At 40.8% G+C, this 288358-nt stretch overlaps 1 protein-coding gene across 1 annotated transcript; it reads left to right on the top strand.

The window, feature by feature from the left end:
- The first annotated feature begins 64379 nt into the window (after nt 1-64379).
- Nucleotides 64380-276850, top strand: EFNA2 (ephrin A2). The gene is made up of 4 exons (XM_063455539.1): nt 64380-65048; nt 244221-244513; nt 268578-268643; nt 274620-276850. Exons 1-4 carry the CDS (start codon nt 64930-64932, stop codon nt 274736-274738), a joined length of 597 nt encoding a protein of 198 aa, XP_063311609.1. The 5' UTR covers nt 64380-64929; the 3' UTR covers nt 274739-276850.
- The last annotated feature ends 11508 nt before the right edge of the window (nt 276851-288358 follow it).

Genomic DNA, 288358 nt, shown 5'->3' with positions numbered 1-288358 from the left:
ATACACGTAGAACGAAATAATATATATATCTATATACATAAATATATACGTATATATCACTATATATATATACCTATATATAAATAAAAATATTGAAAAGAAATTATATATATATATATATACATATATATACACATGTGTATATATATATATACACATATATTAATTCTACACTTATATTTGTTATATTTTTACATAATTACATAATTAGGTATCTTAATTAATTGCAATTAGCGGGACCTGCCTGACAACCCATGCTGTAAGTAAAGGGAATTTAATTTGCTAGCACTATATTTAACCCTATAACTTTCCAAGACACCATAAAACCTGTACATGGGGGGTACTGTTCTACTCGGGAGACTTCGCTGAACACAAATATTAGTGTTTCAAAACAGTAAAATGTATAACAACGATGATATCGCCAGTAAAAGTGAAGTTTTTTGCATTCACGCACAAACAGCACTTACACAGACGATATTATTGCTGCAATACTTTTTACTGTTTTGAAACACAAATATTTGTGTTCAGCGAAGTCTCCCGAGTACAACAGTGCCCCTCATGTACAGGTTTTATGGTGTTTTAAAAAGTTACAGCGTCAAATATAAGGCTTGTTTCATTTTTTTACACATTAAAATTCGCCTGATTGGTTACGTTGCCTTTGAGACCCTATGGTAGCCCAAGAATGAAAATTACTGTGGCGAAACCAACTTCGCCACTGTGGGCTGGAGAAGCCTGGCTGCTAGCCTCCTGCCCGCTGACTATGGCCCCTGGACATATTGCACTTTAAAGACTATATTTGGGCATGTACTAATTTATATTGCTGCTACTGCCCCTTTAAAATCAGCGATGGACATATTGGGACTTTTGGGACTAATGTCCCTTTAAGACTTTGTAACATATCACAGTAATACTGTCTTAAATATTATGTAGGTATTTATGTGTTCAGTTAAACTGGGGATATGTAGAAATGTGTGTTTTATGTGTTAAATGTATCAGTATGTAATTTTATGTCTTTTACTGTCTTTTTGCAACCATGTGGTTAATGGAGTCTGACTCTAGTCCTAGATAATTGGATTACTTCTCCAATTATCTCCAGGGCAGAAGGGAGGAAGCCGGGATGCATTGTGGGGGATGTTTTACTTCTGTTTGAGCCAGATTGTGCCATGCTGCAAGCCAGGGCCCAAAATATACTTTTAGTAACTTTTAAACCCCTGTTCGGATTCATGCCATTTTTTAATATGTTGTTCCCCTGAATGGATTGATTGTGGATATGTATTTTTATGTGAATGTGATGTATGGTTTTAAAGTTATGAAAGTTGTGTAAAAGTATATTTTACTCTGTATGCATAATGGGATTATGTGTCACACTAAGGGGAGGGGATGTGTGGGAGGTAACATCTATGTCATTGGTTCTTTTATGCCTCCCCCTGGGTGTGGCCTGTATGTGTGAGTTGGAAATAAAAGCCAGACTGGGTGTCCCAGTCTAGAGTTCCTGCTTAACCCTCAAAATGAAGTGTCGTCTCGTTCTTGGGGGGGATTGGATTGTAAGCTGACTGCCAAGAGTGTAAGCCGATTGTATGCTTTTCTTGTTCAGCTGTTCCAGTTCGGAGTGTTATTTCGTATCCAGATCGGGAGTGTGGTTTTCTGCAGTAGCTGTGCCTGTATCCAGAAAAGGGGATTATCGCCTAAACGGATTTTTCCCCTTTCATGCTGAAACGGTCCGTTACAATTGGTGGCAGCGGTGGGATCGTTCCTACAACCAGAGGGACAGCTACAGACAACACCATTCCTGGATTACAAAGTGAGGGCAACGCCAGTACCCGTACAGCGCCCCTATCTACAAGGAACCAACTGCAGCAGAGCAAGCATGGCACCCAGCTACACTCAAGAGGCGTATGACAGAGAGGTCACCGCGGTGCTGGCTATATGCGGACCCAACCTCTCAGAGGATCTAATACAGCGTGTGAAGAAAGCAGTGCGAGAGTACTTGCCGCGGGAATCAGAGTGGGCCAGGGGGTTTGCAGACCTCCCTCCCCAGCGGCAATGTGTGCCCCAGGGAGCTGATGGTGTCGTCCATCCTCCCCAGCAGCCGTGTGTGTCCAAGGGAGCCGAAGGTGCAGTCCTTCCTCCCCAGCGGCAGGCTGAGTTACAGGGGGCAGAGGTTGTTGTTCCTGCCCCCCAGCAGCAAAGTGATATGCCAAGAAGGCAGTGTGAAGTGAAGGGAGAGGAGAGCAGCGTCCTCCCTCCCCAGCGGCAATGTGTGCCCCAGGGAGCTGATGGTGTCGTCCATCCTCCCCAGCAGCCGTGTGTGTCCAAGGGAGCCGAAGGTGCAGTCCTTCCTCCCCAGCGGCAGGCTGAGTTACAGGGGGCAGAGGTTGTTGTTCCTGCCCCCCAGCAGCAAAGTGATATGCCAAGAAGGCAGTGTGAAGTGAAGGGAGAGGAGAGCAGCGTCCTCCCTCCCCAGCGGCAATGTGTGCCCCAGGGAGCTGATGGTGTCGTCCATCCTCCCCAGCAGCCGTGTGTGTCCAAGGGAGCCGAAGGTGCAGTCCTTCCTTCCCAGCGGCAGGCTGAGTTACAGGGGGCAGAGGTTGTTGTTCCTGCCCCCCAGCAGCAAAGTGATATGCCAAGAAGGCAGTGTGAAGTGAAGGGAGAGGAGAGCAGCGTCCTCCCTCCCCAGCGGCAATGTGTGCCCCAGGGAGCTGATGGTGTCGTCCATCCTCCCCAGCAGCCGTGTGTGTCCAAGGGAGCCGAAGGTGCAGTCCTTCCTCCCCAGCGGCACGCTGAGTTACAGGGGGCAGAGGTTGTTGTTCCTGCCCCCCAGCAGCAAAGTGAGATGCCAAGACGGCAGTGTGAAGCGAAGGGAGAGGAGAGCAGCGTCCTCCCTCCCCAGCGGCAGGGTGTACCCCAGGGAGCTGAAGGTACCGTCCTTCTTCCCCAGCGGCAGTGTGTGTCCCAGGGAGCAGAAGGTGCCGTCCTTCCTCCCCAGCGGCAGTGTGTACCCCAGGGAGCTGATGGTGTCATCCATCCTCCCCAGCGGCAGTGTGTCCTGCAGGGAGCAGAGACAGTCAGTCTCGCACCCCAGCAGCCAGACAAGAGAATGAAAGGGGAGACAGCTGGTCCCCCTTTCCACCAGCAGAGAGAGTGGCAGGGAGAGGAGCCTGCTAACCCCCCTCCCCAGCGGCAGTTTACCGTCCAGAGAGAGGAGCTTGTTACACCCTCTCTCCAGCTGCAGCCTAACCCACCAAGGGGAGATGTTAAGCCCCACATCTGTGCAGATGGGACCGTAGTCTCTGCACTTACAGCACAAGGGATAGGGACGGTCGGTTCTGTCCCCCAGCCACAGAGCGATATATCTAAAGGGGAGACAGTCGGTCTCCAGCAGCCAGGCTCCCACCAGACTACTCCCGTGGTAGTGCTGGCAACAGGACAGAGTACCGCTGGTCTCTGCCCCCTCAGCAACCCACCAAGGCAGCCTATCAGTCTCTCACCCAGCCGTGGGGAGGCACCTGAACTTGGACAAAATTCTCCCTCACCCAGGTGTGGTAACTGTTTATTATGGGTGGGCTGCTCTACTAATTCTGTTCTGTGGGTGGGTTGCTGGACTAACCAGGGCACTGACCGGCAGGAGGTCAGATACCCTGTTAGTCTAATTGGTAAAGGGGAGAATTGTGGCGAAACCAACTTCGCCACTGTGGGCTGGAGAAGCCTGGCTGCTAGCCTCCTGCCCGCTGACTATGGCCCCTGGACATATTGCACTTTAAAGACTATATTTGGGCATGTACTAATTTATATTGCTGCTACTGCCCCTTTAAAATCAGCGATGGACATATTGGGACTTTTGGGACTAATGTCCCTTTAAGACTTTGTAACATATCACAGTAATACTGTCTTAAATATTATGTAGGTATTTATGTGTTCAGTTAAACTGGGGATATGTAGAAATGTGTGTTTTATGTGTTAAATGTATCAGTATGTAATTTTATGTCTTTTACTGTCTTTTTGCAACCATGTGGTTAATGGAGTCTGACTCTAGTCCTAGATAATTGGATTACTTCTCCAATTATCTCCAGGGCAGAAGGGAGGAAGCCGGGATGCATTGTGGGGGATGTTTTACTTCTGTTTGAGCCAGATTGTGCCATGCTGCAAGCCAGGGCCCAAAATATACTTTTAGTAACTTTTAAACCCCTGTTCGGATTCATGCCATTTTTTAATATGTTGTTCCCCTGAATGGATTGATTGTGGATATGTATTTTTATGTGAATGTGATGTATGGTTTTAAAGTTATGAAAGTTGTGTAAAAGTATATTTTACTCTGTATGCATAATGGGATTATGTGTCACACTAAGGGGAGGGGATGTGTGGGAGGTAACATCTATGTCATTGGTTTTTTTATGCCTCCCCCTGGGTGTGGCCTGTATGTGTGAGTTGGAAATAAAAGCCAGACTGGGTGTCCCAGTCTAGAGTTCCTGCTTAACCCTCAAAATGAAGTGTCGTCTCGTTCTTGGGGGGGATTGGATTGTAAGCTGACTGCCTAGAGTGTAAGCCGATTGTATGCTTTTCTTGTTCAGCTGTTCCAGTTCGGAGTGTTATTTCGTATCCAGATCAGGAGTGTGGTGTTCTGCAGTAGCTGTGCCTGTATCCAGAAAAGGGGATTATCGCCTAAACGGATTTTTCCCCTTTCATGCTGAAACGGTCCGTTACAATTACCCCTATGATGGCATACCATTTGCATTATTAGACAACCCAAGGTATTGCAAACGGGGTATGTCTAGTCTTTTTTAGTAGCCACTTAGTCACAAACTCTGGCCAAAATTTGCGTTATTTGCATTTTTCACACACAAACAAATACTAATGCTAACTTTGGCCAGTGTTTGTGACCAAATGGCTACTAAAAAGACTGGACATACCCCATTTGCAATACCTTGGGTTGTCTACTATTGCAAATGGTATGCCATTATGGGTGTAAATTTTATTCCTGGGCTACTATACAGTCCCAAAAGCAACGTAACCACTCTGGCGAATTTCAATTTCAAATGTAATGTGCTATATTTGACCCTGTAACTTCCCAAAACACCATAAAACCTGTACATAGGGGGTACTGTTTTACACGTAAGACTTTGCTTTATACAAATATGTGTATTTTATTGCAGTTAAAGCAAACAGTATTATGACACAGTTAAAATGTCAAGTAGAACTAAAAAAATAAAAAAAAATTCTTATTTTCTCCCACTCAGGGGAAACCCTTAACGACCAGTGACGGACCCGTTAAAGTTAACCCCAGATCGCCACAATTGCGGCGATCGCGGGGTTAATGGTGCTCCGGTCTGCCACTGTATTAGAGGCAGACCGGGAGCACCGGATCCGGCTGTCCCAGCTCATGTGCCCGCTCTGACAGCATGTCAGAGCGGGCACATGTGCTCAGTATACTCACCTTCCGCCTCCCTGCACTTCCGGGGTCACTGTGAAGTGCAGGGAGACGGATCAGTGCTGATCCTGCCCCCTGTAAAGAATAAATAAAGTTAAATTAAAATCCCACCCCCCTTTACCCAGTTTAATAAAAAATTAACCCCTTCCCTGCCAATTGATCACTGACTACAGTGATCAATTGGCAGGGATTTAATTTTACTATTATCTGACTTTTTTTTTAACCCCTGAGGGTTAATTCTTTTTTTTTTTTTTTTAACCCTCAGAGATTAAATTTATTTTATTAATTAATTTAAATATTTTACAATTATAAAATTAGCTAGCTGAGGAGGGTAGAAGTTAGTGGGGAATTGGGGGATTTAGTGTTAAGCTAACTAGGGGTTAACGTTAAAAAAGGTTTTAAAATAAGCTTTAAAAAGTTAAAAAATTAAGTTAAAAAAAGTTTTAATAACGTTTAAGTAAAAAATAAAAAAAAACCTTTACCCAGTCCAAATAAAAATTAATCCCTTCCCTGCCAGTCGATCACTGCCTACAGTGATCAAAATACAGATCACCGTATTATACGGTGATCTGATTTTTTTAACCCCTGACGATTAACTTTTATTTATTTTTTAACCCTCAGGGGTTAAATTTATTTAATTAACTAATTTAAATATTGTTTAATTAAATATTTTGCTAGCTAGGGTGGGTGGGTGTTATGGGAAAATGGGGAATTTACTGTTAGTGCTGCTTACTGCTAGTTAGGGGTTAACGGTAAAGAAAAAACTTAGAAAAATGCTAAATCTGTAAAAAAAAAGTAAAACAAAAGTTTAAAAAGTTTAAAAAGTTTTAAAAAGTTAAAAAATACATTTAAAAACGCTCATTACCACTACACCTGGAACAAACTAGAGAAAAATTTATCCCACGCCAAGGTTCAAAATATGCCTTTTGAATTACCCCAGGGTGTATTCTTTAATAAATAGTATGTGTTTGTGCGGAAGTTTCAATAATCAACCATCTAAACTACTCCAAATTGGAACATGGACACAGCGTAAAACTTCAAAGTTAGAAAAAAACTGAATGGCTGCATCACAAATGTGCCCCTTCTACATCCACATATACCTGGCAAAGGTACATACGGGGGTATTGCTGTACTCAGACCACATAGCTGAGCAACATATGAAGTATTATACAGTCGTAGCACACATAAGGTTTGCAAAATATACTGTGCAAACTCACTTTGTGTGTCAAAAAGGCAGAAAAAACGCTTATTACCACTACACCTGGTACAAGCTAGCGGAAAAATGACCCCACGCTAAGGTTCAAAATATGCCTTTTGAAATACCCTGGGGTGTCTACTTTAAGAAATGGTATGGCTTCATGGGGTATTTGGATTATATAGCCTGGTAAAATACTCTAAAATGGGACATGGGCACAGCGGAAAAATTTAAAGTTTGAAAAAAAATGGAATGGCTGTGTCCCAAATGTGCCCCTCCGATGTCCACATATACCTGGCAAAGGTACATACGGGGGTATTTTTGTACTCAGCAGACATAGTTGAGCAACATATGAAGTATTATACAGTGGTAGTACACATAAGGTTTGCAAAATATACTGTAAAAACTCACTTTGTGTGTCAAAAAGGCAGAAAAAACCTTATTACCACTACACAAGCTAGCGGAAAAATGATCCCACGCTAAGGTTCAAAATATTCCTTTTGAAATACCCTGGGGTGTCTACTTTAAGAAATGGTAGGCCTTTGTGGGGTAGTTTGAATTTAAAACCTGCGAAGATGCTTGGAAATTGCACATAGGCCCAGCGTCAAAATTCAGAGTTCGGTAAAAACTGATATGGCTTGGTCTCCTATATGGCACTGTAGCTTCACGAAATAGTGCCAAAGACATTCATTGGGGGTGTCTTTTTACTCAGAAGACTTAGCTGAGCATAATTTGGGGGTTTTGAACTTAGTGGCACATATGAAATCTACAAAATGCCCAGCAAAAATGTAATCCGTATGTAAAAAAAATGCCCAAAATAATTTTTTACCACATACTTTGGCATATATTGGTGGAAGAATGGGGGCATGCTAAGGCACAATATGCACCTTATGAGATACCCTGGAGTGTCTACTTTTACAAATGGTAGGCCTTTGTGTTTTTTTTTTTTGAACAGTCAAACTGTTATAATACCCAAAATGGAAGCATAGGCTCATTAAATCCGTCTCTCAAAACTCTACTGTGAATACTGAAAAGGACAGGTCTCCTGTATGGCACTGTAGCTTCACGAAATAGTGCCAAAGACATACAATGGGAGTGTCCGTTTACTCAGAAGACTTAGCTGAGCATAATTTGGGGTGTTTGAACTTAGTGGCACATATGACATATACAAAATGCCCAGCAAAAATGCAATCCGTATTTAAAAAATGCACAAAATTATTTTTTACCACATACTTTGGCATATATTGGTGAAATAATGGGGGCATGTTAAGGCACAATATGCACCTTATGAGATACCCTGGGGTGTCTACTTTTACAAATGGTAGGCCTTTGTAGGGTTTTTTGAACAGTCAAACTACTATAATACCCCAAATGGAAGCATAGGCTCATTAAATCCATCTCTCAAAATTCGACTGTGAATACTGAAAAGGACAGGTCTCCTATATGGCACTGCAGCTCCACGAAATAGTGCCAAAGACATACAATGGGGGTACCGTTGTACTCAGCAGAAGTAACTGAACACATAATAAAACTTAGTACAGGAATAGCACACACCAACTTTACAAAATACACATGAGAAGTTCTTTGTTAAAAGTTTGTGTGCCGAAACCCCCAAAAAACACAATTTTACTCCAATATTTAGCAGAGGTTGGCGGTAAAATGGCTACGTAGAAAGTGTCAAAACAACCTTAGGTAAATAGCCTGTGGTGTCTACTTTATATAAATATATACTTTTGTGTGGCAATTTTGTTTTCTTTTATGGCTATTAAGCTTACAAGACAAACATACCAAATTCGCTCCACATTAAAAGTTTATTTTACTCCTTGTGCTTTGTGACCTGTAACTACAAAAAAAACTTAAAATCCCAGACACATTATATATTCTGTAAATCAGAACAACTAAATGAATTTATTTGTAATTACTTTCCTTAACCTGCACTAATTGTGCACACATTATTATTGCAAAAACTGTAAAAAAAACTCAAATTTTTTCTTTTTTTTTTGCATTTTCTGTATTTTTTTTTATAATAAATAAGCATTTATGTATATATATGTTACATCAAATTAAAGCCCTTTCTGTCCTTTAAAAAACTGTATATAATATGCGTCGGTGCAATAAATTAGTAAAATGCAAATTGCAGTTGAACGCAAACAGCAAAAAATGCAAAAAATGCAGTTGACATAAAGTGAAAGACAAGCTTCCGAAGCTCTGTCCTTGAGGGGTTAACCCCTTAAGGACCGGACTTTTTTTGCGATGTTGTACATTTGCGACCAGGCATCTTTTTGACACTTTTGTGGTGTTTGTGTTTAGCTGTAATTTTCCACTCTCTCATTTACTGTTCCCATACAAATTATATATTGTTTTTTTCAGGACAAGAGGGGCTTTCTTTACATACCATTATTTATATAATCTCATGTAATTTAATTTAAAAAAAATGAAAAAATATGATGAAAAATTTTAAAAAATACACGTTTTTTGAATTTTATGTGAAAAATCTTTTACTCATCTACAAAAGCGAATGAAAAAAACTGCTAAATAGATTCAAAATGTTGTCCTGAGTTCAAAAATACCCAGTGCTTACATGCTTTTTGCTATTTTTTTGCATGTTATAGGGCTATAAGTACAAGTAGGATATTGCGGTTTCAAAACATACATTTTTAAAATGTATCAATAGTGACATTGTAACACTATTATCTGTCATAAATTGCTAAATAACACCCCACATGTACATATTTTTTTAAAAGTAGACAACCCAGGGTATTCAATATGGGGTATGTCCAGACTTTTTTAGTAGCCACTTAGTCGCAAACACTGGCCAAAGTTAGCGTTCATATTTGTTTGTGTGTGAAAAAAGTAAAAAAACTAAATTGAACGCTAATTTGGCCAGTGTTTGTGACTAAGTGGTTACTAAAAAAGACTGGACATAACCCAAGGTATTGCAAATGGGGTGTCTTCTTTTGTAAATGGTATGCCATCATGGGGGTAATTCTCATTCCTGGGCTACCATACGCTCTCAAAGGCAACGTAACCAACCTGGCCATTTTCAATGTAAAAATATTTGACCCATATATTTGACCCTGTAACTTTCAAAAACGCTATAAAACCTGTACATGGGGGGTCCTGTTCTACTCAGGAGACTTTGCTGAACACATTAGTGTTTCAAAACTGGAAAATGTATCACAACAATTATATCATCAGTAAAAGTGCTGTTTGTGTGGGAAAAATGCAAAAAAAGTCACTTTCACTGACAATATCATCGCTGTGATATGTTTTACTGTTTTGAATCACTAATATTTGTGTTCAGCGAAGTCTCCCGAGTAAAACAGTACCCCCCATGTACAGGTTTTAGGGTGTCGTAGAACGTTACAGGGTAAAATACAGTGATAGCAAATTAAATTCTCTGGACTTTCGGCCTGGGTTGGCAGGCAGGTCCCTTAAATTGCAATCAATAAAATAACTTAATTATGTAAAAATATTACATAAATACGCACGTAGAATTTAAATATATATGCATATTTATATATTTGAAGTCTACGTGTATATTTATATAATTATTTATGTAATTTTGTATATGGACATATGAATAGTTCGCATTCTTTTTATTTATTTATATATACATAGATATATATACAATTTCATTCTAAGTGTATTTTGATATAAATATATATATTAATATCAAAATACAGTTAGAATAAAATTTCGTATAGATATATAATTTTTTTTTAAATTTTGATTATTATTTTTTATTTTTTTAATTTAATTTAAATTATTTATTATTCGTATTTTATAATAATATATATATATATATACAATATATATAGTTATTATATATATTATATATATATACGTGTGTAAATTAATTATAAGTGTATTTTTATATTAATATATGTACATATTAATATAAAAATACACTTAGCATGACATTATATATATGATATATAATATTATATAGGTATAATATATGTCTATATATCATATATATACACATATATAATAATATTTTTTTTAAATTAACTTTCACTTTAATTTTTTTTTGGATTTTACAGTTGCAGGGAGACTGCCTGTCAGCACAGACAGTCCCCCTGCAGGCAGAGACTAGGACACCTATTGTGACCATGTGGTCGCCCTGTTGGGCGATCACATGGCCCCAGGGGTCCTAAACCGCCATGGGGAGACTGTCTGGGCTGCAGGCAGTCTCCCCACACCGGGAGCACCGCCGATCGCCGCCGGGGGAACGACGGCGATCGGGTAAGTACATTTTAAATTTAGGACGGTTCAGGACCGTCGTCGGTCGGCAAGGGAAAAATGCCGATGACGGTCCTGAACCGTCTAGCGTCCTCAAGGGGTTAAACACACACCTCTGCATTCGAACACAAACACTACACACAAATACAAACCTATAAGGATGGGCAAATGGTAGATCCCCAGTTGGCGTAGCATAGTTGGAGTTTTACGACAGATGGAGATCTACCTTTTGGCCTTTTTTTTTCACTAGAGGGGGCCCAAAACACTTTCTTGCCCCAGTGCCCCTCTTCAGATTAGTGCCGCCACTGAGATACAGTTTGTATGTGTAGAGGAGAGGCTGTGTGTAAGTGTGAGTTTGGAAAAGACTGCATATTTTATGGAGAGGTTATGTGTGTTGGAAGGATTTATGTTTGTGTGGGGAATTTTAAGCCTCCCTATTCTTTTTAACAGTGTGGAGATATATCTACCTGAGGGAGTGGGGATAAGTACCCTGGTTGATTGGATGGATTGTGTGATCAGCACCACCTGTTGGTTTACATCACTGTAATTGCTGCTTTTTAGTCATTGCCAGGTATTTATGGAACTATGCTTAGCTATACTGGGATATGAAATGTCTTTTTTGTTATATACTTTGATTTTTTTTCAATGCATTAGTAATAGCAGTGAACTCCAACCTGGAGCATAGCGTTATCACCTTATCACATTTAGTTTAATAATAAAATGCTGTTGAAGACATATTAAAAATACAAAAAACAAAAAAAAAAACATCATTCCAATAGGCAAAATGAGAGCCTTTTATGAATTGCATCTGCAAACAATGCATAGTTCACATATAGTTACAGGGGTGCTTTAAATGGTTTATGATAAGCAGGTTACAGGTACATTGCCCTGTTTTTAGTGGTAGTGACATATTTGAACTAGCCACCCAATACATTCCTAATTATAAAAGAAGCTTAGATTTTCCTTAAACACTGGATTGTTCCCCCCCCCCCCCTTCGTCTAGTTAAAATGCAAATCTAATGGTAACATTTTATAAGAGAGCGCCATCTAGTGTTTTAGAAAAAAAATGGCGCCAATGCAATCTTGCTAGAGAAAAGCTTCACGTGTGGAGGCTTTAGGAGTTGACTGTAAGCGAAGACGTCATAAAAACGCCCAAGAGATATAGGATCCTAATGCAAAGGATAAGTAGGTAATGAAAGTATGTGTACCCGAATCAGAGCTATTTCAAACAAATAACTACAAAACCATTTTAGTTACTATATGACTCTTCACTTGTTTATATGTGCCCTTTGTGTGCCAGAGGGGTTTTAAGAACATTTTCTTCTGACTGTTTAGTATTCAGACATTTAATTGTACAGTTTGTGTTGAGTAGAATAGCATTTTCTAAGTATTGTTAATTTTTTTTGGTGTGAAGTGTTAAGCCTTACACATGTATGTTACACATGTTAAAGGACACTCCAGTCTGGAGGTAATCCTTTTTTATGTTATGTTAATATGTTGCTCAAATATTTAAATATAAGAAAATCCTGAATTTGCTGCAAATCCTCAGACTTCACAATATTTGCAGTGAGCTCAGCTGTATAGGCAATTCACCCAGTCAGTATGCCTCTGTTATTTTCAAACGAGTTGACTATATTGCATAAACCTCTGCCATGCAGAGATATATGGGAAATGCAGTTAAGTACTTAATAGTGACTCCATGCATAAATTATGATATTTTGACTGGCGGAGCAAGGGGTATAGCTATTAAAAAAACAAAAAACATTAGTATAATGGAGGTGCCAAACCTACCTTATGCCACCTTCTGTCATGCCGTAGGTGGGGGCATATCTATGAAACAGTGAACAGTTAGTGTGGGAAAATAATTATTCAAAAAACATGCCGCAACAAAAATAAATCCAAACGAGCCCCTTGAAGGCTCTGCGCCGAAAGAGCGTAAAGTCAGGAAAACTATGAAATCTCAGTAGAACTCTGTGACGAGGCAAGTCTTGCAAGAAGTGCCCATTGGATAGGGCATTTGTAGCGACTGAGCAGCAATGGCTAGTTTTCAGTTACAGTGAGCAGCCACTGACATCTATATCCACTGGATATACCACCTGACCCTGTGGACCTAGCAATACCAGATTGCTCAATACATTGTAAGTAGGATTCTACCTTGTTTTTATACTCCCATTGCCAGTGTACACTGTCTTGTTTGCACATGTATGCTGATTGCATAGAAAGCTGAAAAGAATCCCAAACAGGGAATTGTAACACTCCATGCCAGTACAAGAGAGACGATTTTGGCCTCACTAAATTAGATACTTTTTGTAATTTCTACTTTGGTTAATTTTTTTTTTTTTTTTTTTTTTTAATGCAATGAGAATTACAATCGTGAGTAGAGACATGCTTATGAAAACAGAAAATCAGGTATCTGATAAGGGCACTAAACATTGGACCTTTTTTAAAGTATTAAATTGGTAGACCACATCAATTATCCAACTGTATGAACCCCCTAACCCCCCGCCCCCAATGAGCAATTGAGAATTAACTGAATTGAGGGCAGGAAAGTAGCAGAAGGGAAGCAGTAGAACATAAAAATAAAACGTTAACCTAGGTTCGCAAATCCAGTTCCCCCACAGAAACTTTGATAAATAGAGAAGTAGGCAGGAGCCCAAGAGAGTTCCATCATATAGCCCAGTTTAGCCTATGCCCTGAAGGGGCAAAACACAGTCCAGCATCCTGGAGAAGTGCAGACATTTGCAGGCAGGGAGACTCTGGCTTGGGTTGTTACAGGTCCGGCCTCCGTGCCGACTGGTTGACAGTCAGGGGTTGCCTTCTGCTCCGCCGCCATGTTCGAGCCCTCTTCACTGCGAGAGTTGCAGGCCTGCGATGGAGACATGGAGTCCGCCTTAGGTGAGTGGCTACTCAGCTAAGGTGAGTGGCTACTCACCTTAGGTGAGTGGCTACTCAGCTATTGTTTTTTTTTCAAATTCTTTATTTTTGGAGTGACATTGGTATTTCTGCGTATAGCACAATACAAGTTACATGACAAGTTCCTCTGGGTACATTGGTTTGGGTACAATTGGCACTGGAACATACCGCGTCCGCGGTTTAGGTATATTTTCTCAGGTTTGTTAGTGTTAGCTAATTGGTGTCACAGTTATACATTACGTACATTGTACATAGAAATAGTACAGTGAGAAACGAAAATATTTAAGAAAGAGAACGACAAGAAGAAAACATATTAAAGGTGCACGATATAGAGGTGCATAGTTAAACTTGATTAAACCATGTAGCATCCAGCCCGGAGGGGCGAGCCTCGTAGCCCAGACCTGTGCTCCGAGTGTGGGGTATCCACTCATGTAACATCAAACACTGCTCGTTGGCTGGACACTTAATGAGTAAGTCCTCTCAATGTTGTGGATGAGTAGACTTAGTCTGTTGCCCCTCATCCTCTCCATTATAAATAAACAGAGGGGGGGGGGGAAGGAAAGTCTAGGGGGGGGGGGTAGGAGCGGATTCTCATGGTGAGAGTCGGAGCGCCGTGTAGGAGGTGGTTCCCTTTTTACCAGTCAAGTGTGGTATCGGTTGAAGGCATTGTGTCAGTGGGGTGGTCCTAGTATGGTCTACTTATGATCCCTAGTCACCAGCCATCCACATTTCCCAGATTTTTTCGTAGGATTTTATATTACCTCTCACTCGTGCTGTGAGGTCGTCCATAACCCGTATGTCCTTTATTTTATGAATTACTGCGGCCACCTGGGGGATTTCTGGTTTAAGCCATGCCTGTGCCATGGTAAGTCTGGCCGCTAACGTGATTTTATGAAGCAGTTTTTGTTGCTTCCTAGGCCAATCGTCTAGAGTTCTCGAGAGCAGGAACACCCATGGGTCTATATTTATGTGCCTGTGAAATACTTGTTGCAGTAGGTTCCCTATATCTCTCCAGTAAGCCTGTGCTTTAGGGCATTCCCACCACATATGGATGTAAGTCCCCTTATGCCCGCACCCTCTCCAGCACAGGTCGTCTGGTGTTTTTCCCATGCGGTATAGTTTTGCCGGGGTCGTATACCATCTCAGCATGGTCTTGTAGGCCTGCTCTTGTTGGGTGACGCATATTGAGATAGCCTTGTTCGCTTCCCAGATTTCTCTCCAGTCTGTGCCCTCTAGTGTCTCATTGAGGTCGGTTTCCCACTGTGTGGTGTAGGGGAGGTTGCCCCAATCTGAGCTGTTTGTGCATAGGTGTGCGTAGAGGTTAGATATCAGCCCCTTTGGGGGATTTTCCTTGAGGCACATTCGTTCGAAACCTGTGAGTGCAGTGGTTGCTGCCGTTTTTGCTAATTTATGTTGCGCGAAGTCTCGAATTTGCATGTATCTAAAGAAGTCTGAGGGGCCTAACCTGGTCCTTTCTGTCAGCTTGTCGAACGTCACCAATTGGTTCCCTTCATATAAGTGTATCACCCTCTGTAGCCCCGCCTCCTCTATGTTTTTAAAATCTTGGGCCCTCATACCCGGTAAGAAAGCTCTATTTCGAAACAGGGGCATCATTGGGGAGGGGGCCGTGTTTAGTTTGAATTTTAGGGCCGTGGAGTCCCATACCTGTAGGGAGTTTAGTATGGCTGGGCAGCCTGTGCGCAGGATAGCCCTGTGTTCTCTGGGTACCCATATGTAGAATTGAGGCAAGTCGGCTCCTGTTAAGCCAGCTTCAAGGTCTGTCCATCTGCGGTTTCCCGGCGTTGAATGCCACATGGCCACTTGTGCCAATTGAGCCGCTAGGTAGTAGTTGTAAAGATGGGGTAACCCCAACCCCCCTTCGTCTTTGGGTCTGTATAGTATGTTGCGGGCCACTCTGTGTCGTTTGCGCTGCCATATAAAGTCTCCAATTGCCCTCTGTAAGGGGGCCAGGTCTTTTTTAGTGACGGGGATGGGGAGGGCTTGGAAGAGGAAGAGGAGCCTGGGGAGTATATTCATTTTTATCGTGTGCACTCTCCCTATCCAAGATATGGGCTTATCTGTCCATTTGTCAAGGTCCGCGTCCAGGGTCTTAATAAGGGGGGTGTAGTTAGCTCCGTACAGCTTTCGGGGATCAGCCGTCAGATGTATCCCAAGATACTTGATCGTGGTATGTGTTATGGGTATGTGGTGATGGTTCCTAATGTGCATCGTGTCGTTTGCTGTCATGGCTATTGGGAGGGCAGTGGATTTTGATAGGTTGACTTTATATCCTGAGAGGGCTCCGTATTCTGTTAGGTCTCTGTCAAGTGCCGTCATCGAATTTCCTGGATTCGTAAGGGTGAGAAGGACATCGTCTGCATATCCCGAGACTTTATATGTTTGGTCGCCCACTGTGATTCCCTCTATGGCCTTGTTTGTTCTGATTGCTTGTAGCAAGGGTTCTAACGTGAGTACGAACAGGAGGGGTGATAGTGGGCAGCCTTGGCGTGTGCCGTTATGCAGGGTGATGGGGGATGTCTCGGCGCCAGGGATCCGTATGAGTGCCTTGACGTCGGTGTACATGGCTTGGATTGTTTTTATATATGAGTCTGGGAATTGGAGATGTCGTAAGAGTTCAAACAGGTATAGCCAATTAACTCTATCGAACGCCTTTTCGGCGTCGAGAGATAGAACGAGCGTTGGGGTTTGTGAAGTCGTCTGTGTCCAAATCAGGTTGATGTTACGTCTGGTATTTTCGAATAGTTGGCGGTCGGGGATGAATCCCACTTGGTCGGGATGAACTAATTCATGTATGTGTGGGGACAGTCTGTCTGCTAGTATCTTGGCTAATAGTTTTACGTCATGGTTGATCAATGATATGGGCCTGTAATGTTCCGGGTATGATGTGTCCTTCCCCGGTTTAGGTATCAATACAATGTGGGCTGTTGACATATCTGGGTCGGGGCGTCCGCCCTGCATCAGGTGGTTAAACCATCCTAGCAGGTGGGGTATCAGTTCCTCCCTATACGTCTTGTAATAGCTGCCCTCGTAGCCGTCTGGGCCCGGGGCTTTATGTCCTTTAAGTCGAGTGATGGCTCTATCTATTTCGTCTGCTGTGAATTCTTCCCCTAGGGTTTCTGTGATTGAAGGGGTCAGTTTCGGGAGGTTGAGTTTGTGTAGGTATTGCCTAATCTCGTCTTGCATGTGCGGGGTCTTGTCTGCGTCTGTGGGTGTGTGATTGTATAAAGTTTTAAAGAATTCTGTGAATATTTGAGCTATGTCGGTTGGTGCTGTCTTTGTCTGACCTGCGTGGTCTCTAATTGCCGTGATATGATTTTGTTTTGGCCGCGGGCGGAGAGTTCGCGCCAATAGCGTGTGCATTTTGTTGGCTTGTTCATAGAAATTTCTCTTGGACCAGGTCATTGCCCTAGCTACGTCATCTAGTAGGGTTTCCCTGATGTGGCGTCTGGTAATTTGTAGGGCTGTGAGTCCTTCGGGGGAGGGGTTAGTTTTGTGTCTCTGTTCTTGGGTGTGGAGGTCACGTAAAAGGGATTTTAAGTGTGTCGTTTTTCGTATCTTTTTTCTGGTCGCCTCTCTAATCATGACACCTCTGATGACCGATTTATGAGCGGCCCATATGGTGGCCGGTGTCAGGTCCTGAGTGGTGTTTAATTGGAAATATTCTAATATCTCTTTGCGAATAGTCTCTTTGATATCTGGGTCTTGCAGAAGGGAGGTATTTAGTTTCCAATTCCATTGGGTTCCCGCGCACAGACTGCCCAGTTCTATGGTAATGTCCGCATGGTCAGACCAGGTTATAGATCCTATTGATGTCTTAGTGGTTCTTTGGATGGTTTGGCCATTAACTAGAAAATAGTCTATGCGGGAATATTAGTCGTGGGGCGCTGAGTAGAATGTATAGTCAACCTCCCCTGGGTGTTGGGCTCTCCACGCGTCTATCAGACCCGACGAGTTTATGAAGTCGTGTACCAGTCTATCTTGTCTCCCTCTACCGTGCGAGCGTGGTAGACCCCTTATGGTCCCCCTATCTGTAGCTGGGCACGGAGCAGCGTTAAAGTCGCCACCCATTATGATCATGCCGTGTTGTAGGGCCCGTAACTTGTCAGTCATTTGGTCCCAGAATTCTCTGGTTGGTTTGTTAGGTGCGTATATATTTATCAGGTGTACAGTGTGTGCATATAATGTCCCGGATAGTATTATGTATCTCCCGTCTGTATCCTGGTTGACCCCTGTGACCCGTAGTGGGCAGCGTTTGTGTATCAGTATCGCAACACCGTTGCGCTTGGAGTGCGCTCTAGCCTCAGAACCCGTGTTGTATATATGGTCTTTGAGGGAGAACCCTAGAGATTTTGGGAGGTGAGTTTCCTGTAAGAAGGCTATGTCCGGGCCTAGTCGTTTAAGTTCCCTGTATAGGAGTCTGCGTTTTTTAGGGGCGTTCAACCCTTTAACATTCAGGGAGTTAATTCGTGTGGTCATGGTGGTGAGTGGGTTGCGTGCGTGTGAGTTGACTTACGGGTGTTGCCTTCCTGCTGATTCTAAGGTGTTGTCTTTGGGGTGTCCCAATTCCTTGCTGCCTTGACCTCTTAGACTGAGACGCTCCGGTCACCATGAGGGGGAAGAGGGAGGGGAGGGAAAGAGAGAAGTTATTCATTTTAACGTGCACATATATACAGAAACAAATACAAATAACGTATAAGAAACATAGTAGAAAGATAAACCGTCTGGTCTTATCGTTTGCCAGACTCGTGTGGGGCGTCTGCATCGGAGCTGCTGACCCTAAGAAAAAAAAAATGGGTCCAGTGCACCGATACAAGGTCCCGAACTTGTATCAATTTGTCCATTAGGCCCTGTGGTAATTGCATGAGCGCGGCTGTGGGGTTGTCTCAGCGCTCTGGCAGTCCTGCCCGCCGGCCTGTGCGTTGCTCTTGTGGACTTTCCGCTGTTCGTCTCTAACATGGCTGGGCAATGTTCTTTTGGGCATCCCAACACCCAAGAGTCTCCCTATGTCTGGAAGAGGGGTGGTGAGCCTCCCAGCCCTGTTATGCATGCAGTCCCTGTCCAGCGACACAATTCCCCTTTACCCCATCATACCCCCCTTTCCCCCACCCCAATCAGGCTGGGATCAAGTGTCCAGGTGGCCTTCTGTCTTTACAGTTTAGCTGTGGATCACCTCTGCCATTTGTCTGGGTATTGTATCTCAGTTTGATAGTTTTATTGCTAAGAGTTCGTTCTTGGATGTGGGCATAACCTTTAATAGTCTCATTAACCTTCATGTCCACATTTTTTTTTTTTTTTTTTTTTAAATTTTATAGATAGTTATCTTGCTGCATCCGTTAAAGTCATGTTGGCTATCTTAATATTTTGAACGAGTGCGTAATTTAATATTTTGGTTTATATTCGCAATTTTTTTTGGGGGGTAAAATGGGTCATGTCCTGCCGTCGTGGGGTTGGTTACTCTGGGGAGAAAGGTACCCTTTTCCCTCTTTCCAATCTCTTTTAATTATCTATTTAATTACATTTTAAAGATTAATGTCCCTTTTTTTTTATTTTATTTTATTTTATTTATTTATTTTTTCCTTGGTTTTTTTTTTTTTTTTCCCTTTTTTTCCTCTATAGTACTGATATTATTGGGGTACTTGGGGGGGAAGAGAAAAGAGTGATCTAGGGGGGGGGCATGATCGTCCATGGAGTCCCTGTTTACCTCACCCTTCCTTGGATGCATGTCCATGTGGGGTAGGTCTCGATGACAGGGAGCAAGAGCATAATTAGTCAGCGATGAGGGTCGCCTCCTCTATTCCCCGACTGTATACCACTCTCTGGGTAGCTGCTGCAGGTCCGTCGGGTTTGCGGTCTGCCATTGTAGGTTCGGCGGGGCCTGTATGTCCAGTGCGTGGAGGAAGGCCGTTGCGTCCCCATCAGGCGCCAGCGTCTTCGGCCTTCCATTTTTGAAGGCCATGAGCTTAAATGGGTGTCCCCAGGCATATTTTATGTTGTGATTTCTAAGTAAGTCCGTGATCGGCCGCCATTCCTTGCGTCTCTGAAGGGTCTCTGGGGCCAGGTCTTGGAACAGGAGAACTTTAGCCCCTTTATAAGAGACTGGGCCTTCCCTGCTGCACTTCATTATGGCTTCCTTTGTTTGAAAGTTTTGGAACCGCATTATGATATCTCTCGGTTGTTTAGTGTCAGCTTTCCTGGCGCCTAGGGCTCTGTGCACCCGATCAAGATGCCAGAGGTGGTCAGGGATGTTTGGTGCAAGGGGCTTTAAGATTGCCATTACTATGTCTTGTAGGCTTCCCTCCCCCTCACCTTCAGGTAGGCCTCTCAGCCTAATATTATTTCGGCGTGAGCGGTTGGCAAGGTCTTCAAGTGCGATTTCTGCAGTCCGCAGCCTCGTGGTGAGGTAATTTACCTGGCAGGTGACCTCATTATGTGCTCTGACGGTGGTCTCCTGCCTCTGTTCCAGGATGGCCGTGCGGTGCCCCAGTGCCGCGATCTCGGCCTTTACCTCCGCTGTGGTCCTGTTGATCTCGCCTGCCAGGAATGTTTTCACCTCCAGCAGTTGCGCGATGATCTGGGAGGTGTCCCCTTTCGGTGAGCTGGGGCTCCGTGGGGACTCCGGTCGCACCGGCGTGGAAGAGGTCTTAGGGCTGTGTCGGCCGCCATCTTGCTGCTTCCGGCTGGGCCGCATGGGAAGCCGCGAACATGTCTGCCACGGACGTACCCGCTTCTGTCGGCTTCTTGTTCAGTTTCCGCTGGAGCCTTCTATCCATGCCGCTGCACAGGGTGAGTTTTCGGTGTTTTTTTTGCTCGTTTGGTAGCGATTGTGTGCTTTGGGGCCTAATGTCGGCGGGAGCTCAGCTTACATGCGTCCGCTCGGCTTCACGGTCAGGCCACGCCCCCGCTACTCAGCTATTGTTGAGCAGACGTCGCCCTCTGTGCTCCAACTTCTTCCAGAAGTGGTCAAAGATTTTCTCCAGCATGGACATGATGTTGGGTGTTAGTGGTGTAACATGTGGCATCTACCATTTTGCATTAGCCGCTTTGTCAGCCGCTTTTTTGTCTGGATCTGCCGCAGTTGGGAAGCCTCCCAGGAATGGACCAGGATTAATGTTCTAACATATTGTGTCCGATATCCAGAGGAGTAACATCCACCCTGCTGCTATTTACTATAGGCACCAAAAATAACTTTAGCTTCATGAAGCAGTTTTGGTTCAAAAGCATATACAACCCTGTGCGTTAGTCTTTAAAAGGGTCTTGCATGTGAAGCCCTAGAGGGGCATCAAAATGACATACTCACATTAAGAGAAATCATGTCTTGGTGACGAGACCAGAAAGCCCCTACTTGGCACTTATTTGTAGCAAAGACAGTCAATACAAGTTTTTCAATAGCCAGGAATACTACATGCCTTATTTCATAATTCACCTCCTATATTTCATACAACATGCCACAATTCACACAATTCTATAATGCATCCTACTTGTCATATTTCATAACCCATGTCATACTTAATCCTACTTCTCCCATGTCAGCATTGACATCACTTTGCATTCATTCTATTTACCTTGAACAACTTGAACATAGCTCATATCATCGAAAAATTTTATTTTCTTCTTAGAACAACTGTATGTTACTCGTTTTTGTTATTTTTTTTTTATTACATATTACATTACATTATACATATATATATATATATGGGTGACCAGCATTTCCAGCAAAACACTGTGCACCATACTGGCTGAGAGCATAGAGTATGATGCACTTCACAGCCACTAATCCATGCAAAAATTATTTTGGAAGATTACTGGATGTGAGCTGTAGCGGAGCTCCTATATCCCTACTGGATATCTCCATTGGAATTCCCCTTCAGCTGGAAGAAGAGCTTGGGAGAATAAGAACCTTCATTGAAACAATGCAGTTTTTTTATACACAGACCCCCTAGCATGGGCTCTACATTCAAAGTATAGCTGATCCCTCCCTGGCATATCTGTGTCTGGGAGATGGTTGCAACATCCACTGCTTAATTTAATTATCTCCCAGGTACAGAGAAGCCTAACACACAATATCCCCCAAATCACAGTTTAACATCCCGAACCCCCACATATTATACTTCCGATAGTCCATGTTGGTGCCAAGTCTGGGAAATTAGAGCTCTGTTCCATGGGGAATTACGGAAATGCCATCAAAGTATAGACCAGCCGCTATGAAAGTCCTGGCTTAAAACCGTTCCAAGCCGGTTGCACCCAAGTGCCGGTCATTTAATGGAACTTTTGCGGGCTGAAAAAAGGGGGGGGGGCTTCCTCTCGCTCTCTGGGAGCAATGGCACTTAGGGATATATTGTACCTCTCCTCCAAATAGCTCTCTCCTAGCTATATTTAAAGAGGGTCAAAGCAGGGGTGCAACTTGACCGTGCAAAGGTGATAACTGCGGTTGAGCTGGAGTTCCAGCGAAACAACGGAGTTCCAGGAATAGGCAGAATCCGCCACATGAGTGTACCTGTTGGCAAACAAATAAAAATCTTTTTAAAAATCTATGCTGCCACCCTTTAGAAATGACCCTGTACACAGGGGCGTATTAGCCGCGAGGCAAACAAGGCATTTGCCTTGGGCGGCATTTTCCAGGGGGCGGCAAAAAAAGCCGCCCCCCAAATGCCCAAGGCAAATGTCTTGTTAGCCTTGCGGCTAACAGACATGCTGGGCTGCTGCTTGGCGGTCGGGCGGCGCTGCTGGGCGGGCGCGAGGGAGCACTTCCTTTGAGCTGTCTGCTCAGCTCCCTCGCGCGCCGCACAGTGAGGCTGGGAGCCGGAATATGACGTCATATTCCGGCTCCGCCTCCCAGCCTCACTGTGCGGCGCGCGAGGGAGCTGAGCAGACAGCTCAAAGGAAGTGCTCCCTCGCGCCCGCCCAGCAGCGCCGCCCGACCGCCCAGCAGCCACTGGACCACCAGGGAAAAAAGAAGCCCCCCCCCCCAGCATTCCCAAAGGTAAGGAGGCTGGGGGGGGTTAATGTTAAAAAAAAAAAAAGCCACTGGACCACCAGGGAAAAAAGAAGTCCCCCCCCCCCCCCAGCATTCCCAAAGGTAAGGAGGCTGGGGGGGTTAAAGTTAAAAAAAAAAAGCCACTGGACCACCAGGGAAAAAAAGAAGCCCCCCCCCCCCAGCATTCCCAAAGGTAAGGAGGCTGGGGGGTTAAAGTAAAAAAAAAAAAAAAGTGTTAATGTGAGTGTGTCTGTTAGTGTGTGTGTGTGTGTGTGTGTGTTAGTCTGTGAGCGTCTGCTAGCGAGCGAGCGTCTGCTAGCGAGCGTCTGCTAGCGAGCGTCTGTTACTGAGTGTCTGTTACTGAGTGTCTGTTACTGAGTGTCTGTTAGTGAGTGTCTGTTAGTGAGTGTCTGTTACTGAGTGTGAGTTTGTCTGTTACTGAGTGTGAGTTTGTCTGTTACTGAGTGTGAGTTTGTCTATTAGTGTGTGTGTTTCTGTTAGCGAGTGTGTGTTTCTGTTAGCTAGTGTATGCGTATCTGTCAGTGAATGTGTGTGTGTGTGTATTTAGAATGCGGGGCGGGGTAAAGGTTGGGTGGGGGTGGCGCGCGCGGGGGGGGGGGGGGGGGCACCTGAGTTTTGTTCTGCCTAGGGCAGCACAAAACCAGGATACACCACTGCCTGTACATAGATAGAAGCTCTAAAACTTAGCCGATCTCTTCACCAGTGTGACCCCTTTTGGCATTTGTCACTTGGTATAAAAGTTATTTAAATGCTCCAAAACAACTTTGGCTTAATGAAGTAGCCTCTACAGTCTCATTGTTCAATTATCTGCCATTTAGACAAATTAGGCAAATCACTTTGTTTATACAGTCCAAGTCTATGTGACTTGGACAGTCTTTCTAAATATTCCCTGAAAATTAACCTAGATATTTTAACTTTCTATATTACACAGTCTCTTTAATCTAGGATTTCTAATCTCCTGCTCTGTTAATAGTTTGCTGCACCATGCAGAAGCATCATGTATGTGATTAAAGGTCAATTTACAGAGCAAGAGATACAAAACGTCTAAAGCAAGTTAAAGTCTGACTGAAAGGTAAACCATTTTCATTTTCCACCCAGGAGATGGGAGGTGTGGCTATGGCCGTATAAACAGAAACAGACGCCGAAAAAGCGTTTGACCGGGTGGACTGGATCTTCCTCTCTGAGACGTTATGCCACATGGGTTTCGGCACCCACATGCGAACATGGGTGGCCGCTCTGTATTCGGGTCAACGGAGCATTGACAAAACCATTCAGCATCCACAATGGCACCCACCAGGGCTGCCTCCTGTCACCCCTCCTGTTTGCCCTCACTCTCGAACCCTTTCTGGAGGCGGTCAGACGGGACGGGGGCATCGTGGGGACCCGCCTGGGCGGGGCGGAACATCGAGTTGCGGCATATGCGGATGATATGCTCTTCTTCTTGGAACAGCCCAGAATCTCGACCCCGAACCTGCTAGAGGCGTTCAAACAATACAACAAAGTCTCTAACTTGAAACTTAACTTAGAGAAGTCGGAGGCGATGCCGCTGGCACAGGACACGGTCCTAACACGACACTTCGAAGCACACTTCCCGTTCAAAATCTGCACAACAAAGCTTCGATACTTTGGCGTCTGGTTGCCGAAAGATCTCTCGCAGATCTACCAACTGAACTTCGCTCCTCTCCTCGTAATGCTACAACAGGATTTAAAACGATGGACGTCCAAGTACATATCGTGGTTTGGCCGCATAAGCGCTATAAAAATGAATATTATGCCGCGCATCCTATACTTATTTCAGACGCTGCCTTCCACGATCCCCCAAGTCTTTTTCCAGACGCTAACGACCAACGTTAAACAGTTTGTTTGGAACAAAAGGCTACTCGGGTCCGGAGAACGATCTTGGAGCGACCAAAGAGTGACGGGGGTATGGGACTTTCATCCGCACTCATGTACTGGTCGACTGGCACGCCAACCCAAACGCTAAGCAATGGGTGGGCATGGAGCTTCAACAAGCATAGGGTAAGATCCCTGCCCTGCTGTGGCTGGGAGAGGCTACGCTCAGAGAAATAAGCACAGGCAACCCGATGATAGACGCCACCCTTAGGGTCTGGTGCGGGATAAGGTACGCCAAGCAGCTCACCACAGCTCCCAACCCGCTCACACCCATAACTAACAACCCTAAGTTAGCTGGCGGACTAAATTCTGCTGCCCTTAAAAACTTCCAGGCGACAGATTGGGTCTACCTACACCAATGGTGCAGTGGCCGGAACCTTAAACCCTTGATAGACCTGTTACAGGATCGCAGACCAATCAGACTGGACGAATTCCACTACCACCAACTCAAAACTTACTACAACGCTATCAAGGGGAAGGATCATGTCCACCGCCCCCATTCGGTATCTGGAACAACTATGCACGGCCAGGCAACATCTCCCACACGGCGTATCAACTATGTATACCGCACTAATGAATAGTGGAGATAAGGGCGCTTTGGGCTTCACGGAGCGGTGGGAAAGGGAAACGGGGACTGAGCTCACGGACACAGATTGGAACAAAATCTTCCAACTGACGCACAAGGGAACTATAAGCTCAAAATACCAAGAATGCAATTATAAAATCCTGACGCACTGGTATAGGACCCCGGACATCTTAAGACATATCCATGACACGATTCCCGGCGAATGCTGGAGATGCGGAACCGAAAAGGGTACAGCCTACCACACCTGGTGGACATGCCCCTTCATAGTCCCATACTGGCGAATGATGAACCGTACAATAGAAATAATCACAGGCACTGAACTTCCACTGCAACCCCTGACAATGTTGCTCAACCATACGCACATGCCAGTGAAGGCATACAAAAAAGGGCTCACCATACACCTGCTCATGGCGGCTAAGACGCTTATCCCCACACACTGGAAAAACACAACAGTTCCCTCCTTGGAGCAGTGGATCGCTAGGGTGGAAGACATCTACAACATGGAAATGATGACGGCCTCCTTGCAGGGATGGGCGGACAAGTGTGCGCTGACCTGGTACCCATGGATGGACTATGTGGCCAGGAGAGCCGCGCGGTCCGGGGCAGACGGGGGCCGGGGACTAACACAGACCGGACACACACGCACAAGAGGACAATTCCCTGCAAACATAATAACCCCTGTCCCCTCCCCCCCAGACCGCTGACGGACATAACACCATCACACCTTAACCCAAGACAGCTGAACTCCCTCCCATGACTACAGACTGACAAGGCATTAGGGTGTAAAATCAGAGGAATGCTGGTCTCCCCTGCTCAGGAACAAAGTGTTGCACACAAACCATGGACCATCCCAGCCCCGTACAACACTCAACACCACTGGCACAACAAACTCCAACGCCCAGCACTGAGATAGGGAACCAGTGACTGTACAACCTCCGACATTCACATCGCAAGGAACTACACCACAAAGGGTACTAAGCCAAGGGGTGATGGGAGACAGGGCCAGCGGCCCACGGGCCAACGAAGGGGTACACACAGCCCATGAAAGGCACACCCACTATCCAACGGGGTCCAATAGGATGCCAAACAGACAAGGGATGGATGTTCACAGTGGGGGCTTAGTTGCAGAAATGGTGGGTTCTCAAACCCGCACGACTGGCAACATGGTTAATCACTGAGGCTTTTAACCCAATCTACAAGTATAACGTAGAAACTACAAGGCAACGTAAGACAGAGACGAACGGCTCACCACACATTGTTGCTTAATCGTACAACTCCGCCTGTACAGCCTTGACAATAACGACTGAAGTGGAGGGTGTTGGGTGTGGGGGAGAGGAAAGATAGGAAACACACAGTTACATACACTATCTTTAAAATGTATGCCATGTCATCACAATACACTGGGGTATTCAGGCCTCAACAACCCCAGAGGCTCACAATTTCAATTTTTCTCAGGGGTTCTCACATTCGTCGGGAAAACACGCCTGACACCCGATCTAACCCCGGTGATTTTCTTAGGTATGGAAAACATACACTACCCACAGTACCACCTAGTATAAGAGATAATACGTAGCTAAGAGGATTAACCTGAACAAGGACAAACAAGCAGCGATTTAACATGTACAAAGAAACTGCCTCTATGCACAATACTTTCTTTACAAACTGTACTATATTTCTGCATGTAATAATTCAATATATCTCAATAAAAATTTGATTGACAAAAAAAATATATATGGTCTTCGGGATCTATGCAGAAAGAGGAGAAGTCAAGGAGCACCACACCCATATGGATAGTACTGGATGCTGATTGGTGCCACTGTTACCAAGCTGTTGTTATGTTTTTTTCTATGATTCTCTCATACTTCCTTTTCTTGCTGCTGGGAGTATAATAAAGAAAGAGAATGCATAATAAGAGCCTGCGTGTCATTAATAAAATCATGACTTTACGTCATGCTAATAGTAAAATCTTGGAATTTGATGTCACATATACATAGATACATTCTCATTAATTAGAAAAAAATGCCCCCCCCCCATTACAGTGCTGTAAAAAAGACGTGACAAGTTCAGGTTTTTAAGTGTGAATTTTCATGGAGGATTTTGATGCGTCCATGTCTCATTTTGGAGCACTTGAGCAGACTACATATTACAACTACACCATAAAGGCATACCATTTCTTAAAGAAGACATCCTAGTGTATTTTATAAATTCTTTATTTTTGTTGTGCATGAGGGAACATAACATCCTGCATCGTCACAATAACGAGTGCAGGAACATGCAAAATTCACAACGAAACAGATTACATCCGAAAAGTGCATACTTTGCTTCATTTGGCTGTGTCTGCACAATTTTTAAATATTAGAGTACATAAGGTAACTGCACACATTCGTGAAATAGCCAGGGCACAGGTGATATATGCAAGATCTATGAGTATAGGCGTATGTTTGAAGCGGTACGTGTGGAGCGCTCAGATGTGTGCTGTTATGGTATAATGAACTTAAACGTCTGACATGTCTATAAAACATCTCTCGTGTAAGAAAGCTGGTTCACTTTTACTACTGTAGTTGAGGTGTCTTGCAAGCGTGTGCGGGTTGCGCTACTTTTTTTTTTTTTTTAATTCTTTATTTTTGATCTGCACGAAATAACATGTAGCCTTGGCGCGCCACAACAGCGACACCTGGGTGAATTGGCAGACATTTGCTGTACAACGTGTGGCATTAGTTAGACTGGCACATTTTTGTTATTAACAAGATTAACGATGTAAGTTACATTACAAGAGAGGTAATAAACAGCGGACACAAAACAGCTAGGCTAGACATAAGAAAACTTGTGTCAGTAAATGAAGAAAGAACGGTCTAGGCTAGCTGGTAGCTTGCGACTGATTAGCCAAGGTGGGTTTTTCAAGATGTATATGCATATTATTATTATGGCAATCAGGACAAATGCAAATTTTACGCGTAGATTGACATAGGCTTTGTATGTTCATGTTTGACTTGTGGCTAGACGTCGAGTATGGCAGTAAGCTGGCAACATAGAACTGGCCTAAAGGGTAAGTAGTGTGAGCCGCAGTAAATATTTACATGCTTAGTTTATAGGCTATGGTGGTTAGCGTTTGACTCTTGTTAAACGTCGATTATGACAATAAGCTGGCTACATAAATCATAGACAGCCGACATACAGACTGGCATAGAGGGTAAGTGTTGGGAACCACATTATACATCTACATGCTCCGTCTATAGGCTGTGATGATTAGCGTTTGATTTTGGCTAAACGTCGCTTATGACAGTAAGTTGGCTACATAAATCATAGATAACCGGCATATAACCTGGCATAAAGGGTAAGTGTTGGGAACCACAGTAAACATTTACAAGCTTAGAATATAGGCTATAATAATTAGCATTTGACTCTTGGTTAGACGTTGATTAGGACAGTAAGCCGGCTACATAGAACATAGATGACCGGCATACAGACTGGCATAAAGGGTAAGTATTGGAAACCACAGTACACATTTACATGTTAGGGTGATAGATTGTGCAAAAGGGAACTTCGTATGATGTTTGCCACTTGTGGCGCTAACAAGCCGAGTATGGCTGTGAGTTCCGATGGGGGCATGTGTGCCTCACTCGAGGGCTCTTGGCACGGTCAGCCAATGCCTCGGCTCGGCAGAGTCATACCGTCCTTGCATATGTCCCATAGAAAGAGTCCCATTGCCAGGGTGGGTGTTACAGGCTGCCCCAGCTTGCTAGGAATCGGCAGGTGGTGGTTTTCGCAGGTGGGGGTCATCTTGGTACCTCAGGTGAGACATGCAGGCTGCCGTGGTGCTGCTGTGCTAGCCGGTCACAGTGCCTTGTGCAGGTACGTTGTGGGGTGGTAAGTTCCAGCCCAGCCCGTGTCACATCTCTGGTTTAGGTGTGTGGGAAAATGCGGCTATGTGGGGCAGGGTCTGGCCAATTCCCCCCTATAGCCCCGGCCGAGTTCTTCCCCTGTGGGGGGCTGCTGTGTGTCCTTGTTGTTGGTCGCCGCTTGCGGCATTGGATAATCAGGATAAGCGGTCGGTGCTCTGGGGTTCCAACCCTGGCGGTCTTCAGCCCAGGTGGGCCCATTATGTGTGCCAGCCTCGTTATTTGATGGTGTGTGCCCAGGGAGGGTCTGGCCTTCCCCCACTCTCCCTCTACCACCACATTCCCCTCCATGGTTAGCATGGATGTCACCTGGTATGCTAGGCGGGGGATCCGCGGCAGTTCTCGGGCTCGAGGTATCAGCCAGACCATGCCGGACATCTGCTGGTCAGCCATCTTGGTACGCACGGTTTCACTGCTCTCAGGCCAGAGTGGAGATGTAGCTGTGCGCGGTGGTGGTTGCCCGTTGCGACCGGGATGACCCCCCCGGCCCAGAGGGGGGGGGGGGTGGCAGACCACCGGCCAGAGAACTGGGTGAGCGGCCGTCTCACCCGAGCTCAAGCCCGTAGGCCTCAGGCCTCGATCGGGTGACTTTGGTGCCCTTGGGGGTCCCATCGGGTATCCCTGGCATCGCCATCGCTTGGTTGGGTGTTGTTATACTTGCGGTAGCAGGTTGATGTGTGCCCATGGCCCGCCGTTAGCTCCGATTTCCCGGCACCGAGGCAGGAGCTCAGACCAAGCGTGTCTGATCCGGCCGGCGGCCAGGCCCGCCCCCCCCTGCGCTACTTTTATAAATGCTGAACTGTAGGAAATAAACATTTTTTTTAAAAAAAGAACACGGAGCAAGTAACTATGTTAGGGCTGTCCCATACCCTGAGGCGGCGTCGCTACAGAGTCCACAGGTTAATGCAGTCAGTGGTTTGGAGAAATCTGCTTCGGCAGAAGTTAATGATCGCTATTCAGATAATTGGACTCCGTTGGTGCTGTGAGTAACCTAGTGCAACTGAGTCTTATAGTCAGCTTAGGGTGGCAATCAAGCTGGGGCCAGTCAATCGCTTTCAGAACCTAGTGGCTGGTGTGCGTACCTACGTGTTGCCTAAAATCGGGCACTTACTAGAAAGTCCTGGCACAGCGTTTACGAGAATAATGCCACTGGAGGCTACTTGTAATTAGCCCTGTGTGGCTACGAGTAGTCCTAAGGTTCGGGAGGCCGGGTTGAAGTCACGGTCCGATGAGGGTATGAGCCGGCTCGGCTTATTATAACAGGGTTGTTAGTGGGTGAGTGTCGGGCCAGGCGAGATGCTGCACGGGGGTGCTCATGTGTGTGCCTGTGTACCCGGTGACGAGAGGGGGGGGAGGGGTAATGGACAGTCATGTATGCCAGATCTAATTAGGTAGGACGTCTGAGGAATGGAAAAATGGAGTGATGTATCAGCAGGTGTAATATAGACTACAGGAACAGAGAGAGAACAGAGGTTAATGAAACCATTAGTGCTAATAATAAAACTGTGAAGTTATTAAATTGTCCTGTGGGTCACTTGAGTCTCTGTTCAAGTAGTGACCGCTGCGTAGGAGTCAGGTGTTCGTCCCTGCGGGATAAAGGTGGCGGTTCTTGCCGGATCCCAGGTATGGGGTGGAGAGGTTGCGGCGGTGGCAGTGGTGTATCCTGGTTTTGTGCTGCCCTAGGCAGGACAAAACTCAGGCGCCCCCCCTCCCCCCGCGCCACCCCCACCCAACCTTTCCCCCCGCCCCGCATTCTAAATACACACACACATTCACTGACAGATACGCATACACTAGCTAACAGAAACACACATTCGCTAACAGAAACACACACACACTAACACACACTCACTAACAGACACTCACTCACTAGCAGACACAAACTAGCAGACACACACACTCACTAACATACACACTCACTAACATACACACACAGTCAGACACACACACTAACAGACACAGACACACACACTAACAGACACAGACACAAACACTAACAGACACACACACTAACAGACACACACACACACACACACACTGACACACACACACACTAACAGACACAGACACACCCACCCACATTAACACATTTTTTTAAAATTTATTTTTAACACATTTTTTTAAATTTATTTTTAACACTTTTTTTTGTAATTTATTTTTAACACATTTTTTTATTTATTTTTAGCACATTTTTTTATTTATTTTTAGCACATTTTTTTAAAATTTATTTTTAACACATTTTTTTATTTATTTTTAGCACATTATTTTTGTAATTTATTTTTAACACTTTTTTTTTTAATTTAACACCCCCCCCCCAGCCTCCTTACCTTTGGGAATGCTGGGGAGGGGGGGGGGGTCTCTTCTTCCCTGGTGGTCCAGTGGCTGCTGGGCGATCGGGCGGCACTGCCTGGCGGCCGGCCGGCCGGCCGGCGAGGGAGCACTTCCCCTGAGCTGTCTGCTCAGCTCCCTCGCCAGCCGCAGAGTGAGGCTGGGAGCCGGAATATGATGTCATATTCCGGCTCCGCCTCCCAGCCTCACTCTGCGGCTGGCGAGGGAGCTGAGCAGACAGCTCAGGGGAAGTGCTCCCTCGCCGGCCGCCCGCCCGCCCGCCAGGCAGTGCCGCCCGATCGCCCAGCAGCCCGCCGGCATGTCTGTTAGCCGCAAGGCTAACAAGACATTTGCCTTGGGCATTTGGGGGCGGCTTTTTTTGCCGCCCCCTGGAAAATGCCGCCCAAGGCAAATGCCTTGTTTGCCTCGCGGCTAATACGCCCCTGGGCGGTGGGCCTTTGGTGGATCAATGAGTCCTCTGACAAGCCCATGTCTCGTAATAGAGTCGTCGCGTTCTGGAGGTCCTGGATGAGGTACGTTTCTTGATCCCGTTGAACCTTAAGGATGCGAGATTGGTGCCAGCGGTAGCGAGACCCATGTTGTTGGAGTAAGGAGGTGAGTGGTCGTAGCGTTCGCCTCCAGGCTAGCGTGCCGCTTGACAAATCGGCATAGAATAAGATCGCCATATTTTCAATATGAAGGGGTGATTTGTTTTGTAACGCCGTGAGGACCGTTGCTTTGTCTTTGCAGTTTTGAAAGGTAATGATCAAGTCCCTGGGGGCTGTGGTGGGGGCTGTGTTGGGTTTAGGGATTCGAAAGAATCTTTCCAGAGTAATGGCTTTTCCCTGCCTTTGTGGTAGAATAGCCGTCAGCATGCGTCGCAGAAAATGTGGTAGTTCCATGTCGGGGATGCTTTCTGAGACCCCTCTAAGTTTAAGATTGTTTCTTCGCCGTGAGTCCCCTAGGACCGCATAACGGCGTTCATGCAGCAGATTCTGTTGCTGCAGAGTTTGTACGGCTTGTTGAAGCTGGGTGATGTGTTGGGTATTCGTTTGTGCTGCTCCCTCTAGGGCCCCAATGCGGCCTGTCAGTCCCTGCAGATCACTGCGTACTGCTGTGATGTCTGCCGAGAGATTCCTTTGCAGGTCTGCCAGTAGATCTTTTAGGACCGATATGGTCACCGGGGATGTATCCGACCCCGATTTGGTGCACCTCGGCTTTTGTGAGGGAGCCGGTGCTGGGATGAGTGGGTAGTCCTCTTCAGCGTCGCCGGACAACTCGTCCGAGAAGTCCGAGCAACCGCCGGACAGCGCGGCCATTTTGGGTCTGTTGGCGCCATGCGCCCTTCTCCACATGTCCCCAATGGTAAGTCCCGGTGCGGGTTTGTCCGCTGGAAGTCTTTTAATCTTTCGCCCCATGGTGTTCAGGCTGACCTGGTGGGTATTTGTGGGCGATTTTCTGTCAGATTCGCGCCGGGTTTCAGTCGTTTTTCGTATTGTGAGCACGGAGCTCCAGGCATGTGCGTCCGTTCACCTTCGTGGTCAGGCTCCCCCCAGTGTATTTTAAAAGGCATATTTTGTACCTTAGCGTGGGATAATTTTTCCGCTTGTATCAAGTGAGGTGGTAATAAGCATTTTTTCTGCCTTTTTGACACACAAAGTAAGTTTGCACAGTATATTTTGCAAATAGTATGTGTGCTACGACTGTATAATACTTCATATGTTGCTCAGCTATGTCCGCTGAGTACAGTAATACCCCTGAATGTACCTTTGCCATGTATATGTGGACATTGGAGAGGCACATTAGAGACACAGTTATTCCAGTTTTTTTCAAAGTTTGAATTTTTACGCTGGGCTTTAATTTCACATAAAATATTTATATATTAAACATAATTTAATAAGAAAAAAATATAAAACATTTAAGAAATTAAGATTTTTAAAAAAAACCTTTTAGTTCTGCGTGGCATTTTAACTGTGAATGTCATAATACTGTTAGCTGTTACTGCAAAACAGTACACATATTTTTATTCAGTGATGTCTCCATGCTACAAAAGTACCCCCCCCCCCCCCCATGTACACGTTACATGGTGTTTTGGAAAGTTACCGGGTTATAGCACATAACATTTTTACGTTTATACACATTGAAATTTGCCAGACTGGTCATGTTGCCTTTGAGACAGTATGGTAGCCCAGGAATAAAAAAATTACCACCTGATGGCACACAATTTTGCAAAAGTAGACAACCCAAGGTATTACAAATGGGGTATGCCCAGTCTTTTTAAATAGCCACTTAGTCACAAATAGTGATGTCCTGGATGGTTCGCCGGCAAATAGTTCCCGGCGAACATAGCGTGTTCGCGTTCGCCACAGACGGCGAACATATGCGATGATGAAATACTAATAAGGGGGGACCTAATGTCCTCCCCCTGGCCCCCACCCCTGAGCGGCGGGTGGGGGCCCTAAACACAAATTTGGGGGGACCTAATGTCTTCCCCCTTGGCCCCCACCCCTGAGCGGTGGGTGGGGGCCCTACAGTAAAATAAGGGGGGGGACCTAATGTCCTCCCCTCTGCCCCCCACCACTGGGCGGCGGGTGGGGGCCCTAAAAAAAATGTCCCCCCAGGTGACTAGGGGTCCCCAAACCCCTAGTCACCCCCTCCCCCCCAAAAAAAGTATCCCCCTACCTACCCCCCTTACCCTAAACATAATGAGGGGGGGACCTTTAACTAAGAACCTGTAAAGAAAAAGAAAAAAAACTTACCATTGGATGTTTTCTTTCTTCTAAAATCTTCTTTTTTCAGCCCCCAAAAAGGCCAAATAGAAAACCATAATAACCGACGCAATAAAAAAAATAAATAAATAAAAAAAAATAACCAAGCGCAAAAAAAAAAATCCATCTTCACCCATGGAGGGCTCCGCGCAGACTGAGCTCTGCAGGGCGGGGGAAGGCTTATAAAGCCTTTCCCTGCCCTGCAATTAGGCTCAGATCACTCTGGTTGGTTGTTTAAGCCATCCAATCAGAGTGCTCTGACAGGTAAATGAAGAGACTGACAGGTAAGTCTCTACATTTACCTGTCACCGCACTTTGATTGTTTGGTTTGAAATCCACCAATCAGACGCTCTGTGTCATTTTACACAGCGTGGGAAAGTTCTTTGGAATTTTCCCACGCTGTGTAATTTGACTCATAACACTCTGATTGGTGGATTAAGTAACCATTTAGCGCCTCCACCCTCATAACACTCTGATTGGTGGATTAAGTGTAATTTAGCGCCCCCACCCCCTTTTTTTAGTATTTAGGGCCCCCACCCGCCGCTCAGGGGTGGGGGCCAGGGGGGAGGACATTAGGTCCCCCCCTTATTAGTATTTAGGGCCCCCACCCACCACTCAGGGGTGGGGGCCAGGGGGGAGGACCTTAGGTCCCCCCCTTATTAGTATTTAGGGCCCCCACCCACCGCTCAGGGGTGGGGCCAGGGGGGAGGACATTAGGTCCCCCCCCTTATTTTACTGTAGGGCCCCAACCCACCGCTCAGGGGTGGGGGCCAGGGGGGAGGACATTAGGTCCCCCCCATTAGTATTTAGGGCCCCCACCCACCGCTCAGGGATGGGAGCCAGGGGGGAGGACATAGTGTAATACAGGGATACTGTGTGTAATATAGAGATACTGAGTGTAATACAGGGATACAGTGTGTAATACAGAGATACTGAGTGTAATACAGGGATACTGTGTGTAATATAGAGATACTGAGTGTAATACAGGGATACAGTGTGTAATACAGGGATACAGTGTGTAAGACAGAGATACTGAGTGTAATACAGGGATACTGTGTGTAATACAGAGATACTGAGTGTAATACAGGGATACCATGTGTAATACAGGGATACTGTGTGTAATATAGAGATACTGAGTGTAATACAGGGATACTGTGTGTAATATAGAGATACTGTGTGTAATACAGAGATACTGAGTGTAATACAGGGATACTGTGTGTAATATAGAGATACTGTGTGTAATACAGAGATACTGAGTGTAATACAGGGATACTGTGTGTAATACAGAGATACTGAGTGTAATACAGGGATACAGTGTGTAATACAGGGATACAGTGTGTAATACAGAGATACTGAGTGTAATACAGGGATACAGTGTGTAATACAGAGATACTGAGTGTAATACAGGGATACTGTGTGTAATATAGAGATACTGAGTGTAATACAGAGATACTGAGTGTAATACAGGGATACTGTGTGTAATATAGAGATACTGTGTGTAATACAGAGATACTGAGTGTAATACAGGGATACTGTGTGTAATACAGAGATACTGAGTGTAATACAGGGATACAGTGTGTAATACAGGGATACAGTGTGTAATACAGAGATACTGAGTGTAATACAGGGATACAGTGTGTAATACAGAGATACTGAGTGTAATACAGGGATACTGTGTGTAATATAGAGATACTGAGTGTAATACATGGATACAGTGTGTAATATAGAGATACTGTGTGTAATACAGAGATACTGAGTGTAATACAGGGATACTGTGTGTAATACAGGGATACAGTGTGTAATACAGGGATACAGTGTGTAATACAGAAATACTGAGTGCAATACAGGGATACTGTGTGTAATATAGAGATACTGTGTGTAATATAGAGATACTGAGTGTAATACAGGGATACAGTGTGTAATACAGAGATACTGAGTGTAATACAGGGATACAGTGTCAGTGTGTAATACAGAGATACTGAGTGTAATACATGGATACAGTGTGTAATACAGGGATACAGTGTGTAATACAGAGATACTGTGTGTAATACAGAGACACTGGGTGTAAAATAGGGATACTGTGTGTAATATAGAGATACTGAGTGTAATACAGGGATACAGTGTGTAATACAGGGATACATTGTGTATTACAGATTTACTGAGTGTAATACAGGGATACTGTGTGTAATACAGAGATACTGTGTGTAATACAGAGATACTGAGTGTAATACAGGGATACTGTGTGTGGCGAAACCGAACTCGCCACGTGTCCTTGGAGGGGGCTGCTTGCCCGCCTCTTGCCTTTGGACTATGGACCAGACCTTATGTGAATGTGTTAACCCAGATAGTTATGCCATGGAGCCCATTCGTGTAGTTAAAGACTTCGGCTCCGTGGCGAGTGAACTGTGTGAGTAGGATCTGCGCGCTATTCGGTAGTTTTGTGCGCGCAGATCCCAGCTATCTGGGGATATGTGAAATGTCTGTGTGTTATGGATAAAAAGTAACTTTCTGTATTTTAAAGTATTTTATGTCTTTTACTGTCTTTTTGTCTGCCATGTGGGTAATGGAGTTTTGCCTCAGTCCTTGGAGATAATTAGATTCCTTCCTCAATTATCTCCAGGCCAGAGGGGAGGGATTGTGAGGCATTGTGGGAGGTAACCGGTCTGAGCTGGAAAGTCATGCTAACAGGGGTTTTAAAAGATACTTTACTAACTTTTGAACCCCTGGTCTGATTCATGCCATTTTTTAACATGTTGTTCCCCTGAATGGATTGATTGTGGATATGTATTTTTATGTGAATGTGATGTATGGTTTTAGAGTTATGAAAGTTGGGTACAAAGTATGTTTTAACTGTATGTGTAATTGGGTTAAGTGTTAATCTAAGGGGAGGAGATGTGTGGGAGGTAACATCTATGCTATTGGATATTTTACACCTCCCCTGTGGGCAGGCTTAAATGTGTAAGATGGAAATAAAAGCCAGGCTGGGTGTGCCAGTCCAGAGTTCCTGTTTTACCCTCAAAGTAATGTGTCGTCTCATTATTGGGGGAAGGATTTATTGCATGCTGTTCCAGTTGACTGCTAGGAGTACAAGCCTATTCGTATGGTTCCTATTCAATGGTCTACAGCATTCATATGCTTGGGAGAATTTAAAAGGTTTCCCGGATTCGGTGATTGTGGTGTCTGCCAGAGTGCTTGGAGTCCTCAAGAAGCGCTAGGAGCATCCATTAACGGAGGTACCAAGTCGGGGTGCCAGGCGATCCGTTACACTGTGTGTAATACAGGGATACTGTGTGTAATATAGAGATACAGTGTGTAATACAGGGATACAGTGTGTAATACAGGGATACAGTGTGTAATATAGAGATACTGAGTGTAATACAGGGATACTGTGTGTAATATAGAGATACTGTGTGTAATACAGAGATACATGCCACAGTCCAGGTGTTAGTCCCCTTGAAACAACTTTTCCATCACTATTGTGGCCAGAAAGAGTCCCTGTGGGTTTAAAAATTCGCCTGCCTATTGAAGTCTATGGCGGTTCGCCGGGTTCGCCCGTTCACGAACATTTGCGGAAATTCGCTTTCGCCGTTTGCGAACCGAAAATTTTATGTTCGCGACATCACTAGTCACAAAAAATGGCCAAAGTTAGCGTTCATATTTGTTTGTGTGTGAAAAATGCGAAAAAATAATTTGAACACTAATTTTGGCCAGTGTTTGTAATTACTAAAAAAGACTGGACATACCGCATTTGCAATACCTTGGTATGCTATCATGGGGGTAATTCTCATTCCCGGGATACCATACGCTCTCAAAAGCAACATAACCGATCTGGCAAATTTCAATGTGAACAAAAGGAAATGAAAGCCTTATATTTGACTCTGTAACTTTTGAAAACACCAGTAATTGCACTTTCACTGATGATATCATCGTTGTGATATGTTTTACTGTTTTGAAACGCTAATATTTGTGTTCAGTGAAGTCTCCCGAGTAAAACAGTACCCCCCCATGCACATGTTTTATGGTGTCCTGGGAAGTTACAGGGTTAAATATAGGGCTTGCAAACCTAATTCTCTGAACTTTGTGCCTGGGTTGTCAGGCAGGTCTCTCATATTGTAATTCATAAAATGACTTAATTATGTAAAAATATTGTATAAATATATTTGTAGAATTAAAATATATATCGAAACAAAGAAGAATATGCTTACTATATAATACACTGAAAAAACTCACCCTCAGAAAAGTGTACCTCACACACACTATAAAAGATAAACACAAAAATGTATTTGAAAACCCAAAGGTGATATATACAAATAGAGGGTTGTTAGGAACAATACAACCTGAATATGGCTGAAAATGAACATGGAATCTATAAAATAGCAAAATGCAAAATATAGTGAAGTAAGTTAAGCAAAAATGAATTTTGCACGTGGTAGAGAATTTACAAGAAGGAAGTAGTAATCGCGCCTGTCACCCTGTACTTTCCACATCAAAGATCGGATGTATATGATGAGGGCTGACAATATCACTTTTTCTTCAGCTCAGGAATAAAAGATCCCCTTTTCCTTCGGCTCAGGAACAGAAGAAAAAAATATAGATAGTGCAGATTGTATAACAATAACAAGGTTTATTCCAAATATTGCACTTACAAGAAATCAGATAAACAGCATATCTCCATACTGAAGTCATGGCCAGGTCTCCAGATGAAAGTGAAAAGAGATCCCAAAATGGAGGTACACAAACTTATAAAATGAAATAAAATAAATAAAAATAACAAATGGACTATAATAACAGCTGTATATTAGCATAAAAAGTCCAAAGTAGTATCCAGTAGTATCCAACGCGTTTCGTCACTATGGTGACTTCCTCAGGGATATCGTATATATCACCTTTGGGTTTTCATATAAATTTTTGTGTTTAAAATATATATCTCTTATTTGAAAGAAGAGATGCACTCTGTGGTCTTTATAAAGTGAATGTCACGACTACTAGTGTGGTCCAGCACGCAGAAACTATGTAACCATATACATATATAAGGAAAGCGAAATGAAAGGACAGAGCGTAAACCGGACCTTAGAATGGCCGGACTAATACGCTAGAGACAGAGAATGGTCAAAGGGAAAGCCGAGGTCAAGGAAGCCAGAAAATACACAATACCGTTTAAACAAGCCAAGTCAGGGAAACCAGAATTTAGAATAACCAGGGAAAAGCCAAGATCAGGATACCAGGAAATCAGAAACACAAAAATAGCACTCTCAGGAAACCAGGAAACGGAAACCACGACAGGGCAAAGTACTGGGGTGAGTTAGGGGTTTAAATATTCCTCTTTATGCTGTGATTGGTCAGAGGGCGACCTCTGACCCCAAAACGTGCGTGTGCGTTGACGTCGTGACGTCACGCACACGTTGGTCTAATTCTCGGGGGCGGGGCTAGCCATAGACGCGACCACGCTGTCGGCGCCATTTTGGATTTGGGCGTGATGCCCGGAAGACCTGGGGGAGCGGTTCCCGGCTCGCCGAGGAGCAGGTAAGCTCGTGTTGTCGGCGCGGTCGTGCCGGTCGGGCACGGCCGTGAGACTCGGCGGGCCGGCGACCGCAACAGTGAAGTAGTACTTTAATCCATAAAAATGTTTACATCCACCTGATCAGCGTTTCGACCCGATCTTCCTCAAGACCAATGTATTAACCTACTGTTAATCTATATATAGGAAAATATTAAGTGTACTCACCGGTGGTGATGAACTCCCTCATCCCCTCAGTCCGAACCCAGAAGTGAGTGCCGTGCGTCAAGTGACGTAATGTGCATAGAACATGGTTGCTAGGAAACCGATGTACATACAAATTAGGACGGTCTATTCAATGCTGTGAACTGACAGGAGGGTGCCCAGTGGTTAAGCTATTACATATTGTAGTGGTACATAGTATAGTATTACATGTTACAAGTGGCCTAATCTGATTAATATCTGTAGCAAGTGAATGGTAATGGAGATCAATCAATCCCCTACATCAGTGAATTTGAGTTTGAATCTGTAGCGTTACTTACCTTGTCCGGGTGCCGGCCGAGGTCCTCTGTTCCCGGCGCGCTCAGAGCGCCGATGACAGCGGGCGCTGACCACGGAATGCGGTCACGTGTCCCGCCTAGCTCTGAGAGCGCGCCGCGCGTCACGAGCATGCTCTTAAAGGGGAAGTGGGAGCCGAAAATCAAAACGGTCTCCCATTGGCCCCTGTCACCCCACACTCCCCATACTCTCACATATTGGGGGCGTGGATATGACAGGGGCCAATCAAGAATAAGTTGAAGGTATTTAAACTTACCTCTCCCTTTACTCCCTGCCCTATCGTGTTTTCTGTTTCAGTTCCCTTTAGCGTTCGTTGTGTTCCTTCGTATTGACCTTGGCTTTGTTTCTGACTACGTTATCTCTTTATCCTTATCTGTTCTGTTTGCTGGCTTGCTGTTTACTGTGTACCAGACCCCGGCTAGTCCTAGTTTACGCTGTCTCTCTCTGCCCTTGACCTCGGATCGTTCCTGACTCTGTCTCCTCTCATATACGTCGAGTCCGGCCATTCTAAGGTCCGGTAGACGTATCTCTCCTCTGTGTTGTCTTTTGTCGAGTTGAATCCTGCGAGTTGGGGTATATTTTCGTTACATTACGATAGGGCCCCGCAGATTTGGCTCAGCAAATGGCTTCTCATGAGGCAAGGTTTGTAGAGCAGGATCACCGTATGGATCAGATAGCTCAGGCTCTCCAGACGCTCTTGTCTAGAACTATTCCTGCAACCGCACCTAACCCTCCTACACCTCTTCTTCCCGAAGTATCAAATTTGCCTAATACTTCGCCCCATTTAACACCCCCTCCCAGGTATGGAGGGGAAGCTCAGACATGCAGAGGTTTCATTATTCAAATAGAATTCCACTTTGAGATGTATCCACGTTCCTTTCCCACTGATAGGTCTAAAGTGGGGTTTTTGATGCATCAACTTACTGACAAAGCACTTGAGTGGGCAAATCCTATTTGGGAGGCCAATGGACCTATGGTGCATAATTTCAATAGTTTTCTTACGGCTTTTCGTAGAACTTTTGACACAACGAAAAGGTCAAAGAATGCCGCAAGAGCATTAATGAGAATTAAACAGGGTTTTAGATCTGTGGCTGATTATGCTATTCAGTTTCGTACCCTTGCTTCACAGGTAGATTGGACCAATAATGGGTTAACTACTGCGTTCATGGAAGGTTTATCTGACACTATATTGGATGAGGTAGCAGCAAGGGAGCTTCCTATTGCATTAGAGGACCTTATTGATTACCTCATTGATATAGATAATAGGATTTGTGACAGGCTCTATACTAAGAACAGGAATAGACGTTTTGTTACACCTATTAACCCCAGAATTGATAAACCTGAGAGTGTTAAAGTATCTGAGGAGGAACCCATGCAATTAGGGGTTGCCAAACTCTCTGATACTGAAAACTTACTTAGGAGAAGGGACGGACTCTGCCTATAGTGTGGTAGGAGAGACCATATGGTAAAGGAATGTCCTTTGCTTCCGGAAAACTCTCGCACCTAAGACCTTATAGGGGACTGGCCTTGGGTGTGATCTCCTAAATTGCCTCCTAACCGTTTGCTTCTCCCTGTTTTTCTTCATATGGGAGAGAGTTGTATAGCTGAAAGCATACTAGCCTTGGTTGATTCCGGGGCTGCTGAGAACTTCATAGACTCTGGTTTTGTTACGAAAAACAACATTACCATCAGAGAGAGGGAGATACCCTTGGCCATTGAGGCCATAGATGGTAGACCTTTAAGTACTCCAGTTGTTACCTATGAAACTGTACCATTATTCATGTATTCATGTATACAGGGGTTTTACACTTTGAGACTGTTCAGTTCCAGGTTATCACCTCTCCCTCTTCTCATATCGTGTTAGGGTACCCATGGCTACGTTTTTACAATCCCATTTTCGACTGGGGGTCGGGGCAATTAAAATCATGGAGCAAAGCCTGCCACGAATCTTGTATGATTAAAGTCACCCCTCTACTTTCTATTAATGTTTCTACAACTCCTCCTTTGTCTACTGTTATACCTCCTCAGTACTTGTTTCTCAAGACTGTATTCGATAAAAGGGAGGCTAATAAATTGCTGCCTCACAGACCCTATGATTGTGCTATCGATATATTGCCTGGCACTATACCTCCAAAGGGCAGGGTGTACCCTTTATCTATTCAAGAAAACCGTATCATGGAGGAGTATATTAAGGAATCACTAGAAAAGGGGTTCATTAGGAGATCCTCTTCTCCAGCTGGAGCGGGGTTCTTCTTCGTATCTAAGAAAGAAGGTGATTTAAGACCGTGTATCGATTATAGAGGTCTAAACAAAATCACTATAAAAATGCATACCCTATACCTTTAATCACAGAATTGTTTGACTGAAATATGCTACTGTATTCACTAAATTGGACCTTAGAGGTGCATACAATTTAATACGTATTAAGAAAGGCCACGAATGGAAGACTGCATTCAACACTAGATCCGGTCATTACGAGTATACTGTTATGCCATTTGGTCTTTGCAATGCCCCAGCAATATTTCAAGAATTCATTAATGACGTCTTAAGAGACTTTATTCACACATTCGTAATTGTATACTTGGACGACATACTAATATATTCTGCAGATTTACACACTCATCACAGACATGTTACAACGGTCCTGAAGACCCTTCTTGCTAATGGTCTTTATTGTAAACTAGAAAAATGTTTATTTGACCAATCCGAAGTCCAGTTTTTGGGGTATTTGATTTCCGCCAAAGGTTTTCATATGGATCCCCAGAAGCTTTCTGCTGTCATAGAGTGGCCTCTACCACAGGGTTTGAAAGCCATTCAACGTTTTCTTGGTTTCTCTAACTATTATAGACGCTTTATTAAGGGTTTTTCTTCTATTGTAGCGCCTATCACCCGTATGACAAAAAAGGGTTGTAATACTCGTGTCTGGTCTCCCGAGGCACTTCAGGCTTTCGACTTTCTTAAAACCACATTCGCCTATGCACCTGTTTTACAGCATCCTATCCCCTCACTGCCTTATATTCTTGAAGTTGATGCTTCTGATATTGGGGTAGGTGCTGTTTTGTCCCAAAGAGAATCGCCTGAAAAGCCATTGCATCCTTGTGGCTTCTTTTCTAGACAAATGTCCAAAGCTGAAAAGAATTATGATGTGGGTAATCGTGAACTCCTTGCTATTATCTTAGCTCTTAAAGAATGGAGCCACTTGTTAGAAGGAACTAAGGATCCTATCCTCATTTTTACGGATCACAAGAACCTATCCTACCTTGGTGAAGCTAAAAGATTATCTTCTAGGCAGGCTAGGTGGTCATTGTTTTTGTCCCGTTTCAATTATATTATCACCTATAGACCAGGTGATCGTAACATTAAAGCAGACGCTCTGTCCAGACAGTTCGAAACTGCTGACAAACAGGAGATTGATGTTACTCCTGTCATTCCCCCAGACAGAATAATAGCTACTACTATTTTGTCTATTTCTTCATCCCTCTTGCAGGCCATACAGGCGAAACAAAGCATGGCACCTAGCGAGAGGCCTATTGATAAATTGTTCGTTGATGTTCCCGAGAGACGGGATATTCTGTTGTTATATCATGATACTAAGACTGCTGGATATCCTGGTATTTCCAAAACAATGTCAGCTGTTTCTCTGTATTTTTGGTGGGATTCCTTACGCAAGGATGTCACTGACTATATAGGTGCTTGTACTACTTGTGCCTGTATGAAATCTTCTTGTAGAGTTCCTTGTGGGCTTTTGCATCCGTTCCCCGTTCCTAAGAGACCTTGGTCTAACCTATCCATGGATTTTATTGTTGAATTACCCCCTTCGAATGGTTACACGGTTATCCTGATGATAGTAGATCGGTTTTCCAAAATCGCACTTTGTGCCTCTTCACAAGTTGCCCACATCCAGGGAACTAGCTAGTATCTTCGCTAGAGAAGTATTCCCGTTGCATGGTATTCCCGTATCTATTGTGTCCGATAGGGGTAGCCAATTTATTTCCAGGTTCTGGAAAGCCTTTTGTTCAGAAATGGGTATTTCTCTCTCATTTTCTTCCGCTTACCATCCCCAGTCTAATGGAGCTGCAGAATGTGCCAACCAGTCTCTGGAGCAGTACCTTCGTTGTTTTGTGTCCCACCATCAGAACAATTGGTCTGACCTTCTTCCTTGGGCTGAGTTTGCTTGGAATAACGCCACTCATGATTCTTCCGGCAAAAGCCCTTTTTACGTTGTCTATGGCCAGCATCCCGTTGTTCTTCCGGCTGCATTCTCCTCACAGGGCATGCCAGTTCTGGATGAGCATTTGGCTGGTTTGCGTAATATTTGGGAGCAGGTTCAGCGTTCTTTGGTGGATTCCGCTGCTCGCCAGAAGGCTCAGGCTGACAAGCATCGCAGAGCGGCTCCTTCTTATGTTGTGGGGGACAGGCTTTTGCTTTCCACGCGGAATATTCGCCTACGGGTGCCTTCTATGAAATTGGCCCCCCGCTTCATTGGTCCTTATCGTATTCTACATAAGGTTAATCCTGTTTCGTATGCCTTGGGTCTGCCTAAGAATCTGCGTATTCCTAATGTATTTCACACCTCATTGTTGAAGCCTTACGTACGCAACCGCTATACCCGGCATACTCCTCCTCCCCCTCCTGTCTCTGGGGAGGGTCATGAGGAATTCAAAGTTTCTGCTGTTCTTGACTCTCGTTTCCTTAGGGGTCGACTTAGTTCAATGTACTTGGTACATTGGAAGGGTTATGGGCCTAAGGAGCACAGTTGGATTTCAGCTGATGTTCATGCTCCCCGCCTTGTGCGTTCTTTCCATTCTCGTTTTCCTGCCAGACCTGGCCCTACCCGCCCGGAGGGCGTGTCCTCGGGGGGGGGGGGTACTGTAGCGTTACTTACCTTGTCCGGGGGCCGGCCGAGGTCCTCTGTTCCCGGCGCGCTCAGAGCGCCGATGACGGCGGGCGCTGACCGCTGAATGCGGTCACGTGTCCCGCCTAGCTCTGAGAGCTTGCCGCGCGTCACGAGGACGCTCTTAAAGGGGAAGTAGGAGCCGAAAATCAAAATGGTCTCCCATTGGCCCCTGTCATCCCACACTCCCCATACTCTCACATATTGGGGGCGTGGATATGACAGGGGCCAATCAAGAATAAGTTGAAGGTATTTAAACTTACCTCTCCCTTTACTCCCTGCCCTATTGTGGTTTCTGTTTCAGTTCCCTTTAGCGCTTGTTGTGTTCAGTTGTGTTCCTTCGTATTGACCTTGGCTTTGTTTCTGACTACGTTATCTCTTTATCCTTATCTGTTCTGTTTGCCGGCTTGCTGTTTACTGTGTACCAGACCCCGGCTAGTCCTAGTTTACGCTGTCTCTCTGTGCCCTTGACCTCTGATCGTTCCTGACTCTGTCTCCTCTCATATACGTCGAGTCTGGCCATTCTAAGGTCCGGTAGACGTATCTCTCCTCTGTGTTGTCTTGTGTCGAGTTGAATCCTGCGAGTTGGGGTATATTTTCGTTACAGAATCATGATCTACAATCAATACAATTTCTGGATCTTACCATTTATAAAAAGCAAGGGAAATTGGAATTCACCTTGTATCGAAAAAATACAGATCGAAACACCTTACTTATGGCCTCAAGCTTCCATCCAATTTTTTTTTGAAAACCTCTACCTGTATCCCACACGGTGTAATTTGACTCATAACTCTCTGATTGGTTACTTTCAATTAACCAGAGTGTTATGAGTCAAATTACACAGAGTGGGAAAATTCCAAAGAACTTTCCCACGCTGTGTAAAATGACACAGAGCACTCTAATTGGCTGGATTTCAAGCTAACCAATCAGAGTGCTGTGACAGGTGAATGTAGAGACTTACCTGTCAGTCCCTTCATTTACCTGTCAGAGCTCTCTGATTGGATGGCTTAAACCAACCAAACAACCAACCAGAGTGATCTGAGCCTAATTGCAGGGCGGGGCAAGGCTTTATAAGCCTTGCCCCGCCCTGCAGAGCTCAGTCTGCGCGGAGCCCTCCATGGTGAAGATGGAATTTATTTTTTTTGCGCTCTGTTTTTCTTTTTTTTAAGTGCCACAGTGATTATGGATTTTTCTTTGGCCTTTTTAGGGGCTGAAAAAAGAAGACCTCAATTGGTAAGTTTTATTAATTTTTTTTACAGGTACCTAGTTATTGGTCCCCCTCACTATTTTTAGGGTGAGGGGGGTAAGTAGGGGTTAATTAATTTTTTTTTTGGGGGGGGTGACTAGGGGTTTGGGGACCTCTTGTCACCGGGGGGGGGTTTACATTTTTATTTAGGGCCCCCACCCGCTGCCCAGGGGTGGGCCTGGGGGAGGACAATAGTTCCCCCCCCCCCTTATTGGTATTTAGGACCCCCACTCGCCTCTCAGGGGTAGGGGTTGGGGGGGGAGGACCATAGGTCCCCCCCCTTATTTTACTTTAGGGCCCCCACCCGCCGTTCAGGGGTGGGGGCCCGGGGGAGGCAATAGGTTCCACCTTCAGGTTAGAAGCCCCCACTCACGCGGCACAGGTGGGGGATCGGGAGGGGGACACGTGTGTTTTTTTTTTTTTTTTTTACAGTGAGCAGACATAGGCTGCTCACTGTTTACTAGACATGCCCCTACCCACGGTATAGCTAGTAGGGGCATAATTTACTAATACTAAGTAATTTTTACTTAGTATTAGTAAATTTGGTTGAAAGACCAATTTAGGTCTTTCAGCCTTTTAGTAGAAAGCTCCCTAATACTGTGGGAATTAGGGAGTTATCTACTTGTTCATTCCTGTCATTCCATTGACTTTTATATGAATGTATGTTACTTGATTGTTGTGTTGCAAATGCTTACAGCTGAATCCTGGCTATGTTTGTATACTTTTTATTTAAACTTGTATACAGTGTAACATTCTTCATTCTTCCACTGGGTAGATGTATTAGTACTTCAGCAATACTGTGCTTCGGAACTTCGGCAATTCTGCTATTTGGACATTCGGAAGTATCCGAATGTCCGAATTGCCTGAAATACGTCCTAATTAACATTCGGATCGAAACGAATTGCACATGTCTACTCTTTTTTTTTTCCAATAGTTTGGCAGCAATTATATAGCACAGTGATATTATCATGTTCCTGTGCATATATAGACTAGTTATTACTGGTTGAATATTTGTGTATATCTATGATTTACGTCCCACTGGATGCATATTTCTTGGGGGAGCTTAATTTGTGATTTAGAATAGCTTAATGCCATCAATAATATTTGTTGAATCTGTCCATGACATATGCAATGATTTTAATAATTAGCTTATACTTTTTTTTAAATTTGGTTATGGTCACTTATGGATATCATTTTCACTTTGTTTGACACTTTTTTGACACATAAAGTTTTGGCACGTACTCTTATGTATATATTCACTTGTTCACTTGCTACAGATATTAATCAGATTTAGCCACTTGTAATATGTAATACTATACAATATGTAATAGCTTAAACACTGGGCACTCTCTCATGTCAGGTCACGGCATTGAATAGACCGTCCTTCTAATTTGTATTTACATCTGTTTCCTAGCAACCACGTTCATGGTACCACGTTCTATGCACATTACGTCACTTGATGCACGGCACTCACTTTCAGGTTCAGACTGAGGGGATGAGGGAGCTCATCACCACCAGTGAGTACACTTAATATTTTCCTATATATAGATTAACAGTAGGTTAATACATTGATCTTGAGGAAGACCCGAACGAGTCGAAACGTCGTTAAGATGGATGTAAACTTTTTTATGGATTAAAGTACTACTTCACTTTATAAAGAATATACTAATATTAAAATACACTTAGACAGTGTATGTGTGTGTGTGTATATATATATATATATATATATATATATAATATATATAATCTAAGTATATATCTCGTTTTTAAAACTTTTATTTTACTTTTTTCAGGCAACAGGGGGAGTACCTGTAATTAGGCAATCCCCCTGCTGGCACTGCTATGGACAGCTATGCCGTCCATGTGCTTGTGAGGTCCTCGCAAGGACCTCGCGATCACATGGCCCAGGAGGGCCGGAACGGCAGCAGGTGGACTCCTTGACATGGCAGGTAAGTCCCCCTACCACGATCGCAGGCGTAGGATCACCGGGGGAGCGGGTAAGTACGAAGGACGGTGGGGACGTGCTATGCCGCCTACCGGCGTTTAGAGCTGGGTCCCCAAGGACGGCATAGCACGTCCGCCGTCCTTAAGAAGTTAATTGAAATAAAAATTTGCATGTAGGCCCATGTGTAAATGCAGGTGTATGTTTTTGCAGTCACATGCACAGTCCCACAGACAGCTGCACATAATTATACATATACACTGTCAAATACAGCCCCAGGCACATAGTCAACACACAGTTACAGGCAGACAATCAAAAGGGGGACAGAGTTACACACACGGTTACAGGCAGACAATGACAAACACACACACGCACATGCGGACAGTCACAAACATACAGTTACAGGCAGACGGACAGAGACACACAAAGTTACAGGCAGGCAGTCGCATATGAACTCAGTTACAGGCAGACAGTGACAAACACACACGTACAGGTGGACAGTCACACATGCAGACAGTCACAGACAGCAGCGATGTTTCTATCACGAGGCAAACAAGGCATTTTTGAGCCCCCCCTCCCCAGAGGCAGGCGGTGGGCAGCGAGGGAGCATGCTCACCTGAGCTCTTCCAGTTCAGCTCCCGCGCGCGCCGCTTAATGAAGCCGGGAGCCGGCAAATCAGAGCCCCCTTGCCACCTACTCAGCCTGTCCGCCCCCTGCCTGCCTGCCCAGCAGCCACCCTGGACCGCAGGTAAGTAATCCACTCCAGCTCTCCCAGGGAGGCTGGGTGGATTTAAACTAAAATTAAAAAAAATAATAATAATTTGTGTGTGTCTGTGAGTGAATGTGTGTGTCTGTAAGTGTGTATGTCTAAGTGAATGTATGTGTGTGTCTAAGTGTGTGAGTCTGTCTGTAAGTGTGTCGGTCAGTGAGTGCGTGCGTCGGTCAGTGAGTGCGTGTGTCGGTCAGTGTGTGTCTGAATATCAGTGTGTCAAATCAGTGAGTGTGTGTGTGTGTATGTCATTGTTTGTCAGTGTATATGAGAGTGTGTGTCGGTCAATGAGTGTATGCATCTATCAGTGAGTGTGTGCGTCTGTCAGTGAGTGAGCGTCTGTCAGTCAAAGTGCGGCCTTGACAGGAAGGGGTGGGAAAAATTTAAATTAGGGGGGGTGCCCGAGCACCATCCTGCCTAGGTCAGCACACATCCAAAATACACTACTGAGTTACAGGCAGACAGTCACACACAGTTACAGGCACTGGCAGACAGTCACATTCATATAACCACACATATAGTCACACACACACACACACAGTTACATGCAGACATGTAAGTAGTCTACTTACTACTCACACTAGTCTACCTGTTGGGTAGACTAGTGTGAGTAGTCTACCCAACAACATGCTCCAACTGTTGCTCAATATTTTAGATTAATGTGGACATTAAAATCTACTCCTGAATTTTAGCAAATTCAACATATCTCGTGCTTCCATGAATTGTTCATCTAGACCAAATTATTATTATTATTTTTTTAACAAGGAGGGTCCAGATGCCATCTGGAGGATCATTGACCTCATTCATACATAAAAAATGTTGGGTACACAAATAAAGCTCGTAGTCTTGAATGCCAAAAAAGCATTTGTAGAGGTTATTCAATGTTTTGGTATTCCAGTAAAATTTATATCAAATTAAAAACATATCCCAACATAGCCCAACAGCTAAAGCATCTGTCATGGAAGTTCTGTTATCTTCTATAAAGATAACATACACCCCTCCCCCCACCTACTGTTTGCTATCTACATGGAGACTCTAGTGTGAGCAATTCATGAAAATGTTGATGTGATGGTATGTTATTATTCCTATAGAATAACCATATCCAAGGATATCCCTGCCTTGTCTGTCCCGTACAATATATAATTTTTGATGTATCTCAGGATATAACTTATATAAATCCAAATGTTATGGCTTAAATGTGTCAGTCAATGAGACATGGGTTTTTGCCTTATCTTGTTTAGTTTTTGGATCAATCCTTATGAAATTAAATATCTTGGTGTACAACAGTTCATATGACATGAGACCACCTCACCAGTAAGTGTCATTGGGCAAGACATCTAACAATATAAATCTGCCTACCTCATATCTTCATAAATTATAAGCTGATTTGAGCAGGACCTTCCTCGCCTCTAAATATCCTCTTTCTGTAACTATAAAGCTCAGAGGAATATATGTGACTTATATCTCTTCTACAATGTTATCGCTATGTGACAAATTTTTTCACTGAAAACGGTAATTCCAATAATTATTTATTACCTTCCATCACTGTCAATACCATTAGACCTATGAGAACATAAGAATTTTGTTGTATCTATGTTACACTTTCTTTGTACTAGGAAGAGGGCAAGATTCTATGCAGATTAATTTCTTTTACCCCATCAAAATGGAGGCCTAGGGGCAGTGGTGTATCCTGGTTTTGTGCTGCCCTAGGCAGGACAAAACTCAGGCGCCCCCCTCCCACCCCCATCCAACCCTTCCCCCCGCCCGCACCACGCCCACCCTTCCCCCGCCTTCTAAATACACACACACACACATTCACTTACAGATACGCATACACTAGCTAACAGAAACACACACTCGCTAACAGAAACACACACACACTTACAGACACACACTAACAGACACACACTCACTAGCAGATACACACACACTCACACACTAACAGACACACACTAACAGACATACATACACACACACACACTAACAGACATACACACTAACAGACATACATACACACACACACACACACACTAACACACACACACACTAACAGACATACATACACACACACACACACACTAACACACACACACACACTAACAGACATACACACACTAACAGACACACTAACAGACATTCACACACACACTAACAGACATACACACACTAACAGACACACTAACAGACATTCACACACACACTAACAGACATACACACACACACACACTAACAGACACACACACTGACATACACAGACATTCAAACACACTAACAGACACACACACACACTAACAGACATACACACACACTAACAGACATACACACACACACTAACAGACACACACACTGACATACACAGACATTCACACACACACACTAACAGACATACACAGACACACTAACAGACACACACAGAGACATTCACACACACACACAGACATTCACACACACACATACTCACTCACTCACATATTTAACCCTTTTTTGCTTGTTTTTTTAAATTTAACCCCCCCAGCCTCCTTACCTTTGGGAATGCTGGGGGGGGGGTCCAATTTCTCCCTGGTGGTCCAGTGGCTACTGGGCGGCGCTGGCGAGGGAGCACTTCCTCTGAGCTGTCTGTTCAGCTCCCTCGCGCGCCGCAGAGTGAGGCTGGGAGCCGGAATATGACGTCATATTCCGGCTCCCAGCCTCACTCTGCGGCGCGCGAGGGAGCTGAGCAGACAGCTCAGAGGAAGTGCTCCCTCGCTAGCTGCCTGCCCGCCAGCGCCGCCCAGTAGACCGACCGACCGCCTGCCCAGACGGCATGTCAGTTAGCCGCAAGGCTAACAAGACATTTGCCTTGGGCATTTGGGGGCGGCGTTTTTTGCCGCCCCCTGGAAAATGCCGCCCAAGGCAAATGCCTTGTTTGCCTCGCGGCTAATACGCCCCTGCCTAGGGGTTCCTGACCTCTTGCTCTGCTATAGAGGCTCTCACATACCTCAGATGATGAGATGGAGCTTATATAGAGGTAAGTGGACATAGTAATATTAATAACACATTCAATGTATATTAAGCATTGCAGCCCTATATAATTCATAATGTGTGTGCTTTTTTAATTCTTTATTTTGAGAGCACAGGAAACACGTTGTCGAAGGCATATATGAGTTTATGACAAAACTTGCCAAGAAAAAATATTTTGTGTACATAGTATTATTTCACAATACAGCAGGCTAGACAATGCTTTCATTTATAGACCGTCAGTGGCCCCAACTGAGCCTTTTTTTCCCGAAATGTTAGTCCGTCTCCTGACTTTTCTGGCTCTGAATTTTAGTCAGTAAGGATTGTCTCGATATGAGAGAGTGGAGAACTTAATAGAAAGAGAGAGGGAAGAAAAAAATAAATAAAGGGAAAAGTCTCCTTTCTTCTCACCAGCAGTATTCCAACAACTCCCTCAATTATGCGCTACCCTCCAACTCCTCCCACAACTGCCATACTTTAGTAAATTTAGTCATGTAATTGTGCATCTGGACCATTAGTTTGTCCATTAAGTAATTATCTTTGAGTTTTAAAACTGTTTTTATTTCAGTTCATAGCCATTGATGCACCAAGGGTCTATGCACTGCTAGCATGATCTTATTCAATCATTTTTGTTTGTTACTGGGGAGGCCTTCCACAGGTTGGCCAATAGCAACTATCCAATATCTGTGCCGGTGCATTATTTTTGATGAGTCTACCACATATGGATATATGTTCCTTTTCGTCCACAGCCCCTCCTGCATTCGTCTCATGGGGATTGGCCCCATACTGTGTGTAGTGATCATAACGTACAAATAAAAAGATGACCTATTGTGAGCTTAGAAAAACTATATCTGTTTATAATCATTGTGAATAGACAACTTGCTGTTGAAATATAAAACTACTGCTTATATCTTAATCTAACTGTACTTTAATATGTTTTCATAATTTTTTTTAAGCATGTGCAATATCATGCATATAATATTTTAATATTTTGTCATATATGGAATTAATGGTTTGAATAAACTTATAAACAAAATAGATCATGTGAATCTGCTTTCAATCATAGATGAGTATCTTTTTTTATTATAATGTTTTTTTGGGGGGGAAAATAAGTTTTAAGCATCAACTTTTACGGAGGAACTTTCACTTCAAATGTATTATCAAATTCTCTAGCTAACATGTAGTGTGCTTTTTTTTTTTTTTTTTTTACTAATTTTTTAAAGGCTCATTGTTACCTTAGAATACATGCACACACTTGGAAGCATGAGGATAATAAGTTCTTTAGGTGCACCATTGGAAAATGATGGCACTGATCACCTTTGTTTACAGTGGAGGTATGTGTATTTGCACACAGGTTGAGTTACAACTGAACTACAACTACAACTGAACCTCGGATCGTTCCTGACTCTGTCTCCTCTCATATACGTCGAGTCTGGCCATTCTAAGGTCCGGTAGACGTATCTCTCCTCTGTGTTGTCTTTTGTCGAGTTGAATCCTGCGAGTTGGGGTATATTTTCGTTACAGAATCATGATCTACAATCAATACAATTTCTGGATCTTACCATTTATAAAAAGCAAGGGAAATTGGAATTCACCTTGTATCGAAAAAATACAGATCGAAACACCTTACTTATGGCCTCAAGCTTCCATCCAATTTTTTTTTGAAAACCTCTACCTGTATCCCACACGGTGTAATTTGACTCATAACTCTCTGATTGGTTACTTTCAATTAACCAGAGTGTTATGAGTCAAATTACACAGAGTGGGAAAATTCCAAAGAACTTTCCCACGCTGTGTAAAATGACACAGAGCACTCTAATTGGCTGGATTTCAAGCTAACCAATCAGAGTGCTGTGACAGGTGAATGTAGAGACTTACCTGTCAGTCCCTTCATTTACCTGTCAGAGCTCTCTGATTGGATGGCTTAAACCAACCAAACAACCAACCAGAGTGATCTGAGCCTAATTGCAGGGCGGGGCAAGGCTTTATAAGCCTTGCCCCGCCCTGCAGAGCTCAGTCTGCGCGGAGCCCTCCATGGTGAAGATGGAATTTATTTTTTTTGCGCTCTGTTTTTCTTTTTTTTAAGTGCCACAGTGATTATGGATTTTTCTTTGGCCTTTTTAGGGGCTGAAAAAAGAAGACCTCAATTGGTAAGTTTTATTAATTTTTTTTACAGGTACCTAGTTATTGGTCCCCCTCACTATTTTTAGGGTGAGGGGGGTAAGTAGGGGTTAATTAATTTTTTTTTTGGGGGGGGTGACTAGGGGTTTGGGGACCTCTTGTCACCGGGGGGGGGTTTACATTTTTATTTAGGGCCCCCACCCGCTGCCCAGGGGTGGGCCTGGGGGAGGACAATAGTTCCCCCCCCCCCTTATTGGTATTTAGGACCCCCACTCGCCTCTCAGGGGTAGGGGTTGGGGGGGGAGGACCATAGGTCCCCCCCCTTATTTTACTTTAGGGCCCCCACCCGCCGTTCAGGGGTGGGGGCCCGGGGGAGGCAATAGGTTCCACCTTCAGGTTAGAAGCCCCCACTCACGCGGCACAGGTGGGGGATCGGGAGGGGGACACGTGTGTTTTTTTTTTTTTTTTTTACAGTGAGCAGACATAGGCTGCTCACTGTTTACTAGACATGCCCCTACCCACGGTATAGCTAGTAGGGGCATAATTTACTAATACTAAGTAATTTTTACTTAGTATTAGTAAATTTGGTTGAAAGACCAATTTAGGTCTTTCAGCCTTTTAGTAGAAAGCTCCCTAATACTGTGGGAATTAGGGAGTTATCTACTTGTTCATTCCTGTCATTCCATTGACTTTTATATGAATGTATGTTACTTGATTGTTGTGTTGCAAATGCTTACAGCTGAATCCTGGCTATGTTTGTATACTTTTTATTTAAACTTGTATACAGTGTAACATTCTTCATTCTTCCACTGGGTAGATGTATTAGTACTTCAGCAATACTGTGCTTCGGAACTTCGGCAATTCTGCTATTTGGACATTCGGAAGTATCCGAATGTCCGAATTGCCTGAAATACGTCCTAATTAACATTCGGATCGAAACGAATTGCACATGTCTACTCTTTTTTTTTTCCAATAGTTTGGCAGCAATTATATAGCACAGTGATATTATCATGTTCCTGTGCATATATAGACTAGTTATTACTGGTTGAATATTTGTGTATATCTATGATTTACGTCCCACTGGATGCATATTTCTTGGGGGAGCTTAATTTGTGATTTAGAATAGCTTAATGCCATCAATAATATTTGTTGAATCTGTCCATGACATATGCAATGATTTTAATAATTAGCTTATACTTTTTTTTAAATTTGGTTATGGTCACTTATGGATATCATTTTCACTTTGTTTGACACTTTTTTGACACATAAAGTTTTGGCACGTACTCTTATGTATATATTCACTTGTTCACTTGCTACAGATATTAATCAGATTTAGCCACTTGTAATATGTAATACTATACAATATGTAATAGCTTAAACACTGGGCACTCTCTCATGTCAGGTCACGGCATTGAATAGACCGTCCTTCTAATTTGTATTTACATCTGTTTCCTAGCAACCACGTTCATGGTACCACGTTCTATGCACATTACGTCACTTGATGCACGGCACTCACTTTCAGGTTCAGACTGAGGGGATGAGGGAGCTCATCACCACCAGTGAGTACACTTAATATTTTCCTATATATAGATTAACAGTAGGTTAATACATTGATCTTGAGGAAGACCCGAACGAGTCGAAACGTCGTTAAGATGGATGTAAACTTTTTTATGGATTAAAGTACTACTTCACTTTATAAAGAATATACTAATATTAAAATACACTTAGACAGTGTATGTGTGTGTGTGTATATATATATATATATATATATATAATATATATAATCTAAGTATATATCTCGTTTTTAAAACTTTTATTTTACTTTTTTCAGGCAACAGGGGGAGTACCTGTAATTAGGCAATCCCCCTGCTGGCACTGCTATGGACAGCTATGCCGTCCATGTGCTTGTGAGGTCCTCGCAAGGACCTCGCGATCACATGGCCCAGGAGGGCCGGAACGGCAGCAGGTGGACTCCTTGACATGGCAGGTAAGTCCCCCTACCACGATCGCAGGCGTAGGATCACCGGGGGAGCGGGTAAGTACGAAGGACGGTGGGGACGTGCTATGCCGCCTACCGGCGTTTAGAGCCGGGTCCCCAAGGACGGCATAGCACGTCCGCCGTCCTTAAGAAGTTAATTGAAATAAAAATTTGCATGTAGGCCCATGTGTAAATGCAGGTGTATGTTTTTGCAGTCACATGCACAGTCCCACAGACAGCTGCACATAATTATACATATACACTGTCAAATACAGCCCCAGGCACATAGTCAACACACAGTTACAGGCAGACAATCAAAAGGGGGACAGAGTTACACACACGGTTACAGGCAGACAATGACAAACACACACACGCACATGCGGACAGTCACAAACATACAGTTACAGGCAGACGGACAGAGACACACAAAGTTACAGGCAGGCAGTCGCATATGAACTCAGTTACAGGCAGACAGTGACAAACACACACGTACAGGTGGACAGTCACACATGCAGACAGTCACAGACAGCAGCGATGTTTCTATCACGAGGCAAACAAGGCATTTTTGAGCCCCCCCTCCCCAGAGGCAGGCGGTGGGCAGCGAGGGAGCATGCTCACCTGAGCTCTTCCAGTTCAGCTCCCGCGCGCGCCGCTTAATGAAGCCGGGAGCCGGCAAATCAGAGCCCCCTTGCCACCTACTCAGCCTGTCCGCCCCCTGCCTGCCTGCCCAGCAGCCACCCTGGACCGCAGGTAAGTAATCCACTCCAGCTCTCCCAGGGAGGCTGGGTGGATTTAAACTAAAATTAAAAAAAATAATAATAATTTGTGTGTGTCTGTGAGTGAATGTGTGTGTCTGTAAGTGTGTATGTCTAAGTGAATGTATGTGTGTGTCTAAGTGTGTGAGTCTGTCTGTAAGTGTGTCGGTCAGTGAGTGCGTGCGTCGGTCAGTGAGTGCGTGTGTCGGTCAGTGTGTGTCTGAATATCAGTGTGTCAAATCAGTGAGTGTGTGTGTGTGTATGTCATTGTTTGTCAGTGTATATGAGAGTGTGTGTCGGTCAATGAGTGTATGCATCTATCAGTGAGTGTGTGCGTCTGTCAGTGAGTGAGCGTCTGTCAGTCAAAGTGCGGCCTTGACAGGAAGGGGTGGGAAAAATTTAAATTAGGGGGGGTGCCCGAGCACCATCCTGCCTAGGTCAGCACACATCCAAAATACACTACTGAGTTACAGGCAGACAGTCACACACAGTTACAGGCACTGGCAGACAGTCACATTCATATAACCACACATATAGTCACACACACACACACACACACAGTTACATGCAGACATGTAAGTAGTCTACTTACTACTCACACTAGTCTACCTGTTGGGTAGACTAGTGTGAGTAGTCTACCCAACAACATGCTCCAACTGTTGCTCAATATTTTAGATTAATGTGGACATTAAAATCTACTCCTGAATTTTAGCAAATTCAACATATCTCGTGCTTCCATGAATTGTTCATCTAGACCAAATTATTATTATTATTTTTTTAACAAGGAGGGTCCAGATGCCATCTGGAGGATCATTGACCTCATTCATACATAAAAAATGTTGGGTACACAAATAAAGCTCGTAGTCTTGAATGCCAAAAAAGCATTTGTAGAGGTTATTCAATGTTTTGGTATTCCAGTAAAATTTATATCAAATTAAAAACATATCCCAACATAGCCCAACAGCTAAAGCATCTGTCATGGAAGTTCTGTTATCTTCTATAAAGATAACATACACCCCTCCCCCCACCTACTGTTTGCTATCTACATGGAGACTCTAGTGTGAGCAATTCATGAAAATGTTGATGTGATGGTATGTTATTATTCCTATAGAATAACCATATCCAAGGATATCCCTGCCTTGTCTGTCCCGTACAATATATAATTTTTGATGTATCTCAGGATATAACTTATATAAATCCAAATGTTATGGCTTAAATGTGTCAGTCAATGAGACATGGGTTTTTGCCTTATCTTGTTTAGTTTTTGGATCAATCCTTATGAAATTAAATATCTTGGTGTACAACAGTTCATATGACATGAGACCACCTCACCAGTAAGTGTCATTGGGCAAGACATCTAACAATATAAATCTGCCTACCTCATATCTTCATAAATTATAAGCTGATTTGAGCAGGACCTTCCTCGCCTCTAAATATCCTCTTTCTGTAACTATAAAGCTCAGAGGAATATATGTGACTTATATCTCTTCTACAATGTTATCGCTATGTGACAAATTTTTTCACTGAAAACGGTAATTCCAATAATTATTTATTACCTTCCATCACTGTCAATACCATTAGACCTATGAGAACATAAGAATTTTGTTGTATCTATGTTACACTTTCTTTGTACTAGGAAGAGGGCAAGATTCTATGCAGATTAATTTCTTTTACCCCATCAAAATGGAGGCCTAGGGGCAGTGGTGTATCCTGGTTTTGTGCTGCCCTAGGCAGGACAAAACTCAGGCGCCCCCCTCCCACCCCCATCCAACCCTTCCCCCCGCCCACCCTTCCCCCGCCTTCTAAATACACACACACACACATTCACTTACAGATACGCATACACTAGCTAACAGAAACACACACTCGCTAACAGAAACACACACACACTTACAGACACACACTAACAGACACACACTCACTAGCAGATACACACACACTCACACACTAACAGACACACACTAACAGACATACATACACACACACACACTAACAGACATACACACTAACAGACATACATACACACACACACACACACACTAACACACACACTAACAGACATACATACACACACACACACACACTAACACACACACACACACTAACAGACATACACACACTAACAGACACACTAACAGACATTCACACACACACTAACAGACATACACACACTAACAGACACACTAACAGACATTCACACACACACTAACAGACATACACACACACACACTAACAGACACACACACTGACATACACAGACATTCAAACACACTAACAGACACACACACACACTAACAGACATACACACACACTAACAGACATACACACACACACTAACAGACACACACACTGACATACACAGACATTCACACACACACACTAACAGACATACACAGACACACTAACAGACACACACAGAGACATTCACACACACACACAGACATTCACACACACACATACTCACTCACTCACATATTTAACCCTTTTTTGCTTGTTTTTTTAAATTTAACCCCCCCAGCCTCCTTACCTTTGGGAATGCTGGGGGGGGGGTCCAATTTCTCCCTGGTGGTCCAGTGGCTACTGGGCGGCGCTGGCGAGGGAGCACTTCCTCTGAGCTGTCTGTTCAGCTCCCTCGCGCGCCGCAGAGTGAGGCTGGGAGCCGGAATATGACGTCATATTCCGGCTCCCAGCCTCACTCTGCGGCGCGCGAGGGAGCTGAGCAGACAGCTCAGAGGAAGTGCTCCCTCGCTAGCTGCCTGCCCGCCAGCGCCGCCCAGTAGACCGACCGACCGCCTGCCCAGACGGCATGTCAGTTAGCCGCAAGGCTAACAAGACATTTGCCTTGGGCATTTGGGGGCGGCGTTTTTTGCCGCCCCCTGGAAAATGCCGCCCAAGGCAAATGCCTTGTTTGCCTCGCGGCTAATACGCCCCTGCCTAGGGGTTCCTGACCTCTTGCTCTGCTATAGAGGCTCTCACATACCTCAGATGATGAGATGGAGCTTATATAGAGGTAAGTGGACATAGTAATATTAATAACACATTCAATGTATATTAAGCATTGCAGCCCTATATAATTCATAATGTGTGTGCTTTTTTAATTCTTTATTTTGAGAGCACAGGAAACACGTTGTCGAAGGCATATATGAGTTTATGACAAAACTTGCCAAGAAAAAATATTTTGTGTACATAGTATTATTTCACAATACAGCAGGCTAGACAATGCTTTCATTTATAGACCGTCAGTGGCCCCAACTGAGCCTTTTTTTCCCGAAATGTTAGTCCGTCTCCTGACTTTTCTGGCTCTGAATTTTAGTCAGTAAGGATTGTCTCGATATGAGAGAGTGGAGAACTTAATAGAAAGAGAGAGGGAAGAAAAAAATAAATAAAGGGAAAAGTCTCCTTTCTTCTCACCAGCAGTATTCCAACAACTCCCTCAATTATGCGCTACCCTCCAACTCCTCCCACAACTGCCATACTTTAGTAAATTTAGTCATGTAATTGTGCATCTGGACCATTAGTTTGTCCATTAAGTAATTATCTTTGAGTTTTAAAACTGTTTTTATTTCAGTTCATAGCCATTGATGCACCAAGGGTCTATGCACTGCTAGCATGATCTTATTCAATCATTTTTGTTTGTTACTGGGGAGGCCTTCCACAGGTTGGCCAATAGCAACTATCCAATATCTGTGCCGGTGCATTATTTTTGATGAGTCTACCACATATGGATATATGTTCCTTTTCGTCCACAGCCCCTCCTGCATTCGTCTCATGGGGATTGGCCCCATACTGTGTGTAGTGATCATAACGTACAAATAAAAAGATGACCTATTGTGAGCTTAGAAAAACTATATCTGTTTATAATCATTGTGAATAGACAACTTGCTGTTGAAATATAAAACTACTGCTTATATCTTAATCTAACTGTACTTTAATATGTTTTCATAATTTTTTTTAAGCATGTGCAATATCATGCATATAATATTTTAATATTTTGTCATATATGGAATTAATGGTTTGAATAAACTTATAAACAAAATAGATCATGTGAATCTGCTTTCAATCATAGATGAGTATCTTTTTTTATTATAATGTTTTTTTGGGGGGGAAAATAAGTTTTAAGCATCAACTTTTACGGAGGAACTTTCACTTCAAATGTATTATCAAATTCTCTAGCTAACTAAAATGTAGTGTGCTTTTTTTTTTTTTTTTTTACTAATTTTTTAAAGGCTCATTGTTACCTTAGAATACATGCACACACTTGGAAGCATGAGGATAATAAGTTCTTTAGGTGCACCATTGGAAAATGATGGCACTGATCACCTTTGTTTACAGTGGAGGTATGTGTATTTGCACACAGGTTGAGTTACAACTGAACTATCATATAACCAGCTCAACGCTAAGATTTTTTTCCAATTATTAAAAAAAAAAAAAAGAAGCCTACTTAATTTAGTAGAAATTATGTTTACTAATGACACATATGCAGCTGAATGAATGCTGAATTACTTGAATTGCAGTTTGGGCTGAACAGAAGAAAAGTCCAGAAAAGAGACTGTAATTAAAATAAAAAATATGAGGACTATTGTGATCATGTCTTCTATGAACATGAATTTGTTATATGACAAAATTTCCAAACTCAGTGCGGACACAAATTTCTGATAGAAGGCAAAGATCAAAATGTATTTTACAGAATGGTTGAATGTCTTAAAGAACACTATAGCGTAAGGAATACAAATGTGTATTCATAATGTTATAGTGTCCCAGTCACTGATAGTTTACTTACATGTTCTCCGACACCACACTGCACTCTCTGTCATCTCCTTGATGATCTTGATGATCTCAGCCAATTTAGATATTTCTCATAGTAAAGCACTGGGAGGGGCTAATGCACATGCGCAGCAAAATGCCACACTGCGCCAACCAGCTTGTCTCTATGAGACCATTTGATTGAAACCGTAGAATTTCACTCAGCTGTTTTAGTGGAAGCACCTCTAGTGACTATCACTAGATGCATTTAAACTCTGCAAAGTAAACAACGGCAATGTTTTATATTGCAGGTTTAAACAGACAGAGCATGGCATCCAGACCACTTAATTGAGCTGAAAAAGAAATTAAGCAAAACAATTTTGTTACAAAAATAACAAAAGATCAACAATAATGAAAATGGCAAAGCCCTGTAAGATAGTCGATAGTAATTCAACTAAAAGCAAGACAAAATGGTCATAACAATCACCTGGTGATCATGGTTTCAAGGTACTGTAAGAGGCAGAAAGACCTTTAACCCCTTAAAGACCAAACTTCTGGAATAAAAGGGAATCATGACATGTCACACATGTCATGTGTCCTTAAGGGGTTAAAGTCTAAAAAACCCCCCAAAAAAACACAAATATGGATGCAGAGAGGATTTCATAGATTAGCAGTGAGGTAAACATTGTATAAACATAGATCATGTGATAAGTGATCCATTATCTAAACAGCAAGTTGTAAGTTGACAACTAGTTTTTAAAATTAAGTCTAAAATAAGACTTTAAACATATACCTAATTCAGCTTAATTAAACACTGTATCCAACTCTAAAATTTGTTCTAAATGTGGCAAGCTGTTTTTTTTTTTATTCTACTACAACTTATTTTGTGAATGCATGTTTATCTTACTGCTGCTAGGACGATATGTTGCATGCATATGTATGTGTGAATTTCATCAGAAATATTTTAATTAGAAAATGTTATATTAGAGGGACACTATAGTTACCAGAACAACTACAGCTTATTGCATTTGTTCTGGTGAGTAGAATCATTACCTTCAGGCTTTTTGCTGTAAACACTGTCTTTTCAGAGAAAATGCAGTGTTTACATTACAGCCTAGTGATAACTTCACTTGCCACTCATCAGATGGCTGTCAGAGATCCTGCCTGGGTCATGGCTGCCTAAAATGCATCCAAACATTCAGTATCTCCTCCCTCTGCATGCAGACCCTGAACTTTCCTCATAGAGATTCATTGATTCAATTAATCTCTAAGAGGAGATGCTGATTGGCCAGGGCTGTGTTTGAATCATGCTGGCTCTGCCCCTGATCTGCCTCTTTGTCAGTCTCAGCCAATCCTATGGGGAGGCACTGTGATTGGATTGGGCTACCACTTCTCATGATGTCAGCAGACTGCTTGTTTTTTTTAGGCAAACAGCATGCAGATCTACAGCTTCTGGCTTGACTACAGTAAGATTTTGCTATATTTATGGAGGCATGAGGGGCCCATGGGGGCTAGATGGTGGTTTTAACACTATAGGGTCAGGAATACATGTTTGTGTTCCTGACCCTATAGTGATACTTTAAGGTATATGAAGGTATTATTACAGGACCCATATAAGGCTAAAATATGTTTTAACAGATAAATAAAGTTATTTTGTCTTTACATCATATAGCAGTATTTTTATTGTATTTTCTTTGGCTTATCTATTTGCTTATTTTTTTACAATTTGATAAATTAATTGTATGTTGATTAATTTTCCAATGTCCCTAAAATTATTTGAAACAATATATATTAAAAATGGAGTATGTAGGAGTGATCTTTTCACCTATTACTAAATGAAAATAAATGTACAAAAACAATGTGTTATTATAGAGTAACATTGAAGCTACAGTTTGCACCAGAATATGTAGCCAAGTCAGAAATGATCTAAACTGTATTTGCCAGGATTAATCTGTTACTTGTCTTTATTATTAAATCCCACTGGTTTTGTATACAGGTTAGTCAGCCAGCAAGGATCACCTAAAAATTCTCTCCTTTTACCACTCTCACCAGGTCGTTTGACGCATATTACTGTGTATGTCTTATTCATGCTTTATCCCAGTATTACCAGGGAGCAGGAAAGAAATGATACACACAGTCAGGTACAATGAGGTCTTACAGTTACATTAATCTAATGCTATTAGCAGCCTAGCAGGTTACAAATGTTTTGCAGTAAATGTTTGTTTCTAGTGAATAGAGCGTAGAAAGATAAAACTTTTACTTTTTTTTTTTTTGCTAGAAAAAGCCATATATGAAAAAACAATAAAAATAGTATAATAAAATGTATTTCCAAGTAATACATATGCTTCAGTTCCTTGGTTAATAAAAACATTGTATTAACTCCATAATAAAGTTAAAAAAAGGAAGGAAGGAAGGAGTTGTGCATTATGAGGTTTGGAGTTAGAGTATTTATGCATTTATCCAGTAGATGGTGCACTGCAGCTGAATAGAATGTCAAGCACTATTTAGATTCAGCCTGTGAATAGGAAGGGAGTGATGTAGTGTGAGGGAGGAGAGAGAAGGGCTGACCGGCAGGGTGGAGGGGGGATGGGGGGGAGCAATGAAAGGGAGGGGAGCCGTTTGGTGTGTGGATGGAGTGAGGACAGAGGGATTTGGCAGTAGCAGTAGTGGGGCTTGGTACCCATGCAGAATTAGCCCTATCACTGTGCGCAGTTGTTTGGGTCCAGCATTATTTTTCATACCTGTTGTTTGGTCCTGATTCTGTCTGTCTCAGGATCGGTGTGTTCCCTGGCCTTCAGGATGTCCTGACTGGTCCCTTACCCCGGACTCAGGAGTTAACCCCTCCTGGGCTCCGGACCATGAAAGCGGAGAAAGAGACTGATCTGAGCCTGCTTTTTGCACCTGGGCTGAGAGAATCCCAACATTGTCCTCCAAGGCAGTGAACCAACATCACTTTTTTGGAAACAAAATAGCTACCCCATGGCATGGAGCTAAGAGCTACCCCGGGACTGTGGAAAGAGAGAAAGTGACAGTCACTCAGCAGCAGCAGATAACAGTGGTACCTAGCACTATATTCCTTACTACACACTTATCCAGGATAGTGTCTGGACATGGGACCAGGGAGTCCGGTGTGAGTGGAGCACGATACTTGGTCCCTGAGTATGAGGCCCCTGGTCCCACTGCTTCTGGGGGCCCTAATTTGGGTCTGTGTCTGGACGGATGACCCCAGCAAAGTGATATCAGATCGATATGCAGTATACTGGAACAAGAGTAACCCCAGGTAAGGGCCCTAAGTACATGTGATAGAAAAGGGGGCGTGGAGGGTGATAAGTATGTGAGGATCTTTGCCAGGTTTTAAAAAAGTAAGCATAAGTATATTTACTGTAGCATTTTTAACATTTTCAGAGGTTATCCCCACAACTGCTCAGTTTAAAATGGTATAACTATATATATTCTGTAATAATGTGTAGCAGCTGCAGATGAATATTTGGTAAGTATGTGTGTGCGTGGATTTCATTTATGTTGCTCAAAACATTATTCTATGTAATCCTTCTGTTCACAACCAAAGTAAAAAAAAAACTTTTGGTAGATGAAAGGAAAGGATTTGCAGCAGTTGCAAAGTGGATCTGGGTAGTCGTACTTCTCCAGTCTTTCTGCATGCTGCAAGAACGCAGGCTGTAAATCAGAAGTGATTTAGTTAACTTCTGGCATTCTCTACCTTTGTTTCATTTGAGTATTTCACTTACATAGTATATAGTCTTCTAACTTTTATTTAATGTAGCCTATGAATCTTTAAAAAGATTTGTCATGTTTTATAACATAAAATGCAATTTGGTCCTTGAATACGTTATCCTAAACACCAGTTTTGTATGCCATTATTTTGCACATTCTATGCAGTGCTGCATCTGGGTATCTCAAGTTTTTCACTTGCAGCACCATGACTGTCCATACACATAAAACTTTACCAACTGCTCTAACTCATTCTGTTGTAGTGCATGTGATGAAGCGCTTTAACTAGAAAATGGACTGACTTTAAACCTGCACAGCAGCACTTTCTTAGTTGGTGTGTTCTTTAATACGATTCGCACACAAGAACACAATCCCATCTTTGCAGGAGTTTTCATTCACTCTGTTTACATGATTCTTTAATCTTCTTTGCTGGGTTTGTTAATCTTCTGTTAATCAAATCTGTCAATGATGTTGATTGTGTTTCGAAGTGCAGGCTGGCATGCTGGATGTGCATCATGTAATAAAGGTGGGCATGATCAGTGTGTATATTGTGTAATGCAGACGGGCATTCTCAGTGTTTGAATATAGCTGCAGATTAGCAAAGTACGTAGTACACAGTACATATTAGCAGAAATTACCTGCGAGCATGTTGTTTGTGGGGCACAGTCAGTATTGGTGTGGATTGTATTGCGTAGGTTGCATGGACACTGTTTTTGTTCTTTAAAGTTTAACCCCTTAAGGACCAAACTTCTGGAATAAAAGGGAACCATGACATGTCACACATGTTGTGTCCTTAAGGGGTTAAAAGGCAGTCTGTTCGTGGATTTTACTATTCTGGTTTACTTCAACAGGATGTCTGAAAATTGTGCAGTACCCGGTAGCATGATCACTATGTGTTCATTGTGTATTGAATGCTGGTATGATCAATGTATGTTTAATGTTTTGCATTCATTCTTATGTGCATGGCATGCATAGCACGGAATAACCAATATCTTGATATGTGTAGTAACAGAACTTAAGTTACTTTATTGATTTCTATTTATGTTTTACACTTTTTCTTCGAATAATGCTTTGACAGGTAAGTTAACTTTGAGGGGTGCTATATGGTTTTGTAATGGTAGTTTCTTCTGTTAGACAAGTTCAAGTATTTTTAGTACCATATTTGATTACATATGTTTAGAAAACAATCAGTAGTAAAATGTATATATGCAAACCAGGAGTAAAACCAACTTGTGCCTACTTCCTATCAATGCCAGATATGTATCATTCTAATTACTCTCGGGGTAGCTTCACGTCACTAACGATTATAGACATGCATAGAAATCTATGCCCAAATGCCATTCATTAAACTTGCAATCCTTGGATACAAAATTTACATCAGTATTTTGCTTCATATTTCATGTTTATAAAATGCCAACATAAAAAAATAGAGCAGAACATTTAGCAAGATTTCACCAATTCTGTAACCACTCGATAGCACATTAGGGGTTTGCTGTATCAGGCAATTCACTGAGCACTGGATTGTAGTGATTTGAAAGCCAATATGCAAAATTTAGTTCAAAATAGCCAAGCTGTGACCTGAGCTTAGTTGGAGAATTTCTCAGAAATCAGCACTTTTTGCAATATTTGTTTTGTACAGTTTTCCTTTCCCTAAAATTTGATGTTCACAGGAGGCAGTTGTAAAATAAATAGTTTGATCTATCTATCTATCTATCTATCTATCTATCTATCTATCTTTTATCTGTCCATCTATTTATGTATCTACAACTATTTTGCATTCATTTACGCTTATTATATATCATGCAACAATAATGCTATTTAAAATGCATCAACATTGAATTGCATAAAAGGTGTAGATCTCTAAGTCAGCAACTGCACTTGGCATTTTCTTCAGAGTAATTTGGTAAAGTTGTGATAACATTCAATTTGATGGAATTCCAGATTGCACCATTGCAAGAACGGGCAAGGAGGGGTTTTCCCATATCAAAATGAAGCACAAAACATTTTTTTTTAATTGTGTGCATTGTATGTAGTGATTGGGGGATGAGGTTATAAAATCTTATACTCCAGGTAACACTATGTATCAACTTTATCAACTATATAATTAACAGATATCTTCAGAGAAATTCCCCCCAAAATATAAAAATTCTGTCTTTTTTTTTTTTTTTAGTTCAAACATTTTAGAATCCTATAAATTCAAATGAAACCCATTTATAAATATCCAATTATTCCATGCGCTGTTAATCCGTGCACTGTAAAATCAAATTGGTGAGGTGCATTAAAGAGCAGCAAGGCACAACTTAAAATTCACCAGTAAAGTATACAATGTATTCATTTAGCAAATATGCAGAATGAATGTATAAATGATAGAGGCTACGGATCTTTTTTTTTTCTTCTGGATTTATGAATAGTTCAGATTAAGGTATCTGGTTCTTTGTCCGCAAGCAGTTCGTTTTCTGTGCTGATTACTCTACATATGGATTATATTAGATACATTGCTTCACATTTTTTTTATTCCTGTCCCAGTTTTGGGTTTCTGCCTGCGTCTGCGTTGTTGGCCTTGGATATTTCTTTTGTTCAGTTAAATACTCAACATATGTTAGAATTCTTAAAGGATCCCAGGTCCAGCTCTGGCACAGATTGAAGTTTTTTTCCTCAGCACTTTCAGACCCAGCCGGCTGCTTTCCAAGTGCTTGAGTTATTAAATGAAAAGAGAACAGTCTGAGAGGATTAAGCACCTCACATAATTTAACACACTGATAGCGATCTGGAAAAGCAGCACTGTTTACTTACTAGAAGTGTTCAGGACAAGTTTTCAGAAAAAAAATCCAATAATTCAAAGAAATCATTCTAAACAACATTTGACATCTTTATATATATATATTCCCTTTCATCATAGCAGTTTTACTGGTAAATTTGGTAAATTTGGAAACCTGGCAATGTGTTTAGTAGATGCCCAATTTTTTTTGAAACTTTTTCATTTTTTATGTACCCTTTCAATTAAACTATGACAGTATTTTTCCCATTCTTGCTTACATCTAGTTGAATATAAACACTTAGTGTGTACGATTTGCGTGATTAGAAACAGTCATAGTTCTTCAAATTTAGCTTTAGAATTAAAATGCAGCACTGCAACATGAGACAATGGTTTGCTAAAATGTAGTGATGATTACATTTAAAGTGTAACACTATACTTATTAATAAAAAGGGATCTCTTAAAAAATATTAACTTTTGGCTTTGTGCCGTTTTTGTTTTTTTACTGGAAAGGATTTTGGCCTCTAGTACTTAGGATTGTATTTATTCATGCCAAAGCTATACAAGTTCAAAAAGTTGAAGAAAAAGTTTGAACCAAAAAAGTAAACCAAAGTTTCCCCGAGTAAAATATTCTTCAGTTTCTTAATATTGTTATTACGCTTGATGAATGTGATGCTGCTTTGCCAGTGAAATTATTCCGTCTATTTTGGTTTTCTTATATCGTAGCACTACACAGGCTAATTCTGCAGGAAGATACATTCTATTTAGCAAACAGAACAGTTCCACGAACATAAATTTGATGATTTCTTTAAATAAAATAATAAAATGCAATAGAGTTTTCTAGTCCTCTAAATTGCCTGAAATTTCTTTGGATACAGTACTGGGAAAGATACCCATGTTAAACTCTATTATACATTCCTGTTATTGTCGCTGCATTTAGCTCTCTGTTTCTCTAGAGACTATAAAACTATAATACGTGAAGAGCACAGGAAGAGAGAAACTTTCCCAGAGTAATAGAATCCAGACCTTTTGCTTAAAGCTGACTAGTTGTATGCAGCATGTCATGGTAGAGGAGACACAAATATACAAGATACAGTAGAAGCCCCATGTGCAGGTAGGCACTATCAGTACCCGCAATGGGGAGGGTGTGTTGCTACAACAAAGCGTGGCTCCCCTGCAGTTTATCATCAAGGATGATTCCCCTACTTTATCACTCTAAATCTCTGACTTGAGTATATCTCTATATCTATTTGTCTGTCTGCCTGTCTGTGTATCTATCTATGTGTCTGTCTGTCTGTTGGCTCCTTTAAGCATCTCTTCTTCTAAAGTCAACTTAAAACCTTTACCTGCATTTTGGCTGTGGCTTAAAATGTATCTGTATGGAATAAGTTACATATGTAATGCTGTCTCCCAATAACCATGTTAAATAATATTTTTTATATTGACATGTATGCGTTACTTTGAAACCGTATTTAACCCATCTTTCAAATGTATTTATATGTTAAGATTTTTTTTTAAATTCACTTAAGATATTATTATTAGGACATGTCCCAATCTGAATAGAGGACAGGTTATTATTCTTGCCAAATATTTCAGGGATATCATGATCTAGATTAATCATGCACTACAAAAAAAAAAATAACATTTAAAAAAAATAAAAAAATCTTTCTCTTAAAAAAACAAATCCCTCCCCCCCCCTGCCAAAACATAGTGGTATATACATTTTCATATATTTACAATAAAATAAATATTTTCGCTGGCAAGACCTTACTGCTAAATTAAAGCCCAAGCAAGGGGTGTTTTTTTGGCTCTTTAAATTGAATACTACTTTCAGATCCTCTGACACTAATTACTGGTGAATCTATGCAAACATTTAACATAGTGCCATTAAATGAACACGTGCTTATGTGGCACTGGTCAATTTCTTAAAATATTTGTAAATATAGAAGAAATTTTATATATAAAATCTAGAACCTGCTTTTCGTTGTTCCCAGATTTTAACCATGTGGACACCTGCTCAGTTTTTTTTTTATTAACAATTAGATGGATTCTGCTTAATGCTATTGATCTTCAAAGATTAGTATTTGTATCTTTATGGTATAGCTTACATATTGCTTAATATGTGAGTGTATCAACAGTTAGATTGGGGTTCTACAGAATTTATCAGGGATTGAGAAATTACCATTTTTTCTTTATCCTTATAACCGATTTTATGTTTAAATACTAGATAATAAGATCATGTGATTCTCCCCTCATACAGTATCCATCAGTCTACATGCTATATTTTCTGCGTGGTGTCACTTTCCCAATATTATATCTGCAACTTAATACAGATCCATTATTATCTAATAAGATATGGTGGATATTTCATTTTATAAATGTAGTCTTGCACTTCACAATGTGTTTTTATTGTGTGTATATATAGTGTTGAACAGGCTAAGGTAGTATTATTACATAGAGTGAGTGCAAAGTTGTGTAAATTGTCTTATTACATACAATAAGTATCAATCTAAGTAAGATAGTCTCATTATATACAATGAGTGCTAGTTTGAGTGCGATGGCCTTATTTTATACAGTGTGCCTCAGTGTCACAACAAATTATTTTGTGAGCCAATTGTATAGTAGTTAATGTGGCATTCTCTGCATTGGTTTCAGTTTATGTAGTACGAGTTTATATAGAAAGCATTTCACTGAGCATAGTAGTCTACTAATATTTTAGATTGTAAGGTTCACTGTATAAGATTGTGTATTATTCTACACAGTGAGTGCCACTCAAAAATTATTATTATTATTATTTTTAATATATATAAATAATGAATACAGCAATCAGTAATGGGGCTTGTGGAATCTTTTTATATGTTTTGGGCCCAACATTCACTAGAAATGTCTTCTTTGTGTACACTGAGTATTGTATCTATTGTTTGGTTTATTTATCTACAGTCATGCTCACTCAGTTATTTGAGCTAGTGAGCCTCAAAGTCTGTAAGATAAAATATTGTAAAAGATAGTCTTGTTTTACACATCACTTAACATCCATCCATCTATCATCATTGAGAGTAGCTTTATAAATGCTTAAATTGCACCATATTGTATACATTTTACAGTGCGCATCATGCCAAGTATGATGTTCTGATTTTATTTAGCTGATATGTCATGTTTATTGAGATACAATATTAAGTTGGTAATAATGAGCAAGGCTGCTCCTACTCTGGAAGGCTTTTGAAAGTCCAGGTGAATAAATGAAACCTGAATTAAAACAACTTTTCCATTATATAAAGTCAGTCTGAAACTTTAGTGTATGCTGTTATAAAGTGTTATTATAGATGATGTAATAACTCCATCAACCACACTTTGGTGATTTAAAGGCTGTCTGTGAGCCATCAGTTTTAGATAAACAAAAATTGGAGATGTGCATAATTAATGATCTTATCTTGTATATGTTTTTTTTGCTGTTAATGTACGATGAACATCCATGAGTTGCTCAATAAGAACCTTACTCTTGTATAACATATACTTTGCATTCTAAAGTCTCATTATTTTTAATTTCTTATTTGAATTTTTATTATTTGTTTAGAACAAGCATAAACGCTGAACAGGGAACAGTCATCATTTTTATGAATACAACAGTTATCCTTATTTGCTAAAGTGGGCCTATCCCTAAAAAACACCCAACTATACTTTTACATCTTTCCATCAAGCAAAAATGTCAAAGACAAATGTAGTTCACAGGGTTCTGTTGAACTACATTGTATCATGGTAATCGTATGACAGTTGCTGCTCATTCTTTGTCCTTATAAGTGCATACTATAATTTATATTTATAGAGCCAATATTGGTAAGATGAGAGCCGGATGTGTGCCCTAACTACCTGTAATGGCATGAGTTTCAGTCACACATATTTAATTGTTTTACTTAAGTGATTACCAATGCTGCTAAGTTGTATTTTTTACTTTTAAAGAAAATTAATTGGATATATACATGTGTCCAATTGAGTTCACTGTACCTGTGAGACATATATATCATAGACATACGTTTTACTAGCTGAAGGATTGGGTATAAAAAGTAAAACTGAATAAGATGAAGCACAAGATGTACATGCTAGATTCTGTAAGTATTTAAGTGCACCCTTAATTAAGAAATTAATGATGTAACTTTAACATTCTATTTTTATATCGTGTATTGATAACAGGGTATTGTTTATAGAAATGTTATTCTTTTATTCCTGTCATTGATTTAATGGTAAATAATACCTCCAAAGTTTAGCAGGCTGAATGCGAAATATGTTGAGATTTTAGTTTGAAAGGAGGCATTACTGCTTAGTTTATACATTTTACATCATACATTTTACAGCATAGGGACAATCAAAGTAACATAATGTCCACAGTTTATTTCAGCTACACATTGCACAATAGGTGCAGTCACTTGATTTTTGACAAGCAGTTTTCAGGTCATTTGGCAAAAAATAATGATTGCCCCCATGCTCAAAGATCACCCTTTAAATTAAAATGTTATAACGATGTTCAAGTTTTTTTTTTTTTGCACCGACTGACAGTCTTTGGTCCTTGAAACATATGCTGTGCCAAATTACTGTCGCCAATTTGATGATGCCCATTTGACACGGGCTGAAGTGAGATTTCGTCTTAATAATTTCACAAATTGAGTTGGTGGACATTAAGTGCAGAAAGACCCTCTGATTTTACTCAATTGCTTAAAATCAGTTTTACTAAAAATAAATAGGCTACACCTTTAGCTCCCTACAACTATAACTGCTACAGTAAGCTGTAGTGGTCTAGGTGTTTGGCGTGTCCCTTTAATTAGTTGCATGAAGTGCTGAAGAAGCTATTGCATATACTTGTATCATGTGCCTATTGCATGTTATCAGTGAACGTGTCGAGTATCCTTGAGAATAAAGACATCTAAGAAATAAGTAAAGACTGTGATTGCCCCCCAAACCTGGACAGAACCCCCAGAGCCAGGAATGTGGTATGATTGAAACTTCATTGGTGGGTGCACATTGTATTCTACGCCTTGTGGAAGCACACTGAAAATATTATTTAATTTATATATATTAGCCAAAGGACAGTTGAAATAAAAAAAATAACCTGCAGACATTTCTAGAATGTTTTTTTTTTTCTTTTGTATTTTTTTTATATTAATATTTTTTTTTGTCTTGACATTAACATTATAATTGACAGCACTAAGAGGATGTCCAAAAAATGTACGTTTTGGCCCTATAGGGTCATTATATATAAAGCCAATTATTATATTAATATTTGTTTGGGTTAGCACCTAGGCATAAACAAAATGTAGTAATTGAAGGAATGCAAGGAAAATGTAACAAAAAGAAAATATACAATATGAAACAAGAAGTGTAGTGTAAAGAAACAAAAGGTAAAGGTGCCAAATAGAACTACTTTTATTTCCACTCCAATAATACAATTATTTCTAACGCACTCCTGGGTACCTCAAGCCCTTTGGCCTGACCTGGAATAGATAGATTTATGCAATGCTATTACAGACTCTTATGCTATATAGAATTTTTCACACTGGCCTTACATTTGTTGCATGCGTTCTTTTATTTTTTTGTTCGGCAATAATATAAATGATGCAATGTACTATATACTGGATACCAATTGCGTGATTGCTTTGTGGATAATTTTTTTTCAAAGACCTTTTTATTGAAGTTTTATACCGTGTGCGAAGTATACGATAAATGAAGGGTCTTAGAAAAACCCTCATAATGCATCTCTTATAATATATAGTAACATTTGAAGGATCACTTTATCGTGGTCTTCCCAAAAAAAAACAAAAAAAAAAAACAACAAAAAAAAAAAAATATATATATATATATATATATATATATATATTGGGGGTTTAATAAAGAAAAATAAATCCTAGAGAAAATACATTTGTTGACATTTTATGCTCTGCTAAAAAAATAAAAATAATTTAACCTTCATATAAATGACTTTTATACAAAATAAGATGCTGAAATTAAAAAAAATATAGATATATATGCAAAACTGTGGGAATTTTTGGTCTTGCCTTTTGCTGCGCAGGAAGCCATGTAGGAAGTAGTGAGAGATATTGGCAGATACTGAAAAATAGACCTCACATGTATTTTGATTGGCCTCTTTTTAGCCAATCACAACAAAGCTGAAATTAAAATCATGGTCACTGACCAGATGCACGAACATTAACATAAGAAGCAATGGGATTCTTTGAACTGGAAAAAAAAATAGAAAAAATACAAAACAGGCTTACTGGAGAAAGAGACTTAAAAATACACACGTGTCTTAATTTGTATCTTTCTAAAGTACCGTATATACTCGAGTATAAGCCGACCCGAATATAAGCCGAGGCCCCTAATTTTACCCCCAAAAACTGGGAAAACGTATTGACTCGAGTATAAGACTAGGGTGGGAAATGCAGCAGCTACTGGTAAATTTCTAAATAAAATTAGATCCTAAAAAAATTATATTGAATATTTATTTACAGTGTGTGTATATACTGAATGCAGTATGTGTATATGAGTGCAGTGTGCGTATGAGTGCAGTGTGTGTGTATGAGTGCAGTGTATGAGTGCAGTGCAGTGTGTGTGTATGAGTGCAGTGTGTGTATGAGTGCAGTGTGTGTGTATGAATGCAGTGTGTGTGTGTTGCAGAGCCTTGGTGGCGGGTGGTCATTTTTATCATATATTTTTTATTATTTTAATTTTTTTTGTTTTATTAATATTTTTTTATTATTATTTTTTATTTTATAATTTTTAATATTATTTTATTAATTATATTTTATTATTATTTAGATTTATTTTTGTCCCCCCTCCCTGCTTGCTAGCTGGCCAGGGAGGGGGGCTCTCCTTCCCTGGTGGTCCAGTGGCATTGGCAGTTCAGTGGGGGCTGTGGGGGCTGCAGAGCTGTAACTTACCTCTCCTGCAGCTCCTGTCAGCTCCCTCCTCCTCCGCGCCGTCCGTTCAGCTCTTCTGTCAGCTCACACTGTAAGTCTCGCGAGAGCCGCGGCTCTCGCGAGATTTACACTGGGAGCTGACCGAGGTGCTGAACGGACGGCGCGGAGGAGGAGAGAGCTGACAGGAGCTGCAGGAGAGGTAAGTAAACGCTCTGCAGCCCCCACAGCCCCCTGTCTGTATTATGGCAATGCAAATTGCCATAATACAGACTATTGACTCGAGTATAAGCCGAGTTGGGGTTTTTCAGCACAAAAAATGTGCTGAAAAACTCGGCTTATACTCGAGTATATACGGTAAGTTTGTTTTTGTGCTGCAGACTTACTTAACAATTACACATATATAACTGTCTTTAAATCCATAGTTGATTTTTAATTGAGCCTATTTGATTGTTGTAAGACACAGATGAGTGAACGGCATTATCAATCCTGCTAGTGGGGGCAAATAAGGCTCGATGCCTGTATGCATTTAATTGCTTTGCCACTGTAAGTATTAACTAATATTTTACATTAAAAAGGCAGCAATGAAAAAACATCTCAAACACTAATGCCATTTTTATAATAAAAAATAAAATTAAACATACCTCAAATGCCCGGCCATTTTGCTTCTATTCATTAACTACAACCGTGTGCAGGTGATGTCTATGTAGTTGTAGCAAACACATTTGCCCATGTAGAGGACAGACATCTGTAGTAATCAACAACCCAAATATATAAACTAAACAAAAACAAAAACTCCCAAATCTTTGTCTATTTAAATATCTTCCCAGTGCAGCCATTAAAGTGTAAGCTTGCTCACCTGCCAACATCAGTGCAAACCTATTAGACAAGTCTTGGGCTTAATTTACCTTTTTCCTTATATCCCTATAGAGGAATATACAGTTGCTACTTTGATATTTCCCACATTTAGTCACTTTATTAAGTATACATACTTATTAAGCAACTCAAAAGATAAAACACACAGACATGGCCAAGCAGTTTAGTTGTCCTTACAATCGGAAGGCACTTTGACCGAGGAATGATTGTTGGTGCCAGACATGGTGTTTCCAGCATCTGAGAAACAGCTGACCGCCTGGGATTTACAGTCACCTCATTCTGTGAGTGGCAGTTCTGTGGATAAAAGCAAAAGAGTGAAATGATCAGACTTGTTCAAGCTGACAAAAAGGTTACAAAAACTCACCACCCTTTAATACAGTGTTGTGCAGAAGGTCATCTCAGAATGCACTGTGCATCAAACCTCGAAGCAGATGGGCCAAAGCAAAAGAACGCCATACTGTGTTCCACTCAAAGATACAATAAGCAGTAACTATTCACAATCATACAATGGAATTTGTGACTTTTGCACACAGATAAAGTAGGCAACTCTGAAACAATTGTGCCACCACTGTGATCACCTAAATAAAATTCACTGTAGTACAAGTGTACTCCACTATTTACATTCCATCGATACAGGGGCAGACAGGGACAGGGGTGGGAAGGGGGGTGACCTTGAGGGAACACTTAGGGCAGAGAGTGTGTATGCAATATCCTATCACTTCCTGCATTCAAAGGAAACCAAGTGGGAGTGAAGAGGCTGTTGCAGTACCTGCTGTCTGCTTGTTGAGGTACTACACCCAACATGTAAGCTAGATCCAATAAATCAAAAGATAAAGTACATATTACCGGACCATAGAGTGGCCAGCCTTAACGTAAGGAGCAAAGAATATAGTCCAGAGGTAAAAATTGTCAAAATAACAGAGCCAAGTCAGACCAGAAAGACACACTGAATACTATAACACATTCTCTGGCTACTGAGACCACAACCGGCAAGTGGGTGTTTGAATGATGAGTCGGTTGTCCCTGATATTGAAGAATAATCCTATCATATTATGTAGTTGAGCGTGACTGTTAGCATTTTAAACATTTTAGACACATACCAAAATGTAGCTAAGTGTAAATATAGCTATGAGACCATATTTGGAAAATAGACTAGAATGTGGAATAAAGAGGTCAAGTAAAAAAATCTTGAGGCACCAAGATTTTGTGGTAAGGTTGAAACTAGAGCTTAAACCTAAAAGATTAATTACACAGTAGGGCCTGTGTGGGACTGAGGAAAGACAAACATGTCTGTTCTGGAGAGATTGAATTTCAGGATGTGTGCCTCCATCCAGTTTGAGATAGAATGGAGGCTATTGGTGACATGATTGAAAAAATAGTGAGACAGATCAGTGGAATAAGAGTAAATCTTCATTAAGAGTTACTAATGCAATATCTATTATTTTCCCGAGAGAGTGTGAAATAATAACAGGAGAGTGCCAATACATAACCTTGGGTAACTCAGACGTTACATGGCACTGGAGATCTAAAGCTTTATCAAACGTTTCTGCACGTGTTTGACAGGTGGGTCTTTTTATTTTTAAATCTGTTATTTTACACATTATTTGTATTTATGGAGTTTTTGACCTTGCAAATAGCTTTCATTTTATAGAGTCTCATTTTACACGTTTTTTTTTTCATTCTGTAAAATGGTTTCTTCCTTATTCAATGCATCTTTCACTATAGAAAAATTGGCCTATTAATAGAAGAATTCTTTGACTCTGGAAGGCAGTCTCATTATATACATGCAGTTTTTTTATTCTTTGAAAAACTCTTTAACAGGCATTTGTACTATAGAAATAGCCTGTTAAAGAAGACAGTACTGTTATTGAAATGGACCCTTTAACACTGGAAGGCCATCTCATTTTGTTTATAGTGAATCCTTTATTCTGTAAATTTGGTTCCTTATATATCGAGCTTTCATAAACCTATTGCATCATACTTTTTCTGTATGAATAGGAATTTTATAATTGTCACGACAAATGCATAGATTTTTTTTTTACCTTGGCAATGACTTGAAAAAGCATGTACTGCAGAGGACTTATTGATTATTCCTGCCTTGGTGGAGGTATAATCTAAATTCTAATAAAGGCAGGAGTCAACTGCGTGGAATGTGGGGTATTCGTCTCATGTCTTTGTTTATTTTTCGATTATACTGTCACCAAAGCTTGGATAATCCATAGTTTTAAAACAAGGAAGTTTCATATTTCCTATTTTAAAGCCAAAAAGGAGAGAAAGAGATGCATGAGGGTGAGGACAGAAGTAAAAACCTTGAAAGTTAGATTATATGCTTTGCTCAGTCAACGGCAGTAAGAATGTCCATATAGAGTGCAACCTGCTCCTAAAGCTGAGGAAGCAGACGCACTGTGCCTGGCGTGTTCCCCACAGGAGCCTGTGAAAGTAGAAGATGAAGCCTCAGAATAAAAAAGCTGTGGTAATGTTGGCCTCACAAAGATGAGGTCCATCTGAGAAGTAGGGATAAAACACAGAAAAAGAATGTCTTAGTTCGTCTAGAGATGGAACTCCCGCAGGAGAAAAAGATATGGCATGGCCTACTAAAGCACTAATTCCCAAAACCCCTCAGAAAGAAACATTGTATAACAAAAGTAAAAATTTAGCTGAAAGTAGCCAAAAGGTCAGAGAATCATTATCATTCCACTCAACAGGAAAATATAGACGTACAGAAACATCATAAATTTGAGCATGTTTAGAAGAGGGAGGCCTTGCCAGCATAAAACCACTAAGGAGACTGCAAACGTATTGATCCTGTCTCACAGTGGAACTTTAAGAGGAACATGGGCTGACAAAATAATGGAACAAAATATATTAATTGTACAATAAGATTTTCATTGAGAGAAAAGGGAAGAAAGAAAATTCAGGGTAGAAACGATAGTGGCTGTAAAGGTATCAGGGTTCCATTTACGTCACCAGTGATGCTTGGTTAGCCAAGCATTGAGATAGGACTTCCTAGTGCTTGGGACCCCTGAATCCCAGAGGAGGTCCCTAGCTGTTGACTATAGGACAGAGACATTTCAGGATCCCCAGAAATCATCCAAGCCACCAGCTGAAGACTGTCTTGAAGAACAAGTGGATGAAAATGGTCCTTTTGGTCACAAAGGAAAGAGTGGGATAGCAAAGAGAACCAGGTCCTCATTGGGCAGTTCAAGGAGAGTTAAGCACCAAGGTTGTGCATGCCACAGCAAATTGATCAGCAGGATCATAATGTTGACATTTGAGGAAGTGCAGATCCCGACGGTTTGTAAAAAATAAGGGAAAGGCTTATGCTTCTGATGCCAGCATCTCCTTCTAGAATAAGTGGGTCCAAAAGCCTGCTGAAGACACATTGTGTCTTACAACTCAAAACAATCCAGCTTTAGAAGGTCTCAAGTGTGGAAGATTTTGGGATCCAGCATCCTATCGCTGGAATATCTCCAGTAGTGGGATGGCCAATCTTCCATCAAGTTGCCCAGGCCTGGAAGATATTCCACCCTGAAGGCTTGTCTCAAGGCAAAACTGAGGTCTGACAATTACTTGAAACGAGAGCCCCAAAACGGTTGATGTATTGAACAGCCAAGACCTTGTCCATTTGGAGAAACACAGCGAAGCCTGAAAAAGACAAAGGAGCATGTGATAAGTTTGAGGTAGTTGATTATTATTATTATTATTATTGCCATTTATATAGCGCCAACAGATTCCATAGCGCTTTACAATATTTTGAGGGGGGGGGGGAGGGGGTGTAACTATAAATAAGACAATTACAAGAAAACTTACAGGAACAATAGGTTGAAGAGGACCCTGCTCAAATGAGCTTACAGTCTGTAGGAGGTGCGGTATAAGACACATATAGGACAGGAAATATCAAATAGGGTGGGAGTGAAGCAGAGCTGGAGGAGAGAGTAAAGCACTGCCCTATAGGAGAGAGCAAGAGGCAGGTATGTAAGGTAGAGGTTACTCTGGGAGGCCTTAAGCTTCCCTGAAGAGATGGGTTTTAAGGCCCTTCTTAAATGATTAAAAACTAGGGGAGAGTCTGATGGTGGTCGGCAGGCTATTCCATAGGAAAGGAGCCGCACGCGAGAGGTCCTGCAAGCGCGAGTTGGCCGTACGGGTGCGAGCAGCGGTCAGGAGGTGGTCACGGGCAGAGCAGAGGGAACAAGGAGGGGCATACCTATGGATCAGAGAAGAGATATAAGAGGGGCTAGAATTGTTCAGTGCTTTAAATGTATGGGTTAGCACTTTGAATTGACTCCTATAGGATACAGGAAGCCAATGTAAGGACTGACAAAGGGGTGAGGTGTGAGAGAACCGACTAGAGAGGAAAATCAGTCTAGCTGCAGCATTCATTACAGACTGTAGTGGGGCAATACGGCTTTTGGGGAGACCAATCAGGAGAGGGTTACAGTAATCTATGCGGGAAATTACTAGTGCATGGACAAGCTCCTTGGTAGCATCTTGTGTAAGAAAGGGGCGGATGCGGGCTATGTTTTTAGGTTGGAACCTACTGGATGTGAGGCTCAAAGGTGAAGTCAGAGTCAAGTGTGATGCCAAGACAGCGTGCTTGCAAGGATGGACTTATGTAATATCACTGACTTGAAGGGAGAGCGAGAGAGGAGGATCAGTATTAGGAGTGAATGTTTTTCTGGTGGCCAAAGATAGTGGATAGTCTGGAACAAGTCTCTCCCCAACCTAGAGAGCTGGCATCTGATTCAAATACGAAGTCCAGCTGGGATCTGAATATAGCTCACCCATGCCAGACTACATATTTTGTTACCACCACTTTCAAACGTATTTCTTTCTTAAGGTAATCGGTTGGCCATAAGAGTCCAAGTGTGTCAGATGTTTTAATTGTAGGCATCCTCTGTATTACAAGCAAATTATGCAAAGTGGCCATAGCATTTTTTTTGATGATGAAGAAAGGAGGTTGCTCATCCAAACCTGATGGCAACCATTCCAGTTTGGCTACTCAAGATTTTGGGATTTTGATCTAAAAGCAGAATGTTATCCAGATATGTAATGAAACAAAACCTTCTCACACGGCACGTGCCATGACATGTTTCAGATTCTTGGTGAAGCACCACGGAACTGAACTCTGCCCAAAGGGTAGGCAAGTGAAGTTTCAGAGACAGTCATTCCACTGAAACTGAGGAAATTCCTTGAAATTTTGATGAATAGGTACTGTAAGGTATGTGTCCTTCAGATCCAGATGAGGAAACCAGTCATCTTTGAAGAGCAAACCACAGAGAAGATAGAGATCCTCTATCTTGAAATGGTGATATGCTACAAAATCATTGACCATGCGTAGATTGATGACAGAGCAAATTTTGCTGTTCTTGTTTACTAGGAAAATTTTGCTAAGAAAACAAGATTTGTCTGCTGGCTCTATTGCACCTTTTTCCTGCAGTTTGTGCAAATCAGAATGAAACCAGTCCTTCCAGCTTGCATGAAGGGGAGTAGGTAGTTGAAACTGGGTATGAGTAGTAGTCAGAATCATAGCCTGGCTGATTGGAAGGAGTCTGTGGAGCTATACTGGGAGCAGGGCCGGATTAACATAGGGGCTGATGGAGCTGCAGCTCCAGGCCCAGGCCCATGGAATAGGCCCATTGGTTTAAAAAAAAAAATAAAAAATTTTTTTTACATTTTTTTTTTTTCACACTACTCTTAGGGTTGCCAGGTATTTCTCATGTATTTCTTAGGGTTGCCAGGTATTTCTCAGAAGTATTTCTCAGGTATTTGAGGCTGCCTAGCCGGTGCCGGTATTGCAGTAATACCGGCAATACAAATGTCTGTCTCAGTATAAACATAGATTATTCTGCAATACCAGCGCCGGCCAGTAGGAGTTTGTGTGGAGAGAGGCAGTGATAAGAAGTTATGGCATCTCCCTCCCTGCCTCTCTCTACTCACTGATCCGCGGGGAGCAGCTCTGCACATAGAGTCCAGACAGCAGATCCAAGACATGGGGACGCTGAGACATTGGGACACTGGGGAACATGGGGACCCTGAGCATGGACGTCCACAGGAATTTTTCCGGGGGGGGGGGGGGGGGGGTAGGGCGGGCATAATTGTAATGACATCCATGCTTGGCCCCTTTTTGACAGTGTCATGAAAGGGAAGGAGCATAGTCATTTTCACATAAAGCAAGGATGAATAGCGTTTTCACAACTATGGTGTCAGGAATATATGTTTGTATTCCTGACACTATAGTGTTCCTTTCATCAAATTACAGGAACATTCTGGTCACCATAACAATTTTATCTAAATGAAAATGCTGTGATGCAAGGAGGCCCCTGGGTGCTCTTTCTTTGAAGGGGTGAAACCGCTCTCAAATGGTTTACCCCCAAAGGCTTCCTTCAGCTCCAGATCTCCAGGTCGCTCAGTGGTATTCGACTTCTGAAACAGAGTGTCAGAAGTGCAGATTGACGTTGGGCATGGGTGCCGCTGATTGGCTAGAGTGGTCAGCTGACATTCTAAGCCAATCGCTAGTTCCCGATTCATAAAAATGTTTTACGTTTTTATGAATGGGGAGCTACTGATTGGCTCAGAGTGCTAGCTGACCCATCTAGCCAATCAGCGGCACCCCTACCCAGCGGCCCTCTGTGTTTCCTGACACTCAGTAAATAAAAGTGAACACATTAACACTGATATTGTTTGTTTTTACCTGGGGAGATGAGAGGGTCCAAAGTTTCCCTGCCAGGCCCAGGTACCAACGCCTTATGATGTGGTGTCCAGAATGAAGTGCTCCAATCTCATTTTCTTCTCCTTCATTTGACAAAGTCTTCTTTGTCTTCTTTGTTTTCTGAGGCTCCTTCTGCTCCTTTACCTTTCTGCTACTTTCTGCTTATTTTGTGCCCTTCTGCTCCTTTCTCTTTCTGATCCCTTTCTGCTCCTTGATGGCTCTTCCTGCTCCTTGATGGCCCTTCCTGCTTCTTGCAGACCCTTCCTGCTTCTTACTGCCCTTCCTGCTTCTTTCTGCCCCTTCCAGCTTCTTGCAGCCCCTTGCTGATCCTTTCTGTTCCTTCTGATTCTTCCTGCCCCTTCCTGCTCCTTGCTGCCCCTTCTTTCTCCTTGCTGCCCCTTCCTACTCCTAGCAGACCCTTACTACTCCTTGCTGACCCCTCCTGCCCCTTGCAGACCCTTTCTACTCCTTGCTGACCCCTCCTGCTCCTTGCTGCCTCTTCCTACTCCATGCTGCCCCTTTCTACTCCATGCTGCCCCTTCCTGCTCCTTGCAGACCCTTCCTGCTCCTTGCAGACCCTTCCTGCTCCATGCAGACCCTTCCTGCTCCCTTTTCCTACTCCTTGCTGCCTCTTCCTACTCCTTGCTGCCCCTTCCTGCTGACACTGAGAGGCATGGAGACAAAGGGAGACATGAGGACACTGGGCGACTTTGAGACATAGGAGACATGGCAGTGTCCCCATGTCTCCCAGCCAGTGTCCCTAGTATCTCAGTATCGCCATGTGTCCCTGGTGTCTCTCAGTGCCTGTAGTGTGCCAGTGTCCCTAGTGTCTCAGTGTTCCCTAGACTCCCAAAGTCCCCTAGTCTCCCAATGTCTCTGTGTCCCCATGTCTCCTAGTGTCTCAGTGTCCCCTAGTATAAAAGAAAAAATCTCAGGCACTCACTGTGATAGATTTAGGCAGGTTTATTGGACACCGCAACGTTTCGACCTGTACCCAGGTCTTTATCAAGTCTCCAATGTCCCCTATGTATCAGTGTCCCCTATGTATCAGTGTCTCAGTGCCCCAAGTCTCTCTGTGCCCATAGTGTCTCTGTGCCCATAGTGTCTCTGTGCCCATAGTGTCTCTGTGCCCGTAGTGTCTCTGTGCCCGTAGTGTCTGTGTCCCCTAGTATAAAAGAAAAAAATATCAGGCACTCACTGTGATAGCTTTAAGCAGGTTTATTGGACACCGCAACATTTTGACCTATACCCAGGTTTTTATCAAGTCTCCAGTGTCCCCTATATATCACAGTATCTCAGTGCCCCATGTCTCCCCGTGTCCCCTCGTGTCTGTCACCCAGTGTCCCCAAGAGTCTCAGATTTCCCAGGTCTCCCAGTGTTCCCTAGTATCTGTGTCCCCATGTCTCCCAGTGTCCAATGTCTCTCAATGTCCCCTAGTGACATGGGGACACTGGGAGACATGAGGACACAAACACTAAGGGACTGGGAGACATAGGGACACAGACATTCCCCCTTTTTGTGTATGTTCGCCCTTTCGGCCGTTCTGGTTTTGTGATTTGTGTCAGTAGCCCACCCTTTTACCGCATCCATAGACTTCCTGCTTTACTGGACACTGCTGTTAGGGGGTATGGGTTTACTTGAAAGATGAAAGCATGAGATTAGCAAAGGGTATGTGTTTTCTCATAGTTGCATCCTATGAGTTTCCCTACAGCATCATCTCCATCAGATACATGACGCTTAGGAGGTAGGACTGTTTTAGTGTTTTTGGTCAATAAGATTTTGTAATTAGGCCCATCATAATTATCAGCACCAGGCCCACTGGGCTCTTAATCTGGCCCTGACTGGGAGTGAGGGAATTAGAAAATGAGGGCAGGCTTGCCAACACGTTTGGCAAAGAGTCTAAAATAACCTAAAACAGACATTTTTTTTTAAAATTGTGTCAGGTACAGAAAGTTCTGCATCTTCAACCATGGTATGTGCATTGTTGAGAAATAGTGAGTATATGGTGCAGTTCATAAGCAACAATGGGGTTCACCCTAGCGAATGTTACTCATTAGGCATATGAGTAGGGGTAACCTTATAGAGTGGTCTGGGGATAACTCAAAGAGCATAGCTCTTTAAAACAGTAACTGCAAACTTAGAAAAGAGGCTGGCTGTAAGTCAGGCAGAACATCAAATGACAATAACACAGCTAACCCAAGCAGGTCTGGAGGTTTGCCAGAATTTACGGAGTTGCAGGCAGTTGTGAAGTATATGAGCTAGGAAAATGTCCTCCTGATGTCTTGAAAGGTTAGTAAAACTGGTCAGAAAAAGTATAAATATCAAAAGAGCAAAACAAAGGTAGAAATAGACTGAAAAATGGAAAACATTAAGATGGACAAGGAGCTAAAAAGGAGGGGGGGGGAGGGTTACTGATGGCTGTGCTAGGGAAAGATGAAATGAAGATGAAAACAACTAAGAAGGATACTCAGCAACCATAAATGAACACAAATACTGAAATAATGCAACAAAAAGAAAACTACAGCCAGAAATAGAGGATCAATATGAAAATTACTCACCTTTGACTGAGCAGCAAAGAAAGAGGAAGTGGGAGAAGCGGTGCCTTTTTATTATAATGGAATTGATCCCCAGTTTTGTGTTTGTTACTTTTATTCATGTTAACCAAATCTTTGCTGCTGGAAAGTACAGTAAAGGAAGTTAAAGGAAATATGAAGCCTCTCATGGCAAACTCCTTATCACATTAGGTACCAGTATGCAGTATCAGGAGATCTCTTGAGATAAAAATATAGGTAGAGAGATGATTTGTACATGTTTTTTAGAGAATGTTTGAGATACGGTATGTTGCAGGAGAAGGTTGGATATTGTATCTTTTTTTAAGACCCATCAATACATATTTATATAAAATAAAGAATACATAGGTAGATGCTTATGGACCATAGTTCCTTGGCATCTATAATAAGCCAAGCTGTCCTACACATGAATTCTTCAAGAGGAAATCACTAATAAATTATAATTATTTTGCCTGCAACTTCATTTTGCAGTAAATATTTCTAGAAAATAGCTTCAAACCTACAAATACTGCACAATATAACATTGTATATAACTATCCTATCCTATCTATCTATCTATCTATCTATCTATCTATCTATCTATCGATCTATCCAAAGCATATATCAGCACTCTACACTCAAGGACTTGAGGGTTAATCAAGCTAAGCTCAGCAGCAATTATAGTAAGGTGGGCACAGAATAGCAATCGAATTACTTTTAAAATTAATTCCTAAATATTTATTGCTGTCACACAGACACAGATGTTCTATATGTGCAGAACACAGGATAGTTAAAAATCAGATTATTGAAGTTCACACAACAAACATTGAGCCACTGTTCTTTACCTCCTGATAGTCCTTCAAAAATGGGAAATCAATCCTTTATAATCTCCATCTGGAAGTTGCTTCTGTAGAAGGTGGCTTTATTATATACACAGGTCATCTTTACTTTGGAGAGCAATCTATTCATTTATGGGATACAAAGACCTTCTCTGAATATTCTGAGTTGCCTTAAAAATACCGACTACATAAGTGTGTATTTCACGGTTTATATCACTGTTTTTCACTGTTTTTCTTTTGCATTATTTCCCTTTGCTAACATTCCACATTTCTAGCACATCACCAATGCAGTGATAAAGGCAAATGGTGGACATGCCTGATAGCACCACAGTGTATCTATGTGTTTATTACCATTTTCATACAAAAACTCCAACACATTCCCCAGCACCACACAGTGAGCCGCTCATCTCCTTCAGTAAGTGAAGCATACGTTAGAACCCCTGCTGTTCTCAACACCATTTACCATATTGCCCTGTAACCCCCAGCCTTGCTCAGCTCTCTAATTTGCAGTTTTTTATTTTTCTCTTTAGATTTGATAGTGTCTTTGTAGCGATATACACACGTCCCTTTGATCCGCTGCCAGTGTTGTTTGCTCTCAGCATCAGTATAGGAAGTTGTCAATCATGTTACTCCAGGAAAAAGATTCATTCACAACACACCTGGGGGACATTTTCACATAAGAAAAATGAGTAAAAAGGAAAGTGCAAGGATCTAGAATGATCTGATGTGTTTTGCTTACTCCCTTATGCTGACAATAGCCAAACAACATAAAGCCTTTATAGCAACTCATAAACGTCAGGATGTCCCCCCTCCTTCTGTTTTATTATTTTAATTTTGATATCTTATATTTAGCATTATTACATAATTGCAGGGTTTTTCAGTAAAGTGAGACATGTCATGAATTGTAAGTGAATGTCAAATTTAAGGCCAAAGTAGCTGAACTAGACACATTCTCACTTTAGTGAATAACACTGTTAGAGGAGTCTCTAAAGAATCCACAGAACGGGAGCACCTTGATTTTATTTAATTATTGTCAAAAAATATTTGACCCACTACAAAGGGAGCAATTAAGGCAACAGCCACAGCTCCAGTCACAAAGCAGGACATTCATGATCTCTTAAAACACTTTTACATAGTTACATAGCTGAAAAGAGACTTGCGTCCATCAAGTTCAGCCTTCTTCACATATGCTTTTGCTGCTGATCCAAAAGAAGGCAAAAAACCCAGTCTGAAGCGCTTCCAATTTTGCAACAAACTAGGAAAAAATTCCTTCTTGACCCCAAAATAGCAGTCAGTTGTCTCCTTGGATCAAGCAGCTATTACCCCACTAATTAGAAATTATATCCCTGTATGTTATGTTTTTGCAAGTATTCATCCAATTGCAGTTTAAACATCTGTACAGACTCTGACAAAACCACCTCTTCAGGCAAAGAATTCCATATTCTTATTGCTCTTATTGTAAAAAAAACTTTTCTTTGCCTTAGATGAAATCTCCTTTCTTTAAGCCTAAATGTGTGACCTCGTGTCCTATGTATAGCCCTGTTTATGAATAGATTTCCAGATAATGGTTTGTACTGGCCCCAAATATATTTGTATAATGTTATCATATCCCCTCTCAGGCGCCGTTTTTCCAAACTAAAGAGATTTACATTTTTTAACCTTTCTTCATAACTAAAATGCTCCATTCCTTTTATCAATTTTGTAGCTTGTCTCTGCACTTTTTCTAGTGCCATGATATCTTTCTTTAGAACAGGTGCCCAAAATCCCACAGCATATTCAAGGTGTGGTCTTTCCAGCGATTTATAAAGAGGCAAAATTATATTTTCATCTCGAGAAGTTATGCCCCTATTTATACATGAAGTACACTTTCAAGATATGTTATCAGCTGAACTAAATATGGTTAAAACGGAGGTGCAAGCTGTGACAGACAGACTACAGGCTACCGAAGAAGACACCATAGATATAAAGCAGGACATGACCACGCAAGGCAAAGCCATGCAACACATGCAAAAATTACATTCTCAGCTTGCGGTAAGAATGGATGCAATGGAGGACAAGGGCCAACAGAGGAATTTCAAAATCCGAGGTGTAGAGGACTCTGTTCCAGCAGATGAACTACCTCACTTCCTAAGGAGGCTACAATCCTCTGTATTACAAGCAAAAATCACCAAACAGTTTGCGTATGACGGCCTATACTGCCTCTCAACACCCTCCACAGTCCCGTCTAATATCCCACAGAACATCATCCTCTGCTGCCAAAACATTGCTGCCAAACAGCAGTTACTACGTGCCCTGCGGGGGAAAACACAGCTTCAACAATCCTTCTTCCAAGATTCAAGTAAAGCCACGATGCTCTGGCGCAAATCCATGCGTCCCACCACCTAGGCACTGCAGAAGGATGAACTGACTTATTGGTGGACATTTCCTAGGGCTCTTATGATCACTACCGAAGCGAAGACCTACAAAGCGACAGGGTCATCGGAGGGCCAGAACATCCTGCAGGCCCTGGACCTCTCGGAGACACAATCACCTCAGTCCACCAGTCACACCTGGGACGTCTCTTGAATCCATTTGTTCCTGGAGGAACCGGGGACTCTGTAAAATGAATGCCTTCAACCCAGGCATAGTGAACTGCCTGTTATAACGATGCACGTCAAAAATAAAGAATTTATAAATATATATTTGGCAGTGCTTTGTTGGTATTTTTTGGCCAGTGGCAGGAAAACATGATTTTAATTCTAATGAATTTAGTTGTCAGGAGATACATATTTTAGCAGAAAACAGCACTAAGTCTTTTTAAATGTATACCCAACCCTTATTACAAAGCTAGCCTATTATTATTATTATTATTATTACCATTTATACAATTCCAGCACTTGGGATAAAGTTAGGATATAACAGAAACCAACTATTACAAAGATTAAAGGGAAACTATAGTGCCAGGAAAAAAAACTTGTGTATGTCAGATATATCCTATATTGTCATTGTAAAACATAGTGCTGTTGATGGTTATACTGGTTATGTTGACATGTCCAGCATTCTGATTCTATGCCAGGGCCGGACTGGGAATTAAAAGCAGCCCTGGAAAAAAATTATTTACCAGCCCCATAATGCGTCGCGTCAGCATAGTGTGCAGATACAGAGTTAGAAAAGATAGCTTAAAATTAAAATTATTACTCCAATGTGAAAAAAAGCACTCATAGGCTTAAAAAAAAAGAGTGCAGATTTATTTTAAGCAGACGTGCCTTTGCATATAACCAATGTTTCAGTCCAACTACCATGACATATTAAGGAAAGCTTGGTAATGGGACTGAAATGGTGAATGTATGTAGGGCACAACTGTAAAAAATTACGTTATCTTGTTTATTTTGAGGTCCTGTGGGTGCACTCTTCACTTTAAATATGTTATTGTGCTGGAGTATGTACCTAGCAACAAGACTGGGCCAATATCTGCTTATTACATATTGTACATATCAATGACATTTCTCAGTGTATTATGCATATATAAATGTACATTAATATGTGAAAATATTATAGGCATAATTATATATATATATATATATATATATATATATATATATAATCAGTGGCGGATCCAGAGCCTGATCTCAGGAGGGGGAACCAATAGATTATTTAAAGAAATAATCCGTGCACAATAACCACTACTGCTCTGTGTAGTGGGTATGGTGCCAGTTGTGCCGGGACCCGCTCCCAGAGTAAATAGTCAAACCGTTTAAGTACAGTTTGACAACTTACCTGGGGTCTGCTGGGATATGGGGCTGTAGTAGGGTATAGGAGCAGTGGTGCAATGTGTGAGGGGTGCAATGTGTGTGAAAGGTTCAGTGTGTAGGGTGCGTGGGGCAATGTGTGTATGGGCGGCTGTGTGTGTAGGGCAATGTGTGTATGGGGGTCTGTGTGTGTGTATGGGGGGGGGGCAGTGTGTGAATGTATATGGTGTGTGTGGGGGCAGTGTTTGTATGGGGCTAGAGTTCACTCTCACCACTTGGACCACCAGGAATCCCTGGTGGTCGCAGTGGTGAGAGTGAACTCTAGCCTGTAGCTCCAGGGCTAGAGTTCCCCCCCCCCCTCTGTCTCTCTCTATTCACCCCTCTTTCTCCCCTTGTGTCTCACTCTCCCCCCTTTCCCTGTGGCACTCTCCCCCCCCCCCTGTCTCTCTCTATTCACCCCTCTTTCTCCCCTTGTGTCTCACTCTCCCCCCTTTCCCTGTGGCACTCTCCCTCCCCCTCTGTCTCTCTCTATTCGCCTCTCTTTCTCCCCCCTCTGTCTTTCTCCCTCCTTTCCCTGTGGCACTCTCCCTCCCCCTCTGTCTCTCTCTATTCACCCCTCTTTCTCCCCTTGTGTCTCACTCTCCCCCCTCTCCCTGTGGCACTCCCCCCCTCTGTCTCTCTCTCTATTCACACCCCATTCCCTCTGTCTCTCTCTATTCACCCCCATTCCCTCTGTCTCTCTCTCTATTCACCCCCCCCATTCCCTCTGTATCTCTCTCTATTCACCCCCCCATTCCCTCTGTCTCTCTATTCACCGCCCCTATCCCCTCTGTCTCTCTTTCTATTCACCCCCCATCCCCTCTGTCTCTCTCTCTCTATTCACCCCCCATCCCCTCTGTCTCTCTCTCTATTCACCCCATCCCCTCTGTCTCTCTCTCTATTCACCCCATCCCCTCTTTCTCTCTCTCTATTCACCCCCCATTCCCTCTGTCTCTCTCTCTATTCACCCCCCCCATTCCCTCTGTCTCTCTCTATTCACCGCCCCTATCCCCTCTGTCTCTCTTTCTATTCACCCGCCATCCTCTCTGTCTCTCTCTCTATTCACCCCCCATCCCCTCTGTCTCTCTCTCTATTCACCCCCCATCCCCTCTGTCTCTCTCTCTATTCACCCCCCCACCCCCTCTGTCACTCTCTCTATTCACCCCCCCCACCCCCTCTGTCACTCTCTCTATTCACCCCCCCACCCCCTCTGTCACTCTCTCTATTCACCCCCCACCCCCTCTGTCTCTCTCTCTATTCACCCCCCCACCCCCTCTGTCTCTCTCTCTATTCACCCCCCCACCCCCTCTGTCTCTCTCTCTATTCACCCCCCCACCCCCTCTGTCTCTCTCTCTATTCACCCCCCCCACCCCCTCTGTCTCTCTCTCTATTCACCCCCCCACCTCCTCTGTCTCTCTCTCTATTCACCCCCCCACCCCCTCTGTCTCTCTCTCTCTATTCACCCCCCCACCCCCTCTGTCTCTCTCTATTCACCCCCCCACCCCCTCTGTCTCTCTCTCTATTCACCCCCCCACCCCCTCTGTCTCTCTCTCTCTATTCACCCCCCACCCCCTCTGTCTCTCTCTCTATTCATCCCCCCCACCCCCTCTGTCTCTCTCTCTATTCATCCCCCCACCCCCTCTGTCTCTCTCTCTCTATTCACCCCCCACCCCCTCTGTCTCTCTCTCTCTATTCACCCCCCCACCCCCTCTGTCTCTCTCTTCAACCCCTCCCACGCCCTCTGTCTCTCTCTCTCTATTCACCCCCCACCCCCTCTATCTCTCTCTCTCTATTCAACCCCTCCCACCCCCTCTGTCTCTCTCTCTCTATTCACCCCCCACCCCATCTGTCTCTCTCTCTATTCACCCCCCCACCCCCTCTGTCTCTCTCTCTATTCACCCCACCACCCCCTCTGTCTCTCTCTCTATTCACCCCCCACCCCATCTGTCTCTCTCTCTCTATTCACCCCCCACCCCCTCTGTCTCTCTCTCTATTCACCCCCCCACCCCCTCTGTCTCTCTCTCTATTCACCCCCCCACCCCCTCTGTCTCTCTCTCTCTCTATTCACCCCCCACCCCCTCTGGCTCTCTCTCTATTCATCCCCTCCACCCCCTCTGTCTCTCTCTCTATTCATCCCCCCCACCCCCTCTGTCTCTCTCTCTCTCTATTCACCCCCCCACCCCCTCTGTCTCTCTCTCTCTCTTCAACCCCTCCCACCCCCTCTGTCTCTCTCTCTCTCTCTATTCACCCCCCCACCCCCTCTGTCTCTCTCTCTCTATTCAACCCCTCCCACCCCCTCTGTCTCTCTCTCTATTCACCCCCCCCATCCCCTCTGTGTCCCTCTGTCTCTCTCTCTATTCACTCCCCCCCCCCATCTCCCCCACCCACCTTAGAGGAGTCAGGGGGCCGGCAGAGGAGTCAGGGGGCCGGCAGCGTTCCACACTGCAGCCTCGCCGGTCCGGCGGCACTCCTACTGCTGAGGGCTGAAGGGGGAGGGAGCATATCTCTACCATGCTCCCTCGCGGTTCCCATAATCCCCAGCAGCATCCGTGCTGTGAATTGTGGGAACCGCGATGGAGCATGGTAGAGATATGCTCCCTCCCCCTTCAGCCCTCAGCAGTAGGAGTGCCGCCGGACCGGCGAGGCTGCGATCCGGCCCGGCGGCTCCAGCCTGGAACGCGGCCGCCGGCCCCCCTCTGAGTGTGCCACCGGACCGGCCACCCGGTGGCACATACTTGCGCAGCCCCCAGATGCCGCGGCCCACCGGGAAATTTCCCGGTATCCCGGTGGCCTAGTCCGGCCCTGTTCTATGCCCACGTTGGCCCTTGTTTATAACAAGATATGTGGCATTAATACCAGCACTGATGTATTTTAGCACATAATCTTGAAATAATGGAAGATATCTTGATTTGTCTACTTGTCTGTTTCAGAATGTGTACCTACTATAAGCACATACAAGCCTGGCTGTATGTGTTTTTTTTTAAGAATATACAGTATGTGGCTTTGATTTACTGACACCAGTTTCATTCAGCACATAAACATTGCCTTATTCAGACAGTGGAAAACTACCTTTGTTCTGGGCACTCCTATTCAATATATTACTGACAGAAGCCTGATGTTAAGTCAACTTTGGCATTTGTTCCAAATAATTGTGTGGTACTGGTTTATTAACACATTAATTACATAAACAGACATCATTAAAATAATGGAATGATGTGACACTGTTATTGGCTCTTGTGGCATTCAGTATGTAAACATGACTCTTTAGATTAGATAGTGTGGTAGGATTTGTGGCAATTATTACTGCTTTGTCTTCAACAGAGAATGGAAGGTAGCCTTTCACAGGGATACAAGTCTGCTTGTCTGTATATGTATCCAGTTTAAACTCTGTGTGTAAACTGACCTAAAGTGACTGCCCAGTCACTACTGACAAAAATGGTAAGTTGTTATGCATTGTGAAGTCACTATTCTTAAATCCTTTATTTATAAGGCTTTACCTGCAAATAAACAAGGCCTATTTTAACAAAATAAAACACTTTTTTGCTTTTGCATTGTTACTTAGCAAATCACAACAAGTTGTCAGGGTGAATCTAGTTGGTCTTATCAGCGTTGGATTTACCAGTTTCCTCAATTCGCCCCAGCCCTTCATGTATATGAAGATTGGAATGTGTGATTGGATAGATGTTTAACCATTTCCAATTACACCACAAAAAGGGAAAAATATCCTTCTTGACTCCATAATGGCAATTAGATTTCTGTCCTATCAACAATCACATACATACTAATTATATGCTTGAATATAGAATCTGATAAGACAAACTCTTTAAGTAGATAAATCCACATCTTTATTGTTCTTTCTGTAAAGAACCCTTTCCTCTGCTAATGAACAGTTTAGCACATAGAGGTTTGTACTGACACTGTGTAAATTTGTATAATGCTATTAAATTGCCTCTGAGGCAGCTTTTTTCCAAAGAAACAAATGCAGTTTTTTCTAGCCTTTCTTCATAACTAATGTTATGAACCCCCTTATTAATTTTGTAAATTTCTTCTGCAGTTTTTCTAATTCAGGCCATGCTTCCAGGGACTCAATCACTTTTATGGACCAAAGGGTGTTGTTGATTGTGAGAGCTGTTCTTCCATGTCACTAGTCAGAATGATGGTCTGGCCCCACCCTCCATAATTTTATTTTCCTTGATATATACATGGCAGCATGGGATTCCTCCCTTTTTTCTTTTTTTAAGAGTTTGGATCTTAGACTGGAGAACCTATTTAGTAGGAGAGGTATTTATGGCTTTAATTCATGTTCTAAAGTGTGCAGAGCTATTGGGATGCTACCATGGGTATATCCAGGAAACTAAAGTGATGGTAAGTATGGCTAAATGTTCCTTAATAATCTGTATGTCCACATCTCATACATAACATCTACATAATACCATGTACAGCTACAAATCATAAGTCAAATAATAAAAGACACACAAACACACAGGCATGCACACACATGCACAAGTATTCCCCCCCATAGTCTTTTCCACAATTTCCAATGCTCAAAATATCAAGTCTTATGCTACTTGATAGAGATAAAGCTTACTCACCACTGCAAGCATGGCACACTCACCAGAGGTGAATATCTACTCAATACAGCTGAATTTTCACTTGTCAATTTTAATATACTTACCAATACTTGGCAGAATACCATTTGAATGCAGTTGTAGCCGTGAGTCCTAATTGACCATACCTGTTAAAACAACATTAATCAAAAGATGGTCTCATTAGACAAAATACAATTGTTCCTTATGTTTGCTGTGGCTCCCAGATGCTTTTTGACAAACTCCAAACAGCATTTAATTTATGTTTCTTTTAGCAATTGCTTTCATACCATCATGAGTCACTAAAGCCTTACAGAGTATCCTTTCTCAATCTGAAAAAGTCTATTAAAGGTGTTTTAGAAGGTATTCTAATATCTGGTAAATGACATTTAAAATTGATCAAGCAAAGGATACAGTTCATGGGTTGGTTGTAAAACTGATGTCATGCATGTAATTTAGGCTCCTGTTTAAAGGGACAATAAAGGCAACCAGATCACTTCAGCTCATTGAAGTATTCTGGGTGCAGTGTCTCGGCCTCCCTTAGTCCTGCAATGTAAAACATTGCATTTTATGACAATGTTTACATTGCAATGCTAAGACTGCCTCTAGTGGCTGTCTACCAGAGAGCCACTATAGACTCCTATGTGGGTTTTATGGAGTGAAATGATGCTGGGCATCCTTACGCTCTGCATGAGTACATCCATGTCAGAGAAATCCCCGTAGGAAAACATTGTTTCAATGCTTTCCTATTTGGAAGGCATAATGCATGTGCAACGCTCGCTGCTGATGCGCATTAGGTCCTATTGGATGACTATTGGATGACATCAGAGAAGGAGGAGCGCCAACCCTACACCAAAGGACATCGGTGATGGAAATAAAGTATTGTATTCCTAACACTAGGAGTTTGAACATTAATTTTAGGTGAACAGTTCTTCCTCTGTCTAAGTAAAAATAAGCATGCTTATATTGTAATAGAATAAACATGAAGTTATAGATTTGAAATAATTGAATAGTTTGATCATATAATACATTAGTGTTTTGTATGCATGCAATAATTGTTAACACAGAAGCAATCTATTATTAAATCAAATTTATACACGTTAGTATCATTTTGTCTGCAATTTGAGTCATCACGTAGCACCCCCTGTTGCGTATCTCTTAAAAAGAATCATTACTAAGTTATTTACCTCTGTGCATTTGTTCGCACCAGAGATATTTATGCAAGTATAGAGCTCTCATTTTGGATTTGTTCAGAAAAATGCAAATTCTGGTGCATTGATGCAAGTTGACAACTAAAATGCAATTTCATTCCAGCATAGCCAATGTTAAAAAATACTTGTTGGATAAAGTTTTTGATTCAGCAGTTTGTTACATTTTGCATCTTATCTAGCTCACACCTAAGTAAATAAACACCTTGATCTGCAGCTCTTTCGAACCACACTAACTGCCTCCACACCTTCCCTCCCATATTAAAGGCCCCCAAATACTTTTGTACATAGCATAAACAATGTAACCCCAAAAAAGTAAATATCTGATCATGTAGCCAGTCTTCCTAAGATGAATAAGGCCTCATTAAATTTAAAAGGGGTTTGTGGTTGCCATACAAAACAGAGATCATTCCAGTTTATGGAGAGACTAACTAAACTTTTGCTTTACATTTTCATTATGAAACAAAACTAACCTTAAATGGCATGTTGGCCCCCAAAATACTGATATTACCTTTTACCAATGTCAATGCTTTTTCTTTTGTTTTTTTAAAAATGTTTTCCGTTACTTCTTAGGGCAGACCTTGTGAAAGAAGTCAGTGGTAAAATGAATAACAGTTCAAGAATTCAGGTCATTATTGCTAATTACGCAGCTTCTCATTTGGATGCATTAAGCCAAACAAGAATCTAGCGTTTATTTCTACACACTATAGAAAGGCTAAACAATTGAACAATAGTCTGGGTTAATTAGTAAAGTCTGAAATGAAACAAAAATGCAATGAAAAAAATATTTGTCCTGCTTTAGTAAAAACTGTTCCTACATTTTAGTTTGTTTTAGAAAAAATAGAATACCTTAATTGCTGCCATGCATTATTGTCTTGCTCTGAATCAGACCTTTCTCAGGCCTCTCGAATTTGTTGCTGAATAAAATGTGCTTGACCCCTGTACAATTAAACATTCTGTCCCTGTGAAGCATTCTATTTGCTAATATTTGAGAGACAGTGAGGTTCCCCACTTACATGATAGTGTCACAGTAGAAATACAGAGGAGGATAATTATGGAGGGTATAAATGCTTCTATTTTTTTTTTACTTGCCCACATTGACCCGCTTCTTCTTGTATAAAAAGCGTATAGCCCCTTTAGTTTTCAATTGATTATTATTTATCATTAAATGTTAAGAATGCCCATTTACGCAGCACTGTTTAAGAGATTTTTTCATGATTGCTAATTATCTGTTAATGATGTTTCCAGCTCAGCTGGATCTCAAGTGGTATACAAGAGGTAAGGGGACTGGAGAATGACTGTGGTTCAATATGATGATCAAGAGAGTCTGCACAGGCAGCTGAACACTTGGGAATGGAGTGAATGGACATATAGTCTCTTTGTGAGAAAGCAGCAATTCCACGGTGTACCGTACAATAGAGAGCAAGAAATGTGTATACAAAACATTACAGATCAACTCTATAGCCTGTCTGGGTTTGGTTGACAGAGCACGGGAAAACTTCATCATTTCTGCTGAGCAAAATGGATTATTTTAAAACTGGCCTTTAAAAACAGCAGACATTCAATTCCTTCATGACTTGTAAAGTCCGTAGTCCAGAGAGGTCTCCTCCTCATTAGTCTTTCTAAATGTGGAGTATTTACGTGGGCTAGTGCTACACAAGAATACATTATATGGCCTAGATTTAATGTTTTTGGATACATTTTTAAATGGTTTGGTATTTTCAAAAAGTGTGAATACTTTGATATTTTTTATATATTGATATATTGAAGCTTATTTAAAAAAAAAAAAAAAAAACTATATTGTGATCTATGTGAGAAATGTATCTTTTTTTTCCATGATATGATCCAAAACAAAAAACAATAAGATTGCGTAAAAAGATAATGCTATGCCATGATTTGTTATATAATAAACGTATTTGTACCTAGGCATATTAATGCCTAGGAACATTTCTACTGGTCTCTCCTCAGACAGCCACTAGAGGTGCTTTTTGGGGCATCGCTGAATGCTCCCCATAAAATTGCATTGAATCAATGCATCTCTATTAGGAGATGCTGACTGGCTAGGGCAGCATTTTGCCCCATCTCTTTGACTGAGATCATCATAATTGACAATCTCAGTCAAACCAATGCTTTTCTATTGGAGATCATCAATTCAATAAAAAAAAAGGTGATAACTATCCATGTAGTAACTACTAAATTACTCCATGCTTTTTAAACTTGTTCTACAACTGTTCTCAATTTTTGGAAAAGAATGGGAAGACCAGGATAATTTAAAAACTTTCAGCCATATCCCGTTCCTTTTAGAAGCTGCAGATTAAAATATAAATGTTATTTTATTTTGTTTGTTTATTTATTGTGTCTGAATAATGCATTATCTCTGTAATACATTAAAAGGGTTAACCAGCCTTGAAGGTCCTTTCATGATATGAATGTATTATGCCTTTGAGTGCTGGGATACTTGTGAATTTTTCCTCACTAAAAAATAGTCAAAATTTGAGTATTTAACAAAGTCTTAATAAAACAATTGTCTGTAGTTTACCTAAAGAGACATGTTTAATATATTTTAGATTTGCGGAATAACTTATATTCATATAATTCACTTTATTTTGCCAGTTATATGTCACATAAAACAAGCCATATGAAAATGTTGGTATTGTGGGATTTGAACTCTATAATGCAGTCATGCCATATTAAATGGACACACACACACTCTCCCTCTCTCTCCCCTTCTCTCCCCCTCTCTCTCTCTCTCTCCCCCTCTCTCACCCCTCTCCACCTCTCCTCCTCCCTCCCTTCCTCTCTCCCTCACGCTCTCCCTCACGCTCTCCCCCTCTCCTAGACAAATGAGGAAAACCTGTTGTATGTCTTTATTGAAAATCAACAAAAAATATATGTAAAAAATATATCTAAACTACATAGTACATATAATACTATAAACCGGTATCAGGATCTTAAACAAATACTATAACTGTGCCCCATAAGTATGGAAACATTAAAGCGCCATATATGACATAGGCTTAAGAGACAGTGTCGCTGGTCACTAAACTATAATTACTTGTGTCTACTATCAAGCCTCAATAAGCTATTAAGGTGAGACACCTCCCTCTTTCTTACCCTCCCTCTCTCTCTCCCTTCCTCCCTCTCTCCCCCTCTCCTCTTCTCCACCTCTCCTCCTCCCTCCCTCCCTCCTTCTCTCTCCCTCTATCTCTCCCTCCCCCTCCTTCTCTCTCTCTCCCTCTCCTAGACAAATGAGGAAAAACTGTTGTATATCTTTATTGAAAATCAACAACCAATATATGTAAACTACATAGTATATATAAAACTATAAACAGGTATCAGGATATTTAACAAATACTATAACTGTGCCCCATAAGTATGGAAACATTAAAGCGCCAGATATGACATTGGCTTAAGAGACAGTGTTGCTGGTCACTAAACTATAATTACTTGTGTCTACTATCAAGCCTCAATAAGCTATTAAGGTGAGACACCTACACTACCTCTATGTCCCAGATAGAAGTATGAGCAAACACAGGTCATGTATGTAAATGTCTCAGAGCCAAGTGCAGGCTCAAGGTGCTGTAAGGTATAAGGCATTTAGCCTATCTATGTTAGTATGCTTATCACTAAGAATTACAGCAAACCTTAGCCCATCTTGAGTATAATAAGCTCCATAACACTGGAGCTCGAGGGCGGAGGAAAGCATGGATAACAATTCAATAGGAATTGTATGGTGCTCTGGTATATAAAGGTTGAATGACCCATGGCGGTCTCATCATTAGCGACAGAGTAAAATCATGAAACAGTAAATCCAACAGTAAAAGACACATTTAGTATGGAACTGGCCAAGAAGAGCAACTCCTGTGATCGCCCAGGGCTGTAGAGCCAGCAGGTGTGAAGACTGCAACATTATCCACGTCCCACTGATGTGTAGGTCTGTTGATCTGAGGTGTGGAAGAGGTAATCAGCCCCAATGATTGTAGGAAACTGTCCGCATTTGACATGGAGGTTAGCTTATCAATTTGCTCAACTAACACTTGTATGAAACATCAGTTGCTCGCACTTGAGTGATCTCCTCCTTCAAGGATGCACGCCATTGTAATGTTGGCCTGCTGAGGTAATTTAAAAAGCTTAATGAGTGTTGCTAGCAACAAATGGTGAATGACCTTCACAATGACCAAGAATGTGTCCTTGTCAGTCCAGGACTTGAAACACAGGATTACATATCTGTGTACAGAGGTATTGTTGCTAGGACCCTCAGGTAGATGGTAAAGTCCTTCAAGTATATTTACGTTAGCTTGTTTGGGTGTCAAATTAGTAGTGAATAATCTTCTACTGAGCTGCGGCCTATGGCATCTGGGATCCCTCTAATTTTTAAGTTGCACTGCTGTGTAATATCCTACAGCTGTCCCACCTTGGCACTCAGCGATGCACACTTTGACACCTCCTGGAGCTGGACAAAAGGGAAGGGTAGGTAGAGCACCTTAACTATCCTTAGAAGTTTTATGAAATGACAAAAAGAGAAAAAGTAAAGGCTAATAGTGTAGTACGTTGTATTGTAGTGATAAATAAGGAATAAGATGTACACTTACACTTTTCAGGAGCTAAAATCCTGCTCATACTCAGCACCTGGGCGTTAGGATTCCTGCCTAAGGATATAGTGTAGTTCTGTTTGTCTTGTATATAAAGGGAGAACAAAATAACATGATATAGTGTAGTATATAATAGATAAAATTCTAGAGGTAAGTATATAGGTTTACACTCCCATGTACTGGAGCCCTGCAGGTGTTCCTGCCAATTGGACTATATCTGTAACTATTCAAGCGCTAAATTCCTCTTTTATCTTAATTTTTAATCCTGATTGATGCCCAAGCTGTGAATATCTTCCTCTGTGGCGGGATTCTACTGGATAGCTCAGATGTTCTTTTAATAACACCATTTTGGAGGCAAAGAAGGCCTTGATGTCTGTCATCATAGTGATGTCAGTTTTTGTGGCCCATTGAGGCTCTGATTGCTGCTGAGGTATGGCCTTACCACTGCTGGGCTATGACTGATGCTCCGCTAGCTCCGGGTCTTCATCTTCCGTGGCTGATGTAGAGCCATGAGCTAATTCAAGTGCAAGATTCACCATTTTTATTTTTAGCCTAGATGACTGGGAAAGTAAGAGGCTGATATCTTGCGTATATCCCCTGTTTGGTCCCCAAGACTTCCAGGAATGCTTTCCCATGGTCCCCCGCATCGGGCAGCACTGCTGTGGGTAATTTGTTGCCCAAGCAGATAAATCTGGGTGAATAGCAGTCACTTTGACACAGCTTAGGAATCGTGTGTCTATTCAGTGTGCTGGATAGCTCAGCCCCTTCATGGCAAGCTTTTATGTACTGTCTTTTAAACATCACCATAAATGTACTCCTGTATAGACCATTGTTTTAATGTTTATTTATTTTTTTTATAAATTTTGATTTACATTTTATCTCTGCTGGAGTCCCTATATTTAAGCTGAGCTTACAAGTATAACAGAGGACTTTGGAGGCATATTGTATTTGACTGTATTCCTGTTACATAGGTTCAGAAGTGCAGAAACTACTGGTGCAATATAAGAATAAATAATAATAACCTAGGTAAAGCCCACTTTACATCAACATAGAATTTACTTAGTTGACACACAAAGGTTTAAATGACAGATCATAAAAGGGGAGAACAGGTAGAAGGGAAACACACTCTATCTGGTGCATATTCTGGAAAGAATATAAATGCCTGTAGCTAAAATTATCAATTTGTTTCCAAAATGAGCTAAAGAAAAATAACCAGTGTAGCGGCACCCTGGGTATGAGAAGGGGTTAACGCCGCCAAAGCTGTTCTTTTTCCCGAATGGGAAGTCAGCTACCAAACACTCCTAAGCGCCGAACAGGAAGCATACAAATTACCCCCCCAAGCACGAGACGAGGCTATGTGTGGAGAGTCAAGCAGGATCTGTTTAATGGTGGCCACATGTCAGCCTTTTATGCAGGTCTTCCAGCAAGAGACACTCCCATAGGGACCTTGTGGAAGATTGAGACATTTTTACAGTTACCAATCATATGCATTTACAGTATACAAACACTCTCCCACACAAATAGTGCAACTCCTCCTCTCTATCCTGGAGATAATTGGGTTAAGAGCCATGAAGTAACTTAGTCTTATGTTACCTAACGGAACCCCCACGTTCGACATATCCCCAGATAGCTTGGATCTGAGCGCTCAATTTAACCGAACAGCGCTCAGATTCTATAACATACAAGCAAATCTCCATGGAGCTGAAAGTGTATTCATTGTGCGTTTGGCAGAAAGCATAAGCTCCATGGGTTTAGCTATCTGGGATAGTTCCATTCGTGGATTGTCAATATACCGAACGGCACGGCGTTCGTATGAACTTAAACAAAGAGAATGATGGTTGGTGATCTCAGAGGTGTTCTTGGGAAACAGTGTCCAAAATTAGCTCCATGTAGTTGTCGACGAACACCGCTGGGCGTTCGACTGTACAAGATGGCCGCCGCCACGTGTTCGTTCATACGAACGGCAACCACCCAGCCAACCATTTGGGAGTTGGAAGTGGCTGCAGTTAACCACAAAGTTAATAAGGTCAAAAATGTTAATGAGCAGCACACTTCCCTGCTGGGTGGCCTGCCATTCAGTAGTTCATTCGTCTTTTAGGGAATATAATCAGGGAACACACAAACAACTGGGACTGGCCAACAAACAGACTAAAATAATCCAGAGGCAGAGAAGTCTGCCACAACCAGTATAGTTAGTAGTAAGTGCAGATGAGAAATTTTGCTGTAGAGCAAACATGTCAAACTCAAAGACTAACAAGGGCATCAAATAACCAAGGTTTAAGGTTATGTGGGCTGCATAAAAACTAAAACGTCAGTTTTCATAGAAACGTAGGTTTATTTTGAAAAGTAAAGTATAAAAAAAGTTGCCTAACTGACACTGGACGTCCTCATGCTTCAAAGAGGGAATTTATTTTAAGGAGACTTGCATTTGCATGTAACCAATGTTTCAGTCCAACTACCTTGACATATTAAGATAAGTTTGGTAATGGGACTGAAATGATAATTGTATGCTGTTGCACAGCTGTAAAAAACAAATGATGTTATCTTGTTCATTTTGAAGTCCCATGAGTGTGTTCTTCACTTTGGCTGAGATCATTAAACTTGATGATCTCAGCCAATCCAAGGCATTCCTGTCTGAAAGCATTAGGAAGCTATTGTCCATGTGTGGCAAACAGCTGCGTGGCCAATCAGCATCTCCATAGGGAGCGTTCAGCACCTCCATGCTAACCCAATCTAATACACTACCCCCTTCACCCAATCTTGTACACTGCCCACTTCACCCAATCTTGTACACTGCCCCTTAATCTAACACACTGCCCCTCCTCCCTCCACTCTAATTGAATGCACTGCCCCACTCCCACAACTCTAGTTTAATACACTGCCCTCCGTCCCCCCAATTTAATACACTGCCCCTCCCTCTACCAATTTAATACACTGCCCCATCCCACCACTCGAATACACTGCCACCCATCACCACTCTAATACACTGCCTCCTCCTTCCCCCAATTTATTCACTGGCCCCCTCCCTTCCCCAAATTAATTCATTGCCCCCTCCTTCCCCAAAATGAATACACTGCCCTCTACCTACCGCAAATTAATAACCTTCCCCATCTCCCAAATTTAACACACTACACAGGAAAATTCTCCAAGCCCCTCTTCTCCTACCTTAAGATGAACCGCCAGTCCTCCTGCTCCAGTTCCAGACCTGCTCTGCTCAAAGGGAAACTCCAGTGCCAGAAAAACGATCCGTTTTTCTGGCACTGGAGGGTCCCTCTCCCTCCCACCCACCAATCCCCGGTTACTGAAGGGGTGAAAACCCCTTCAGTGACTTACCTGAGGCAGCGGCGATGTCCCTCATTGCTGTCTCCTCATGCGCATTACGTCTCCCCATAGGAAAGCATCGAAAAATAATTTCAATGCTTTCCTATGGGGTTTTGAGCAACGCTGGAGGTCCTCACACAGCGTGAGGACGTCCAGCGACGCTCTAGCACAGGTTTCCTGTGCTAGAAACTAGGAAGTGACCTCTAGTGGCTGTCTAGTAGACAGCCACTAGAGGTGGAGTTAACCCCGCAATGTAATTATTGCAGTTTATGAAAAACTGCAATAATTACACTTGCAGGGTTAAGGGTAGTGGGAGTTGGCACCCAGACCACTCCAATGAGCAGAAGTGGTCTGGGTGCCTGGAGTGTCCCTTTAAGTTGGCCAGACGCTCCTCTGGAACTGCGAGCCCTCTTGGGGCCGTGAGAGGGAAGACAAGGATCAGACAGGAAAGATCTTTCTTGTCTTGCGGCTGGTCGCAGCCAGTGGCGTACATACCAGGGTCGCAGGGGTCGCGGCTGCGACAGGGCCCGGCCCACCAGGGGGCCCGGCCGCCCCTGCGACCCGGTATGTACGCTCTCCGCCAGCCTCTTCTCCTGGGGGGCCCAGGAGCCGGCCACCTCCGGGCCCCCCGAGGCTGGCCCTGCTTACACCCGGCGGCCGGCTGGTGCGCGAGGGAGCACTCTCCCCTGAGTGCTTCCTCTTCAGCTCCCTCGCGCACCGCACTGATACCGGAGCCGGAAGATGACATCATCTTCCGGCGCCGGTATCAGTACGCGGCGCGCAAGGGAGCTGAAGAGGAAGCACTCAGGGGAGAGTGCTCCCTCGCGCACCCGCAGGACCAGCCAGCCCGCCGGGTGACCGCCCCCCCCAGGAGCCCAGCAGCACCACTGGACCCCAGGGAATCCCCTCAGCACTCCAAAGGTAAGGAGGCTGGGGGGATTAAATAAAAAAAAAACATGTGTAAGTGTGTGTGAGTGTTAGTGTGTGTGTGTGAGTGTTAGTGTGTGAGTGTGTGTTAGTGTTAGTGCGTGTGAGTGTTAGTGTGTGTGTGTGTTAGTGTGTGTGTGAGTGAGTGTTAGTGTGTGTGTGTGAGTGAGTGAGTGAGTGTTAGTGTGTGTGTGTGTTAGTGTGTGTGAGTGAGTGTTAGTGTGTGTGTGTGAGTGTTAGTGTGTGAGTGTGTGTTAGTGTTAGTGCGTGTGAGTGTTAGTGTGTGTGTGTGTTAGTGTGTGTGTGAGTGTTAGTGTGTGTGTGTGTGTGAGTGAGTGAGTGTTAGTGTGTGTGTGTGTTAGTGTGTGTGAGTGTTAGTGTGTGAGTGTTAGTGTGTGAGTGTGTGTTAGTGTTAGTGCGTGTGAGTGTTAGTGTGTGTGTGTGTGTGTTAGTGTGTGTGTGTGAGTGAGTGTTAGTGTGTGTGTGTGAGTGAGTGAGTAAGTGTTAGTGTGTGTGTGTGTTAGTGTGTGTGTGTGTTAGTGTGTGTGAGCGTTAGTGTGTGTGTGTGTGTTAGTGTGAGTGTCTGTTACTGAGTGTGTTTGTGTGTGTGTGTGTTAGTGAGTCTGTTTGATGTCTGTTAGTGAGTGTGTGTTTGTCAGTGAGAGTGTATGTTTTGTAAGTGAGTGTGTATGTATGTCTGCCGCTGAGTGTGTCTTTGTCAGTAAATGTGTGTGTCTGTTAGCTAGTGTGTATGCATTTGTTCGTGAGAGTGTGTGTGTGTGTCTTCAGCACTTACCTTTCTCCAGCGCCGGACTCCCATGGCGCTGGGGATCCCTCCGCCTCTCAGCTCCGAATGCGCATGCACGGCAAGAGCCGCGCACGCATTCAAACCGCCCATAGGAAAGCATTACTCAATGCTTTCCTATGGACGTTCAGTGTCTTAAAATGGCGGAAGCGCCTCTAGCGGCTGACAGTGAGACAGCCACTAGAGGCTGGATTAGCCCTCAGTGAAACATAACAGTTTCTCTGAAACTGCTATGCTTTCAGCTGCAGGGTTAAAACTAGAGGGACCTGACACCCAGACCACTTAATTGAGCTGATGTGATCTGGGTGTCTGTAGTGGTCCTTTAAGTGTGTGTGCATCTGCATGCAGTGGCGTACATACCGCGGTCGCAACCCCTGCGACCAGGTGCCCGCCGCCATGTGTTGCTGCCCCGGCCCGCGCAGAGTAATCGCGAGGGGGGGGGGGGGCCCACGGATCAATTTTCGCACCGGGGCCCCATGGGTCATGTGTACGCCACTGGTCGCAGCCAAAGCACAAAGCGGCCCCATGGCAGGTGGGCCACATGTTTGACATGCTTGCTATAGAGCATTCTAGTTCTACTCATTTGTGGTGTTTTTGCATAGTCAGGTAATGCCACATTGTGTTAACGTTGCACTTAGATGTAGAATTGGCATAGTAACCCAGCACTGGTATTTTTTATACATACTTTGGCCTTGATTTCACATTTTTGTATAAGCGTTTTCAATTGATTTAATATAAACCATATATATGGATATAGGTGGATAAGCTTTTATCATGTTTTTATATAGAAAAAAATATAGAAAATATAAATATATCAAATTATTGAAATAGTAAAATATTTTTCAAAATATTAAATCATTTAAAAATTGAATCAAGGCCATTATACTTTGTATATTTGAACACTGGTAAACTCTGCCAGCACATACATGCTTTACTTCACAGAGTTCGTTCACGTGAGCCTCTCTGTTAGATCTGACAGAGATCTTTGATCTTATTTTGTAATGTTTCTTGTAAAAATAAACACAGCGTGTATCTGGGGAGCAAGATATGTTAATTAATAACATTAATTACAGATTACAGTATAGTTAATGAAAGAAAAAATACATATTAAATTGCCAAGACCTATAGCATCTTGATGTAACTCTTTCACTACAAAGAAAAAAATGTTGCTATCACAATCTATAAGTCTGTAGATGTAGACATATTTGTCATGTAAACATGCATATATAACATGCAGGCCTCTATTTAATATTATTACAGGGGTGGTCAAACTTCATGTCGGTAACAGCTTCATGTTAAAATTTAGAAATATTCAAGAGCCGCAATTTATTTTAGTGAAGTATTTAACTGAGGCAAATATTTTAATTATCATTTTTTTTAGTATGATTTATTAATTGTAAAAAAAAAAAAAAAAGAAATCAAGAGAACTAAATTAAGTGAGAACAAAATTGTTTTTGTCACTCTTTTATTAAGGCATAGTCACTATACATCAATAAAAGAAAGTTTGACAAAAAAAATATTGATTTTGTTTTGTTAGTTTTGTTCTATTGATTACTGTTTTTTGTATAGTAGTGCAAAACAATACAGAAAAAAGGAGTCATAGCAAAAGCACGTATGTCACTGAGGTATACTTCTGCATTTTTTTTGTAATAATAAACAGGTTAAGCATGTGTTCCCACGTGTCTCATTCTCCCAGTCCCCCCGTCTCCCCCAATGTTTCGAACCTTTTTTTTCAGACCTGAGCCTGAACTAACTGAAGGGCAAGCTAATGAGGTTTCTGAATTTTTGTCCGTTCTCAGAGTCTTCATAACTTATGTTTTTTACATTTACTTAGAGTCGCCTTAATTTATAATGGTAATGCAGGGCATTAGCTACAACTCATTGACAAGGCCCAAAGAAGGCTGGAACAATCGTCCAGGGATATTGAATCACTTATGCATAGGGAACTTGACAGTATTTTGGATCTAGGTGCAAGGAATCCGGTTCTGCCCAAACCAGATCCAGTGGATACTCCACTACCCAAATTTTAAAAAATAGTAATTGTTTAGCAGATATACCCCCAATGAAAACATGCATACATTTAATTTGGCATTTTTAAGGGGGTATATATATTAAGCAAGTTGCAGATCTCTTGTCTGCAGTTTTTGCAAGCCACCCCCTTCTAATCCAGCCCAGACTTTATGTGGCTATTTAATCACATACTTTCCAAAGCAGCTCAATGAGAAGTATTTACAAGGCAGTTGCTCTGGTCACTTGCCTGATTCCCTAGTTTAGTTACGCTGAGCTAAAAAGGCCGACGTAACAAACCAGTTGTCTAATTGACACCCAAGGGTGTAATTTATAAAAAATACTATTTGTATTGACATCTGCACTTTTTGTAAAACAAGAAGCTGAAGTGCGTTAGAGGTCTGGAGTATCTCTTTAATGGTCAGGATCAGTCTGATAGAAAGATAGCATCAGATGAGGTCTGAAATATTTACATGCCTGGTTGCTTTAATACACTTATTTGTCATCTGAACAAGACCCCTCTGTGCCCATACTCTTTTAGAATGATACAATATACTTATACTTATATTATATAATATATTTATATTAAAGCACAGACATGATTGGCTCACACAGGAGAAAGACTTACATTATTTTCTACTAGTGCAGATTTTAGCCTTCTAAATTATATTTATCCCTGTAGAATCGTTGTGAAAATAACAGAACTGCCTGTACATGTTTCTTTCTGTTTTACAATTACCATGTTAATCATCTGATTCTCTGGGGATCTTTTAAATAATCTTTGTCAGTGTAACACTGTGTTTAATATCGTGGTGACATTATAGCGAGTTTGTCATGTGAAATAGTGCCCAAACATAAATATGGGCACATTCAATGCTTCTGCACTCAGTAGCACCCAGCGTTGGTCAAGAAGTATTTTTTTTTGCGTGCTCCAAGTTCTGAGTATATGCTGAGCACACTGGGTCAGTTTATTATAGTAATAGATAGGGGTCCTTCACGATTTTAAGATACAGGGCTGCTGTCGGGGGGGTGGAGAGGAGATATAGCAGGTAGGTTTTGTTTTGTTCTTTTTTTTATAAAAATTGTGATCCTGCGAGATAAAAATAGAAACTTTGCCGATCTATTGTATTACATATGTTTATGCCAAGTGTTCTCTTGGGGTAATTCCTGAGCTGTTTCTGACCAGTTTTGTTATAGCGGCCTTTGTTTCAATTATGCTTGCATGTATACATGTCAAATATGAAACAAAGGTTAAAAAAACAAACACACCAATCCAATGTATTATTGTGCATAGAATGTAATGTAATATAACCTATCGACACAGCATGAACTCTAATTATGTTATGCTGTCAGTGTGATAATCAGGTTGTGCATTACTGGCTATGACATGCCTACCTATACTTGTATAGTTTAATTGCAATGACTGTTATTTTATTATCCTCATCATCATTTACATAGCTTCATCATATTCTTCAGCACATTACAAATATTTAGTTAGGATTCATAGTTGCAAATAATTGACTAATAGACACAGAGATATCAGACACAAAAGTTGATGAGGCCTCAGCTCAAATGATCCTCAAATCTAAGAAGTGTGGTAAATGAATACAAGAGGAAGAACACCATGGCAGAAAGAGGGAGAAACTGAAGTTTATGATACATGTGCATAGTTAAGCTTGTGTAAGTGTGTGGGGGACTATGTAATGGAAGATCATACGTTTATGGGGGCTTAGAGTTTTAAAGGGATACTCTAAGCACCAAAACATTTTTGCTTATTTAAGCAGTTTTGGTGCATATAATATGCCCCTGCAGACTCACTTCCTAATTCTCTGCCATTTGGTAGTTAAACACTTACCGCAGGCTCCTGTAGGCTATTAACAGAGCACAGAGCAGGAGACAATAAATTCTAAACTGTGCATTAAAAGAAGTTTACACATTAGATCTCTTTTTACAGGAAATGTTTAGAGAACCTATGTAGGTCACATGCAGTGAAGGTGTGGCTAAGTCTGCATAAACAAAGTGAATTCAATCATAAGTGGCAGAGAAATGAGCAACTACACCACAGGGGAATGATATTTACACTGAAAACCACTTAATTAAGCTAAAGTTGTTTTGGTGCTCTATAGTTTCGCTTTCAGGGCCAGGAGCAAGAGGACCGTTTCATTTCCAAAGTAATGATGGTGGGATGAGAAATCTAGTAAATAAGAACTGTCAATATAAAAATTAGCAGAGGTCAAGTGAAGATGCAGAGCAAAATTACAGAGCAGGGAATATTTATGATTTAAAGAAGTGTAATAAGAGTGGAACATTGTAATGGCTTTGTTTGTTGGTGTCAGACATAGTGTCAGATATTTGGATTGGATTCTAAAGGGTAAAAAAAGACAATGTAAAAATTGACAAAGTGAGTAGCGGTGAGAGGAAATGTGGGTAAAAAAAACAGTGTTCATTTTAGCGCAAATTTCAATTTAATTTTAGTCATAGTCTTTTGACTAAAAAGCCATTTTAGTTTTAGCCATCTTAATTGTTTTAGTATTAGTCTAGTTTTAGTCAACTAAATCTCCAGTAGATTTTAGTCAAATAAATCTACTGGAGATTTTAGTTGAATAAATCTACTGCAGATTTTAGTCAGCACGACTAAAATCTAATGGGTCTAGTTAACGCCTTAAGGATGGCGGGCGTGCTATGCCGTCCTTGGGGACCCCGGCTCTAAACGCCGTGGGGCGGCATAGCATGTCACCACCGTCCTTTCTACTTACCCGGCTGCCCAGGGAGTCCCCCTCTGTCCGTTCCGGCCCCCCTGGGCCATGTGATCGCGAGGTCCTTGCAAGGATCTCGCGATCACATGGATGGCATAGCCTTCCACAGCAATGCCAGCAGGGTCAGTGCCTGTAATGACACGTACTCCCTCTGCTGCCTGAAAAAAAAATTCAAACCGTAAAACAGCGTAAAATCTAATTATATATACTTAGATCATATATATTTATTATATATATGATCTAAGTATATATACATATACACATATATACACATACACTAAGTGTACTTTAATATTAGTATATATATATATAATTATATATATATATATATATAATATCAAAATACACGTAGAATGATATTGATTAAATATATATATATAATTATCATTATATATATATATATAATATTAAATAAATATGTAAATACGTAAAATAAATAATAAAAAAAATAAATATATTCTAACTGTATTTTAAAATTAATATATATATATTGATATCAAAATACACGTAGAATGAAATTATATAAATCTATATACATAAGTATATACGTATATATCACTATATACATACCCAGGGGCGGACTGACCGGTCGGGCACTTCGGACACGGTCCGAGGGCCCGGCCGGGAGGGAGGCCCGCCATCAGGGGGCCTGGCCGCCCCTTTAAATGCTGCAGCCGCCTGAGCGCTCTCTTAAGAGCCTCAGGCGGCTGCAGCTTCTCACCTCCCCTCCCCTCCCCTGTAGCGTGGCCGAGCGGCTCTCCGGTCCGCGGTGCCGGCCGGAGTGATAGGAAGGTGCACCCTGAGTGTGCACCTTCCTGTCAGTCCGGCCAGGTACAGGAAACAGAAACTCCTGTTCCGAGCGGGGAGGGGAGGGGGGGGGCAAAAAGAGAAAGGGGGGGGGGGGGCAAAAAGAGAAAGGGAGGGGGGGGCAAAAAGAGAAAGGGAGGGAGGGGCCTGCCAGCCGCAGCCAGTAAGCCCACAGCCTTCCAGCAAGCCCACAGACTGCCAGCCAACAACAGTAATTAAGGTAAGAGGAGCCAACTTGGCCTAGGTATCAGCGAGCTATGTTGTGTTGCTATATTGTGAATAGGAACCAGAGTGTTGGAGAGACCCCCCTCCAGGCCCCATTAGACTCCATTGTAGTCTCTAATGGGACCTGGAGGAAATTCTTTCTAACACACTCTCTAAAGGACACTGAGATAGCCTCTGCTAGAATACTCCCCCCCCTCCATGGCCCATTAGCCCTCAATTGTAGTCTCTACTGGGGCCTGGAGGCGACTGTTTCCAGCAGGGACACTGAGATGGCCTCTGTTAGAAAGACCCCCTTCCAAGCCTATTAGACTCCATTGTAGTCTCTAATAGGGCCTGGAGGGGATTCTTTCTAACACACTCTCTAAAGGACAGTCTCTACTGGGGCCTTGAAGGGATTATTGCCTTGTGTCTTCCTTGTGTCTAAATATTGTGTAGGGTGTGGCTGGAGGCGGTGCATGGAGGCGGGACATGGGAGGCGCTTGCTGCGGAGTATGGGTGGGGCCTGTAAGGGGGCCCTTGATTTATTTTGCCCGGGGGCCCTGAGGGTTCTCAGTCCGCCCCTGTACATACCTATATATAAATAAAAATATTTAAAAAAAATTATATACATATATATATATACATGTGTATATATATATATATAATCATTCTACGTATATATTTATGTAATAATTTTACATAATTAGGTCATTTTATTAATTACAATTTGCGGGACCTGCCTGACAACTCAGGCCGAAAGTCCAGGGAATTTTATTTGCTAGCACTATATTTAACCCTGTAACTTTCCAAGACACCATAAACATGGGGGGGGGAGGGGGGGGGGGGGGGTTACTGTTTTACTCTGAAGACTTCGCTGAACACAAATATTAGTGTTTCAAAACAGTAAAATGTATTACAATGATGATATCATCAGTGAAAGGGAAATTGTTTGAATTTTTCACACACAATTGGCACTTACACGGACAATATAATTATTGTGATAGGTTTACTGTTTTGTAACACTAATATTTGTGTTCAGGGAAGTCTCCTGAGTATAATACTACCCCTCATGTACAGGTTTTATGGTGTTTTCAAAAGGTACAGAGTCAAATATAAGGCTAGTGTTACAGTTTTTTCACATTGAAATTCGCCAGATTGGTTATGTTGCCTTTGAGACCGTATGGCAAATGGTCTCAAAGGCAAAAACACTGTCCAAAATTGGCGATCAAATTAGTTTTTTGCTTTTTTCACACACAAACAAATATTAACACTAACTTTGGCCAGTGTTTGTGACTAAGTAGCTACTAAAAAAGTCTGGACATACCCAATTTGCAATACCTTGGGTTGTCTACTATTGCAAATGGTATGCCATCATGGGGGTAATTCTCATTCCTGGGCAATGACCGCACACGCGCATTAGACCTCCCCATAGGAAAGCATTATACAATGCTTTCCTATGGGGATTTCATAGAGTGAGGACGTCCAGCGTCGTTTTAAAACACTTTTCGCGTTCTATGAACATGGAAGTCTCCTCTAGCGGCTGTCTAGAGGAGGACTTAACCCTGAAAACTGCAATAATTACACTTGCAGGCTTAAGGGTAGTGGGAGTTGGCACCCAGACCACTCCAATGGGCAGAAGTGGTCTGGGTGCCTGGAGTATCCCTTTAAGGGGTTAAAGACTATCTGACTCTTTTGCCCCTTATCCAGCCCCTTTGTGTCCTCCCATTCCCTCTAGGTGTCTCTCTCCTAAGCCCGGGTCTGTCACATTTGTCCCTTCCACAGCCCTTCTGTGCAGTGTTAATTTTGGCAGTAAATTTTTAGTTTTAATAAACTTTTGACTAAAAAGCCATTTTAGTGTTAGTCGTATTTTAGTCATCTAAATTGTTTTAGTTTTAGTCTAGTTTTAGTCGAATAAATCTCACAAATATTTAGTCGACTAAAATTGTTAGTAAAAATTAACACTGGTAGGAAAGACAGACCTGGCAACATTATTTATAACAGAAGGTAGGTGGCAATCTACTGGTTTTTGAAGGAGTGAGTTGCAATTGTCATGGCATGAAAGTGTGTGAGCAAGTACCTAAATGGCCTTAGGGGTGAATATGTGCTATGTTTTTAAAGTGTAAGTTACATGATTTCATGCTTCCCAAATGTTCCTGTTTAGAAGATAGAGCCCTTTTTGGGCCCAAGTCCCTCTATCCCCTTTTTTTATCCTAATGTCTCTCTTTTCTAGGAGCTCAATATTGTTGGTATGTCTGAGTGAATAACAGAGCAGTAATAGAGCAGTAATACAGTAATGTGTCTTTAAACTACAATCCATGTGTTTAGAAATCATTCTGTGTAAATACGATGCATTGCTTTTGTTCTAAATTATATTTTCATTTAATAAATTGTTAGTAGTAAGTAACCTAAAGTTTTTCAGAACAACCTCGCCCCTGAACACAACCCCACTCACACCCTTACAATTAGAATGTCCACATTTGTCAAGTGGAAATGTTGGGAGATATGTTGGTTAGAAAAGGTAAAACCAGAGCTAAGGATGGTGGGCTAGTGTGTATTCCATTATCATGCAGGGACATAGTAAATGGAGCGGGGGGAGGATATTTTTAAGGAGTCAAAACGTTCAGTTTTGCAAAGATTGCAGAAAAGAAATTAGGGGAGGAAAGATACATTTCAGAGTTATCAGCTATATTTCATGTGCTACTTGCCTGCTGGCTAATAATAGTATTATGTTGCACTATTGTAGTGTCAGTGTGATAATAATTTTATGTGCTACTACCAATGGGAAACTACACCCATGTTATATTGCATGCTGTCAGTGTAATAGCTAAATATGTTGTTAGCTCCTGTAAGATGTTAATATTATTTACTCTATTGACATTGTGATCATTTTATTATGTTAATCCCTGTGTGATATAAGTAATATAGTAATTATTTCATTAATATTGAACTAGTTAAAACCTTTTTCCAGGTAGCGAACCATGAACTTGAAATTTGCTATCCTCAGCCATGTGTCCTTGAACTCAAGACAGTTACCCTCAAGCAGGGATTCGTGAACCCAACACTTTCTTGCTTCCGACGGGTGAACTTAAATCATAACATGCCTGTAGACTAGAAAATTGGCTAATCTTATTTTAGTGTACAATACTTAAGCAGAAAGCGATGGGTACCGGAATATTTACTCTCAGCTCTAATTATACCTGTATTTTTGTCACCTATTTAGTACAAAATATAATGCCTAAGTAGAAGTTGCTACATAAAAAGCAACTACACTTTTTTTTTAATTGCAAAGACGTTAACTAGTGAATTTTATCATGGTAAGTAGTTACATCATGCAGGGTATCTGTGCAAATTGTAGGTGGGTTGAAAGGTGGTAAGTAGGTAAGGTAGTAATTCTTTGAAATTATTTTGTTTAATATTACATAAAAAAGGATGAAATTACAAGTTCATGGTAGTTAAATGGACACTATAGTCACCAGTGCAATAACATGTATTCCTGACCCTATAGTGTTAACATGACCATCTAGCCCACCTGGTCCCCTCATGCCTCCATAAATATAGTCAAAATCTTACTGTATTCAAGCCAGAAGCTGTAAATCTGCATGCTGTTAGACTCAGCAAAAACTAGCAGTCTGCTGACATGTGATGGCCTGATCCAATCACAGTGCTTCCCTGTAGGATTGGCTGAGACTGACAAGGAGGCAGATCAGGGGCAGAGCCAGCATGATTCAAACACAGCCCTGGCCAATCAGCATCTCCTCATAGAGATAAATTGAATTAATGAATCTCTATGAGGAAAGTTCAGTGTCTGCATGCAGTGGGAGGAGATACTGAATCACAGGATGCTCGTGCACAGCAGTTCTGAGTGGATGGAGGCATATTATGTCTCCATCAACTCAGAAGTCCCTCTGGTTCACTCTGAGTGACTGCAACTGGAGGTGTTTCTAGCTTTCAATGTAAACACTGTATTTTCTTACAAAATACAGTGTTTACATGAGAAAGGCTGCAGGGAGCTATAGTTCTCACCTGAACAACCTCATTAAACTGAAGTTGTTCAGGTGACTATAGTGTCCCTTTAATTAGATAATATACAATATACAGTAATCGTCTCCAATTGCATATTCATGGTGCTCCTAAGCTCTTTCACTATTTAGTGTCATAGAAATGCTAATGTTATTGTATCTTTTTAATGTTAACTACACATTGTACACTAAAGTACACATTTTTGTAGGACTTATTTCAATGTGTGGGCTCAAAGAAACATCCTAAACACCAAAACCAATTAATTGTGATAAAGTTGTTATGGTGCCCAGAGTTTTCCTTTAACATAGTTGTTTACTAAGGCCTGTCATCTGGTTGACAGTTTTTTATAAATGTTTTTACGTTAACTTGTTTTATATATTAAAGGACTACTTGAATTGAAAAAAATAGCATTTCAATAAAACACTGTTTTTGGTTTGAGTATCTTTTTCTGGCATGGACGGCGCTGCAGAATGCTGGTGCTCTATAAATTATTGGAAGTATAATGGTAATTAGCCCAGCTCCCACAAAAACAAAAAAGCAACATAAAGTTAAAACAAAAAACTTCCTTAGGTCCCACACATAGGCCAAGTACTCCCTGCAATCTGACCCAACTTCAGCGACGTCACTCCCCATTACTGCAGGGCAGGCATGTTAGGGACAATGGCCTAAGGTGAGAAATTTAATGGTATGGAGACTAGCAAGTTCTGCGTGTTGATAACAGATGCCAAATATGCACAGAATTGGCATTAGCCAGCCCGGAACTTATGGCTAAAAATATTAGTGGCTGGCTAACAACACTCTGGAGATGGAGTTACACTGCAGCCAATGAAGTGTTTGAAACTGAAATGCTGCACATTTGGACTTCCAAGCACCATCACCATTTCAAATCACTGAAGTGGTCATGTTGCTTAATGTGACCATTTAAAGATTAAAAAATTTTTCCGACAATTCTGTGGAAAAAACTATACACATTGTCAGTGTTTATGCTACATATTTAATTTATAAATCCTTCAATAAGGAAACTGTGCATAATGTCCTATATAACATATACTGAAAGTTTTATATATACAGACTAGCTACTCTCTATTGAGTCTACTCTGCTTAATCTGCAACCTTTTTATATTCTTTGGTTGTAGTTTCCCATGTCTTTTCTTTTTCATTGGATCCACAACAATATTGAAAAAGCAGAGGTACCTTTTAATTTAATTTTAAATATTATCTCTGTGATTCTGTAAATTACTGATTTATTACTGTAAAGATATGTGATGCACTCAAACGTCAAACTCCGTAAGTCCTAGTAAATAAGAATAGCAAGATAGGAAAGAGAGATTAGTCACAGATCACAAAAATAAAATCTAAACAATACAGTAATACAATACAATACAATAATAAAATCTTTATGAAATACTCATATTGACTGATTGACTGTTGAAATTCCAACCCAGTCAAAAGATATACTGAGACAACTAGAGACTACTTTGGAAACAGTATTTTTCCTACGTTTGACACTTAATGACACTGGGCAGAGCTACCGTCATCTAGAAGTGTCAATCCCCCAATGATGGCTGCAGGGAAATCGACTCTATCTATGTAGGATCCTGTGGTTTTGCAAGATCCTCCATAGACCTCTCTGCTGTATGCATGAGAATACAGCTTCAGGCTCCAAGCAATGGAAGCGCCAAGAGCAGCATAGGATCGTCCAGAAAATGATGGTGGCACCCGCACCAAGTGTTGGCAAACTTTAGTAGCAATTAAAGTAATGTTCTGGCTCTAAAAACTAGTCTTTTTCAAGCATAAAAAAGCAAGAATGTTGGTAGCCCTGGGGTTATATAAATAAAAATGGGGTCATCATAGGCACTTTGACCAGTCTGAGGCTACGCAGCAAACTGTGATGCACTGTGTGTTCTAACACTGTGTGTTATGGCCAGCATTAAGTTATAAGCTACAGTTGCTCTTCTGTGTGATCGGACTAGATGGACTAGCCTATGCTCCCCACGTGCATCAATGAGCTTTTGGTGATAGGACCATATGGGCTAGCCTTTGCTCCCCACGTGCATCAGCGAGCTTTGGCTGACCATGCTGACACCAGTTCACCGGTTGTCCTCCTTTGCACTACTTCTGTCAGGTATTAACCACTGCATCCTGGGAACACTCCAAAAGATTTCCCGTTTTGGAGATGTTCTGACCCAGTCACCTAGCCATCACTATTTGGCACTTGTCAAAGTCACCCTTGCCCATTTTCGCTGCTTTCGACACACGTAAGAATTGACTGTTCACTTGCTGCTTAATATTGCCCACCTCTTGACAGGTGCCATTGTAACAATATAATAAATGTTTTAACTTGATAAGGTCCAATAGTCCTTCAAGTATTTAGCTCCCAAACGTTTGAAAAGGCAGACAATGTTTTACAATTTATGCAGAGATTCAGCAGAGACCCTTTTGCCAGTAGAGGAAGGTTGGAAAGTGAAATCCTTTCTTTCTGCAAAGAGGGAGTTGTTTGAGACCTTCAAGTCCATAGATGACATACATGTTTAGACTATAGTCAGGTTATTTACTACTTTTATTGTCACTAACAAGTGGATGGAAAACTTCCTTTTTTTTTTAAAGTTTTCTAAAATGTCATTAGATATGTGGATATCAGCTAATTGAAGTGATCTAGGTGCTGTGTCCCTTTTGCACTTTGTGCTGCAATGCAAAACATTGTGGTTCCATAGAAACTCAATGTTTATATTGCAGCTCTAAGTCTGCCCTCCGTGGCTGTCTACTAGAAAATAGACACTTTTTAGTGGCTCTAAATGAACTAGAACCAGCATGAGAAATGAGCCACTGAAAAGACCACTCTAGCCTTAAGAACTTACAGATGAATATGCACAATTTCTAAAAGTTGGTCAAGGTGCAATCTTCTACTGAGAACATTTGCTATATTTATTAAAGAACCAGGAGGGATAATTTAGAGAATAAGTCTAATCAGTGGGAGATGTCACTCCCATTAGCAAGTTATATGTGTAATTGTTTATTTTCCAAATTGTCTAGATTGTTGCTGTGAGAGTCTGTGCAAGAGATAAAGCACAATATTATCTTCCTACTTTCAATTGAAGCTTGCCTTAATTTTTATTGCAAAACACCCCTTAAAACATTCCTCTCCAAAATATTGACAGTATTTTGAATAGCCTAAACCTGAGATAATTTAGTGAGAGTAATGCCAAGTAAAGGAAATGTTTAGCAGCTCACTTGAGATCTGATCTAATAACATGTCAGGTAGACAAAAGTGCTGCCTTAACAATGTATATACACATTGACACAGTATCATTCTTCTAGTGAATGTGTGGGATGATAATGGTTTCTGTCTTGTTTAAGCTGTAATATACAAAGGTGAAGATTGAAGGGTGTACATTATTTGCCATTACTTGATTCTGGCTTCTGCACTTTATAACTTCTTGCTTGTATAAAATCATATCAAGACTGATAACAGCAGTTAGCAATCATATATATGTGATAATATACTATTACGATTGAGTTATACAATGCTTGACCTTTCCTGCTATATATGCAACAGTGTTTGACAGCTCATGTATGGTGTAGGTTGACACAACTTATAGCATTTGTGGCAGTATGTGTAAGCTGTATTTAAATATCCCTATGGTCACTAGTGAAGCACTTCATCAAAAGCCTCTGAATGTACATGTCCATTTCCATAGGGCAGTATTGTAAGCATTTCAGCCTTCGTGACAACATCAACTAAAACACTGCACAAGAGAATACTGAAAATTAACACAAACTCAAATAGCTTTTTTTCCCATTGGTCCCTGCTCATTTCTCATGCTGGTTCTAGTTCATTTAGTGCCTTTGCAGAGAGAACCAGAACCATTCGTACAGATCCAGATCCAAATCAAAGGCTGACTACCTCTGCATAAGAGATACAGCAATCTCAGATGATTGTTTCAGACCTGTTAGACCTCGTATAGGTATAGTAGCTATTACTCCTTTAGACACAGTGTGCAAAGAGGCCACATCTGGATTACCTAAGGGAGAGCCAAGAAACAAAAACAGGGTGCAAAAGAATATTGAGAATGGACAACAACTCAAATAGTTTGCCACATTTTAGTTTGTTTGCTCCTGCTTAGGTTAAAATAGTAATCCATACATGGGGAGCCAGACTGCATTTTTTTTAACTGGGCAGACGGTTAGGGTGGTTTCAGTCTTATCTGCAAATGGCTAAAGGTTCTTTCTGTGATGGCACAAGATAAGCTAAAACCAACTTGAGAAATCCAAATTCAGTCCAAATTGTGCTGGGACCCAATCGAAGGGCAAGTTATTTGAGTTGTTGCCCATTCCCGGCATTCTTTTGCATTCTGTTTTAGTTTGTTTGCTCTCTATGAATGCATAGATCCTGTGCTGGCCATTTTCTGGATACCTCATGCTGCTCTGTTGCCTTTTCTGGATACTTCAGTGCTCTGTTGCCTCAAACAATGCTTCAGGGCTGGAGGCATTCTCTGCAGCCAGCACACACCAGAATCAATTTAGAAGCTTGTAATTTTTGGCAGTAAATCTTTATTGGCTCTGTGGTACTATGATCTCCATTAGAATCAAGTGCTAAGGCATATGATCACTGTGACTGTCAGTCAGAACACTTATTCTATCTGACATTTCCAGTAATGTGTTTGTGTGGTGAAGTTAGGTTTTGGGGTAGGTTTGTAAAATAAGGGTTAGAATTTTGGGAAAAAAATTAAGTATTAGGGAAAAGTTAGGGTTACAACAGGATTAGAGTTATGATGAAATTACAACATGAAAAAGCCCAATAAATTAATCTCTAAAAATTGCAAATCAAAACGTTTTATCGATAAAACCAAAAACATCCAAAAATACTAGCAAACTCCAGTTAGAGAGTATTCCTGCACTTACAGCAAGTAACCCTGAGTTTTTTTTTTACCAGCAATGCACATTTTTTATAAATGCTTTTCCTCATTTTAAAATATTTTCCTCATACTTATATATCATCAGAGTACGCCTGCCGTCCTTAAGGGATTAATAGTATTGATCTATGGCCATGTAATTCTGGTTGCTGATATTTTTATAGAACTCTACACTTTCTAAGTTCTGGCTTGTTTAAAGTCAGGATTGCCCTGAGGAAGTTTGGTTTGAGTCGAAGCGCATAGGCATACTTTGGGGTACCTGTGGGACACTGTAGCTCCAATGGCCGTGAGATTGGATTCACTTGCAAAAACTAAAAACAGCTAGTTTGGAGTGAGAACGCATTGCAAGTAGAATCGGGATGAGAATGTGAGAAAGGCGAAGTGGACATTTAGTTGACACTGAGCTGAAGAGGGAGGACGATTAATCCCTATCTGGATATTATATCTATAAAGCGTTATACCAAGACTCCAGGTTTTATTACAGGAGTCTATACACGTGAGTGCACATGTTGCTTATTTAGCAGGGCTGCTTTGTTTTTTAATTTAATTTTTTTCATTACATTTTTTATTTATTATTCAAGTGTCACTTTTTATTATATATTTTTTAAATTTGGCTTGTCGTGTTTGTGTTTGTTTAACGTCATGCCAGGTTTGCAGCAGCAATTACAATATAAAAAAAAATAAAAATTGAGTATATGATCATTAATGAGATTAGAATGTTTATCTATTTAGGGCCAAAAGGGTTCTTCATTATACACAATTCTGGTATGAGGAACTCAGTATTATTAGTATTGGGTCTTTATTTCCCAGATTGTGATTGTGGAACAGAAATACTTTGGTCGTTGAGCAGTTAAAATATGCTTTTATCACTTTTGTTTTAAATCCATTTATTGAGGACATCAACAGGTGCGCAATGTTTGCAGTGAGGTAATAAGTATGGGTGCCCTCAGCAATTACGTGACAAAATGGCCAGCTAGATATATTCCTAAAACATTTCCAGTATTTGAGATTAATATAGTATCAAGAATTGAACTGTGTTATGGTATCAAGAATAGAACTGTGTAAGTCATAAAGTAAAACATGAGATAACAGAGACATATGTAGGTTATATGTAGGCTACAGCCAATTAAAGATAAAAAAACCCCAGCAGTTTCTGTCAGGATTATGCCATGTAGGTGTAATGGAGTAGGCATCCGTATAATAGATACATAAATTCACTCAGAGTACCAGAATGATCACAGCAAGCAGTTGCTGCTGTGATTTTGTAGTGATGTGGTGTGAAGTCATTGTGTAAGGAAATGTGTGCTATATTAGCCATTGCACGTGGTAGCCTAAATGGGAAGAGTAGAGTGGTATGTAGGTGTTATTCTCTCCAGTGATATATGGTGTGTTCGAGCACTGCAGAGAAAGGTGCATATTAATTTGAATGCATGTTCCCAAGCATGATAAAGGCTTACCATAAATAGTTCTGCACAAGTCATAAATCTTGCTTGTTTTAAAAATCATAGATGAGGTGGTAAATACAGAACACAAGAAACAGTTAAAGGGGCCAGGGCAGTCTTTCCGCATGGGCACGCTGGACACTTGCCCAGGGGCCCCACAAGCATAGGGGCCCCACAGCGTTGCTCATGTACCGGCCGACAGGGGAGATCCTTAGATCTCCCCTGCCAGCCCATGGAGAGCCGGCCCTGCTTGTTTTTTGTTGTGGGCCCTTTCGGGCCGGTGGGGAGATCAAAAGGCCCTTCATTGGCAGGAGGGAGAGAGGACCTGGGAGGCAGTTCCTCCCGCGAGCATGCTGGTCTGAGTGTTGCCGCGCATTGCTGTGGCAATGCTCCGACACAGCATTCTGCTCGAGGGAGGAGTGAAGATAGCCTGGAGCCAGAGGTGCCGCAGACTGTAGCTTGTTAATCACCACTGGACCACCAGGGTTGGAAGTGTCCCCCCTCCCACCAAAGGTAAGAAGAAAAAAAATCACGTTTCCCTATGTACCCCCTACACCCCACACAAACACCATCCTTCACACACCCCTCACACACACACAAATAATACCTCTCTCACACACACACAGCTCATCTCTCTCACATACAGCACCTCTCTCTAACACACAGCAACCGTCACACACCCACAGCACCCCTCACACACCACCCCTCATACACACACTGCACCCCTCATACACACACACACTGCACCCCTCACATACACACATCACCCCTCACACACACGGCACCTCTTACTGGTATGTAAAAAAAAAAAAAAAATCTATTGCCAGTGGTAAAAGAGTAAATTGCTGACTTTGTTTGCCTTCAGTAAAGGGTTAACTTGCAAATTCCCATTGTAAATAGGAGGAATACACCATGAACCACTTCAATACCCTCACAACACTCTCCCACAAACCCAAATTATTATTTCACACTTTTGTTTTTTCATTTAGAACATTTTTATTTGGTATAAAAAAAAGGCATTACATGCTATGTAGGTAGTACACGTGACATAATACAAGTAGTACAAGTAGTAATACAGTAGTACAAGGCATGGATAAGAAGTAAATCACTTTGCGTCTACGGTCTTGAACAAATAAGTAAAAATTTCTAATATATTGTTGGCAGGGTGGGAAAATTGCAGGTGAAAATAACCTTGAATGTATATCGTTAGGCGCCGGTGAGCAAATAACAAGTTGCAGAGATAGGCTGGTGTAATAACATTGGTTCTCCACCCTGGTTAACAATTTGGAGCTCTCAGTCACCATCCAAGTCAGGTTTTACCTTTGTGCTGGGTTCACACTAATGTAGTTTAGTGTCATTGGGGGCAAGGTTTGGAGAGGGGGGGGGGGGGGGGGGGAGAGATCATCATGTGTTATTTTTTAGGTACATGCTCCAGGGGTGTAGTGGTTGTATTGTTTGGGTATGGAGTAACACACCACTTCTAAGTTTCTGGTTGTTTATACCTTCTGGATTGAGTCTCTTATGGATGGGGGGGTTTGGCTTTTTCCAAAAGATTGGAATCTGTTGGTTTGCTGCTGTTATAAGGTGTAGGAGTAGGTTACTCGGGAGAAGAAGAAATATGAATGTTTCTGGTGTGAGGGTTTTTTTCACCTCTAGGATGGTTTGAGCCAACCCAGCTATGCCGGACCAGTACTTTTGTATCTCTGGGCACGTCCACCATATGTGTGCTGTGTTGCCGTTCGGCTTAAATATTTTACACCAGGTGTCAGGCGTTGGATAAATCTTAAGTTCTTCCTCCCAGCTTAAAGTGTAGACCGGGAGGTGTTTGGGTTGGGTTGATAAGAGCAGGGTGTACATGGAGGAAATCGGTTTCCTTTTAATGGAGTGAGTGACAAAATTGTGCTCAAAGGTCGTGTGTGCTCTGGGTATCGCCAGTACGATAGATCCTGTCCTGATGAAGTGCAGTTGGTTGAATTGGAATTTCTGCAATGCAGAGTGTGTGCCAGTTGGGAGGAGAGTGTGCAGTGAATTTACCCCAGAGTCATCTATCAGGGTTCCCAGAGTCAGGTAGGGGGTCGTGTGGCAGTCTCTGTCCGTCTTCCCCTGGTTTGAATAGAGGGTTGTGCGATATCGGGTAACAGGGATATGGATATGGTGAGATTTGTTGGTGGTTCCTTAAGTGAGCCCACAATCTCAAGGTAGGGGTTATGGTCGTGTGTGCTTTATGGCACATGAGAGTTTGTGCAGATTTGTGCCAAGGAATGGTATATATGGGGACCCTGAAATAGGAGTCTTCCAATTGTACCCACTTTTTGTTTGAGCTGGACTCCGACCAGTCATATACCCTGGTCAGTAGAAATAGGTTTCCACGTCGGAGAGGCCCAATCTGCCTTCCTCCTTTGGTTGTGTAAGTAAAGAATAGGGTATTCTGGGGTGTTTGTGTGTCCATATAAAGGTAGTGAATGTTTTGCCTATGGTAGGTAATAGGAGTTTGGTGAGTAATGAGTAATACTGCAGCAGGTAGAGGAGTCGAGGCCTGACATTCATCTTGAGGATGTTCAGTCTACAGAACCATCCGAAGTGTGTCATATTCCAGGATGATAGATCTTTTGAAATGGATTTAATTAATTAGAGAAAGTTGCTGTCGTACTCACTACATTGGGGATCTGGACTGCATGTGTCCGTCCATGTAAAGGGGTAAGAGCTTTGAAGGGACAATTTGGTGTTGTGGGGTATAGTTAGTGTAAGAATTTCGCACTTGCCAGTATGTTGTCATCTCTTCCATGAGATAAGGTAGTGTGTGGATGGGATCAGACACCGTGAACAACATATCGTCTGCAAAGGCGGAAATTTCGTGTTCCGTACTCCTGCTCTGATACCTTGGATTTGGGGATCATCTCTACTGCCTTGCAAATAGGGCTCTAGGACCAGAGCAAAGACGAGGGGGGAGAGGGGGCATCCCTGCCTCCTGCCATTGGAGATAGCCACTGGTTTTGACAGCTGACCATTAATATGTAGTCTCGCCGTAGGTGTGGAGTATAATGCTCCAAGCCAACAGAACCAATTTGGGCCAAAGCCATGTGTTTCAGTGTTGCCATCATCAAGGTCCAGTCTACCCTGTCAAATGTATTTTCGGCATCTATCGACAGGAGTAGGCACGAACCCCCCAAGAGTTTTGATAAGTGGTTTAAATTTAGTATTTTTGTCGTCTAGTGTTTAGCTTCTCTGTCTGGTATAAAGGCCAATTGGTCAGGGTGTATCAGGTCAGGGAGGAGGGGACATAGTCAGTTTGCCAGTATTTTAGTGAATAATTTGAAGTCTATGTTAATAAGGGAAATGGGCCTATAGCTACCACAGAGGGTCGGGTCTTTCCCTGGGAAGTAGGGTTATTGTGGCATTTAGCACTTGTAGCGGGAGAGCCGGTGTTTTGAGAAGGGAATTGGAGTTGAGAAAATGGGTGGACAGCGAAGGTGCAAATGATTTATAGTATTTGGCCGTGTGGCTGTCTGGGCCTGGGCTTTTCTCTAGGGGTAGTTTTTTTGTTACAGCGTGGAATTCCTCACTTGTTATGGGAAGTTCTAAGGAGACTTTAACATTCTCAGGTATAGTGGATTTTATTGTTGGTGTGAGGAAGTCTTGTATCTCAACGGGGGAGGGGGGTACTTCCCAATTATAAAGTGAGGAGTAGAAGACGTGGAAGGCTGTGGTGATATATGACATTAAATAGGATTTAACACCTACCCTATTCTTGATAGTGGATTTAAAGGTGGTTTCCCTTTGTTTTCTCAGGGCGTGCGCCAGTAAGCGGCCGCTTTTACCTCCTTCGATATAGTATAGGCTTTTGGTAAGCGCAAGTTTGCGTTTAGTTTGCATATTCAGGAGGATGTTGAGTTCAGTCCTCTTTTCTATCAATGCTTTGTAGGTTGCTAAGTTCAAGTCCGATTTGTGGGATAGTTCCAGGGTTCTGATATCGTGCTTGAGTTGGGTGGTCTGGTTGTCCCTTTGTCTCTTATGTGTGGAGGCTATTTTAATGAATATGCCTCGGAACGTGCTCTTGTGGGGTTCGCATATAATCGGGTAGGGCGAGTCTAGGTATGTGTTAAGGGAGAAGTATTGGTCCAGCTCTGACCTAATTTGGGCCTGTATCTGTATCAGTAAGGTATCGTTTACAAATGGACTCTGCAAGGGTGTAGAGACTGGATGGCCATGGACAGAGGTGCATGGTCTGACCATGACATCGGCTCTTATGTGCATAATCTAATTAGATTTAGGAACTTGTGGGGGAGGAAGAACATGTCAATCGTCGAGTATGAGCCCAATGGGTGTGAGTAGAAGGAGTAGTCTCTCCATGATGGGTGGAAAGTCCGCCAACAGTCGTGTAGTTGGTGTGTGCCTAGAAGTTTTGGGTATATGTTTCCTCACTGAGGAGTGGTATAATTGTGCTTGTGAGGTTTCATCTAGGGTGCTATCTAATGAAATGCTGAAGTCTCCTCCTAGGATTAGGAGGCCCTCAGTGAATTTTTCCAGTTTGTTAAGGATCTTTCGGAGCGTGGGAAGCTGTTTCCTATTGGGTAAGTAGATGTTAGTCATGGTTTGCCCTATAAGTCCCTTTACAAATAGGAATCTACCACTCTCGTCAGCACTTTGGTCCTTATAAACAAAGGGGAGGTTTGATTTAAACAAGATCGCCAGACCTCGTGATTTGGATAAGGAATAGTTGCTAATTTAACCCTTGGGGAAGTTTTTCTTTCTGAGGGAAGGTGCGGAGTCTTTGCGAAATTGAGTTTCTGGTGTCAAGACAACATCTGCCTTGTGTTTGTGGTAATCTGCTAGGGCCTTGTGTCTTTTTTCAGGGGTGTTTAATCCCCTCGCATTGTGCGAAAGCAGGGACAGAGAGACCATCGTGTGTATCTTTGGGGATGGTCAACTTGTGTCTTTCTACTATGGTCAGGTGCTGCAGGTGTCACACTGTGTGTGCAAACAGTGCAAGAAAATATACAATGCAATAATAAGTATACAATGCAATAATAAATAGAAGCCAAAAACAATAGAAATGTCTTAACAACAGTAAGTTAACTTTATACAGTGTTGCGGTTCTCGGGCCTGCTTTGTTATAGTACTTATGGTGGAACCTGGATAAACATTGTGTGCTGGTGTCAGTCCTTGAGGTATTCCAGAGTCTACAGGGAGCTAGAAGTATTACTTTAGACACCGCTAAGTAATCGATGGGGTGCGTTGTGTGTAAGGTATTTTCTGTAAGTCCGCGTGGCTGGTCAGTGGTATGTATTGTTTGAGTATCACATTGGCTTACTCTTGGTTATGAGTGGTAGGTTTGTATTGTCTTCTGAATGTGATTGGTAGCACAGGCATTCGGGTCTAAATCTTAGGTGTGTGATGGAAACGTATTGGAGGTGTGTAAGCGTGGACGTCAATTGCCAAAGTGCCGTACCGAACCAAAATTTTGCCCATGCACATCCCTAGGGTAAACCCCAGAGATACTTTTTTTTTTGTTGTTGTTGTCAATCTTTCTTTTATTAAGGCATTTGATTAGGGTGGTACAGAATAAAGAAAGGGAGATGAACAAGATGTACACATTACAGGGATATTACAGCATGGTTTAACATCTCCTAGATATGACTGCCTCATTTTTTACTAATAAGTAGAATATACACACGCTAAACCAGGGGTTCCCAATTAATTTTTCCCATGGAAAAAAAAATGCGCTAACAAAGTGGAACCCCAAAAATGTTTTGGCACCGTAACACAGATAGTAAACAGATAGTAGTACTTAGGAGCAGGTGTGTTTTTGTTTGTACAGTTGGTGTTTGTATATAGTTACATAGCGTCCATCAAGTTCAGCCTTTCTCACATATGTTTTTTGCTGTTGATCCAAAAGAAGGCAAAAACCTAGTCTGAAGGTTAGTGTTTTGATATAGGGGTGTGTTTGTATGTAATGTTTCCATTTGCGTGCAGGGATGTGCATGAATGTAGTGTTAGCTTTTAAATGCGGATGTATATTTGTCTGTAGTATTAGTGTTTGAGTGACGGGTGTGTTTGAGTTTGTATATAAATTTGAATCCAAGGATTTTCGTATGTAATGTTTGCATGTTGTGTTGGTGTTTGATTGCTGGGATGTTTGCACATATACATGTTTGATTGCTGGGATAGTGTGTGATTGTTGGGATGTATGCACATATGATTGCTGTATGTATGCCACGTACATACATACGCAAACAAGTTGACAAACAGACACACATTCATATACACACAGTCAAAAAGATACACACCTTGACACAGAGATGCACACACACACACACACACTGACAAACACACACACACACACACAGATACACACAGTGAAACATACACAAACCTTGACACACAGATACACACACTCAGACACACATACTCTTTGACAGACACACATACAAACACATATACACTTCCACTGACCAGCACACATGAACTCACTGACAAGCACACATACACACACACTCACTGACAAAAACATATTTACAAAATCTCACTGACAAACACACATACACTTTCAGTGACACACATATACACACACACTGACAAGCACACATGCACTCTCACTGACAAGCACACATACACACACACACTCACTGACAAACACACATATGCTCTCAGTGACAAATACCCATGCACTCTCACTGACAAACACCCATGCACTCTCACTGACAAACACATATACACACACTCTGTGACAAACACACATACACACACACTCGCTGACAAACACATATAAAATCTCCTTTTAAAAAAATAAATAAATATTTAACTCCACCCAGCCTCCCTACTTTTGGGAGTGATGGCATGGAGTCTCTATTTCCCTGGGGTCCAGTGGGGCTGCTGGGCTGAGCGGCTGGCGTGCAGTCCCTGGGGTCCAGTGGGGGTGCTGGGCTGAGCGGCTGGTGTGTGGGCGTACAGTGCGGGCTGCAAGGGAGCAGTGATCCTCCTGCTCATCTCCCTTGCGCGTCTCTTAGTAATGTCAGAGTCAGAGTGACGTCATATTCCGGCTCCGACATCACTCGCTGCCCATCTCAATTATCAGTGGCGGCCATTTGGTTTTCCGAAATTACGGCGGAACCCCATTTGTGTTCTCGTGGAACCCCAGGGTTCCGTGGAACACTAATTGGGAAACGCTGCATTAAACTGTTGCATCAAGACTAAGAACAATTGTTAATCTTAAACAAGAAGGATGGTGTACAGGTATATTGTTGCATGTAAGAATTACTCAATTGGTAAGCATTTCACACACATTGAAACAAGTTGCTACGATAAGGAGTTACTTGTGAGTTGGAAGATATCTGAGGTCTGGCGTTAGTACACAACCTGTCGACGGTTAACAGACAATCTTGCGTTTAATGGAGCCTGCGTACGAGGAGACTGACATGCCTATCTAGCTCTGCTCACTAAGATTAAAAAATTACACCGGAACTAAGCCGCCCTAGTTCCCAACGTCCTTTTTTACCTGTTCTGTATGTCAGATTAGTGCAATGCTTGGGGCTTTTCCGGTGCTGTACGTCACCAGCAAATTATCAGAAGGGTTGTGTTCTCATTAAGTGTGTTTTATAAGTGGGGAAACACTGAGTGGTAATTAGCGTATCTAACTGACAATATTGGGTGCGAGAAGTAATTGTACCATAAGCTAGGATCATGATAAAGTCAGTGAGATCCAGCTAACTCTCTCCCTCTCATCACAATTTAGAACTCTGCATGTTAACTCAAACTATATAGTAAAAATTATGCAGGAAAAATAAAAAACTGGAGTGTCTGCATGTGTGGGCAAAACAGGGTGTGATAGTTGCAATAATGTATGCAAAGGAGGGAGCAGCTGGAATCACCCGCTTAGTGTCCAATGTCAACCAGTGCCTAAACTAGGCAGTGATACAGCAGGGGCATGGAGGATCCGTAGGGCATCTGTGAAGCATGGGCAGCAGGGGTCCCTTCTCCAGCCCCAGGCCTGGTGGAAGGTCCGCATCTGTGTTCCACAGACTTGGGTGCACTGTGCGGCCGGGTCTTTCTCTTTACGGGTGCTGCGGAAGTCCTTGATGTTCTGCCGCCACCAGCGGCGGGCGGTCTTCCCTCGACGTGGGCGATGCTGTGGAGGTATACTCTGCTTGACCTTCAGCCTAGGTTGGCAGGCAGAGTGTATGGCATGTGCTTGGTGCTGGATTCTGCCCGAGTGAGGCCTTCTTGGCCCTTTAGAACCAACCCTCCTCACCTACTTCATGGATGTTGATGACTGTGGGGCTAGACATTGTGCCAGCTGTTCTCAGAATCGCTGGAGTATCTTGTCCAGACGTTGGAGGGAGCGCTCAACCAATTCACAGGACAGGGATAACCCCTGCCAGTCCATTAAGGGGAGAACTTGTGCCCTTTCTGGAAATCTCCGCTGTTTGCCGCGGTGGGAGAGCAGCCGTCTCATAGGCCGCAGAGGTCGCATGGACAGAACCAGCAGGTAATGCCACATGTTCGATATTGGCAGGTAGGGTTTGCTAACCCCTATCAACCAGCAGCAGTTATTAGGTCAGTGATAGCTTGAGTTAGCTGGTAATTGGTGTAAAACCACTACCAGGAGTAGGAGCCATAATAGCGTGCAACTGCTCTGCGGTCAGGACCCGCCCACCCCACCCCAGCAATACTTAATATTTTGTGCCCTTAGCTGATCCGTTATGGGCTTGAGGGTGGCTTGCACTGTGAGCCACGAGAGATCTGGGTAGATTTTAATTTCATGTCCATGGAACAGTAGCTGGGAATGTGCGTCCCTTAGTGCTCTTAGTACCTCCCGTTGTGTTCTTAGGCCTTAATGAGCGGTGAGCCCTGTCAAACAGTATGGGAGTGTCCGCGGTACAGCCTAGAATGAGGTTGAATAATTCCTTTAGGGTTCTTGGCAGGTCCTCATTCGCTGCCTGGGGTATTCCCCTGATTCTGAGGTTATTCCTGCGTCACCGATTGTCTACATCATCTAGGGATCGTTGGAGTTGGGACAAATACGTTGCGTGGGGCTCTACCTTGGAGATAAGTGGGCCTGTATGGTCCCTCTTTTGTCCTCTAGATCCTGGACACGGAGGCCTACCTGGTGGGAGCCGACGCTGTCCAATTTGTGTTGGAAGAAGGTCTCTAGTTTCCCCAGCATCGCAGCTAAGTCGGATCTCAAGCGAAGATTCCGTAATACTTCTCACTATATATTTTGAGGTCTGTTGAGCCCATGGAGCCTTCTGATATGGCTGGGCTAGGTGGGTCTGAGTCAGGGGGCATTACCGCAGGTGCCATGTTGGAGTCGGCGAGGTCCGCGTAATCTTTGAAAAGCTTTATGAGAGAGCTTGTTTTCCCTGACGGGGTCTTACCTGAGCCCGTGTGGGAGCTTTGAGATCTTTTGGGGTTCCCCATAGCAGCGTTGTACCACCGATAATTGTGATTTTTTTTTTTGCCTGTATTGCCCAGAGCTGTTTCAGCAAGCGGCCATTTAGCTCAGCGATTAGCCACGCCCCCCCATTTCACACTTTTAACTCTCTTATGCACTCTGTTACCCCTCCTCCTACAACCTTAACCACCACAAACTTTGCAACTCACTTCACTGAGAAGATTTTTACAATCAGAATTTTTACAATCTCACTCCTTCCCCTAGCAATAATTCCACTCCCTCCGCTATTCTATGCTCATTCACACCTGCTACAGCAGAAGAGGTTTCTGCTCTGCTCCGGACCTCCCAGCGCGCAACCTGTTCCCTTGATCCTATTCCCTCTGTCTTCTTCTCTTGCTCTGCCTCTCTCCTCTGGCATAGTTCCTTCACCCTTCAAACAAGCAACCGTAACTCTGATTCTGAAAAAAAACAACATTAACCCTAACTCCCCATCCAACTACCGCTCATTTCCCCTTCTCGTGAAAACTCACAATGATGGAGATACTAAAATGTTGCGTAACAATCTGAATTGCCATATGACTTTGTAATACAGGTTACTCTCTTGCTGCTACAAGGGCTCACCCCATATATAATATAGGCCACTCCACTATACCGTCTCTAATGGATACCACAGCCCCAACTGCACAAGGTTTCCAAAAGGCTGCACTACACTTTATTCTCTGTATTGCTTGTATACCTGGTAAGTACTTAAGATCTTGTCACCGTAGTGCAAGATATATTTACATGTAAAATGTCTCTTTAAAAAATAATAATAAATGCAGCTGTGGCTTCTGGGTTCTTTGTGCTTGGGGGATGTGGAAGGTCTGGGTCTCTTCAATCTCCGTATGTGGAAAGAGAAAAGACAGAGCGGCCTAATAGTGCAATATGTCTGCGATTGACGGACAACACATAGGAAATATAAATATTGCACTCACATGAAAAAGAGGTATGACCAGCTCTAGTATATATCGCATATAGTGGTATAATCCCCACTTATGGGATATAGGGGTGGTGGTCTTTCACAGCAGATGGTTATCTAGATACTCGGAGAAGAAGAAATAGCCACAAATAGTGCTCTCAGCAATATAGTACAAGTATAATAAAATAGGCAGAATATTACTCACAAGCGTGGAGCAGACTCACTGCTCTATGGCGACAGCGTTAGTGGTATGATCCCCATCTAGGATGTTCTTGAGAGTAGAGATGGTAGCAGTTCTTTGGATAAAAATAGATAAAATGCCAGAAAAAAAATCTGTTTTTAAAATAAGGAGGTAGTTTGTAATTAAACCAACATCCTTTATTCAATATAAATATTTGTTAAAAAGTTTCACCGTGTAGCCATCCTTGCAGAGCTGTATTTGTGAACAGAGTTTGTGTTTGAATGTAGGCATGTTTTGTGTGTTTGAACGTATGTATGTGTGTGTAATGTTGGCATATAAATGCATTTGTATGTATGTCTGTATGTACAGTTGTTATAAGAAATCAGTGATGTACTTGTGTTAAGTTAGATTTGTATGTAGAGTTTGAGTCTGGGATGTATGCACATGCATTGTCCTGCACATACACACTAAAACACAGAGATAAACACTGTCACATACACTGATTCATACACACACAAACATATGCACACACTGACACATACAGATAACACATACACACATCTACACACAGAGACGTATACACACACATATAATAATTTACATATTTTTAGCCACCCCCTACTTCCATACCTTTTTTAGGGCAGGAGGTTGGGTTTTCTGGGGTCCAGTGGTATCTGTCTCAGTCTGATGGGAGTCAGGTTCTCCTTCCTGTCTCGTTCTACCCTCCCTTCTTTTCCTGCGCAGCTCATTGATAAGCTGGGAGGAAGTGACTTGTACTCCATCCCGGCACTGGGGCTTCACACTTAAAAGGTAACAGGTTGTGCTGTTAAAGGGCTGCGGCACCTGACCGGTCCCCTGTTCAAAGTTAGCCATTGGATGGCACCCCCTGGGCCCCCGGTGCAGCTGCATCTACTGTAGTTCCGCCACTTCTTCAGGAAATGTTTCCCCCAGTTCCACCACACTGTGCATATCTGAGCATGCTGCCAGACTATGACTGTTTCCAGGTACAGTTCCACTATTACATTATCCTGTATCCTCAAGTCTTTTATTAATTGGATTTTTCTGTGCTGATAATTGTAATAATTTCACATTTTAGCATAATTTATTGTATCAGAGCAGGAATAGTGTAACTCATTAGCCTAAATAATTTCCAGCATACTAAGTAATACACCTAAGCAATTTCCTGTGCACTTAGCAATACACAATTATATGTTTTAAATCCTTCAGTGCCAGTGTGCCACTCATATTTCTATTCAATGCCCTGGTCATATCTCCTGCAGTCAAAGGGTTAAACTAATGAAATTAACATATTTTTCTCTGTCATTTTGACTGCTATTTTAATATTTTATGAGTCCAATATATCAGTAGGTGGGGTTTCCAGAAAGAAGGGGTGGAGTCAAATGCTGATGGGGGAGTCTGGCACCCCTCCATCTTAAAACTTCACCAGCTGCCACTGATTAAAGATGCTTCTTTAACTCCATATATGAGTGTGTTGAGGGGGAGTTTTAAAGGGGGCTATGTGCCAAGAGATCCTCTATTACACAGGGAGGGACCAAAGTACGGATTCTGCATATTCTTCGTTGTCAATAACAATTCCCTCATTTCCACAGACTTTGTATGGGGTGGAGGCAAATCGTAACAGTAGTGCAAGGTCAGGAATCCACTGGCCCAAACAATGTGCCCCTTGATTCTCACCGCATTAACTGACTTTGTATGATGGTCTTGCTGGTGAAATCCTGCAGGTTTTATAATCCGTTGGTACAAAGATAGTTATTACTTGGAAATTCAATTTTGTTTGCACTGACCTTACTTGCCCCAATTGCACTACTATCAGCTCTATCCATATACAGATATTGGAGGACGAGCTACAGACCTACAGCAATGCAATTAAAGATCAAACAAAGGAGAAATGTATGCAGGCAGCAAAATAAGCCGATACATTTCCACCACTAGCAATAATTGCATATGTGTGCCAGTGTCCTAGGGACTTGCTTAGTGAGTTGCTAAGCTTAACACCAGTGCAGATCTGTGTCCTTCCACAGTTCTGCAATGACATAATTTGTAACGATACTGCATGACCTTGATGGTGTTAGTGCAGGACTATGACATGGTGTGACAAGGCCTTCTAACAGTGTGAATTTCTAGCAAACTGCGGGCAGTGGAAATGTACAGAGAGATGAGAATTGGGTGGGAAAGTGTACTAGTAAGGTAAAGATTAAATGGTGATAATGCATCATGTATCAAGTGAATGGACTAGGACAGTGAAATGGGTTGGCAAAGTCACAAAAATGATATGCATGGTTATATAATAGTACGTGATGTATGAAATATATTTGGCACCATTGGTGAAATATGAATCATTCGAACATATATTTCATATATATATCATAGTGTAAAAAAAAATGAAAAAGTATGACATATTATAGATTGTAGAGTGAAATGCATAAGACCAGCCAAGATCTTGGCTTTACCCATCCAGGTATGTGAGGTAGAGGTTAGTCTGGGAGGCCATAGGCTTTCCTAAAGAAATTAGTTTTAAGGCACTTCTTAACCCCTTAAGGACCAAACTTCTGGAATAAAAGGGAATCATGAAGTGTCACACACGTCATGTGTCCTTAAGGGGTTAAATGATTAGAGACTAGGGGAGAGTCTGATGGCGGTAAGCAGGCTATTCCATAGAGAGGGAGCCGCCCACGAGAAGTCCTGCAAGCGTGAGTTGGCTGTACGAGTACGAGCAGCGGACAAAAGGTGGTCACGGGCAGAGCAGAGAGACCGAGAAGGGGCATACCGATGGATCTGTGAGGAGATATAAGAGGGGCTAAGATTATGTAGTGCTTTATAGGTACGGGTTAGCACTTTGAATTGGCTCCTATAGTATACAGGAAGCCAATGTAAGGACTGACAGAGGGGTGAGGTGTGAGAAGACCGACTAGAGAGGAAATCAGTCTGGCAGCAGCATTCATTACAGACTGTAGCGGGGCAATACGGATAGGGAAATCACTTAAAATAACATAAAAAATAAAAATACAGCTGAGCCATAAAATAGCACTAGATGGAATCTTTGATTTTAGCTTTGGAAGAACATAAATCAATTATCCATTTGAGAGAGGGTTGGAGTGCAGGGTATTCTCTTTCATTGTTCAAACTGAGCTCAACTCCTGATGCATGGAGAAAGGGCCTTCACAAGCCTCTGCTATTGTGTACATAGTTTATACTAAGTGACCCATAGGTTGAGGAGGCGGAGACCGTGGCAGTGTAGGTGGAAGCGGTGGTGGAGGAGGAGGAGGTAGCCAACACTGTTATATATATATATATATATATATATATATTTTTTTTTTAATTGGGGTAGCCCCCAAAATATTGGGACATAGAAAAGAAAAGACAACTCTGTTCCGCAGAGCGACTGACCCGTGCATGCTGCAGCTGAAACTCCACTATCGCCTGCTGCTGCTCGCACAGTCTCATGAGGCACTTTTTCAATGGGCTCCCCAACGACAAGGTGACGACGCATTCATATGTCATCCATATCAACTTTCAATGCCACTTTCTGCGCCTACCATGGTGACCACGGGTAACGGGGAATCAGGGTTCGATTCCTGAGAGGGAGCCAGAGAAACGGCTACCACATGCAAGGAAGGCAGCAGGCGCGCAAATGGCCCACTCCCGACGCGGGAAGGTAGTGACGACAAATAACAATACAGGACTCTCTAGAGGCCCTGTAATTGTAATGAGTCCACTTGAAATCCTTTAACTCTGATCAATTGGAAGGCAAGTCTGGTGCAGAGCGACTGACCCGTGCGTGCTGCAGCTGAAACTCCACTATCACCTGCTGCTGCTCGCACAGTCTCTCCAGCGTGTGCAAGGTGAAGTTCCACCTTGTGGGCACATCGCATATGAGGCGGTGGGCGGGAAGGCCAAAGTTACGCTGCTACGCAGACAGGCGAGCAGCAGCAGAGTGAGAATGCCGAAAGTGCGCACAGCCACTACAGTGAATGTCACATGCAGTTCCAAGTTGCGGATCAGTCTGGTGATGGCTTCAGGTATCAAGTACTCTTTTTACTGAAGCTGCATCAGGGTCCTGGTATTTGACTGCACAGACGCTGGTGCTCAACACCAGGGGGCGTGCGGTTACCCTGCACCAGACCCTGCTAATCCATTTCACACTATGACTCCTAACTTCAACATAAGACATATACTGGGTCTCGGTCGTCCGACCGCCACCCAGACAGTGTCTGGGTCCCGGTCACCGGACTGCCCTCCTGACTCTGAAACTGCGAATGGCTCGTTAAATCTGTTATGGTTCCTTTTATCGCTCCATTTGTTGCTTGGATAACTGTGGGAATTCTAAAGACAATACATGCCGATGAGCGCTGGGGGACAGCCGCTCCGCTTTTGCACCCTGCTCCCTCTTATGCTGTGCTGGTGCCTCTGTGCGGCCAGCGCCTCTTCCTCCAAACTACACACGTCACTCGCATGACCTTGATTCCACGTGGGGTCTAGGACCTCATCATCCTCCACATCATCTTCCACCCACTCCTCAACCCTGCCCTCCTTGCCGCTCTGCACACTGCAGAAAGCCACAGCAGTTGGCACCTGTGTTTTTCCAGCATGTAAAGTCTGCAAAGGACATATGGAAATTGTTTTATAATTGTATCCAGGCAACAGTTTTCCCTATAAACTGACCTCTCAGTTTGACTTGTGAGGGTATTGCCCACCAATTACAATATTGTAATATTGATATTTGACGGTTCTATTTGACTGTCAGATATGAAGTGCACACCCCAAATTTACTTTTTATCACCCAATACAATTTGAATTTTTAAAAGTGCGCTGAAAGCACAGTATTTGACGGCTCTATTTGACTCTCAGATATGAAGTGCACCGCAGGCTGCAAATGTACTTTTTAGCACCCAAAAAAAATTTAAGTTTTAAAACGGCAATGTGACAGAATTTTTTGATGCTTCTTTGATGACTCTCAGATATGAAGTGCACCCCACTAATGTACTATTTAGCAGATTAGCACCCAGAAAATAAGAATGTTTACAATTGCGTTGTAACTGCAGTATTTGACACTTCTATTTGACTCTCAGATATGAAGAGCACACCCAAAATTTACTATTTAGCAGTTTAGCAGCAAAACAATTAGAATGTTTACAACTGCAATGTGACAGCATTATTTGACGCTTCTATTTGACTCTCAGATATGAAGAGCACGCCCAAAATGTACTATTTAGCAGATTAGCAGCAAAACAATTAGCATTTTTACACCTGCGCTGTAACCGCACTATTTGATGCTTCTATTTGACTCTCAGATATGAAGTGCACCCCACTAATGTACTATTTAGCAGATTAGCACCCAGAAAATAAGAATGTTTACAATTACGCTGTAACTGCAGTATTTAACGCTTCTATTTGACTCTCAGATATGAAGTGCACCCCACTAATGTACTATTTAGCAGATTAGCACCCAGAAAATAAGAATGTTTACAATTGCGCTGTAACTGCAGTATTTAACGTTTCTATTTGACTCTCAGATATGAAGAGCACGCCCAAAATTTACTGTTTAGCAGCAAAACAATTAGAATGTTTACAACTGCAATGTGACAGCAATTTTTGATGTTTCTATTTGACTCTCAGATATGAAGTGCACCCCACTATTTAGCAGATCAGCAGCAAAACGATTCGAATTTTTACAACTGCGCTGTAAGCGCACTATTTGACGCTTCTATTTGACTCTCAGATATGAAGTGCACCCCACTAATGTACTATTTAGCAGATTAGCAGCAAAACAATTAGAATTTACAACTGCACTGTAAGCGCACTATTAGACGCTTCTATTTGACTCTCAGATATGAAGTGCACCCCACTAATGTACTATTTAGCAGATTAGCACCCAGAAAATAAGAATGTTTACAATTACGCTGTAACTGCAGTATTTAACGCTTCTATTTGACTCTCAGATATGAAGTGCACCCCACTAATGTACTATTTAGCAGATTAGCACCTAGAAAATAAGAATGTTTACAATTGCTCTGTAACCGCACTATTTGACGCTTCTATTTGACTCTCAGATATGAAGTGCACCCCACTAATGTACTATTTAGCAGATTAGCACCAAAACAATTAGAATGTTTACAACTGCGCTGTAACCGCAGTATTTGACGCTTCTATTTGACTCTCAGATATGAAGTGCACCCCACTTATGTACTATTTAGCACAAAAAAAATTGACTTTTTAAAACTCCGATGTAACCGCAGTATTTGACGCTTCTATTTGACTCTCAGATATGAAGTGTACCCCACTAATGTACTAGTTTGCAGAATTCTTTCCTAATCTGTCCCTGAAAGCGGCAGCATCCTCTCCCTACACTAATAAGAGCTCATGTGACATGTGGTGCTAAGTGACTCCAGCTTATATATGGAGGCTGGGTCATATGATGCACTGGTCAATCACAGCCATGCTATTAGTAGGCATGGCTGTGATGGCTTCTAAGGGCACACAAGTCAAACGCTTGTTGATTGGCTGCCCTGCAGCCTTTCAAAACGCGCCATTAAATCGCTGAACACCGAACTCCAACCCGAACCTGATATGTCCGTGTTCGGGTCCGGGGTCCGGGGTCCAAAAAAACCCGTAATGTTCGGTACGAACTTGAACTTTACAGTCCGAGTTCACTCAACTCTAATGACAACACATTCTGTGAATCTTCCTCTATTCTTGGCAAACTCTTAATATAGCTGCTCTAGTAACAGGACAGGAATTCTGCTACATTAGACATTTCAATACATAGTTTCAAAAAAGCAATGTGCCTCTCATTATAATACTTTTTTTTTTTTCAGAAATGGCCTGGGCGAATTGCCAGGTGGCATCCTCTTGGTTCTCAAAGAATGCAAGGAATGGCCCGCTCTCTTTATAAATATGCATATTTGCATATCGTAGTGAAACAAAGACACAAACTTTGGGCAAATCATTGTATTTAAAAATATATATATTGTTAATTAAATGTGACAGAAAACTTAGCATGAAATGGAAGTGATTTGTATTTGGATGCTTTGCAAATTTGTCCCTATTATAAGTAACTTTATGCAAACAGGCATTAGCACATATTAATATCAATATTCTTTTGTCACATTAATAAAATTACAACAGCATGTTTGTGCACGAAAAGATTTCTCTGCTGTAAAAGCTTCAGACTTTTTAAACCTGGCATAAAACTAGGCAGGGAATTTGCAATAAATGAATTTTAATTAAAAAACCTTTCCTAACAACTGTTAGATACATTTATTATCATTTGGTGTTATATGTCATATTATAAGTGGGTCTGTTCAATGAAGGTTGAGTTGTTGTGTGTTTAGCTTATATTTGACAACATTCAAGCTCAACTCGTATGCATCAAATGTTTTGCAGCTTGAACTAAAGAACCAGTTTTGTTGTAGCCAAGTCCCATTTCCCTTTTCTTGAATAATGCAAAACATTCTGAGAAACCGCAATGTTTATATTATAACATACCATGTCTGTCTGATAACCAATAGAGGCACTTTCTCCGTAAGACCTTCATGTTTGGCATCATCAGCTTAGCATGATGACTCCTAGTGTGACTAATGCTTCTCATGCAAAATAATTGTATTGCTGAACGTGCTTTGGGTCCTCACTGCTTCTCTATTAGAAGTTTTTGAGTGAGTTAGAGATCATTATAATTGATAACCTTACCATGAAATGATTGAACGGCAGAGAACAGACTGGGTGTGAACTACATGTGAGTTTAATTTAGCTTTTTAAGAGTATTTTTTTGTTTTTAAACAAAGTGGGGTCCATTTTTCTATACCTAAAGGGAAACTCCAGGCACCCAGACCACTTCTGCCCATGGGAGTGGTCTGGGTGCCAACTCCCACTACTCTCAACCCTGCAACTGTAATTATTGCAGTTTTTTATAAACTGCAATAATTACCTTGCAGGGTTAACTCCACCTCTAGTGGCTGTCTACTAGACAGCCACTAGAGGGCACTTACGCGTTGATAGCAAAGATTTTCTTTGCTAGAGCGTCGCTGGACGTCCTCACGCTGTGTGAGGACCTCCAGCGTCACTCACTTCCCCATAGGAAAGCATTGAAAAATATTTTTCAATGCTTTCCTATGGGGAGACCTAATGCGCGTGCGCGGCATTGCCGCACATGCGCATTAGGTTTCCTCAGCCGGCGGGCGGGATCAGTCTCGCCCACCGGCTGACGCGATTCCTGGGAGGAGCGACGCCGGCCCGAAACTACCGCCGAGGGACATAGGCGGGGTCTCAGGTAAGTGACCTGAAGGGGTTTTCACCCCTTCAGCTACCTGGGATGGGAGGTGGGAGGGAGAGGGTACCTGCAGTGCCAGGAAAACTGATTGTTTTCCTGGCACTGGAGTTTACCTTTAAAAAAGAACACGATAACATTATATATACTTTCCTACTTTGCAGAGCCCTCCACTGGCTTCTCATATCACAATAAAATGACTGTTAAAGTAGATTTAAATTAAGTCAAAATCATCTCTGGTCCTCAATACACCTTTAGACTTGTAATAATTGTGTGGCACATATTAGGTCAGGTTCCCTATTACCAGTTTAGTGACATTTGAATTCCACACTAACCCTAAACATTGTGATCATATGCATACTTCATTCACACATGCACATTCCATGTCAACTTGGTTTCAAAAACATGACATAAGCTTAATTTTGTTACGTTGTCCTGCCCACTGCCCAGATGTAAGCCTCATGGAGCACCTTCGAAATGCCCAGGCTTTTAAAGAGGCCAAAGTAAAACAAGGGGAAATACTCCCCCTTGAATAAATAGGAAGGAAAAACAGTGGTCTAGAGAAAAAGGGGGATATCCACAAAAAAACTGATAAAACAACCCACACCCTAGGTTGAATAAATAAACAATAAAAAAATAGAAAGCAAATAGAAAAACTAATTGCTCAAACCAGGAGTGGATACCAACACCCAAAGGATACTAGAGATATATCAAACAGAGAAGAGAAAGGTGAACTTGTAGCAATATAAAGTAACACTTTCAATAAGCAGATAAGAGCAAACCTAGGTAACAGTAGAATAAAAGTGTCAGTGTCTCAATAAATGAATAAATGAATGGATAAACACTGTATCAGTGCAAATAGAAATTGTCCACAATCCTAATTCAGATATTTAACAAACATATTAATGATCAGTCCAAAAAACTGTCCTAGCTATATTAGTCTGATACTAGAGCATATCTAGCTCATATTGGCCAGTTTCCCTGCTGTTTGTGTAGAGGGTATTCTAGCCAGGCTTCACATATATGAGCTTACATAAATAAGGACATTTTTTTGGACTGATCATTAATATGTTTGTTAAATATCTGAATTAGGATCTATTTGCACTGATACAGTGTTTATCCATTCATTTATTCATTTATTGAGACACTGACACTTTTATTCTACTGTTACCTAGGTTTGCTCTTATCTGCTTATTGAAAGTGTTACTTTATATTGCTACAAGTTCACCTTTCTCTTCGCTGTTTGATATATATCTAGTACCCTTTGGGTGTTGGTATCCACTCCTGGTTTGAGCAATTCGTTTTTCTATTTGCTTTCTATTTTTTATTTTTTAAAGAGGCCAGACTGTGACCTAAATAGGAATATCTCTGTGTAACGCCCCTTCAGTTGGCTATCCCAAAGCTTTTACAGCTGGCGTTGCAACAAGTTATAACTAGAGTTACTTTGCTATGACGTTGGTTAGTAAATGGTTTTGATCCGAGAGCGAGTGTTCCACAGAAAATCATAAACATTGTGACTCCATTTGCTGTTCACTAAATGGCGTCACCATTTCACAAGCTGTAAAAACAAAAACTTGCAAAAGTTTGTAATATGAAGCATAAGACTTACTAGCTACTAGACTTGTGCACACATTCCATTCTACTGTTGTGTTGAACGCCTCAATAACCTGTTAATCACTGTATGAACAAATTGATTCGTTCATGATTTGCCAAAAGAATCAATTAATTTATCCAGTGATTAACATGCATTCGATTTGTTAAGCACACCTGAACAGGAATCATGCACAAGTGAACTAGCTACACCAGTACAATATACTCTATCAGTGATATGCTGCTGTTTCCTGTGGCACTCAATTATACAGTAAAATTAAGTTATACGTTCTAGGCTCTGTGAGAGTCCAGCATGTAATTAGAGAAACAATCGGCTGATTCACACTGAAAGAGGCAGTAATAAATAATAATAAAAAAGTACTGTCTATTGAATCTCACAAAAATTGGGTACACAAGAAAGCTGGGATCCAACAAGTAGTCACTAAGCTTTACAGGGTTTTAAGAGTGTCCTTACCCCTGTGGCCCCTGCACAGGAGCAGAGATAGAGCCAAACTTGAAAGGACACTGCTTGAATTTGTGGCATATTCTAAACAGTGAACACATACAGTACATCCATACATATAAAGTTGCACAAATTGAATACAGTGATAAAAACTTACATACATTCAGGCATTCAACTTCTACTACGACAATTACATTAATTGATGACTTAATTACTGTGTGACAATACAATTAAATACCTCCTTTCCCTTGTACATGTTGTAGGCTTAACTAGTGGTGGCCCTGGTAATTTCTTAAATAATTTGAATGCAGGTGTTTTGGCATACTAGGGGTGACAAATTCCCTTTCCTTCTCAGGGCAAGCATTTTCTCTGATGCCCCCACCCGCATGTGCCCCTGCCCTAAAAGGGGTTAACATCCATATATATTGGGCAGGGGATGCTTAGTATTCTCATAGTAATTTTTCTTAAAGTGGCACACTAAGCAAAAACAAAGCAAAACACTACAACTTAATGTAGTGGTTATGGTGCCTACATGTCTGTGCAGAGTGACAAATGTTAGAGATCAGTTTTCACATAAACAGCAATATTTGCATTTTCCTGTCAGTATACTTCTAGTAGCTGACAATCACACAGCCTCTAGAAGCGGTCTCTAGTGAATACCGTGATGAATATAAATCATGACGCTGAATGTATTAAATGCTCCCCATAGACAAGCATTGTAATGCTTGGTGCAGTGTGGCAATTGCTGCACAGGTGCAGGAGGGACAAATCGCTATTCTATTTCTGTCTGAATCATCTCAAATGAAGTAGGAGCAACAGCTGCAGCAAGAATAGGATGCTACTGGATTAAAGGTGTGTTATGCAGCTGATCAGGCCTCTACCCAGTTTACCTCCCTTCCACCCCACCACACACAATGTGGAAAAAGAAGAGAGGCGGCTTACTGCAACTTTTGTAGTAGTTTTGGTGTCCTGGGTACACCACTGTTAATATATAAATATATATATATATATATATATATATATATATATATATATAGAGAGAGAGAGAGAGATCTATATATATATATATATATATATATATATAGAGAGAGAGAGAGAGAGAGAGAGAGAGAGAGAGATCTAAATATATATATAGATTTATATATATATATAGAGAGAGAGAGAGAGATCTATATATATATATATCTTTTAATTTATTTTTTAAGAGAGACCTGATCATCTCATTCTCAATGTCTGTGACCCAAGCGGCACTCCTCAAATACATGCTGGGGCCTCACAGACCCCACTGCAAACAGCAGAGAAGTGTCAGTGCTTGTGGCTATAATTACATGGACTTATGTCGGTTATATAAGGTGTTGTGCATAGCTTGCACTTATGCTAGGAAAATAGATCCAGTTACTGAACTCAATTGCACTGAAAAGCCAGCCTGTGATCTGTAATAGTGACAGATCTTTAAATTGACCTCCAAGCATTTCAGAATCACCATGGCTACTTAAGCCAGCTAATGTCTATTTTGAACCATGAACACCTTTCACACACCTGGTTTTCAAGACATTATTAGTAGTGGGTGATTCAAACGTCAGGAACCACCCAAATATCTGTAACACTATTAATTTATTTATAATCTGTTATTTGTGTGATTTTAGAGTTCTGACTCATCTATTTAACCAATATTTTTTAGCCATAAACAGACTAGTTCTCAAACAATAGGGCACCATATGCAACAATAATAAAAAATAATAATTTCGGCTTTAAAGACTATTTTACTCTCCAAAATCCTCTATTTAAAATAGGATATGATATCATCGTTAGCTGTTGGAATGGAATATATTCAGGATTAGAACTCCTAATCACATCTGCAAGGTAAATGACAAGAAAAAAAATTATCCATGTGTAACTAGGTAGTTGTATAATTAAGTAGATAAGTACTACACTGTATGAAATCTACAATTCACAGTCTATTTAGAATGAGTTCACCAAATTGTAAATGAACAGGGAAATAGAAGGAACTTTTTTTATGCTTATATCCGATTAACAGTTAACCATCATATCTCAGTATTCAATTAATGGAAAATTTAATGAGAAGGGATTCAAACTTTAGCATGTACCTTAATAAAAGTCCATCGTTATAACATTCATATTTTATATCACAAACCTAAGAGGAAGTAATGAGAAAAAAAATAATAATAATATTTGGTGGAAATAAATTAAAGTTTACAAGACATTGTGAGTAAAAAAAAAAAAAAGATTAATTTATTTTTATCCCCTTACTGATGAGTTATTTTTATTTTATTTTATTTTTTACACATTGTTTGTGTAACATATTTTAAGCCTGTGAAAAACAGAAAACAAAAAAAAAGCAATTTTGTGTAAAAGGTAACTAATGATGTGATTTTTATACTATTCTATTTTCCTTTATATACCATTTTTCGAAAAACAGTGGGAGGATACAAATGGTAAATATTGAAATATATAAGCCATATTTTGAAATACTAGCATAAAGACAGTTGAAAAAGTACCCACATAAGTCCAGTGTAAAGTGCTGTCCAACAGGGTACAGTATGAATCCTTTTTGTCGTGTTTATTGGAATATTTAATTGCTGGACGCTTTCACCAATGTAACATTCTAAGTCATATTTACTACAAGGACCATACAAACTTTAATGCTTGATGAACAGGAACAGTCTTGTTGTGAGCGGCCTTAGGGCTCTTTTCCAGCTGTTATTACTAACAGCCAGTGAAGACTTGTAGTCTACCTCTTCTAACACCCCCTTATAGAGATTATTGTCTCTTAGTGGTGGCCAATTAGTGGCCTGAACATAAAGCACTACAACATTCTAAATCATCATTACAGCAACCACAGCTAGATGATATGAATAGGGGCACCCTGGACATGTGCACTTTCCCTGTGAGCCTTAGTGGGAAATGCAAAGGAAATAGTTTAAGTGGTTGAAGTTAGTGAAAGAAAAGTGCTTCAGGTAGGTGGAAGTATAAATTTACATTTTATAGGTCAGTATTAAGTGTTAAGTACACATGTACAGTTCTCCCTCTCTAGTTAGGGAACAGTTAGTAAATACAAGCAACACCTCGCACACTTATTTTATACTGTTAGGTCATGCAACACATGCATGCATACAATTTACATAGTTTTGTTTCATATTCTTGTCTTCATTTTCTTTTCCCTTTCCGTTATCCCTTCACTCTTTTCCACTTGATCAATTCCCTCTCCTAGCCTAAACCTGATCCTATCAAATTGCAACAGTCCATTAATCATTGTGATTTTTTTTTTTTGTTTGTTTTGCATTCATATCCCTATTTACTTTCTTAAACCCATTTGGTTAATTACTTTTGTTAGGTGAAAGAGCAAATTGGCATTTTGTGAGGGTAGTTAGGTTAGGAATTAATTGAAGAATAGTGTCAGTTTAGTTGGAGAAGGCCAGTTGGTCATGAATATAATCGGGTATGGAGAGTGCTAGGTGTACAGGAATGTAAAGAAAGAGGAATATCAAGCAGAAGAATCGGGTAAAGAGCTGAATATTCCCATGCTGTATTTACATTGGTACAAAAAATGCTCTGAGGAGTCATTGCCAGTGCCATAATGGATAGTAACAGAGGGACCATCAACAATACAGCTGACCTGTTGAGCTGCAAGAAAGTAAATAACATGTGGAAGATTGTTTAGAAGTATTTTTGAAATACAACCTACTGCAGTGGTTATGGTTAGTGATGTCACAAACATAAAATTTTCCGTTCGCGAACCGCAAACGCAAATTTCCGCAAATGTTCGCGAACCGGGCGAACCGCCATAGACTTCAATAGGCAGGCGAATTTTAAAACCCACAGGGACTCTTTATGACCACAATAGTGATTGAAGGGGGGGGGAGACCTACTCTCCCTTCCCCCCGGCCCTCACCCCTGGGCGGCGGGTGGGGGCCATAAAGATAATGGGGGGGCCTACTGTCCTCCCCCCAGGCCCCAACCCTGTGCGGCAGGTGGGGGCCATAAAGATAATGAGGGGGGGGGACCTACTGTCCTCGCCCCAGGCCCCCACCCCTGTGCGGCGGGTGGGGGCCATAATGATAATGAGGGGGGGACCAACTGTCCTCCCCCCGGCCCCCACCCCTGGGCGGCGGGTGGGGGCCATAAAGATAATGAGGGGGGGACCTACTGTCCTTCCCCTCTCCGGCCCCCACCCCTGGGCGGCGGGTGGGGGCCATAATGATAATGAGGGGGGGGGCCTACTGTCCTCCCCCCCCCGGCCCCCACCCCATGGCGGCGGCTATTAAGATAAAGAGGGGGGGAACCGCCCGGGACATTCGCCGGCGAACCGTCCGGGACATCACTAGTTATGGTTCCAGAATTCCCCTAGCGCCATTCTATGATAAGGAACCAAACTGTTTTTAATTTGCTTGATACTTAACTAGGTGGCCTGGAAGGCTGCAGTACAACTCTGATATCACTAAAGTGAAAACTATAAAGTGTATTTCTTATTGGTATCTTTTATTAAATATTTGCTATTGACAATTGCCTTTGCTTGTCTTTTATGTATTCCTGGTGGGTGTTTATTATCACCAATGCCCTGTGTGTAGAAAATAGCCTTATTTTAGAAATGTTCTTCTTAATTTGTGAATTTCTGCAATATTTCGTTTGTTTTGGATTTATTGGTTCGGTAGTTTAAAACTACTGAACACCGACTACCCTCCTGGCTCATTAACTTCAAAAGAGAACCGTCTATTAAGCGCTCTCTGGGCAGCTGCCGTTCGTATAGGCGAATGCCACGTGGAACTGAAAATGGCGCCCATCTTGTTTTCACGAAAGAAGGCAGCGGGATTTGGTCATCGAGTGTCTGGAACTAAAATCGGACACTCGACTTCCCGAACCACCGCTGAAACATACGAACACCTGCTTCCTTTTGTTGCCGAACAGCTTGGAGAGCGCCATTCGGTACTTTGCTTCATACGAACAAGGGGAGCAATTGCTCCTATGAGCCAGGAGGCTCCATTTGTGTATTTATTCGTTTTTATGACATTTTCTGAATTGACCGACCGCACACACTGAATTCGGGGAACTGTTTTGGGCAGGAGCCTCGTGTGTGGTCGGTAAACTAAGACTTCCACACTTTTTGAACCCCTGAACCAATCTGGGTGAAATTTGAATTTGTTGGTCTCCCAGATCGGGGCTAGCAGAGGATAATTTGTGTGGATACCTTGTGTGTAAAGGGGTGTTCTAAGTTTTTGGGAAATTGTGTGCTCTCTGCCTGGAGATAATTGGGTTATTCCTTAACTTATCTCAGAATCTCCCAGGCAGAGAGAGGGAGTGTTTTACTGTTTATCTGTACGATGATTGGTTGTTCCTTTTGTTTACTGTGGGAGGTCCTCTTGCAGGAGGATTTCCATAAAAGCCAGTGTGGCATCAATAAAACATTATTCCTGTTACACCCTTCATGAAGTCTAGGCTCATGCTTGGGGAATATTTTATTTGCTGGGGAGAATCGTCTTGGAAGCTGCATTCATCTACACTATTCCTCAACACCCTATCTGCAGTTATAATCACTTATACTCAGCTATTGGGGAAGGACTAGAAGACCTCAGCACCATAACCACTGAAGGTCTTAACACCCTGCTTTGATTGCTGGCCACATGCAAGGACATCGGCCCTGCAGAGGCCAGCCATGGAGATCCTGACAAACTTGGTCCCAAACCAGATCCACTGCTGGATTCATAGTGATTGCATAATTAGTTTTTCAGTCAGTTAAAGCAGTGAGAGATATGAAATATCTCATTTTGGTTTTTGTTTGTCACCAAGAAGATAGTGCAGAAACTTTCAATGTATCTCTCCAGTTTGTTATTTTATCTTGGCGCTGGAGTGAAATGGGGTATTTTTTTTCCTCTACTTGTAATCCATTGTTGCTCTAGTGTTATCGTGGGTAAGCTCTCGATCTGTCACTTCAACACCAACTGTTTGGCTTTGTGATAATGCAGCGCAGGGACGAAGGATGCCTGTATGCAGAAGTTTGGCAACTGGTTAACCTCTGAAAATAAGAAAACTCCTGCCCCCATACCAGCTTAAATGTGCACTGTTAAGTGGGTGGAAGTGTTCCTTTAAGCAAAATCCTTCTAATTAAATTCCTAGAAAAGTTCAATGCGGTTTAGTTTTGTTCAATTACACAAATTGCACTACTACATTCAGTTATGGTGACATAAATAGACGAATCAACAAGCAAGCAAATATTCTGCTTATAGTTAGTGCAGAGATGGATTAAGACCTATGTTGCCCTAGGCTGGTGGCCAATGTAGGGCCCCACTTCATTCTTTACATAGGGGTGGCTAATATGGCCAATCAAATTCATGATTCCAGGGCACCTGTCAAAATCCCCAGGCCCTAGGCGGTTGCCTAGGGTTGACTCATAGTTAATCTTGCTCTGGTTATCTGTAAGCAACACAATAGCGTGTTTGAAAATGTTATCAGGATTTTAAAAGAATGTATTTTTGTGGGCATATTGCTAACACCAGGCATCTGCATTATACAGGGCATTGCAGGCTACTACTGTAGATTACAAAAAATTCTGTTGTTTGCCAAGAGCTTTGCACTGGCTCCTAGAATGCAGACATCTATTGAGCCACAAGAGTTTCTGGTCAATGTGAGAAGATACAAGGGCGATATACCAGCATGATTATGTTTTTTTGTATGACTACATTATTCTTTTGCATGTCTAATAAAAAGTTTAAAAAAAATATCCCAGTCTTTGTTGTCCTGTGCTGTGTAGAAGATTGACCGGACTTTTGGCAGATGCATTTGTTTCTCTGTTGTGTAAAAATTGGCACTAGAGCGCCAGTGAGACTCAATGGGTTAAGTTAGTTTTTTTGTTGCTTTGCTGTTTAACCCATATATAACGAAGTGAGAAGGGAAGTTCATTTTTGAAATTAATATAATTGTGTTTTTAAAGAAGCTTAACAAAGATATTTCTACATCAGAAATTGTGTTGTGCGTATATATGCATGGGAGAAACAATACATATTGTTGCCAACTGGAAACAACAATTAATCTCTTGGCATGCTGTAGTTAGACATGTCAACCAGAGATATGCCTGATCTCAAATAGAGAGATTAATAGATGTAGCCAATAACCAATGTATTTTGTATTTGCCAATCTGTCTTATTTGGCAGAGAAACATTAGGGATATTTTTACAATGCTACAATGCCTTATTATTTAGTTAGGTGTATGGATGACATACTCATGTCTTATAAATCTTCGTGTTGTACAAAATATAGTAATGCTATTAATATAAAAAAGAAACATTCAACACTTGATCTTATGAAAATAAAAATTATTGTAATATTGTAACTATGAGATCGTCATTGCAATTAAGTTTATCAAGATATGTTTTTGTACTTTTACACAATGTGTGATTTTATATACACTATATTACATATGCATGAATTGTACATAGGCATTAAACTCTTCAGACCAATTTAGAGGAACATAATAGTGACAGGAATACAAACATGTATTCCTGTCACTCTAGCTGTGAAAACTCAGTTTAGGCCATCGGCCCCACTGTCTGCAAAGTAAAAGGTGATTTTAATAACCTTTATTCAAGGGCCGCCAGGTCTCCGCGCAGGTGGTCCTGCCCAGAGACCACCTTCTTGGTTGAGATCATCAAACTGCATGATTGCAGGCAATCCAATGCTTTACCAGAGGAAACGCCAATCAGCATCTTCTCATAACGATTCGTTGAATCAATGCATCTCTATGGGGAAAGTTCAGCGCCTCCATGCAGAGCGTGGAAACACTGAACGTCAGTGCTGCACATTGTGCAGCACTGACCAAGGAAGCACCTTTACTGGCTGCCTGAGTGACGGCCACCAGAGGTGTGACTAGGCAGAAATGTAAACACTAAGCTGTAAACACTAACACTTCTAAGCTGTAATTTTTTACGTTATTATAGTGCCCCTCCAATGTACTATTCATAAGACCATAGAAACACCTTTCTGCTATCACATTTCTTCTTTGGCCCTAAGAAGAACATTACTTGACTGTAGTGATGTCGCGAACATAACATTTTCGGTTCGCGAATGGCGAACACGAACTTCCGCAAATGTTCGCGAACGGGCGAACCGCCATAGACTTCAATGGGCAGGTGAATTTTAAAACCCACAGGGACTCTTTATGGCCACAATAGTGATGGAAAAGTTGTTTCAAGGGGACTAACACCTGGACTGTGGCATGCCGGAGGGGGATCCATGGCAAAACTCCCAAGGTCTGGTTTTAATCCATAAAGGGCATACATCACCTAACGTTCCTAAATTGTTTGGAATAACGTGCTTTAAAACATCAGGTATGATGTTGTATCGATCAGGTAGTGTAAGGGTTAGGCCCGCAAATAATGCACCGCAAATAACCGCAAACAGTCAATTTGCACAACGGCAAACTCCCCATTTGCACAAGGTTGGATACAAAGCTAGCCATGTCCCGTTCCTTGTCCTCACTGATGTCATTGAAGGTCTCTCTTCCTCCACCCAGGAAGCGGGAGATGGAAAAAGATGCTTGGTCGGTCCTCCTACTTCAAATTTGGGGCACTGCGCGTGTAATCTAATGTGCCACCAGATAGGAGTGGTGTGTTAAGTAGTACTATTCTTATCAGTTTAATCCCTGTTACGTCCCCTATCAGGGGACGTGTATATAAGGTATCGATTTTAGGAAGCGGGAGATGGAAAAAGATGCTTGGTCGGTCCTCCTACTTCAAATTTGGGGCACTGCGCGTGCAATCTAATGTGCCACCAGATAGGAGTGGTGTGTTCAGTAGTCCCCCTCATCAGGCCTTTTTTAGTCGAATGTATCGCCCACTGTCAGTCCCTTCGGGATCCATCCCTCATTCATCTTAATAAAGGTGAGGTAATCTAGACTTTTTTGACCTAGGCGACTTCTCTTCTCAGTGACAATACCTCCTGCTGCACTGAAGGTCCTTTCTGACAGGACACTTGAAGCGGGGCAGGCCAGAAGTTCTATCGCAAATTGGGATAGCTCAGGCCACAGGTCAAGCCTGCACCCCCAGTAGTCAAGGGGTTCATCGCTCCTCAGAGTGTCGATATCTGCAGTTAAGGCGAGGTAGTCTGCTACCTGTCGGTCGAGTCGTTCTCTGAGGGTGGACCCCGAATGGCTGTGGCGATGCGTAGGACTTAAAAAGGTCCGCATGTCCTCCATCAACAACACGTCTGTGAAGCGTCCTGTCCTTGCCGGCGTGGTCGTGGGAGGAGGAGGATTACTTTCACCTTTTCCCCTGTTAAATTCCTGTTGTACTGTGACATCACCCTTATACGCTGTGTAAAGCATACTTTTTAAATTGATTTTGGAACTGCTGCATCCTTTCCAACTTGCCATAATTCGGTAACATTTCAGGCACTTTCTGCTTATACCGGGGGTCTAGTAGCGTGGACACCCAGTACAGGTCGTTCTCCTTCAGCCTTTTTACACGAGGGTCCCCATTTGCACAAGGTTGGATGCCGAGCTACTCATGTCCTGTTCCTCATCCTCAGTGATCTCTCTGAAGGTATGTTCTTCCCCCCAGCCACGTACAACACCACGGGTACCAGATAGGTGACAACGAGCACCCTGGGATGCCTGTTGTGGTTGGTCTTCCTCCTCCTCCTCAAAGCCACATTCCTCCTCTGACTCCTCCTCCTCACAATCCTCTTCCAGCGTTGCCGCAGGTCCAGCAAGCGATGCTGATAAGGCTGTTTCTGGTGGTGATGGTGACCACAACTCTTCCTCTTCACGCTCATCTATGGCCTGATCCAGCACTCTTCGCAGGGCACGCTCCAGGAAGAAAACAAATGGTATGATGTCGCTGATGGTGCCTTTGGTGCGACTGACTAGGTTTGTCACCTCCTCAAAAGGACGCATGAGCCTACAGGCATTGCGCATGAGCGTCCAGTAACGTGGCAAAAAAAATCCCAGCTCCGCAGAGGCTGTCCTAGCACCCCGGTCATACAAATACTCGTTAACGGCTTTTTCTTGTTGGAGCAGGCGGTCGAACATTAGGAGTGTTGAATTCCAATGTGTCGGGCTGTCGCAAATTAAGCGCCTCACTGGCATGTTGTTTCGCCGCTGGATATCGGAAAAGTGTGCCATGGCCGTGTAGGAACACCTGAAATGGCCACACACCTTCCTGGCCTGCTTAAGGACGTCCTGTAAGCCTGGGTACTTATGCACAAAGCGTTGTATGATCATATTACACACATGTGCCATGCACGACACATGTGTCAACTTGCCCAAATGCAATGCCGCCAACAAATTTGTTCCGTTGTCACAAACCACTTTGCCGATATCCAGTTGGTGCGGAGTCAGCCACTGATCCACCTGTGCATTCAGGGTGGACAGGAGTGCTGGTCTGGTGTGACTCTCTGCTTTCAGGCAAGTCAATCCCAAGACGGCGTGACACTGCCGTATCCGGGATGTGGAACAGTACCTGGGTAGCTGGGGGGGTGCCGTTGATGTGGAGCAAGACGCAGCAGCAGAAGAGGACTCAGCCGAGGAGGTTATGGAAGAGGATGGATTAGGAGGAGTAGAGGAGGTGGCAGCAGGCCTGCCTGCAAGTCGTGGCGGTGTCACCAACTCCTCTGCAGAGCCACGCATTCCATGCTTGGCAGTCGTCAGCAGGTTTACCCAATGCGCAGTGTAGGTTATATACCTGCCCTGACCATGCTTTGAAGACCAGGTATCAGTGGTCGGTTGGACCCTTGCCCCAAAACTGTGTGCCAGACATGCCATTACTTCCTTTTGCACAATCGAGTACAGGTTGGGGATTACCTTTTGTGCAAAGAAATTTCGGCCGGGTACCTTCCACTGCGGTGTCCAAATAGCTACAAATTTTTTGAACGCCTCCGACTCCACTAGCTTTCATGGTAAAAGCTGGTGGGCTAAGAGTTCAGTCAAGCCAGCTGTCAGACGCCGGGCAAGGGGGTGACTTTGTGACATTGGCTTCATACTCTCAAACATGTCCTTGACAGACACCTGACTGTGGGCAGATGAGCAGGAACTGCTCAAGGCGAGAGACGGAAGGGCGGATGGTTGAGAGGGGGCAAGGAGGACCGCAGTGGTTAACGTGGCTGAAGATGCTGGACCAGGAGGAGGATGGCGGCTTTGAGTTTGTGTGCTGCTTGTACTCATGTGTTGATCCCATAGGCGTTTGTGATGTGTGATCATGTGCCTTCGCAAAGCAGTTGTACCTAGGTGGGTGTTGGACTTCCCACGACTCAGTTTCTTTTGGCACAGGTTGCAAATGGCATCGCTGTTGTCAGAGGCAGACACACAAAAAAAATGCCACACTGCTGAGCTCTGCAATGACGGCATTCTGGTGGTGGCAACAGCATGCGTTGATTGGCGTGCTGTCTGGCTGACCCCGGGTGCCGATGCATGTCTGACTGTGCCACTAGCTCCGTGCGACGACCTCCCCCTGCTTCCAACTCGTCTCCTCCTCCTCCTCTCTGTCTCCCCATCTGAACTTTCCCCCCGTTCTTCTTCTCTTTTAGCGGGCACCCACGTGACATCCACGGACGCATCGTCATCATCAACCGCTTCACTTGTATCTGACAACTCAGCAAAGGAAGCAGCAGCGGGTACAACATCATCATCATCACACCGTACGTGTGTAATGCTGCCTGACTGAGACATATCCCTGTTATCTACATCCTCTGGCAATAATGGTTGCGCCTCACTCATTTCTTCAAACTGATGTGTAAATAACTCCTCTGACAGATCAAGTGAAGCGGTTGTGGTGCTAGTGTTGGTGGTGGTGGCAGGCGGGCGAGTGGTAACTTGAGAGGTGCCCGAAGCTAAGCTGGAGGAGGATGGTGCGTCAAGGTTCCGAGCGGAAGCTGTAGAAGATTGGGTGTCCTGTGTTAGCCAGTCAACTATGTCCTCAGAACTTTTCGAGTTCAGGATATGTGGCCTCTGAACACTGGGCATTATTCTAGGGCCAAAGGGAATCACAGCACCACGACCATGACAGCCCCTGCGGGGTGGCCTGCCTCTGCCTGTCATTTTTTTTCCGATTAGTGGTACTATGCGTGCAAGCTACTGTAACAACAGATATGAGTGGCACTGGTGTGACACTGTGCACTGGCAGGCCCTGAAACGCACACTCGTGAAGGAAACTGACTGCTATTTTATTACAGTCCAAAAAAAAAATTAGTTGTTTTTAAATGCAAGCTATTGGGACACCAGATATGAGTGAGTGGTGGCAATGGGCAGGCATTGAAACGCACACTCGTGAAGGAAACTGACTTCTATTATATTACAGTCCAAACAGTTTAGTTTTTTTTAAATGCAAGCTATTGGGACACCAGATATGAGTGAGTGGTGGCACTGGGCAGGCCCTGAAACGCACACTAGTGAAGGAAACTGACTGCTATTATATTACAGTCCAAAAAGTTTAGTTTTTTTTAAATGCAAGCTATTGGGACACCAGATATGAGTGAGTGGTGGCACTGGGCAGGCCCTGAAACGCACACTAGTGAAGGAAACTTACTGCTATTATATTACAGTCCAAAAAGTCTTTTTTTTGTTAAATGCAAGCTATTGGGACACCAGTGAGTGAGTGGTGGCACTGGGCAAGTGGGCACAGTATACGCTGTGAGCCTGACACACACGCTGGCAGACAACTAACTGCTATTCAATCTATTACAGTCAAAATTTTATTTATTTTTTAAAAAATGTACACTACTGTTACACCAGATATGAGTTGCACTGGTGTGACACTGTGCCCTGGCAGGCCCTGAAACACACACTCATGAAGGAAACTGACTGCTATTATATTACAGTCCAAAAAGTTTTGTTTTTCTTAAATGCAAGCTATTGGGACACCAGATATGAGTGAGTGGTGGCACTGGGCAGGACCTGAAACGCACACTAGTGAAGGAAACTGACTGCTATTATATTACCGTCCAAAAAAAGTTTTGCTGTTTTAAATGCAAGCTATTGGGACACCAGTGAGTGAGTGGTGGCACTGGGCAAGTGGGCACAGTATACGGTGTGAGCCTGACACACACGCTGGCAGACAACTAACTGCTATTCAATCTATTACAGTCAAAATTGTATTTTTTTTTTTTAAATTACACTACTGTTACACCAGATATGAGTTGCACTAGTGTGACACTGTGCCCTGGCAGGCCCTGAAACGCACACTTGTGAAGGAAACTGACTGCTATTATATTACAGTCCAAAAAGGTTTTTTTATTTTTTTAAATGCAAGCTATTGGGACACCAGATATAAGTGAGTGGTGGCACTGTCACTTTCTCCAACTTGCTGAGCAGCATTGCATCGTGGCACTGTCAAGCAAGCAAGCCTCGCATGCACATTAGTTGGCACCAAGACGTGAACCATCACAGGAGCTGTGGTACCCTACGGTCATTAATATAGTCTTGTCAGTTACCTTGCACCCAAGGCTATGTAAAAGTCAGTTTTCCTTATCTGTTTATTTTATTTGAAAATTAAATAGATGGTTGGAAGCTAAAAGGGTACATCGATCTATAGAATATAGTTTATATTTTCTATAATCCTAAGCCACCCATTTGACTACTGCATATATGTATTAAATATCTGAGTTGATATTGGGTACACAGTTCCCTGTAAGTGTTGCACACCTTGTTTTACCAAAATTACACATGCACACAGTCTGTGGGAAGGATCCTATAGGAGTGAGCCAGAGAATCACAGAGCTATATGGAGCGCATAAAGGAGCACAGTACAGCGTCAGAGCAGCCTCCATAGCCAAGGTATCGCAAGAATAGTGAAATAAATGTGGACCTTGTGGTGTACGTGGTCAGTGAGGCATGGATAATTATGTGGGTATAATAAAATAGAGGCAATGTGGCATGTGTGGGCCATGTGGCATGGATGTGGGCATAATAAAATGGAAGCAAACTGAAATATATGTAGGCAATATGGCTTGTGAGAAATGAGGCATGTGGGAATAATAATATAGTTTGCAGTCATAATTGTATTATATTAAAATATGGCAATACAGTAGTTTTATTAGCCATAAGAGATAGGCGTGACAAAATTATCTTGAAACCTTTTTAGGTTTACCTTTGTAGAAGCATTCAGTGCACACATACTTTTGTAATAGGAAACAAAATTATAATTCAATATTTCTACACACACCAACTACTTAAAATTATTTGGAACATCGATTGGGTTTTGTGTATTTTTCTTTATCCATCCTGTTTTAATACTAAATGTAAAAAACCTATGCACTCTTCAATATTCATCCAGCATAAAATAGAAGTTTAAGAAAATAAATGTATTACTTTCAACAACCTCATTATCATTATTTATAAAGTGCCAACATATTTTGCAGTGCTATACAAAACCTTTTTTTTTTCTTTACTAGAAAAGACGTGGAATTATTTAAGACAAAAAAAAAGACATATCTTAGGGGAAATGCATTTGTTTACTTATATACCTGCCTAAAGAAGTGACTTTTTAAGAGTTTTTTTTTAGGTATTGGAAATCTGAGTGAGGAAGGAAATTCCTTACAGGAACACTATAGCAACAGCATTACAAGTCTGTATTCCTAATGCTATAGGGCCCTTTCCCTGCTCCTTTTCAGTTCTCACCCCCAGGTGCCATAGAAATGTCTCCAGCGACGACAAAGAAAACGCATGGCCTGCTCCGCTGCTGTTCAATTCAATGCTGCTCATAGAGGAGCATTTGTGACCTAATGTGTATGCACAGCAAGTGACTTGTGCTTTCAAAATTCTTCATAGGAAAGCATTGAATTAATGCTTTCCTATGGGGCTTCTGTGTCACTTGATGGCGTTTTACGTGGTCCGTGCCACAAAAGCGCCTGTAGTGGCTCTCATACTGACAGCCACTAGAGGTGGACTTATCTCACTTAACATTGCAGTTTCTCAAAAACAGCAATGTTTTACACTAAAGGGTAAGAGGAGAGGGAGACTGCTCCCAGGCCACTTAAATGAGATAAAGTGGTCTGGGTGACTACAGTAACCCTTTAAAAATGGTGCAACCCTAGACATTTCCACACAATGGAGATGTAGGAAAATGGTATTCTCATTTATTAGTATGATTTTTTAAATTAGGGCACTTTTTAGAGTTTTATTTTAAACATTAGGTTTTAGAGCACATGTAACCATCTAGCTAGAGATGGGGAGAAGCAGAGAGTGAAACATTGTGGGAGGAAACATGAGAGGTCACAGAATGCATCAATAGGAGATAACAAAAGAACACCAGGGAAGGAAAGATGTGAACCATGAAAGAGCAGGGTCACACCAACCAAGATTACAGAGGATGGGGATCCATTGTGTCAAAAGCAGCCATAATCAGTAAGCAAATGAGCCACTAATTTCCTTGATTAAAAACTGCAGTCCGTCTCAAAATGTTGTAATCTATTTATGTAATCTAAGAAATGTACTTGTCTTAAGTCCCAATGATGTTTAGAGATGCTATTAATCATCCTGGAATATGAGAGGAAATTTTCCTGAAGGAACAATGTTTACTACAAGGGATTCACCTGACCTTTCTAAATAATCTCTTATTCCCTTGCATTTGTACAGCTATGAAAAATCATCAGACTAATGACTTCAACAAGTTGGTTTCTCATGCCATTACACATTCCCCAATATGTGTTACAGTTAGCAACATAAATTGGACTTGTTTATAACCTTGTTGGATATTAGCTGCCTTAAGCAGCTACTATCTTACACTGTATGCACCATAACTGCTTCATCTCATTCAAGTGGTTATAGTGTCTGGAGTCCCCTGGTGATTTCCTTCCATTCAGCATTAAACCATTTTTAATGTTTAAAAACAGCTACTTGAGGAAACATTATCCTGAACAGCGATGGATGACTGTGATTGGCGGAGAGGGTCAGCTGATTGCAGTCAGCCTATCACAGTGCCATTGCAGGTGTGACTTGTAATGGGTACAAGTAAGTGGGTTATCTCTGCCTTAACCACACCTTGAGTGTGGGGCAGGTCATGGGGAGCCAGGGATCCCTCATTGACTGTTAAACTGCTCATAAACAAAAGTATAAATAGCGTAATCCATAATAAAATTGATAAAATATTGATGGGAAATAGCAGATATTTCACTCATGCGTATATGAGCTAAATCACGTATAGCTCCATAATTTTACAGCAATGGCGGAATAAGCTCCCCACATAGGGACTCTGGGTGGATGTCAGCAGGACATGTGGAAACAGAAGATGAGAAGACCCAGTGGTGCTTTATCTCAAATATGTTTGCTCAAGTGGTGATATACAGAATACTTAAATAGTATGGAGAAATACTTTGTTTGAAATGAATGGGGAATTCTGCAATTTGTCAGGAAAAGTGCAATTTGGTGATCAAATGGTTAACTGAATAACCCTGAACTGATCTTTTAATACACTCTTTAAAGACATATTTTTCATGCACATTTTATTAACCATTTTGTAAAGAAGCGGTATTGCATTCACTATGTCATGTTGGCCATTTAATGTACATGCATAATAAGAAGGCTTTTTTTTAACTGCATAGTAAAATTTTTTATAGAAAGTGCAACAGGTTAGTATAAGCTGCTCTTTTCTTTATTAAATAACAGCAAGGTAGCCACGTGAAACCAAATAACTAATTTTAACTGGTGATGTGTTAGATAGTTATGCTCTTGCAAGTCATGAAAGCCTTTTTGCACAGTGTAGTATCTGCTAAAATGCACAGATCTAGCATGCACTAATGAGCTATGCAGTTCAGAAAAGAATGGTGTGATCACATGAATTCTTTTCCCCGTCCCCACACAAGGAGAACATTTTTTGTTATGCCATTACTTTTCCTATTATACACCAAATGGTTTATTCACTAAATACTGAATTGTAGTGAATTGAAAACTGAATTGTACATTTTAGACAATAGATGCTGATTTTAGTATATTGTGGGCAGCTATTTAAATAGACACTACCAGTGTCATTTACTAATGTAAGAATTCAATATGAATTTCAAATTTAAGATGAAAATAGCTAATCTGGAAAATGTCTCTAGGTCTATTATGCTTTCAGTTTGGCTCCTATGGCATTTACTAAAGTTAGAATTCAAAATGAATGTTAATTTTAAGGCCAGAGTAGATGAGCCGACTTTTTTAACTTCTCTGGTTAAGTGAATTGTATTGTGAACAATATTATGCATACATAAATATAATGCAACTGTGTTGACTCTAGCACTCCATATAATAAATATGTTTTTTTTTATATGTAACACTGTTTTTATGATCATATAGTATGACAAATAAACCCCATGCAATACTGTTTTATTTTATTATGATGCCCTATGACATTCATATTACAAGTAACTTTGTTTTATTTTGATACAGTTGGACAGTTGTATTATAACTGTGATACAATATGACACTTGCATTACATCTAACACTATGTTCCATTACTGTGATACAATATGACAATTATGACATTCCTATTACAAGTAACTTTGTTTTATTATTTTGATACAGTATGACTGCAAAACTGTGTTTTTATTATTGTGATATAGTATGACAGGTGTATTACATGTAACTCAATGTCAATTGTTGTGATACTGTATGTCAATTGTATTATGACATTCATATTACAAGTAACTTTTTTATTATTTTGATACAGTGTGACAGTTGTATTATATGTAAATGGTGTTCTATTACTATTATATAGGATGGCATTCATATTACATGCAACACTGCTGTTTTACTGTAATATGATATTGTATTCATGTTACATGTCACAGTGTGTTCTATTATTGTGAAGATTGGGAGTTATGAGATCAGGACTCGAGTGTGTGGACCCTTGAAAATATTAAAATTCAATGACATATGACGCTCACAATGGGCCCAATGACTGAAGGGAGTTTTTGGCTGTAGTCATGCACATCAGGTTGCCAGACCTTCTTCAGGCTGTCCCCAATGTAGAAGACCTTGCAGAATCACTTTCTGCATGATAATAGTGCCTATAGGACAGCACAGCAGCATCTTATAATGTGCTTACTCTTCACTACCGCTTGTACAATTCCCTGAAATCCCCAGATCTGGGACACCAGGGAACTAAATCGAGGTGGCAGGACAGGATCCTAAAGTTGAGTTATGTCCCGCCTAAATCGGACAGTTCAGAGACCTGTGATTTATATTATATGTAACACTGTGTTCCGTTTTTGTGATACAAGATCACATTTGTATTACATGTAGCACTGTTGTATTATTCACAGTGTTGCATTCATATTACATATCACACTATGTTCTATTATTGAGATATAGTATTGCATTCATATTATAAATAACACTGTGTTCTGTTATTGTGATACCGTGTGAAATTTGTATTAAATGTAACATGCAATACTGCTGTGTATAACACTATATACTGTTATTGTGATGCATTATGTACTACTATAAACATTGATATTCCATGACCATTGTAATGCCAGTATGACATTAATATTACATTTAATGCTGCATAATGTTATAAATTTTGCATTTAGCACTGAAGTGACAGATTGAAATGAATATTATATATGATACTAGATACTGTGAGTGAAATTAATATTACATGCAGTGTTCTGGTTAGAGACATGTTAATTATTTTGACCCCTAAAAGGGATTTCCAGTATCATGTTTGCAGTGGAATGACCTTTAACACCTGGTTCAAGGTCACTATTTTTTTATTTTAAAGGAAAAGAAACATGGGTGCGCTCAGGTATCTCAGACTGAAGCTGGGCTGGTGATCAGGAAACCAAATCTCTGGTCGGTGTACAAGTCAGCCTATCACATGAAGACATAAACAATATAGAGAGCAACAACACAGGATAAAAATATACTCCTTTATTAGACAAACTATTTTAAACAAATGTCCATGGAGTGAACTTAAGCAACAATTTATAAACAAAGTGTCATATCACAAGTGATTATGAATGCTGGTTTAGCACGAAACACATAAAGGATGCGAATATTCAGAGTGATGTGTGTTTGGAACATTTTTTGAAATGGATCTTCAATTATTCCTTAAGTCCATTCCATGGAAATTGTTCATGGCAGGGAGATTGTGTAATGCAATATACTCACTCACCAATGATTTTGTGAGGACCTTACATATCAAATAAGCTTTGCTTACCAGGTGTGGAAATTAGTTACTAGTTATAATTTCCACAAAGGGAGATAGATGCCAAAGTTTTCTGCCTTACCTTTATCTTTGATCCTCAATTGTTTCTTTCTGTAAAGAATTATCTAACAAAAAGAGTGAATTGTGCTATGTTGCACACTGCGAGGGATTAATGAGACCAACAGCAGACCTGTTGATTCTGCAGTGCAAAAGTGCCATATCAACACTTCATGCAAATCTTTAAATATACATTGGTAAAAAAATACTTTAATTCAAGAGACAATTGCACCACTTGCAAAATAAATGAATACAATTTTAAAAATAAAAATATAAGATTATGCCAAAATTATGTATTTATATTGTTGCTATAATAATTTTTAACTGAGATAGCTGCAGTGCACATACAAATCACATACACAGATTTGAGATAGTCTGATATGTTTATTGGTCTTGTGTTTAAGGATTGGCAATTCATTTGGATGCAGGAATTCCTTCTGTATATAAATAGAGCAATTTGGAAACTGCATGCCACTTTAAACATTATTTACGTATTTGCATAGGTCTAAAATGTATTTTTTTTTTTGACAAAAATATTGACCCCCACCACAACAGGAGTCCTACTCATACCAAATTTATTAAATTATTTGTTTTTTTAAATGTATTTATATAGTAGGACACACCGGTCATGTTTCTATATAGCTAGTGATTAACTTTCCTTAATTTCTATTTAACGGGAGTCTTCTGTTTCTGCTTAAGTTGATCTTTATGAATAATATGTGGTTGCTGCAAGTTTGATATTGGTGCCATATCTCTGAGATGAAGTTCTGAGATTGATGCTTGATATAATGAGCTGAATACCATAAAAATGATGAAATCCATGTGGGTACAGTATATGTGTATGGTAATGTGGGACTGATAATGCAGAATGAGTGTTGTAAATAAGGTAGCTGCTGTACAATTAATATAAACTAAAAGTGATTATATATGTGACATATCTGCCAAGATTGGCAGGTCTCAGATTGGGAAGGCTGATAGGTGCCACGGGGCACATGCACTCCAGAATGAAAAGCTGTTTGGCAGGACACCCAGTTTAGGGTTTGCATGCTTAAATTCCACAACATTTACCTCATTCCTCCCAACAACAGGTGACAGTGTAATTTCACGTGACTTGACACATCTGATGTAAGATGGGCTCTGTGAGATAAAAGGGGTCCACCATGGCCACTTCAGTGATTTGGGACACCAGGGTACCTCTATGTGCTTTAAACACTGTTCATGCAGACCTATTTTTAATTGTGCACTGGGGGCTCGTTGAACCAACACCACATGTGACTTACGCAGGCCTGAACTCTGGCAACAGGTGTAAAAATCTTCTCCCTTGTAGTCGAAGCGCCTGTAAGGGAAATATTGTGTTCCCCTCCATCACTCCCACTGTGTGCTCCTTCCCGCCTCTTTCGGCTAATTTAATTTTTTTCTTTTACTCAAGACCTTCCACCCAGCCTCCCTCTCCTTTTGCTCTACCCTTGCCAACACAGACTGCATGCAAACGCTCTGAGACAGTGAAACGGTCCAATCACAGTTTTTGTTTTTTTGTCAGGACAGGATAAAGAAGACAGTACTTTGACTTTGAGCTTTGACCAGTACTGGATGACTGATATGTTCCTATCCTCTACCAAGTAGATCAGTCCCTTAGACAAGTTGTGGTGTTGCACAAAGACAGCCCATTAAATTTCCTTTTTTTCTTAAATAGGAGAAGAACATTATTTACAAAAACAATCTTGGAAGTCCACCTAATATACCAGCTTATTGAAAATTGAAAATGAACAATGTAGAAGATTTTGCAGTAAATAACCATAAAAACATAGAATGTGACGGCAGATAAAAACCATTTGGCCCATCTAGTCTGCCCAATTTTCTAAATACTTATATTAGTCCCTGGCCTTATCTTATAGTTAGGATAGCCTTATGCCTATCGCACGCACGCTTAAACGCTTTTACTGTGTTAACCTCTACCACTTCAGCTATTCCATGCATCCACTACCCTCTCAGTAAAGTAATATTGCCTGATATTATTTTTAAACCTTTGCTTCTCCAATTTAAGACTATGTCCTGTAGAATACCTCTTCCTATACAACCAAGCATTCTGCTAGCATTTCCTGCTGCTCTATTCCAATATCTGCCTACCTTTAAGTCATCAGAAATATTCACCTCTAAATCCCTTTCCTCAGATGTTGAGGTTAGGACACTATCAAATATTCTCTACTCTGCCCTTGTTTTTTTACGTCCAAGATGCATTATCTTGCACTTATCCACATTAAATGTCAGTTGCCACAACTCTGACCATTTTTCTAGTTTACCTAAATCATTTGCCATTTGGCTTATCCCTCCTGGAACATCAACCCTGTTACATATCTTAGTATCATCAGCCAAAAGACATACCCTACCATTAAGACCTTCTGCAATATCACTAATAAAAATATTAAAGAGAATGGGTCCAAGTACAGATCCCTGAGGTACCCCACTGATGACAAGCCCATGCTTTGAATATACTCAATTGACTACAACCCTCTGTTGCTGGTCACTCAGCCACTGCCTTACCCATTCAACAATATTGGAATCCAAACTTAAAGATTGCAGTTTATTGATGAGCTTTCTATGTGCAACAGTGTCAAAAGCCTTACTGAAATCTAGGTAAGCAATGTCTACTGCACCACCCTGATCTATTATTTTAGTTACCCAATCAAAAAAATCAATATGCTTAGTTTGGCATGATATCGCTGAAGGAAACCCATGTTGTCTCTGATCTGATTGAAATCCATGTGATTTTAGACGTTCAGCAGTCCTATCCTTTAACATGGTTTCCATTACTTTCCCCACTACTGAAGTAAGGCTTACTGGCCTATAGTTGCCCGTCTCCTCCCTACTACTTTCTTGTGAATGGGCACAACATTAACTTCTGGGGCTTCTCCTGTTAACAATGATTGGTTAAATAAATCTGTTAATGATTTTGCTAGTACACCACTAAGCTCTTTTAATAGCTTTGGGTGTATTCCATCAGGTCCCATTGACTTATTTGTCTTTACTTTTGACAGTGGAAATAGAACTTCTTCCTCTGTAAACTCACATGTAACAAATGACTCATTTGTCCTTTTTCCTAACTGAGGCCCCTTTCCTTCAGTTTCATCTGTAAATACTGAACAAAAATATTAATTGAGGCAGTCAGCTAAACATTTATCCTCTTCTATATACCTTCCTTCTTTTGTTTTTAATCTAACTAATCCATGTTTTACTTTCCTTTCCTGTATATAAAAATGTTTTGTCCCCTGCTTTTACTGACTGTGCTATTTTCTATTCTGTGTGTGATTTGGAAGCTCTTACAACTTGCTTAGCCTCTTTCTGCCTAATCTTATAGATCATTCTGTCTTCCTCACTCTGTTTTTTTTTTTTTTTTTTATAATTACTAAATGCTACCTTTTTGCTTTTTACTATTTTGGCCACATCTGCAGAGTTCCACAGTGGTTTCTTGAATTTTTTGCTTTTACTGACAAGCCTAATGCATTTTTTTTGTTGCCTTCAGCAGTGCAACTTTTAAATAATCCCATTTCTCTTGGACTCCATTTAAATTGCTCCAGTCTGATAATGACTCCTTTACACATATTCTAATTTTAGAAAAGTTTGTTTTTCTAAAGTCTAAAACTTTTGTTTTTGTGTGGTATGACTCAGTCACTGTTCTTATTTTAAACCACACTGATTGATGATCACTGGTTCCTAAAGTTTCACCTACAGTAATATCAGATACCAAATCTCCATTTGTTAACACTAAATCTAGTATGGCCTCTTTACGAGTTGGCTCCTCAACGACATGTTTTAGAGACAATCCCAGTAGGAAGTTTAGAATATGTGTGCTCCTGGCACAAGCAGCTATTTTGGTTTTCCAATTCACATCAGGAAGATTAAAGTCACCCAGGATGATAACTTCCCCCTTCATTGTCATTTTAGCTATTTCCTCAACTAGTAGATTATCTAACTACTCTATTTGTCCTGGGGCCTATAAATCACACCTACACAATGTGATTACCAAATTGTAACTTAACCCAAACGGATTCTATGTTTGCCTCACTAACTTTTATTAGGCTAGATGTTATGCTATCCTTCACATACAGGGCCACCCCTACCTCTTTCTTGCCTTCCCTGTCTTTTCTATATAAAGAGTATCCTGGTATTGCTATGTCCCAGTCATTTTTCTCATTATACCATGTCTCCGTAACAGCCACTAAATCTACACTATCAGTTGCCATTATTGCCACAAGTTCATGGATCTTACTCCCTAAACTGCGAGCATTTGTAGACATGACTCTAAGCTTATCATTTTTTAACACACTTGCTACAGGCACCTTCTGTCCTTGTTTTGGGGGACAATTGGATTGATGTTTTATCACCCTTTTGGCCCCCCTCCTAGTTTAAATACATCCTAGCAAAACCTCTGAACTGCTCACTGAGAACATTTGTTCCCTTTTGAGAAAGATGCAAACCATCTTTTTTGTACAGTTTATTTCCATTCCAAACAGAGCTACCATGATAAATTAAGCCAGATCCTTGCTCCCGACACCATTCACCAAGCCACAAGTTAAAGTCCCTAATACGCATCCGCCTGTCGTTCTGAGTGTTATGCACAGGTAGAATTTCAGAGAATTACTTGTTACTGCTCTTTTATTCCATTTATTGGTCACCTTCGTCTACATGGCGTTTAAAGCATGGGATTTTGGATGAACCATAGATTGGCCAAAATTATGACGAGTCGCAATTTGTGAAAACAAATGCATGTCTATGAATTATGCATGATCCGGACCCTCAGGAGCTTAGTGATGAAGAGGGGATAGGTTGAAAAACATTAAAGGGTCAGTCTGAGCACCAAAATTACCTTTTCGCTTTACAAAGTGGTTTTATTATATAGCTCTTGCCCTTCACAAAGGTTATGTTTACTTCACAGAAGCACAATTTGTGACTTATTCCAGCACAATATGGGTATTTTATTTATATAATTTGTGAAAGATCAAATATTTTATTACACATAAATAAATATATATGTATGATATATTGGTGCTGTATGTGAGCTGAATACCATGAAAATGATTAATTCCATGTGGGTACAGTATATGTGTATGGTAATGTGTAAAATATCAAATATTTGTAAAATATTAAATATTTTAACACACACACACCTACTACTACCACTACTAATATCTATTTTAACTGATGTTTTTTATAACTTCCAACTGTTTTCAGTGTCTGTAAAGCTTCTTTAAGGGTAAGAAATTTTGTGCTGGGCAAAAGAGGTTATATCAACTTAGCTGCAAAACTTGCAGAAGAGGTTGGATTTCAGTACTTAGTTAAATAATTTTGATTAATAAATACATGTTTTATTTTATTTAATTCAAACTGCCTTGTTCAAATGCATTGATATATGCATTTTTAACATAGATCTTACCTTTAACTTGTACACCTTCTAGACAAGGTATTAACATACACACACTACAGTTATGTAAGTGCTAAGAGATACCTTTTTAACATTACAGAATCCCATTAAAGCTGCACTGTCATGCCAAACTTACATTTCTCCTATTGTTTCCTCTTCTCTTCCTCTCTCAGAATGTGTTCTTCTGTTCTTCATAACGGGTCTTGCTTTCTTTAAAACATAAGACAAAGTACAGACTACTTTGTCTAATGCATTTTCCTACGCCTGACATTCTTTGACCAGAGGAGGAGCTTAAGTCAGCTCCTTTCCCTGTGTCAAAGAAAGTGACACAGGAAATGGAGCCGACTTAAACTCCTCCTTTGGACAAAGAAAGTAAAGTGTCGGAAAAATACACAAGACAAAGTAGTCCCTACTTTATCTTATGTTTTAAGAAACTAGATCAAAAAGAAAGGAAGAAAGGAAAAACAGATTCTGAAAGAAGAAGAGAAGAAGACTTGTAAAGAAAGGTAGGAGAAAGGTAAGTTTGGCGTGGCAGTGCCGCTTGAAGTCTGATTTACTTCATTTGGTTTCCTCACTTTACTAATGTTAGTTTCTTGGTAACGGGTTCTAGCAGACTTTTTTTCATGGAACTTAACCAGGAAACATTGCTGTTGAGAAGTCTTCAGGATTTCTATCAGTACTTGTTAGCAGTGGAATCCATAATGAGACAAATAGGCTTGTCAAGCGTAACAGTGCTAACTGTAGAATTTTTTTTATATGGCTATATGCATATTAGTGCAAACAATACATTATCAAAGATCAGATTATATTAAAGAAAATAAATACTACACAGGGAAAATTCTTCTTTAACCACATTTGACTCTGTTTCTTTTTAGGTGTGCATTTTCCTTTCAAGTATTATTGAAGTGTCAGTCTGTAAAAAGCACTTGTGTTTGTCTATTTAATGATTCCAGTCTCTGAAGACCTATTTTTGCCTTTCTGCATTATCAAGTATATTGATTATTTTACCAATCTAAAACAGAATTATTGACATCTTGAGTACTAAAGCACGATCGGCTGGTGTGAAACAATAACAAGTGCTATGTTTCCTGGAAGCCTGCATACTTCAATACGACAGTTATATTTTACCAGAAGAGTTTATGGCCTAAATAAACTCTACACTGAGAGCCTAGTAATTTTGTAAATGACCTGTGATACAGTTTACATTTATTTATCTTATGTATATATTTGCAAATTTATCATTGGATTTAATCTAGCAGAATTATTTCCTTATAGGAAAATTATTTTAAAACATGGAATTCCTGTGTTTCTATACTAAAGATTGTGATTGTGGAGAATGAGCAAGGGAACTGTAAATGTTATGCCAAAATAATCAATTTGGAACAAAAATCTGTAAATTACCCCTTTGTAACAGGAGAAAGGTGTCTCTGGCCTTGCATCCTAAACCTGCTACTGTGTCAGTTTCTTCTCCAAGCCACCAGGGACTTGCAAAAGCTTTGACAGCAACCTTGTACCTTATGGCTGCTCACCTAACAGCCTGCATTTTTCTGTGATTTCGTCCAACTATCACCCAGATACTGGATAAAGTAATACATAGCCTAAACATTGAATTTTGCAGAGACAAGACAATCCTGGTTTAATGAACAACAGGCTGGTTATTTATATAGTGCATAAAAGGGTGACAAAACATGTAAACCAGCCTGAGGACATTGTGGGGAACTTCAATATGTCTTAAATCTAGAGTCAACTCTGGTGAATTAACAATGACATTACAAAACTTAAGTCAATGTAGCACACTTTGAGAATTTTTAACATTGCACAAATAATGTACATTGCGTCTAAAAGGATTTGTGTGCAGTTTAAACCAAAACCACATGTTATCAAGCAAGGTATTAAAGAGTTTTAGTTTAAATAGTAAGAAAAGATATCTAGAAACATGTCATAATTCAGCTGCTATATTCCTCTAGAGATACATTGAGAATGAAGCCAGTGTGTTGTCAGAATAGTGTAGATAGAATTTGCAATGTGAAGTGTTTGTAAAGCAAGGCCAACAATGTAGTAGGTAGAAGGAGTTGAAGTGACCGGGAGTAGTAATGGTTGGGTAACTCCCACAAACATTGAGCCATGGCAAAGGCATTGGGGGTGAGGCAAATATTAACAGTTACAAAAGTAATAAAAAATGATACATTATATATGCATTATTGTATGAGTGCTTAACCACTAAGGTGACTGCCTGTATCAAGAAAATTTAAATTTAACGTTCACACCAAAGCATTGAGGCTCCCTGCTCAGGATAAATTAGCAATTTAAAAAAAAAAAGGTAGAAATCCAGGGGGCTCAAAGGAATGCAATATTTTGTAGCCTAAAGGGACACTATTTAGTATGTAACTGCAGGCTTTTTAATGTAAACACTGACTTTTTGCTGTATAGTTAGTGCTACTAAATTAATACAGATACTCACTCGGAGTCAAAATATTGGTTTGTCTTTATATAATGATACTTGAAGTAAGTATGTATCAATCAAATCTCTGTAACACTAACAGTAGTAGTGATTAGGCATAATACATTTGACTTCATGTTTTGCTGATTATATGAGTCCATGAATACTTCTGAGTTTTTTTTTTAATCCAATTTTGAATAAACTTTCCTTATAATTTTTTTAGGGACTTGCTCATTTCCATTTTTCCTCTTTTAGTAGGGATTCTTTGGAATTAGTTATTATTTCCCAAAGCTCTGTGGGTTATGCCCTTGCAAGCTCCAGAACACGACCTATTGATCCTCTGTAGGGATCAATTTATACATTATTTTTGCACAGTGTGCAACACTAACGTTCATCATCTACACACTGCATGTAGTTGCTGAACGTTCTTCATAGAGGTGCACTTTTTCAATGCATCTTTATGAGGAGATGCTGATTGGCGCGTGTGCATTAGCCTCCCAAAGCTATCATATGGGAAAGCATTGGATTGACTGAGATTATCAAGATTGATGATCTCAACCATGGAGGCAGTGTGTGTCCAGGGTCAGCTGTGAGAGGAGATCCATGCAGTGCTTGAAAAAGGTGTGTAAATCACCAATTTTCGCATGGGGAGTAAAAGGGAGGGGTGTCAGACACCTTAATCGTGTTTCACACACATGTATTTACACGTTTGTATTCCTGACATTATAGTGTTCCTTTAACCCCTTAAGGACCAAACTTCTGGAATAAAAGGGAATCATGACGTGTCAGACACGTCATGTGTCCTTAAGGGGTTAAGCTACTATGAAAGAAGTAAACACTACATTTAAACTCATGAACTTGAGTTTACTGCATTTACAATAGTTTGTAAATAGCAAATGTTGTAGGAACATTTTATACTGTATTAAAAGTAGTTAAATTAATAGACTGGCGCACAATGTAATTCCAGTGCTATCTACTAGTAAGATCAAATGCTAAAAAGGGGGATATGAATATTTTTCCCTGTAGAATGATGAGAGAATTTTAATAAAAATTAATAAAGGTAAAAGTCCCTCTTAACAACTTAAATATTAGCATATTCTATTTATAATTATACAGTTAATTTAAAAAATTGTAGATTAATCTCCAGCTCAAGCAATTACCGTACTTCAGTTTAGATTAACTAGTGCAACCATGTATGCCCCTCTTTGGCAAAAATGTACTTCAATGTTCCTTAGTGCTCTATTCACTAGAGGCTGAGTTACACTGAGGAAACCCAAGATGTGATAATTTCTTGGGTACCAATTGGTATTTACTAGAATTAATTTTGAATCGACTCATCCATAGTTCAATAAGGTGATTGGGTCTGTTAGCACCTGGGACTTTGTGATGTATAATTAGCAGCTTAAGTTGAGAATGTTAAGTTACCTCTAAAGAGGTTACTTACAAAATAGTACTCGTGCATCTTCACAATACAGATCTTATCAACTAGACTTGTGCCAATCAGCTTTTTGTCTGAATTTCATATCTCCGAGGAGCCATGTAAGAGTATATCTGAGTAAACAATTGCGTGATGGACAAACATGTTCATTTGATTAGGTAATTAGAGTTTCACCGGTGGCGCCACAAAAAAGAGAAGATTGATGGGCAAAAGATGAATGATGACTAGAGGACAGCCACTAAATGTGAATTTTATTCACAGATCAAGTGAGAATTGACCAATAAAGAGAAAAAAGGAAGAGCCATAAAAATCTTTATTTATATATTTAATACATATATATCATATATAAATTATAGAGAAAAATTATGACAAACTTACCGTAATTTTCTTTTCCTGGCTATTTTTCATTGCAGCATCACTTATGGGTAGCTCCTCCCTTAGCAGTCACAGGACAGGAATTAATTAGATTAATTAATTAGATTGATAGATATAAAGAGTCCCTCCTCCCCTTACACCACAGTCCAATTATAAAGCTGAAAAAATAAAAGCATGGGCGGGAACCGTGATGCTGCCATGAGAAATAGCCAGGAAAAGAAAATGACAGTAAGTTTGTCATAAATTTCCAATATTCCTGGCTAATCATGGCAGTATCACTTATGGGTAATACCCAAGCTCACAGAAATATAGGGTGGGAATACAGAAACCAAGAAAAGGGCACTATACAGACACTCATGCTGCAAATAAATGTAATATCAGTGGGATAAAGAAACTGTAGACAGAACACTCTTCCCAAAGGAGGTGGAAGGAGAGGCCACATCCAGTTTGTAGTGTTTTATGAACATGTCATCAGGGAAGACCAGGTAGCTACTCTGCAAATATCATCGTATGGAACACTGTCGAATTAGCCTATGAAGTCGACAATGCTCTGGTAGAATGTGTTCTTATCTTTATTGGAGGAGACTGACCTTTAGAGACATAGGTTTTCCTGATTATTAGTGAAATCCAACGTTTCAACGTAGATAAAGAAGCTGCCTCACCTCTCCCAGCTCCTGAAGGTAGATTGAAGAGTTGGTCAGTCTTTCTGTATGACTTAGAACGTAAAAGGTATTGAGACAGACAGTTCTTAACATCCAAACATTGCCACCTAACTTCTTCATTAGAAGTTGGATTGGGATAGACTGATGGAAGAACCACTTCTTGAGAGAGATGAAACTGAGAGACCACCTTAGGAAGAAGCTCAGGTTTTGGTTTTAGACACGCCCTATCCTGATAGATCTGTAGGCAGGAAGACATGACAGGAAGGCTCTATTCTCTGAAATTCTTCTTGCGGAAGTAATAGCCACCAAAAACAAAGTCTTGTAAGTCAGAACGGTAGTATCCAAATTGTCAATGGGAATGAACAGATTAGCAGTCAGGCAGTTAAGAGCAAGAGGAAGGTACCAAGGAGGGGTACCGGATCTGGAAGGAAGTCTCAACCTAAAAGCTGCCTTCAAGAATCTTGAGATCAAAGGACCCGAAGCCCATGAGATATTGCATAATGCTGAAAGGGCCGAGGACCGAACTCTAAGAATGCTGAGACTAAGGCCTATGTCCAGACCTTCTTGGAGGAATTCCAGGATCTGAGTGTTGCGAGGTTGCAAGAAGTCAATGTTCTTGGCCGATGCCCATTCTCTGAATATATCACAGATTCTATGCTAGCACGAGGAAGTAGAACACTTCCTAGACTGCAAAAGGGTATTGACCACTGCTTCTGACAGGCCTAATTGTTGAAGTCTTTCCTTTTCAAAACCCACACCCCCAACTTGAGGTGTTCTGGATGAGGATGGGAGATTGGGCCCCGAGTCAGCAGATCCTTCATTATCAGAAGAGGCAAACGCCGTTCCTGACTCATCATGGTTAAGAGAGGAAACCATGGCCTTCGATTGTCAGATCGGGATTATGGCAATTACTTTTTGCCTTCTGTCCAAAACTTCCACGGGAATCTGGGTATCATGGGTAGTGGAGGGAACGCATACCCCAGATCGAATGACCAAGGAAGGGAGAGAGCATCCTGGCTCATCGCCCAATTGTCTGGATGGAGAGAGTAGGAATTCTCTACCTGACCATTCCGGTAAGTCGTCATCAGGTCCATCTGGAGTATGCCCCACCAATGGGAAATCCATGAGAAGACTGCAGGGTGAAGCCTCTATTCTCCTGGAAGAATTTCTGTTCTGCTGAGGAAGTCTGCAATAACTTAAGATAAATTGCCTTCAGACCTTGGCCACTTTCATCATGGGATCTAGTTCCTTCAAGAGCAATCTGCTTCTTGTGCCTCATTGGTTGCTCACATACAAGGCAACCGCTCGGTTGTCCGTTTTAATCAGGACCCAAGAATTTTCGATCATCAGAAGGAATTCCAAGATGCCTCCCTTAAATTTGAGTGTAGATGACTCTCTGCTTGGGTCCACTTCCCATGTTTTCATGTGGAATTGAAGTGGGCACCACATCCAAAAGAACTCACATCTGTTGTAATAACATTCCAAGGAGGTTCCTGTAACAGGAAGCCTTTCATCAAATTCCTTTTGCCCTTCCACCAGATCAACCCGTTTCTTACCGGCAGGGGCAGAGTTATCATTTGCTCCCAATCTGTTTCCATTCTGTTGAATTGAAGAAGGAAGCAATTCTGAATAGGATGAAACTTCCATTGGGCCCGTTTTACCAGCCCAATTGTTGATGTCAAAGAACCTAGAAGACTCATGACTTCTCTCGATGAGGCTGTTTTGAGATATTGCAGTTTTCCAACTTTGTCTCAGATTTTTAGGGCCCTTTCTGGAGAGAGGAACACATGGGCTGAGATCGTGTCTATCACTGCTCCAAGGAATACACATTTTTGAGAATGAATTAGGGAGCTCTACTCTACGTTCAGAAGCCAACCGTGATCTTGAAGAATGTTCATCGTCACTAGAGTATGATGAGCCACTATCCTATGGGATGGAGCTATGATAAGGATTTCGTCCAAGTAATGGAAGATTTTGATACCTCTTACTCTGATGAAGGCTAATAAAGTGACAAGAACCTTTGAAAACGTTCTTGGTGCCAAGCTGAGTCCAAGCGGGAGGCCCCGGAATTTAAAGTGTCTTACTATAGCCCAGAATCTGAGAAATTTTACACGATCGCCATTTATAGGTATTTGGTAGTAGGAGTCCCTCAAGTCTATCGAAGTCATGCCAGTGCCTTTTTGATGCTTTTCAAGATGGTCTGTAAGGATTCCATTTTGAACGTTCTCACATTGAGCATGGAGTTCACTCATTTTAAGTTCAGGATAAGATACCACTTTCCTTGGGGTTTTGGAGCCAAGAACACTGTGGAGTAAACTAATTTGAACCTTTCCATTTTCAGAACTTCTTCAATAACCGAATCTTTGTTCCTGAAGAGTAGAGATGCAATTCCTCATGGCTCTTCGTTTGATGCCCGTCAATACCCTCGACTTCCTGAAGAGATCGGATTTTGGGTAAGTGGAGAACTCTATCCTGTAACCTATTTTATAATGGAATTGACCCAGACATCTGTGATATTTGCGGCCCACACCGGGTAAAAGAACCGTAGTGCTCCTCCCACAATCCCCGAATGGGCCTGAAGACCTTCAGAAGTTCTTCCCAGAGGTTCTGGATCCTCTTCCTCTGGAAGCCTTATTGGTCGATGAATGGGAGAAGCTTTTCTAAGAGTAATTTCTAGAATACTCTTTTACTGGTTTATAGCTCCTGCTGTCTCAAAAGGACCCTTACTTGAAGCGTTTAGTCTTTCAGCAAGAGGAAAAAGTCTTCCTTCTTTCTTGCGGCAAAAAAGCTTTTTAGCCATCTGCATCCTTTTGTATGGCGTCCTCCAGAATCTTACCGAATAATAAATCACCCTGGAACGGAAGGCCACACAAAGCCGGCTTGGAGGCATAGTCGGCTCCCCATGAATGAAGCCATAAGGCCCCTCTAGAGGCCACAGACAGGGCCATACCTTTAACAATCATACGAGTGATGTCTAAAGAGGCTTCTGAGCAGAATTCTGTAGCAAGGCTGAAGTCCTTGAGACTTTCCAGGAGATGTTCCCTGTGGACTCCATGGCCAATGTCCTCCTCCAGATTTGCGAGCCATACTCTTGAGGCCCTTAAAAGAGTAGTTAGCGCCACCGCCGGATGGAGGGCGGAGCCTAGGGCTAAATAAGATTTTATGAGATCCCCATCCATACGTTTTTCCATAGGTTCTCTAAGGTAAGCCATGGAGTCAATGGGGAGCGTAGTTTGCTTAGCCATATGAATCACAGCAGCATCTATCTATAGGACTGAGTTCCATACTTTGCAGTCAATGGCAGAGTAAGGATATATCCTTGTGAATTTATTCTTTAAGGTGGATTTTCTTTCTGACTTGTTCCATTCTTGAAGGATCGTGTCCCTGATTGAAGAATGCACTGGGAATGTTGGCCTATTAGGCTTTAGATCCTCAAAGAACCTGTTAGCCTCTCTCAACTCTGACTTCTCTTCCGTGAGACTAAGAGTGTCCCTGATAAGGGTAGTCAGACTATCAATAGACTTAGAGTCAAGAGACCTGAAGCTATATTCCACTTCCTCCTCAAAATCATCTGAGAACTCTCACATATCAGGGTCTTCTTCAAAACATGAAGTCTGAGGTTCTGCTCTGCATCTTTTATATGGACCACTTTTATCCGTAGTAGACTTAAAGCCCTCAGCAATAGCTTGGGAAATCCAGAGCTTAAGGTCGTCCTGTGGGGAACTTCTATTGGAATTTCCAATAAGCATTCTCTGCAGAGGTTTTTTCCCTGAGGTGCAGAGGATGAACAGTTCATGCATCTATTGGTTTTATCCCTTGCTTTCCTTGGGGGAGAATCCGAGTCAGAGGGAGAATCCATACTATAATGGAAAATCAATAGAAAATGTCAATAGACATAAAGTCCATATCCCATAAAAGCAGAAGTAAATACTGAATTGAAATGAAAGAATCCCCAAAAAGTAGAAAGCATACCTCTGAAGTTGAGACACAATTCAAGCAGCCACACAGAAAATCCATTAACTTCAATCCTTCACAAGGCAAAGAAAGCAGTAGTGCACCAAGGAACACCAACATCTGATGCAGCAGGCACACGGGGAACCTCAGCCCAGGTTGATTTAAATAGAGGCGAGAAAAATTAAAGGTCCGCGCATGCGCAGACGCTGGAATGCATGCCATGCATTCCAAGCATTCGTGTCATACCCGTGAGTAACTTCCGGTCCCACGGGAGACAGCCGCAAACTTAACTTCTCTCCATGGCACGCACTACCGCATTCCAGGAAAACAAACGGTGGACGGAACAGCAAAAAGAATCCCAGGAAACCAAACAGTCAATGAGGTAAGACATTACAAAACTCTCTTGGTGACATAATAGTAGGAAACAAAAGTGTCCCAACAATGGTACCCTAAGGAGGACTGCATCAGAATAGTATGGAACCCACTGGTCTGCCACATGAGGGGGATATTTTGGCCCCATTTATAGGGGTAATACCAAAGGGGGATTTTTAAAGAGGTCCGACCCCCACAATTTACTTTGTAGACGTGTCTCCCTCAGAACACCAAACATATCCCACGTAGCAGTTCAGTACATACACTGAACCTGATCCAGTAAGTCCTGCTCTTGCAGGCTGTATACTGGACCCTTCAAATGAAGAGAGGCTGATCTTCATTTGGAAAGAACCCACGACAAATGCAGGAAGGTGGCCAAAAAAAGAAAAATGTGCAAAGTCCTGTAGAAACAGCTAAGGACAGGAAAAAAGACTGTGGTGTAAGTGGAGGAGGGACTCTTTATACCTATCAGTCTAATTAATTCCTGTTCTGTACTGCTAAGGTTGGAGTTACCCATAAGTGACGCTGCCATGATTAGCCAGGAAAGATCATTTTGCTGCTCCTCCTATTTTCCCTCTATTTTTCTTTTTCTTACTTGATCTGTGAACCAAATGGCGGGAAAATGCACTTATCAGTTTACTGCTAAATATATACATGATACACATATAATATTTTGTATATATTTTTCAGTACGTTATTTTGCCCTTTTGGCTCACCCAAATTGACTTCCTGAGCGATTTTCAATTTGGACTATATTTTGTTGAGCTGAACCAGTAACTGAATGAATGTCAGAGGTCTAGAACCAAATTTCATTTTCGGATAAATATTTTGACCTAACTTTTTTGCTATGCACAAGTCTAATATCAGCATTGTCTGAAGAACACTGTCTTTCTGTGGTGCATGTGCACTGGTTGGATGACCCATGCTATAGAGTCAAATTGAAGAGTTTACTCCAGTGGTTCCCAATCTTTTTGGACCAATGCACACTTTAATGAGAAAAACATTTCCAAGGAACACCTCCTCTTGTTGCCTGTCATGTACTTAAATCCTTAGAGATCCATGTTTCTAGCCAACTAACTTATTCGTTTTTAATTAATTGTCAGATTTAAATTTTGACACATTGAAAAAAACACACTTAAGGACTGAATTTAACTTGGTCCAACTATAAAATCATTGCGTTTGTGGCACACAGCTATCACGTAAAAAATATGATTTAATATAATAATGCTTTCATCAAGTATTGAAAAGAAAAAAAAGTAACTTAAGAATACGTAAAAAAAAAAAAAAAAAAGAGAGAGAGAGAGAGAGAGAGAGAGATGAACTCATCTCTACCTTTGAATATGCCAGGATACACTTTTGGTCGGACAGTGTTTGAAAAACTAAATTTAGTTTCTATGGTCGTCTCTGCTTCACTCCTTACACAGAAAATGGCAAAATCCTTATTTGTCACACATTACAGCCAGGGAAGGCAAGAGAGAATTTTATAACACACAGTACAGAACAGGGATTATTTGTAGGTTGGTAGAACAACTTGTATAACTCTATATTGTACTTGATATAGCTACTACTTGATGTAGCTGTATCCACTGTGTGTGTGTGTGTGTTATGCCTATACACAGACCAGACCTAAATTGTGGATATTGACGTTTTTTTTTAAAATTATTTAAAGTCAGGGCAAAGACAATGCAATATCAATCAGCAGATAGTAACAGTCCCGCATAAGGTTTCCAGACATAATGTTTACTCATACAATGAGAATTTAAGAAAAGAAGAGTAAAAATGATTAGGAGAAGGAGCGAGTGGGAACCCACTGTGAGAGGATCAAAGGCCTTCAGGTCTTAACCAACTTACTGCTCTATTCTTCCCATGCAGTTAAGGATTTATGGCAAGAGGGTTTATGTTCCTGTCCATTAGTAGATTGTCATGGATGATAGTCACTACATCTCATATTGAGGGCGTTGAGTCAGAGAGTCATATTCTTGCTTTCCAAGCAGACAACGTAATATTGTTAAAGAGCTTTTGGGTGTGGGTAGGAAGACTGTCAACTGAATCAGACAAAATTAAGAGTGAGGTGTCCTGCTTGATAAATCTTTTGTTTTAGCCCAGAACGGTGTTGTGTGGAGGACAGGTCTACTACTATATGTGGCTGTAAGAGAATCAGTGGTTGCATTTTCTTCAACAGAGATCTGTAGGCATTTTTAGCTTAGCAGGGGTGTACCACCTAAGCATAGTCTTAACACACAGCTTCTACACATAGCTTTTGGCCTCTTTAAAGGCTGTATTTCTAAAAGTGTTATCAAGATCCTTCTAAATACACACGAAAATAATGCTTTAAAAAATATTTTAGTATAAAAAAAAGGACTGCTTAGACAGACCAGTGGCAGGAGAGGTTTTACAAGACTATTTAAACATAATTGCGTCTTTTAATAACCTATATTAAAAACAGCATTTAATTTTTTTTTCGATCTCCAAAAGTATGAGTCTGCAAATATTAATATACTTAGAAAATATGGGAACATTTTAGTGTTGCTACAGTGGTCTGGCAATCTACTGAAGGTTTTTCATTTTTTTTCCCCCTGCAACAATTTACTGGATCATCGTTCAGCCTTGACCCTCTGCATGACATACTGATGGTAGTAATTGCTCATTACTGCCAGGCCTGTCTGTATCCATGTAATGTAATGCAGTACTTCAATTCAAGATGTTCACTTCACTTACAAAATAAACTTGAAGTAAATTGTATAAACAGCAGCTGTGTTGTGGTGGATGGTGTTGAAACCTCTGTGCAGAAGCAGACGGCAAACTGAGACTAAGAGAATGTTTAGTACCTTACTGTAGCCTCTGCAGAAACCTACCCTGTGACTGACATTAGGTAGAATGAGTAGGGATCGGATGACTCTTTGCCATTAGTGACTTCTGATCAGGCATCTGATGTAATAGTTTGATGTTTTTGAGTTCTGATATGAAACCTGGATTTTTGTGTGCTTAGAAATCAGAACTTTTTTGTAGAGGAAAGGCAATAATGACCTTTTTAATAACATATTTGTATTTTGCTTGAAGAAATATTTAAGGGGATTATACACTAAACAGGGAATTGTTGCAAGTTTACAGGAGAAAGCACATTTTAGGGCAAAAAAAAAGCCAATTTGAAAAAAAAAAAAGAAATCTCCAGCTATGCTATTTTTAAAAGCTCAAGTATTTTGACCTTATTGTGAACATTTGCATTTCCCTTGTCAATTCTACAAGATTCCTGGTTACAAGAATAAAACCTACAGTATTTAAAATGCATGCGATCATAGCAGTGTTTGAAAGAGGCACTGTCACCCCCCCCCCCCCCCTGAAAAATAAGTATTTCATAAATATAGAATCTTTAAGGATCTTCTTCAGCTCCTGAAGTGCCAGTAGCTGAAGAGGACCATGCGGGAGAAGATGGCTACGCGCCCACGAGGCACAGGTTTATGTGAGTAGAACTAACTTTTGCCTGCCTGCCTCCCCCCCCCCCCCCCCCCCAATGGCCAAATCACCGACGGTGCTGCTTTAACAAAACGGAGTGGAGAAACATTTAAATATATGGCTAAATTACAGATATTTTTTTTCTAAAACTGAGATTTTGTTCTGAATGTTCTACATTATGTGCAAACTCACCAGAATTAAGCTTTTTGTGAATGCAACAATGAGAGTATACAAAATAGTGATAATAAACGTATATGCAGGATAGCTGCATGAACATCTTTGCTAATCATGTTTCATAAGGGTTATGTTTATTAGATCTGTGATTTTAATAAATTTATTAGACGTTGTTAGGTGCAAATCAATCATACAAGTCTCCTGTGCTATTTTCCCTTCTATCTAAAGCAGGCATGATTCATGTAATTCCATTTTAGGGGTCTCTTGTTAAGTACACAGGCCTTTCAACCTGCTGCCATCAGCCAATTAGAAAGGTCCTGGCGCTGAGCAGCGCTCTCTGTATGCCAGCAGCGAGGGGAAGACTGAGCTTCCTTTGAAGTTAGAAAGTCGTCCACTGGGATTGCCATCGTCTTTTCAAAGCCTCTTTTACTTTTATTATTAAACAGCAATTGGGACCAAGGCACACACAATGAAAAACACACACTGCAGCACACACACATGCATACATAGAACCAATTATAATGTTTATTATAATATACATATTGTTATGCATACAAGCTGAAAAACAGATATGTTATTTGACAATATCCATAACTATTAAGATATAGATTGTTGAATAAAATAACCTTTTCTTGTACCCTAAAATATTTATGGAGATAAAAGCATTCAAGTCCTCCTTCCGTCATTCTTGTGCATTAACTCTTCAGCTTGTCGAGTATTGCTTATCTCATTACTTCGCCCTCTGAGCATAAATTCAGTAATCTGTTTAAACATTTTTTTATTTTATTTTTAAATAGCCATTCGCACTGTTTTTATTTAGGCTGAAGTCACCTTTTTCAAATCTTCCTGTCATGGTTTTGATTCTTGCATAGCTGGCTCAGCTGTTCGTCCTTCCTAGGTCCAACAATCCTCCCTAAATCCTTATAGACCACATCAGTAAGATAAGTTATGAAACAAAAACCTTGTTAAGGTATTAAAGAAAAATAAACATAATTGTAGAAAAAAAGCTGTTGAATGGAGTTTTAATAAAATTAATTATTTACATTTGAGTAGTAGAGTGCTATAGGCATTTTATATTTCATATTTGGTATACTGTAGCAAATTAGTTTTTTTTTTTTTTTAAACTCCATATAATATTAAATTTTCAATGGCAGTAATTGCTATTGTTTGCTCCAAATCACGCAGCCCTGCCTAATTTCCCCCACTAAATCCTATGACAAATAAAGCATGTTTAAGTACTCCCTAAATTGTACTTTTAACTAGTTTGTACTTTTAAATAGCTCTGCAGTGTCACTGCACAGATCAATTTGATATACTGGTCTCTTGTGTGATACTGACTGTATAACAAAACACTTCCTTAAAATAAGCATGGTCTGATCTGTGGGACCCCTATTAACCATGGAAGTAACATTTTTATTTTTTATTTTCTGCTATTAATGATGATAGAGGTAGTCAACTGCCGGTGTGTATCTCCAAAGTAACCCTACCTCTAAAAAATATTTCATAGGATGTTTCCAATATCCCTACTAACATGTATATGCTTAGTTAAGAAAGCCCCCTTTCGTAACCTCATGTGTTGTTGTTGTGTGTGTGTGTGTGTGTCGTTACTGTACCACTGCCTGTGATACTGTGGTACACTAACATCTGGCCAACTGCAATAATAAACTGTAACCTTCATAATCTTAAAAAAAATAAAAAATGTAACCTGTATTATAAAATAAATGCATACATGCATTTCTCAGTAATTTTAAATAAAGCCCTTACAAACACTGGTTAATACTTTAGCATTAGGGATTACTAATTTTTTTTTTAACTTGGAATTGAAGACATCAGGAGATCATTAGGCGGCTTTATGAACTATCACTAATTATTATAAATATATATTTTGTTTTAAAATGTATTTGATGTGAGAAAGTTAATTCTTTATTACTTTTTTTTCAGTAACATGATATGTAGGGAAAGGAATAGATAGGGATCCGATCCACTGTCTACAGTACTATGGGCATGTGAACTTGGGACCAGAGGACTGACTATCCATTGATCCTTGTTATGTTGCTAGATGTAACAAAAATTTGTCCAGGGGGTATTATGACCCCTTGGCTTGCTTTATGAATGTTACCCTCCCATATCACTGAACCAAGAAATAAGATGCGTACCAAAGGTTTTGCTTGCTGATTGCTCAGCGTATTTCACTTTCACTTTCCACAAATGCTGGAGTTTTTACTAAAGTGAGTATTCAAAGTGAATATTGAATTTAAAGTTAAAATAGCCACACTGGTAAACTTCTCTAAGTCATAGAAACATAGCAACATAGAATGTGACGGCAGATAAATACCATTCGGCCCATCTAGTCTGCCCAATTTTCTAAATACTTTCATTAGTCCCTGGCTTTATCTTATAGTTAGGATAGCCTTATGCCTATCCCACGCATGCTTTAACTCCTTTACTGTGTTAACCTGTACCACTTCAGCTGGAAGGCTATTCCATGCATCCATTACCCTCTCAGTAAAGTAAAACTTCTGGATATTATTGTTAAACCTTTGCCCCTCTAATTTAAGACTATGTCCTCTTGTGTGGTAGTCAGCCATGGTTTGTTTCAGTTTGGATACTCTGGCCTTAAATGTGATAGTCACATTGAAATAACATTAAATGCTCACTTTAGTGAATAACCCTGTAGCTGTGAAGAGAGAAGGATACTATTTGATATACCACTTATTAATCAGTGTATATTTTTGGGAGGGAAATTCAATGAGATTCAATGGATTTCAATGTGGAAAGCACTGAGCATGTGTGGGTGACTTCACACAATATGTATAGTGCTTGTCATATTAATTTAATGAGAAGCTCGTGGATTGGCTAAGATGACAAATTAAATTATCCTTAAATATTTCTCGAGCAAAATGAATTAATGAATAAAACAGTTGTGTTTCCAAAATGTTGGTAGTCTGACCCCCGATGGTTTCAAATAACTTGAATTGATTGATTTTGAAGAATATTTATTGAGGAGTAATATATATGATGTACTCTGCAACTTAAAGCTTTTTATTTTTTGTATTCTGTCTCTGTGTCTACACTATCCACCTCGTTCTATCCTCTATTCATAAATATACATAGCCATATAATGTACATGTATGTATATACATGTATAATCTCCCATTTATTTTCTTCACAGTATAATTCTGAAAGACAGGGGCTTATGAATAATTCATCGCCCCTTACTGCTTCTGCATACAATCCTGGTTTATATTGAGGGCCGTGTCCAATGCATTTGTGACTAGATCTGGACCCAATTGAATTTCAATCATTTTTTTAAGTTCAGTTTAAGAAGGGCTGGGTTTGAATGTAGGAGTAGAGGAGAGGGCCGGAGTTTGTGCACATAGGAGAGGGGGAGGTATGGCTGATTATGCAGCAGATTTCTTTTGCTTTGCCTGCTTTGTGAATATGTTTCTATTTAGTCTGTATTAGAAAGGATCAAAATGGACATTATTATCATACAGTGACACCATTCATTTCTCTGCTTATTGACAGACATAATTCTATGGTAACGTCATGCTGCAACTCGACATTCCATTTAATACCAGGTGGAGTAGATTAAACATAAAATGTATATTAGTCTTAATTTGATGGTGCTGTTTTCACCGACAGAACTTTCTCTCTGACTTGACATGGTAGGAATACAGTTACATTCACTAACACAATAATACAATAATATAGTTTGAAATAAAGACTTAATCTTTATTTCAAGCATCCTGGTTTGCCCTTAAACAAAAAGGATGCAAAAAACCCCAGCAGCTTACAGTTCCAATTTTGCCTGAAAAAGTAAAATAAATCTTTTGTGACTTCAAAGTACAAATCTAATTTTAAGATTATCAAGCCACTACAGCCCTAAATGTATTTATTTTTTTTAAACATAGACTTTCTTAAACACAGCTACTACTAAAAAAATTAAATGGCAGGCAGAAATTGCCTTTTTTCATAATTAGGGTCAATTATTTGTACCAATTACAACATGTTTCAAGACTGTGAAAAGCAAGCCATTCTAGGATTTAATCAATCAGTCAATCACCGATTGCTGACATCATAAGCATCTTTTCACTCAATGCCTATTACATGTCAATATAAAAGAGGCATGCTCTGGAATAACCCAGTAATTTAATAAGTGAATTATTATTATTTTTTTTTTACAATTTTTTTTTTTTTTTTTTTTTATTGTCCAGGTTTAACTACATTTTATTTTTGGAGATTGTGAACTCAAATATTAAATTCACTTTGAAGTCATTCTAAATTCCTGACATTTTATATGTAAACATAATTAAATTAATAAAATAAAAATAACGTTGAAAGATGCATGCAAAGTATGGCCAGATCTTTCTATTTGCAAGGTAAAATTACTTACCGTAATTCAAGCCTCCCGGGACATGTCACTTGAGTCCTTCTGAAAGAGAGTTCACATCAAGAGTAACTTTTGCTTAAAATATCAGGACAGGGTGGCCATATTCAACACCATTATAGAACTTAAACCCTTGCCAAAATTTGTTTTTTAACGAGGACCACATCGTAAAATATCAGTGATATGGATTGTGAATGTATTGAAATGTATTTTGTATACATTAATAGTCTGCATACTAACTGTTATGACTACAAAATCTATCACTAAAAGGTGATTTAATGAAAAGAAAAATCTTGTGCTAATTTTCAAAATATATTGGTAAAATGCACAGAAGGTACATCTCTAAAAAAATATAAATGTGATTGTTGCTTATCCTGACATTATTTCTGCTTCTTCTTATCATTTCTTTTGCATAAGCTTTTCAAATTATTACAATCTGATCACCATTACAGTCTACAATTTTTGTAGACAAATAATTTGAAAAGGTTTTTCTAAAAAACTGTGAATATTAGGGAAGCTTAGCGAAAATAATTAAATCATTGCCATAGTCATTAGATTGTTTACTGCATTGTCACCTTCTCCTTATATTGAAGTTATTTCTATGTAATTCATTCAATTATGTTTAAGTATAAAATGTCAGGACTTTAGAGTGAATTTAATGTGAATTTAATATTTGAGTTCAAAAGAGCCAAAAATAAAATGTAGTTGACCTGGAGATTTTTTCTAAAAACATAAAAATAAATAAATAAATAAATTCACTTTAAATTCACACTTTAGTGAGTAACCCAGCTCTTACCATCTTGCCATATGTATAACTTTAAAATAATGACTGCTTTTTTAATTTTTAGGACATCACAGCACTGTCAAGTCACATGATGTTACCATGTGACATAAAAGTTTCATATATATCTCCCAATCACCAGATAGCGACTGGTCAAGGGAGGACTGTCAGAGAGTGAAGTACATGTTTTAAATGTAAAGAATTAAACCCATACACATAGAGCATAAAGGAACACTATTGTCACCAGAACAACTACAGCTTAATGTAGTTGTTCTGGTATGTATAGTATGTCCCCGGAGGCATTTTCATGTTAACACTGCTTTTTCATCGAAAAGGCAGTGTTTACTTTGCTGCCTACGGATACCCCCAGTAGCAGTTACTCAGACAGACACTAGAGGTGCTTCTTGGGTAAGATGTTCAGTGTCTCCACACTTTACATGGAGAGGCTGACATTTCCCCATGGAAATGTATTGATTCAGTGCATCTCTATGAGGATATGCTGATTGGCCAGTGCAGCGTTTGGCCCTGCCCCCACTCCATCTTCTTGTCTGAGATCATCAGAATTGACAATATCAGCCAATCCAATGCTTTACTATGGTAAAGCATTGGATTGGCTGAGATTGTCAGTTTTGCTGATTTCAGCCAAGGAGGCGGATTGGGGGCAGAGCCAATGCGGACCTGTGCAGCGCTGGAAAAAAGGTAACTTTTCTACCATTTTAAGAGTATGTTTATAATCCTCCCTTGCTGTCCAGAGGATGAGCCATAGGTCCTTGGGAATAAAACATTAACTTTTTTTTAATTTTTATTTTATGAAGTAGAACCCAAATCTCAGTACAGCCCTCTATTCCTTCCCACAGACACACTCCACCCCATCCCCCATAGCACACTCCACCACCTATTCTCTGCTCACAGTACATTCCCCTATCTCCCCACTCACACTCTACACTCCCTATTCCCCCACAACACACTACAACCTCTATTTTTCCCACTCAGACACACTTCAGCCCCTATCCCCTCCACAGACACACTACACCATCAATCCCCCACAGACACTCTATACACCCAATTGACCTACAATCTACATCACTTATCCCTACACACATTATACCCTCATATCCTCTCCAAGACAAACTACTCCCACTATCCCCCAACAGCACATTACAAACACTATCCTACCCTCTTAGACACAATACACCCCCTTTTCCCGCCATAGACACATTACACCACCTATCTTCTCCTCAGACACTCTATCCCCCGTCCCCATATCCCCATCAGAGACACACTATGCAACCTACCCTAGCACAGAGACTCTACACACTCTATCCCCCCACACAGACACTGTATACCACCTATCCTGCCAGTATACACGCTACACTCCCTATGACCCATGGACACCTCCAGTCCCCCCACATACACATTACACCCCTTATCTCTAGCAAAGACACACACCCTATCCCAAAGAGATACTCTACACAACTTACACACACACATACACACACACACATACACACAAACACTACAGTCCTTACACACTACACTTAAAACAGCCAATCCACAGACACACAACCCTATAAGCAACCTCTCACCACACGCAACCCCACATACACATTACACCCCTTACTCACCACCTCCGGTTCCCCCACATACACATTACATGCCTTATATCTAGCACAGACACACACCTTATCCCAAAGAGACACTCTACACAACTTACACACACACACACAAACACTACAGTCCTTACACACTACACTTAAAACAGCCAATCCACAGACACACAAACATATAAGCAACCTCTCACCACATGTGCAACCCCAAACACATAATTCTAAAACAGCCTCTCTACACACCACACCACAGGTGGTCCACCCCCATACAACACCACTAATAGGCAACCCACACACACAAAACCTACAAGCAGCCTCCAAACACATACAAAACCACAGGCAGTCTCTACATACCTCTCTCAACCCTGTTACACTTTTATCCTCTGATATTCCAGTTATAAGAGGTCTCTAGCAAACACAGAACAAGTGTGTTATTTAAGGAGCACTCCAATCACTATAAATACTAAAGAGTGCTTTAGTCGTTTTTGTGCAAGGAGAGGTTTGGCACCCCGTCCCCAATGTAAAGGTTTTCTTCTTACCTGGTATCCACTGGTCCTTTCTGACATCCATAATCTATGTTCCTGAACTAAACCCAGCAGTGCATGGGCTTATTCATTGGTTGGGAGCCTGTGAGCTGACTCTGCATGGCATAGTTTATTTTAGAAGACCAGCTGTCACTGGCAGAAGGAAATGGAACCTGGTGGACCCCAGATAACATGCCATATAGAATAGCTCTAGTGATACGTCGAGTGTTCCTTTAAATTTGTCTTTGCGTAACAAACTCAGGCATTTACTATATTTGCGAAATCTTCAGCAGGGCTCTGCAAATGTGTTAGCCTGGAGGAGCATCCAACTGGAATGCCTACGTGTAAATGGCAATGCCACAACATGACACCTCTCTGGCCCCACCCCACCTCAAATTGGACTGTTCTGCTTTTAAATGCATAGGCTGAACTTTCTTCCCAGTCCGGTCCTGGTGACATGTCTTTTATGTGGGTTGTCATCCCACCTGTTGGTTCTGCCCAATCTGTCTGACTGCCAATATCAGACCTGTAAAAGTTGGCATGACAAAAATGTTGATTGAAGGCTCTCTGTTGCGTGTTATTTACAAGAATGACAACCTACCAAACTTTGTTGATGATATAGTATGAATAAGGTAATTCTCTCACTCTAATGTAAAATCTCTGTGCTCCTAACTGAAAGTGTAAACAATTGGTGAGTTTGTCAGCGGATGTGGCCTAACAATGAGCAGCATCTCTCAACTCAAAATTACAGTTAGAATGTCAGTGCCAGAGGATTGAGTACAGTGACTCTGCCCATTCTAAAGAGGCTAGTCCTGCATTACTGTCCTGTGCACTGGTCTGGACAAGGTGAATAAATTCAAGCCAGGATGAGGTAATAAAACTCAAAGGCAGAAAACAGTCTAACGATCTGGCTGCCAAAACCAGTTTTCTTGAGGAGCCTGTAGAGGAGGGAAGGGGGGTTGGGGGAGGTTAAGCAGAGGAAGAGCAGGATGAGACTGAGAGAGAGAGAGAGCACCTTTTGGAAAAAAGATTTAATCTGATTAGTCTCTAAGTGAAAGGAGAAAGCAAAAGGAATTAAATAGCGATGAAAGGGCCAGGAGGGGGAGCCTAGGCAGCTATTGTGCCTTGTGAAGTGGAGACCCTGATATCTCACGCCAAATTAGGTCACATTAAGCTGCAGAACATTAAAACCCAGCTAAGGAAATAAGTGTGTTTTTGTTGGCCCCACTGACCTGCTACTCTCAGCAGGCTGCCCAAAGCTATACACGGCAATGTAAACACAGGGCATATAACTGACCACCAACAAGTGGGCTCATGTATCATATGTATCCCCGGCACAGAGCTACAGAAAATGAGGAAGAAAAGTGACTAATAAGTCTTAAATTTCTGTGCTCTGAGGCTTATTGAAGTCCTAACAACATTTTGCTTTTTGTTTTAGCTTCTGGCTGAATTCAGGGATACTGTTTTTCAATCTCTAAACCTTTTTTTTTTTTTTTTTAAACTCCATCTGTAGAAAAAAAGGACCATTTTCTTTTTTTTTTTTTTGGAAGGTTAGTTCGAGAGCTGCCTTTACTAAGCCCTTTTGACTTCCTCATCGCTTTATAAGTTATTGCGATAGTGCACCAACAAATGGAACTACGTGAAATGAGCAGATGTTCATAGATGAAATCATTTTTAAACTAATATTTCCTGCAGAGTCCAGCCTATGATGTACCTCCTGGTTAATTAGCAGATTGGATTGTAATCTTTGAAGACATTTTAATCCGATGCTGTGAGTGGGAAGCAGCTGTTTCGTTTTATAGTGTTCTTAATTATCTGTACTTCATCGGGATAGTACATCTTGATTGGAAAAGTGGAAAGTAGAGAGCTGCATTTCTGAGAAAAGTCTTGAAAGAATTCCAATATTGTTCTTCCTACCCGGTGCATCAATGAGCTTAGCCAACAACAATGTCAAAGTGAGCTTTGGATGGGGCACTTTATAGCAGTTTGTAAGGCTTTAATATGTTAGGTGCTTGAAATGCAAGAGTGAACCATGGTCAGCATGTTCTGCTTGAGGAAGAATGTGCTAAATCAGCATAGATTGACAGGGAAACAGCGAGCTTTATGGAAATGCCATAGATATATCTCAAATGCATGTAGTGAGATTATAGAAGGAAGGTGAAGCAGGCAAGTACATTGACGGATAATATGCACATATTAATTGCTTTACTGAATGAGGAGCTGATTCATCACTACTATCTCAGACGCAAACTACAGATGAGGGACAGTCGACGTACACACGCATGCACACACCACAAAAAACTCATTAAGAGAATTCCTTGATTTCCTAACCCACTGTGTGACAGGAGTGCAAACACTGGGATTTTATATAAAGAGATTTCACATATTGACTTTGTTCGAGTGAATATGCTGAAGGTTGGCATGGGACTAGACATATGTTTTCTTAAACCTTTCAGAGCTTATACAAACCAGGTTCGGCACTGGTGTTTGCATTAATTTGAGTATAACAGTAATGGTAAAAAACAAACAAAACAAAAACACATAACCGTTAGTATTCAGACAGTTTATTTTAGCAAGTAAGCTAATATGTACTTTGTTACCACATCTTTTTTTTTTTTTGCATTTTTTTTTTCAGTTTTATATATTCAATTAATTACTGTCTAGAAACAATAATATAATATGACAAAAATAGGGCCAACAATTGCCAAACTTGGCAACGTAGATCTGAATAAAGCCCCATGCCTGGTTGAACGTAGTGATATATGTAGTTTGTAAGCATCTATAATGTCAGAGGTAGTCAACACTGATATAGGTTGATGATAAGATATTCAATTTTATCCTCCAGTACATGGAATGCCTAAATGCACAGCTAGGATGTTGACAGCTTACACAATGCAGCATATGCATACAAGTCTACATGCTGTCATAATTAGCAAGAACTTAAAGGCCTCAAGCTTGTGTTGACCTGTATTTTAGAAAATGTTCTTCAAATCCCAGAGATGATGCTTGGTGGGGGCTGGTACACATGTTAAGGAAGGTTTCCTAATGAATGAGTCCCTTTATTTTATAGTGTGCTGACATAATTCACAGATCACTGTCATATAGACAATAAAAAGCACTGGTAAAGAGCTGAACCCCATCTATCATTCATTATCTGTGCACAGTTGTATGTTTGCTCTTGTGAGATTCATAGCTGCAGTCCTTTTTGAAAACTTAATGTAGTGGTTGGCTTCATCTAGGCAGTGGCACTTACATTGTGCTGCCCAACACGACAACTCCTATGACGACTGCAGAACAAGCTTGTCTTGCTGGTATTGTTCAAAGCACGTACAGGGGCTCCAGGGATGCACATAGAATTAACAACGGTTTTGATCTAAGGAACTTTATGACACTTGTATGATAGGACTGAAATGGGGCATAATTGAATGACGGATGAGCTTCTAGCACATTTCCAGGGAGTAATGAAAACTAGAACAGCTATTGACTAAAGGAGCTTAACATTCTATTTGGAATGGAGTAAGGATGAGGTAGCCATTTGATGAGGAATATATCAATATGCAAAGTAATAGCTCAGTTATTAGAACTCTGCATTGAGTGCCAGTAACTATTAGGTATTAATAAAGTGGAACGTTGGCACTTTAGAAAGGTGCTGATCTCTTTCTAGGCCGCTATTTGTAAAGGAAGCAAGGAAATATGAGACTGGTAGTCATAAAATCCTGGGAGATATTTATTCACGAAACATTGAATTGTACATTTGTAACTCACTTGCACATTTTAGACTGAAAGCTATAGGCATAATTTGGCTATTTCTGCCTATAGTTTCTAATTCTATTGCCTATTCATGCACATACCCCATTAATGATTTTGTTACTGTTCAATAGAAACATTAGTTTTTGCATATTTAACCCCTTCAGAACCGGACTGTTTTGGCAATGTTGTACGTTGAAGACCAGAGCTGTTTTAACACTTTTGTGGTGTTTGTATTTAGCTGTAATTTTCCTCTCATTTACTGTTCCCATACAAGTGATATATTGTTTTTTTCAGGTCAAAAGTGTTTTCTTTACGTACCATTATTTGTATCATGTCATATAATTTACTTTAAAAATAAAAATAAAATATGGTTAAAAATAAAAAAAATGTTTACTTTTACTTGAAAAATCTTTTACTTATCTACAAAAGCTAATGAAAAAAAACTGCTAGATAGATTCAAAATTGTGCCCTGAGTTTAAAAACACCCAGTGTTTACTTGTTTTTTGCTTTTTTTTGCAAGTTATAGGGCTATAAGTACAAATAGGAAATAGCTCTTTAAAAATATATATTTTTAAAATTTATCAATAGTGACATTGTAACACTGTTATGTGTCATAAATCTCTGAATCGCACCTCACATGTACATATTTTTTTAAATTAGACAACCCAGGGTTTTCAATATGGGGTATGTCCAGTCTTTTTTAGTAGCCACTTAGTCACAAACACTGGCCAAAATTAGCATTTATATTTATTTGTGTGTTAAAAATGTAAAAAACTATTATGAACGCTAGCTTTGGCTAGTGTTTTTGACTAAGTGACTACTAAAAAATACTGAACATACCCCATTTGCAATACCTTGGGTTGTCTTCTTTTGCAAATGGTATGCCATCACGGGGTACTTGTCATTCCTGGGCTACCATATGCTCTCAAAAAAGGCAACATAACCAACCTGGCAATTTTTCATGTAAAAAAATGTGACCCTTATATTTGACCCTGTAACTTTCAAAAACACTATAAAACCTGTACCTGTATACTGTTATACTTGGGAGACTTTGCTGAACACAAATATTAGTGGTAACGGTAAAACAACAATTATACCATCAGTGAAAATGCCGTTTGTGTGTGAAAAATGCAAAAAACTTCACTTTCACTGACAATATCATAGCTGCGATATATTTTACTGTTTTGAAACACTAATATTTGTGTTCAGCGAAGTCTCCAGAGTAAAAGAGTACCCCCCATGTACAGGTTTTAGGGTGCCATAGAAAGTTACAGGGTTAAATACAGTGCTAGCAAATAAAATTCTCTGGACTTTCAGCCTGGGTTGTCAGGCAGGTCCCTCAAATTGCAAGTAATAAAATTACTTAATTATGTAAAAATATTACATACATATGCACACAGTATTTAAATATATATATACATATTTATGTATTGGAAGTCTATGTGTATATTTATGAAATTATTTATATATATAGATAGGTGGGAGCAGTCACAGGCTGCTCACTGTTTACTAGACATGCCCCTACTCGCAGCATAGCGAGTAGGGGCAGAATTTACTAATACTAAGTAATTTTTTACTTTGGATGGGCCACCTAGGATGCTACATTGGGGAAACCACCCAGCAATTAAATGTCAGGATGAATATGCACATTCAATCCGTTAAACACCACGAAGAACAAACCTACTGCACTCCTGTGGGACACCATTTTACCCAGCCTGACCATTTAATCAAGGACCTACAAATCAAAGTACTGAAAGCGGATTTTAAAAAATACCCCAAAAATAATATATATATATATTATGCATTCCTTAGGTTTTCTTTTGAGCTTCCAAAACATGACATGGACTTAGTATCAATAGTCTATGTCTGAGAGAAAATGAAAAGGTGCAGTTCTATAAATTGATCCTATAACTTCAAAATATGACAAAGCTATGAATTCGTTTTTTTTTAAATAAAGTTGCACGCATTAGGTTTAAAAATAAATCAGTGAAAAATATCACACCACAATAAAGATCTATCTATCTATCTATCTATCTATCTATCTATCTCTAATTCAGCAAATGATAACCCTATATGTACTTTAAAAAAAAATGTGTGAATGTACTAAATGAGAATGAGGGACAGGTTCATAACAAACTGTTCAAAGAACCTGTATCATCCTGTTCAGGGCCGGCCTCAGGCCTTTAGGCGCCCTGATGCGAAAAGTCTTCAAGGCCCCCCCCCCCCCCCCAACAATTTGCTTTATATATACAGTCACACACACAGGCAAAGGCAGACAGTCAAACAAACAGTTACAAGCAGACAGTCAGACACGCTCAGTTACAGGCAGACAGTCACACACACAGTTGCAGGCACACAGTCACACACACAGTTATAGGCAGACAGTCACACACACAGTCACAAACAAACAGTCACACATACTCCTTTAAAAGCAGACAGTCATACACACTCGGTTACAGGCATGCAGACACTCACGCTGATAGGCACACATACAGGCACACACAATGGCACAGCTACAGCAACACACACAATTGGAGTCACACACAGGCAGACAGTCACACACAGGCAGACAGACACACACACACACACACACACACACACAGGCAGGCAGTCACACAGACAGACAGTCCAGACAGACAGTCACACAGGCAAGCAGTCAGGCAGACAGTCACACACATACACACACACACACACACACATAAAGGCAGACAGTCACACACACACACACACACACACACACACACACACAGGGAGGCAGTCACACACACACAGGCAAACAGTCACACACAGGCAGTGAGACAGACAGTCACACACACACACACACACAGGCAGTCAGTCACACACAAACACACACACACACACACACACACAGGCAGTCAGTCACACACACACGTACACACACACACACACAGTCAGTCACACACACACAGGCATGCAGGCAGGCAGACACAAAGACAGACAGTCACACAAACAGGCAAACAGTCACACATAGGCAGGCAGACACACACACACACACATACACACACACACACACAGACTTCTTTCCATTATGGCTGGAAGGGGGAGTGGAAGCAGTTGGTTGTTGGGGATGCAGGGACTCCTTCCTGCTTCCCTCTTCCTGCGCAGCAGTTACCAGGGAATTCAGGTAGGTATAAGCCTCACCTCTGTACCGCGATAAGCCCTGCCCCCGCCACTCAGTAAGCCCTGCCCCCACCCCCTCGATTTAATTATTTTTTGCTCCCCTGTCACCCGGCCATACGTGAGCTGTGTCGGCCACAGGGCGCCCCCTGGTCCATGGCGCCCTGTGCGACTCGCACACCCCTAAGGCCGGCCCTGATCCTGTTCCACAATGGAATGTCCCACTCATTTTACAAAAGCAGCTTTGCATAGCGCTTCTGATGCTCAATAAGATGATCTATAGGACCCATGCTTTTAGGTTAGAAACGAAGAAACATAGAATGTGACGGAAGATAAGAACCATTCAGAACATCTAGTCTGCCCAAATACTTTAATTAGTCCCTGGCCTTATCTTAAGTCTAGGAGTGCATTGTCCATGTCCACATTTGTCTGTATATTCCCAAATTATTATTTTTTTTATTTTGGGTAGGAAGGATTTGATTGTTGATAGCTGGAGTTATTAGCCTCCCACCCTAGTTTCCAAAGTTTAGACAAGGCTGATCGACTCCTTGAGAGACTGGGACAATTAGAATTTAATTTATATATGTATTTATATAAAGGGTTTGCATGGAATATACTTATACCAAAAACACCAACTTTACAAAGATGCAACGATTGGTGTTCGGTGTGAGTAAAGCATGTGTACATTCTTCCTGCCTATCTGTTACTATTGGCTCTTCGCATTCTGCCCTGCAGCATTCTAACAAATAATATTCTTATAAAGAAGAAATATTTATGAATTTGATACTAAATTAATACTTAACCCTGCTGAATTTTGCAAGAATAAAATCAAAGAGGTGAATGAATGGATTGTAAATTCTCCAGTGTTTGCAATAAGATGCTGCTGGGGAACTGCAGAAATAAGCAAATGTGAATGTGGCAGGGAATAGGGACTAATCGTGCGCTAAATAGGGTGGCAGGGACACATGAAGAGAGGGTAGGGAACATTTGAATGGTGCACTATTTTCTTATGTACCAATAACTCCGCATGGTAACCCATTGATTTATTAGACGGTGTCATTAAAAAATGCTAACGCCGGTAACTCTGAAAATTTGAAGAACTTCCATAAGGAAACATAGGAATGGCAACAGGGAATTATATTTCTTGATAGACTAAGCAATTTACAAGTACCAATTTTATATATTTATCCCAGAAATCTAACATTTGCATAAGGCTGGGGTATATAGATAAAATACCTGTCACTTTTAACAAGTAGTCACTGTTTGAAATCTACCATTTTCACATGTAGCGACAGGGAGTTACTGGCAGCCAGTACTTATAGGGAAGAATTAGCGACTGTTCCCAAGCCTGTTGTTACTTTTTCCGGCTAAGCCTAAAAATTTACTAATTGATAACATGTGTATAATCTCGTTGTTGGTAAAAGAAGCAACGGTGGACTGTAAGTTTTCCTTTGGTAGATAAAGGCTGGTCTAGCATATCTAAAATCACCTCTACCTTGAAGGCTGGAGTTGTACATTAATGCCATTTTCTGATGCTACAAGTCAACTTCGAAAATCTCATGGGTCTTTTAAAAGTAATGCAAGTATGAATCTTTTTCTTGCTTACATTGATTTTTTTTTGCACACTAATGATTTAAGTCCTAAATGCTGATGTCTATCTACCAATCATAACTTTCCTTGTACATTTACCCAGGGTACCATCAGGGAGGTGCAGCCACTACTCATGTAAGGTGCTCAGGCTGCCCATGGGGTACCTGGCAGGCCCTACATTCACAATGTGTGTATATATAAATATATTGAGTATTTGAGTATTGCTCTCTCTCTCTCTCTGTCGATATATGAATGTGTGTATGTGTGTGTATATATATATATAAAGCCATGGGCAATATCTCCCTCCCAGGGAGCTCTAATACTGATACAAAAAGTAAATCTACTTAAAATAACTGATATAAGCAGTGTTTACCTAAAAAAACTATTATTTACAATGACAGATTCCCAGTTGTTGAAGTGTTTTCATTTACAGTATTTATCGAGATAGCAGCAGTATAGTGAACCTGTCACTAACGTTTCCATCAAATTATATTTACCAACAATGCCTAGAGCATGTGCTTTTTGTTGTTTTATTCAAAAATGCTGCTATTAATTTTACTATGTCCCTATATAATTTTTGTATAGCTGCTATGGTCAGTGTAAGGAATTTTGCCAACCTATGCAAAAACATTACGACTTCCTCCCTTATGCTGTGTACAACCGTCCATACAAAGCATATTCAATGCCTCCCTGCCATCCAAATCTTACTTCTCTAGTCACCCATTTCATGTTCTGTGATCCATTCCCTCGCACTTCTGCGTCAGCCAGTAATAGACCAATATATCTCTTTTCACCACCTCGACTCCATATTCAGCGCCCTCCCCAATCCCATAATCTTCTCCTATTTAGCCTCTCTTTCTATCCTAAATACTATTCCATAACCTAAATTCCATTTTGCAACTCCTCACCGTCAACCTCCCAAATAGTCTGCTTATTCTACTCCTTCTCAATGTCCACCACACACTAATTAATCAATATATATGCCCCAGATTGTCACTACTTACGTAGGTGGTCTGTGTTGAACAGAAGCTACTGTTTGTCTCTGCACAGTCCAGCTCCTTCCTGGTGTAATATGCAAAAAAGCCTAAATATATAGCATGTATAGTAATGACGTAATATTTTGGTATGTTCCATTACTCAACCTTAAATATTACTCAAAACAAGATGGTACATGCCATATCCTAAGGTAGCGCTTGCCCCGATGGCCAAACATGCCCTTCTAGTAAAAATTAAGTAGCAAGATGACTTGCAGTAGTGGAAATATCATGCTTACAAGACCTCTATTAATCAATGTTGATTGATGAGTGTTTAATTTATAAGCAAATGAAAGTCAAGTTAGGCTTCTTAATTGTTGTTGCCCAACCAGGTTTTGATACAGAAGAGTAGTGATGTAATTGAAGGTATGGCATAACCAACAGGTATACATGGACTTGTTAGTGGGTAGAGATGCAACATAATCATAATTTGTTGCACATGAAAAACAGAATGGAGCAATATATTGTTCTTCTGATTATTAACCTGTTGAAATAATATTGTAGTAGATGGGCAAAGTAGTAGGGTCAGATCAACAAGTTTCTCGTTGGATGAATATTTAACTTCTTCTATGCAAGATATTTTCATTCTTCTATCAGATTGACCTAGTATGTAGGAAAATGTGGTGTTGTGAAAGGTCTTGTGTGAGGAATTTTTTAGTCAACTCTGTTATTGGCAATGGATGAAACACTATTGAACTGCAAACTGCAGGTTAGATAAGAAAGACATTATACTGAAGAACCATATCCACCACCTAATGCAAGTAGTGGTCAAGCATTTCCTTGCAAAAAGGGTGCGCTGAGCAGACTACATCTTAGGACAAGCTTACTGTCATCAGAGTGTATTCATGTTCTTGTAAAGCCAGGGTCTTCAAGCTTCATTGGTTGAAAAGCTAATTGTCCAAATCAGACCTGAGCATAAAAGGTATGCTGGAAGTTTTGTACAAACATGAATGTTACAACAGAATGGATTACTGAGGATTCTGACAGTAAAACTGCAGAGGACTGTTGCCCCTAAATGGATATTATCATCATCATATAGCACTTGCGTATATGAAACAGCAATGAATTGACAAACAAAGCCAGGAACAAAAGAGGACATTTGCTCAAGTAAGGATAAGTCATTTATTTAAGAATGGGATAAACATTACATACCTATGAAATTCTGAATACTTTGGGTATGATCTGAAGACATGACACCCGTTTGCCCTGGAAGGGGCCTCTTCATTTCTCTGAATCCTATGTAATATAATCCAGCACTCAAAATTGTGATATAAATCTATTTTATTATAATTTGACCATAAAATATAAGGGTGATATGCAGGGCCGTCTATAATATGATTGGGCAATGCATTTTCTTGGGCCCCCAGGGCCCTGCCCCTCCCACCGCCTCACCCCCCAATTACGCCCAACCCGCAATCACACTGACAGACATACTGGCACATACACACACAGACAGACATTAAAATATTCACAGATACATACTGACACACACAGTCACTGACACACAAATATATACTGGCAGACAGACTGACACACACACATACATACATACATTCACAGACACATACGCTGACAGATACACTGACACACACAGACACTGACAGACATATTGACACACACACACAGACATGCTGACACACACACAGGCATACTGACATACACACTGACACACACACACAGGCATACTGACATACACACAGACAGATGTACTGGCACATACACACAGACAGACATTAAAACATTCACAGATACATACTGACACACAGACACTGACACACAAATATATCCTGGCAGACATACTGACACACACACAGACATACATAAACAAATATACATACTGACGCACACACAGGCCTACTGACAAACACATACACACACAGACACATACACTGACAGACATACTGACACACACAGACATACTTACATACACACACACAGACATACTTACATACACAGACATACTGACACACACACAGACATACTGACATACACACAGACATACCGACACACACACACTCACATACTGACACACACACACATACTGACATACACACACACACACAGACATACTGACATACACACACACAGACATACTGACACACACACAGACATACTGACATACTGACACACAGACAGACATATTGACATACACACAGACATACTGACACACACACAGACATACTGACACACGCACAGACATGCTGACACACACACACACAGACATACTGACATACACACACAGACATACTGACACACACACAGACATACTGACACACACACACAGAGACATACTGACACACACAGGCATACTGACACACACATACATACTGACACACACACACAGACATACTGACATACACACACACACACACACACACAGACATACTGACACACACACAGACATACTGACACACACACAGAAATACTGACATACACACACAGCTGCCCTGTTTGCCCCGCGTTAAAGACGGCCCTGGTGATATGTCAAAGATGTAGCTGGATGTGTTTTTGCATTACATGTAAAAACTGCTAAATTTCATGGGAATAAAAAGAAAGGTATGGATTAATATTTAAAAGGTGCCCTGTGTCTTTAAGACCATTAAAATTGCATACAAAAATGATCTTGTGTATATGTGCAAATTTGCAAATAGTGCCAAATTGTATGTGCAAACTTTCAAAATGTTATTTGCAAATTTGCACATATACACAAGATAACGTTTGTATGCAATTTTAATCGTCTTAAAGACACAGCGCACCTTTTATATATTTTATTTGCTGTATTAGGAGTGTTTTCGAGCTTATTCACATGATTAAGGTGCAGCTTTATTATATCAATCTTTTATATTGTATTCTGTATAGCAAATTACCCGAAGCGCCATTTATTCACCTGCCTTATATTTTAATGGATTCATATTTATTAAATGCCATTTAATAGGGAATAGAGCACACAAAACTGCTTACAAAATACAGATCATTTCAGTATGCATAGCTTTTTTTTCCTTCTTTATTAGGAAACACCAGGCATCACTTGACGCCAGTTTTTAATGCATTTATAGATGAGGCTTTAAAAATCCTGAAAAAATATAAAGTTAAATAACCTTGTCTTTGAAGTTACTATATTTGCTGTAAACCCCCAGGATTTGAAGTTGCTACAGTAAGCTCTATCTACACTAGGAAACAGCTGAATTTATTTCAGCCAGTCCTGTCACTCCCGTTATCATCCTGGGAAAGCTATGCATGCCCAGCATTAAAAGACATATGACTGCGTATATATTTTATAGTTGTGGAAGTGTAGATCTATAAAGGAGCCTCTTAGAGGAGGGTGCACAGCTATGACCAGTGATGGCTTACTCTGTGATATAAATGAGTGGATTTATAGCTGGAGTGATTTTGCTGTAGTTGTAACGTACACAAATAAATTGACAAGTTAGCACCTCCTTTCAGCATAGGTTACAAGAGCAGCATAAAATGTTTTGAAATGTCATTAAAAACCCCAAAAAGTTTTGAGGAAAAATAGAAGAAAAGTGCCATGATCACGATATGTGACAAGTTATTAACCCTCACCGTAGTCTCATATTTGGATGCCCCGATTATAGTCCAGGTTACCACATAATGCACTTAAGCTCTTGCAAAATTACTTTTATTTAGCTCAGGTTTTTTGGTAGTTATGTAAGCCTAGGCTATGCACCTATCAATAGGCCAGTGTAACTTAAATGAGGAAGGGATATAAACTATTGTTCTGGTTATACAAAACTTTATAAGCAATTATATCACACAGAGTACTATTGATTTATTGTTCATTTGAAATAACATTACCGTGCCTGCTGCGCCCAGTAGCGTACTCTAAAAATCAAATGGATGCTTCCATACGGCTTATCTTGTGCTCTTTCCCTGGAAGTATAAATCTGTCAGGTAAATTAGCTTTAGTTCATTAGACTAAAATATTTTTTTCATGTATTTCTTCAACTTCCCCTTACTGACAGATTTCAGTTAAAACTAAACTAAAAGTGTCATCCTAAACACTGTTTGTGATTAGACATCATAATTCATTTCAAATGGTCTGATAAGGATTGTTTAATGGGGTTTTAACTCGGGGTGAGTGTGCATTTCCAAAATAATATTATGGGATTTGTGGACTTGTGATTTAATATTCATGTAAAAATAAACGTTTAACAAAACTAAATATTTTAATTACACAAACAAATTTATACATTCATTCTAAAAAAATACCAGAGAATATGAGAACTTGCAAAAGCTCAGAAAAACCTCAATAGCTTGCCCTTCGGTTAGTCCCCACTCTGGTTTTAAAAAAGTTCTTGCTCACTTGTGCTATTACAGAGAGAATATCTATCATTTGCATAACAGACTGATCCTGCCAAGTAAGATAGTCCAGATCTAAAATGTCAACAACTTCACTCTGCGCAAGAGATATAGCAACCCTAGATGATTGTTTTGGTTTTCTTTGGGCTTTATCACTGAGTGACAGTCAGGGGCGGGCTGGGCCGGGGGGCAGGGAGGCAATTGCCCCCCAGGCCGCCCGAAATTATTTTAGGACCGGCCGCGGCGGGCCGGCCCTTTAAATGCTGCAGCCGCTGAGCGCTCTGTAAAGAGCGCTCAGACGGCTGTAGCTGCTTTTCCCTCCCTCCCCTGTAGGTGGCCAAGCTGCACTCCGGTCCGCGGTCCCGGCCGGAGTGATGGGAAGGTGCACACTGAGTGTGCACTTCCTGTCAGTCCGGCCGGGTACAGGCAACAGAAACTCCTGTTCCGCGCGGAACAGGAGTTTCTGTTTCCTGTACCCGGCCGGACTGACAGGAAGGTGCACACTGAGCACCTTCCTATCACTCCGGCCGGGACCGCGGACCGGAGTGCAGCTCGGCCACCTACAGGGGAGGGGGTAAGAAGAAGGGGGGGGGGGGAGTAAGAAGGGGGGGGGAGAGTAAAAAGAGGGGGGGAGTAAGAAGAGGGGCGGGGGGAGAGTAAAAAGAGGGGGGGGGAGTAAGAAGAGGGGGGAGGAGAGTAAAAAGAGGGGAGGGGGGAGAGTAAGAAAGGGGGGGAGAGTAAGAAGAGGGGGGAGAGTAAGAAGAGGGGAGGGGGGAGAGTAAGAAGAGGGGAGGGGGAGAGTAAGAAGAGGGGAGGGGGAGAGTAAGAAGAGGGGAGGGGGGAGAGTAAAAAGAGGGGAGGGGGAGAGTAAAAAGAGGGGAGGGGGGAGAGTAAAAAGAGGGGAGGGGGAGAGTAAGAAGAGGGGGGGAGTAAGAAGAGGGGAGGGGGGAGAGTAAGAAGAGGGGAGGGGGGAGAGTAAAAAGAGGGGAGAGTAAAAAGAGGAGAGGGGGGAGAATAAAAAGAGGGGAGGGGGAGAGTAAAAAGAGGGGAGGGGGAGAGTAAAAAGAGGGGAGGGGGAGAGTAAGAAGAGGGGAGGGGGGAGAGTAAGAAGAGGGGAGGGGGGGAGTAAGAAGAGGGGAGGGGGGAGAGTAAGAAGAGGGGAGGGGGGAGAGTAAGAAGGAGGGGGGAGTAAGAAGAGGGGAGGGGGAGTAAGAAGAGGGGGGAGTAAGAAGAGGGAAGAGAGGGAGTAAGAAGAGGGGAGGGGGGATAATAAGAAGGGGGAAGTAAGAAGGAGGGGGAGTAAGAAGAAGAAGGGGGGTAAGAAGAAGAATGGGGTAAGAAGAAGAAGGGGGGTAAGAAGAAGAATGGGGTAAGAAGAAGAAGGAAGGGGTAAGAAGAAGAGGGGGTAAGAAGAAGAAGATGGGGTAAGAAGAAGTAGGAGGGTTAAGAAGAAGAAGGGGGGTAAGAAGAACAAGGGGGGGAGTAAGAAGAACACAGGGGGGGGTGAGAACACACAGAGGGAGGAGTGAGAAGAACACAGGGAGGGTGGAGGAAGGATGAGAAGAGCACAGGGAGGGTGGGTGAGTGTGAGAAGAGACCGCTAGGGGAGGGTGGGGGAGAGGAGAGACCACTAAGGGGCAGGGGAGAGCTCTAAGGGACAGAAGGGACAGCTCTATAGGACAGGGGGCAAGACAGGGAGCTCTTTAACACTACGCACACACACACACACACACACACACACACACACACACACAATGCATCCCTATACATACACAGAAACACACAATGCATCCCTATACATACACAGAAACAGAACATGCTTCCCTTACACACAGAGAAACACACAATGCATCCATTACACACACACACAATGCAACCCTTACACACAAAGACAATGCATCATTTGCACACATACACAGAAACATACAATGCAAACCCTTACACACACATGCAAACACACACACTGTTTTTCTTACATACACACAGAAACACAATGCATCTCTTACACTCAATGCACACACATACAGACACACACCTTGCATCCCTTATGCATACAAACACAGATTCACACAATGCATCCCTCACACACAACCAGAAACACATAATACATCCCTTATACACAAATACACACTGCTTCGACTACACACAAACACACTGCATCACCTGCACAAACTGGTATCCCTATACACTACATACCATAAGCACACATATTAGATAAAACATAACACATCCCCTACACACTCCACTCCCTGTGAGCGAGCTCATGGGTGGGTGGAACATATAAGTGGACTTATGAGTGGGCCTTATGGGCATACTCACCGTCAGGCACTGGGGCCCAGACCTTGAGCTGTGTAAGAGGCCCCCAAAAAATGGAGCTGCTTCCAATTCTCCCAGAACGTTGAATTTTGTGACCACAGTTGCAAACAGCCTCCAGAGGTCCTGTTCTACACCAGACCAGTGGAGCCAAACTGCAGCCCATCATCATCCTCATCTAATTGTAAGTAGGCAATCTAGTATATTATTAGTGACACTAATCTATAATTTACCTCACATTAAAGGGACACTATAGCTTAATGAAGTGGTTCTGGTGTCTATAGCTGGTCCCATCAGGCTTTTTAAAGTAAACACACACTGTGTGCAGCACTGGCGTTAGTTCATATGGCAGATCATATGGGTGGGGCATTGTGATGTCACATGGGGGGGCGGCAAATTTATATTTTGTCTAGGACGGCAAAAATCCTTGCACCGGCTCTGATCCTGGGCAGGTGCACCAGTCTACTGGTGACCCACAGGAGGGGAGTGCACTGATTGCACTGCACTCTCCTCCTGCCCAGACCCGTCTTGACCGCAGTGCAAGTGCCCTCTGCCCCTAATTTACAGTGGCTCACACTCACAACAAGCAGTGCCTGGAGCCCTTTGCAGAGACGGAAACAAAGAGGTTCTGCGGCAGCTGGCCGTCCTGCAAGCATTACATTAAACAGCTGTTCCCCATGCAGCCACAGGTGGCGTTGTGCTGGGAGACTGTGATTACTCTTCACTTCCTCCCAGCCTACAGAGCAGCGCATTGGGGAGAGAGAGGAGGAGGCATGATTTAATCTTACAATAAATCCTCTAAGCAAACCTTTATAAATTTGGGGGGATCAGCTCTGTTTCCACAGTTTATTGGTGTTTACTCTGATGTCTGTATTAATATTGAGGGATGTCTAAGTAGTAACGTCAGTGTGTGTCAGCAGGGCCAGCCGTTGGGGTGTGCAAGCTGTGCGGTCACGCAGGGTGCCATGACAACAGAGGCGCCCGGCGGCCAACACAGCTCACAAGTTGGGTACACCAGCATATTTAATTGAAACGATTCGCTGGTGGTCCACTGGTGCGCACCAGCAGTAGGTGCAGTCAGATCATATCCTCTCCCTCGTGTTTCCGGCGCTCAGTTAGTGAGTCAGAGCACAGGCTCAGAGATTCTCAGCCTGCGCTCTGACAACATTGAAAGTCAGAGCCGTGAAGGAGCGGGTATGGCAAAGAGCTACTGATTAGCATAACATCAATATCCGTTATAAAACCAGGAAAAGGTGGGCATGGATGGTGAACTGATTTGGTGGCGCAATGGGTACCTTTAAAATGGTACCTTTAAAATAAGGGGGACACTATGCAAATGCTATCAGCAAAAACATAAATATGAGACCTCTGAGAATGGGCAAAAGCTCTGAGAAACCTCAATAGCTTGCTGTTTTGTTAGGCAGGATCAGTGAGAAATAACTTTTTTAGTGATGTGCGGGGACTATTAGGATAGTCCAGATCTAAAATGTCAGCAACTTCCCTCTGTACAAAAAATACAAAAACCCTGGACGATTATTTCGACCTTCTTTGGACCTTGTAAATGAGGTGTAACTGATACCTCTGTAGGCACAGCAAACATGGGACCTGAGTCTGCATTACCCTTTAGACTTATTGAGAGACTTTAAATATATATTTTTTCCAGCAATAACACAGAATATGAAATCTCTGAGGACAGGCCAAAGCTCAGAAAACTTAATAGCTTGCCCTTCGGTTACTCCCTGCTCAGGTTAAAAAAAAAAATAATAATAATAAAAAAATAAATAAATAAATATATATATATATATATATATATATGTATAGATACATTTACTGTGTTTGTAATACAATGTGCATTAATGTGTAATGCATTATGATTATAAAACCAGTCCTATTGACATCACCTAGCCATAATATCAGGGGGATATTTTTGTATTAGTTTAGGGAGGGATATTTTTTTTAAGCCAACGCATATTTTTTACACCTGGTCATCACTGACCAATCTCTTTAAGACTACATTTGTTTGAATGAAAATAAATGCAAATACTCATGTAATAATGAGAGCATAACACCACATGGTGATGCTAGATGCCCTCCGAGATGGCCACCTTGGCAAAGCCTCTTTTTTGGCCTAATGACGGTAGTTGTTATAACAAGTAGATGTAATGAACCGTAATGAGCCTGCTCCAGTGCTCAAGACGTTAATTACTGAAAATGCGAACACTGAGCTGATAAAACAGACCCAACCTTCTCTCGTGCTTCTTTGCCTACCAAGTTTAACCTCTAGACTTTCTAACATGCCACTAAGCCCGCGACTGGCATAGTCAAAGCTTTTATGTGGAAATGAGTATCTTTTTTAATCTTTGACAGGGTATGTGCTGTGTTTACATAACAGAGAGTGTGGGTCCTCTGGAGGCAGGCACTGACAGTGCTGGCAGGAGATGCTAAGAAAGATCTAACATTTCTGATCTTTGTTTAGCCACAGGCATTGAGAGGCAGTGAGAGGCAGCAGGGGAATGGAAAATCAGGGGAGGGAGGTAAGGAATAGCGCATTTGTGTGTAGAAGGAACTCTTGTTTCTGACAGACAGAAGGACAGACATAAAGCACTGTTGTCCTTCTTGTGGTGCTGATTGGAGAGAGTTGGTTACTCCAGTTTTGTTGGGTAGATGGCCTTAGCTGTCCTCTGCAATGTGATATTTATATTTTAATTATAAAGTGCCCCCCACCCAAAAAAATCCATCTATTATTATTATTATTGGTATTTACATAGCGCCAGCTTATTCTGCAGCGCTTTGCAATAAAAGGGACATTTTACCAAATGAGACCATAGCAAAATGTAACAGGGACAAAAGGTACTTGAGGACCCTGCTCAAACGAGCTTACAGTCTTGTCTACTATCTATCTATCTATCCATCCATCTAATTTATCTATATATCCATACCGCTGTCGGCCTATCATATAGTATTTAGCAAGGAATAGGGATAGGAATGATTGTGGTCCGCAGAGCAATCAAAAGAAAAAATTGAATAAATCCCATTTCATTCTAATTATAACAGAATATGTAGAAATCCTTCCAAATCTCTCTTTAACAAATGTGCCCATGCAGAGTGGAAAATTTCACTTTTGCTTTCTTGATAACATTGCGGTAAGCCTGTTCAAGATGTATCAAAGGGTGCCAGGGAGCAAAGGTTCTTATTAAACAAGATTTAAGCAGTCTGAAGTTGTTTCACTCTGATCATGTTAGTCCTGTTCCTTTTGCTGTCCAAGAGACACTATCTGCTAGCCTATTCTGGCGAATAAAGATTGTGTAAAAAAAAAAAAAAAATCTACTTAGAAAAAAAAAATCAAAACAAAGAGAGTCTTTTCCCTTGTACACATCAGCCTAATTTTTATCCATTAGAAAGCCTCTAATCCCTGGGTGAAGCAATAAAATGTTGAAGATTGCAGGGCTTGGCAGGTTAAAATGCATTAATTCAAAATAGTTCATTAATGGCAATACTGATTAGTCTCAGGGCTTAGCTAACGAGTATCCATGCTAATAGGGGAGAATCATATGAATTGTAGCAGCTGGTACTAGACCAGGTTCACTGTGTATCGTACGTGATATGGGTTTGGACTGTATTTTTTGTAATCTTCTATGTCAGACATATTTTTCTTATTCTGTTTCCTATGAATACAGGTGTGTTGGAGTTATCTAATTATTGTGATTTGTTTAGAATGCAGGATAAATCATGCCATACTACACACCTGTAAAAATGTAAAAATAAATAAAACGGGGAGAGGCCATCAAAACATGTTTTGTGGAACATGGCAAATACCCATAATTACAGAACTGCTGAGCTGAGTTCGGAATCGCTGGAGTTTAAAGTGTTATTCCGATTGGTAGATAATCTAAGTCACTTTATTAGCACCGTAATGTTTTAAACCACTGACAGGTGAAAGTATATTTTGTGCGTATATTTGTTCAGTTTCACTTTTTCACAGTTTAGTGTGTCATATTTAATGTCTATCCGATATAGCTCATTTATACTTGGAAACAGTCCCTTAACATTTTGTAACAGTCTGTTTAACCACTCATCAACCTAACGATGATATGTGAAATGCGAAAAATGTAGAGTGGCGGTGAAGTGTGTCACCATTTTTTTTTTAATGTTTCTACCCAATAATTACCCTGTAGGTATGGCATAAGGATGTAGCACAGTGCACTCATCAGCAATAAAACAATTTGCAATGTTTCAGATGAATTATATTGGTAAAATGTGTCAGTGTTTTTTCTTTGTAGCCTTTAAATATGGAATGTTTAGCAATTCCTGCATTTCACGTTGTAGGTAGGTTAGTTCTGCCATAAGCTTCTCGGCGGATATTCGCTCATTGTGTTGGTGGGAAGTACATGTTAAGTACTATTGGCGTGCATCCTGTGGAATTGATATGTTGCATGAGGTAAATTATTTATTACTCAAAGAAGATCCCAAAGCAATTTCTTTTATTGAATTAGTTAGGTAGTGCTACTTTATAGCAGAGATTAATTTATGTATGGTTACATACAGTTTAAGCCAGCTTTTGTTAAACAGTTAATGTAATGCTACCAAAGAGAAAACTGCACACACTCTCCATGTAATAAGAGTGTTTTCTTTATTGTACCTCAACTGAAAGAGGCAACATTTCAAACTAAGCATAGTTTTTCTCAAACCTTGACATCACTGCAGGATATATAGCTGTGAATAATAGTATAATGGGGTTATTTCTAAAAAAAAAAAATGTTTCTACTGAATGGTTGTTTAGTTTGGTACATCCTTCTTAGTTTCAGGAATTGGTTACAAAACAGTGATTGGTAAATTGTCTATTTGACATATCTACATCCAGCATAAGTTGATTACAACAGATGACATCGCAACACACTTAAAGATTTTTTTTTCCAGAAGGCAGTTGTTTCATTGTGCAAGTTGGTTAGTGGACAGATTTTTACCAAAAAGTCTGTCTTATTAAAGTTGGTTCCATAAGTTAAAAAATAAAAATAAAATAGAATTTATACATTTGGATAGATGATTTAGCCAAAGCGTACTTGTTAGTAAATTTCCAAAGATTTTGGAATAAATTAATATGATGATAGAGGACTGTGCTAAGAATTTAGTGACTGTAGGCAATTCCTCTAATTTATGTTAAAACTACTGTGTGTTATTTATTTTTGTGGCTATTCCTCTTGAGTGTGCGTCACACAATTTGCTACAAACGCCAACGTGCTGCAAATCAAGTCAGTATGTCACTGTCATGGGGTGCGCCATACTTGAGTAAGTGTTTTTAAATTTGAGGAAAAATAAAAAAAATCTAGGTAAATTTCAAGAATATAGATCCTTTCTGTATATCTGTTATATCTTGTTAGGATCTCAACAGGTTAAAGCTTTCAAATTAAAGGATGCAAAGCAGGTAGATTGAAATACAGAAGCATCAGGCAAAAGTTCAGGAAGCCAAATAAAATGCTAAAATGGACCAGAAAAAGATTAGAACATCGGAGTATGGGATTGCATTAGTGCTGATATGAAGGCAAATTTTGCACGAAATTGACGTTATACAACTTTTCTCCATAATTTTGTACATCAGGTACATAGCTCTATTACCTGTCTTTGCTATAATACACATGTAAAGGCTTTTCTTTTTTGTGTGCAAGAAAGCTAACAGAAAATTGAACTAACTCTTGTAAATTTTCTTTACAAGCTAACTTGACTTTAAAACATAATCAACCCTAATAAATATTTTTCCATCTATCTCTGTCCATTTTGAAATGTGCAAAATGTCTGTAATTTCCTGTTGTTTTTTTTTTTTTTAGGAATTTTAGAAGCCAAGCCATGATATAGTTGTAAGCAAAAATTGCAGAGCATCTGAGGTTTTCTTTTGGTGCCCTTGAAGTATTATTACTGATGATATGCTTTCACATTTTCAAATCCCAGAATCTCCCGAATTCTCCAGGCGTGTATTTTACAATGGAAGAATCTAGTGATCTGTAAAATAATAAATTCTTTACCATACGGCAGTGCTCCGTAGTCTGTTCCCCCGATTACTGGAATACTGTGAGAATGACAGATATTCCAAAATAATTGGAATATTTATGGCTCTATTTTCCAAAGATGTGTCGCAAATTTTTACTTTACAATTCTATTGATATGAGACTTCATTAAATTACATATGACATAATATTTCTGGTTCAAATGTAACCCTAATGCTATATATTCAGCATATTTAAAACGAAAAGTCAAATTTAAGTATATATATATATATATATATATATATATATATATATCTTATGGAAAATTCAAATTATGGCTGTATAGCAAAAAAAATTATAATAACCAATAATAAAATAGCAATGAATAAATAAAATAAAAAAATATGGATGAACTAACTTTTATATTGTCCTATCGGTCTAAATGACCAAACACAACTTCTGGTTTTCCTCTTACCCTACACTCACATTTTCACATACTGGATTTAGCACATTGAGTTATTGACAGATAATGACCTCTGGGAAGCCTGTGTTTTTATGTCTCCTCTCTTTACCATTAAATATACTTTCCAGGGTGGAATTAAACCCCCTTTTATTGTCTAAACAGTACAATACACATGTATAATATTTATACCGTCTTTTTATATCATTAGAATTTATTTCAATACAGTGTATGCTAAACCTAATTAATCTTTATAAGCTGCACAAAAACATTTCTTACCAGTCCTTATACCTGCAAATGGCAACACATATGGTCAGTCTTTATATCTCAAAAGTTAAGTTCAGGTAAGCACTTGATATGTGCATACAAGTGCATATGGCTACTTTATACCTGTACAGAGCAGTGTATATGAACAGTCTAAATACCTTTACAGGACAGAGTATATTGATTTAGAAATACTGTACGTAATCATTTTGTGCCCTCTATACACACACAGAATGTGTAAACTATGCTGATCTAAAGTAATATAGGGCTGGTTTAAATATTTCCAGCATGGTTGTCATGGTAAAGTAGGTAATAAATTGTTCCCCACATGGTTGACACAACCAAGATAGAAGCGTACATTTCTCATTGAATGCTGTAGTGTTAAGATGTTCTTCTACTCATGAATGAAATATCCCACATCATGAAAAACAGCCCTGATCATTATCCCTCCTTCACCAAACTTCACAACTGGCTGTATGCAGTCAGGCAGGTAGTGTTCTCTTTGCATCTGCCAAACCCAAAGTCATCTGTCGGATTGCCAATTAGTGAAGCATGATTCATCACTCCAGAGAACACATTTACCGTTCTCCAGAGTCCACTGGTGGCGAGCAGTATGCCAATCAAGCCGACTTTTACCATTGTGCTTGGTGATCAAAGACTTTAAGTGAGACTACTCAGCCATGGAAACCTATTACATAAAACTCTTGAAGATCAGTTTATGTTGACATTGCTTCCAGAAGCAGTTTGAAACTTTGTTGTCTATAACTACCAACCGATCACTTTTTTTATAGTAAAAACTTTAGAAGTGAAATTTCTATTCTTTGAGAATGTATGGTCTATTACCTCGCAGAAGTGTTCTTGTGCACCTAGAATTTCCCACATCACAATAACACCACATATGTTATTGACCGTAGGAGCTTTGGCAGAGCAGAGGTTTTACCCGCTCCCTTGTTTGAAAGATGGCATTGTAGATGAAAGTCACTAAACAATGCTGAATGTTCTATTGTACTGCCAATGTGAATTTAGAGCAATTGCAATGGCTGTGTGCTGATAGTAACCTATCAGCAATTGGTGTGACTGATATAACCAAATCTGCTAATTATAATAGGTGCCCATGTATTTTCAGCCATATAATCAATTTGTTAGCCCAATTCTCTTTCCAAGTTTTTACTTAGCTGCCTACATCTTCTCCAAACTGGGAACATTAAGATAAACCCATCCTTTTGTATCTTCTTTTCTTTTCTTCTATGGGAGCAAAAGTTTGACCTTTAGCCAACTGAATCCTCTGTATTGTTCTCCTTCACTGTTCATGCACAGCTCAGTGAAACAGAATGGCAGGTTATGACATTATAGCTATATGCACTAGAAAAGCAGTGGATTACACTAAAGCGCTTTTTAATATATGAGGCACAGATAGCTAGTCCTCAACAGTTTATCAGGCCAATATTTATATTATGTTAGATTGTTATGATACACCCTTCAGAGGGTTTGGTCCCATTTAATGTTCTCCTTATTTAATAACAGTGTCTACAGATAGTCTTCAGACAGTTCCGCTAACACAAGTAGCATGGCATTCCATTTTGGAATAATATGCTTAAGGACCAGATTAGTATGCCAGCATAAGAATTTACAGGTCTGTACGTACAAAATATCGATTTTACCATAGCACTTTAAATTTTAGAAAGATCAGTTGAAACTGACTATTTAAACAACTGTTTTTTTTAATCTGTTCTTCATATCACATTCTAAAAGGTGCTTTTTTTTGTAAACTGTGACAAACTCAAAATAAATATTCACCAGATTTTAAAGCAAAAACATGGTACAAATGAGTTTACTTTTGGTAGCTGCCACAAAACTACACTTCCCTTAGTTTTTTTTTTTGTTTGTTTTTTATACACATTACCTTTGTGTTTTGTATGATACAAATCGATATGCTGTATGGATGAGAAGTGGACAGAAACTGAGAGGTGTGAAGAACCGAAGATCTATAGACACCCAGCGTGATTAATGAAAGTTGTACCTGGGATGTTCAATTTGTTCTCTGTATAGATTAGGTGCAAAGCCCAGGAGAATTAGTGGCATTCTGTAGGTTGGATAGCAGGTGTATACACATTGATATTTAACAGAGATGCAGCCTTTGCAGCTACAAACTTACTTCACAGCGCTAGGATCAGTCACAATCTTTCCAGATGGCTGGACGCTGTTGTCCAAGAGATAGAAATTGAGTTCACAGGTGAAATAAATAGATATTAAAGTTGTTGTTTTGATCTGACACAAATACATTTAATGGGTCTCTCAAACATGACCTTTCTGTCAAATTCAGCACAGCTCGCCTAACTTATCAATGCCATACATTTCTTTATTTCATACTATGAAATATTTCATTCGAAAGACATAGACACCTAATACAAGGTGGCTGAGATGTTCTTTTTTTATATTTACTTTGTGTGTGTGTAGATATATATAAATATAAATATATATATATATATATATATATAATTTAAAATTAATTTTATTGTTTCTTCCTCTGTTCCTCTCTCCCAAAAAAGACAAATTCTGTCCCTGTCTTTTAAAACTCCCCTTTTTAATTAGCTGATTCACTAACGTAGAGCTAAATTCAAATTTCAGCACTCAGGGAACATCATTACCACAGATCAAAAGGAGACATTAATGATGCAGAAAGGTGCAGCAGTTTGGCAAAATTAAATAATTTACATGACTGTGTATGGAGGGTCCCTAAAGGGTTTATTGCCGTCTTTCTTCAAGATTCCTACCCAACCCTCCCCCACAAGTTATACATCTTTGCGCAGGCTTACTCCTCACTGAATATTTCTTCACTAGTTAAAAATCCAGCACCCTGCTGTTTACATTCTGATTCTCGCTCCTCCGGGTAAATGTATCCCCACGGTATCACTTTTCTTCTTTCACTAGTTTTGCATTTTAGGCCTAAATATTTTACTCAAAGGTTAATCATTTTAGCTCATCATTATGGAGTGATTAAAGCCTAGCCCAAGGTGTTCTATAGGAAAAGAAAACAAGTATATTTTTTGTCAAATATTTTACCTGTATGTTTAGAGATCTTTTTTTAAGGTCTGGAGTGTCTGTGTAGAAAGAAAATACATAAATACATATATATAAAGGTGAGTTTAATTGGCATATCTGGAAAAAATAAGGCACGCCTTTCAATATAAGTGAAGTTTTTTTTATTTTTTAATAGAAAGAAATTTAATCTGGCAGAAATAAAGCTTGTAATCCACAAACAGGAAGAGAAAGGACAGTAAGGATGGAGGTCACAGATCTGATTTTCTCTCCGCTGTTTTTCTACAATTGCAAATACAAAAATTGCAAAAGCAAGAAACAAAGGAAAGAGAAGCCCCCCTGACGGTTAAACGTCTTCAGCCCTGGATGAGATCCAAAAAAAACAAGTGAACTCACAAGGCAGAAGCACCCAGCTGGATGCCTCGCAGGGCTGAGTCCAGCAGGTGACAGAGTATAACGTAGCAGGATGACAGTATAAGGATGTGCTCTCAGGAGGGGTTAATTTCTGGTAAATGATCGGTACCAGGATCCCTCTTCTCCCTCCATGGGGAATATTCATTTGTCTGATTCAAGCGTAGAAAACCGTATCAGCGATTCTATGAGAAACGGGGATTGGTTGTGAGCATAGGGGAGAAGGTGAAAAAGAAATTGGAAGAATCAGGTGCTTGTCTGTGTCCTTTCTATATACGAGAGCGGAGAGAGATGCTCAGATTGTCAGATGAAGCTTGCAGTAACGAATGCCCCTAATGAAGCACCCAATTAACTGGGATCGGAGCCTTAATAGTAGCTGACGGAGCTGAAAGCTCTGAGTAGTCAATTGTCAAGTTCAACATCCCTTTGGAGTGAAATGTGGAGAAGCTCCATTCATCTCTGTCAGGAAGGCAAAGGCTAAAATATTAACCCTCAGTGTTCATTAACAATGCTTGGTCTGAAAAACTGGAAGTGACTAAACAAGGAGGGAGAGATATTACAGAGCAAAGGGCACCTATTTACAGAAAAGTTTATTCAAAGTCTCGATAGTAGTAGGAGTTTTACCTTGCTCCTCTTACACAAATTCTCTCCCCTGATGGTATTAAGATCATTTTAAGGTCTGACTAAGCTATTAAAAGAGAAGAAAAAACATATATTTGGTACCAGTAATCATTTGCTTAATTTAATGTGTTTCCATTTGGGCAAAATGGTAGCACTTTTTGTCTTTATTCCTTGTGCTTAATGCATTTTGTTGGAGTAGTTAGTACATATTAATGATGACTTCAGTGCAAGAAACCTACTTCTGTAATTACTCCAATTATTCTATATATAACACAGATATAATTACCACTGTACTCTGAGATAAAAAGAAAAGTAATACAAAAGTGGCCAGTGAGTTCAGATGGCCTTTCATCGGTACTATGTCCACAGTACAGTTGTGTGATCCAGTATCCATTTTTCTTAATTATTTCCAATGATTCCACTGTGTGGATAATTTACCTATATGTGTAATCTGTTTTAAAAGATGGGTCAGGTAAGCTTGATTCTAGACAAAAAAATTAATGTGCCACCCTCATGATTTAATGTGTCTTAAACTACCCCTCTTATTTTCCTTGGCAAAGAGTTAAACTCGCTATCAAGCAACAGGTTTTTCAACTAAATGACCACTGAGTCTTGAAATGACGTTTTTTTTTTTTTCAAACAGAAAAAATATTTGGATCAGATTAGGTGATATTTAGTACCAGTTTATAGCACTGTATTGAATGTGTCAATGTGTTTTTGCATTGGGAGGTTGATGTTTAGCAGAAGGTTATATCATTTTTTGCAAAGTATTCGGTTTGTTTTTCCTTTGATTAGTTATGCGTTGCCATTGAACACTGCGCCCCGATGATCCTGCAGCTTGCTTTTTTTTTGCATTGTACAATTACTGGCCTGCAGTAGGCAGCTAGTTATACAATTTGTGCATGCACACAGTAAGGTCCGACTGTTGAATATATTTGGAAGTTCATCCTCTCCACTGATTATTGTTCTTTATGTCCTTCTAGCTCTCTTGTAGCCCAGTGACCGGTCTTTCTGTGGAAGAGCTTATTGCAGTTATAATCTTTCCTCCAGTACCTGCTGCGTTCACAGCTGCCAAACTGTGTTCTCTTTCAAAATCCACCTGTTTAATCTGCTGCTCCAGAATGATCTGCTTTCTATTCGTGTGGTTACAGCATTTGGGATGTTTGACTTAAAGCGACTGTAAATTACAGTATTTTCTCTCTAGTATGTTACAATCCTTAGAGAATCTAGAATAGTGCTGAGAACCCCACTCTAGCAGTATCTCAGCAATGAAAAACTAGCAAAGAGTGTTGTTTTTTTTTTTTTTGCTCTCTCTCTTTTTTTTTTTTTGGAGAACAAGCACTATATATAGTAAATGTATCAAATTATATACCCTTGGTTTATTTTTTGACATTATGCCATGAATTAGAATTAGATAGCTGTAATTATCTAAGCAGATTGAATGTAAATTTAGACTACAAAATAGACAGCTTTCTTTTTAGCAGGCAAACCTTATGAGTTGATAGAACACAAAACCATTTATATGCCAATACCAGACATCTGCTGTAGTGAAAATGAGTCATTAAATTGTAACATTTCATTAGTCGTTGGTAGAATTAATAAAAGTATCAACAATTGTCAGCGTAGTCGTTGTAATGTGAAATTACATCTTGGTTGTAAGTCTTCCAGAAATTAAACACAGTTAACAAGTAACCAACCGCCCCAAATTTCCCTAACAATTTATATTTTTCAGGCATCTATTTACATATTGGTTTATTTACACTTTAACATTATGTTTATACGTTTTCTATTAGAGGACCATTAAGGAAACATACATTATTAATAGAAAACTAATTGAAATTATGTGGTATGGTATTTAAGGACATTGTTATTAATAAGATTTATTGTCATTGCAGTGAGTGATTTTCATTTTTTTTCCCAATTAATTTTGCTGTGTTCCTTTGACAAAAACAACAACTCGGCTATATAAGGAAGACAGTTTGCCAGAGCAGGAAATAAATTTTATAAGGACACCATGAAAAACAAAATGCTCAGAAACAGGTGGAGATAGAGCAAATATTATTTAAAATGTATTTAAATTGCAGCAGAAGTGAAATTATTGCCGTGCTTTTTTGGAGAGGTGAGAGTGGGGGTTAAAATTGCTAAATGGCGTAGTATATCTGAACCTGTGACAGAGATGTTCTCCAAAGTGCTTTGTAATTACACCTTGTCTTGCGGACAATGGTACTGGCTGATTAGTCCCAGCTCTAAGAGCGCTACTTTTTGCAGAGCCTCACTGAGATAAATAGCATTTTACTATTAGCAACTAAGCTTGCTGTTGATGAATATTTGTGTTTGAGTGTGAAGGACTTCTGTAAAACGGCTGTCTAAATGCCACAGCTCTGGAAAACACATAGAAATCTTAAAATGTGCAATTATGCACATCATTTGTGACTTAAGATTTTCATCCTTTATGTTGACCTTTATCAACATGTGATAGATAGTGTACCTAAATATAAAATATTGTGACAAAAACAGATGTGAAGCTGTTTATATACCTTTACAAGAGTCAAACATATAGTCCAGTACGTATCCCTATGGACACATGTTCCATCATACGTTATATACAGTCTAAAACATCATTATAGCTCTAGATTAAAGATGGGATGTATATCATGCTCCTTGCTATGCAGATATCAGGAATTTAGGCAATTTTCCCCTTGGACCAAGAATTATTTTTCGTTCCCCTCAAGATCACAGGCTCCTTCATCACTTAAGCAACTTTTTGATTTCTATTTAAAAACACTATTTTTGGGCAGATTTTAAAAAAATTTAACAATGTTTCATGATAGGATAATCATGGGATTGGAAAATTGTATCTCACTTTTTTGTTCTGTAACAAGAGTCCTTGTTATGTTATCACGAGATCAGTAAAGCTCATACCATTTTATTGGAATAATGCTTTAAGTAACTCTGGGTAATTTATTCTAATTCATAAATAGAGAGTATTGTAACTGAAAATACCCCTCTCATTCAAAATATGTTTTACTCCAAATTGCTCCATCCATCTAATGTAGCGTAGCAGGGACTAGTCACATCTCATTTCCTTTGGTCTCTCGGGTTCTTTTTAAATTATCGATCACAAACCTCTAGATTTGTACCCAGGAGAGTGAGATTTTACCACCCACCCTTGACCTGCCCCACCCTGTCTAGTGAACTACTTTTCATCCTAAACTCCAAATTGCTCCCTCCATCTATAAGCTGTCTAATGTAGTGTAGCAGGAACTAGTCACATCCCATTTCCTTTGGTCTCTTGGGTTCTCTTTGAACTATTGATCACAAACCTCTAGATTTGTACCCCAGAGAGTGAGATTTTATCTACCCACCCTTGACCTGCCCACCCTGTCTTCTGAACAACTTTCATCCTAAACAAATTAGAAGGTGTTTGCTGTCATGGTTATATATCTTCAGACCAAGAGATGGCAGTTTTAATGAAACAAGGGACAGGCATTAAATCCCAAACAAAATTTTTCTTTAGCATGTATAAAAGAGGCAGATGCCAGCTGTATCACTAAGGTCATCTGCAGAGGAGCTGAGGGGCTCCGGTGGTGTAATTTGTGATGACGTTTAATCAATAGTTCATACAGTACTTTATTGCACAGTCCTGAGGGCACTATTTATTTTGTGAGTCATCCAAAACCAATACTGCTCAATTAAACTTCTGTGGTGCTACCTCACACCGTGACTTTTTTAGAAAGCCTCTCATGAGCCATGTGTCTTGGTGACGTGAAGTATTGGCACGCACACCTGAGAATAATAATTCATCACCATTTTAAACCCTTTGCAACACATCAATGAAAAGGGTATGTGGTAACAGAAACAGAAAGGTTGCATTGTGAACCTGAAACTTTAAGTAATTCATTGGGCTTTTTTTTTTCTGTTACAGCATGTAAAGCTTAAGATTTGTGTAGTGATACTTTGAGTATGTACACCAATCTTTGCTTTAGAAAAGGGAACATCCTTTTGTTACTTTGCCCCATTCCTCCTCCTTAACAAGAGCTTGCTTGTGTATGACATTTCTATGATGAAAACAATGCATGCGGGAGGAAGAATCCTATCAGACATCCATCTGAGGGGACAGCAGTATCACTTTACTCTTGAGATGAATGGAATGGGAGAAACAACAAGAGATCTCACAGATAGACTCCTGTCTGGACTGGAAGTGCGGTAAATGTGTATTAACCATTCAGCAAACTACAGATGCTGGCAGGTAAATGGCACACAACAAAAGCTTGTAGAAAATTGCATCTGTTTCCTCGTTCATCCTTTTCAATATGAAGACCAAATGGAAGGGGCTGGGTGAGAAAAGATAACACAGTAGTAGAAAATATATCTACAATGTACACTGAAATTCAAATGGATGAAAAAGAGCACCAGGTCACACGTGATTGGTTCATTTTTGTGCCCACAGTGTATAAACAGCACAGCAAGACTCTTACTTTACTATGGCCATCTATGAGTTTGTCTTTGAGTAGTGCAACGCCCACTCAAGTCACCTTTGTCCTAGCATTAAAATTTCATTGTGCATTTTCTTTCCTTCCCTTGTCTGATGTATTAAGGCCTCTGGCTTCAACAACAATCGTGGATAGATTGCATTGTTTATGTGTTTTTCTGGTATCCACATTGTGCATACTTATCAAATATTTCACATTAAAATAAGGCTTTTCAGTACTTTTTTCCGTTACTGTACGATTGGAAGGGTCTTATGTTAAGTCCATAGTTTGTGAATAAAAATATTTATTTATTTATATTAAATAATTTGCATGGTCCATTCATGTAAACTGTAATTAATAACTGAATTACACAATATATATCCAAATAAATGACTTGGTAGAAAAGGCTTAATAGGTGAATCACTTCAGATTGGTTATTTGGCCTTAATTCTACAATTTGGTTCTCGGTTCCCTGCAATTCTCTGTTTAAATATAAAGTCTTTGGTTTTGTGCGTGTGTCCTCCACAATAAAGGTTACCATATTCTTGAAATTGGGGCCTTCCCAAATATTTGGCATTTATATGCAATATTGAAATGTTGAACCAGTCCACAAGAGAAACATTTCTCAAAGTCAATTTACTGTATTCTTGTGTCATAATATTTTGTACTCTTAAAGTGTCACGCCAGGTACAATTTATGCTAAAAGAGTGTAACATTTAATCTGTATGTTGTGCTAGCAAATTGGTAGCAAATGTATAGAGTGGACGAAAAACCTATTCAAAAATAGCTTTCTCCCACCTGTCAGTCACTTCTTAGGCATAGACGCTATGCCAAAGAATTGATCGACAAGGGAGACCAGAAAAGACCTCTCACAGGTGGTCCTTCTGTTCTCCCAAACATAGCAACCACCGCCCAAGCATTATGCTAACTCCCTATCTGGTAGTGCTGGCTAGGGATTATAAGAAGGAAACATTGGCATCTGGGTAAATTAAGCCAGAGTGTCATCGTCATGGTAGAGGTTTTCCCTGTAGGGCGAATAAAAGAAGAGAGCAGGAGGAGAGAGGGTGGACTAGAGGTGGGTGTTACACAAAGTGTAACATCCACACAGACTAAGAAATGGCAGTACTGCAATTTAGGTAAGGTGAGCATATTTCAGTATTTTACATATACAGACTATATCATGTATCTCTGTCATACATCATGTATTTGATGTATTTGGGAATTATTATCAATTATCTCCGAGTTACAGGGATACATACAGATTTTACACAAAAACACCCCAAAACCCTATTAAATCCATACAGGAACCCCACATGTCCTATATCCCCGAATAGCCCGGATCCAAGCGCCTATGTTTTCCAAATAGTGCTCAGATCCGTTCAATGTAGTAGAATCGTCACTGGGGTAAAGTTTTGATTGTCCGGCCACAGTTCCAGGGAGAATGAGGCAGCGACCGGTCAACTTTCGGGAGCTCCTGAGCGAAAACAACTTAATGCTCCTCATGGCTCATAGGGGGAAAATGTCCCTCGTAGTTTACTGAGCCTTTTTCCTGAAGAGCGCTCTCCTGGCTTGTCTGTAGGAGGAGCAGGCAGCAGTAAAAGTTCACCGGGATTTGCGAGTTGTAGTGTCTAAATTTAGTTCCATGCGATCAACGACAAAGTACTGCTACCTGCATTCGGCAGACAAGATGGCCGCCATTCCAAAGAGCACATGTGTTCGGTCATACGAATGGCGGCCTCCCAGGGAAAGCAATTTTCTTTGAAGTTAATGAGCCAGGGATGGTCTTGGTTTCAGGAGTATAAAAAGGGGGATTTGGGGGTATGGAGAAAAGAATGAATAAGGGAACTAACACAAGTGATGGGGGTATCCCGTCACACTGTAGATTGGCTTCAGACTTAAATCCTTTTGCTTTTCGGCTTCATTAATTTTCATACCTGCCGATCTTCTCTGCTCACCTTCCTGGATGCAGGTGGGCAGGCAAGAGAACTGGCTACAGAGATGGGTGGACCTGCCTGTGAAAGGGGCTGGTCGTCCTGTGCGGGTGCAAACCTAAAGTAGGAGCCTGGCTGGCTAACATAAAGAAGCACAGCTGAAGTACTCTGTAAATGATCCCAGTGCCCATGCCTTCCTATAAATTGAAAATCTGCCCAGCAGATTAGGACTGTTGGGCAGGTTCCTGGGACTTATTTTTCTTAAGATAGTACCCAAAAATGCAGGACTGCTCGTCAAAATCAGGACTACTGGCACCTATGAAATTGATTAAGTTTGAATCATAGATTATCATGATTACCATTAGGTCTGAGTGCTTAAAGGGGTTTCTTTTGTGATAATCTATGATTCAAACTTCATAAATTTCATAGGTGCAAACAGTACAGACTCAGACTGCTACTATGTGTGTGTGAATTAGTGTGCATGTGCACTAACTAACTGGACTTTAAAAATCTTAATTATATAAAAAATAAAAACAATGTTGATAACATGCTTATTTGATAGCAAAATACTTTATAGTTTTATAAAAAGGTGCAAAATATTGTAGTTTAGGTCCTGTTGCACATTTTGCAGATAATTTGCCAAGTCCTCTGTGATATCGTACTCCTTAAAGTTGTGCAGTAATTATTTTTGACAGCTACTGAAACCACCATCAGGAGTTAAACTAAAAATTGCTTACAAATTGGTATACCACTGTACCTTTTAGGGTTTTTCTGCTGCTTGCTGAAGATGCAGGGGTAGTTTGTACTAGAATGGTTCTAGGGGTAGTGTGACAAAAGCACCTTCGTCACTGGGAGTTGGAGAGGCCTGCTTGCCAGCCTCTTGCCCTGTGACAATGGCCCCTGGGTTGTATTGCCCTTTACAAGCCCTATTTGGGCATATTGGATCTGAATATACTGTTGCTGTCCCTTTAAAATATATGGGAACAGCTTTGCACTTTTGAAGTGGCACTTTAGATACATCCGAAGTACCGAAGTAGTCAAATGGGCCACCATTCGACATACGAACACATGGCGGCGGCCATTTTAATCCAGTCGAACGCGTTGAGCGGTGTTTGGTCTTCGATTTGGAACTCAAATCCGACACACTACGGCATGCGCACCGCTGAACTTTACCTTCTCCAGACTTCAACACGTCGACTGGAGTCGAACGGTGTTCGACAATTCGAACGGCACTTTAACATTGACGGTTTGCACGAACGGTTGCCGTTCGTCTATTTGAACTGCAATTAACATTGGAGATAGACAGGCAAATTCTCTGGAGCTGTTTTGGGCATGAAATTATGCGTGCGGTCGGTCAAAAGAGACTTCCACAAAACTTTAACCCCATGGCAATGTTAATATGTTCGTGGCATCTGAGCGCTGTTCGGATATATTGAGCACTCAGATCCGAGCTATCTGGGGATAGGTTAAATGTGAGGGTTCAGTTCTATGGAAAATAAGTTATGTATTTTAATGTGTTTTGTTGGCGTTGTAATTTGGAGATATTTTCTGTACCTGGAGATAATTGAGTTTACTACGGTTACTTAAGCCAATTATCTCAAGGATAGAAGGGAGGAATTTTACTGTGTATGTGGGAGTGTCAGACATTGTTGTATTGTTTTGATTAGTTTGTGTCCTTTGTGTGACGAAAAGCACCTTCGTCAAAGCACCCCCCCACTATTTGTACTTTTTCTTGGGTTACGGTTATAATAATAATTGAATGAGGCTTAACTAGTTCCTAACTCTAATTTTAAAAGCTCATCTTAACCCTAAATCTTAACCCCTTATCACTACTGTCGCTGAAGTTGTGCAATGTGAACTTCCTTTTAGCCCTTTGCACCATACAACTGCCTTGTTAAAACTCTATAAGAAGCTACTTATTAAGTACTTATTAATTGCAGCCAATTCCCTAATCCCAATCACTGCTCCCACTCTTATCTATTGCTGGACAGTGGGAACGGGGGCTGTACTATCTTTCTCTTTCTTTTTGAGATATTTAAAAAAAACAAAAAACACAAAACAGCACAAAACTTGTTTCAAATAAAGAGCATAACATTTAAATATTAAATTGGTGCCCTACTAAAAAATATCCTATTCATGTAACCATGTGAGAGAGTGAGATGTGACCTATGTAGTACGGAGCAAAGTGCGGAGTATATATTTGGCACTTGAAAAGATATAAATATATAGCAAGCTATGTATTTTTTAATTTATAATAAAAAAACACTATTTCTGCAATAAGTTTATAAACTATACTAAATTATGAAAGGATTTTTAAATGAATAACATGTAATTTTGTTAAATTAAAATCTCTATTAAGAGAATAGAGAAATACAAAAAGGACATGCACTGTTCCTGGAAATCTAGAATATCCTGGCAGGCTAGCGTCAACAGACAATCTATTAATGTGTATAAGTCATAGCCATTAGCAAATACTTATCTGGCAATGGGGGCTACCCTGTGCACCATGTACATCCTCAAATATAAGACTGCATTATATATTTTGATTCTCATATTAATAAATACAGTGTGGAGCTTAATGCAGCAGCATTCATACATGTGGAAAGGTACTTTGTCAGTAAAGTAAAGGTTTTGAAAACAGATATAACATCAGAATTGTCTAGGCAGATTGGAGGCACTGACTAAACAGTAAAGATATAAGCTTATCCCAGATTCCTTGCTCATCCAACCTTGTACTCACGTGAAAGCATCCTTGACGCTATGGAAGGTTTGTGAGACAGAGAGCTTAATTGGAGTTAAATGAAAGCTTTGCTAAAGGCCATCAGAGTATGTGTGAGAATCTCTTGAAATTCACTTGTGGCAGGTAATCTACCCTTTCTGCTGGGGACTTTAGAGAAGATTACCTTGTCTACTGTAAAATCCGTATTATTATTATTATTATTATTATTATTATTTCCATTTATATAGCTAACAGATTCCGTAGCGCTTTACAATATTATAAGAGGGGGGATTTAACTATAAATAGGACAATTACAAGAAAACTTACAGGAACGATAGGTCGAAGAGGACCCTGCTCAAACGAGATTACAGTCTATAGGAGGTGGGGTATAAAACACATTAGGACAGGAAATATCAATCAAATAAGGTGGGAGTGAAGCAGAGCTGGATGAGAGAGTAGAGTGCTGCCCTTTAGGAGAGAGCAAGAGACAGGTATGCGAGGTAGAGGTTACTCTGGGGGGCCATAAGCTTTCCTAAAGAGATGGGTTTTAAGGCACTTTTTAAACGATTGAAGACTAGGAGAGAGTCTGATGGCAGTAGGCAGGCTATTCCATAGGAAGGGAGCCACCCGTGAGAAGTCTTGCAAGTGTGAGTTGGCCGTACGGGTACGAGCAGTGGAGAGACCGAGAGGGGGCATACCTATGGATGTGTGAAGAGATATAAGAGGGGCAAGAATTGTTTGGTGCTTTATAGGTATGGAAGGAAATAGCAAGAGGTCAGCGCTAATAATAAAAGGAAAATGTATAGGCAGCGGCCCAGCAGAGGGTAACCCTCTAATCCTCTAGAAGGAAAATGTGAAACACAGTAAACTGTTAAAAACTGTTTACTGTGTTTCACTTTGTAGGTAGGGGTTAGCACTTTGAATTGACTCCTATATGATACAGGAAGCCAATGTGAGGACCGACTAGAGAGAAAAATAAGTCTGGCGGCAGCATTCATTACAGACTTTAGTGGGGCAATACGGCTTTTGGGATGACCAATTAGGAGAGCCTTTGAGGAAAAAGGGAGCAGTGATATGGGACAATAGAGGGGGAGGACGGGTCAAGAGATGTTTTTTTCAGGATAGGTACTACAGTGGGATGTTTAAGGTCAGCAGGGACAATGCCAGAAGAGAGAGAGCAGTTGTGTGTTAAGGAAGGCACAAGACAAGGGGAGAGAGATCTGATAGGGTGAGATGGGACAGGATCGAGCGGGCAAGTGGTGGGGCTAGAACAGTGGTGTATTTAGGATTTCTGCTGCCCTAGGCAGGACGGTGCTCGAGCACCTCCCCCTAATAAAAATTTTCCCCGCCCCTTCCTGTCACTCAGTGACAGACGCACACACTCACTGAAAGATGCATACACTCATTGACAGACACAAACTCTCATATACACTGGCAAACAATGACATACACTCACACTCACTGATTTGACACACTGATAGACACTCACTATTACTCGGACACTCACTGACAGACTCGCACGCACTGACAGATGCACGCACTCACTGACCGATACATACACACTCACTTAGACACACACACTTACAGACACATACACATTACCTTAGACACACACACACACACTTACAGACACACACACACTTAGACATACACATACAAACATTCACTCACAGACACGCACACTTAGACACACACACACACACATTCACTCACAGATACACACACACATTTCCACCAACACTCACAAATTATATATTTTTTGAATTTTAATTTAAATCCACCCAGCCTCCCTGGGAGAGCTGGAGTGGATTACTTACCTGCGGTCCAGTGGGGCTGCTGGGCAGGCAGGCAGGGGGCGAACAAGCTGAGTAGGTGGTGAGGGAGCTCTGATTTTCATGCTCAGCTCCCTCACGCGCCTGCCGCCTGCCTCAGGGAAGATACATCTCTGGGCGAGAGGAAAGGAGCCACCTCTTGTTCAGTAGCCGGGGAGAAGTCTCAATGGCATGATCTACGGGTGGTTGAGAAAGAGAACGGCAAGGTGGGGATAATTCTTCCCTTAGCTGTTCAATTTTGTCGGTAAAGTAGCATGCAAAGCTATCGGCTGTAAGGTTAGTTTGGGGGGGTGGCCACAGCAGGACAAAGAGGATAGTTAAAGGTGTCAAAGAGACGCCTGAGATTGCGGGAACATAAACTAATGGGAGAGGAAAAATGTGACTGTTTGGCAAGGGCAAGGGCTGCGCTGTATGAACACAATAGTGCGAGACTTCCTCCAGGGGCATTCAGCACAGTGGAAGCATCTTTGCAGGTAGCGTGTTGATTTAGAATGCCACGGTTGAGGGCGTGTCCTCCTCGAGGTGCATGTTTGGAGCGGAGTGAGGGACGGGAGAGGGAAGGGATGGATACCAGTTGTTGATACCAGTTGTGAATCAATATCAGCTGACAGCTGCTGGAGGTCAGTAGAATTAGAGTTGAGAGGGGTTATGTTACTATATCATGATTTGAAAAACTTCCTGCTGCTATAAATTTACCCTTTCAATGAAGGAAGCTTTACCTTCCACTTTGCTCATCCAAATATTTTTACCTTGTGTGATTGCTACACAAATCCTTAAAATAACACTCCAGGCAGCATAATAACTCAATTTAAATGAAGTTGTTGTGGTGCCAGGGGGCCCCAGGTACACTCTAACTTCCAGGGGTTAAACTCCACTCAAATGGTTTTGTGAATGGTGAGTCACTGATTGGCTGAGTGCGTCAGAGCATCAGGTAAGAGTACGTCAGGGGGGCCTCCTGGTACCATAACAGCTTAATTTAGATGACGTTTTTAGGATGTCTAAGGTGCCTAAACTGTTCGTTTAACTCACCCGATAGGCGTATAAATGTAATTATTCCAATGGCTCACATAAACCACATCTCCTGATTGACTAAGCTACTTCCTGGTTTGCACAATGCTGATTGTTAAATGTTAGAAAACAAGCAAATATGGAACTTTTTGTAATTACATTTCTTTTGAATACATTCAACACTTGATCTAAATCTTGTTTCAGTCTTGTATACGTTATTATATATTTAGTTGTACAGCAACTTGTATTTCAATATATAAACATTTAACTAGATTGCAAACGTTACAAGATGCAGTGTCATAACACGATTAGCTTTAAGCAGGGCCTATTGGCTCTCCAGCAGAAAGGATTTCTGTTAAATATCATGCAATATCAACCCAATACCAAAAAGCACTGTGTAACGTCTTTAAATGATGGCTGCCACTATTGCTGTATGAAATATTTTCTACATATTAACAACAGTAACCGTGATAAATGTCCGGCAGTATCACTCATTTCAATTGGCTGCAGGTTTTACAATATATATAACTTAGACTACAATAAAACTATTATTATTATGATTAGTTTTGCATTTCAATTGCGCCAACATATTCCGCAGCGCTTTACAATATTATAGGAGGGGGAAATTTTACAATAAATCAGACAGGTACAAAATGTAACAGGGACAGTAGGCTGATGAGCTTACAGAAGGTGGGGTATAGAAGACAATAGGACAGGGGATAGCAATGCTGATTTCATACTCTGTAATGCATCTCCCGAGCTTTTCTGGTAAGTTCTGTTTGTTTGAGTGGACGTGTGCATTCTAACTACTTCATATTCTTGAGGTCTTTTTTAAGGTTAATCTATTACATGTATTTGTTTGCAACATCAGTGAACAACCTTATAAACATAAAAAGGACTACTAAGAGTACTTGCTCTAGTAATCTCCCTATAAAAAGGTAAGAAGGGAGGAAGGGTATTTACTAAACGGTCCCCCCACCCCCACCCAACACAATACACACAAACAGCACACACACACACATAGCATCCACACACATACATCACCCTTACACACACAGCACACACACACACTAACAGCACCCTTACACACAGCAACCTTACAGACAGCACCCTTACACATACATGCACACACTAACAGCACCCTCACACACACAGCGCCCACACACACACACATACCCCTCACACACACACACACACACACACACAGCAGTGTGTGTGTGTATATATATATATATATATATATATATACGCGGCGTGTGTGTTTTTGCTTTAGGGCGCACACCCTTTTGCAATAAGCTGCGCACGCCTATGCCTTTTACATTGGCTTACTGAATCCTATAGGAGTCAATTCAAAGTACTAATTAATACCTATAACGCATTGAACAATACTAGCCCCTTCCTACATCTCTTCACTGATCTATAGGTATGACCTTTCTCTGTCTCTACGCTCTGCCCAAGACCTTCTCCTATCTGCTGCTCGAAAGCTTACAGCCTCCCAGAGTAACCTCTACCTCACATACCTGTCCCTTGCTCTCTCCTAAAGGACAGCACTCTACTCTCTCCTCCTGCTCTGCTTCATTCCTACCTTTTTTGATTGTTATCTCCTGTCCTGTTTTATACCCTACCTCCTATAGACTGTAAACTCGTTTCAGCAGGGTACTCTTCAACCTATCGTTCCTGTAAGTATTTTGTAATCGTCTTATTTATTGTAATCTCCCCCTTTTATAATATTGTAAAGTGCTACAGAATCTCTTGACGTTATATAAATGCCAATAATAATAATAATAAAAACATTGAAAAACTCTGGGTGCCGGGGAGAGGTGTGCCAAGGCTCTACAGACTCTCAGGTATTGAACTTTTATTGATCATTACATTGTTTCCAGGGCTCCTTGTGAAAGTTGGGCATACTGTTACAGACCCGTGCTGTTAACTTGTCCACGAGGTACATCTTTGATTTGAACTATGAGTCTATGGAACCTCAGGCTTTAGCCATGTTGTGCTATGGCTCTCCTCGCTGCTAGATTAATCATGTTTAAGAGTCTCAGCTCTTGGGATCTTATTCCTTCTACCGGTCTAGATACTAGGCATGACCAAGGGTCTAGGTTGATATATCTTTGGAAAATGTTGCTTATTAGTGTGTTCCTTTGCCTCCACAACCACATATGTATATATGTCCCTCTCTAGCCCCATACACGCCAATATGCATCTGTTACTGTCTTACCCATGTGGTATAATTTAACTGGCATAGAGTACCATCGGAGTAGTATCTTATGGACCTGTTCTCGTAGGGTTACACAGATGAAATTCTTAGTACTTGCTTCTCATGTGCTCTCCTAGTCCTCCCCTTCCAGCACAACCCCCCTGCTCGGCTTCCCACTGGTTCACATATTTTAGCCTCCCCATTAATTTGATGCAGAACTAATATGCTGATAGAGTTTTGGTATAATGCCTGTCTCTGTAGTTTCTACAATAATGTGTTTTTCAAAGAATGTAAGAGGGGTCTGTGCAGCTTTCTTAACTTCCTCTTGCTTTGCGAAATCTCTGAGTTGCACAATTATGATTATTATTATTTTATTATTTATATAGCGCCAGCAAATTCCGTAGCGCTGTACAATGGGAAGTAGGCCCCTGGTGTTAGAAGTGCTGCATTTTGCAGTACTCAAAGCTAGCCATTTGTCCCTCAGTGTACATATGTATATATCTGCAATCCTGTATTTTCCAGCCCTCTGAAGTTTCTCGCCCACTTCCCGGGCATTATTATTCTGTTTCTCAGATGAGAGTGTCATTGGGAAGGGAACTGATCCCAGCATATGTATAGAATTGCTCTTTGAGCTATGGGAACCAAAATAAAGAATTGAGGGAGGTCCCCCAATAAAAGTGATTGTATTGTAAAGATGTACAGATGTAATCATAACCCCTAAATAAGATATTGGTAAGTCGCCTCTACCAGTGCCTTGTCTTCATTCAACATGTTTAGGAGTATAGCCACAGATTATTTTATTTTTTTTAATTCTTTATTTTTGATGTGCAGGTGGTTACACGGTATCGACATCCACCACAACAGCGTGTTTCCAGATTTACAATAGATAGGCAGTGGCATGAAAATTCGCACATTTTTATATTTGTATATCAGGCTTGGTTGAACGCTATACTATGCATATTTTTATGTCATGAGTGTTAGTCGATTAAACATCTTTGTATAAACTTATTGCTTTCAGGTAGAGTGGGTTAGTGGCTTAAGTCGATCACCCCAAGCCCTCAGTAGCAGGAGCCCCTGCGCGTGTATAAGATTGAGTGGTCAAGCAGTCTGCCGCGGCGTGTGTCTGTGCAGAGCCTGGTGTAGGCGTTTGGTGTAAGCTGTGCCCTCTGGACTGTGTGTGTTTGCGTGGACATGTTTGTTGCGTGAGGGTATGATAGTGGTTGTCGGTGGTATGAGGAGAGCTAAAGAAGATGATAGAGAAAGTAACAACGATAATAATAACCAAACGTTCAGTATCACCAGCATAATTAGGTACTGCCACAGATTTTAACAGTAACATTGTAGCCTGTAATGTCTTCAAAATACTTTAAGACCCTATATAAGTGACCCATTTAGGGGACGGGATCAGCCATGGTAGCAATTCAAAATTCGCATAAGCTTAAACTGTGAATGCTTTTCCAATGATCTCTAGTCCTTTAATATGTGAGCGAGATTGTATGGATATAAGGATAATGCAAGCAGGAAGAGGGATGGGGCATCCGTGACGCATCCCATTTCTGAGGTGGAAGGTTGTTAGTTGTGCAACTGTGATAGTGCCTGAGTTCCGTGATACAACTTTCGAGGAAGCCAAGCCAACACAAGAGTTCCAACAGATATGGCCACTTCAGTCTGTCAAAAGCCTTCTCTGCGTCTAGTGCTAGGACCAGAGAAGGCATTTTTGTATCTACTAGCCACCACACCAGGTCATCCCTCCTCTTGCTGTTTTTGTGGAGCTTTCTGCCTTGGATGAAGCCCACCTGGTCCAAGTTAGCCAATGCGGTCAGTATTGGGTTCAAGCATTCTGACAATTTGCATTTCTGACATTTTTGCTTAAATCTTTAGTCCTGTGTTGATTAGAAAATCAGGCAATAATTCACTACCAGAGTTTTGGGAGCAGTGCAGTATTTTCCAAAGTCATATCCCTGTCAGGTATCCCCCCACAAAGGTATTAAATAGGGTTTATTGGTGTAAGATCAGCTCCTGGCAGTGCACCTTATAATATACCCCAATTTAACAGCATTAGTTTCATCTTTAGTGATTGGTGCGGCAAGTGTGTTGGCCGATGTATATATTAGTAAGGTAAAATAGGTGCATAGGTTAGATAGTTATTGACTGTTAGTGGTGTTGTGGTGAGGAGAGTGATTGTATAAAGTCCAGTAAAATTTGGTGAATGTTGCATTACTGTCCTCTGGTGTTATTATTTTGCCAGATGTGTCCCTTAGTGATGTAATATGTTTTGTTCTGCTCCAGGACTAACAATGTATCCACCTCATTGGATTTCTCAAAAAATAGTTATTTTCACCATTTTCAGTATTTAGTGGGCTACATCCTCATGAGCCAGCTCTTTTAGGGAGTACATATGGCCCTCATGTCCACTAACTTCGCTGCTGTTGTGCACAACTTATGCTGTAATTCTGATTTACAAAAATATTGGTCAAATATTCCCATGCAATATTTCGGACTGTGTTGGCTATATCAGCATCCTTTAGTTAAGTTTCCATGTCTACAAGGACACGGTTTTTAGCTGTCTGAGTGTTAGGTCTATTGTCGCATGGTCTGACAAAGTGTTTATCACCTTAGTCATTCCTAATCTGATCTAGTCTGATTACAGTGTGGGGAGGAGTAGAATGTGTAGTCAATAGTATCTGCAGATATGAGTATGTCCAGTAGATCTGTGTGGCTCATTAATCTGTGTACTGATTTGACCTGTCCCCAACTCCTGTGAGATCAGACTATCCCTGGCTTTTTGCTTGTTTCATAGGACATAGCAATGCATTGAAGTAGGTAAGTGAGTTGACAAACTCTTCAAGGGAGAACCAAATTGACTGCTTGGGAGTATTGGGTGCATTAATATTGTATTGAATTATAAAATTAATCTGAACTAGAAGAATTTAGGATCAGAGATAAAAAAAAAAATATCTCTAATTAATAATTATTAATATTTTAATATTAATAAAAAAAAATTTTCATACCTAAAATATTATTTGTAATATGTACGCGCCCTAAAATATTCCTTCAGTACACATGCCAGTGCCGTTGGCAGGGGGTTTTGGTGAGTGTTTTCTTTCAGTTTTTGCAGATTGCAAGAGCTTTTGTCAGTGATGCAGTACAGGAGTTGCTTTCTTATGCGGCCATTTTGGTTGGCTGTCAAACCACGCCCCCTTTTTTCTGTATTTTTAAAACTACTGATATAGTTAAGAATGAGCTACTTTACATTGCAGACTTTCTTTCTGTACTAAAGATGAGGCTCAATAGCAATGTCAATTGTCTTTTGTAGAGTTATTTATTAAATTAGTCAAGGGACCAAGAAATTGCTAATTTTAAGACTCTTTTTCCAGGTCAGCTAGTTTTACCAACAATTGTGCAATTCCAATGTTAGTTCCCTGTTTAGTAAATAACTTTGTTTCTCTTGAAGCTTTCCGTTTTCTTACGGTGGCCTCAATTTAATATTGTTGGATACACTTTTACAGTTATTTTTCAAATTATTAAAATATAAATATATATATATATATATATATATATATATATATATATATATATATAAAAACATCAGTTTATCAGAATATTAAACAATTAAGATAATGTTCATAATATTAAATACTTTTACAAGTTTATCCAAAAATATTAAATCGTTTGGAAAGCTTATCCAACAATATGAAATTGAGGCCATTCTTTATTTAACTAGACTGTTGGTGAGCCCAGGCTACAAGTCACATATTCACAATACGCACCAAGGGTGGACTCAGAAACCCATTTCAGGAGAAACACTAAAATATTTTGTAATGTCAGTGCGATATATACATACATATTCATACATTCATTTTGCATATGAACATACATGCACAGAAAAGTCCACTGACACACAAACAAGCTCGCTGGCACACACACAGAAGGTCACCGACAGACAATCTCTCTGACACACACAGTCAGACTTGTGGTTAGACAATTTCACTGACATACACAGATAAGCTCACTCACGCAAAAATTTTACTGACAGACAAGTGTATTGACACACACTGTCAAGATATCCTTACTGTCATACAGTCTCACTTGCACACAAGCTCACTGACAAACAAAAATGTTTACTGTCAGCCATTCTTACTGGCACACAAATATAGGCTCACTGACATACACACAATCCCACTGACACCCCCACAATTCCAATAATAATTATGTCACTCACTGCGTGCTGAGCATTTAAAAGCATATTGGTGTCTGACAGTGGGGTTAGCTCTGTCCCCGAGGACAGTGGGAGGCAGCTTCTTGTAGTTGCTGGTTGGTTCTAGGTGGCGTCACTTGGGTGCGGTTTGCTGTGCTTGTCTCTTAATACGGGAACTCAGGAGAAAGAGCTGGGAGGGATCCCTGCACAAATTACTATTTTTGCAGCCAAACATGGAAGGAGATTTTGAGGGACTAGAAAAATTGGGAGGCTGCTTGAGTAGCAGCTACCCAGGGTAATTTTGTTTGCATCTGGCGGGTGGGCATTTTAACTTGGTGCCACCACCCTCTGATCCGCCAGGACACATCAGTTCTGCTAGTGCTATCAGGAAGTGAAGCCAATTGTTTTAGATAATCTCTAAATTTACTCTCTAAATTTGCACAACAACTACAAAATAAGATATGAAAAAATCAAATATAGCCAGCTTTGATAATTTTATTTTGATAAAATAAAAAAATATGGAACATCTACTTTAATTACCCATCAAATGAGCATTGCACTCTATTTGTGTTTTTTTAATAGATGTCCTTTTCTTTCTCAGAGAGCACTTACAAATTTTGATAAATAGGGTTCTTAAAATAACAAAGGCACTGGAGATCTTCCTCACACCAGAGATTTTGCTCTCCTTTCATTTTCACATCCTCATTATAAGAGGTCCACTCAAATAAATGATAGAGTGAAAGTGATGAGTAAACGTACAGGTTGTTATACTTACCCACCCATCTTATCTCCTTTCATCTGTTTCCCAATGTGTACAATTTATAATATCTAATAAAGGGTAATTTAACAAATTTGTCAGTCTGCAAGGAGCTCTGAGTTTTTTGATTTAAATGCAAATGATTTCTAATCCTTGCTCCTTGCCTAGACTTTAATATGTAGAGGAGTTTTGAAAAGTGCCCTACTAAATTGTTCTCTTGTATTAATTTTACATTTTAAAAGTTACCTTGCCAGGGGCATGGTTGGTACTACTGGATTGTGAGAATAATAAAAAAAAGAACTGCCCTTAATTAGCGTTTTTCCCGGTGTGATCCGGTTGCTGATGAGGGTAATAATGAGATGGGAGTCTCTCCACTGATATTACCAGGCTGGCTGGAACTCTTTTTCCATCTACTGAGCTATTTAAAAAAAAAATATATATATATATCCTATGGCTTTCACACTTTATCCTCCGTGTTCTCTAAAAACTGAAGGCCTCTTCGTCTTTTTAGATTTCTAATTAAGTGAATATCTACCAGTTAGAATAAAGTATGTATATATAAAAATGTGCAATGTGTTGTTTTTCTTCTTGTTATTTTTACAGCTTTTTTTTCAGCAATGAGGTTTATGCTCATATATTTAGAAGAGCATAAATTGAATTAAAATATGTTATCTCTCACTTTAACCCTTTCGGCATTACAGGAACACGTTTTACATTTAGAGATTCATATAGTTCATCAATGCTTGAGGATCCTAAATTAATAATTTTCGAACTTACATATGTACGTACATACAAAAAAAGGCCTAAATTACGTTCAATTAATTTTTATTTTTTTAAATCATTTTTAAAAAAGATTTTATTAAAATTTTCATTTAAAATTTTAAATGTTGAATAAATGCAGTTATTTACAATAATAGTTTTGAACTGTTTTCATTGTTATTATAATATATTCCATTACAATTTGTAGGTGTTGAGCCCCTAGTGTAGAAGTCTGCTCTCCCAGGCTACAAACAGGTTTTGAAATGAAAATATATGCATTGAATATACCATTATTAGCCCAGAGGTAAATCAGAAAACAGGATATCAACTCAGGTCTCTGTAGAATTGCTTATGATTTATAGTCAGAATTTTTTGATGCTTATGAATTTTATTTATTTATTCATTCATTTTGCACAGAGCTACACATTTAACAGCTCCCAGCTGCGTGAGTCTGTATGTAGATGTTGAATTTGGGAAGTAATGTGATAATTAATTGAACACACTACCTAGAACTCTTAACAAATCTGTTCTGTGGTTAATATAACAATAAGCAATTTAAAGTAAAAATTAAAATGAAATTAAATTCCATATGTGTATGTGTATTTATACAGAAATATTCCCAAACATTTGCATGGCTATGTGTTACTGTTTGCTACATGTACATATATATATATATATATATATATATATATATATATATATATATATATATATATATATATATATATATATATATATATATATATGGGTTTTTTCTATCCTTTTTTGATTGTAATTTTTTATTTTTTTAGATGATTTGTGAGATGTCCATTTTGCTAATTGTACATAGATGCTTGTGTCTTTAAATGTTGCATCAGATTTTTTTTTAGTTTTTTTTTCTCCTACCGTCTCTCCATTTCTATTAAATGCTGCAGTATCTGCTCACACTATCAGGCAGCATTTCCAGGGGCCATCAATATGATCCTACCCATCGTGCTGAATTGCCACTTACAAGCCCAGTGGGACTCTCTTTGTTAGCTGGAGCAATCTCCATTTAAATAGAGATCAGAGGGATGAATTCTTCACACGGAAGAAAGAGACAAGTAACTTTTTGGCATAAATGTTTTTTTTTAGAGTGAGAGGTGGTGCTAAATTCTGTAAACCAGAATTTCACATTAGGTGCAGGGAGATGCATGTCACCAAAGATGATCTACACAGGTAATGGAAGAGGTGCCATTCTCAATGTTATCACCAAATTTCCAAAGAATGTAAAGTTTTCTTAATTTAAAAAAATAAATAAAAAAATTCATTATTATTATGGAACTCTGAACTTGGCCCCTTTCCCACTGTCTCACTACTTGTCATAACTAGTTAAAAAAAAATCACAAATTCATCTATGTCTCCACTTGGAAGCCATAAATGTTCTGATGAGCACTGCATGAAACAGGGACGGTTGCAAATGCACAAGGGGAAATTTATATGATGCTACAGCATGGAAAAATAAATTAAACATAATTAGCTATATATTTAAAATATCCATACGCAGCACTGACTGCTATTCGTTCATTAAGACATATTGAATGCTTAGAGGAAAGGGACAAGGGACTCTTGGACCAGCCTCAGTTGCAATGCATGCTATTTATTAATATGTTGAGATTTGCTTCAAACCTTACACTGTGCTCCCCGACTATTTAAGTTTGGAAAGTTATTGAATGATACCTTTTATGTTTTGGAAAGCTATTGAATCCCTGAATCTAATGCAATGTGAGTCTACCATCTCTGTTCCTATTACAAAGTTCATCCTTGAGCTACCAGAGGATTCTAGAGGACTTTTTGGGACTCATAGGTTCATGAATTATTCCCCATGCTTTGCAGATGAAGTGTTAGTGACCCGGCAACTGACTTCACACAGGGGGTTCTGCCAGCATTTTGTCTTCAGTTGTTTAAAAGGAGACTGACAGCTGACAAGCGTTCCTGTAGAGCTTCTCGCACTTGTCTCTCCTTGCAAACATATTACAACAGGCGTCCCATTTACGCCTGTCAATCTAGTCAGAAGATTTGGGGGGGGGACAGAATGCACAGATTTGGAAGAGTGAATGCAGTTAATTCTTTCACTGTTTATATTTGCGTATCAATTAGACCATCCCAGCGGATAGGAAGAGACTGCCCGCTGCTTTATAGTGTTAAAATTCCTTCCTTCTTCATTTTTTCGAGTAAAGACTTCACCTCTACCCAGTGTGATGTGTAATCTGTTTGGTATTTCATTTGTATCTACTTAAGGATATCAGAGTTTTTACCCAGCTATGAATGAAGGTCTATCAGTTCTTTGCGAATATGTTCTTTTTTATATATATATATATATATATATATATATAGTTATTACAATGTTAAACAAAAATCTGCACACCAGTCAAGCCATAAGACTTGCTTTTCCCACAGAAATCTCAAATCTGCAGTGATGTTACAACCGCAAAGGTTATCCACAGACTTCAGGTGGAAGGGGTTTTCAATCACAATTTATCCCCACCATAAAAAAGAAGAAAAACTACCACAACAAGAGGACATAGTCTTAAATTAGAGGGGCAAAGGTTTAAAAATAATACCAGGAATTATTACTTTACTGAGAGGGTAGTGGATGCATGGAATAGCATTCCATCTGAAGTGGTAGAGGTTAACACAGTAAAGGAGTTTAAGCATGCGTGGGATATGCATACGGCTATCCTAACTATAAGATAAGGCCAGGGACTAATGAAAGTATTTAGAAAACTGGGCAGACTAGATGGGCCGAATGGTTCTTGTCTGCCGTCACATTCTATGTTTCTATAACCTATCTATATATATGTTTATATGTCGATTGTTGCCGTATTAGTCCAGTGATGTAGATGATAAAATTTGTATCTTGTAATGCCTTTTTTATTGGACTAACATAATTATAAATGACAAGCTTTCGGGAGATACAAATGTTATCTGTTTTTTTTACATACATATATATATTATATATATAGGTGTTGGCATCACAGTCATTATATACCTGGAGTGCAAGCACCTTGGATTTAGCTATATATATATATATATATATATATATATATATATATATATATATATATATATATCTTGCAGTTGCAAGCTGAAAATAATTTAGACTAACAAACATGTTTTATATATATATATATGCATGCATTACACTAAAAATCACTAGCGTAGTGAGATATCATTTATATCAATAAGTTCCATGATATTTCTATGGGATTGAAATCCCTCAGGGGCTCCTCTGGGGCATGACAAATTAATCCAAACCCTTCCTGCAGCAGCATACAAGCACAAAAATACTCTGTACTAGAGGCAGCACACATGTTCAGAGCTCTCCCAATGTGTATGCACCAGGGATTGCAGTATTAAGTTCTCTGTTCTTTTATTGTCTCAGGCTGGCATCCATTCAGAAAAGCCCTAAGCAAAACAATTTTATTCTAAGTGTACCAGCCTGTGCAGAGTGTAGTCACCGATTATTTTTTTGTAGGTAATTAGGGTGGATTTTTACTCTACCTGTCAGAAATTCCAAACAGAATTGTTGAGACAGGCCTGAGACAATTCTGCCAATGAGTCAGATTTATCCAACTGGAAGTGTAGCGGGTAGAGGCCTTAAATTAATTGGTGAGGAATCCCTGCTGTGTTTAACGTCAATATCCCTCTCTGGGAGTTAACAAGGGGGGCACATAAATTTTGTCAAATTCGTGGATATAAAATCATACAAGATATTTCAATTAATGTAAGAATGGGAAAGCGTACACCAGGGAGGCATATGTGCGTGTGTAGAGATAGATGCAGGGAAATAGACGTAACAAACAATTAACCCTTCAGCAAAATTGTAAACATCCAAAAATAGCATATTTTATGAATGCCAACTTTTTACCTTTATATGGGATGGCCATCACTAAGATCTAGCTACACAAACAAAACCAGAATCTTCTCAATATTCCAGGTCTTGAAATCGGCCATGGACAGATTACTTTGCAACAAATGAATATTTTTACTAGGTATTAAAGAAAGGTCTTGTACCTCAAGTACTTCTCAAAGGAAACTGCGTATTGCATGTCTGAGAATCTTGTAAGTCACTAGCTTCTTCAGTGCCAAAGTTAGCAATCAACTGACATAGTACAATGTAACTTCACTTAAGTGTGGAACAACCAACATACTGAGCAATGAGCTGAAAAATAACCATTCTAAAAAGACTCAAGTGAATTTTCTAGTGGTGTATGAAGGGTTTATGAAATCAGGTTTAGAAAAAAAGACAGAATCAAAATTAAAAAGCAACCAAACTTCTTGAAAGATAGTTAGATGTTTCATACATGCAGTATTATTAATTGTATTTTAGCCAACCAAGGCTTAGGTAACAGTATAAGAAAGCTCATTAATTAAATGGAGATTTTAATCTGTTGGAATAAATTTAGTATGCTTTACAAAAGTAATGGAAAGCATATGAACAACAGGGTGCAATAATATCATGGTACAGCAAGAATAAAAAATTTCATAGGAGTTTATGTGAATCATGATGCGATGTGGAGCATAAGCTGTGTATCTTTTTAACCTTGACATCACCTGTCTCATGTCTAGTCAGGCCTATTTATGCCAAGTATTATGGTTCTCATAGTTTTAGTATTTAAGAGTAATGGTATAACCTTTCAGGGTGTAAATTTGCATTGAATGAACATGGTTGTTTCCCCTTTTAGAGGTATTTTGCAAAATGGGTAGATGAATATTTAGTTATTTTTCTTTACCAAAGAACCATCCAAGGTGTATGCACAGCTACAGGGTAACCACCACATCTCCTCGCAAGACCCACACAGAGCTGAGACTGAACAGTACTGGAAAAATGTCTGGTGAGAAATTATGAAGCATCTCATAACTGGACCTGAAAGCAGACCACTGCATGCTGCCAGAACAGGAACCAGTCACCATCACAGATATCCAACAGAGAGCAGCACACATGAAGAGTTGGTCAGCCCCAGGACCTGACATGATCCGCAACTACAGGATAAAGAAGTTAACAGCACTGCATGAATGCCTAGCAGCACTGCATGCACCAGCTACTAGCAACAGGCTCCCACCCTGACTGGCTAACACAAGGCAGTACAATACTATCAATCATGAAGGACACTCAAAGGGGAACAACACCATCCAACTACCGAACAATAACCTGCCTCCCCACAACATGGAAATGTCTTTCAGGCATCGTATCCTCCAAGAACACCAGAGGATCAAAACACCAACTACTGGTAGACCAAGCAGTCACAAGGAATTCTAAGACCAGACATCATAAACTCAATGCGCAAGTGGAAAACAACTCCAGAAGTCAATTACAGGACAATAACTCAAGTGAACATCAAATGTGGCATATACCAAGGTGATGCTCTATATCCAATGCTGTTTCCCCCTTAGCCAGATCATCAAGAAGAGTGGATACGGATACAGGTTCAAGAGTGCTACCATAGCCACCTACTCTACATGGATGACATCAAGCTGTATGCCAAGAATGAGCAGGATATTGATTCACTGATCCACCTAACTAGTATATACATCAAGGAAATTGGAATGTTGTTCACACTAGAAGTTCGGGCGGATGATAGCAAAAAAGAGGGAAGATGATCCGGATAGAAAGAGTTGAAGTTCCAGAAGGCCAAATAGAAGATGTAGAGAACAGCTACAAGTACCTGGGGGTACCACAAACGCATGGCAACAAGCAAGAAGCAAGGAGGATAGCAACATCTAAGTATCTCCAAAGAGTCCAACAGGTCCTGAAGTCCCAGCTCAATGGCAAGAACAAAATCCAAACCATCAACACATATGTCCTACTGGTCATTAGGTACCCAGCTGGAATAATAACCTGGCCAAGAGAAGAACCATGTATGTCAAGATGAGAAAACTACTCACTATGAATGGAGGATTCAACCCGAAATCCAGCACCCAGACACTGTACATCTGCCGGACCTAGTAGCCAGATGCAAGATGTTAGCAGGAACAGCATACACAGAGAGACACAACCACGTTGCTGGGATTGTGTACCGAAACATCTGCACAGAATATGGATTGGACCTGCCTAAGTCCAGATGGGAAATACCACAGGGGTAGTCGAGAATGAAAGGGCTAAGATCCTGTGGGACTTCAACATCCAGACAGAAAAGCAAGTGCTGGCCAACCAATCCGACATTGTGGTGGTAGACAAGGAACGGAAGACTGCAGTCATGGTGGATGGGGCAATACCCAGTAACTATAACTTTAGGAAGTAGGAACATGAGAAGGTGGAGAAGGTGGATACCAAGGACTGAAAGAAGAACTAGAAAGAATGTAGAATGGGAAGGCAGTAGTAGTCCCTGTTGTGATAGGAGCACATCGGGCTGTGACTCCCAAGTTAGGGGAATGGCTTTAACAGATTCCAGGTGGGACATCTGAAATCACTGTCCAGAAGAGTGCAGTTCTAAGAACAGCTAAGATACTGTACATTCGGCCGAATTTCGGGCAAGTTAGATATTCGGATGCTTCTGAATGTCTGAAGTGCTGAATTTCGGAAGTGCCGAACCGAAGTGCCAAATTTCGGAAGTGCTTCGGATTTCTGAAAAGTGGCAAAACAAGAAAGGGAGGGAAAATTATGTGAATGATGACAGAGGTAGGGTTAGAGATAGGGTTAGGGAATTGCCAAAGTCCCGAATTGCCAAAGTCCTGAATTTCAGAAGTGACGAACCGAATATTTTGCCCATGCACATCCCTAAAATAGTTTATTAAAAGTATGAGACTTCCAGGATAATATTGCATTGAATGATTATATGCATATTAAGGTCCATTTAACATAATGCTGTACATAATGTGTACAAATTGCATGAAAGTCTATTCCTGGCTATTTGGCTATTTAATAGTCATAAAGGCTACTGCTGAGTATTCAAAGGGTGGGTTTTACAAAAAAGATAAATCTGAATCACGCAGTAGTTGTGCTTTTGGCAGCTAGGGCTAGAGCCATCCAAGTGTGTATGCCCACCATTACCATTCATTTAGCATACCTTATACAAAAATATATAGGCATACAAAGACACATACAAAAGCAAAAACAGAGTTGTTCAGTAAAGTGAGAATTGTTTGGAATCCAAAAGTAAGGTCAAAGTAGGTGAACTAGAAGAATAGCTGATTAGGAGAATTGTTCCAATTTGACTATTTTGAACTGGAATTTTAATAAAATAAAAAAATATATAAAACATAAATAAGTGATAACTTTTTATAACAATGAAACAATTAATTGAACAAACTTTGAAATACACTTGGAATTCCTTTCAATTCTCAATTTACTGAATAACTATGCACATAGTGACATATGCAGTCAGATATATAAATTGACACACAGTCACATACATACAGGCAATGATGAGCCACAATATTAAAACCACCAGCCTGATATTGTGTAGGTTCCCCTTGTTCTGCCAATACAGCTCTGATGCGTCAGGACATCTGAATGTGTCCTGTGGTATCTGGCACCAAGACATTAGCAGCAGACCCTTTAAGTCCTGCAAGTTGCGAAATGGGGCCTCCATGGTTCGGATTTATTGTTCCAGCACATCCCACAGATGCTCAATTGGATTAAGATCTGGGGAATTTGGAGGCAAGAGCAACACCTTTTTGTCATGTTCCTCAAACCATTTCTGAACAATTTCTGCAGTGTGTCAGGGTGAAAGAGGACACTGCTATCAAGGACCACCATTGCCGTGAAAGGGTGTACGTAGTCTGCAACAATCTTTAGGTAGGTGGTACGTGTGAAACTAACATCCACTTGAATGCCAGGACCCAATGTTTCCTAGCAGAACATTGCCCAGAGCATAGCATGGCCTCTGCCAGCCTGCTTTCTTCCCATAGTGCATATTCCTTCCATCTCTTCCCTGGTAAATAATGTGCATTGACACGGCCATCCACCTGATCTAATAGAAAACATGATTCATCAGACTAGGCAACCACGGTCAAGTTATGACGCTTATGTCAACCTTTAGGGTGTTTCCAGCCAAATGCACCATGCCCAGGATCCAGGAGGTGGAAGGCTCTGTGCGGAGCAGGCTGATGGCATGTGGCCTGTCACAGGGAGCCCAGCAGGTGACCAGCTGGCCACCTAAGGGCAACCCAGGAGCGACGCTTATTTGGCAAGGCAGAGTAGGCACCTGCTTATTCCAGAGGGCAGGTGCCTACTCTGCAGCAATATACCGGATCGAGGTAAGGATGGAGTCATGTGGAGTCCTGTCTGTTTGTATGTATGTATGTGTTTCGTGAGTGTGTGTTTGTGTCTGCATGTATGTATCTGTATGTATGTGTGTATGTGTGCCTGTTTGTATGTATGTGTGTGTCTTTGTATGTATGTGTGTCTTGTGTGTTTGTGTGTGTCTGTCTGTGTGTATGTGTACCTGTCTGTTTGTATATATGTATGTGTCTTTGTATGTGTGTCGTGTGTGTGTCTGTATGTATGTGTCTATGTGTCTGTCTGTGTGTCTGTATGTATGTGTGTCTATCTGTGTGTCTGCATGTATGTGTGCCTGTCTGTATGTGTGTGTCTGTGTGTGTCTGTCTGTATGTATGTGTGTGCGCGCCTGTCTGTATGTGTGTGTGTGTGTCTCAGTGTGTATGTATGTGTGTATGTATGTGTGTGCGTGTCTGTCAGGGTAGTGGGGGGAAGAGGGAGGGCGAGGGGGGCGCACTGATCAGTTTTGCACGGGGCCCCCATGGATTGTGTGTATGCAACTGCTTGCTTGCATACTGACATACATACAGACAGACAGACAGACAGACAGACAGACATACTTACTGACAGATATACACACTGGCACAGCTAATTTTTCAGCCACCCTCCTGTTCCTTAAATTTTCCTTGTAGGAGGATGGCTGGGGCTGATGGGAGTCGGTGTGACGCTCCCTCTTCAAGGCCTCCACGAGATCTCTCCGCCCACGTGGAGTGAGCTGGGAGGAAGTCACTGGCTGTCGCTTCCTCCCAGCAGCACTTGCGGGGTTGCGCTATTACACGGCCACAACTCTGACCGGGCCTCTCAAGATATAGGGCCCATCGTGCGGGCCCCGATGCAGCTGAATTGGCTGCAGTTGTGCCGGTACACGTGGTCATGGTTGTCACCCCCTGATGGCGACCCTGAATCTATCCGAAAAGAACTGAAATGGAAAAAAAAATATTCAATTAATTTATTTCCAGTTTAGATATATTGCTTTGGTTTAGATGTTCAAATGCCTTTAGGTAGGGACGGGCCAGGGAGCGGTGGTGTGAGGATAATTTGCACAGGGAGGCTAACCAAAACCTCTGCACCGATGCGTCTGTGACCATAGGATCGGCCCTGCTTCAAGCGGTGGGCAGGGCTCATTGTGAGCACTAAGACTGTCTCTGTAACTTTGTGAGAACCAGTGATAAAACACCTCCATAACAAATCAACATTGACATTACTATAGTGTTTTTTCTTAATTTTTAAAATGATCTTCCTTCCTACAATGTAAGCAATTTTACTTTGTGCAAATCTAGCATGCACATTGTTAAATTTTAATATTTGTAGATAGTAACAATTGTCATCATATATTTAGTGAATGTGCATCTTCTAAAATGTAGGGCTTTATGATATATCTACTTTTCTACTATGTGTTAGGAAAGGATATCTTTTTAAAATATCCTTTCCTAACATTCTTTAGTTCAACAATAAAACATACCAGGAAAAAAACAAGGCATTTCCCCCCTGATTTATTTGCAACTATTTTTATCCTGTATTGCACCTGTTTTGCACCTGACTGTAAATGTACTAACACAGCAGCATATTATATAAAGTATACATAAAACGTGCTTCAGCAAATAACTAAATGATATGCAGGAATTGTGACCAACTATGGCCAGGCAACCCAAAACAAAGATTAATAGATGTTACATTAATGAAACTACAGAGACGCATCAGCTTGTGATATTTGTGCATTGAGTTTGCACAAAAATAACTAAGGCAGCCTGGCTGTAAATTACTACACAGATTTTACAAGGATCTGGTTCCTAGAATTTCATAAATTACTGTTTCCTCTCAAAGTATTATTGTATACTTTATTGTGACAGTTTCACATTGTCCAGCATTAGCATTTTGTTTTGTACATCTTACACAATAAGCAAAATGGGAGAAAAAAATGTTTAAGTGGGATATTTGTTTTAGATGAGGTATGAATACCTGGAGAATTTTTCACTCTTAGGGGATGTCAGAATTGTGGTGAATGTTTGATAAACTATAATTTTACTCCATGATCTAATCTGGATATTTGTTTTCACAGATTCCACCATGGTGACTACACTGTGGATGTGAGCATCAATGATTACCTGGACATTTACTGCCCCCATTACGAGATATCTCTCCCGTCAGACAGAATGGAGCGTTACATTCTCTATATGGTCAATTTTGATGGCCATGCCTCATGTGATCACCGGCAAAAAGGATTCAAACGCTGGGAGTGCAACCGTCCAGATTCTCCTAATGGACCCTTGAAGTTTTCAGAGAAATTCCAGCTGTTTACTCCTTTCTCTCTGGGGTTTGAATTTCGTCCTGGACATGAGTATTATTATATATGTAAGTATTAATAGGCAATATTACTTTGCTGATGAGGCTACCTATCCGATAGTGAAATGATAACAGTTCCAGCAAGTCAAATCCCTTGCCACTGGCCTGTACATTGTTTTTCATTCAGTGTTATTGTTTGGTACTGCTACAGATATTCCTTAAGCCACACTTTTATAGAGTACAATTTTTAGCACTTTTTTTAGGGGACTGTATTACAATGCTCGCTCTAACACTTATTCTGCATTTTACATTTACTGATTGATATGGAATTAGACAGCCAATCTGCTTTTATTTGCTCCCCATGCCCTTTTTCAAATTATCATAAATGATTTATTTATTTCATGCTCAGCACTGCTTACTTACGGTATCTATCCAAGGTATTTTAAATTTTCCTTCAAAACTGCCATCTATGCATGGCCATACATTGAAAACTGCTTATACCAGTGTTCATCGTTTTTACATCCGTCTACATTTTTTTTAAATAAAAAAGTTAAATATTTTTGTCTAACCTTTATTTTTCTAGAGCAATGGTTCTCCAAACAGTCATCAAGTCCCACCAACAGTCCAGGTTTTGTCCAGGTTCTTCCCTGGAATAAAACCGGGAAATACATAAATTCTGGATTATTGGTGGGCTGTTAGGACTGGTTTCGAAACCACAGCTTTAAACCATAGTGGGCCCTCTGCATCATCAGAGAGTTTAAGGAACCTTTTCCTCTTCTTGCACAGTGGGTTAACACATGGCAAATAAATGTCAAGTTATTTAATTTAAACAAAAACAAAAAGTGAGAAGTGAGGAGGGCCTTGCTCAAATTAGCAAGCAATCTAAGAGTTTATATTGATTCGCTGATGAGCTTATGTGAGACATCAGGTTATCTGCTTTTACCCTTTGTCCATTTGAAATGTTGTGAGGTTTGCAATTTCAAGACAATCACCCTTACACTGAAAATTGTCAGATCGTCATATGGTAATAAACTAAACTTACTATAGTTTGCTTAGATACAAATTACATGATTGTATTGCAAACATTGTTTTAAACTCATGTATGTAAAGTAAATTTGAAGGCTATTTTACATTCTCATTGTCATTTTGTAAAAAAAAACAAGTATTTTCTTCTATACCTCCTTTAAATATAGTTCAAATTTATGCAGAAACCACAGAACTTTTCAATCAGTGATTTGTCTGACCCTGAGGTCATTTGAATTCCTCAGTAAGAATCAGATTTCTCTCATGAAACACAGACAGAACACAATTGGCACGTCTACTAATTAACTCTCCTACATAGATAAGTCATTAATGTAATGGATTTAAACTTGTAATTATCCCCTTCTATGGGACCCTAACACAATTAGTAGCTGTAATACTATAACCACAAAAAAGGTCTCTTAGGAATTGATTTCCTACAAATACTTGATAGTGATGTTCACCCTGTTTCAAAGCAAATAATCACAAATTACATTGAGCCTTTTGTCATACACGTATCTCTGTGGAATAATACATCCAAACAGCACTAAACTGCTTAAACATTCTTTTTAGAATTCTAAAATTTCTATATTGTGATGATTTTTGGACTGCCGTAGTTTAGTGGTTATACAAACCAGTTACTCACAGTTAAGGTCAAAGGGTTAAGGAAGCCATCTGCAGTATCTCAGAGTTACAAATTCAATTCTTGGCAAGGTTAAGTCAGCCTTTGAGTTAAAATAGTCAATAAAATGAGAATCATTACATTAGGTAATAACAACACCTAGTCATGGACGACAAGCTAAATGTACCTCCCATTCCTGGTTAAATACGTTGATATTATTGTGTGTAATATACTTTTACAGGTTTTCTGGATATTTATTTGATAGTAATGGGTATGATGTACAGAAATAAAAATATGCATGACCAAGAAAATCAGTAAAGTAGCAACCAAGCAGGATACCAACACTGTTTATAAATCACAACTGCTATTAATGCCAATGTCCTCATAGTGCTGCTAGCACAGACCTTATTTGGTAAGTAGGTTCTATAAAGACCTGTTGGGTTCGAAATGTTGCCAGGTCATCCTTCGTGGTGACTAAATAAATCTCTGTAAATACCTTACTTACTGCAAATCCTTGCTTAGTGACTTTAAATGGTTACTCCAAGCATTATAACTACAGTGGTTATGATAGATAGAGTTACATGGAGACGGAGTACAATGGTTTGCCATCTTATCTTTGGCACTGCTGGACGCCAGAGGTTCTCTGTGGTCAGTGACATACATCTGGCTTCTACATAGCTGCAGAAGCCAGAGGCCTATCCTGCTGCCCATTCATTGGCTGTGACTGATAGCTTACAACTCTCACTCAATTAATGTAACTCTGTGCATAGAAATATGCACAGAATTGACACGAGCCAGCCCATAACTCTTGTTCCAGGCTGGCTAATGACGCTGCAGTGAGACTGCTGGAGGTGGAGTTACACCTCCAGCAGTAAAGTGGTTAAACTCTGTATGGGCAGCATTTTTATAGCGCAGTGACCACTTCAAATTACTGAAATGGTTAGGGTGCTTGGAGTAACCCTTGAATTTAAAGGTATCTTTGTTTAAGAGGTCAACTGTACATGAACCTTGTAAGATCTATAAGACTTGTATAGTAACTCAAATTTTCACATCACATTGTTTTTAATGTGCTGCATTTAAATATATAGATGCCTTTTACTTATACATGTAATGCTATTTATCATTATATATGTTATAATGATTTTACACTTGTGGAACTATTAATAGCTAGTGAGCAAATGATCTACTGCCATGCTCTCTAAAACTGGTTTTATCATAGTTTTACTGTGAACCTTTCATCTGGAAATAACAAACAGGGGGTTGTTAACTAGCCACTGTTTAGTGTACTAGCCTTAAAGGGACACTATAGACACCAGAAAAACTACAGATAATAAGCTATTATGTCCCTTTAAGGCTGGTATTGGTGAGTATAATCATTCCCTTGAGCCTTCTTGCAGTAAGCAATGATTTTTTCAGAGAAAAGGCAGTGCTTATTTTACAGCATAGGGATACCTCCTCTGGCCACCCCCCAGATGGCTACTAGAGGTGCATCCGGGGGCAGTGATGCACAGTGTGCAGCGCTGATAGTCAGTGTCTCCACCCTCTGTATGGAGACACTGAACTTTCTTCATAGAAGATGAAGTGAGTCAATACATACATATATAAGGAGATGCTGATTGGCCAGGGCTGTGTTTGGCTTGTGCTGGCTCTGTCCCTGATCTGCCTCTTTGGCAGTCTCAGACAATCCAATTCTTTCCAATAGGAAAGTATTGTGATTGGCTGTAATCAACACTTATGATGATGACAGCCAAACAGGCAGATCAGGGGCAAAGCCAGCAGCAGCAGACTGGAGTAAAGGTATTTTTAGGGGGGCAAGGGGCTAGATGTTGTTTTTAACACTACAGGAATACATGTTTGTATTCCTCACTATATAGTGTTCATTTAATATAAATATAAGGTACCTGTACACATTCCAGTTGAGAATAGTGTCTAATGCGCAAAATATGCTAAATGTTGTAATGATGTAATGATATCTCACATATGTTTGCATAAATTAATTCTGGATCCAGTTCATCCTTTGTACAGCGCTATGGATTCTGATGGCGCTATATAAATAATAAAATAATTAAATGTTATAGCTATGCAAATAAAAAAGTAATTGGAAACATTTCCCAAATATTCTTGAGATTACAGTTTTCACAGAAAACTGTTTGTATGTTCACAGTATGCTGAGTTAAATGGCATTTTTGACTAGATTCTGTTGCAAAAAATATGTTTCTCTCTCTTAAAGGAACAATGTAGTGTCAGGAATTAAAGACTGTATTACTAACAGTATAGTGTCCCACTCCCATGCCCCTGTAGAAAAAACCCTTTAAAACATTCACCTTATTCCAGCACCGAAGTTCCTCGGTGTTTGCTCTGTCTGTTACTCTATTATGCACACTTATGCACACTTATGCATGCATTAGGCCTTCCCCACAGTAAGTATTGAATCGATGCAAAGCGTGAGGACGTCCAGCATCGTTTCATGGAGAAACAGCAGGAAATGCCTCTGGTAGGCAGCCACTAGAGGCTGTCATAACCCTGCAGTGTTTTATATTACATGTTAAGTGGACAGTGCACCCTGACCACTTCAATGAGATGAAGTGGTCTGAGTGCTTATAGTGGTCCTTTATTGAATAGCTGTTTTTCCCTAGTTGTTAACTAGTGAACTGATACATACCTACCAGGGTTAGGTTTATCTATGCTAATAATCCACCCCTCTATGTTATTTTTATACAGGACACATAAGTTAAAATTAAACTTGCTTTTATCAAATTAAGTTACCAGTAAGGGCAGATTTGACCACCTAAAAATACAAACGTTAGCAGATAATAAAAATATACAATCTATAAAAGAATGCACATAGTATAATACTGTATATCACCAGAATATAATTTGGGTAATCATTGCACTTACAAAGGTACAATTGATTGCAGGCACGTAGAAAGGCTTTTGTGTATATGACTACAATATAAACAAAATAAATAACTTTATTTAGGTTGCACTCATAGCCTCGGTTTCGGCATTTCAGGTCCAATTACGTATTTCCGATATCGTAGAGAACACTCAATGCATTCCAACTTGCGTTCCTAGCTATACTTTCCGTAAGTTCATGTCCGTGAATGGAAAGTCCAATGATATTCACCATATATTTACAGCATTATAGGCACATAGAAAAACAAATAAGTCTATTAAAAAAAAAATCTCACTAAACATCAATTTTAATAAAGGACATATAGAAAAATATACATAAAAAATTTAAGGTGTAAAAAACCCTTATCTTATTGAATAAATGTGAATAAATGTAAAAACAGCAATATAATGGACAAAATCAGAAAAAGTTTTATATAGAGGAGGGGGATCTAGAAAAGTATTCTTCTAAAAGCGGAAGAATATTAATCTTCAATGAGATGGATGTGACTTCTGAATTTGGATTTACAAACTATGTATAACAGAAGTGTTTTGTCTGGACATTTACATGTTGAGGTCAGTGGAGAACACACTCAAAACTCCTTACAATAGTCCTCATGTGTACATCCTGCAAATTACAATAACAAGGAGTACCAAACGGAAGTTGCATGGGCATACAAATACCCTATCCTTTCACTAAAGTTTCATTTATAGTCTCTTTAGTTAACTGTTAGTAGGGTCTGGACTATTTCATGTGGCTTTGTTTTTAAAAGAAGTCCAGGAATTGAGGAAATTGAGGAAAGTTGCCCACATTACTATGGCGTTGATTTAATATTTTGAAAAATATTTAGATTTTTTTTGATACATTGGTATATTTTCATATATTTTTGATATTTAAATATTTTGCAAAAATAATTTGAAAATCCAAAAATATAAAATCGGTTGAAAAGCTATCGTAATGTCCCTCTTTCTTATGAGCTCCATATTGTTGGTGTGCTCGAGTATGTAACAGAGCTGCACAACAAAACTCACAGGAAAGGCCCCAGGGAGAGTGTGCAGCTTAGCGGACAAGGGCACATGTATGAGTGTGGGAATGGATGAAACATGATTGGCTGTTTGTTATGTGTGGGAGTGTTGTATGTGAGGAAGAGGGTGGTGACAGATTAGACTGGCCTCAGTGCCACTTAGGAGCCGGGCCAGCAACAGTTTCTGTGAAATTCCTCCTGTTGCTGGGCCTGTAGATAATTTTGTCCTGTGGCAATGGATGTTGAATCCATCCTGTCACCCCTCAGGGCTGGTGCAGCAGTATGTGGTGGCCAGCAGCTCCGCAAGCAATTTGCTCTCTTACTCCAGCCCCAGCTGTCTGGCGGTGCAGTCTCCCCTCCCAGCGGTGTGGCTCCACCTGTCGTCCCTCCCGCTGCACCCTCCCTGGGTGGCCGTGCTAGCGCAGGTTGGTGCACCCGCCCTCCGGCTCGACTGAGCCCCAGCTCATCTCCTGGCTTCCCAGGCAACAACAGGCCCGCGTGATGGAGCCACGTGGCACACGGCCTGCATCTTTCATGGCTTCTCCCGCTGCCCCTGGTGTGGGGTGTGTGAGTAGGCCCCTGCAGGGCATGCAGGGTGGGTCTCTCCTACTGCTGTCGGGTGGGGAGGTGGTTTCTTCCCCTGCTTCTGGTTCTCTGGGCTCCCCTCCTTTCCAGTTGTCCCCTTCTTCCCCTCTCACTCTACCTTCCCCAGTGAGGTCCATGGTGGCTTCCCCTTGCTGTTCCCCCTCCTCCTACTTTTCTACCCCTCCTCCCCCGTAGGTCTGTCCCCCTCTGGGGTTTCTGTGGCTGGGGCCTCTCCCGGGCAATTTCCTTCTGCCCCTCTGTTTTCTTCCTCCCTCCTTTCTGCTGACCCCCACTATTGCCTCTCCTTCACCTGCACAACTACACCCTGGAGCCCCCTCCTCCCCCCTCTATTTACCTGTCTTGGCAGCCTCCTGGGCTCACCGTCTCTCCACTGCTTCCTCAGACTTTGGGTGCTGTTGCCGGATCTGTCCAGCAGATTTATATACATTTTTACACCAAGGGTGCGGTTTCCTTCTCTCTTTTTGTCTACTCTATTCTACTACAAGGTTGGGGTTCCTTGTATTGGTTACTGCTGCCTAATTACTACCAATCATATAGTGAGCGCCTAATCTATCTATTTTTACAACGAAACAAGTTCGCCGCCTCCTTCTCAAATTCAGCTTAGTAGACCGGCGGGGCACACATAGGAAAGGAGATCCCGCAAACCTGACATAAACCCACTGGGAAAGGAGATCCCACTGGGAAAGGAGATCCCGCAAACCTGACATAAACCCACCTAATGCGGATGCCCCGGCCAACGCAGGAAAAAGGGACTCACCTGACGACGCCACGGGACCAGCCGGTGGAACCAGATTGTGGGCAGTAACCTGGGAATTGGATTACAGAGCTTGCACAGCGGTTCCCATGTTCACAGGAGTTCCAGACATCAAATATCGATATTGCATTGGAATCCATACTTCGGTATTATTTGCGTTCCACGAGTGAAACGCATAGCCATTTATGGACTCACAATGTCGCGTCATTCTTGGCGCGACATATGTGAGTTCTATCTTATCCCCAGCAGACTATATTTTGCATATCTCGGACTAGTGCACATCTCCCACAATATATTTCTTCAACTATTCCGCCGGGACGCAGCGCTACTACAATAGTACCGTTTGCGTTCCATGTGTGGAACGCATACACAACCACGGCTCCATATCGCTGCGTCACTTCTGGTGTGACGCGCGCGGTTCACCGTTGGTCACAAGAAACAGGAAGTCCCCGTTTACACACACCAGGAAGAAATCACCATTTATGAACTACATATATAAATGAATGGTACCAGGACATTATCCACACTTCTGAAGAAGCCTTTTGACAGGTGAAACGCGTAAAGTGGATTTTAAAATGACTTTATTCATAGTACTTTTAACTTTTGATTTATTTTTGTTAAATAAATTATTCTTTCCATCTATTATATTTGGATTTTACTTCCTGGTTACCATCTTGTTCCTTGGTGGGGACTATACCACCTATGCCATACAAACTAGAGCAAGTTCTGCTCTGGTAAATGTGAGTACGGAATTTTATTACTTAATTTATTCATCTTATTAGTAAATACGGCACTATTTGGATTTTTCTGTCTCTTTACATATTATCCAATCCGAGGCGGCCAAGACACCTACTGTTTTATACATATCCTTGGACGGGGATTGTTCCGTCCATGCGTACTAACAGCTGAGCTCTAAGTTAGCTCTGGGAAGTGTGAGTGTGAATTATCTCAAGTATCCATTTACGTACCCACTGTATTTGATTTACTGTACTATTATTTCTTTCTGCTTTATCTTTTGAGGTCAATTGTATAGAGACCACCACCATTACCATTGTGTACGTATATTATTTATATACCTTTTTACACCTAGGGCACGGTTTCCTTCTCTCTTTTTGGCGAACTTAGTACTTGCCCAGTTTATGACATTAGGGCACCGATAGTAGTTACACGTAGTATTTAGTTGTTTTTTGACACACTAACTTTTCCTTTCTGTGTGTGTCTCTGCACTTTACTCTTTACCTTTTTCGTTATATTAGTTTCACTGTATTTACCCCACTCTATTAAAGGGTATTTTACCTGTTCATTACCTATTGCATTCACTACGATCTATATCCTATAGGACAGATTTCTCTCCTTTTTTTGCTCCAATTTACTATTAGGGTTACCCCCTGCTCTGTCCGCATTATCGATTGGCCACTCCTATTTCTTTTCATTCTTTTTGGCGAACTTGTTTCGCCTGGATGGTGTGCATTTGACTGAGGTCAGGCTCGACCTCTTTAATCTGGCGATCTAGAAGGTGGTGGAACAGGCCTTAGGTGGTTTGGGTGGGGTCCCACCACTGATTTTAGGCTTAAACAGCGGGGTTTATGGCGGGGGGCATGTCCTTGCCAAATAAGGTAAGAGATGGTTTGCAGGATAGATGAATAAGGGGGATAATGGCCGGGTCTCATCCTCCCCCTGTCTCTTATGTTGAACCTAAAGGGGTACCAGGTTGGACGTGTCTCCACCGAGCTAAAAGCCGGCTGGTGGCTAGCATTATGGTCGGGGGCCCCACCGACCTAAAAGCCAGCTGGTGGGGAGCCCAAAATGGAAGAGGAGTTTTTATAATGCAGAGGGGAGAGGCAAGAGCCTTTTGGAAGAGGGAGTTAGATTGGCAAGGATGTTTCAGTTAAATTACTGTATGATATTATGCAAGTTATTTATACGTTAATGTATGATAGTTTATTATGTACAGTTTTATACGTTGAAGGAGTTATACAGTATTTGGATGTTATCATAAATGCTGTGGCCTGTTATATCCAAGTTTTGTGTCTGTCGTTATTTGGGGAAGTTATGGTTGGTTGAAGGGGATATCTCAACCAATGCCCACCACGTACATACATGTGCCTTTACATATTTACAATAAATGCTCTAAATTACATTTTAGTCTCTTACTAAGCAATTCTCAAAACAAAGTAAAAGTGCCTTTTTTTGTTCATTTGAAATTTTATGGTATATATATATATATATATATATATATATATATATATATATATATATATATATACATATAGATAGAGTCTACAGTACCTTGCACTCAAGCTGCAAAAATGTTCTTAGCCGGATGCACTACCTGGGCTCCAAAATAGACAGTAGAAAGTAGAAAGTAGATGGCTGCACTCACGGTCTTCCAAGTAAAAATTTACTTTTATTATGTCATTTCAGTCCTCTCTAAGGACTTTCATCCGGATCATAAATGTGAACAGATATAGAGAGTGTTTATATATAATGTGTAAAATAGTGGAAAGACTTACCACAGGTGTTCAGAGTTGAAAACCGGCATTCTGATGATCTTAGTGCGCATGCGTGATTAAGCTCTGCCCCCAGTGGTGACGTCATTGCGTACATGCCATCACGGTTACTATGGAAATGCGGCATAACATAATTATAACCATCACCTTCGTGGAGTGTGTTTTATCAGGGGTTACTAAGTATTAGTGCTCTGAACACAATAAAGGAGCTGTGGTTTACTATTCACAGCTCCTACTGTGTGTAAATGGACAAATGTGCAAATGGTCTGAGTAAAGGAAATTAAGACCTGAGCACAAGAATGCCCTGGTAACTAAAGTGCATAGGGAATTGTAGAGTGACAAATATTAAATGTGACATATGCCATAAAGTGCATTGTGGTGAATAAACTGCTAAGTGCAGTAACTGAAAACATAAGTGATAAAGTGATATATATATTTTTTTAAATTCTTTATTTTTGTGGTGCAAATAATGAACAAACGCTCTTGCCATGCCACAACAGCGGTAGCAAGAGTTGTAATTCATACAGTATAACTGGTACATGGCATATACGATTACTGCACACATTTGTAATTAACGTTGTAAGATAACAGGCTGGTCAAACATGTCTGGAGTACAGGGAAAAGCCTCTGAGAGATCAACGTCTATCTATAATGGTGAAGATTATAGAAGAATAAATGGCATTTCAGGCTTATCAAGCAGGAGTATGAGGAGTTGTTTAGTAGAGAGCGAGCTAAACTTATGTCTATGTAGGCAGTGAGACTTGGTGATTAGGTCAACGAACCGACCACCGTATGTAACATACATGCTTTGAAGCGTCAGGTTAGATTGGGTTAATGCTCTATAGTGTTCTGAGGCTAGGCACCTTTATCAAAGGCATGTGCGGCATAGTGCAGTTATCAGTGAGCTTAATAGTATAAAGCTGTGCTAGCCTTTTGCTCATATACATATACATCTGGGTTGAGGGGGACAATAAAATAACATGGGGTATAAAGACAAGTTTGGCTTAAGCATAGAAAACAATTGAACCGCTGGGTATCGGATACTTGTAGGGTGACTATACATACAGTTGTGCTCTGCCGACCAGGGTGGTAGCAGGGAGAGAGGCTTCACCCGATGCCACTAGTGCGCTGGAGCAGGTAGTTAAATATTCAACCCGTCGGTCGGTCTCGCGAAACAATGTCCTCCATAGTTAGTATGCTCAGTCTCTGGTGCCTCTATTTTGGGAGATTTCACCCGACTCCGGTTTGCGGCAGGAACCCTTTGTTGTTGTGGGGTGTAGTGGTGTCCCCCTGCGCCTTCTTGTTGGTCCGTGGCAACTACTGGGCTGTGTGCTTACAGGCATGTTTCAGCTGTGGTGTCTCCGGTCTGGGCTGTAGTGATACTCTGCTGTTGGCTGGGTGTGTGAGGAGTAGTTGTAAGCTTCTGCCCCTCGTGTCTGACGCGTCCGGGCTAGCGGTGCAGTAGTGGAGCAATGGCTGCAGGCCCTTAGGTCGTTGCTGATGACATGCTCGTTTTAGACCTTGGTAACACTTTTGGGTCGAGGTGGGTCTGTGTGAGCCTCTCGTAGGTGGCGGTGGCGCCATTGCTTGGGCTCTGCTCGTCCGCTTTGGGTTGTTGCCCCTCTGTCGCACCTTCCGCGTGGCGCAGGCTGGTCGTTTCTGCAGTGGTGTTGTTGGGATCCGGTGCCTCGGCTGCATGTGAGGAGTTGTTCATTGCCGCTCTGCTTTTGTGGCTAGTTTTGGTGCTGGAGGTAAGTTCCTCCTCTCCAGTCGCTCCCAGAATTTTTGGCATACTGCTTCGAACTTAGCTTGGAAGGCCGCTACCCATTCCTCTGCTGACTGTTGCGGTGGGTTCATGGCCCTGCTGTCGGTCATCTTAACTTGGCCTCTTGGGGCCGTTTGGTCGGAGGTTCTGTGACAAGTGTCCCAGAGGTGGGTGTTGCTCGTTAACTGGCGGACCGGGATGACCCCCGCCGGTCCAGAGGGGGGGGAATGCGTGCCCTTTTGCACAGTGGCATCTAGTTGTGATGGGGGGAGAGCGGCCGTCTCTCCCGCGCCCGCCTGTCGAGTAGGCCTCACGTGCTTGTCTGAGCGATGCCGTTTAGTCGCTGAAGGGTTACCATAATGCTCCTCTCAGTGTCCCCTTTCCTTTCCTGGCCTTTGTGGCCCGATTGGTCGCTGTTTGGTTCGTGAAAAGTGGTGTTTTATTTGTTTTGTTGCAGGAGCTCTTGAGCTAGTCAACCACTCGGCTCTGCGGTCAGTCCCTGCCCCCTCGTGATAAAGTGATATTTGTGCAAAATTATTTCAAGTTAAAACACATATAACAATGCAATATATGAACATATGCAGATAAGAAGACAATATTCACAGGGAAATGAATTAAATCAGGGACATATAACTATTAACCTAGCCCACTATACTGTGGCTTAGTTAGGTTTCACAACTCATAAATTAAGGTGACTATTCCAAATACTGTACGTAGCCACTATATATAAATTCTATACATGAGAAACCTCTGTGATTATCTGCTATTTGCCTAAACAATGAAAAATGAAAAATTATTGACTAAAAAACTTAAGATAGCTAGGACTCGAGACTTATAAGAATGAATGTAGAGACAGTGTTTCATTGAGTCCTTTTGGGGACACCGTGTTCAGTTTATGAATCCAAAATGCTTCCTTATTAAGGAGCATTCTCCCACGGTCACCTCCTCTTTTGGATATAGGAATATGATCTATCACCACAAATTTAAGCGTAGTAAGAGGATGGCAATGTTGAAGGAAATGTTTGGCAACTGGTTTGTCCGAGTGTCTGTCTCTGTACGGCAGTCTGATGCTGGACCTGTGGCCCCTGATGCGCTCACATATAGCCGTTTCCGTCTTCCCTATATATGAAAGTCCACGATAATTTGAAGATTACATGTGTGGTTTTGCAAGTAATCATATACCTTATATGGTATATCTTGTTGCTATGGGGATGGCAGAACGTTTTGGACGGGTCATGTGGCTACAGGTGACACATCCCAGACATCTAACTGACCCTCAATTTGTTCCTTTGTGGATTGCGTATAACTTCGGATGGGGTCCGTATGGACTAACAGATCCTTCAGATTCCTATTTCTTTTAAAGCAAATTAAGGGGGGCTCTTTGAACACCTTGGGGAGCGTGTCATCAGATGATAAGACTTTCCAGTTTTTCCGTACAACCATTGCAACTTGGGGGGTCGACTGGTGATATTGCATGGGGAAAACCATCCTTGCATGAGTACTTTTCTTGTCACTCGCGCGAGCAACCCTTGCTTCTTGTAACGCGGTGTTTAGAACATGATTGTCATATCCTCTCTGTGAAAACGTAAAAATATATATTAGGAATAAACTAGGACTTTAATTGATGCAACATGTGGGTGATTGTATAATATGACAACAGCAAAAGAGTGTGATTCTAACAGGTTTAGTTGCATATTGATTACCTATGAAAAGAAAAGAAAAACACTTGTGGGCATATTCATCTTAAGTGAAAGTGCATAAATTAATTGTTTCTCTCAAAGAAAAAGAGTATTAGCACGTTTTTAAGTGAACAGATTTACAGGTATATGGCATGTAAGTACTTACCACACCACTTCCTTTCCTGAGCTTCCCTACCTTACTATATTAATGCTCAAAAATATGTTCTCCAAAGCTCTTTGTATATTATTTAATGACATTAAAAAATTACACCAGAGTCAATGGCAAAGATAATAGCAGCTAAACCTTTTAGAATTTAGGACTTGCAGGACACCAGCAATTAGGCCTTGGTGGTAAAAAGAAGAGTAAAACTGAATTTACTCTCTGAATAAGCGTCGCCAGTCCAAGGAACAGGGTGTGAATTTTAGGTCAAGGTTGAAATTTAGGAGCTGCCTGTGGCATTTGCTGTAAGTTTACTGAGCTGATATTTTAATATACCATATTTTTCTGTGTATAAGACGCCCCCATGTATAAGACAACCCTTATTTATGGAGCCCAAAATTAAGAAATACATATTTCAAGCATCAGATAGAACAACTTTGATATTTTAGAGGTGACGTCTGAGGAGAACAACACACTTCTGATTCTCATGCCTCCCTTGTGCTACAGTACTCTGTGAAGTTAATGGCTCTATAGAGCATGCTGGGAGACTACAGCTCCCACAATACAGCAGGTGGTGTGAGGGCATGCTGGGACATCATATTAGTTTTCCCTCTGTTTCCTGATCCCCAATTTCTCCCCCATAAATATGAATCAGAAAGCAAGACCTGAGGTGGAGCATACCTTAATATGGCTGCTCTTTTTATGGTGTGGCATGTCTCTGGAGCTCTATTGATGGTAAGTGCTGATGTCTGCTGCAGCTCCCACACACATAGGGACCTCTTACTCCTTGCCACAGCATTCAGAAGTGGATTGGTGGGAGGGAAACCAGGTATGTGTGAGGGCCGTGGCACACTGAAACGCTGCAGGCGCTATCTTGGCTTAGGCCCATTTTTATACATGAAAAAGATGGTAATTTCTCCCATCTGAAACTAGCCAGAAAATTATGCAGTCACTTTTAAAATGGCAGCCCATTAAACCGGCGTGATGAATAGTCAAGTCTAATCAAAGATGTCCAATCAATATGCAGCCCTTCTAAGTGTTGCTGTCTGGGAAGTAATTACAATGTTTAGAACAATTCTTTAAAATAGCACTACTAGTTTATATGATAACATAGTATTCAATGTTTTAAAAATATAATGCAAGCAGCACATAAATATGTTTCAGGCAGGGTCAAGTTAATTACTGAGATTCATTGAATGTCTGTCTTATTAACACAGAAAGAGCTCTAAGTCTGTGATCAGGTGAGTCCATTTTTTTAAGCTAGCTTCCATGGACTTTGTGGACAATGACACTTGCCAATATTTAAGTGATAAAGCAGTTCCTTAATATGATCATCCACTCAATATAGTAAAATGCGTCTAATAGAGTGCCAAGGGAGAGTCCTGTGCCTTGGATATTATTTATTTTTATTTATTTATTACTGGTATTTATGAAGCGTCAACAAATTCCTCAGAGCTGTTCAATTAGTGGAGAATGTATAATATACACAGACAAATACAAAAGGTAAAGCGGGCCCTGGCCGTAATCTGAGCTCTAGCCATTGAATTTACAATCTAAAGGATACAGTGGGGATTTGAGACAAGAGGTAGCATGGTAAATTTGGAAGTGATGGCTAAAATAAGTTAACAGAGAGTTCCAGCTATTGGTAAAATATAAAGGGAATGAAAAGGTAATTGAGCGAGACTCTCAAACAGCGGGAGGAGCAAGCTATATATTTAGGAGGAACCCAGTAGCTGGGTAGTGCTGAGAAAAAATACAGAGCTTCAGTATTGTTGGTTCTGGAAGTGTGAGATGAGACCTGGAGATTGTGGGAGTTGCTGCTAGATGTAAAATGTAAAAAGCAGATATCTGCTCAATATGATAAACAACATCTATGACTTTAATCAAGGTATTGAACATTTTAATATATCAAGAATGTGGACCCACATCAGGACACTAAAGAAACAACCAACTTGTGTATTGCATCAATAATATTAATGTATTTCCATGACTTTCAATGCTAAACCTTCTTTGTACTGCTGAGACAAACATCAAGGAATCTAGAGAGCAGCGGTGTTGGGAAGCCAGAGCCCCAACTTTGGGTTTTAAGCTATTGCAAAATGCGTATAACCCATGAAGGTTAGACAGTGCCTGGACACGTCTATCCCCATATAAATTTATATAAGTTTATGTTCTTATGGGGTAGGAGTTTTCCTTTAAAAACATTAGAATGGGAGATTTGTTCCAGCCTGAACTGCAATTCGCCATTTGTGCTGATTGGATGATCAGTTGAATTTCTGAATTCCAACCTAAAATCACAAACCAACTGAGGCCAAGCATGTTCATTTTGATTAGTGATTCTGAATTCCGCAGATTGTGCCAAAAAAAAGAAATAATGAATTTATCTATTGGTTACTTTTTCTCACTTGATGTGTGAACAAAATTGCAGGGACATGTATGTTATGCATATATTTTGCAGTACAAGCATAGGTTGTTTTTTTTTTTGCACTCTTTTGGTTTCAATTCAAATCAGTTTTTTGGAACTGAAATTCTGCTGAGCAAACTGACATATTATTATTTTTATTATTATGATATTTATGATATGATATGATATTATGATATGATATGATATTATGATATGATATGGTCGTGATTGGCCAAACCAATTTTTTTTTCCTTACACAAGTCTAAAAAACACCTTATTCATACTGATTCTTACTCCTAAGTAGTGATATACTAATCCATTCATAACAGTCATATAAATAAGTTGTTCAAAATGTGATAAAGGTACTATTATTGTAGGACATACCCTTCAGCAAATAACACATATATTCAATCAGTGTCAACACTGTAGAATAGCATCAATTTCTTTTTCCACTGTGTTTAGTCGACTAGCCTTTACTGTATGCTGTAGAAAAAGTGAAACTGAATTTTGGATGGTTTAAGCAGTGTCATTTTTTTAATCCCAGAGTTTTGCAGAGTAGAAAATCCTAGAGATCACAATGATAAATAACAGTCAAATCAGCACATCTTGCAATACAAGCCACGTTTGTCAGAGTAATACCTTGCAAGGTTTTGTTGACCTCTCCTTCAGAAAAGGATTATTTTGGAATTCGCAGCAAGATGCATGAATCTGTGAACATTTTATCAGTATGAAATGTGTTCTGTCACAAAGTTACCCTTATTCCCAAGCCAATGTTTCAGAAACTCACATTTATTATTATTTTTTTCCAGAAAAGGAAATATGGCGCATAATTGTTCTGAATGTGGCACTGTTTTAAATCCACACATAATAAAACACTAAATAGTCTTTTGTTATTTATAACCAGCTACATCTACAGTGTGATTGGACATTCTGATACGCTATGCTTAAAATGCAACGAAATTGGTCTAGATGACACACAGATAAACACTCACATATAGACACACACATGTCATGCTTTTAATATTTGTAGCTACCCTCCTATTAACATACCTTTTGTGGACAGTAGGATAACCTCCTCGGGGTCCTGATGCTGCTGGCTGAGGCTGATGGAAGTGTGGATCTGAAGCTGGCTCTTTCCTTGCTTCTCCCCACTCCCTCCTGCCTGGCTCCCCCTCTATCTGTTCTGACTTCCTCCCAGACTGCCCAAGGTGCAGGGGCCACCAGATAGGCCCCCCAGCGAGTGGTAGGTCTGCCGCTGCCTAAAAGCTTAAAATACTTGCCAGAAGTTCTTGGATTTCTGACCCAGATGTGCAGTAAAGCAGAGAAATGTTTTTCAATGTGTGCTTCCATCTTTCTGGTCATTATCAGTATATTCCTGCAAGTAAGTTATTGCTCCTCTTATCTCTTACAAATATTTTACCTCCACATTTCCATTCATATCATCATATGCCATTTCCTTAAAGGACCACTATAGGCACCCAGACCACTTCAGCTCAATGAAGTTGTCTGGGTGCCAGGTCTATATAGGGTTAACTATGCAGCTGTAAACATAGCAGTTTCAGAGAAACTGCTATGTTTACAATAGGGTTAATCCAGCCTCTAGTGGCTGTCTCATTGACAGCCGCTAGAGGCGCTTCCGCGCTTCTCAATGTGATTTTCACAGTGAGAAGACGCTTGCATTTATAGGAAAGCATTGGGAAATGCTTTACTATGGACTGATTGAATGCGCGCGTGGCTCTTGCTGTGCATGCGCATTCGTCGGAAGAGGGAGGAGAGTCCCCAGCGCCGAGGGAGCCCAGCTCTGGAGAAAGGTAAGCGTTTAACCCCTTCCTCCCCCTAGAGCTTGGCGGGAGGGGGGCCATGAGGGTGGGTGGCACTATAGTGGTCCTTTAATACTTTGCTTTAATTCAAGTTTGATTAATTTCAGTGTATAACCATTTAAATTAACTTGCCAGTCATTTCATCCTACCCCTTTTCAGCAATATTAATTATGTAATTAGCATTAAAAAAAAACAAAAAAACGGGTTGAATGCTAAATGGGAGGACAGCACCAGGGAACTCCAGACACTATAACCACTTCAAGGAGATGAAGCAGTTGAAGTGTCTCAGCTTGGGTCTGTGAAGACAACAGTGCACCAAGGGCGGCTGATTTTACAGACAGAATAACCTCTTGTGGCGCCCCTATCAGGCATACATCTGCAGACTGTTGCCTACTCTACCTAATATGAAATCCAGCACTGTTTGTTCCTGACTGTTTTGTTAGTGCTTTATTATTTAAGCTCACATTATCATTTGTATTATTATATAGCTCTACATATTATTTCTATGCCCATGTAATTGTACAGCACAGTCAGTTGGTAATTTATGTGTACTATAAAATTTATAGTAATAAGATGGGAGTTTGGCCTTAAATTTTACCTCTTGTATGCTACTTGGAATGTTTATTATTCCTTAGAGCCCATAGCCTCAGCTGATAAAAATCCACAGGACAGACTCTTATAAAGTACTAACTCCTTTAGCTTACACTTTTAAATAATTGTCACTAATTACAAAGCAATGACAAGGTGAAATTTGTGTAAATTAGACCCTTGAACGCTAATTTCTTATTAGCACAGCTGCTACTTAAGTAATGTGATTGCTGAACAATCACAAGAGACAAACTAGCCAAATTGCATCAGTTCCCTTTTAGTTGCATACAATGTACAGTTCCTGCTTTTACTAATTGCACTGATACAATGCATACCCATAGTACTTGTTGTATGTCTGTTTGAAAATTTGGCAGTTTCAGTAAAATGTTTTATTTAAAATTAGAATTGACCCAACCGTTTCACCCTTAATCAAATGGTCCATGATTTTGGGATTACTTGACTGTGTTTTAATGGGCTTAAAGCCAAAATGACCACAAGGAGGGGGCCCTTAAGAACCATTTTAATAAGCATCGTTCTAGGTTATAGGCAAAAATCTTGTCTTTGAAATTCTTACTTTCTATGTTTATAATCTATATCAGTAAAGGGCTGTGTAACATATCAACGTATTATTATACCATGTAGATGTTGGCCATGAAAAGATACACAATATGGATACATTTTAATTATTGAATTCAGGTGTTTTAATCAGAGCCATCACACCTAGCCATGCAGTCTGCATTTACAAACATTTGTGGAAAAAATAGGTAGTTCTGAAGAGCTTAGTGAATTCAAGTGTGGTACTGTGATAGGAGGCCACCTTTGCAATAAATAATTCATAAAATATTATCCCTGCTAGATATTTCACGGTCAACTGTGAGTAAGCATGATTCTTATCTTCATGCTTTACACTACTCAATCCGACAATTGCATTGTGTCAAACATGTTAAAGTCTACATGGTGTAATCATATTTTGATATGTTACACAGCCCTTGACTGTGTAAGGTATTATAATTAATATTATTGGAATGTGGAAGCATTTAGGAAAAGGAGCAATTCAGACATGAAGCAGAAGACCATGCAAAGTCACAAAGCAGGGTCATTGAGTGCTGATGTGCATGGTGTGTAAAAGTCGCCCAACACTCTGCAGTTTCCATAGCTGAAGAGTTTCAGACTTCCACTGCTATTAATATCAGCACAAAATATGTGCGGCGGGATCTTCATGGAATGAGTTTCCATGGTCGAGTAGCTGCATGCAAGCCTCACATCACCAAGTACAATGCCAAGTGTCGGACTGAGTAGTGTAAAGCACGTCACCACTGGACTCTGGAGCAGTGGAAACGTGTTCTGTGGAATGACGAATCATGCTTCTCAGTCTGATGGGAAAGTTTGGGTTTGGTGGATGCAAGGAGAATGTGGATTGTGAACCAGGCCTTCTTGTCCAACATAAGTGCCTGACCTCACAAATGCTATACTGAATGAATTGGCAAAAATTCCAACAGAAGCACACTTAAATATTGTGGAAAATCTTCCCAGAAGAGTGGATGCTGTTATAGCTGCATGGGGGGGGGGGGGGGACCAACTACATATTAATGTCTATGTATTTAAAATGCAATGTCATAAAAGTCCCTGGTGTAATGATCAGGTGTCCCAATATTTTTGTCCATATAGTGTATGCTTATGGTTGTTGCTTGTGTGAAACACTTGGCAGTGATATTAATCAATTATTGCATCATAACATCAAGTATAGCCTATAACAGTATTATTAGCTTACTTCGTGGACAATTTTGTTTGCTAGAAGAGAATAATGGAGAAATCCCCTTGAATAACACCCAAGTATCTATTTTCCATCCTGTTTAGTCTCCTGGCAGCAATGAACTCTGGCTGGGCCTATCCATATTGAATTCACGTGATGCCAGCTGCCTGTCTTGGCCTGATTGCTCATGCAGTAGCTAATCGATTACAAAGTAAGGATTTTTTTAGCGGTCCTCTGAGACTTGGTGGAATTTCTGTGATATTAAAATAACTCTTGAGGAGGAGAAACCACAATTTATAATCTAGATGTCAAATTGACAGCCCGCTAAAATAAAATCTTAGTCTAACTCCTAAGTAGCTATTTTATGTGTAGTGGTGAGGCATTGGGATTAGTTGGACGGTATTTGTTTGAGTATAAAAACATATGCATATTTAAACTCCAACAAACGTTTTTGCTACTGACTTCCCAATTAGACTTAATGCGTTAATCCATTATTCTGCATTTTGTTCAGTCAACATATAATACTTGGGTCTTTTATATTGGAGTGACTGAGTTTGTCTGAGTGCTTTCCCATAGGCTGCTCTATAGGCTCTTTGAGTAGAATATGGAATTTCCCCTGGACATCCAGCATTACGTATTTTGTGGAAGAGCTTTGTCATTGTCAATTCTCCCGACACAGACTTGACACCCAAAGGTGTTTATTATCAGTACTCTAAATCAGAGTATGACTGGGAAATATCTTGATTCATCACACCATGTCTTGACACAGGATCTATAAGACTCACTACATCACGAGGGAATGCTGTTAGTGTTTGTGTCAAGAGAGAGACTACTGTTGGTAACAAATTCTCCCCTGTTCTGAGCATTATAAGAAGGGGTGTTATAAAGGCTCAAAAAGGGTATCAACATTAAGACAGAGTATATTAATGTTTAAGGTAGAGTATTAAATGAAGGAATGAGGCATTAAAGGTAAGAAGGGAGTTTAGGGGTGCCCTTAAAAAAAAAAAAAAAAAATCAAGAGAGAGACTACTGTTGGTAACAAATTCTCCCCTGTTCTGAGCATTATAAGAAGGGGGGATTTAAAGGCTCGAAAAGGGTATCTTAACACTAAGACAGAGTATATTAATGTTTAAGGTAGAGTATTACATAAAGGAATGAGGCATTAAAGGTAAGAAGGGGGTTTAAGAGTGCCCTTAAAAAAAAAAAACAGGCTAAGGAAATAATGGAAATATTGCGTAGATATGGTTCTAAATATTAACCTGACCTTTGTTTCAAATGACTGAAGAAGATATGGTCCTTGAGATCTGTACTCATCTTGTTTCTGGAAGAGAACTACCATTGTTATATATTGGATGCTCAGTTCCCTTCCGTTACCTTGTGTGAAGGATTCTTCTTTAATTTTTTCATTTGAGTGGAAATTTGCTTGCACTTACTTTATATTTATCTGCATACACAAATTTGTTTCTATGAGGATGCAAACATTATTCTACTGATAGTGAAGGGACACCAATATTCACTGTAGTGAAGGGTTATTCTGTATGTGCGGTCTCCAAACAGAAAAGTATACATGTATGTGAAATTCAAATTCTCCCAAATCTCCCATTCTTAAAAATGTGTTAGATAACATAATGCATTGCAAAATCCAAGGGAGTTCCTTCAATTTCAGAGACCTGGATAATGACAGATGATATGCAAGTTAACTAGCGTTTTAAGTGACTCTTTTGTAAATTAGTTGGTTGCATGATATATTGGATGCTCATTGTGTTTGTATTTTAATTTTAACATATTCTAATTTATATAATTAACTAATATGCATTATAATATAATTTGTAATACTCTATCCTCTTTTTTTACTCCCACCTCTGATGCTCGCCTCCAAGACTTTTCAGCTCCCTTCCCTTCTACATTAAGTTTTCATCCAGTCTTTTGGTCCTTAAAAAAAAAAAAAATATTGAACACTCACTTCTTCAGGAAAGCATATCAATTAAACTGTTGACAGCTTCCCTCCCCGCAACTGTCATAAAAAAAAAATAAAACCCTAAGTGAATATATAGCAAGGTAGTTTTCTACCATACTCTTACCTTTTGTGTCATTATGCTCATCGAGCAGTGCCCACAACCCCACTATTCCTGTACATCCATCTTGTCTGGTATTAAATATGTGTCTGTCTGTCCACAAATTGTACAGCACTGCAGAATATGTTAGGACTTAAATAATAATAGCAATAATAATATGTCATGGAAATCCAACTAAATTAATGTCAGATTATTTAATCTTTCAATCTTTTATTTACATTTTTAGCTAGTAAGGTTAGCATGACAGGGGAGTTTTGTGTACATTAAAGGCAACATACATGTAAATAAAAAACATAAATGCTATTTTGGTGCATGTAATTTCCTTTATCAGTAATAACACACTTCCCCCTTCTTGCCTTTAGGGAATAAATGGATAGCTTGATTCTTGATAAGATTTAAATCATATATGACTATCCAGCCTGTGCTGGCACAAGTCCACATGATCTACATTTTGAGATATGTGTATCTTGTAATACAGAATTATATTAATTGTCCATGTTATGTCATATATTTTATTAAGTGACTCTTGTAAATGATTTTATCACACAATAAATTATATGCTCACTGTGTTTGTATTTTAATTTTAACATATGATAATTTATTGAGAAATAAACAACAATTCTATTTTGGTGTGTGATTGCGGGGGAGGGGGGTAGATGTGTGTCATAGATGCCATAATAAAGAGCTATATTGCACTTAGGTTGACACCTATTATTAAAAACCTTTTAAAATTGCTTAATGGTTCTTTTACTTGACAGGTCCACATTAATGTAATTTAGTGTGACTCGAGCTTTCTTTGGCCCATGTATAAATATAAAAGTTACAACAGTACTATTATTACACATTGCGTATCATTGTCAGAATGTGTCATCATGTTGGTACTAGATAATATCATATATTCCCTAGATAACTTTGGGGTTAAATGCAGACAGAAAGAAAAAATAAATTTCATAATTATTGGGCTTAGAGATTTTCTCCATCTGACTATTTTATAAATTCATTCCTTAGTTACCAATACCTGCTGTTTAGTGAAAAGTTCACATTTTTGCCATAAATATGTCCATCATAATAGTTTTGTGTTACATAGATGATATTTGTGCCAATATTATTGAAGTATGCAATCCAAGTTTTAAATCATTTGCTCCCAGTTGGGCCAACATCAGTACACTAAGGACGTACTGGATACCGCACTTACCAAATAACCCAGGTCCTCTGAAGTCCCTTCCATGATATGCAGAATAAATAATGGTTCAGGCACTCCAGGATAACAAAAAAAAAAAAAGCTTTACTGGGGCAAAAGCAGCAATGTTTCGACACTACTGGGTCTTTATCAAAAGAAAGAGTGGAAAGGTGGGATTGGCAGTGTGAAGAGAGCCGTTGCAAGATGGAGAATAGTGTATTTCTACAATTAGCCTTAAAGAGACACTATTGGCACCTAGACCACCTCAGCTCATTGAAGTGGTCTGGGTGCAGCCACTGGAGGCAGTCTTAGTCCTGTACAACACTCACCCTTTGAAAATGAAAAGATGCATGAATAGCTAAAAAAAAAAAAAAAACTGAAAAAAATATATACAAATAGTGCAATATTGTATTATAGCTGTACAAGTTCACACTCACATAGACAGTGCTTATAAGATTGACTTCTGTATTTTTTTTTAGCAGTACACCACCCTCCTCCTAAAGTGGACACTCACAGTAAATCCAGGATGAAAAAATGGATAAAAGAGTCATATAGTGTAGTATCACAAATAAAAAGTATGGTGCTGCTAACCTTGTATAGAGCCTATTGGACGGGCTCAAGGTAACTCTGGTGTTCAGTGTTTTTTATGGGTACCACTTATGCGTCAAGGTAGGCAATACATGTAGCAAAATCCAATGTATGCATACATCAAGAACTTTTAGTTGAAATCTTCTTGATGTATACATACATTGAATGTGACCTATCCCTATGAATGCTGAAAAAGTGCATTGGGCATGCCTGATAGATTTACACATGTGTAGATGGCAGGTCTCTTAACCTTGCAACATCCTGACAGGGGTAAAAGAGAAAGAGTTTGTACAGTGTGATTCATGCAGACAGAGAAAACTGGTGTTGAGTTTCTCTCTCATACTGCTGTACAACAATGCCCTGTTTTTGTCATTAGTGGACTGGTTTGAAACTAAGATGGGTGGGGAGGGGGTAGTAAAAGTGGGTGAAGGCTGTAGAAACTCGTAAAGTTGAGAGGCATGTCCAATAATCCAATCCGGCTAAGTTTATAGTAAGTTTATAAATGTTTATTACATACTTTTCAAAGTTTTTCTTGTTTCATTTTGTTTTTTATATTTCTTTAAAAGTATTTGCTTGCTGGTTTAAAAAAAATAATTGTCCAGTGATGCATGTTTCTTTATTCAATCATTATTTCAGAAACAATGATTCTTGATTTTACTGTGGTGTTTATAATTGTACTCTTTTTTTTCCAGCATCCACTCCCCCAAACTTGGTGGATAAACCCTGTCTCAGGCTGAAAGTTTATGTACGTCCAACAAGTAAGTATTGGAGGAGTGCAACCACCTCCCTGAAATTAGTTTTTTTTCCAAGTTGGGATGTCTGGATTTGAGTTGGTCCACTGGCAATTAGTCTAAATGATTTGTAGTTCTTCTCTCCATGCACACACAGTGCTGGGTGATCATGCTGAGTATTACAGATTTATTTAATTATTTTTTTAATTAACCACAGCTTCATGCTGCTTTCCTCTCTGCCCAGTCATACTCTTCCAATAAACAGTTGTTTACATTTAATCTAACATTTCGTATATTGAATCCAAAATCTTTCTAAAACCGGACAATGGAGTCTGTGACAAATGAAACAAATAAAAAACAACCAGACACACAAAAAAACTAAAAATGTTAATAGTGTAAATGTATATTTAGAAAAAAAAAAATAAATAAGACCACCATACAGGAGAAAGAGATACTTTTGAGGAATTCTAGGGAATTTTAGATTTAAAGGGACATTAAAGACCTGCACGGTGCTGGAAATAAGGTGAGTTTTTTAATGCTTTTAAGGGGTGTAAGGGGGGGGGGGCAGTATTGGTGTAATGATCGTGCAGTCTTCACTTTTAAATTCTCTGCCATTAAGAAATTAAATCCAATAGCCAGGAGAGGTGTGGGTAGGGCTGCATAAACAGAAATAAAAGTGATTTTACTCCTTAATGGCAGATAATTGAGCTGTTAGACTGTAGGGGCATGATCTTTACACCCAAATTGATTCATTAAGCTAAAATTGTTTTGATGCCTATAGTATCCTTTTAAGGCTAAACTATCCAAACTGGAAGCATATTTAACTTGGGGATTGTTTCCAGTTTGGATACTCTGGCCTTATATTCGAAATTCACATTATAGTTCTACTAAGTCTGACTTTAGTGAATATCCCCAAACAGAGTATTTCTTATGGAGCATCCTGACCCTTTCTGCTGCAATTTTATCATTAGTCTTAGCTTTGGTTTGCAGTAAAATTTTGTGTGATGTCTTCTACTCAAAAATAAATAAATAAATCACAATCCAATTTTGACAAACTCCCCTTTCCAAGTGAGTTTGCCACAAGCTCCTGGAGGAGCCAGCTTGCCAGCCTCCTGCTCACAGACTGTGGACTATGTAATATGTAATGTAAAAGTCTCCGTTCGTGCATTTGAACTGTATGGTTCGGGAACCGAACAGCTGCACGAACCAGAGACCACCCGGGAGCTTTTTAAGCGTAATTGCTACTTTGTAGCAATTTCCACTGCAGTGTTCTAAGTGTTCGTCTGGGTGGCCGCATTTCCTATGGAAGACCACGAGGTGGCGGCCATCTTGTTCGCATGAACACAGGCAGCAGTGTTTGGTTGTCGGGTTCATGGAACTATTTTCGGACACTGAAACTCCCGAACACCGCTGGACTTCCATGATCGCATGTGTTCGGTTTTATAACACTTAGGAAGACACTGTTCGGTGGAAACATTCCCACGAACAAGGGGAACAAGCTCCAGGGTAAGAATATTGAATGTGTTCGGTAGTTTGTTTGTTTTTAAACTACCGAACTAGACCGACCGCTGGCCCTGATCTTGTGGAACTGTTTTGGGTAGGAGCCTCTGTGCGGTCGGTCAAATTAAGACTTCCAGGAAATTCCCGAACCCCTGAAGCAATCTGGGTGATTTTTGGATATGTTGGTCACCCAGATAAGGGCTATCAGGGGATGGGGGTTTTATGTATTTTGAAGGTACTTTTGGGGTGTTTGTGAAATGTGTGTTTTTTGTGCCTGGAGATAATTGAGTTTTGTAAAGATCATGACTAAATTATCTCCCAGACATAAGGGATGGATTATCCTGTTTTCTGTGGGAGTGTCATTGGCGTGCTCAACTGTATTTGAAACTGGATAAAAGCAGGCCATCTGGCCAGATTAAATGTTTTACAGCTTGTACTCCCAGAACTATGTGTTGTCTGGTTACTGGGAGGGGAAAGGGCTACTCTTTAATCACTGTTCCAGTGTGGAGGATTTAACTGGGAAAGTCCTTGTAAGGACTAGAGCTCCCAGGACTGAGTGTCGTCCAGTGCTTGGGGGTGTTCCCATTTGGCTCCAGGAGGGAGTGGTTCCAGGACCCCAGTCAAGTCACGGCGACTGTGGGCAAGAGTGCTGATGTTTGTCCCCTGTTCCAGCTAGAAAGTGGTCCTTGGCGGAGGTACGCATCCAGGGGTACAGGGAGCTCCGTTACACCAATTTTAAAACTTTTCATACTGGACATCAGGCCCGGACTGGTGAGTGAATTCTAGCCTATAGCTCCTACAGCTAGAGTTCACTCTCTAGAGATCCAGCACTGTTGGAGTGTTGCCGTGATAATCCTCTGATTTCCCCTGTCAGAATCAACCCATGGCCATTGTGGCAACAGTGCATTGGACAAACAGTGCAAATGCACTGTTGGCCACAATGGCCATGGGTCGATTCCGACAGGGGAGATCAGAGGATTACCATGGCAACACTCCGACAGTGCTGGATCTCTAGAGAGTGAACTCTAGCCGTAGGAGCTACAGGCTAGAATTCACTCACCAGACTACCATGCCAATGTCTTCTCTCCTTCTCTCCCGTGCCAAAGATAAGAAAGGAGAGGAGGGATATAAAGTTTATTTTTTTTAAGTGCACACTCTGCACCCCTCACACACAAACACATATACTTCACCCCTCACACACATTGAACTCCTCACACACACATTGCACCCCTCACCCACACATTGCACACATCACACACCCTTCACACAACCACCACTACGCACTGCACCACTTACACACACTACATTCCAAACACTTACACTACATCCCTTTTACAAATTCTGGATCCCCTACACAGACACTATTCCCTACACACACATTCTGGATCCTCTACACATACTCGATCCCCTATAGACATAAATTGCACTACCTACACACACACACCATTCCTGGCACACTCTGGATCCCCTATGCACACACTAGATCCCCTATGCACACACTAGATCCCCCATGCAAATACACACTGCATTCCCTAAACACACACTCTCTGCAGCCCTAACACACACTACATCACCTATACACACATACTCTACAGCCCGTATGCAGACACTTGATATATCCCTTTTACACACTATACCTCCAATACATACACACTAGCCACATATGTTACACCACAAATACAAAACAACTGAAATCGAACTATTTATACAAAACACCACACCACAATCAGCTCACTCTACACACACGCAATTCCACAAGCAGCCTTTAAACACATGCACAATAGGCTTTATTATTCATTTGTCTGCCCTGGAAGATCATGGAACCAACATTCTCACTTTGAGAGGGGATGTGTGGGTCATTGGTGATGACAAAACACCTCTCTCTGGCCCCGTCTCCTTCTTACTATGCTGCTGTGCTAAAAACAAACAAACGCCTGGGCATTTATTTCCCAGTCTGGCACTGCTTGACCTATTTCACATTTAGAACCATTTAACATCTTGCAGGTATAAGCTACCCACATAAGCGTATGCCAGTTGCAATGAACACAACCCAGGGCACACTGGACATTTTTAATCTCCTCCAACCATATTTTACCAATTTTCACCATTACTTTTGAGAATAGTTTATTTCACAAACAATTTTTTAGCAGAGGCTTTTTTAATTTTTTTGCACATGATACTTTCAGTATTTTCATATCATATTGCCATTTTACCACTCATTTATGTCAAAGTAAGGGGGGCGTTTTTTTTCCTGTGCACTTTTTAAGTGTGGCATTTCTAATTCTAGAGTGCAGTAGACAACACAAACTTGCAATGAGAAACACACTACATGCACTACTCTACATAAATAGGTTTCTTGTTTTTTTTTTACATTATAGTTCACCGTTTGACAGCTGATTAATTGACATAGACTTGTTAACAAAAACATTTTTAGGAATATGTTTCAAACTGCGTTTCCAGCAGTTTGGCTAGCACAGTGTATAGATGAAATGGTATTCCCAATAAAGTGGGAGCAGGTCAGTTTTTTATGACAGGTGCAATTTCAGCTTTCTTCTAACATTGAATTTTGACAGCTTGATTTGCTAGGCCTGTGTCTCATTTATAGCAGTTTAGCAGCCCATCAGTGTAAATTACCTCCCTAAAAGCATTCTGTTTTCAAAAACAGACACCCTTGGGTAATTCATATTGGTATTTAGGTATTTTCAAATTAATTTAGGAGCACACCAATTCAAATTACAACAGATAAAAGCATACAGTTTTCAAAAGCAGACAACCCAGGGCATTTCACATAGGGTATTTTAACAACCTTTGTGCAGACATTTTGACGTCAGTTTCAGCCAATTTTTGCTTAATAGTTTTTCCTGCATTTTCCACAAATGGTTCTTTAGGGCTGTAGAGCTTTTTTGTCACTGCATAAAAAAACAAAGAACTTTATATTTAGCTACATCATCTAAAGGGGAAAAAATGATTTCCTTGGTTCTTTAATATTATGCTTACTTATCTGCTATAGTTATAAGTATATGTTTATGGCATCAGTGACCTTGCTACTGTTATTTTTCAAATGTCTTTATGGCCCCATCCTGAATTGGGCACTACATGCCACTTGGAAAAGAAAATCTGAACATTGTCCGTAGTATTTAAACTGACACTGCAGGCACTATAACTGTTTTATTTAATCAAATTATATTATAGTGCCTGAAGCCCCCCTCGCACTGTCCCTCTATTTGATGTTAAACCATTTTCACACTGTGATGTTCCCTGTATCCCACAGCCTGGGTTAACTCTGACTTCAGATGTGAAAAACATTTATTTTAAACCATAAAGCAAATGCATCCGGCCTAATGCTGTAAATTCAATTTGGAGAATTCCAATTGGAATTAAGTAAATGTTGAATTCAGCCATTTTCTAAATACATTTTAAAAAAATATTTATCTTTGTCTGAGTGACTCCATCTTGACTTCCTATTCTTACATTCTGTGCTTTTATTTTGGTCATTGAACATTGTATTTGGAGGGGGAAGAACTTAAACAATAAGGGCGATTTATCATAGTGTTGTGCCTTGAAATGTGGTTCAAGTATGCGTAAGATGAAGAATCATCAATGGAATGTACCTGTTGCCACTAGTTCTCTTGGTGATATCACCCACTTTAAGCACTGACAAATTCACAAATCTCCCCCCAATGTTTCTATTTTTCCTCCTCCAGTGCATTGTGTGCCCTATTTGTACCATGATTGAAATGGATTTAAATTATATTTAAAATTAAACATTATCACATAAAAAATAAGGTTTAGAAGATAGTCAAATTTTTTGGAACTACAGTGTCCAGCTGCAACATTTCGACCAAAAGGTATTTTCAAGATCAAAATGTTGGACATACACGTTTTAGATTGCTAACTTCACTGGTTGTGTTTTATATGGAGAACTTTCATATTAGGACTTAAATTCCATTGTTTATGAGGAAAAAGTTTTCATTTCAAAATACCTTACAACACAGTGTGTTTACATTAGATATTATCTACTGTTCTTTTAATTGAACTTTAACCATACACAGGAGACATCTGCAGGGTCTAGCAGGCAATTAACAGAGAAGGAGGTCAGTGCTTATAACTTAAACACACTGTGCAATAAAGGAAGCTTAAACATTTAGACTTCTTTTTCAGGAAAATGTAGAAAGTTACAGTGAAAGTTAAATGTAGAGTTACAACCAGGAGAGGTATGACTAGCTGCATAAACTAAATGATTTAACCTAAATGGCAGAGAGTTGAGCAGTAAGACTTCAGGGGCATGATCTATACATCATTAACACCGTCATTAAGCTAAAGTTAGTTTAGTGTTTAGAATGTCCTTCTAAGATATTTTCAAGGACTGTCTATCACATATATTTGAAAAGTAAAAATTCAAATGATCGTACATGGCTGACAGATAGCTAGACAAGCAGCTAGAAAGGTGGGTAGACTTGATGTTTGGGTTAATTCTCATACATTTGGAATTTTTTACTGCAGATGATTCCCTTTATGAGTCTCCGGAGCCTATCTTCACCAGCAATAATTCGGGCCTAAGCCTCAGGGTTCCTCACCCAAGCCTTGGATTTCTTCTGTTTTGGACTATTATCGTCTTGTAGCTGTTTGATGGCTTGTAGACAAAGAAAAGAAGGCAGAAACAAAGAATAAGGCACCCCTGACACCAGGAAAAGGAAGGTTTGATTTCAGCGCACACACAAAAAAAAAAAAAAGAATTGGGGCAGCTGAAGTGTCAACATATAAGCTTGGACACTAATGGACAATCCACATTTATTGCTTGTAGGATGGGGTTCAATAAATATGCTGATTAAATTATGCCCTTGGTTTGGAAAGGTGTGCTGAAGTTTAGAGCTTCCCAAATAACTTGCTTTCTACATTTCCAGACCAAATGTATAGTCTTTTTATTTTGTATTCTTAGTATGTTTACTGCACTTGCACCAGTAGAATGACATATTTGTAAAGTTTTTTCCAGCTATCAAATGGGTTTTGTCTCATTCTGGTTGTTTACATCAGATGTTTTCTTACATTCTCTTGTCATTTTTCATCTCACATCACCTCCAAAGATTTTGGATTTGTCATGTGAAATATTTTGATGGTACGTGACCTGCAAAAAACGGAGGGACCAAGATCAGTATTTCTGCTCCTTAGTTGCATAGTTACCACGGGCAGCCTAGATGCTGATTGTTTGTCTTTTATAATGGATTTCTAGTGCTTCAGTTATTCACACGAGAAAATCACACATCTTAACACACCTAGGAACCTCAGTGTATTTTTTTTTCCTTTGTAGCAGTTCAGTGCTCTATCATTTTGCTCTTTATGGCAACAAGACCTAAATGACTAGTGTTAAATAATTTACTTTCCGTTCTGAACCAGTACATTAAGCTCTTAATCGAAGAAATGTACCACGTGAAGCCTATTGATTCAGCATCCAGTGTATCTCCTCTTCTTTCACTATAGATTATTTGTTCTTTGGAGTGGCTAAAGAAAGTCGTGTTGATATGAGTATAGTAAACCTGTAACTAAAGAGATTTTTAGAAGAAGTTCAGTACAAAAAAAAAGAATTGATTTTATGTTATATTTCTCTGTCCATGTTGTGATGTCATCAACCAAACCTTGAATGTAGATTAATTTTTTTTCCTGTAAAACAGTTCATTTGCGTTAGTGGTTAGTTTGATGATTTCACAGAGGGGTATTGACAACGAATCTTAAAGCAGATTTTCTCCAGATAAACACATTTGCTGCCAGTTCTACTTGCACAGTGAATTCATAACGTTTTACTGTTTACACATTTTAACCCAAACCACACTTAGGTGACCAGTTCACTTTTGTATACAGATAAAAACAATAACCTTATTCTTTGTCGTTGGTATTCTGCGAATAGAGAAGATTTTTGGGAATACAGTAATGGCACATTGTAGCAGAGGATGTTGTGTGCATTATTCACTAATTTCTGTTAAATTGTAGTGGGAATAGTTGTACAGTAGTGTTAAAGATGGAGAATACAATGTGTGAGCCAATATACTCATAACATTTAAAGTTTTATTATTTTCATATGGAAAAATTTAAAATAAAATAGAAAACCAGAATAAAATGTATAAAGAGATTAAAATGCTGAACAACTTGAGGATTCCCATAAAATAAGTTATACACTTGAACAACAATTTTCGTAAGACATTATTCAGAACATAGAATAGGATTATCCAATGGTGCTGACAAAATTCCATTTGCCTTTGATTGTATTTTTTTAAACTAAAGGCAAACTGGAAGCAGGCACTACGTACTTACCCTCAATACTAAGCAGTGACTTTGATTGTAAAGTGAACCTTACAAAGTGCACCTTAAAGGTGTTTCTGACTTGCACTTCTGCTCCTTGTGCTGGTCTGTCTTCTCCACTTAATACTCTCTATTGCATTTTTATTACATAAAAAAAGATAATGATGTAGTTTCTCAAGTTCCTGCAATCCAGTGGCAAATAAAGATTTAAAACGTGTCTGTTTTATTCTCCTCATGTGATTATCCTACATCATTGCACATCATTGCTGAATATATGTCTCCCTGCATTAGGGGCAAGTCCCAGACATTTCATACATGTGTGTAAATAGAGCCAGCAGGTAAACTGTGATTTTCTATGTATTGCTGACAATGAATTTTATGGAAGTTGTATGATTTATAGACTAGGAAGCAAAAACTTGCAATAAAATACATTTTATCCATTCTTGTCTTTGCTGTTGTTTTCTGATGTTTATATAATTAACTGCTACCATAATCTACTTTTTATTTATTTGTACATTTATACACACTTTTATGAACCCTAAGGTATGTCTAAACTGGTGCGCTAAAAAAAATGCAGAAAGCTTTATCATAACAACTATATGAAAAGGATTCTATAGTACCAGGAAAACAAACCCATTTTCCTGGCACTGTAGAATCCTGCAGTGCCCTCCTCCCTCGTGCCCCACTCCAGCGCAGCAGAAGGACTTTAAACCCCTTTGGTCACTTACCTTAATCCAGCGCGATGTATCTCGGTGCTGGGTTAGGCTCCGCCCATGCTCGTCGGTGGCCAATAGCCATGCTTGCATTAGGATTTCCCCAAAGGAAAACATTTTTCAATGCTTTCCTATGGAGAAAATCTGACACTGGAAGTCCTCATGCAGAGTGGGAGGACGTCCAGCGTCAGATAACGGACCAAAGTCCCTCTAGTGGCTGTCTAGTAGACAGCCACTAGAGTAGGAGTTAACCCTTCACAGAAACTGCAATAATTACATGCTCAGGGTAAAGAGGCATGGGCCATGGCAACCAGACCACTTCAATGAGCTGAAGTGGTCTGGGTGCCTACAGTGTCCCTTTAAAAACTATTTATTAAAATTATAGTCATGTATTGCCAAGCATCATTGTAAATAAAATAAATAAATACAAGTATGAACAGTAAAATCCTAACTGGCTTCAGCAACGATGGGGTAGGAATTCCCACCAAAGTCCTAACATGCCACAACAATATTCCAACATATGAGTGTCAAGTCTCCAAAGGCTCTGCCAGCAAGTCTCTTGAAGTATCTGTAAATAGTGAGCATTGCTTTGTGTGTGTCGAAAAGAGGGCAAATCCAATTCAACAAACAAGCAAACAAAATGTTGGTGCAAATTACAATCCCATGAGTAGTAACTATGGTGATAATCTTGCAATACTCAACTCTTCTGATTCTACAGTTGTCACAAGTGCTCTCAGGAAGTGATGTCAAATGTCTAGCACTTGACACATTTCATCAGCAAGTGAATTTCTCAAATACAGAGTTTAAACCATATAATCAAGGATGGAAGAGCAGTACTGTTGTGTATACAATGTGGAAAGGAATAAGGGACTGTAGAAGGTGTTTAGATACCTTCAGAAAATGCTGGTTCTTCAGTAGTTATTAAAGTTGAGATAAAGACATCAGTAATGATCCTCTAACATTGTAACTGAGTAAATAAGTGAATTAATATCCATATACTATAATATGATTAGAAAAAAATAATGGTTAAAAATTACAGTATCTCACAAAAGTGAGTACACCCATCACCTTATATAATATTTTATTATATCTTTCCATGTGACAACACTGAAGAAATTAAACTCTGCTACAATGTAAAGTAGTAAATGTACAACCTGTATAACAGTGTAAATTTTTTCCCTCAAAATAACTCAACACACAGCCATTAATGTCTAAACCGTTGGTAACAAAAGTGAGTACACCCCTAAGTGGAAATATCCAAATTGGGCCCAATAAGCCATTTTCCCTCCCCGGTGTCATGTGACTCGTTAGTGTTACAAGGTCTCAGGTGTGAATGGGGAGCAGGTATGTTAAATTTGGTGTTATCGCTCTCACACTCTCTCATACTGGTCACTGAAAGTTCAACATTCAGTTGAACTCATGGCAAAGAACTCTCTGAGAATCTGAAAAAATAATTGTTGCTCTACATAAAGATGGCCTAGGCTATAAGAAGATCGCCAAGACCCTGAAACTGAGCTGCAGCACGGTGGGCAAGACCATACAGAAGTTTCACAGGACATCATATACAGAGGTTGTCTTTGGGAAATAAACGTATGAGTGCTGCCAGCAATGCTGCCAGAGGTGGAAGGGGTGGTGGGGTCAGTCTGTCAATGCTTAGACCATACGCCACACACTGCATCAAATTGGTCTGCATGGCTGTCATCACAGAAGGAAGCCTCTTCTAAAGATGATGCACAAGAAAACCCACAAGCAAGCAGACTAAGGACATGGATTACTGGAACCATGTCCTGTGGTCCGATGAGACTGATACTCATCCAATATGTATATTCAGGGGTACCCAAATTGTATCAAGCACTTGGAGAAGCAATAAGACACACGACACAGGATAGTAGTAAATCAGTAGATTGCTTCTGCCATTTATTGGGAGAGCTTAGCTTTTTATACAGTAAAAGTACATTATTGTGTGCAAGCACACATATCTTGTGGTAGGTACATCACAGAAAAAGAATGTAAGAAATAGACACATTTTTTTAAGGTCATGTTCACAAAGCAGGTTTCCCAGAACAGGATTCCCAGAATTCAAAGTGGATAACCGTTTATGAGACATGCTCTGGTGGGGGCTATTCTGCTCCTGGAAATAAACATATATGTTGGTCAATATTCATTTACGCATAAAGCATTACATGAGTCCAAGTTAGCCAATTTTAATATAGGCTAATAGCTATAGCCATTTATGGCACCTACAAGGTACATTCCTTCACAGTCCCCTATTTTGATCCAGGGGTCACCCAACTGTCGAAAGTATTTCCAGTTGTGCTAGTCACACCCGTGGGACTTTCATTACATTTTCATCACGGTTCCCTTAGACTGGGCAACCCAAGAACCAGCTGAGGAGATTTTTCTTCATCAGTTAAGCGCTGTAGACTCCAGAAGCAGGAGAAACTGGCGTATAGGTTAAGGATCGACCAACAGTAGATTTGGTTTTACACATAGATGTTAGTAGACAAGGAATGATCTTAAAAGTGAGAAAAATCGCCATTATGATAAACACAGATAGTAAAAACAACTACAACATTTTCTTAATCAATAAATTCAACCATGTTCCCAGTCCAAATGTCCAATCCCAATCCTCAAAGAACCCAGTGTCTTGCTTAATTTCTTTCACTAAGTTGTGTAAGTTCTGTATGTGTTCGTGTATCATGGTCCCATGATCAGAGAGGTTAAAACAACACATACCCTTAACAGCTTCACATCCTAAGTCATGTTTCAACAGTAAATAATCAATAGCTGCTCTATTCTCAAGGATCGCTTTATTATTAACCTGGGTATCCATTAAAGTTCCTCCAGGGCCTGGGGTGTTGCATTTAAACCTTTGGCGAAGGAACAGGCTAGGGCATTAATTACTCAGGTATTATACAGTGCTAAACCTGGGGCTCCTACTATGGAGTACGCTAGGGCAGAGTATTTTGAATTAGATAAGAGAGTGATTTCAGGGTTACACTCTGAAGTAAGGGTGTTGTTGACATCTCTCCTGTCTCTCTGCGGTTTGCGTAGCTGGGTGGTTTCAGAGATCAGGTCAAATTTGGAAAACATGGTCATGGTTAGGTGAGATTGCACAGGGACCACCTGTAATGTTACCTGGGACATAAGCATGAGTAACCTTTCCACAGGAGAAAGTCCATCCTTTAGGGAGATAGACATGGTGATGGTAACTCATAATTTGGTGAGTTTGGTTACATTTCATAGTGGTGTTCAGGGCTCTACAATTCGTGGTATTTATCCACCATATGGGGCAAAACAGGTATTTAGTATTAGGGTCTCTTGAACAATTACATGAAAAAGACCACATTAATTATTTTCAATTTTCAATTAACTGTTTTTAGCCTATGGGGGGCTTGCCTACCCGTGGGTTGAAAGCATAAGAATGTAATTTTAGCGTTGTATGGGGTCTCTGGGTATGTAGGTACTTCTCCAAGAGTGAGATTGGGGTAGGGACAGCTATAAGACAAGATTGTATGGCGTTTTCAGTACTGAGGAGAGGGTTGAGTCAAAAGGAGTTTAGATTAAAAGCCTTTGCTATCTGCATTCATATATTTCCCTTGCCTTGCATTATTATCTTCTGTTCTCAAGTCAGAGTATCATATCTAAACACAGCATGCAATGGTAAAGGATAAGAACACTTTCATGATGGTGGGTCGGTAGGGTGCACTTGTTTGCAGTGGCTGGCACGTATCCATGTGGGCTTACCTTCCAGTTTTACATATATAGCTGTAGTTAGCAATACTTGGAAGGGACCATCAAATCAAAGGAGGCCATGTCACTATGTTGTAATTGGAGTATCTGGGGGAAATAGAGTCCTGTCTTCGGGGCACAACCAAACAGAATTTCAAAGGGAGACAAACAACTTCTAGGACGGGTGGTGAATCTCATAGAGAAGAGTGCTAGGGGGAGGCATTAAGTCCAGGGTTTCCCTGCCTCTTACATGGCCTTTGCAATTTTATTTTTTAAAGTGCCATTTGCCCTTTCTACTTTCCCACTACTCTGGTGGTGGTAGAGGATGTGGAAAGCCTGACTGATCCCTAGTGCTTTCATTATTTCTTGCATTATTTCCCCAGTGAAATGGGTACCCCTGCCACTTTCAATCACTTCAGGTACCCCGTATCTACATACCAGTTCCTTCAGAAGCTTACTTGCTGTGACCTTCGCTGTGGCTTTTGACACTAGGTAGGCCTCAGGTCAACCTGAAAAGAAATCAATGCACACCAACACATATTCATACACTCCTACCTTAGGCAGTCGAATATAGTCTATCTGCAGTCTCTGAAACGGGTAAAGTGGCCTTGGTATGTGTTTGTCAGGTGTTTTTACAGCCTGTCCTGTATTATTTCTAGCACAAATCATGCAAGCTTGGGTGTGTTTAGCTGCTACAGCAGTAAATCGGGGTGCTACCCAATGGGTGTTAGGCATAGCAAGAGTCTGTATAACTATTAGCTGTCTTACCAGAGGCCAGTTAGGGGTGAGTGGTTAAGCTTTTATTACCACGAACATAGCCAGTAACCTGTGTTTATTATACATTATCCCCCCATAGCCAGTAACCTGTGTTTATTATACATTATCCCCCCATAGCCAGTAGCCTGTGTTTATTATACATTATCCCCCCCATAGCCAGTAACCTGTGTTTATTATACATTATCTGGTGTAACAGTAGTGTACATTTAAAAAAAGAAATACAGGGGGCTTGTTGTCAACTTCGGGGACCCTTGGTGTTGTACGTGGCTGAGTGGAGGAAGAGACCTTCAATGACATCAGTGAGGACAAGGAACGGGACATGGCATCCAACCTTGTGCAAATGGGGAGTTTGCGGTTGTGCAAATGGAATGTTTGCGGTTGTTTGCGGTGCGTTAAACGGGGAGTTTGGTCTGTCACTGTGAAGCGGGCGTAACCCTTACACTACCTGATCGATACAACATCATACCTGATGTTTTAAAGCATGTTATTCCAAACAATTTAGGAATGTTAGGTGATTTATGCCCTTTATGGATTAAAACCAGACTCTGCATCAACTATGCAATTTTCCATGGGAGTTTTGCCATGGATCCCCCTCCGGCATGCCACAGTCCAGGTGTTAGTCCCCTTGAAACAACTTTTCCATCACTATTGTGGCCAGAAAGAGTCCCTGTGGGTTTTAAAATTCGCCTGCCTATTGATGTCTATGGCGGTTCACCGGGTTCGCCCATTCGCGAACATTTGCGGAAGTTCGCGTTCGCCGTTCGCGAACGGAAAATGTAATGTTCGCGACATCACTAACCAGCAACTTAAGAGTGTAAAAGGTTTCCTCTGCTTCAGGAGTTAAATGAAAGGTTCACAGTGAGGCAATCATACAAGGGCTGCATGTAGATGCTGCAGAGCTAAGCCATGGGCGACAATAGGAGACTAGACCCAGGAATATATGTAGTTGGGCTAGGCTGCATGGAGGGTTAATTTTTTTAATTGCATTTTTCCTGTCTTCTGAGAGATGTTTCGTAGCATGAGAGATACAGTGTCCTAAAAAGATAACTGTGGGAACACATGCCTGCAGTTTGGCCTTGGTAGCTTTGCACCCTGCTTGCGTTAGAAATTTTAGTAAAGACAGGGTGTGCTCTGTACATGATTTCTGGTCTGTGCAACATAAAAACAAATCATCAACATATTGCAGCAGTACAACATCTTTGGCCCTTGGCCAGGATTCTAAAATTAGGGCCATTGCCATACTATACATTGTGGGTGAGTTCTGGGCACCCTGTGGCAAAACCGTCCATGTGTATTGTTTGTGTTTATGTGTAAATGCAAAAAGGAATTGACTGTCTGGGTGCAAGGGAACAGAGAAACATGCATTTTCCAAATCAATGACCATAAACACCTTGGAAGAAGGTGGAATTTGTGACAACAGTGTATGAGGGTTAGGAACATTGGGGGCAATTAGTTCGGTCACAGCATTAATCACCCTTAAATCATGTACCATACGATAAACCACAGGTTTTCCTTTATCCTGTTTCTTTTTAATGGAGTACAGGTGGGTATTACAAGCTGAAGTGGTTTGGATAATAATTCCTGCTTGCAGTAGCTCCTGGACAGATTGGGATGGCAGCTCCTGGACAGATGGCATCCTCCTGTGCTGGGCTGAGTGGATACGGTTTCTGGCAGGGAGGGTTAATGCCTGGCAGTAGATTAACTTTGACTGGGGGCACAGAGAGTCTGCCTGTATCTGTCTTCCCTGTTGCCCATATAGAGATGGGGACTGAGGTCAAGTCAATGGTAGCCTCTGTCACTAGTGAGGGTCGCTAGTACATTAGCAAGGGGTATCAGTTGGTTGTCCTCTAGAGGCAGGGACAAAGATATCTCTCCAGAATGTTGGCATTAATAGCAGACAAAACTGAATGTTGGCATTAATAGCAGACAAAACATCACTGCCTATCAAATTAACAGGGGCATTTGGGCTGACAAGCAATCTGGTTACGAGAGAAGTGGAGTCATGCAGCTTCAGCTTCATCTGGTGGGTTAGGGGGATATCTATAGGGGTCCTATCTACACCCACACATGATAACACATCATCAGATTTCTCATAGGGGAAGACATATTTTCTTGCACTACAGAATGGACTGCCCCAGTGTCTAGCAGAAAAGGGACTATTCTATCACCTACTGTTAATGTTGCATGTCAGGAATAGTTAAAGTGTGCAGGGACACTGGGTTGTCAATTTCCATTGTGGTGGGGGTGATGGTAAGGACTGAGTGTCATGAGAGTTGTCAGAACTATTCTGCTGGTTTCTGTTTTTAGGAGGACATTTACAGTTGTACCTTTTCTCTCACAATTCCAAAATTTAACAGGTTTCCTGTCAATCCCTGATTTAGGGGCAGTAAGGGTCATCAAAGGGGTGACCCTTCTCTTATTATTCAAGTTAGCAACTTTAACTAGGGAGCCGTGATCAAGGGCCCTCCACTCTGGTCTAGCATTCTGGAGACCAGTCCTTATGGGGGAGGGGGGGGAGGGGGGGGGCGGGGGGAGGAAGAGACCATCCATAAAGCAGTTTATTAGGAGCCTAGTGGAGGAGATTTCAATATCTGAGTAGCCTAGTGATTTCCAAGCTATCTGGAGTCTAGTAAAGAATGTTTTCATAAGACTTATCTTTGCCTTGCATAATATCACCTAGTTTGTGGGCTAATTCTTCGGTCTTTACTTTAGCTCATTCTCTCAGGGCGGTCATATAACATTCCCCTGAAGCGGATTTGGTTCTAAACCACCCATCTGGCTGCAAATTACCTCTTTTCAGACTATTCTCATGGTCATCGGTATATTTGTAAATTATCCTAGCCAAAATGGGACCTGCTTTAAGGTCAACAATCTGCTTTAAATCCATCCAACTACACTGGTAAGTAGCTTGGATTGTGGACAGGGACTGGACTAATGCCAAGGGAGCTTTCTCCATGTCTGGCAACTGCTGTATTATTGCTAATTGTTCACTGGGCTTCCAAGGCTCATATTTGTTCCAGTGTTGGATACCTGAACTTCCTTGTCAAGTCCCTGAAATCTGTCCTTTTTCGGGTTTGGGTATCATAGGGGTCATACATTGTGGAGCTAATGGTCTTACTGGGGTATTTATAGGGGCCACTAGGGGTTCCCCTAAATCTGGTGGACCACCGTTTTCTTCTTGTGACCCCATGGATCTTACTAGAGCAATACTACTGGAAAGAGGGTTTCTGGGTCTTGGTTAGGTTGTGATGGGCTATTAAGATGGGCTTATAGGTGAGCTGGGGGCCGTGGAAAACCACAGCTCCCACATTTTTCTACCCACCAGGAGTTAGTCCATTCACATCTAGGGCATATCCAATAAGGTTTCTGGGTTATGGGACATAAGGTGGTCACAAGGACCTGTGGATTTTTAGGAGTCGTCCCATGGATGACACCTTCCTTACCCGAATAAGGAGGAGGTTTCTCAGATTTTGCCTAAGGGACCTCATTAGAGGTAACCCCTAATGGTCCAAAACATTGATTATAAGGGATCCCTTTCCTAGTGGTTTCTCTACAGCCACATTTAGTCAATTCTACTGCAGTATCATGCCAATTTTGTGCTACTTCTACTAAATCATTATCTTCTAACCATCCTCTATAATCATCCTCCATAAATTCCTTCCATATCTGTGGGTCGAGGGTAGATATGTGCAATTTGTTTTGTTCCGAATGCAAATTCAGCCTAATTTCGGGAATTTGGATGCTTCCGAATGTCCGAAGTGTTGAATTATCGAATTTCCAAAGTGCCGAATTTCGGAATGCTTAACCGAATTGCCGAAGTGCTGAAATTTCGAAATGCCGAATTTCCGAAGTGCCGAAGTGCTTCAGGTTTCTGAAAAGTGGCAAAACAGGAGAGGGTTGGGGTTAGGGGTTGGGGTAGAGGTAGGGCTAAGGCTTGGGGTAGGGTTAGTGGTAGAGGTTGAGGTAGGGTTAGTGGTTGGAGTAGGGTTAGGGTAGCCCTAACCCTAACCCTAACCCTGCTCCTAACCCAACCCTAACTCTACTCCTAATCCTACCTCTAACCTACCCCTAATTCAAAGTAGATAACAGTTTATGAGACAGGCTCCGGTGGGGGCTATTATGCTCCTGGAAATAGACATATATGGTGAGCAATGTTCATTTAAGAATAAAGCATTACATGAGTCCAAGTTATCCAATTTTAATATACCGTATATACTCGAGTATAAGCCGACCCGAATATAAGCCGAGGCCCCTAATTTTACCCCCAAAAACTGGGAAAACTTATTGACTCGAGTATAAGACTAGGGTGGAAAATGCAGCAGCTACTGGTAAATTTCTAAATAAAATTAGATCCTAAAAAAGTTATATTAACTGAATATTTATTTACAGTGTGTGTATATAATGAATGCAGTGTGTATATGAATGCTGTGTGTGTGTGAATGCAGTGTGTATATAATGAATGGAGTGCAGTGCGTGTATATGAGTGCAGTGTGTGTATAATGAATGCAGTGCAGTGTGTGTATAATGAATGCAGTGCAGTGTGTGTATGAACGCAGTGTGTATGCAGTGTGTATATAATGAATGCAGTGTGTATGTATGAGTGCAGTGTGTATATAATGAATGCAGTGTGTATATAATGAATGCAGTGTGTATGTATGAATGCAGTGTGTGTATGAATGCAGTGTGTATATAATGAATGGAGTGTGTGTGTATGAGTGCAGTGTGTATGCAGTGTGTATATAATGAATGCAGTGCAGTGTGTGTATATGAGTGCAGTGTGTGAGTGCAGTGTGTATATAATGAATGCAGTGCAGTGTGTGTATGAGTGCAGTGTGTATATAATGAATGCAGTGCAGTGTGTGTATGAGTGCAGTGTGAATGCAGTGTGTGTATGTGTGTATGTATGAATGCAGTGTGTATGCAGTGTGTGTATGGATGCAGTGTGTATGCAGTGTGTGTATATAATGAATGCAGTGCAGTGTGTGTATGAGTGTGTGTATGAATGCAGTGTGTGAGTGCAGAGCATTGGTGGGGGTGGGCATTTTATTAATTATTGTAATATATATATTTTTTATGTTGTTATTATTTTTTTATTATTATTATTTTTTTTTTTTAATATTATTATTATTATTATTTTTTTTCGTCCCCCCTCCCTGCTTGTTAGCTGGCCAGGGAGGGGGGCTCTCACTCCCTGGTGGTCCAGTGGATGGGCTGTAGGAGGGGGGCTGTCAGGAAGCTGTAACTTACCTTCCCCGCAGCTCCTGTCAGCTCCCTTCTCTCTCCTCCGTCCGTGCAGCTCCCAGGTCAGCTTCCTCTGCAACTCCCGTGGCAACGCTCTGACCCCGCGGCTCTCGCGAGAGTTGCAGAGGAAGCTGACCTGGGAGCTGCACGGACGGAGGAGAGAGAAGGGAGCTGACAGGAGCTGCGGGGAAGGTAAGTTACAGCTTCCTGACAGCCCCCGGTCCTTGTCTGTATTATGGCAATTAAAATTGCCATTATACAGACAACTGACTCGAGTATAAGACGAGTGAGTGTTTTTCAGCACAAAAAATGTGCTGAAAAACTCGTCTTATACTCGAGTATATACGGTAGGCTAACCATTTATGGCACCTACAAGCTTAAGCCTTGGAATCAAGGTGCATTCCTTCACAAGAAACCAACCCCACCCCTAACCTAACCCCTAACCTACCCTAGCTACTCCTAACCCTACCTCTAACTCTACCCAGGGCCGGACTGGCCCACCGGGATACAGGGAAATTTCCCGGTGGGCCATGGCATCTGGGGCTGGGCTGACAGCCCAAATCATTGCTTAGGCTCCTGTAATCCCGGCCGGCCATGTGGAGCAGCTCACACACAGCCGGCCGGGATCATAAAAAAATATATATATATATATTTGCGGTGGGGGCAGAGCTAGGGTGCGGTGTGCAGTGGGGGCGGAGCTAGAATGCGACGGGGCGAAGCTTAGCGTGCGGCAGGGGCCCTGGTAACTTCAGCATGGGAAGTAGGAAGGAGCCCCTGCTTCCCCAACAACCAGCCTCCAGGAGCTCCAAGGGATGTGGAGGTAAGAAGCAGATCAGTGTGTGTGACTTCCTGTGAGTGTGTAACTGTCTGCCTGTGTGTGACTGTCTGCCTGTGTGACTGCCTGTGTATGGGTGGGTGACTGACTGTGTGTGACTGCCTGTGTGTGACTCTGTGTGTGTGTGAGTGTGTGTGTGTGTGTGTGTGTTTGACTGTCTGCCTGTGTGTGACTGAGTGTGTGTGTGTGTGGCTGTCTGCCTGTGTGTATGAGTATGAATGTCTTCCTGTGTGTGCAGCTGTCTGCCTGTCTCTGTGTGTGTGAGGATGTCTGCCTCGGTGTCAGTGACTTCTGCCTCTGTGTGTGTGGATGCCTTTGTGTGTGTGCATCTGTTAGTGAGAGAGCGAGTGAGCTTCTGTGTGTGTGTGTGTGCGTGCGCATCTGCTAGTGAGGGAGCCTCTATGTGTGCGCGCCTGCTAGTGAGTTTGTGTGTGTGTCCCTGCTAGTGAGTGAGCTTGTATGTGTGTCAGTGAGCTTGTCTGTAGGGATCACATGTGTGTGTGCGTGTTAGTGAGCTTGTCTGTAAGGAGCATGGGTGTGTCGGAGCCTGTCTGTGGTGAGCATGTGTGTACAGTGAGCTTGTCTGTAGTGAGCATGTGTGTGTCAGTGAGCTTGTCTGTAGGGAGAGTGTGTGTGCATCAGTGAGCTTG

The sequence above is a fragment of the Pelobates fuscus genome, chromosome 5 (genome assembly GCF_036172605.1).
Source record: "Pelobates fuscus isolate aPelFus1 chromosome 5, aPelFus1.pri, whole genome shotgun sequence".
Classification (NCBI taxonomy): domain Eukaryota; kingdom Metazoa; phylum Chordata; class Amphibia; order Anura; family Pelobatidae; genus Pelobates; species Pelobates fuscus.
The sequence above is the reverse complement of the archived record's forward strand: the minus strand, read 5'-3'. Positions and strand labels throughout refer to the sequence as shown.

What these genes read in the sequence shown, in the direction of transcription:
- EFNA2 (XM_063455539.1), top strand. Translation starts at nt 64,930, where the DNA reads ATGAGGCCCCTGGTCCCACTGCTTCTGGGGGCCCTAATTTGGGTCTGT. An exon ending in TGGAACAAGAGTAACCCCAG is followed by an intron (nt 65,049 to 244,220) that starts GTAAGGGCCCTA and finishes TTGTTTTCACAG; the next exon opens with ATTCCACCATGGTGACTACA. An exon ending in ACATGAGTATTATTATATAT is followed by an intron (nt 244,514 to 268,577) that starts GTAAGTATTAAT and finishes TTTTTTTTCCAG; the next exon opens with CATCCACTCCCCCAAACTTG.